Here is a 265,819-nt window from a genome sequence, read left to right as displayed (position 1 = left end):
CGTTGTCAACGAAAGTAGTTGTCCTACATATAGTATGACTCACATATATTTTTTATGTATCTATATTTTAACTTACGTTTTTTTTTATGAAAATAATGAATATTCTAGTCACTTATATTCCTAACCGGACGTCAATGCATCTTCATCCTATTTATAGATGTCATTTTGTCGAGTAGTTTTACAAACAGAAAATAATTTCAGCTGGTTACTCAAATGACTTAAGAACACACACTATAACCAGCGAAACTATTTCATGTGATCATAAATTCTTTAGTCAATATAAAAAACTGCTAAAAGAAGGGCAACACAATTCGAATGTTTTCTGTCAATATAATACCTTAATGACAAAATACTTGAATTCTCATCGATTTTATCCTTTACGGCCTGAGACAAGTGTTTTTCTGGTGATTAATTAGGAGAAGAGCTCTTGAATTATCCCCGGAAATTGATACGTTGGTGGAACGTCCTATGACTTCATTTCAGATTAAAATGTATGATGTGCCGTAATAATAATGCTAAATTACAATTCAGGAAATCCATTGTGACTATCTTATTCTTTTCATAAGAAATCAAAGATATACTAGTTGTATCTTACTAATTCCGTGGTCAAAATGATAGATATGGAACTAAATATCAACGCATTCATCTATTATAGCTCAAAGTTAACAAGATATTTGGTATATAGAAAAACTTTAGTTCAACGTGATCTAAAGATATATATAAATTGACCGTTTTCCAGAGTATTTAATTCTATATTAGGTTCAGCAAATAACTTTTTCTATTGTTAACAAGTGTGGACACAGACTGGTATTGCCCAAGGGGCAAGTATGAACGCAGATTGGTATTGCTCGAAGAGCAAATTTGATTGCACATACATACGTTTTGTCTTGAATGTGTTTGCATTGTATAGAAAACTCCATTTATTGATATCAATAATTGAATTATGCGTATGTCAATAAATATCCATTTACATGTTTACTAAACATCTAAATGGGGAAAAATCTACAATTCCTTTCCATAACCATAATTCAAGTCATATACATATAACAATGCTTCTTTCTTGAAGGTGTACTTGCATGGATGTATTGAACATGATATGTCATGTTAAGGATTGACCATATCACTTTATGTACGTTCGCTTGGTAAAATTCTGGACTCTCAAGTCTGTTTTTTAGATTAACAGAAATAAACAGTGTGGTATCTGTCAGTTACATGGATGGCCCTGATTTGAAAACGGTATGGGTCATAAATTCAAAATTAAATAGGAGCATCCCTTTAGTAGTTAGTAAAATCATATCAAAATTGCATAACAATTGATCAACCATATTTAAAGGCATCGCATGAAAACCAAGTGAATATGGACGACGACGACACGGACTCCGCCGACGATGACGCCACTGTTAGCACCATTCCAATATACGACCGAAATTTTTTTGAACATGTATACGGTCTTTGATTTTACATTAGTTCTAGTTAAACAGTTACTGTAAAGTTTTTCTACTAACAGTCAAGTACTCAACATTCAAAATTCTTATGAATCAAAATTATGAAGGACTTTAAGGCTAAATCTATCGATACTGGCTCACAGTTAACACTTCAAAATCAATATTTCAACTAAATATTGTATCAAACAATTTTATCAACTTCTAAATAACTTGAAAAATGTTTCCTATAGTACTTGTTTCAGAACCAACATAACGTGTATGTACATTCAGTACTTCACAACACTGTCATTAACTTTAGAATCACTATTTCATTTAATCCTCTAAATCTTCCTCATAATGCAACAGAATTTAGTTATTTTTACGTGTGTAGTATTAATGTCTTGATACTTAATAAAAATCCGCACCCTTTTAACAAATATTTAAGTATGAATGTGACTAAAATTATATTTTTATGTACATGTACAAACTTTACTTTATTGGCATGAAGTTATGAACAAAAAATAGTTTAAATAAAAATCATATTAAGAGTTGTCAGTATATGCAGTCTGACATATACATATATAGCAAAACTAAAAATCGTTGGAGCTCCTCGGGAATGTACTTACATGTACACTGTACGTTTACGTGTACATAATGTCTATATGTATAATGTAGAGTTCCCGAAACTTCATGTTACAGTAATGGGCAGCTAAACCCCAACAAACAAACAAACCCTACCAACCCTCCTTCAGACACCCTATCCAAAAGTTTTTATTTGTTATTTTGAAAGAAAAATAATGATATGATTGATTGTTGGGGTTTAACGTCCGAGCAGCAATATTTCAGCTATATTCAGACGATGAACATGAAATGATGATGATATGAAAAATGGGATGGGACACAAGGATAGTAGGGTCGACAAATTTTGATTGCCACAAGAAAAAGGAAAGGAAGGGTAGGGTCGGGCAATTTAGCCTCATGTGGCGGAGCCCTATGGTTCCTACTCCGGGAGAATACCACAGTAGGGTTCTTTAACGTGCGAGGAACGTGGCATCTTTCCCAAGACGGTGCACCACTATGGTTTTCCGTATTAAAGCCCGACAAAAGTTAACTTCTAAAGGAGAGTAATTTGGCATTAAAATCATTTATATCATTTATAAGTTTATAACAATTGACACATAGGTTTGTTTTATACTTTTTGTTCTATCTGACCTTCACTACAAGGAAGAAGCTGCACAAACTGGTCCGTCTTGTAAAAGTTACATAAAATCTAAGAAACCCAATCGTACGACATGATTATAAGAATCCTTACAAAGCTTCAGTTGTTGGTTGTAATTTACATTAACCAACTAATTTTTATTACTTGATAAGTAATATAAGAGACTGGACGACCTAGATTAAACAATTGATGCAGAATTATAAAGGGCAAGCCTGGTATAAATGAAAGAGTAATCAAGGGACAAAGACCAGACATGGAAAACAGACATACACAACAAAGAACATAAAGTAACTAAAATCATAAATACAAAGTAACAAAAGCAAATGAGCAACTCGGACTCCACTAAAAACTGGGAGCATGGACCAGGTGCACCGGTAGGGTGAGCGTTCTTAGCTTTTCTAGAAATACCCGCCGATTTGCTCATAAAAAGTCAAGTCCGGGGTAGACAAATGAGGAAAGGAAAACTATGACCCGTTGAATAAATCAGTTTTCATGTTGCAGATGGATACACCATAAAGATCCACGAGTTCATGATGACGACCATAAAACTTCTGTATTGACGACTTCAATCTTGTTACAACATAACCCTGTCCTAGAAGCCTATTTGTTAGAGTTCTAGCGCGATACAAAAAGTCAGCGTAGTTTCGGCAAGCTCTGGCATAACGTATGAGTTGTGATATGAACACTCCGTACACAGGTGCTGTAGGCATGTTGCCACAGATGAAAGGAAAGTTGACAATTTTGAATGAAAAGTCATCACGTTTGTCGTAAAGTTTGGTCAATATTTTCCTTTACCATCGATTTCGAAGTGTAGGTCAAGATATGAGGCTCACTTCACAGTGTCTGTAGTATCCTTTATCTCAAGTTCTTTGGGGTAGATGCGATGTATCCAATCCCCAAAATTAGGATTGTTTAAAGAAAAGACGCCATCTATATAGCGGAAACTGAGATTAAAGGATTTAGGTAAACGATATTCTTTCTTTCGGATCAGATCAGGTATAAAGTCAGCCTCATAAGAGTGAAGGAAAAAAGTCAGCAAGTACAGGGACACAATTTGCTCCCATTGTAATGCCGACCGTTTGTTGAAAAACACGTCCACCACACTGGACAAATATGTTGTCGATTAAAAATTCCAGTATTTTGTAAACATCTTCTTCTGTATATTTGGAAGATGAAAAAAAAACACGAAAGAAATTCATGAAAACCGAACACAGGTAAAACAATGCATTAGGAGATAACTGTTTTGTATTAAATGATATAGGAAGCGTAAATCGAAGACTTGACGGTGTCAAAGCAAATTTAGTTTACTGGCGATTGATAAATCAGGATTGACGACGACATAGCGTTAAACACAAAACGGATATATCGCTTCTAATGCAACTGTCAAATATATCTGAAGTTAAGATTTTTTTTAAATAAACCTGCGCAAGGGTAAGTAATTTGAGACAGCTATTGTGAAATTGATGCCCTGAAATTATACAATGAAATGCCTTGTAACAGCCAGTAATGCGTTAGATTGGGAGTATCTTCACAAAATTTCTATCAGACACGTTCTATACAAGCTTGAAAAAGTTATAAAAAAGAATAAACGTTAATAATTGTTTCCTTCTTTTACAAAAATGTAAAAGCGGTTTCAACAGAGGCTTGATACGTTTGTTAGAAAATACGATTAAAATACAATGTTCACAACATACAACTGAAAGCTATAGATGGTGAACGATGGTCAACAATATAAAAAGGACCTACAATAGCATCAAATTATTATTTAAAAAAAACTAAGTCAATATAAAATGGATTGTACATGCCAAGTAATTGAAAACTCATTGAAATAATAATTATTTGATAAAGAAAGGGATTATAAAAATTTACATTATACTTGAATATTTAGTATATATCAGTACACCAGTTTTCATTTCATGATCTGTTAATCCCTTTGCTTAACATGAATGTTTTATAGAAAGTAGTGTTTGATCTGTAGATTTCAGTATTAAAAAAGTTTCACATAAATTAACTCGCTGAAGACGGATTTAACGAAATATAGAAGAAACATATTTCATTTAGTATTCTTAAGACACACTACCAGAGTCCAAGCTTCTTTGTCATTACGATATTAAACAAAGGCTAAATTAAGCTAATAGGTACCACTGTAGCTGACCTGTGTATATCAATGGAGATAAACATAAGGTATTGTATGAAGCAAACTTTTTCTTGTCTGACGTACCCCAAATTCATACCGGTTGGACACGAGATAAGCGAAAAGGTCAATTTTTACATGGTAATAAAACATCTGGTCATTCGTTAGGACCATTTATTCCATCGTATGATAGTAGGAATTTACAGTTTCCAATAGTGTCTTTTAGAGGGATAATGTCTTAGATGTGTTAGGGTAATGTGAAAGTAGTCATGCTGATCTCAGGGCTTCAAATCCTGACCTAGTATTTTAAACTTCGTGTGATCATTGGTCAATAATCGAGAGAAAAACAAGCTGGCCGTTTGTTTTAAAAAAGGCAACGCGACTCCGTCATATTACATTCAGATGAGACTAGGTCCATAGAAAAAACGCTTCCTAAAGCGTTTTAGATGCGTTACGGTAATATGACAGTAGTCATCCTAATCTCAGGGATTCAAATCCTGAACTATTGTTTCAGAGAAATTCTTTGGAGAACGATGTCATGTAAGCAAATTTTGCTGATAAACGTTTCAGAGTCTCACATGAACTTGAAGGGTGGATCGCTATTGCTAATCAGTTATAGGAGAGATGGCAATGTCGAGGTTGATGTTGTGTTCTTAACTGTAAGTAAGTAACTGTATCTTGATAAAGGTTCCAGTAGTTCCTGTGATGATAACAATAACGATTGTCAATACTAAAAGCATTGTAATGATTTTTGAAATGGACAGTCTCACCTAATAGAAATTCTATACGTTTCACATTTAACTTCATTTTTCTAGGACTGAAATAAGGAAGGGTAAATTGCTATAGTGACTTTTATTAGTAGGGGTTTATGTAAATCGACTGTGGCTGATACGATATGATATTTTATATATTTAAATGTTTACTATATTACTTAATACTTATCTTTGTACAGTAAGAATAGTCTGGTCAAGTATTAGTCTTCAAACATTGAACTTTTTTTATTTAAAATGGCGTTATTTTTTCGTTTAAATAATCGGGATAAAAATTGCTATATTTTAGTAGCGATACCTCAAGTTTTGATTTAAATGTGTGGAATCCTGTTTATTTTCAGTAGTATAGATAATCTAGGGATGCTTTGTAATCAACAAGAAAACGTCAATTTTATCTATTTCTTTCATTGGACGAGTCGGCACTTAACTTACTATTTTGAATTATTCCTTTAGAGAAACAGTGTCTCCGAGACAAAGGTAATTCAGTTATAATTGGAATTTACCGTGTTTCTAAAGTTTTTATCCGTACAGCACATACCTTTAAGGTTGTTTTAGCTTTTTCAGTAAGCCAAAAGCACAAATCACGGCAACGAAGGCCATTGTTTACGGTAAATAATTCCTTGCCGTATATCGGTTTATTGTCGTGAAATGTTAACGTAACATGCGTCAAGCGGAACATATAAAATGGAATGCGCGTTTGATATTCTTCAGTCGTGATTCGACTCCATAGATACGTAGGTACCCACGAATATAAAAAAAGTCCTTCTTTATTTTATTTTATTTTATTTTATGTGACGCTGCAGAAGTGTTCAACAAGATTTTTATAATAAAACTTTAACATTTGAGTTACTGATGTAACAAAGTCTCGAGAACAAAGCTACAACCAACTTCATTTCGGTAGCTAACTTTACAACAACGCTACTGAAAGACCTACATGTAGGTATTCTAAGTGCACAGAACTACATTTAATTTTGTAGTGAATGCCGTTAAAAAGCCTTTATATATATTTAAGTTCGATTCATTGATTAATCAAAACTAAAACTGTACGAAAAATCAAGACTCGTTACCACTTACTCCGATTTAACAAATATCTCATGGCTAGTTTAAAATAACGTACCAAAAAACTGGAGCCACTTCCCTGAGTTTCACATATTGTATACGGATGTAAATTATGTGAATTTATTTGGAACTTGTGCCGTTATCGAAAGTATAATAATAGATTGCTACATTTATTGCGCTTTAGTCGTTATTTATCAAACACAAATCGTGACTCACTTGAGTCCGTCGCCAATCAGACTTATGGTGTCGTTTAAAACGTTAGGATCTTTCTTATACGTTAAAGTTGCTTCAGAAGAAGTGTTACATTATGTTAGTATAGTACGAACAAACAAATTATATTCAATATCCGTGTAAGGAAGTCTCTCGCTAGTGCCTATGGCCTTCTTTGGACAACATTGTCCCGGTCACATACTGATGCTCTAGTATTATCTGATAATGGTTTCATGACGGCACGTCTGGGCTTCACAGACAAGAGCCGCCCTGGAGCCTAAATCGCTCACCTGGTTAAATGTTTGCTTTTCCAGAGCAATAGCTCTAACTAGTTGTCCAACAATTTTGACCCATAGAAGAGTTCGATAAGATTTATCATAAGGATATTTCATTAACTGAAAGTTTCTATCTATTATTGTTCTCAAGATATTGACTGAAAAGTGTTAAAAACATTGTTTTTCGTTTTTCAGGGGCAATAATTCTTACAAAGAGTCGTCCGACAACTATGATCCACTTTCAGACTTTTGTAGACCTTATCATAAGGATCATTTCAGCATATTGGCTGAAAACTGTAAAAACAAAACAATTGTTCACTTTTCATGGGCAATAAATCTAAAAGGAGTCGTCAGACAACTTTGATCACTTGAGACTTTTGTAGGCCTAATATTAAGGATCATTTTCACAACTGACTAATTTGGCTCAACCTAACGGTTTCGGAGATACACGAGAAAAACTTATGACTGACCCCTTTGTTTTATTTTAGTAATAGCGGTCATGTTTTCCGACGGATAAAAATCCCCTCATCAGATCTATGCAGATTACCCTAAGGATTATTTATACCAAGTTTAATTCTAATTCGTCTTGTAGTTTCAGATGAAATTTTTTTTAAAGGAAATAACATTAAAAATAGGGATAAAGAAAACTTAGAGGAACCAAGGTTCTAGCCGAAATCATAAGAATGTATCCCAGGGACAAAGACAAGACAGGGAAACAGAAACACACACTTAAGATAAGAACATAAAATAACAAAATAACACATACAAAGTAACAAAAGCAAATGAGCAACTTGGGCTCTTCTAAAAACGTCAAAAAGGGACAATAACGCCAAAATGGCTCAACAGATTAAAAGGAAAATTCGACGAGAGATAGATTTCACCATGTTAAACACTTTTTACCAGGTCAAAATTTGGCTAAACTAAACGGTTACGGTGACATATGCAAAAACTTCTGTCTGACTCTTTTTAAACATTTTTAGTACCTGGGCAATGTTTTTCGATCGACGGATCAAAAATTCCTACATCAGTTCTGTGCAGAGTATCCTAATGGACATTCATACCAACTTTGATTCCAATTAATCAAGTAATGTCAGAGCGGAAGATTTTTGAAGGAAAAAATGTTAAAAAGAGCAGAAAGACGTCGAAAAAGAGCAGTAACTCCAACGTGGTTTAATAGATCAAAAAGAAAAATTGACTACAGATAGATCTCATCATGCTAAACACTTTCACTCGTCAGAATTTGACAAAACCTAACGGTTTCGGAGATATATGAGAAAAACTTCTGTCTGGCCCCATTGTTCTTTTTTTATTTACGGCGGCCATGTTTTTCGACGGATAAAAAATTCCTTCATCAGTCGAAACAGGATACCCCAAGAAACATTCATGCCAAATTTAGTTCCAATTAATCCAGTAATGTCAGAGGGTAAATGTTTTGAGAAATTGTAAACGTCGACGGACGCCAAGTAATTGCAATAGCTCACATGGTCTTCTTCGTGTACGATTTGGAGGCAGCTGTGCAACCAATTTACTCAAGTTTATATTCAGATTGAATTTTTTAAGCATAACATCCTCCTTAGAGATTCAATATACTTTTTTACATAACAGCCTTCTTACTTGATAATTGATTTCATGAACCTACTAATACAGAGTATTCATTTTCTTCTTTATCTTATTTTATTTTATCGAAACTCCCTTAAAAAACTACTGACCGGCTTACGTAATATTTGTAAGGTTTATCAAACCAGTAGAACAATCTGGCGGATATAATAGCGTTCCTAAGATGGTACTGTCAGACAAATTCATTTTTACCGGCTGATATACCAGAAAACAAAAAGGAAAGGGTTCAATATAATGGAAGACTCGTTCTTTGTAATATATTTATTGCTTCTGGAAAATGAATGATCTAGCGACGAAAAGAAAGTTTTACATTCCATACACAATGCGATGAAATGTCAGTGTTTCTGTATACAACCTTGTCGAACATGGTTGGAGTTAATTAAACAATGAATTTACACAATTGTAATATAACTAAGGTTAATACAATGCTCTATGATCCGCCAATCTAAAACCAAATTAGATAGGATATTATCGCAGTAGGCTTGATTAAGTCCAGCCATCTTTACTCACTAATATTGACTTCTCAATCTGCTATATGTTCTTGGTAGACTTCTTATAATATCTTAGGCTAGATTATTAGGTGTACAACATATTATATGAAAACTGCAACATTCTACATGAATTTTGCATTTTATCGAAAGGAGGGTTATAAAATAGTCCAATATGATAACTTTGTCGGTACACTTACGTTAATTGATTGATTGTTGGGGTTTAGCGCCTGAGCAGCAATATTTCAGCTATGTTCAGGCGATGAACATGAAAGGGACGATAAAATGAACATCATGATGATGAAATGAAAAAAAGGATGGGACACAAGGATAATAGGGTCAACAAATTTTGATTGCCACAAGAAAAAAAGGAGGGGTGGGTAGGGTCGAGCAATTTAGCCTCCTGTGGCGGAGCACAAAGGTTCTATCGAATACCACAGCAGGGTTCTTTGACGTGCGAGGAATGTGGCATCTTTCCCAACACGGTGCACCACTATGGTTTGCGGTCAGGTTTTCCGTATTATAGCCTGACAACCCCAGCATGTAACACGCCAGGGGTACCCCATTCCATCACCTGGGGCACACATCAAAGGTGCTCCGTGGGCAGAGTGCCTACCCCTCGGCTAGGTTTCTGAGCACTGTTTAGTCATCTTTTGCGACAAGCTTAGCGCTGCTGCAGGCCTATTCTTTTGACACCCGGACCTGCACGGGCCCGGTACACTTAAGTAAAGTATTTTGAGGTATGAATTGCTTTTTCAGTTAATTTCACCCATTTGTACTCTCTTGTTAACTTCCATTTGATTAATTGTGTTTGTTAGTTGTTGTATTTTTTATTATAATTATTATTGTTCTCTGGACTTTTTAAGATGCATGTTATTACTGAGTATTTTTCATGATTTTATTATCTATTTGTCGACGGTGTGAGACATGTTTTTGTCTTCACAACTTCGCTTTTACATTTTCTATTCTAGAATACATGAACCGTTTTCTTTAGTAAAAGTTGACTTTCTAACGAATCCTTTCACAAAACAATTTTCCAGCCAATCAGAACGCTTGGCTTTTAAGATATAGGAAAATCTCAAAGTAAGATTTTTATGAATATATGGATGTATAATTTTATTGTACCTTTTTACTCCATATCAACTTCAAACTTAAGCAAAATTGTCTGAAGCATTTATTTTCATTATTTAATGTAATTAGAACTAGCCCTAGAAATGACAAATAATCTTTCATAAATGCATATTGGATGATGTTATCCTCTTTGTTTATGTGAATAGAGATATTAGAACTTAACTTTTAGAGAGAATTCTATAAAATGCAACTGACGGCACCGGAGTAGAGATGTCCTTTCGGTGCGGTTGTTTTTTGTTTTAATCAATGTATAAACTTAGAATAAGCACGATTTTAGAGCAAGTTTGACGAAAATTAGAATTTGAAATGAAGCATATTCTGAATCAAAATGTTGATTGATGGTAAAGAGCTATCCAAAAAAAATCGTCTTGGTAAACGCATTTTTTTCTTTTCATATACTGTATATTAGGTATGTTTTATAGCCGTGATATTCATTCCTCCAACATAATGATTCTAATTTCTTTGTGTGAAATAATATTTTATAAGACCATGTTCACATTATTATATTAACAAGTATATTAGAACTAGGGAAGTTAAGAATTCATTTAATCGTTATTTTGTTGGAAGAGTAATCAAAGGAACCAAGATTCCAACGGAAATCAAAAGAATGCAGTCCAGGTCCAAAGATCAGACATGGAAAACAGACATACACAACAAAGAGCATAAAATAACCAAAATAATACATATAAAGTAACAAAAATAAATGAGCAACTCAGACTCCACTAAATTGGGAGCATGGATTAGGTTCACCGGAAGGGTAAGCGTCCTCTGCTTTTCTAGAAACCTCCGCCGAGTTGCTCATAAAAAGTCAAGTCCAGGGTACACGAAAAAGGAAAATATATCAATAAATCACTCTTAACATTCCTCCATAAGATATTGCAATACAAAGATATTGTTGCCCAAAGGAAATTATATTACCTTAATTCTGTCAACATTTTACAAAATGTATAATTTTATCTTTCACCTTTACTGACACTGAAACAAAGCATTATAAAGCTTTCTTGGGCAATCGCCATAAGAAAAAAACATTACCTCATTTCTGACTTAATTGGTATAAATTATGGCCTTATTGACTCTTTAAAGTGAAACTTTAATTAGGGCCCCGCCACGAAAAGTGGTGGTTGCCCTACAGTGATCAGTCTGTCCGTATGTTACATTGATTGATTGTTGGGGTTTGACGCCCGAGCAGCAATATTTCAGCTATATTGAGGCGATGAACATGAAATGGAAAATGGGATGGGACACAAGGATATTGGGGTCGAAAATTTTGATCGCCATTGAAAATAGGGGAAGGTGGGCAGGGTCGGGCAATTTAGCCTCCTGTGGCGGAGTGCAAAGGTACCTACTCCTATCGAATACCACAGCAGGGTTCTTTAACGTGCGAGGAACGTGGCATCTTTCCCAACACGGTGCACCACTATGGTTTGCGGTCAGGTTTTCCGTATTATAGCCTGACAACCCAAGCATATAACACGCCAGGGGTACCCCATTCCACCACATTGGGCACACAACCCAGTTGCCCTGTGGGCAGAGCGTCTAGCCCTCGGCTAGGTTTGTTTTGTTTTGTTGGGGTTTAGCGCCTGAGCAGCAATATTTCAGCAATATTCAGGCGATGAACATGAAATGGATGGTAAAATGAACATGAAATGATGGTGAAATGAAAATTGGGACGGAACAATAGGATATTGGGGTCGAAAATTTTGATCGCCACTGGAAATAGGGAGAGGTGGGTAGGGTCGGGCAATTTAGCCTCCTGTGGCGTGGCCCTATGGTTCCTACTCCGGAAGAATACCACAGTAGGGGTCTTTAACGTGCGAGGACGTGGCATCTTTCCAAACACGGTGCACCACTATGGTTTGCGGTCAGGTTTTCCGTATTATAGCCTGACAACCCCAGCATGTGACACGCCAGGGGTACCCCATTCCACCACATGGAGCACAAAACCCAGTTGCTCTGTGGGCAGAGCGCCTAGTCCCCGGCTAGGGTTCTGAGCACTATTTAGTTGCCTTTTACAAGCTTAGTGCTGCTGCAGGCCTATTGTTTTGACACCCGAACCTGCACGGGTCCCCCGGCTAGGTTTTCGAGCACAATTTAGTCGCCTTTTACGACAAGCTTAGCGCTGCTGTAGGTCAATTCTTTTGACACCGGAACCTGCATGGGGCCCTTACGTAACAAACTCGTGTCCGAGCTGACTTTGTCTTTCGATGCAGGCTTTGATATTTGGCATGTCGGTAGATCACGTAAAGACAACGTGTCGCGTACCATGGATAGTGGCCTTTGACCTTGAACTTCGACCTTAAAGTCAAGTTCATGTTTTTCAGTGACAAACTCTTGTCCAGGCTGTAACTTTTTTGTCTTTCGATGTACGTTTTGATATTTGGCATATGGGTAGATAACCTTAATCCATTTCGTATATTATTGCTTATTTACCGCGGCAGGGCCCACAGAGATTGATTCCTTCTCAATCATTTCTAGTGTCTTTCTATATATGGGAGAATTTATCACTTCAGGAGAGCACAACATCCGTTTCTGGTGAAAATACACAGCTAGCCTAAAAAGGAGGGTTTTTGTTTGTTTGTTGGGGTTTAACGTCCGAGCAGCAATATTTCAGCTATATTCAGACAATGAACATGAAATGGATGATAAAATGAACATGAAATGAAGAAAAAAAAGCGGGGTCACAAGGATAATAGGGTCGACAAATTTTGATTGCCGCTGGAAAAAGGGGTAAGGTTGGGCAATTTAGCCTCCTGTGGCGGAGCGCAAAGGTTCCTACTCCTATCGAATACCACAGCAGGGTTCTTTAACGTGCGAGGTACGTGGCATCTTTCCCAACACGGTGCACCACTATGGTTTGCGGTCAGGTTTTCCGTATTATAGCCTGACAACCCCATCATGCAACACGCCAGGGGTACCCCATTCCACCACCTGGGGCACACATCCCAGTTGCTCTGTGGGCAGAGCGCCTAGCCCCCGGCTAGGTTTCTGAGCACTATTTAGTCGCCTTATCCAAGCTTAGCGCTGCTGCAGGTCTATTCTAACACCCGGACCTGCACGGGGCTAAAAAGGAAACCTTGCGTATGTGTGAACAGAAACATAACTATGAACACAAGTGTTATACGCAAATCGGTCTTTTTTTCATTGTCTGATTAACTAAGGAATGTTGAACTTTCGATATAATGTATGTACAAAATATAATCATAATCAATCTTATAAATCATCGACTTAAATTCTTCTCATTAAACACCTTTTTTTTACTTCAAATCCATTTTCTTTAAACAAAGTTCTTGTTGTACTTCAGTATTCTTAAGTGAAACCTTTTTCGAATCATTGACATTTCGATTAAATGTGTCTAAAAGTGTAACTTTGTGTATGTTTCACCTTTGACCTGCTAAATGCTACTTGGTGAATGTGCTGCATGTATTATTCTGAAATAATCATGCATTTGAAGTAAATATATCATTTTACTTCAACAAATGAATTTACCAATATTCATGAAACTGGCATTCTCCAGTTTAAAAATCTCTTTTTTATGTGACTTTCCCTACTTCAACCAATCAGCTGTTTCTGCTTAACCTTGACTTAAATTTACTTAGTTTAAGGATACGTTCTCCCGGGGGTAACAACTGACAAGGTTTGATATGTAGCAAAATGCATTTACCAATTTTCCAAACGAAGTTTACATTATGACTTTTTAAGAAACAACCTTTTATTTCAGTACTACGTTTTTCTTTTTTTTTTTCTTTTTTTTTTTTTTTTGTTTGTTTGTTTTGTTTTTTTTTTCAAAAGAAAACAAAACCCTTAGTGCATCCTCTTTGTACTCATACTCGAAAAAAACCATTATTTTACTTTTTGGGGGGAGAATAGTTCCAAACATAAACTGTTGATCTATTAAAGCTATATTGATTCTCTGTCGCCAGGGATGTAAATCAGACATTAAGGTAGGACAGAGCTCATTAATCATCATTGCTTTACTTGATGTTTGACGTTTTTAACAAACGTTTGTCTGATTACAAGAAAATAAAATCTGTGAACCGTCTACAGGAAAATTCAACAACTTTGTTTTTGTCTTGACAACATATTTCAGCTGTGTCATTGAAGTTTGTGCAAAAGATTAAATTAGAAAGAAAAATAGCTGTTTTGAAATATCCATTTAGTGACAATTCCTTTTTTGATTCATCTGAAGTCCCTAAAGGGATTTGTTTTATTTCATCTGAAGTCCCCAAAAAAAAAGAATGGCATCATAATATGACCAAGCAAATGTTTTATGTCGCATAAAAATGAAATATGACGAGACGAGATGAAGCTGTTTTTATTTAGTATGTTTTCTTCTCCTGTATCTCAAGTGGCATTGCAAGAAAACATAAAATGCTGTCATATAAAGTAATTAACCTATAGAGTAGAGTACGGCTTGTCTGTCGGTACTTGAACTTCTTGTAAGCATTTTTATTGCTTGCTCTGTCGTTAAAAATGACAGCTTTCTTACTGTCGTGATTTTCACTAAAAGCGGTTGAGTTTTATATTTTAAAGATCTAATCCATAACAAAGTTCTAATGTAACTTTTTTAAATCTGATTTTATTTGTGTTTTTAAACTTGCGTGTCATTGGAAGCATATAATCAAATCGTTCTTAGAACTTAGAACTTCACGTTTATTGTAAACAGTTAGATACGATTGCCATAAAAACGAAACCAATATACTCTCGCAGATCTATAAATGATGTCTTTCCATTAATCTTCAAAAAGATGAGCCCAATAACAATAATCGACGTTGGTCTTTCCCTTTCATGTTTTGATTTTTCATTGTTTTATTCCTTTTATAGCGATATGAATTTAAGATGAAGATACGAAGTAAATAGGAGTAAATTCACTTGCTAATACAGTGGAAACAATATACATATTGTTCATCTCCCAACAGCGACATACCATCTGTACCTTGCTAAAAATCCGATAAGCTAATTATGGAGCATTATTTTATCTCAACATTAAACTATCAGTACAATAGTTGTATACGACCGTTTACGCCAACCCGCTGCGAGAAAATTATACCACCGAGACAGAATTATTTCATTCCGCATGTTTTGTGTCCAAATTATCCTGGACACGGCATTTATAACACAGTGGATAGCTCTTGCTTCCATTGTTTTAATATGTTTACCAGGTCGTTCATTTTCTTCTATTTTTGTTTTCTTTACTTTCGGTTCAGAACGTTGTTTGATTGCGTTTCATGATCCTTGTCCTTTCCCATGGTGATACTTCTCAATCGATGGCCAGTCTTGCTATCACTCTTCATTCAGATTAAAAGGGTTGTATATTAAAAAACATACCAACAAGCTTATATATAAAACTGTCGCCAAAGACAAGGAGCCAGAGGAAAACCTTTACAGCTTTAGACAGAACTCTTGTTAAACTGATGAAAAGAATGATTTCAAATTCATAAGGTTCCAAACCATTTGTATTTAAGTCTAAATTACTTTACACTCTCCAACTCAATTTTATAAAACGTCTACGTGTTTAATTTTAATAATAATCAGACACAAAACAATTGCCGTTTTATGACATTCCTAAAGCGTTTTATTGTTTCTTTATCATTTTACCTCTAAATCTTAAGAAGGTTTGAAACTTCATATATACGATCAAGGCACGCTAAACTTACCAAGAGACGAATTAAGGTGTAATTACTGGAACCATACATAATGTATTGGTCGCTTGATAATCTGATTACCCAACATGAATCTTTATTGATTGGCTCTCAGTACGTACTGCCTAATTAATTGACAGGAAATCTTTCCTCTCTAAACTTAATTACTTATCAACGGCCGTAAATCCTTTTGTACTCTCTTATCGTGTGATTCGTCTCGCATTGTCAAAGCCGTCAAGCCCTCTGGTTATCCTGCACGGCAATGGCTTCCATTACCATTAGCGTGTAATATTTTCTTTTACAATCAACTTTCTATTGCTGGAATTCCAGTTAAGCTAAAAGGGCTTCTGTTGATAATACCAAACGAAATGATAAGCAATCGTTGAATTATTTCTAGACTCAAATTCTTCAATAGTAAGTAAATAATCTGTCAGTCGACTGCAAAAAAACGCAACAAATTTTGGCGTATCGATTTCAAACCCTTGCATGCACGGAGATATCCATATTACTGCCTTACTAAAAGTTTTGTAAAAGAAAATCCTTACACAGTTCATGTGAAAACAGCTCTGTTAAGTACATTTTAGTAAAATAGAAAAGAATATACCTAAGAAATTGTTGTTCTGACATAATAACTGATTGTACCTTGGAAAGACGACAATACCCTTTTAAACGTTTGTGTATTGATAGACCAGATCATACGCTGATGATCAAACATTATGAAATTAACATTTCCATCAACAATTTCATACTTTTTTTTAAATTTTATGATATATACAATATAATATACAATATAAACAATTTAGGGCAATGAAGTGAAACTTGTGAAAGATGAAAATTTATAAATCTCAAATGGGTATATCCATAAATTCTGTGACACTTGCACCCTAGTGCTTTCAGTACCTTTGTGTGATTTTCTAGCATTTTTAAACATGAGCAATAATGTGTAAAAATTCCAAAACAAGAACTAGATAATGGTACTCGTGGTCACGCAAATTTTCAATGCATAGTGTTGTTAAAATTGTGCCTATCTTTCGTGCTATTGTTGATGTCATGATTAATTGTAAGATTGTTCATTGATTTCTCAGTCCCAGTTTTCTTTGTTTACACATGTCTGTTAATAATTTAAAAACCATGTGATACCATTATCACTCAAAACTCATTACCAGCAAAGGGTGATTTTGTGCGTGACTTTTAAATGAAATCTCGTTCTATTTTTTCTGAGTGGAGTACTGCTTGGCACCACAGAATGCACGTGAGATAAAGTTTGCTGTATAATTGTTAGATATAACACAGTTAAATGTGTGATTTATATCTATACGTTTACAAATTAATAAGTACATACAGGATTTTAACCCAGATCAAGGCCAGTAACAACGCAAGCTAAAAACAAGGCAATGAGAAAATAATTATTAAGACTTCTTACCAGGAACTAGTGATTTGTGAAAATATTGAAACCTATTAAAATACGATTTAAACTAGAAAGGATTTACATGCAAGCCCACTTCACATGAGCAATCTTGTAAATCACTATAATCAACAATAAAATTTGATTTATGAAAGTAACACTAGCATAAAAACAAATTATTATCCAAATTGGCATACCCTGGCTGATTCCGCTACTCTAAATACAAACATCGGTTGTGATTGGAAAATGCATATGTATCATAACAATATAGAATTCACCAAAACAACTATTTACTTATTTATTAATGCAGTATTTGAGCAAACATGGCAGTGCTCAGATATTTGAATTTCCCAAAGATTTGTTTAAATTGGATACGTTGACGTCTTTGTACGACCATGCCTCTAATCAATTGCATGATATATTGTCAGTTTTGCCAACAGAATGTGATATAAATGTAATTTTCTAACTTTGCCATATTTTATTTCTTAACCAATTTTAACAGCAAAAACCTGTTCAAATTTGTTATGAAAACATGCAAGTTAACATATAGTGTATGTTTTGCAGTTGAATTCAATCATGCAGGATCATGTGCAAATGTTTGGGAAATGTGTGATTCCTAGAACAATTTACTAAATCTTGACGGCAAAGGTGCCAAAACGTTTCAAGCCGAGATTTGTAGGTATATCATTCTAAACGGGTTGTGCATATTTGAGCTAACAATACCTCTTTCTTACCGCCTGTACCGTCCCTAAATTCGCATGAATAAATTGGTGTCAGCTATTAACAGTACCTTATGATTAATCGGGTTGAGAATATTTCAAAATATAGAAGAACGGGGTTTTTTACTGTGGCAATGTCTGACAGGGAAGTGTATTTGTCAATTATGAATCCAAGAATGCTGTCAACTACGTACTTAGGATGTTTTACTTAGTATTGCTACAACCCACTTAAACAGTTATATTGTGAACGGACACATCCTTCTGTGCACTTTTATCAATTAATGTACCTTCTAAGAGTTTTTCGCATTGTGCCGACTTACAATTTATTAACATACTTATAATTAGTTGCTTACTTGTAAGACAACTCTTCAAATAAATCCATTGTATCCAGAGGGAAGAATGTCTGTAGTCAAAATAAGAGAGTGGTGTCCCTAATATATCTGAGATGAAAAAAAACTGCCTATGACAAAGACACTCTCACAAAAGACTTTCAACCAAACCCAAGCAAAATAAATGTCTTCAATGTAAAAAAAAGTGCAAGAACTCAGGTTGAACATTGGTTATTTGGTTGCTTTCCAATCCTTTCCAAAACGTCTAGTTGTCTAAAGCACGTAACTGATCAGTTTAGCTGTCTATCGGCTTCTTACATCTGTTAGTAGTACGTTCATTAAAATTTAATTTAAAGTCAACTATTACTCCAAGAGCTGATGTAGCGTTCCGTTTTTTTTTTTTGTTTTTTTTTTAAGTTCAAACGCATAATGCCATCGCCTGAAATTACTTTTCAGGATTTGTCTGCATTTCGTTAAGAGCGAAATAAGAGATAAGAGAAACACTATCATTCACCAAAGTTTGATAATAGTAAACCAAAATGTCGTCAGATTTCGAAAGTGCGTAATTATACACATCACAGTAGAATATGAACAATTACATAGAGAGGTTATTGCAATTAAATGGCATAAAGGTACTCAATACATTTGAAGATTGATTGATTGATTGTTGGGGTTTAACGTCCGAACAACAATATTTCAGCTATATTCAGACGATGAACATGAAGTGGATGATAAAATGAACATGAAATGATGATGAAATGAAAAATGGGATGGGACACAAAGATAATAGGGTCGACAAATTTTGATTGCCACTAGAAAAAGGGGAGGGATGGGTAGGGTCGGGCAATTTAGCCTCCTGTGGCGGAGCGCAAAGGTTCCTACTCCTATCGAATACCACAGCAGTTCTTTAACGTGCGAGGAACGTGGAAAAGCGAGGAAAGGCGACTAAACAGTGCTCAGAAACCTAGCCGGGGGCTAGGGCGCTCTGCCCACAGAGCAACTGGGTTGTGTGCCCCAGGTGGTGGAATGGGGTACCCCTGGCATGTTACATGCTGGGGTTGTCAGGCTATAATACGGAAAACCTGACCGCAAACCATAGTGGTGCACCGTGTTGGGAAAGACGCCACGTTCCTCGCACGTTAAAGAACCCTACTGTGGTATTCTCCCGGAGTAGGAACCACAGGGGGCTAAGCGGTATTTGATTATTGTTGGTGTGACGCATATCAAATCATCTTCGGATGGTACCATTCATCGCAAGGTACGATGTCTGCTTCAACGTCTGCGAAGCTCCCTTCAGGCAAGAATGCACTAGTCACACTTAATTTTTACAGGTTGTAAAAATATTTGAATGTGAAAATGCTTCTGGTAACTTTGTTCCATCAGGTCATCTTCCAAGGGGAGAGATGCTGACCAAATCGATGGGTGGACCTTCTGATCAGAAGGTAACGCATCTGACAGTGGCTGGTCTAATGCAAAATTCTTCACCAGAAACCTCAAAGATCACTTCCTATCCCAGGTTCCTAATTGAAATGAAAAATTCTTTTCCTACTAAATGGACATAAATGTCATGTTTCCCTTCCTGTGCTAGACTGGGCACTAGATATTAGTCTGCATGTACTCCTGGCTCACATTTCACACTCTGTACAACCATTAGACGTTAGAAGTATGCCAGATAATTTGCACTGCAACACCAGGAAACATGCAGTCATCTTCTAGAAATACTGAACAAGGATGTCATTGACAGTCGATGGTTAGTTCAAGCCAAAGTATTTCGTTCAGACCCTAATATAAAAATTGATGATACTGTGATGAATGTTGAAGTTGATGGTGATAATGAGACAAAGTATAAGAATAGAAAGAACTGTACAGTATGACGAAACAAAAGTTGAGAGGTAGGTGAAGAAAACAGTAACTGATTGCAGAAAGGGTCACAGAAGAATGAAAGCTCTCCCTTTGATAGTAAACTAGCCTTAAAAATGATAAAACAGGTGATAACCTTTTATCCCATGCACTTACAGAAAATCGACTTATGGTTGAAAATAGTACAAAATGGTAATTAAGCACAACTCAAAACATTCTTAAGAAATTTAATATGCTTAACTCTAATAATCAAGAATCACATCAATTTAATATTTCTTTAAAAAAAAATGTGACATTCAAGATAGTAAAATCTATGAAGAATGAGTTATTAAAATTGGTTTCAGCAGCTTCAAAGCAGTGAGAAGTTGAGAACATATCAAATTGATACAGGGAAGATATATAAACGTATAGATCGCCTGAATATAGCTGAAATATTGTTGCTCGGGCGTTAAACCCCAACAAAGAAACAATAAACTCTGAAAGGTCTGAAAAATTCCCAACGATCTTAGAACTGTCAAATTTGCGATGCAAATTTTTGGTCGTTCCCTCCGCGGGACTCCTCGAACCCGTACCGCTGTGACGTCAAATTTGCATCGCAAATTTGAGTTCTAACATCGTTGGGACTTGTAACTTAGTACATCGGATTGGAGCAGTGTAGCGAATAGAGTCGTCACATTCTGAGACGTTGTATAATATTGATTTGTTATGACATGCATCATTAATTTGATCCTCTATCCTACATAATAACACCTAGATGAACTGTCCCGTACTACCATACATCGTGTACTAAGTTACAGCCCTAGATTAATCCTACGAGGAGGAATGACCCGGGCCAGCGAAACCTAAATTTTTATATAGCCTAGTTGGCCGAGTGGTCTAGGGCGCTGGACTTAGTGCCAGTGTTGCCATTTTTTAGACATCACAGCGGTACGAGTTCGAGTCCCGCGGAGGGAACGACCAAAAATTTGCTTCGCAAATTTGACAGTTCTAACATCGTTGGGAATTTTTCAGACCCTTCTCTATATATATATGAACTGGGTTGTCTCCCTCGGTATTAATTGTATGTAGTCTCTATTTACTCTTTTTTGTCAGCTATATTCTTTCTCAATAATTATTTATGTATATATTGTTCTCTCATGCACCATGTGTTTTTTTTTTTAAAGTAATTTGAATTTGTCTTAATTTTCAGTTTGCATTGCCTAATCCTTGAAACAATGTGGTATTATACAAAGCTCATGAGAGTATGTTACCTATTAATAAACAATAGTTAATTTCACTGCTATCAGTCGAAACAATATACAAACCTTCGTAATGTATAATTCCACGTCCATGGTATATAACAAAAATAATTCGAAATTGACTCATATTTACCGTTTAAATATAAGAAACTTTACTCACTGATTGACATTTGGTTACATAGAGATACCATCTGAAATCCAAAATTGAATCTATTATACACAATATAGTTTGTTTTTTTATTAAGTATGGACACATACTGGTATTTTTTCCAAAGGAGCAAGTTAAAACATATAGTTTTATTTGTATTGGTTACACGTGATTGGTTACAATTTGAAATGTTGCATTTATCTAGTATATTGGTAATCGGAAACAGAAATTATGTTAGATCCCAAGTCATACACGCTAAAAGCTTTCATGTAATCAAACCAAAATGATTTCTGTACACTGTGTGTTTTCTTTAAGTCTGAGTTACATTGTCTTTTATGCATGCCATAACTGTTAAAGAAAGCGTTTTGTGGTAACATTGAAATGTTAGGGGTTTTCACTCTTTGAAGGTCTAATATTGTCTTTAATTTAATGAAAGAACGGACGGAAACCTTATGAAACGCTTGACTACAACCCGTACATCTTAATTTATTTCTTCTTTTTACTCGATATTTTAAGATTTTTATTTGGAATGATAGTAATTTATTTTTGAAAATTTAGGATTTTTTTTAAATACAAGCAAGGCAAATATATATTATAACGTAAAATATTTAACTTCTTCCTTGACATGGTGCTGAAGTCCTTACAATGTTAGACTGATACACTGCTTTGAAGTGAGTCGAAATGTTGTATTTCGTGTATTTTTATTGTGCTGGGCTTCAATTACATTTTGTAATTACTAGTACATTTTGAGTAAACTCCAATTTAAGGGCAATTCAAAGGGGTGATAAATAGGTAACTATCATTTATTAGATTATTACTGGTTGGAAAATGTTTCATACGTATATTCAATGGTAGTAGACAATGTAAACTTATGGCACAAGGCGTGTTTATCACTTGAACAACGTTACAGATATCTGTATCTCTCAACGATAAGAAAGTGTGTTAGATTGTAATTTGGAAGATAGCTACCAGTGACCTAGAGGACATAACGCTTTTATTTCCACCATCGCATGTGTTTATTACATCATATTTCTAAAATATTTCAAAGATATTTCAAATATTTTTAAATATTTAAGAAATCAAAGGGATTATATGTTTATCACTACAGGATGTACTGAGAGATGTTACGCTTTAAAGTACTGTTTAAAACACAGTAAGTACTAGAGGATGGTTTGTGTAAAAAAATGAACAAATGTGTTTAACATTTGATGGTAATTTAACTCCTTCGTTTCAGGAAAAATTTGCTGTATTTTTACTTTTTAGTTCACCTGGACTAAAAAATCGTGCGAGTTATTGTTATCACTGTGCGTCTGTCATTGATTTCATTTTAATACAATCTCCTCTGAAACCGCTTACTGGATTATTACCAAATTTCGGCACGATAATCCTTTGGAGTTTTTACTTTAAAGATTGTGTTGATTATGCAACCAGCCCCGTGCAGGTCCGGGTGTTAAAAGAATAGGCCTGCAGCAGCGCTAAGCTTGTCGTAAAAGGCGACTAAATAGTGCTCAGAAACCTAGCCGGGGGCTAGGCGCTCTGCCCACAGAGCAACTGGGATGTGTGCCCCAGTTGGTGGAATGGGGTACCCCTGGCGTGTTACATGCTGGGGTTGTCAGGCTATAATACGGAAAACCTGACCGCAAACCATAGTGGTGCGCCGTGTTGGGAAAGATGCCACGTTCCTCGCACGTTAAAGAACCCTGCTGTGGTATTCGATAGGAGTAGGAACCTTTGCGCTCCGCCACAGGAGGCTAAATTGCCCGACCTTACCCATCCCCCTTTTTCCAGTGGCAATCAAAATTTGTCGACCCTATTATCCTTGTGACCCATCCTTTTTTTTTTCATTTCATGTTCATTTTATCATCCATTTCATGTTCATTGTCTGAATATAGCTGAAATATTGCTGCTCGGACGTTAAACCCCAACAAACAAACAAACAAACGATTATGCAACCCAAGCGTAAAACATGACCTCCGTTGTTATTTTTAGACGGTGCGGTTCAAGTCACATATTTTTTAGCAACTCGGCGGGTGTCTCTAGAAAAGCAGAGGACGCTTACCCTACCGGTGCACCTGGTCCATGCTCCCTGTTTTTAGTGGAGTCCGAGTTGCTCATTTGCTTTTGCTCCTTTGTATGTATGATTCGAGTTGCTTTGTGTTCTTTGTTGTGTATGTCTGGTCTTTGTCTCTGTATTACATTCTTTTGATAAACGCTTGATTCCCTTGATTATTCTTCTTTACATATATCTCAAAACCTATAAGAGAAACTGGAATTTAAATCATAAGTAGGTTTACTTGAATCATGTGACAGATATGGGATTTTGTCTGTATCTGATATCAAACCTGGAAACTCATTTTAATTTCAGATAAAATGGCCGCGAAAGTACTCACCGTTTTAGTGATATCATTCATTGTGTACATTGTATATATAGTTGTCGGATTTGTCTTGAAAAATACAGCACTGATTGTTAATCTCCACTTCAACAAGAAAGAATTCGAAAGAGAAAATAAGAAAAAACAGATTCGTATAGCTTGGTATAAACTACCACCTAGATGGCTTCCATCGTCATTTAACTTCAATCAATGTAAATTTTCCAATTGTGAACTTTCCAAAAGAGGTGGTGTACTTTCATTACATGAAGCAATAGTTTTCTTTTATCGAGGGATTGGAAATAAACCTCCTAGAAAACGAAGTGGACAATTGTGGATTGCTTGGACGGCAGAAAGTCCAGCCAATGAAAGAACGTTACCACAACTGTGGAACGGATTATTTGACTGGAGCATCACATACTCGAATAAAAGTGAAGTACAGCACCAAAGGATTTTAAGTAAAAGACAGAAGTCCTTTTATAGAAACTACTCGGAAGTATTTCGAAAGAAAACGAAACTAGTGTCGTGGGTTGTCAGCAACTGTAAAACGCAATCCTTACGACAAAAATATGTGAAAGAGCTAAAAAAGTACATTCCCGTTGACATTTTTGGTAGGTGTGTAAAATCAAATAAAAATGTCTGTAGTAAAATCAATAGAACAGATTGTCACATAAAATTGTCAAACACATACAAGTTTTATCTGGGATTCGAAAACAGTTTGTGTAAGGATTATGTTACAGAAAAGGTTTATGACAATTTTCTAGAAGATAACTCAATGGTATATGTAGCGAGAGGTGCTCCGAATATCGAGGATTTAATTCCTGATAATACTATCATTAACACAGCTCATTTTAAGAACCCTGAAGAACTAGCCAATTATCTTACTGCATTAGGTGCAAATGAAACCGCATATACCAAATATCTAAGAGAAAAAGACAAGTATGAAATGATTAACAACAGAAACATTAGAAGTTGGTGTTCTCTTTGTGAATTACTAAACACCTATCAGAGTAGAAAACTAAAGTGGAGCGGAAGGACTTTCCCAGATTGGTTTGGTAAAAGTATGTGTACCAAACCGAAAGATATAACATTTTAATTAGATTGTTTACCAAGGCTAAACAGAAAAATTTAGAAATTTTATGAACATGAATTCGATGCACGATAGCTTTGTTTCATTTCGAACTATTAAACAACAGGTCATTTGAATGTTCAGAAGGTGTCGTTCGTCACATACTTTCCCCGTGCAGATCCGGGTGTCAACAGAATCGGCCTCAGCAGCGCTAAGCTTGTCGTAAAAGGCGACTAAATTTTTAGGCTAAAAACCACTAATTCCATTTCTCATAGGCTTCTATGCTAATTTCACAATATTCAATGGCTTCTCTGGACTTTACCTTAACTTTAACCTGCAGAGGACTATATATCAACATGATTCTACATATGTCAGCTCACAATCCTCAAAGTGGCATGTGGGGTTAGCAAACTTGCAGTGCAGTACTGGTCACCGGAAGTGAAGGGTCTATAAATAGCATGGGAAATCCCAGTGTTTTCACAAGATAGGGGTATATTTAGAAATCATTATGGAGATTAGACTTCACATCACAAGAAGCAAAATCACCTATTAAATGTACAGAAATGTTTTTCCTTTCAGAAACTGTTTATATTTTTTAAATAAGATGAGAAATTTTTTCACAGCACTATGAGAAACAGAAGTAATTTCTGCGTAGGACTATTTTTGCGTACGTTCCAAATGCTCATTGGTTGAATTGGTGGTCTGTAACCTAAAGAGTCACTCTCTGTCTTAGAAAAAATATATAACTATACAAGTATCTTCCTATACACATACTGAATGCATTTGCAAAGTTTCGGTGAAATGTGACAAGCACTTTTTTAAATATTTGATTTTTAAATATAGGGTAACCAAGTTGCACGAGCAAAAAAGTCACAATATTCTACCATACTTAAATGCATTAAATATTTGCAAAGAACTTTTTCTGACTTTTCAAATAAAAAAAAATCAATCACAACTTGTTTTTTAACAATATTAATGAAGAGATAGCCTTTAAAAGTAATCATTTCCTGAAAAATTGGTCTATTTTTAAAAATTCATTTCTGACATGCCTCCCCCTTTTTCTTGATCACATGTCAAAAACCCTAAATCTTTCAATTTTTACAAAAGATGATATCTTTGGCTTCAAATTTGTAAATGCAGTGTTTTCACATTAAAACATGGCCAGTAAATGGCACCTAAAGCAAAAGAAGTACTCAAAAATGGATTTTCCATGTTGCCCTAGGGAAATGCTTCTATGTCCTTAACCGCAGTAATGAAAGTGAGCTTTTCCTCATTTCTAACCAAATTTTTGCTCATATCTATAAAAAACTTGATTTCAAGTGCTGATTACCACCATATTTAGGTAAATATAGCCCTCAAAGTTTAATATTTGATATTTTTACTAAATTTTCTACACTTTTTACTAGATAGGACATAAAAATCAGCCAAAAAGACCAATTTTCCATAATTTGGACCTATAACTTCATAAAATGCATATTTTGAAAGATTTTAGTAGTGTATTCCTCTTATGGCAAAGTTTGCAAGATCTTCAAGTAGTTTAAAGCTATTCCAGGAAACTTTTCATTTTGCCATGGCTTCAACTTAAGGCTAGAAACCACTAATTCCATTTCTCATAGGCTTCTATGCTAATTTCACAATATTCAATGGCTTCTCTGGACTTTACCTTAACTTTAACCTGCAGAGGACTATATATCAACATGATTCTACATATGTCAGCTCACAATCCTCAGAGTGGCATGTGGGGTTAGCAAACTTGCAGTGCAGTACTGGTCACCGGAAGTGAAGGGTCTATAAATAGCATGGGAAATCCCAGTGTTTTCACAAGATAGGGGTATATTTAGAAATCATTATGGAGATTAGACTTCACATCACAAGAAGCAAAATCACCTATTAAATGTACAGAAATGTTTTTCCTTTCAGAAACTGTTTATATTTTTTAAATAAGATGAGAACTTTTTTCACAGCACTATGAGGAACAGACGTAATTTCTGCGTAGGACTACGTTCCAATGCTCATTGGTTGAATTGGTGGTCTGTAACCTAAAAAGTGCTCAGAAACCTAGCCGGGGGCTAGGCGCTCTGCCCACAGAGCAACTGGTATGTATGCCCTAGGTGGTGGAATTGGGTACTCCTGGCGTGTTACATGCTGGGGTTGTCAGGCTATAATTCGGAAAACCTGACCTCAAACCATAGTGGTGCACCGTGTTGGGAAAGATGTCACGTTCCTTGCACGTTAAAGAACCCTGCTGTGGTATTCGATAAGAGTAGAAACCACTGCGCTCCGCCACAGGAGGTTAAATTTCCCGACCTTACCCATCCCTCCCATTTTCTAGTTGAAATCAAAATTTGTCGACCCTACTATCCTTGTGTCCCATCCCATTTTTCATTTCATCATCATTTCATGTTCATCGTCTGAATATAGCTGAAATATTGCTGCTCGGACGGTAAACCCCAACAATCAATCAATCGTCACATACTTAAACTCAAGGCGAATGAAAAAAAAACACCATGAGATACAAACAGAAGAAAAAGCATCTTATAGACCATCCAAAAGGAGGTAAACGAAGGGTAATAGCAAAATTACTGAACTGATAAAATCTACGCAGTAGACAAAAGGAAATTCCATATAACAAATGGCAATATCTGAGTAAAAACCGTTAAGTTGGAAACCACTGCCATGGTCGGGACTTAGTACAGGCATTTCCATAATGATAACTCGTAAGACCGTGTTATAAAAATAACTAAATTGTGTGTCATTTCAATTTAAAACAGTGACTAGGAATCTAACTCGAAATGGCGAAAATAATCAATCACGAGTTTTTCTTGTGCAATATCAGTTAATCTCAAGCGTCCTCGTTAGAGAATGTTTAAATCTTACCCTCGTGTGTCTGAAATTCCCTATCTTGTTCTTGAACTCGCACAGGTGTTAGATTCTTAAATTCTCATATTTCCTAAATGTGTTTATAGTGCTGCCTGCGAACATACATTAAAAAGTGCTTCAAATTTCGAGTTGAACAATGGGCCTAGAGAGTATATGGTTGATTGATTTGATTGTTGGGATTAAACGTCCGAGCAGCAATATTTCAGCTACATGTATATCCAGGCGATGAGCATGAAATGATGATGAAATGAAAAATGGGATGGGACACAAGGGTAATCGGGTCGACAAATTTTGATTGCCACTGGAAATAGGGAGAAGTGGGTAGGGTCGGGCAATTTAGCCTCCTGTGGCGGAGCCCTATGGTTCCTACTCCGGGAGAATACCACAGCAGGGATCTTTAACGTGCGAGGAACGTTAAACCCCAACAAACAACAAAGAAACAAACCCAGTTGCTCTGTTGGCAGAGCGCTCTAGCCCCCGGCTAAGGTTCTGAGCACTTGTTTGTTTGTTTGTTTGTTGGGGTTTAACGTCTGAGCTGCAATATTTCAGCTTTATTCAGACAATGAACATGAAATTGATGGTAAAATGAACATGAAATGATGATGAAATGAAAAAGGGATGGGACACAAGGACAATGGGGTCGACAAATTGTGATTGCCACTGGAAATAGGGAGAGGTGGGTAGGGTCGGGCAATTTAGCCTCCTGTGGCGGAGCCCTATGGTTCCTACTCCGGGAGAATACCACAGTAAGGTTCTTTAACGTGCGAGGAACGTGGCATCTTTCCCAACACGGTGCACCACTATGGTTTGCGGTCAGGTTTTCCGTATTATAGCCTGACAACCCCAGCATGTAACACGCCAGGGGTACCCCATTCCATCACCTGGGGCACACATCCCATTTGCTCTGTGGGCAGAGCGTCCTAGCCCCCGGTTAGGGTTCTGTACACTATTTAGTCGCCTTTTACGACAAGCTTAGCGCTGCTGCAGGCCTATTCTTGTGACATCCGGACCTGCACGGGGCTGACAATATTGAATTTGAAAAATCAAAACGTAAATTCCTCCTGAAGAAGGTACGGTTTGTAAAAATAAAACGATCCATTGGCGGATCCAGGGTGGACCGGCAGGCCTGTATCCCCCTTAGAAAAAAAGTAAGAAAAATTGTGTGTTAAATCATGAAAAACACTCACTTCGTGATCCTCACCGGTGATCCTGTCAAGAATTTATTTTTTTACCCCCCCCCCCCTTTACCTAAAACTCTGGATACGCCACTGCGATAAGTAGGAAAACACGTATTTACAGTGCTAATAATATAAAGTCAGCATGTGAATTGCTTTAGATACGGCAACATAAACAGAATGAACCACTGACGGACAAGATGTGGTCCATATTTTTACCATTTCTGAGTCATTGTTCCAGTTATAGTCAATACCTAGTACATGTAGGTAATAGCTGAAAAGGCATTCATCTGTAAGTGTTATACAATTCTCGCAGCCAATGAATAGGAAAAGATTGTTCATATGCAGTTTTCTTTCATCTTTCAATTTTAGCTTATAATTAGGTGGCAAAGAACGCCATTAGAAACAATTCCGCACAACGAACGGTTCTTGAGTAATGGAACTTTGACACTATATGGATATTTCAGATATCTTAGCTGATGTTCCGTATTTCCATATATCAATAGAATGACAATGTCTATATAGTTCAATACATCCTAGATGTCGCCTTCGTGCATTCATGTTTTCAGCTAGCATAACTCTCACTGATCGTTAATTTTACAATGTATCTTTTTTATAGAACGATACCGGAAATTGTGTAAGTCATTAGATATGACGCAAGTCCATACCTAAAGAGTATTGCAATAATATAAAAAAAAAGACCTGGTGAATATGCCAAAGAGACAACAACACAATGTCTTGGATAAACCCTTATTGTTTGCGAATCGCGTTACGTAGATATTGAAAAAGTCTATGTAGAAACACACTTTTTGTTTAGTGATCTGGTTCAAGAGTAATCAAGGGAACCAAGGTTATAGCGGTAATCAAAAGAATGTAATCCAGGGACAAAGACCAGACATGGAAAACAGACATACACAACAAAATAACAAAAGCAAATGCGCAACTCGGACTCCACTAAAAACTGGGAGCATGGACCAGGTGCACCGGTAGGGTAAGCGTCCTCTGCTCTTCTAGAAACACCCGCCGAGTTGCTCATAAAAAGTTAAGTCCGGGGTAGACAAACGAGGAAAGGAAAATATGACCCGTTGAATAAATCAGTTTTCATGGTGCTGATGGATACACCATAACGATCCACGAGTTCATGATGCCGACCATAAAACTTCTTAAATAAATTGGTTACTGTAAGTATTTGTTATTCAATTGTAACCATTTTATCGTATGAGTTACGTTTTTTTTTCTACATGACGATTCAAAATTGCATGTTCCATGAAGATCAGTTGTCCTGTAGTTATTCCCAAGGGAGTACTTTCAGTCGATGTGGTTATTAGGCGATCACCTAGTTCTAAACCTCATCTTTACATTTTTTCGATTGTAACACGATATAGTTGATTTTAAAGGGTTGAAATTGAATCGCCGCATACATGTACATGAACTATACTGGTGAGCGATGTTCGACATGTTCTGAAGACCATTTGGCGTCTAACTGATACCCGACATCGTCTGCAAAAGTAAGATTAAATTCCTTAGTTGACCAATATTTTCAACATTCTTGGCTTTTGGCAAGTCTTTCAGTTGCTCATTTATATGAATGAGAAATAGGTTACCAGGTACACTCCGCTTTCCTGAACGTCTTATTTAAGTATTATTTTTTTGTGCCTGGCTTTTCACGAAAGCGGGAGAGTATAGAATTCTGTTTTCGATCCGTCCGTCCGAAATTGGTTTCCGGAGCGTAACTTTTGAATTTCAAAGAATTTTACCAAACTTGGACAGTTGAAGGATTATGAAGTAAGAAAGACACCTATTGAATTTGGGGTCAGGAGATTGAAGGTCAAGATCACACGGCTTTAATAAAATATAATTTTGGGGCGAAAATTGGTTTCCGGAACGTAACTTTTGAACGCCTTCATTTTCGACCCGTGCAGGTCCGGGGGTCAAAAGAATAGGCCTGCAGCAGTGCTAAGCTTGTCGTAAAAGGCGACTAAATAATGCTCAGAACCTTAGCCGGGGGCTAAGGCGCTCTGCCCACAGAGAAACTGGGTTGTGTGCCCCAGGTGGTGGAATGGGGTACCCCTGGTGTTGTTGTTGGGGTTTAACGTCCGAGCTGCAATATTTCAGCTATATTCAGACGATGAACATGAAATTGATGATAAAATGAACATGAAATGATGATGAAATGAAAAAGGGATGGGACACAAGGACAATGGGGTCGACAAATTTTGATTGCCACTGGGAATAGGGAGAGGTGGGTAGGGTCGAGCAATTTAGTCTCCTGTGGCGGAGCCCTATAGTTCCTACTCCGGGAGAATACCACAGTAGGGTTCTTTAACGTGCGAGGAACGTGGCATCTTTCCCAACACGGTGCACCACTATGGTTTGCGGTCAGGTTTTCCGTATTATAGCCTGACAACCCCAGCATTTCTCGACCCCATTGTCCTTGTGTCCCATCCCTTTTTCATTTCATCATCATTTCATGTTCATTTTATCATCAATTTCATGTTCATCTTCTGAGTATAGCTGAAATATTGCTCCTCGGACGTTAAACCCCAACAAACAAACAAACAAACCTTTTGTCGCACTTGCTGGTTTTAACATAAACGGATGTGTCTGCCTTGACATATCATTCGAATTTATTGTCCACAGTCTAAACAAATGTAAGACTGTACTAAAAAATATTCGAAAGACACGCAGCCGATCACATGATTCCTCGTACATTTAACATTAGTACTGAAATGATAATTAAGATTAGTGAAATAATCAGTTCATATTTTGGTACCATTTCATTAATTTGTATGTCTCCAGTCTTTATTGGGTGTCATTTTCCATAAATCCATGTCTGCTATACCATTTCCGACAAATTAAACCCTCTGACCAGAAATCCTCACTCTCGATCAGATTTCGCCCCGTGTTGGTCGGGGTGTCAAACGAATAGGCCGGCAGCAGCGCTAAGCTAGTCGAAAAAAGGCGACTAACTAGTCCTCAGAACCCTGACCAGAGGATAAAGCGCTCTGCCCACAGAGCAACTGGGTTGTGGAATAGGGTACCCGGGGCGTGTTACTTGCTGGGGTTGTCAGGCCATAATACGTAAAACATGACCCCAAACCATAGTGGCACACCGTGTTGGGAAAGATGCCTCACACGTTAAAGAACCCTGCTGTGGTATTCGATAGGAGTAGGAATATCATTGTATCATTTCATTTTTCTCTTCATCATCATTTCATGTTTACTTTATCATCTATTTTATATTCATCGGCTGAATATAGTTGAAATATTGCTGCTCGGGCGTTTAACCCCAACAATCAAACAACCAATTTTTGACCCACCGTTTGACTTGACGACTATTTTGTACCGTCACAATGATGAGGTGTATCCCGAACGAGAGTCGCAGTCGAGGGTCACTCTGAGAGCTGAATGGTCAGTCGTTCGGAAAATAGTAGTTAGCAATTAAATAAGATGAAATTTTGGGTCATCTGCCCATGTTAACGGAAGACCAGAGGTATTTCTTTGCATCAATATCAAGATAGAAAAAGTGTCTAAGAGTTGATTAACTGGGACGGTTGGTTTTGTAATTTCTGCAGGGTAAAGTTCAAAGTAAAAATGTACCATATTCTCAATTCAACCAGTTTCTTGAATCAAAAGTGCCATAATTTTCCAGTGTAATGAGAAATGCACGGAGATAGCCGTAAAAATGTGTGTTATATCTGCCGTCCAGTGATGATGGGCTGTCTGAAACGTTCTAAATCTTTGATTTCTACTGATATATAGAACAAGTTGTATAACTGAAACTCCAAAATGACAATTCACTCCATTAAACTTCTATTCATTTACCCACCTTTCTCCATGTTGATTTATGTCAAACAGAATAATCTTCCTGTTCATGGTCGAATATATGGTGTACCAAACAACTGGACTTCGCAAATCCAGATACATGTCAGGGGTTCTCAATATAATGGTCCATGATACATTAGTACGCGTCGTTATAGATTGGTGAAACGCCCCTGAGAGGAGTAGATGGTCTCTTGACTCCTGCTAGTACCCCTGATCATGATGTCCTGCTGATTCTGGAGCTCATCTTCCGTAGGCTCATTATCAAGCTCAAATTCACATGAATCCATTTTTTGAAATAAGTGAGTATTTTTTAAATCGGATTAATGAGTACATATAACAAATAAGATAAGCTCTCGGGAGCTTTTATGCCGACTACATATGTTTGTTTGTTGGGGTTTAACGTCCGAGCAGCAATATTTCAGCTATATTCAGACGATGAACATGAAATGGATGATAAAATGAACATGAAATAAAAAATGGGATGGGACGTTAACCCCCAACAAACAAATCTACAGTGTATAGATAATTTACACATGAAAATGGTGATATTTGAAATGGATCCAAATCACTAATCGCCTACTTAAATTGCAATGCTTATTGTCCAGTTCTCTACCTTGGTCAATCAAACAAGTAACCGTATATACATTTCACGTTCTAGAATTTGTATATTTATAATGTCCTTCCATTGTTACCTATATTATGTAACTTGTATACATGACATTTGAAATTGACAGTCATTATTATACGTAATTCAATAGCGAGCAAGTCAGTTAAACGACCCTTGGGCTTAAGTTCTCTGCCATTTTTACATGACATGGTAACTAATGTATATATATTTTTACTATTATAGCCTGACTTGGTATTTCTTTACTTGACTGATTGTGTCCTGAATAATTAAAATATACAACACGGACTATATCCACGATTACATCGATTTACTGTATGTACAAGTGTCGCCTGGACCACACAGAAATCTTCCACCGTAGTATCAACTATAAATCTTCAGCTGTTACTCGGGTGAAAGGTTGATATGCACACACAGTAAATCACTCATGAAGAAGCTGTATGTCTAATTTCTAATCAATTCCAATGAAGGGTTTCAATGTTCTATTAGTTGACGGAAATTAATGGGATAGATGCTTATGTTCCTTACACACGGACACTTGTACATGTAGAACTTGTATGCCTAAAGCCTAAGGTCCGGGTGTTCAAAGAGTAGGCCTGCAGCAGCGGTAAGCTTGTCGTATAAGGCGACTTAATAGTGCTCAAAAACCTAGCCGGGGACTAGGCGCTCTGCCCACAGAGCAACTGGGATGTGTGCCCCAGGTGGTGGAATGGGGTATCCCTGGCATGTTACATGCTGAGGTTGTCAGGCTACAATATGGAAAACCTGACCGCAAAACATAGTAGTGCACCGTGTTGGGAAAGATGTCACGTTCCTCGCACGCTAAAGAACCCTACTGTGGTATTCTCCCGGAGTAGGAACCATAGGGCTTACCAATTTAGTAAGTATGTACATGTTGGGAAAAAAGTTCTGGAATTTAACGCAACAATTCTGTTCTGTCTGCCTTAAATTAATTGACAGACTGGCACCATCCTTCATCATAAAAACTTTTCTTTTCAATGAAGATATTAAAAAAAACATAGAATTAAGCGGAATAACACATTGATGTCTAGGTCATCACATGTAGTACATTCTAGCAGAACATGTTCCTCATTGTCTACAACATAATCAAAGTTTTGCATCATTTCTTTGATGTATGTGTAACCTGTCTCTGTTCTTATTGGCGTAATGCCTCGGCAGTATTGTGGAAAAAACACGTCGTTGTAATCAAATAGTTGTTTTGAAGAACGGAGATCGTCACTAAGCTGTTTTTGCTTTATGATCATACTTATAGAAACTGTTTGGCTTTGTCTGCCAGTACAATAACATAGTTTTCATGTATAGTAGACAATGTTTCGGCTACATCTGGACCTTTGAAAACTTAAGTAGCATTGACTTACCTACACTCTTACGTAACCTTCTTCCCTATACAGTTAAGATACTTAAAATACGTTTTTAATACCCCGTCTATTAAATGGAAGCAATATGGTGTTTGGTTTGTCCCCGTTACTGCAACTCCTTTGAAATCCTCCAATTATTGATCTGATTTCCTTCATATCATGTCTTTACATTTCGTTTGATTATTAAAGATTTTTCAACGAGAAGGGCAATCTCCAAACGCTCCTGCAAGACAGGATGAGAAATAGAGGACTTAAATAAATAGTAAAATGATAGTTGTGCTCTCGCACGATAATTTGTCAGTTATTTCAAACAATTTTATAAAAACCATAGTTTTATGTTTGAACTCTGGGTTATTTCCCTTTGTAGGCATGTACTGAAATGCATGAATTTCATCTACTTGACAGCACTGCTTTAGTTGCCCCTAGTTTCTAGCTTTTGTGTCCATTCTCACTCAAAGAAAGTCACCAGTCTTTAACGTCAAAGGAAAAATAACGAAGTATAGTTTTGTTATGATCATTGTTATTTGTTTTACGTTTTTGTATGTTAGGTCGATTTTCGTCTTTTACGAATGGTTTCATGTCATTTATTTTGGGGCTTTTAACAGCCTGTTTTATGGTAAGGGTTTTGAAGACCGTTTGGTGACCTGAAGAAATTGAATTGTTCATTGTTTGAAATTCGGTGGATGGCTGTCTCAATCATATCACATCTCCTATTTTTATTGTGAGAGTATTGTAAGGTTTATTGGATTAGTCATGATTTTTATGGATTGTTTTTTATTTATTATTTATTATTTATTATTTAATTTTTTTTAAATTTTTTTTATTATTTTTTTTTCGGCATTGAACCTTTTCGTGTTTTCTTAGTAAAGTGACTATTTATAATATAATATATGAAGTCCATGCCGAAAAAAAAACTTTTTGGTAATATGATTTGACATCATTTGTAAATACTTTTATTTTCAACATTTTTGTGTGTTTATTAAGTAAAGCCATTTTTTCCTTTTATGTATTATGAATAAAGTAATGTTTGTAAATCAATTCCTCTGGGGCTCATTTTCTGATCAATGCTAAAAAAAACGATGTTCACTCATGAAATATTAACGGTTGATCTTTCTTTGGAGTTAATTATACTTAAATTATGCGTGCAGTTTTCATAGTGTCTACTGTCAAATGTGATTCACCATTATTTTTATCTGTGTAAACAATAGTTTCAAGTGACCCTCACCAGCTTATTTTCTTTTATTAGGTATAGTACTTATAGTTTAGTACCCCGTCTTGTGATGCTTTTTATATTTTTCGTTTTATCATTATAAATATTATCTTTCATCTCAACCTTCGGAAAACTATTCATAGTAATAAAACTGTGATTATCATCTATTATAATCGTGTGTGTGAATTTGTAAGGTCTATTTTGACTAGTATGGTCAGTAAACTTATTTTGTCTCCCCGGGACAAACACGATGTTATCATTGTGGTATGAAGAAGAATAAATATGTCGCCCTTTAATCCAATATCTTAACACATTACATACATTTATACATGTATTTTGGATAAACATTTTCAACCTACTGGTAAGTCTTTTACCTTACGAACTATAAAGTCTTGTTTAAAAAAGTGATTAGAATTTCGTGGTAAGTAGTTTCAGTTAGAAGAGAAAAAAACAATATATCTGTTATGCCTTTTCTCTGCGATGTAATACTTTGCACGTTGCTTTTTTCGATTATCTGAATCGATTAAACCCTACTTGTAAAAATCAGGAACTTGCACTTTAAGTTCATTTAATTTGATTGTATTACCTTTTAATTTCATGTTCGAATCATGAAAAACATGTGTATAATCTTTAATGGTTTTATTGTTTGTTTGTTGGGGTTTAACGTCCGAGCAGCAATATTTCAGCTATATTCAGACGATGAACATGAAATGGATGATAAAATGAACATGAAATGAAAAAAAAAGGATTGGTCACAAGGATAATAGGGTCGACAAATTTTGATTGCCACTGAAAAAAGGGGGATGGGTAAGGTCGGGCAATTTAGCCTCCTGTGGCGGAGCCCTATGGTTCCTACTCCGGGAGAATACCACAGTGCGAGGAACGTGGCATCTTTCCAAACACGGTGCACCACTATGGTTTGCGGTCAGGTTTTCCGTATTATAGCCTTACAACCCCTGCATGTAACACACCAGGGGTACCCCATTCCACCACCTGGGGCACACATCCCAGTTGCTCTGTGGGCAGAGCGCCCTAGCCCCCGGCTAAGGTTCTGAGCACTATTTAGTCGCCTTTTACGACAAGCTTAGCGCTGCTGCAGGCCTATTCTTTTAACACCCGGACCTGCACGGGGCCCGTGGCATCTTTCCGAACACGGTGCACCACTATGGTTTGCGGTCAGGTTTTTCGTATTATAGCCTGACAAACCCAGCATGTAACACACCAGGGGTACCCCATTCCACCACCTGGGGCACACATCCCAGTTGCTCTGTGGGCAGAGCGCCTAACCCCCGGCTAGGTTTCTGAGCACTGTTTAGTCGCCTTATACGACAAGCTTAGCGCTGCTGCCGGCCTATTCTTTTAACATCCGGACCTGCACGGGGCTTTAATGGTTTTCATGGTTTTATGAGCATCAAATGACATAATACCAAAATAGACTAGATTTTTGTTCCCTCAAGTGTGTACAGCTGTGATCACTTTTAACCTCTCATCGAGTCTGTCAGGGTTAGCTGTCATAGAATAGTTTTAAATGTCAGGAACTGTCAAGGCCCATGGCAAACCTTGTCAGACTGTGTCATGTTTAGGACAAATTCTGTAATGGGTCGTGACATTCTCCGTCAGGAACTGTTCTAGGCAGAACAATTCTGTTTGACGTCATTCTGTTGAACCTGACTGTTTATGATACTACTCTTCTGAATTACGTCATTTATAACTGTTTTGAATCATTTCCATTTTTAATCGGACTTGGTTTTTTTTCTAAATCAGGTCACGCTGAAATGATTTAATGCTCTAATTTTCTGTTTTGAACAGTTTTCATTTTTCCTTGGACTCTCCGTTCTAAATGACCTTACGCAGAATAGTGTCATGAACTGTTCAGCGGTATGACGGTTTAGAACAGTTTATCGTATTTCTTTATCTTTCCGCAAAAAATGCACGTTAAAATATTGTGATTACCTATTAATCTCAAATCATTGACACTTTTTTAACAACAAAAGTTTCTCCACAACCGGTTTGTCCTGAAATTATTAAACAATGGCCGTGTAAATCAAAATTCATAGCGCTGATCTGGTCCTCGTCCACAATAGTAATTCTCTAGCGTTACCGTATACAGTTAAACACTAAGAAGTCTTCTTGGCGGTTTTTCTAATTCTAAAAATATCACTCTGACTACTTCCGTTCCTTGAGGTTTGAAACGACTGCTCGGTGGTTGAAAACGATAAAATGACGTGATTGTGTCGGATCATTGGCACTGGAATGTGGTTGTATTCAATTCAAAAGGATATTTTCAGTGTTCTCGGGCGGTAGTTATATAAGGCAATTGCTTTTGTAATATATAAATGATGGGATGTCCCATCGATATGGTAATGAAAATAATATGGTTGATGACGGAATTGCGAACCTTCTATGTCCTATATACCAGTCGACCCCAATATATCAGAAAACTTCATAAGAATAGTATGAGTACAATATTTGCTGTTGTAACACACGAGTTCGCATTTTTTCTTCTAAAAAAATTCTCGACCCAAGTGCCTGTGGTGGCTGGTACTTTTTAAAGTGTGGATATATTATTTCAAATTCTGTAAGTAATTTCTATAATGATGATGACATATACGAAGATGTCAAAAAATGCACAATAATTGGTTAAAACAATATGCCTAACTTGAATAAACCATTGAAAACAACATATACATGTAGGGAGTATTGATAACCTCGGGTAGGTTAAAATAAATGCTACCCATTCTATATACATGTGTAAAAACTCAACAAATTTCATGATATATGTCATTGCCTAGTTCGTACTTGATATCTGAGAAAAAATAATTTCATTTATTATCATACTCTGAATTAATTTGGTTACAACCTTCTTTTGATATTTAGTAATATTCATGTGTTTCCAAATTCCAAATTACCTACTTGACTGGCCCCGTGTGGGTTCGGGTGTCGAAATGATAGGCCCGCAGCAGCGCTAAGCTTGTCGTAAAAGGCGACTAAATAGTGCTAAGAACCCTAGACGGGGGCTAGGGTGCTCTGCCCACAGAGCAACTGGGTTGTGTGCCCTAGGTGGTGGAATGGGGTACCCCTGGCGTGTTACATGCTTGGGTTGTCAGGCTGTAATATGGAAAACCTGACTGCAAGCCATAGTGGTGCACCGTGTTGGGAAAGGTGCCACGTTCCTTTGCACGTTTAAGAGCCCTCTGTGGTATTCGATAGGAGTAGGAAGTAGGAACCTTTGCGCTCCGCCACAGGAGGCTAAATTGCCCATCTCTACCTATCCCTCCCTTTTTCTTGTGCCAATAAAATTTGACGTCCTGTTGTCCTTGTCTCCCATCCCTTTTTTCATTTCATGTTCATTTAATCATCCATTTCATGTTCATCGCCTGTATATAGCTGAAATATTGCTGCTCGGGCATTAAACCCCAATAATCAATCAATCAACCCACTTGACTGTTACCAGAATTGAGTCAATTAGTGGCATGCTCTTATCAAAGGTTTGAGTACCTAGAACTATTACCTTTTCTGAATCATATATCTGGCCAAACCCTATAATTCCACCTAAAAGGTTCAGCATCCCAAATATTTCCTCCCAAATTTCTTTGACTAATTTACAGTGGACAAAAAAACGGAGTTTTCGTTTTCTTTACAAATGTGACACTTCTAGTTTGACCTATTAATTTTGTGCAACACTTCTTCAGTGTATATAACATTATGCAATATCTTCCATGGAAGTTGCTTGGCCTTTCCGTTACCAAAATTATCACGTAAATTTGCCCATATATATTTTCCCACTCAATATTTGTTTGAAAGTGGGTCTCCTATTTTAGTTTACAATTTAGTTTGAGAAATCATTGAATGACTATCATTTTCAGCTTTATATTTTTGGTTTCTATAATCTGTCCCTCCGAAGTGCGTTTTATTTATCTTAAACGGTAGCCTCTTTTCTGGCTCTGAGTTCATGTTAATATTATATGTCTTAAGTATATTAATATTGTCGGCTGTAAAAGCTGCTTCTATTTGGCTATATTGTGCTATCCAATTCCGTTTATCTTTTCGTTGATTAAAAATCGCGATTGACGGTTTGAAAGTGTTATTTTGTGTATTCTATATTCTTGATCCTTTTTATCCCGTTTTGGGGAAAAATGTCGAAAAGCAAGGCTTTCCCTCTGAACTTGAATTTTGAATTACCCATAATATTTTCATCTAGAATATCTGCTCAAGAGTTTTTGTTATACATTGGTTAATTAACAAAGACGCTTTTGTACAAGGAGATAAAAATACAAAATATTTCTAAATGAACGAATACACCGATTTTTACAGTATTGGTAAGTACATATTATACACCATTCTTGAACAGACGTATCCAGACGTATCATCGACCTTGGTTTCGAACAAAAGCAGATGGTTGAGTCGAGTTGCCCCTATTTTTGTCTGTAGTTCTAGTGAAAATTTAAAAAATGATGTCCGATTTCACACATATCTTTTCAAAGAAAATTTGAGCCTATGCAATTTTTTTATCAAGAATTTAGATAAAGCACATAGACTTAACTGTCATGTAAAATATTGTGTAGCAGGCTGAGATGGATCGATTTCCGTGACATTGTTTACAAATATGAAGCTTTCAAATAGGCTCTGCTCTTTCCTTTGTTCGACTTGTCTATTCCGATATCTGCATGATATTAAAAGATAAAAACAAGTTTACATATAAAGAAGCATATATGAAATATCAATTTTAGTGATTTTATACTTTTGAGGACCCCCAACATAAGTGTACTAAAAGTTTTACTGTAGAGTCATATTTCCTTGCTTATATTGTGCTATACCTGGCTGTATATGCATCAAATGTACTTCTGCATTTTACAAACCGAATACAGTGTACAAAGAAAGAACTCTGATTATACTAAATCATGTTGATTTTCAAATTTCATGGTTTATGAAACTGTCAAATTACCGCCTTTGGCAAAGACCTTTAAGAAATATCCCTTTGAGTCTGTTCAGTTTTCAAAATGAACAAGTCAGTCAGAATTGGAACGTCATATTAAAAGTATTATTTTGAATTTAAAATATGCATACATAGATATATGTACAAAGAGGTGTGAATGAGTATTAAAAGCATAACTTACTGAAACTGTGATTTATGTAATCTTACGCAAGCTGTTTGTCGGTCTGCATATTAATATCTTCTATTCATCTCATTTCATTTGAAAGTGACACTTTACTTATAAAATTTCTATTAGGAAATCATTAAGGTGAATAGCGTGCGTTGTAAGATATATACTAATATGAATCATAATGCATGCTCCGATTTCTCTATCAAACGTTAGCCACTATAGGTTTATCCTAATCACATTAAAGCTCTATTTCCAAATTATTACTATTTCTTTAAGAATGTGCATTTTGGTATGAATTTGACACAGATCTTGATGATCCATATTCAGTAAACGCAGTGGGATTACATATTTAGGAAGTTCAGGAGTTCAGAGGTACTGTTTGGGCTTTTAATGGTATGTTATAGGGACCTCTTTTTGTACACTTTTGGATTCGAATGAGGTAAGGTGGAAATACTACTTACGACTTTCATTATCTATCCAAGACAACCAAACTTAGCATCCGTAATTAATAGATACATGGTAGCACAGTAAGCACGTGCTTACAAATAAAACTGCTTTTTTTAATTTTTCATAACCACATATTGTTCCTTCCAGAACTTTTTCTGAAACGTGATAAAAAAATGAGTGCAGAATAAACATTTTGAGTGTGTAATTTTACTCCACATTTAATTCCCATAATTTTGGCGAGATCCGAGCCTAAATCAATTTAGCCACGAAAATAAGTCAAATGTCAATGTCCAGTCCTTAGACGACAAAAAATATTACACGGCAAAAAAATAATTATTTCTTTCTGACTAATAAATGTTATCCTTCACTGTTCATTGTGTTTTATTCAATAGTCCCGATTATGCCTTTGTTAGGGACTCTGTAAGCAATTGGGCTACTTTAAATTAATGTCATTTGAGGTGGACTGGCAAAGTATGTGTCTGAAATATCAAGAAACACAGATATATTGAAAAGCATTATGAAGACTATATGTGTGTGAGAAGCAGAATATCCCTTTGTGCGGTCATACCGAGGAATAAGGTCATAGATTTTCTATTAATTATTTTAATCACTGTCTCCTTATTTTATTGAAAATAAAATTTAAAAAAACACGCTAAACAAAACAAATTAAAAAAAAATTAAATCAAAGCTAGCTGTGATTTTATACCTCCCAGAGCTTGTTCTGTTTGGGGCAAAAGCTGTTATCAGAATGAAAAATTACGGCTGCATTAGTTGCAAAATGTGTTTTAAGCTCCTGATTGCGGCCCTCATATCTCCTGCTTTGAACTTGGCTACGCCACTGCAGGGTCACTGTAGTATCATATTATCAGCAATGTTTTGACCTCTCACAATAATGTTACATGAACTCCCTATTAGCATAACGGAACTTGAACTTCCAACTGAAAAATAATTGGTATAAAAATATAAAAAGAGGTTTCCTATTTTCAGAGAAGCTTTAATTTCAGGACAAAGTTACTAAGGGCCACATTTAATTAAATGCGATTTTTTTATCACAAGAAAACATTCATCCAGTTACGACGCTTACTCTCGAAATTTGTTTTAAAGAATGTTTTACGTCATACCCATGTAATAAGCAGTGATTATTCAAGCTGTGTTTACCAAAACATCGTCGGTCGGTTTTTCCCGACAGAATATCGGTCAGTTTTTCTTGTCTGATGTCGGCTAATTTCATAGCCTTTTTTGTGATTGCATCAATTTAAAATCGTAAAAGCACATTATTTTTTTTCTTGCTCGCTACAAAATATATTGATAAGGAAATTGTTTGTATATAGTAATCAATTGCTCTTTCTTTCTCAATTTCTATGTATTCGTATTGATTATCAAAGAATTAATATATTGGTATTGGTATAGGCATTGATTATGTAATTTGAGCACAACTTAAAATGTATGATAATGTCTAGCTACTTTATAAGGATCGACCATAAAGAAAACATGTCGCGACAATGTTTTGTGCTGAAGAACATTATTATTCACCAAAAATCTTTCCAAAAAAAAATCAACATATATTTCATGTATTAGTAGAAAAAGTGTTCTGTTTGATTAAAAAAACTTAAGATATGTTGTTTTTTTTTACTTATTTTGCAAAATAATTCCACCATCTTCACATAATGTGAGTATTAGAAAACATTGAAATTTTAACGTGCACGTAATATGAGACATATAACTTGAAACGAAATTTACAGGCCAATTTTACACTTATAGTGTGTGTTAAGCGCTGTCATAGTCCTACTTTTTCTGTGCCTTCATTGTTTTGGAGGTTAAAATATTTTTATAATTCATATTTTTTTCATCTTTAACAGTTTTTACTGTTTTTGAATGGTGAAATCATTTGCTTTAACTTACCCTTTACTGTAGTTTTTAAATCGCTTTTAACACTAGTTCTTAATTAATTTAATCGTGTGTGCCTACGTCTGTGTTTGTAAATACCATGTGCACACCATTTGTGTTTTTAAGCTGAAAAGACCCCAAAATAGATGAATAAATGAAGTGAAACTATTCATAAAAGACGAAAATCGACCTTAACGAAAAAAACGTAAAACGAATAACAATGAACAAAAAAATCCACGACAACCACTGGACTACAGGTTCCTAGCTTGGGACAGGTACATAAAGTATGTGGCGGGTTAAACATGTTTATGAGCTCTCAACCCTCCCCCTAACCTGGGACAATATAGGAAAACTACAACAATAGAAACGAACTATAAAAATCTGTATGCTTTGGGAGATCGATACAGAATAAAATCTCTTTAACAAATAGGACAAAAGATAACAAGCTGTATCTGCCTCGAAAGAGTACTCGATCTTATGTAAGCTAGTTCAAAATCTAAAAGCAACTGATAAGCACACCTTGTTCCCTCAAGCAAAAGTACGTCCAAAATGATTTAGTGAAAATAGGTCATAAAATGTCTAAGTAAAACAAGGACTTTTTGCAAATGCCAAGATAACAAGCAATGACGTTCACATGGCACATTAACGTTATATTTATAGCATAGTATTCCGAGTTAGACAAATAAACTTTCGAACGCGCAGCGTGAGAAGTTTATTTGGCTAACGAGGAAGGCGTTGCTATAAATGATTTGTAACATGAATGACACGCCCATGACAGTCCGTGCAGAAAAAAATAACGTTTGGCGGGAAAATCTAATAACCCGCACAGTAGGCAGTATGGCAGACGCATTCTCTCTACCAGATTGGCTTGACATTGAAAATGTAGAAAGCGATGATTTGGTTCTCTCTCAGGTGTGTATTTTTTAATTGAATTAGACTGATTTACGCTAATTGTCTTTTTGAAGGCTTTTAAACACAACTATTCGGGGCATGGACCCCCTTTTTTGGCCCAAATGTAAAAAAAATCTATTTATTTTTCCATATTTACAATTTTCTACAATATGTAGGCATATAACAAGTCTCAAAACTCCATAACCAGTCGATTACAATACCTTTTCTACTATCCACACGATCCGCAAGTGAAAAGATTTTATTGTTTTACCTTGGGACCCAAAAAGGGGGGTCCATGCCCAAAATACCTGTGCTTTTGATCGGAAATCGGTAAAATTTTCAAATTGCAACTTCAACTTTCACTAACTTTTAGCTCTGTATTTGAGCAAAATTTCATTTCGATACATTATGTTCAACTTGGGGGTTGTTTTTTTTTTGCTAATATGTTTCAAAAGTAAAGAAATGTGTATTTTTTCGGTTCTATCTTTAAATTAATGAGTAGACATTATATTTTTTGTTCTCTGTCTGGCAAAGAAAACCTGCAGAGATTTAATGATTTGTATTTTATTATATGAAACCTAATAAAATTGACATTTGTATGTATGCTTTTTTGTAGGCGTAATCTTTTCCCAAAGAGGCGGAGCTTACCTATGCAATATTGGTTTTAGTGTTTTGGTTATTTCATGGCTGTTTCCTCATTGCATTATATAGGCCTATGTGACCTTTCATGCAATATTATTTGCTGGCTTCAATTTAGAGCATACATTTTGGTACATGCTTGTCGTCTCTATGTTATTCCATAAAAAGAACAAAGGAAAAAAGAAGATTCATGTTACAAATGGGATTTTTTAAACTTGAACTTTGTGAAGGAACTGTTAAACGCCAATGGTATCATGGAATAGAGTACCTTTGTAAAGACTGTCTGTATGTTAACCAACTGTCTGTTCTCTACTTTTGGAGTATACCAAATAGAAAAATAGAACAAGGACGGAAACTAGTCATCGCGGTCCTTCCCTATGAATATGATACCTCTTGATATTATCAAAGATAAAGTTTGGGACACAGGGTTTGTTTTTTTTTTCTGTTTTATTTTATTTTTTCTTGATCCTAAGTGATTTTGGAATTTTTGTTAGATGTAAAATATTAATATCCGTGCATGGTTAAGCTGTGATTGTTTTCTTATTGTATTCTCAGAGACAGACATGGCGACAATATCTGGTAGTAGTGATTTCTTCAGGACGTTTTCTTTGTTTGATCAGCCCTGAGAAGCTATGTGGCTACAAATACATTTTTAAATACATTTTGTACTTGTAGCGATGTAAGAAAGTTCTCACACTTAATGAAATTTGATAGTTTTTCTTCATTTATCTGTGAAAGATCGGTTCATTTTTTGTACTGTACTTCAAGCACTTAAGTCTTGAGATAAGATTCGAATCACAAAACTCTCCATAAATTGTTTTTGTTTAATCGTCATAAATGTTCTCTCCCTTGTAGTGAGATATGGTAATGTATCTAACAGTAGAACATTCAATTAATGTAGAAACTCATCTATCATAAGCATAAGTCGTGTTCCAGCGCCAACGTCACTCGCTAAAGTGAGAAAAACAAACAAAAAACAGAATAAAAACAGTGCAAATCACCTGTTAACCGTGCCAGGTGGAACGAGTCGAATAAAAGCTATCATACAAGGTTATTATTGGAGGTGTTGGGTGATTATTGTTCTTATGTAACAATAGAAAATGAAGGAGAAAAAATGTAGTACGAATAATAGTAAGTTAATTTAGACTTTGTTTCTCTCTCACCTGAAGAGGACAAAACAACGTGTTATTGAGAGTGTGTTTACCGATAGAAACCGATATAAACGGGTAAAAATGTACTATCTTTTAGAAAAATGTTTGTAAAAAGAGACGTCACTTTTTTAAATATGAAGACTACCTTAATTCAATAAGTATATAAGTTATTATGACTTATAAGTACTTAGTTCATAGGTTCTTTCTATAGAAACTATCTCTTCCTTCATTGAGGAAATCGTTCATACAGGTAAGATTGAATAAGTTCGGTGACTAACTAATGAAATTTCAATACAGATCTTTACATCACAATCCACATTCGTTCTTGTCACAATTTGGTACAGTTTATTGAATATGTTTTCTTTGCTAATAACAAATTTTCTGATTTACACTCCTTAAGGAGCAAGTAATTTTACCTTTGAAGATATTCATTTCATTCAATTTACTTTCGTTTAAATATTTATTATAAATCTTAATAAAGAACTAACATTTTATTTGTGCTGTATCATGGAATCCGCCTTAATGTTGATTTATTTTTTAGATTTTCCATAGTACATAGTCCATAGTTCTTTCTCAAAATCTGTTTTTGTGGCTAATTTACCCTATAAATGATATATCAGTTGATTCATACTAGGGGTTGTACGTTTTTATTTATGGTGTTAACCTTTAGCTGTCCTTGCCTTCTGTGCCAGTCCAGACTTAAAACTCCTAGGAAGCCTAACTAGGGATATGCTACATGACTGAAATCATCACTATAGAAGTTCTATGGTCATCATGAACTCGTGGATCGTTACGGTGTATCCATCTGTACCATGAAAACTGATTTGTTCGACGTGTCATACTTTTCCTTTCCTCTTTCGTCTATCCAGGACGACATTTTATGAACAACTCGGTGGATGTTTCTGGAAAAGCAGAGTACGCTTACCCTACCGGTGCACTTGGTCCATGCTCCCAATTTTTAATGAAGTCCGAGTTACTCATTTACTTTTGTTACTTTGTATGTATTATTTATGTTACTTTATATTCTTTGTTGTGTTTGTCAGTTTCCCATGTCTGGTCTTTGTCCCTGGATTCCATTCTTTTGATTTCCGCTAAAATCATGGTTCCCTTGATTACTTTTTTAATGCAATCTGAATAACGTAACAAACAACACACAATTTCTGTTTATAGTCTACCAAACATTGTCATGAAGTTTGTAAAAAATTTCCATATTCAGAATTTTTAATGTCTTACATTTTACACTTGAAAAAAAAATGAAACGACAAAAACTTGAAATATTTGCATGATACAATACCGTAAACATGAAACGTTTGGATTAGAATTGTTTAACAGTGTGAACATTGGTACTAACTGTGTAAACTAATGAAATCCTCATGTAATAGAGATTCCTGCTTGTTTTTATTTGTTTGTTCGTTCGTCAATGTTATTTTTTTTAACTTTGTTTCGTCTTGCATTGTGAATAAACTGCGTGTTCATCGTCAATTTATTGTAGCAATCTACCTGTTACCTTCCTTATGAGACCTAGACCACTGTTGTCATCAAGCCTTAAGGCTTCATTTTTCTTTTGAATAGTAGAACTATCCCTGACTTCTAAGCAGCACTCCGGACTGTGTATACCGTGGAAATATTAGGCATATATCTTGTCTATAGCATATCATAGCATTCGTTTTCCTGTACAAAAAGCGCTCTAATCTCAAGATACAATATTGATGATCTCAATGATATGAGGGTTTTAGAGATTGATGTTTTCAATATTAAGCGCTTGTCACTGTTATTTTACGTACTTTTCTATTCAGTGACAATATGAAGCTTTAGATGTTCTCGTAAATTATTCAAATGTTAAAACGTGATGATAACAAATTGGATAGAATGTCATTGAATGTCATTGAAGTAAGTTTAATTTAGATTTAAATGACTGATAAATTTATACTTTAAATATTGAAATTTCTTATTTAAAAAAACGAAAACGTCACAAATAAATAGGAAAATGAATTATCCATTACATTACCCAATCCTTGAAATCAAGTTTATTCAACTATTAAAATCAAAATATATACTCGTATTTTACATTTTACATGCATATACGTAGACATGTTGACTTGAAAATCTTGCAAACCTTTGTGAACACGTACTAGAAACGAACAAAAATATAACAAACAATTCAACAAAATATATTTACCATTAGTGCATTCGTCAATTCTTATGTTAACGTGCATTAAAACTTTAAATTGCATACTTAATGTATTTACTTTTTAATGGGTCAAAAATTAATGTGTATATTTAAAGTCACCCAGCCTCTTATTTTTACCACGAATTGAAAAATGAGAGGATTTATAAACGTACTTGTTTTCATTCAAATTTAAACTGGACGGCGATATCGGTCCGAATTATCTCTTCACGTTATAGATTGATTCATCGATTACATCTGTAACTTATTACATATGTATCAATGTTAAAAACAGAAGGACAGCAATTTTAAACATTTCTTTTTATTTCACATCTTTTTAGGCGGTTTTGAACGTTGGCATACTTTAAGTATGGAATCATTGAAGGATTTTAAGGATTGGATTTTGAAGAAGCGTTATTCTCCAGAGAGTAATGATACCAGAAATACTTTACATGCAGGTATAACACCAAATTCAATACCGGAATTTGTCATTCCCGGCTCAGTCGAGGCAATGCGGAGCGATAATACTGAGTGTTATGAAGGTGGCCCGTCGTACAGAATGAGTCAGAAACGAAATAGTATTGCAACGAGTAGTCCAAAGCACACTGGACACGTTCCATTACCTCGAACGCAATCTGATCAAATGTCTTTGAATGAAGATGTCAAATTCACGCTACTTTACAGAGATAAAACTCGATCTCTGGGGTATTTGGAAAGCCTTCCACGACAAACTAATGCCGATCCATTATCAAAAGCCGCAGTGTCTTTACCTCATTTTCGTAGCAAAACATCATACGGATTTACTACACTAAATCAGCCTCCTCATACTAAAAGGAAGGAGTCTTTGTTTCATTCAGGATGCAATGGTTTCATATCGAACGAAGATTTGACGAGATTGTTGGTCATTGAATCTCTGAAACAAAAGTGTAAGTCAAGTGAAAATTTTACTCATGTGTGCGTTGAAAACACATCTACACCGACTGTAGTTGTTTCAGCTCCGGCTTTAGCCGATAACAGTCTAAATCGTGAAACCGTTTGCACGAGCCATTTATCGCCACCAAAACCAAACTATCAAAGAAAACGAAAAGGAAAGACCGAACATTATTTCCGGCGTCGATCGTCTTTACTTGGTACTGATTGTTCGTCAGTTTCGTCGGAAGATTCAATAATCCACGAACTCGAATTTGAAGGACAATTAACTCCATCTCCTTCTGGATCTTTTCGACTTGAGGGTTCAACACCATCTTTTCAACTTGAGGAGAGTATACTCTCCCAAGTATCAACTGGACGTTGTCATGCTGAAAGTGGCGAGATTAAGTTTGCCTTCCAATTTCTTGCTGCATCAAAAATGTTTAAAGTAACAATAATTAGGGCTGAAAATTTAGGAGGTGTTAACAGGATAGACCCATGTATCAATTCTTACTGCAAAGTTTGTCTGACTCCGGGAAAATATCAAAGACAAACGAACATTGTAAAACAAAATAAAAACCCAATATATAATCAGGAACTTGCCTTTAATTCTCTTTCTTTAAAACAACTCCACTTAATGCTACTGGATATTAAAATATTTCACAAGGAACGTTATCAGAAACACCCAGAATACCTTGGTAAAATAAGTGTTAACTTGGAGAACTACGATTTAATGACTGAAAACAGAATGTGGAAAGAAATTGACAGTAAGAGAGAACGAGAGGTACGTTTATCTAATAGTCTAGGGGGTCATATTCATGCGATACTAAAACTAGGACGAGTTAACTATTCACAGTTTTCCAAAGAACTTAACCCATGCTGAATAGTTACAATATTAATTGCTAATAAATCTCATTATTATATAGATAGCAGTGATTTACTGACTGTTCCCAGGGTAAACAATTTCGATTATTCACACTGTGAAATAAATTGGGTAATTTCACTATCGCACTTTCTCCCGCCAAAACATCACTACACGAATATCAATCCGACGTTCACAAAATTAAATAGTACTCCAAATAAGAATGATGCAAAAATAGTTCAGATACTTTTTTTTCTTTTCCGACATACCAGAAGTGTAAATCTTTAACCAGAATGTTCGAAGTACGAGCGCCCCGTGTAGGCCCGGGTGACAAAAGAATAGGCCTGCAGCAGCGCTAAGCGTGTCGTAAAAGGCGACTAAACAGTGCTCAGAAATCTAGCCGGGGGCTAGGCGTTCTGCCCATGTGTACCCCTGGTAGTGGAATGGGGTACCCCTGGCGTGTTACGTGCTGGGGTTGTCAGACTATAATACGGAAAACCTGACCACAAACCATAGTGGTGCGCCGTGTTGGGAAAGATGCCACGTTCCTCACACGTTAAAGAACCCTTCTGTGGTATTCAAAGGAGTAGGAACCTTTGCGCTGCGCCACAGGAGGCTAAATTGTCCGACCCTACTCATCCTTTCCTTTTAACTTGCGGCAATCAAAATTTATCGACCTTGTGTCCCATCCCTTTTTCATTTCATCATCATTTCATGTTTATTTTATCATCCCTTTCATGTTCATCGCCTGAATATAGCTGAAATATTGCTGCTCGGGCGTTAAACCCCAACAATCAATCAATCAATCAAAGTAAGAGCACTTACTAAGTCTAAGTAATACCGATCTTATAAATTGGCGACAAGAAGTGTCAAGCAGCGCTATGAAGTGTCAAGAACTATCAAGATGTCTAGAAAAAATAGACAAGAAGATTTTTAAATATAACAATTTATTGAAAATAAAATTATTTATATGCCAAAGTTTCCCCTATGGTGACCCATGAATGAGGTGATTTGTCATTTCGTGAGTTTACCAATAAAAGTTAGAAAGGGGTCACGTGACACTTACAATTTATCTCTATCAAGTAGAAGTCTATTGTTATTACTCGTGGATATTTTTAACCCACCACCAGCCCTTTCTACCACCTTTTTCTTTGATCTGCTATGTTATTGTGTGTATTTATCATATATAAGAATTGCTGGGAGTTGCCGCTTTTAATGCCATCCTTTTTTGTTGAAAGGAGACTCTCCAAATTTTTAGGGGGTGTAATTTACTTATATCTGTTATATAGTGTCATGTTCACTATTTTCATACTACCAGTATATATATATATATATATATATATATATATAAAGGTCTGAGAAATTCCCAACGATGTTAGAACTGTCAAATTTGCGATGAAAATTTTTGGTCGCTCCCTCCGCGGGATTCGAACTCGTACCACTGTGACATCTACGCCTAGACCACTCGGCCAACTAAGCTATATAAAAATATAGCTTTCGCTGGCCGGGTCATTCCTCCTCGTAGGATTAATCTAGGGCTGTAACTTAGTACACGATGTATGGTAGTACGGGACAGTTCATTTAGGTGTTATGTAGGGTAGAGGATCAAGTTAATGATGCATGTCACAACAAATCAATATTATACAAACGTCTAAATATATGTATATTTCTGTGTTATTTTATACGTCATTACCAGTTTGTGTGAAAAGTCAAGATGAAGAAAAACGATCATTTCTTCCACTATCGTTTGTCAACAAAGGTATAGATGCAATTAATTTGGCTAACATCCTCCATCACAAAAACGTTACCAACAAAATTCCCCCATATTTCAAAGACAAATCCATACCAATTATTTCATATTCTTATACTTCACCCATCGCATCCAAAATTTTCAATTATAAAAGGCTATTGCAGAACCTCGAGATTGAGGACTTCAGGGCTAAACCACCTAACTGTTCTTGCAAAACCTCTCCATTCAAATATGGTCCTTCTGGTCACGTCGTTACGGGAGATTTAACCATTATCGAAAACGAATCTCTGCGTAATATCCTCTCTAGAGGTCCCAAGTACCGTGAAACACGCTCCATAAATTGGAATTATAACTTCAAAGTTCTTATGGATGCCGTCGAGGACTATGCACGAAAATGGATAAAACGAGAACAAGAAGACATTGATTCTCTGTCAGAGTGGTTAAAGGCCGTGAGGTCTTTAATTTTGAAACGAATGAAAGTTTTAAGTAGGTCAATGAGTGCCAAGGCTACATCAGTTTTCAAAGACCCCGATGTAGCAAAAACATTATCTACTATACATGACAAGTATGTCGTACCAACAGACAAAGCCCAAAACAACACTGTTTTTGTCTGCAAAACGTTTTATATCCAATGTTTATTATCAGAGGTAGACGTAGAAAATAACAGCAGTTATAAGACCTATACTGCTACCACTCTCTCCAAAGAAGAGATTGTGGAAAACCTAAATCTGTGCTATCCTCTTTTGGTCTCTCTACCAAGGACGATGATTGTGATTTACCGTCTATGTACTGGATTCCTAAACTTCACAAGAATCCATACCAACAACGTTTCATAGTTGGATCTGCAAAATGTACCACCAAACCTCTTTCAAAACTTTTAACTTCTATACTCACAACTGTCAAAGAGGGTCTGCAGTCCTACCACAACACTTGTTACTCACGTAGTGGTATTAATTCAATGTGGATCCTGAAAAATTCGAAAGATCTTTTGGAGATAATAAGTTCAAGACTATTATCTGAATATAATAGCATTAAAACCTATGATTTTTCAACACTGTATACTTCTATTCCCCATACTCAGTTAAAATCCCCACTTCAAATCATTATACATCGTTGTTTTTCCAAAAAAGATGGTACACCTAGATACAAATATATAGTTCTTGGTACAGATTCCTCATACTTTGTAAAAATAATTCCAAATTATCTTCCAAATATACAGAGGAAGATGTTTACAAAATGCTGGAATTTTTAATCGACAACATATTTGTCCAGTGTGGTGGACGTGTTTTTCAACAAACGGTCGGCATTCCAATGGGAACAAATTGTGCTCCTTCACTTACTGACCTATTCCTTCACTCTTATGAGGCCTACTTTATAGCTGATCTGATCAGAAAGAAAGAACATCGTTTGGCTAGATCCTTTAATCTCAGTTTCCGCTATATAGATGACGTATTATATTTAAACAATCCTAATTTCGGGGATTTGATACATCGCATCTACCCAAAAGAACTTGAGATAAAGGATACTACAGACACTGTGAAGTCAGCCTCATATCTTGACCTACACTTAGAAATCGATGGTAAAGGAAAACTATTGACCAAACTTTACGACAAACGTGATGACTTTTCATTCAGAATTGTCAACTTTCCTTTCATCTGTGGCAACATCCCTTCGGCTCCTGTGTATGGAGTGATCATATCACAACTCATACGTTATGCCACAGCTTGCCGAAACTACGCAGACTTTTTGTGTCGCGCTAGAACTCTAACGAATAGGCTTCTGGAACAGGATTATGTTACAAGATTGAAGTCATCACTATAGAAGTTTTATGGTCGTCATCATGAACTCGTGGATCGTTATGGTATATCCATCAGCACCATGAAAACTGATTTATTCAACGGGTCATAGTTTTCCTTTCCTCGTTTGTCTACCCCGGACTTGACTTTGTATGAGCAACTCGGCGGGTGTTTCTAGAAAAGCAGAGGACGCTTACCCTACCGGTGCACCTGGTCCATGCTCCTAGTTTTTAGTGAAGTCCGAGTTGCTCAGTCACTTTTGTTACTTTGTATGTATGATTTTAGTTACTTTATGTTCTTTTTTGTGTATGTCCCTGGAATACATTCTTTTGATTACCGCTATAGCCTTGGATCCCTTGATTACTCTTTAATAAATGACATTAACTGGAGACTGTTTTCCTTAATCATTAATTAAAAACCTAGTGGAGTAGCGTGTCTTACCATAGCTTAAAGAAATATGAACTTATCTCCTGGAACTTAGTACGTCAATATAAATATCTATATATTCAACTTCATCCTCTTGAAGGTTGCATCTGCCTCGTATTACAGTTAAAACCATACAACTTATATATGTACACGGTTAACTATTTTTAGGATCTTGGTTCTATTGGTGTGTCTCTTCTCTTTCAACCACGTGACTGTAATATATACGTGTTCATAAGGAGAGCACGAGATCTTCCGTGGCATCACACAGGTCCACCAGGTTTGTTATCATTTAACCTTACTACGATTATTTTCCTTTTTAATTTTCGTTATTTTCTGTTTTCTTTCCTAAAAGCAAAACAAACAGAACATAGCAAAAAATGTGATCGTGAAAACAAAAGCGCTTATCGAAATTCTATCCCACATAGCTCTTTTGATTTCAACGAACTTCACTTTAACACTTCAACATTGAACATAAATAAAATAAACTTCGAGGTAAATAATTACATGTCAAACCGTATTTATTTTTTCTCCACTTGCATTAATAAATGTCAGTTTACATACTTTTATTATTTTCAGATCCTTACGTAAAAATAGAATTACGACAGCCTGGCAGATCGGTATCTCGTAAACATACGAAGTTGGTTAAAAAATCTTCCAATCCAGACTTTGACGAACAATTTAAGTTTTCAATATCTCCTAAATTTGACGATATGGCGTACACCAATATTGTCATATCCCTTTACAATCACGAAAAATTAAAAAGTGACGAACTTATTGGTCAAATTAGACTTGGCGTTGATGGTTTACAGAAAACGGAAATTGAATTATGGGAAAAATGCATCAATACACCAGGCACGGAGGTATCTGATCGGGTATATCTGCAGAACCAAGACTTTATTTAAGTGTGTTAACAAAAGTACCTTCGGCGCCAAAACATTGAACAGTATTGTACACGTGCCATTATTACTGTACAAGTGCCTTACTTATGATGTACTTTAACTCTGAAAATACATGGTCGATAGAAAAAGGAAAGGATATGGGGAAACGCAACAAATGCACCAGCACATAACCTAAATATTAAATAGTAATTTGCTTTCTTAGATTACAAAATAGACTTGAAGTGTAAACACACCTTTGTGTAAGCTCTGAAAGAACCAAAAACAAAAGTAAGAAAATCCATGGTAACAGAACGAAAACACTTCTTCAAAATAAACTAAAAAGTAATATAACATATAACGACGCATTAGTGACCAACATCTCCTGCCTGTTGACAGGCGAATGTCAGCGGTTTTTTTTAGGCCTTATCCACTCCCTGTAAAGTAATGTCAAGAATGAATTGAAACAACAAATACACGATAAAATGCATTCAATAATACATTCAGTTCTTTGAATCTATATCTCAACATACAACACTAAGACAAATGAGATATCCTCTTAAAAACACCCGCAGTTACTGAAAACTACCTCAAGACATCGGTGCTTAGGGCATTTGCCTAAAGGGCGATATCGATCGAGGGCTGACAACATGGGTAATATTTGAAAAAAAATAAAAAACAAATATGTATTTAGCTGTTTATCACATATTTTTACACCATTACAGTCTGATATATTAGATCTCATGCCGTGATACCATAAATTTCCAGTGAAAACGTAAATGTCAAATAAACTGTGACATCGTCGTTAGTTTTGAAACGTTGGACTAAAATGGCACCAGTTAGTTCACGAGGTAATATTTACCGTCTTAGAAAGTTATTTCCCTCGGGGCAGATTACATACAAAAAAAACAGATTTTATTAACTATGCAAAACAGTGTTATTTCAATAAAATATATATGATAAAAAAAACATTTATTATATAGATAGCAGTGTATTATCGAATGTTCCCATTGTAATAAATTTCGATAATTCACACTGAAATAAATTAGATCGGTAATTCCACTCTCGAACTTTATCCCGCCAAACTTCGATCACAATTTTCATATCAATCCGCCATTCACAGAATTTAAAATTCATGTTGATAAATTTGAAGAAAATCGAGGTCGATTCTGAAAGCCAATGATAGGGCTAGTCTGGTGCGTGTAAGATCTAACAAGTATACATATTCAGTGATTGCAAGTGTACCTATATAACCAGGTGTTACCGAACATCGATATGTTCTCTTTTTTATTCACTTTTTTTTTTCAATCTTTCACGATGCACCGCTGCCACCATGTACATGAGTTTTCAGTCAGAGGGATAATCCAGTTGAATAACCCGGTGTTTCAATATAAGTGAACGGTGATATCGAAATCTTTACTTTTCAGAAAAGGTTCACTTGAAATTGTGATATCACACATTTTTGTCACAGAAAAAACGGTTGATCATAATTGATGAAATAAATTAATATTTTAATCCGATGTAAACCGAAAAAAGATGGTTTTGAATTATAAATAATACTAATCAAAATATATGACTTAACTCTCAAACTTGTATGTCAATGAATGGAGGTCCTGCCGGAAAGGTGGGTGCTCTTAAGTACTTTCAAGAAATCCCCCCGGAGTTATTCCTGCTTTCTGTGGTTGAATATGGAATGAAGGAATGTGGTAATGACAAACGATTTCATGGTTGAATAAGGTGATAAGTCGCCAAAATATTGCTAAATGGAATGACAAACTAGAGATCACTCGCAATTTGCGCAAACCTCTGCTCTATAATTCATATTCAGCCGCCCTGAATCTGTCGAGTGTTTTGAACTGTTGACATACTTGTAATGTCTCTTACTTCCGATAAGAATGTTAACGTATGACTACCGTCATGCGTCGCGTTTATGAAAGTGGTTTCGAAATCCATCCTAATCCTGCATTTAAGAGAGACAGGATACGCGTTTCTCACATTCTATTGCCAAATATGAGGAATGCAATGGCCTAAAGTGCGAGCGAAACATAAAGGGCTAATTTTCCTTTTCGAGAAGTAAACTTCATGCCTTTTATCATTTTTTGCCAAATTTGATTAGGATAGTTTCATCCGTTGGAGCTGGCAATGGACATTCTACATATTTGTTACAGTTTCGGGTTCGGCATAGAAAGAAGGCTTTTATTACAATCTCTTCAACCGGAAGAGTTTTTTTTTATTTCCGAATGGCTTTGACGTTTTTTGTTCATATGTTTTGTATATGGCGGCATTTTGAACATTTCTAGATAAGATAACGTAACAATGTTTCAAATACTCTCCAACAGGATTACGATTCCGCCCCATTATTCCCAATGACACAAACCAGGAGTGAATCATTACCTAGCACTCCTGGCATGAACAAATGTATTTATTTTGTCTGAAATGAATTTGTTCGGACTTGACTTTAGCAATGTCTGTTTTCCATGTCTGGTCTTTGTCCCTGGTGTACATTCTTTTGATTACCGCTGTAACCTTGACGAAAAAGTATGAGGAATTTTTAGATGAATTTATGTAACCTAGTGGTTGTAGCACCATTTAGGGATAACTAAAACTCAAGGCGTTGATTCAAGATGTGTATTGTATTTCCAACCAATCATATCAACAGTAACAATGCATAAATATATACTAGTAACCCTGCAAGTAAAATACATATAATCAGTACTAAGAAAGATAACTCTAGCACTCAAATAGACAAATCTGCCAAAATTACATGTATGTCTCATAGTCAATAGAAAATAGTGATAGTTTTCTACTTTTTCAATATTATCAAATATAAACTGCATAAAGTATTTGGTTAGCAAAAATAAGCACATCTGTTAGATAATAATGCACATCTTTTGAAAGTTATAAATAAAACATATGCATTGACAAGACAAATAAGCTGTTAAAATGCACATATAAGCAAATCATGCTGAAAACACTACACTTAGCACAAAAATACATATAAATAACAGCATGCAACACAACCTACCATGTATATGATACAAAGGTCTTCTCCTCAGAAAAAATAGTTACAAATGTGGGATCTACATCATCAGCTCACCAATAAGTACAAGCTGGAACAAAAATAACTATCACAAGTACTGTGTCTATTTAGAGTACTCTCTGATCATTTCAATATTCAACATAAAACTATATACATTTATCTATTAGAACATATTGTAGTCAAAAGTTAACGGGTTTATAATGAAAAATATGATTTATCTGTTATTTTAATCTTTTGATCTCTAAATTTAGCCTTTTTTTATGATTTTAAGTATTTTAAACAACATTTAACTGTTTATATCAATAAAATTAATGATATTTAAACTGTTATGTGTTATATTATTTTACACAGCACTTTCACCCAGAAATTACACACTCTGGCCATTTATACAAATCTTACACACAACACTCACAAAACTGTGGAATATGGAACTATAGACAATAACATAAGTAAAGGATGACTAACCTTAAATACAGAAAAGTTGTCCACTAGAAATAAATGCAGAAACCAAAGTAAATTAATAAAGTTGACCAGAAATTAATATGTTTGCCAATCAATCACAAATCTGGCTGTCAATAGAAAGAAACAATAGAATTTCCCGCCAAATGTGACACATGATCAAAATGAACCAATAAAAAGACAAACAATCAGAGTTTTCCCAAAATGGAATGTATAGGAATAGAGAGCACCTGCTATGAAGATGCACTCAACCATGAAATCAACCTATAGTAAACTAGTAGGCATGAGGCATGGAATGATCTCTGACCATTCATGACAATGAATGCAATACACATTATAATACATGTATAGCAAGAATGGACACAATTTATATTATTAAGTAAATTTATTTATCAGAAATACAAAGATAAAAATAATAACTGTAATATACAAAACATCTACTCCACCACATTTATATTTAAGTGCGTGCTTTGCTCGCTTAATATATTCAATGTAAATGTAACAAAAAATAAACTTATTTTAAATTTTCACTAATATTTCCTTCTGATGTTTTATTATCCTCCAGACTACTTACACCCTTAAATCATATCCAAATTTTAGAGAAAAAAAAAGCATTGTTTATATTTTTCATTAGCCAAGTAGCTAACTGTTGAAGTGTCCGGGACCAACCCGCCTACGTGTATAAACCGTCTCCTTGCAAAGCCTTACAATATTAATTTTATTCCATGATTGTCTTCCTCCAAAAATGCCTTAAAAGTCTAAGCGAATAAATGTAAACAGAAAACAAAGAAATGTATACTTTTACAATCACATTCGTGATGCACTAGGGAGACATTTGCAGTTTTGAAAGGATAAAGGTTGTGTTTCGTGAATTTTTATTGATAAGTAACTACCATAAGGAAGAATATGACATTAAAATTTAGTCAGATATTTATATTGAGAGAATTATAGATATACGTGTTGTAATGTGTTATTTACTTACTAGTTAAACAATAACTATATACGGAATATAATTATTTTACCGAAATGTAGAAAAGGAATGATAACTCAGTTTCAATGATGTCTGCTTTGTTGAACTTCAACGGCGTTCTGAAATAGTATCTTTTTTAGATTATTATTCCTCATTGCCAATGTCAATTGAATAAAAACGATAAATGTTTTGAATTTAAAACTTATTGGATTATCATAAGTCATCTACTACATGCTACTTTTACTCTCGTTGTATCAGTACATACTCTAGCGTAACAAGTGTTTGTATAGCTCACATGACCGTTTCAAAAGCCGTGACTATTCGTAACTTGTTTGGATATCAAATGTACCAGTTGGAGATTATAGATATTTATATCAAAGTACATTGTTTAATAATAAAAACAATTCATCCTTCGCAACAGTGCGATGTTTTAGAGAACTATGATATATCGATATCCAGTGATAAATGTGACATTATGGACGGTGTTGGTGTACAATACCCGGTTTCATAACAATCGGTAATTGAGAATCTTCAACTCAAACTTTGACCAATCAAATCGGTATGAGGAAAGCAACTGCAGGATTTTAGGAAAGTCTCAATTTTAGATTGTTGTATGAACCAATACTTGATCACTTGAAATTATAGATTAGAGTGAAAAATCAGGATTTGAGAACATTTTCATATATATATATGGGTACGCTCTATTTTTTTTTACTTCGATCTTTTCGTGAGTTTGCCAATAGTTTTTCAATTAAGGGATGAGGGAAATGCTTTCGGTCTGCAAAATCGCATCGTCTAAGCCTCTGTTTGTTTTGGAAAAAACTATGCTGCTGAATGATAACCTTGACAGGAATAACCTGTATACTTATATGGGAGTCTCTGTTTTTTTATCACACACTGACCAAAATGGCCTACGTGGACGCACATTATAATGAGGCATTTTAAAATCTGATGACCTGTCAGTCGTAGTAAAGTTGATAAAATGAAATATGATGATTCTCATTATTCGTGAACTTTGACTCTCAAAAAAGAAATAAATGTTTCAAATAAATAAACGAGATATCAAGGTAATTTCTAACTTCTTGTGTCTCATGTCTAAAGTCAGTGTGGTAGTGTAATTCTCTAGAGAGATAAGATCATAATTACAGTTTTAGTTAGTACAATAAAGTACGGACACCGGACATGGGACGGGAGTCTAACGTATTATTTACCTTAAAAAGATAGTTAAGATGATTGACGGTGTAATTGGTTTGGAGTGACAGTAGCAAACACTTATGCATGCCGATTTCATCAAGAGAAATACCGGTGTTTCCACTGATAAGTGACGGTATAAATTATTCCACAGTATGAATTAAACGGGCTGCATATTTGCTAGTGGGAGCAAGTCCCTGTGATTAGTTAAAGAGTACCAACCCTTAAGTACCTGATAGTATAAAAATAGTACAGGTGATTCATGATGTAGAAAAAAAAAACACCGAAAAAAATATGCTTTTTCGATCTACTTATGCTATATATTTTTGTAACGATAGTCCTTTCTTTATTTTGACCTGCATTTTTGCTAACCATAAATTCATCTTAAAAGTAAAACCAAACAAATGAAACCAAATCCAGAACGATAACTCCTGCAAAGTGTTAATTTCATACGCAATCTATATAAGTTATCTCGAAAGCGCGACAACCAAATGACAAACCGGGACTGGTTACGTGGTCTGTAACTCTTCCTGGATTATTCGGTGGGTTTTTGGCGTGAATCACCTCCTGACTGATTTTTTAAGACTGGTACTTAACAGCAAACTCGTTTTGGTTCTGTGAAACCATAAGCTGTCTTAACTATATCGAAATTAAAGGCTTCGTTATATACAATTACAGAACCGTGTCCTGACCGAAATAACATTCTGAAATATGATATTAATTTTGAATGTGAGACAATCTTACTTATGAGAAGCACTAAAACGTTGAACAGAAACTAGAATCATCTAGAAAAATAAAGAAACAAATGTACGTCAGGAATGGTGTTCATAGCGACTGAAAGAGTAAACACAGAGAATTAATTGACGATGTATGCAAAGCAGCTTTTATTTTTTTTTAAAGTTTCGTTGTTATTGTCATTTTAAGGTTTTGTTTAAATTTACAGATAAAAACCGCTTCGTAGCTGATTCACTTAACATATAAATTCTTTGATGTGGAAAAAATATAACAGTGAATCTCACTGTTTCGAATGATAGGTTTTAAAATGTGTGATGTAATTTATATAGCAAACCTCATAAAAAAGTTTATCAAGTGAGGTATATACACTACAAAAAAGACAATAGAAAAATTTCCTGTATAACACTCATACATTGTTTCATAAAAGAAATAATATCCATATAAATTTTACGCATATTTGATAAGTTGTTTGGTTGTACAAAGGAATACAGGTCTATTATCGCCTTAGCCGTCGGATATAAAGGGACTCGGTCATCTCTTTACGCCTTATAATTCATCGTGTAGTACAAAAATATTTAATATGCAGTTTAGGGCAATTTAGTGACGGCTTAAAAATGTTCATTTATACCTGCACACTTTTTTAAAGTGGACAATTTTTTTTCTAATTGTACTTCGGAAGAAAGTTTAAAGTATTGTCATCGTTCTCGGTGCAAAAAAGCTACACTTCTTATGCTATGAAACAACTATACGAGCATACAATTAATAGAATCTGTGAAAATATATTCCAGACAAGTACATTGACAGTTCTCGCCAAAACTAATATAATCTTGTGCCGACATACTCTGTTACAGAATACTCAAACATATTACATGGTTAAAGGCATTAGAATATTTGGACAACCCATCTTAACGGAACTGTTTAAAAAAAATAAGATATACATGTATATAATAAAAAATGGTTCTAGGTACATGTACACAGTTAATTGAAATGTGCTTTGAAAATTTTTCACACTTCAAAAGTCATTATATGATTAGATAGACTAAAAGCATGTATTTAATTTAAGATAGATATGAATCATTAACTCCAACTCTCCCATGTAACATAGAAATAGAGAATAGGATGTATATTACTTTGTAAGGATTAAAACGACTTTTCACTCTACCGATAAATTAATTTGTATAAATCTCCGCCTTGAGAAGGCGCACCTCTCGTCAGTGTAGTATTGTTCATTCATTACGTCTGAAAGGTCGTTAACTGCCTGCAGAAATTTTAAGTTTCTTTTTGTGATGACCTAATGACAAATGGAGTCTGATTAACCTTTTTAAAACGTAAAGAAAGTATGAGATTTGTTGTATAGCCTTGCCCAATATATCGTGTTTGCTGGAGCGTTAGTTTTAAGTATTGCTGCAGACATGTGACTTCTGTTGGATTAAATCAACATACTACGGGGGAGAATTTCATACGCAAAAGTATTCACTTTGATGTGGTAGCTTTTTAGTATTCATTTATTGTAACTTGACAAAAATTTTAGTGAAATGATTAAAATTAAGTTATTAATGTATAGAGAGATATTACTTTTCGGATGAATATACCTAATGATACAAAATGAAATATTTTAGGTAAGTAAAGACTATTATTTCTAATATGTTGTGCATTTTATTCAAATTATTGTTTTAGGTTCTTCTGTAGTTTCAATTTAATATTATTTGGTAATAGGTTTTTAAGTTTAAAATTCGCTAACTAGACAGAACATACAGATGTATGACTTGTGTATTAGAATACCTGAACATGACCACAATCTTGTCTATCCTTGATATATTGTCATGATTTGTGTTGCATATTTAAGACAACAATAGTTACATAATCGTTTGAAACACTTCGCATGACTTTATAGATTGTCTCACCGCAGTATATGATAGGGGTTGAAACCTATCACTAAAATCTAGTCATTACTTGAGATGACAATCGTAAACTTAAAAGACACACCTCAAACTTGTAATTTAGACGATTTATCTGAAGACTTAATAACCAAAAGCAGATAAAACTTAAAAAACTAAAGACACCGTGGCCAAGTCTAGGGACTGTGTCTTTTGGACTAAAAATAGCATCTTTCTCTTTAATGTATAGAGAATATTTTGGAGTGGTCCCTTGAATAACTTTAATTAAATATGTTTCATATACCCTAGCCTATACTGATTTTAGCTTCTTGAGAAAAGGGTATATGTTTGAATTTCTTAGGGTTTTTTTTTAATCATTTAAATAGAAAATGACAAAGCAATGTATATGCCGCGATTCCTTTGAAATTGGCTTTCCAGAAATGCTATCCTTCACCCTTTCATTGGCAAAATTATATAAAACATTGATGTTACATTGGTAAATGGGAGAGAGAGCAAATATTATGCTTCTATAGCAAAGAAAATTGATTGTATGACATCAGAAAGATTTTTTTCATATGTAGTTACTCTCTTCATATCAAGTGTTAAAGTCTTCAATCAGAATCACTTGTTATGTAACTGACAAGAATGTTGGACAAAAACCGAGTATACTTTGGCATCCTGTAGTGTGGTATTTTAGAAATCAACCCACCCAGTTTACTTTTTACTGTTTATTGATTCTACATATTTATTCCCACTCAATATCTGTTGAGAAATAAACAATAAAATTTGTTGCATAGTCTCTTCTTCAGACATTTTTTTTACTTGAGAAAGTGTTTTATGATATTTATGTTCGAATTTTATTCTGAATTGCATTGTATTTAAAGATATTAAAATTATGCGTAAATTGTTAGCTTCGATCAGCCATAACGTAGCACTTCACGCCTATTTTGTTAAAGGCTGTTGAATGTAAGGAGGCGTATAATAAGACTCAAGCTCGAAAAATTTCGTCTGTTTGTGCATCCCTGGTGGTTCTATTCCTATTTATCATTTATTTCACTGTGATAATTTGACCAGTGAAAAAGAAGATATCAGAACATTTAACAGACCAAAAAAGATTTGAGTTATGTATGCATGTACGCGACCCTTGATTTGGTGCATTATAAGATTTTAAGCGGATATTTCTTATACGAAACTATCCACGAACACTGAATAAGAACGATGAATCCCGGAAAATAGAATATAGGAAAGAACACAAACAATACGACGAAAGAACACAAACAATACGACGAAAGAACACAAACAATACGACGAAAGAACACAAACAATACGACGAAAGAACACAAACAATACGGTTGTCTTCTACCAACATCTATAGTGTATGTGGTCCCTTTATTGTAATTATGTAGAAAGAAAGATTACTTTCTCATAGATGAGATGGACGTTAATTAACGATACCATGGATAATTCTTCAGAGTTCGTAATTCATACTTTGGAATTCAGACCAACTAAATCTGATTTCACACGAAGGGTAATGGCAAAATCACCTAACTGAATACTCTAGGCGATAGTCAGAATAGTGAAAAAGAGAAGTGCGTATAAAAAATGGTTATATTAGGTTGAAAACGGAAAGTTCGAAACAACAGCAATGGTCCGGACTTTTTACAATAATTTCCAATAGCAATGCTGGATTAAACCCGGTTTTATAGCGCGCTAAACTTCACCCCAGCCTTCAGAAAAAGGACTATTCATTTCAACTTCATATGGAAGGAATCTCTTTATGTTTAGAATGTTAGTCTCAATACACTGTGGTGATGAACCTCGCTGAAGGAAAAGAAACTACTAATAATGCATTATTTCAATGAATGGTTTAAACTGGAGGACATGTTAACGCATGACATTGATACAAGCCTTGTGCTTTCTGAAAACACCCAATTAACTAACCTAATGGTTAAATTTAAGCCTTCCACCAACAATTTTAAATTTTATTCATAACTTTTCATAACTTATATTGTCTTCAACAGAACAATCAGTAAGAACTTAAGGAAAGAATTCTCCAATTCAAATTTACTTGGAAACTAGTACCTTCATGTAAAAATCAAACACAAAAGTAATAAATTATAATGGCTGAATATTTTTTTTTTCATATATACATAATAAGAGAAAAGAGTAAACTTCACTTTAAATATGTTAAAAAGCACAAAAAACCTTATGTTACTTCACTCTTGTGGATATATGCATACTTGCAAGAGCGGAAAAATACATCCCCTTAACTGAAACTTGATAAAGGTATCATGAAGTAAAAAGTCTTACATATGAACATACACCAACAGAGTCAAATTAAAATAAAATCATCTTAACTATGGGTAGAATGTGGACATAAGAGCACTGACTAAAGTATTAAGTCATAACACATGCATGGAATGAGAACTTTGAGTTGTCAAGTCTGAACTCAGGAGTTGTAAACTTTTGTCAAGTCAGAAGTGTGAATTGTCAAGTCTGAAGTGTTAGTTGTCAAGTCAGATGTGGAAGTTGTTAAGTCCGAACGCCGAATCCTTTGGTTGTTGATTGTAGTTAATTTGTTGTAGCTAAGCAGTAGCACACATTTAATTATAATTAGTAAGATAATTATCATATAAGTTGTATTAAAAGCTTGGTAAAATGCAAGCACATGAAAGAATAATGATTTTCATTGATTTAAGATAATTTGTACAACTAACAGTAACACAGATCGGTAAAACAGGTCCAATATATCGTGGGAGTACCAGACCCATAGTTATCCGCGTCATTTGTTAAGTATGTGTGTGAGTTGCTTTTAATCATGTTATTACGCTTGATAAAAGGGACATGACATTTAAGCTAAAAGTAGACAAGAAGGCATATTCAAAATATAGATCATGTCATTATGTACCGTCAAATTCTCTATGAAAAATACATCTAAATACAATATTCAAAATTGGATATTCGAATGAATTTGAATAGCTTACATACTTCGATATTGAATTTAAAAATTCTGATCACGTTTGGGTAAATTTGATAGATTATCACCTGCAACTTTGTTCACTGCTTCAATTCTGTGAATCGTAAAGTTGGTTGCTTCGAACACTCGCAACCAAATACTATTTTAAAAGTAGGCATTGAAATATTTGCCCTTCAGTTGTTGAGCTCAGTATCTTTTATACACCTGTCTGTTATATAAATATACAAAGGTATGGTATCTAATGTATTCAGCTATAAAATGCCTCAAAGGTTATATTAGCAATGCTCAATGCTTCAATCAAAATCACCATTAATAAGATGCGATTATCAGCTACACGACAGTGCGCTCAATAGCCACTCTGTTGTTTGATGACTTAACTTCCGTGCAACAATCATAAGCTATACAAGTAACAATTCCAAGCTGTATTTTTTTCTCGGAATATTAGGTTTTGCTGAAAACAAATAGCAGCATATTTTGTTGTTAGATTTTGGTTACCGTTCATTTGAAGCGACTGATTGTTATTGAATGTCGAAAATTTATTTTCTTTTGGTTTACTTATTCTAGCATTTATAAAGTTGGATATATATATGTGTGTGTCGGCATCACCTTAATATGGTTAAAGTTTAGTATAGTGCTTACATAGAACTACGGGAACCGATTAGTGGTAGGTGGAGATTTTTTAATGAGCTAACTGGTTATATCCACTTAGGTAACTAGATACAACTGCTGTGTTTTTTTTTTTTTTGTTTGTTTGTTTGTTTTTTTTTTTTTGGTTGAAATTTTAGTCTAATTTTGTCCATTCGCATCTACTGCAACTGAAGAAAACATGCTGAAACTAAATTTAACTATCGGTTCGATCGATACACACGTTCGTAACATTGATACTAATCCTTTTAGATGGAAATTGTGCGTTCATTAACATAAAAACATGTCAACATGCATGTTTTACATAGTTAATATGCAAGTGTTAAATAACTTGTTTAACCTGATATTTCTTTTTGGGTAAAGAATCATGTTTTGGTTTGTTTTGCATATAAATTAAGTTTGGCTATATACATGCTAAGCAAATAAAGTAGACAGTTTAGAGTTGAATAGGCAAATAGCCTTCGTACCATCGCTAGAACATTTAAGAATGTGCCTTTTGACCTCTTAATAAAGGAAACAAGATAAAAAAAAATTAAGGAAGCATACTTGTATTTAAATCCAGTAAAGATGAGAAGATAAACGAGAATTCTATGTTAATACATTCTTAAATTGCTGTTATGAAGTTCGCAAGATATTGTAAAGGAAAATCTTTGATTTGAGTTACGTAACGTGGTTTTACCTACGGACATTCCTACAGCTGTTAATTCGGTTGTACTAAGATATATATATAAATGTGTGCTGATGAATTAAAGCGTCATACCGCCAAGTATGGAGAAACAGAGAATGAATGTTGTATGCTCGAATAATAGAATACAATCCGTACATCGACCATTTCTCTATTGTGCAATTTTGTCGACAGAAATTCTTTTGACGATGGCCAAAATATTTTACGGCCATATTTTTGGGTTCAAAACAATGGCATATCTTCTCCCTTTGTATCTTGTATGACAAAACATAATCAACTAGACAAACTGCGTGGTGTTTTTTTTTTTTTGGTGGTGGTGGTGGGGGGGGGGCGCCTCCCTTTATTTTGTTACATCAAAGTTTGAGCTATATTCAGGTACGTCGTATCGTATTTGTTTATTCTATAACTTACTTTGTCCACTGATTCGATGTCTGTACTGAGATACTGCTCTTTTTGTTATGGTTCAGACATATACATCGTAGAAAACTATGCATCCATAACGATGGTGGGTGGACAAAACAAAATAACCAAAATTCTTCAGCCTACATTGTACTGATTAACATTTTTGATAGATCAAAAGGAAGTTGATCGGACTGTTGCCAGTCAATTTCGATTTCTATACTGACGGTGAAACCCAATTGTTGGGTAATTCTTAAGAATTGGATAATCACTTGGCAGAATTCAAAGTACCTAATGAATTTCATCCCTCATTAGTAAATATTATGAGGTTTTAACTAGGAGTCTGACAGAATCTTAACGATGCTGTTAAAATAACAGACAGATTGATAACATCGTTAACCAAAGGATTTCCGTATTGAATTTGATTGGCTTTGTGTTCAGATTTATTTACACCCCCTACAATTGCTTCTAAGCTCGAATTTCTCCTCAGGGGTTAGTGGAATTTTTTTAATGATTGGTTCTCTATTGTTGACTTAAAAGTAGGTTTTCAAAGTGTTAAGAAAAATTCACACAAATGAACACATTTATTGCAATTGAATTGCCAAATTTTACGACTTCAAAAGTGGAATTTTTATTTCATATATCATTAAACGACATTTTTCGTCCTACCGACAGAGTCTTTTGCTACTGCTGTGACAATAAAATTAAATTCAATCTTGAGAGAATTAAACTTTAATGATCATTGTTATTGTCAACATTGACAAGACGTATTAAGGTCTATTCTTCATGAAAAATAGACCTTTAGTTTGTGTCAATTATGAACGTACATGGTCCAAAACAGTATTTCACCAAAGGTCACACAATTAATGCATCATCAGAAACAGCTGGGAAGGGAGCAACCCGCCTTGGAATCCAGTCCATATGACGACTTCTTGTAACAATAAAATGTGTCTATTTAGAAGTCCCACAAACGCATAGGGGTATTGAAACACTTCATTCTCTTTTATTACTTATCAATACAAAGAAGTTTGTTAAGCCTCAATATGATGTAAAACGGTTTTAAAGGTACAACTCACTGCCCTCGATCAGTATCAGAATATATTCAGGATATATATAGCACTGAGAAAAAAGGAAGACGGATAAGACAGACTCCTTATGGTGATCACGTGATGCTGAGTGTTCTTTATTTTAGGTACATGTATACACATGTAATTATTTTGCTAAAAATATAAAAAAAATAAGTATCTTATTCTTATAATGGACTGAAATTATTCAAAAAAGGAAAAACTTTGGCCTTCTGGATTCAAACTACCAGTAAAGAACAAGTAAAACTTCTCCTTCTACAAAAAAAAATAATGCGTATTCCGACCGTTATAACCACCAGACCTCATCACAGTCACTAAGACAGAAAATATATAATAGACATTAGCATCATCGGTGTTATACCACTGAATAGTAACATTTAATAGTGTATTTTACCAATGCCTGAAACTATTACAAGTGCTCGATATAAGTGGATGTCGCAGACAAATTTTCTGTAACTTCTCCTGCAGTTAGCATTGCCTTTTTGTTATGCCCAAATATGATTTTTATAGCCGTCTGATCATCCGGACTTTGTCCACGAGTTATGTGTCAGAATCATGGTATAAACCTTTTGTTTAATGTGTTAAACCATCTTTGACTAAATATGAGACTTCCGTTACTTCTCAGTCACGAACATTATATACATGCTTTCAAAAGTGGTTCGTTTTTAGAAGTTTGTGTTTTAAGATAATTGTTTCATGTATGTCTATCCATAAACTTCAACTAATGAACCTTTACGAGGGTATGTAAGTACAGAATATGCATTTAGGTGCATCCAAATACATGTTTAATATCCCTAGAGAAAATGATAGGTTTGTTGACTTGAAGCAAACAACTAACAAGTACGTTTGTATGTCGAAATATTTTGCTTTCTTTCTTTACATGAGAATAATATTTGGCAAATGTTATAATTGCATTTCTTTCCTACACGATAGATCTGAATTATTTAAACGGCACTTTTAGTTTGGAGTTTTAATTAAGTGCCTATTTTTATTTAAGTGTGCAACTAGCAATACTTAAGTTTCAATAATTAAAAGATATGCTTTGATAATAATTGATCTGGAGTCGATTAAATAACAACCTATATGCGTGCAATTCAGTGGATTATCTATGTAAAAAGTATGTGATTATTTCTTTCCCTTAGACATCAAGACAAAGGAAACAAACCTTATACAACATACATTATAATTCCACAATCGATTCATTTCCTTGCTCACTGATATAAAAATCCAAATGGCCGGACGAGAGTTTGTTTGTTTTGTTTGTTGGGGTTTAACGTCCGAGCAGCAATGTTTCAGCTATATTCAGACGATGAACATGATATTGATGATAAAATGAACATGAAATGATGATGAAATGAAAAAGGGATGGGACACAAGGATAATGGGGTCGACAAATTTTGATTGCCACTGGAAATAGGGTGAGATGGATAGGGTCGGGCAATTTAGCCTCCTGTGGCGGAGGCCTATGGTTCCTACTCCGGGAGAATACCACAGTAGGGTTCTTTAACGTGCGAGAAACGTGGCATCTTTTCCAACACGGTGCACCACTATGGTTTGCGGTCAGGTTTTCCGTATTATAGTCTGACAACCCCAGCATGTAACACGCCAGGGGTACCCCATTCCACCTCCTGGGGCACACATCCCAGTTGCTCTGTGGCAGAGCGCCCTAGCCCCCGGCTAAGGCTCTAGGCACTATTTAGTCGCCTTTTACGACAAGCTTAGCGCTGCTGCAGGCCTATTCTTTTAACACCCAGACCTGCACGGGGCGCCGGACGAGAGATCCAAAATTTAAATATCTTTATTATTTTCTTCTTATTTATTCGTTTATGTATTCATTTGTTGTTCATAGATTTGCGATAACACTTACACTTACTTTTCGAATCCTGAGACGTTGATAAACATATTTTATTTACCCCCCCCCCTTTCAACAAATTAAATAGAACAAGACTACTGTTTTAGCTGACAATCGTGCAAGATGCAATTACATATCAGTCATTTTTTTTTTAATTATTATCATTATAACGGAAAATCTAAGTAATAGTAAAGACAAGTGTACCACGATTGGAGTAGATATTAGAAATCGGAAAGGCGTTAGATGAAGCTCAAGTTAAAGGTAAAGCAAATGTCATCTGAAGCGGACAATTATCTACTCGGACTAACTGCTCCGGTAGGGTAAACTTTCTCTTCTTAAGACATACGCGCGGAGTTGCTAATGAATCTAATATGTGATGAGAGATAACTAAAATGGATATATTTTATCGTTGTAAACATTGCAACGAATGTGCAATCGTACATGACGTTAGTAAAAGGGATAAACAAATGTATATTTTTTTTTCGACAAGTTAGGGTAAAATGAAGAAGTTTGAACGTTGGATGTAAGCACTTGAAGCAAGTGAAAACCAAACAGCCTTGATTTGGCCCCTGGTTTCAGCTACAACGGAGAACACAAACTTCGTATTTCTTTTATCGTAAATAGTATATATCTTTAATTATTTGTCTATATTTTCAGATTTAGTGGATTATTATTGTATTTTGGATTTATTTGCCTCCTTCAATTGCAAGAGACAGAAGCAGAGAAAAAGGTTAGTGGTTTCGATAATTTATTATAAAGTCTTACCATGGCGAGATATGCTGCTGGTTTAAAATTGATGTACGTGGAAGTTAACCACATAGAATTGGTGAAAGAAAACAGAGGACAGTATAGGCACTTATTTTGAAATACATCTGCCCTAAAATACCAAATTAATGTTTCCTCTCTACTTGTACGATTTAAATTACATCGAGAAATCTACATTATGATGTTAACATGGGAATATGTTCGTTAATTGTATGTTTATTTATTGATATTGCATTGTCATCTTTGACATTTTTAAAAATCTTGTTTTAAATACATTAAATATATACTTTCAAGTAATTGAATACATCGCTTTGTAACACGATGCTTGCAACAAATGTTCTTCGGTACATTGAGCCGAACAACTCAATCGTATCATTTAGATAACAAAATTTAACATGATAATACATAATCTATCATAAAACGTTAATGGGACGATGAAACCCATTCAAACTATTTGGATGTGTCAACTATTCTCCTCTCCGATAAGGAAATTAGAATATATCGTTAAAAGTGTATCAGCACCTTTTAATATTCGCATGTTTATCATAATTGCGACTGTTAGTGATGGGTTCTACTACTGGACTGTAGGTTCACTTCGTTGTGTTATTAAGTATCTTTATTCTCAAACAGCCAATTTTACATTGGTACAGAGAAATACAACAAATCAGTTTTCATTAGACGGTTTTGGACGTGGAACTTGTACAGCCAAAATACTTATATTGTCTGTAACATGGTTTGAAATACTTATAACTACAATGAACTTGATTTGTTTTGTTTTTCCTTGTGAATCTAAATTAAGAACTTTAATTTTGGTGTACGACTAAGTTTCGCGTGTGTGGCACATGGTAAAGAAGTTTTCTTAAGCTATTTTATATACTGAAATGATAACTCGTGGATTAAGGATGGTTTTATAATGAATGATATGCAGTCATTGTACTTGTATGTATATATATATATATATATATACCACTCTACGACTCTATTCGGATCCATCGGATCAAATTGATACAAGGAAGATATGTAAACGTATAGAAAGGTCTGAAAAATTCCCAACGATGTTAGAACTGTCAAATTAGCGCTGCAAATTTTTGGTCGTTCCAGCCGCGGGACTCGAACTTGTACCGCTGTGACATCACCGCCTGCACAAAGTCCAGCGCCCTAGACCACTCGGCCAGCTAGGCTATATAAAATATAGCTTTCGCTGGCCGGGTCATTCCTCCTCGTATACTATATTTTATATAGCCTAGCTGGCCGAGTGGTCTAGGGCGCTGGACTTAGTGCAGGCGGTGTTGCCATAGATGTCACAGCGGTACGAGTTCGAGTCCCGCGGAGGGAACGACCAAAAATTTGCATCGCAAATTTGACAGTTCTAACATCGTTTGGAATTTTTCAGACCCCTCTTTAAGTTTACGTTATCTTCCCTGTATCAATTTGATCCGATGGAGCAGTGTAGCGAATAGAGTCGTCACATTCTGAGACGTTATATATATATATATATATATATATATATAAAGGTCTGAAAAATTCCCAACGATGTTAGAACTGTCAAATTTGCGATGCAAATTTTTGGTCGCTCCTTCCGCGGGACTCGAACTCGTACCGTTGTGACATCTATGGCAACACCGCCTGCACTAAGTCCAGCGCCCTAGACCACTCGTATATATATATATACATTATATGATCCTCTGAATATCTCATGGTTGTACTGTTATTACAATGTACTTAGATTATTTAACCGTGTTTACATTGCAGCATATTTTGAACTATAGTCAGTGTTTATCTGTTTGCTGTACAAATCATATTTCACTGGCAATACCAGCTGATACGTCAATTGATCCTAACATCGATGCATGCAACAGCAAATGGCAAAAGTTGAAAGTTATTAAGAAATGATTGAACAATTTATCTATTTCAGTCTAGCATACTGATTATCTATTACTGTTCTTCGGAACTGATAGCCATTGTAGACAATATGACCTCAACAATGCCTACATGTTTAGTCAGTTGTTAAGAGATTTTGGCTTGATATTTATTTTTTCTATGTTAAAGAAGCATTTCTAAAAATGTAAAGATAACATTATGATAGACAGACTCCGTATGCACCAGACACTTTCTTGCATTGTTTATTTTCATTATTGCCGCGTGTCATAAAATCTGTGGCGTTTTTGACTTAAGGGGTAATTTTTTCTTGTTTTTTTATTGCTATATGCTATTTAACTACTGACATTTCTAAGCCAATGTGTAAATTTATGTACATCCTACCATACAACCTGCTTCCGATGTTTAACTAATTTCACAAAATTCTATTTTTTATTGTCGTTCATATACCAAGGTTGTTGACTTCTGGGTGGGTCATGTATACATATCTGTTGTTTCCACGCTTCCTGCTTCAATAACAGTACATGTATACTTATAATGCAGAAACCAAATGTTGAAAATGTAGAGATTCCTGAGATATATGTATAATCTCGAACTGATGCAGAGGAATATTAATTTGTTAAACCGATTCTGTCAAGAAAATTTCACTTTATTCAACCAATACCTGAATTCGTTTATCAGATCAAAGACAATTCGGTTAGAACCTTGGCCAGAACATAAACCTAATATAATAGGGGCAAACATGAATAAAGACGTCTATCTTTACTGGGATTTTATGTCGGAAATGTTTGTGGAAAGTAACACATGCAAACCCACAGGAAGTCCATAGTAATTAATTCATATCAAATCAATCTTTATTTTCCACATTGAAACTATAACTCGAACGATACAGTTTCACCATTGTCAATGCACCTTAACTTGCACAAAATTGCAGATTTTAAAATCGATTAAATTATGAATATACATTTTATATTATCCACTTTTTTAACATCCATCCGTAACGATTGGTATAGAGATAATAACATAGGCTCAAACAACACGTTCTTGTTATGATACAAACTGGCGAACACTTTGTAAAGTACTATGACATATGCACTCGCTTTGATGAAGGTCTCTTTTTACGTTGTTAAATCTGCAATTTATTGTCTTGCGCAACAGAAAGAGTAAAGTCGTCAATATATCTTGCACTTTTTGATGGCTTACCACAGGGTAAATCTGTATGTACTTGCATTTGAAGGCAAACAGACATATTTTATACATTCGACAATTTGTTAGATCTAATCCTTTGAGATTGCAGGTACAAAGCGGCTATGATAAACGACAAAGATATATCTAAGAAAGGGGGTTAATGACGCTTTCTTACGCGTTACTGTGAAGTGAAGTACATGCTTATAATAGCTTTATGAAAAGTGATAGATTCTTTTCCTTTTACCGCAGAAATTGATTTAGAGAAACTGAAATAAACTGGTTCCTTGTATCATATTTCCGTTTACTGGAACACAAAATGTAGTAGTTTTCGAAGTAAAATACGTGTTTCTTTTAAAGTACGTGTGGTTTTCAAAACGAGCATCTTTTTTAATATTTTTCAGAACGCTATTACAGGAGCGTGATTTTAAAAATGTCGAACGTCGAAACAAAATGTTGCCTGTATTAAAAATTGAGTTCAGACTCAAATGCTTACAGTAGTTTGAAACATATTCAGGAATTACATTAAAATACCATTACCCAACTTTGATACAAGGAAAGAATAGGAAAACATGTGATAAATTGTATTAAATAGAAATACCAGTAATTTCTTCATAGACAAACTTGCAGGTTGGATATTTTAGTCTAACAATGGCATGCCTTGTACGTAAGTACCTGGTCTCCATGAGGTATAATTATCTTTGTGAATAAGAATTTGTATCTATTCGTCTTTGTAGACATGAAGTAGGTCGCAGTAGTTCTTTACTATCAAACATGACCTTTTGCACCAGAAAACAACAACCATTGTATTTATACAAATCTATGATTAAACATGAAATCTTAAATATTTGAAAAGTTCGTTGTATGTATTAGATACAATAAACTGTCACATGTACTGGATTTTCATTAAACTGGTTATTGTTATTTGTATTGTCGCTTGGATAAGTGTAAATAAAACTCTGAAAATGCTGAACAGGGGCGGATTTCATTCGCTGTGGAATTTTAAAGATATACCAACCCCTGCTAATGAGCTACATATTTATGAAACGAAGAAATGGTTAAAAAACATTTGGTATTTTATGACAAAATATTACCAATTAAAATTTAATGTCTGCGTTTAAATTGTTAAGGGATGGATGGTCACTCTGCCTTAAAGAATGGGTTTTAATGGTTTTTACGTTACTTGGTGGATTTTGCTATTTCATCGTGAAAGAGATATCTGTGAAAAGGTCGATTTGTCTCCCAATGTTTGAATAGTAGTCAAATAGCTTTGACGTTTTAAAACTGTAATAATTTTTCGTTGTTGTATTGTATTTTGGTTAGCTGCATGGTTTAATTTCAATAAACAGTGCGGCATAAAACATGTTTACCGGAATGCCATGTGAAATTGATTGCCATGTCTATATACACACCGTACTATGTCTATATTTATACAATTTCTTGAAAACGCTTGTCACAAGCAAAACCTTAGCACATGTAATTTCTTGCTTTTTGAAATCAATAGAATCTGCTAAAAATTCTAAGGGCAAGTTATCCATGCGTCACCTCAATTCAACTTAATCTTTGCCGATAGTATCAGATATTGTCCATATTTTGTCTCTGACAAGGATGTGTCTTTAATAATTCTTTATTTGTTATTAAGTCGAATACCAAGAGCCTGTTAGCATTAACGCATCTCTTTTCCTTTTGCCTATCCGTAAACAATCCACGAGAAAGTCTTTTTACGTTAAATGATACGGAATTCTGGAAACCCATTTGTTCAAATAAAAATTCCCAATTTAAAAGGCCGTTTCCCGTAATAATTCAATAGAACTATCAACACTTGATTTTAATAACTTTGTGTTTATTGGGTAAATTTACGTACAGCTTGAATATGATGTTTGGATGTAAAGCAGAAAGCTATAATTAACAGCTGAATACTGAATATAAATAACGAAAATAAGATTTATTAATATCGAGGTTAATCTCACTAGATATTTCATTCGAGTAATGTGAAATCATTGTAAATAAACACACCTGTTAATATTAGTAGTTATAACGTCTGTTAATAGTTCTTCAGTGAACTTTCGAAAAGTAAGCACTGTGTATGTTTTTCCCTACGGTATTCTATTGTCAACAACCGTGTCACAAACTTAACATCATATTTTGGGACCATCTCGTCACTATTCTTTGTAAAGCCGTAAGGTAATTTTACATAATTCACACACCCCATGTTATTTTATTTTTTTTACAATTTACTATTTTAATGTTGATATCATTCCGATCCGTCTTGTTATAGCATTCAATAGATTGTGGGATTATAATTCCGTCTGGCTATAGGGTACTATAGGTGTATATAAACGACTGCATAATTTGCTTCCATCAATCTTACTCGTGTGACCCTGTACAAATTACAACACCTTAGTTGTGACAGAAGGCTAAATAATTACTTATTATTACTGTCATTGTTACTTTTACCACATGGTAGAATATCTTATAACACTTAGTACTGGACTTACTCTTTGTTTTTGTCTCATTTATAACATTTGTTAACGATGTAGCAAAAACACTGTCTACTATACATAACAAATATGTTGTCGTACCAGCAGACAAGGCCCAAAACAGAACGTATGACATCCAATGTTTATCATAAGAGGTAGACGTAGAAAATAATAGTAGTAATGAGACCGATACTGCCACTGCACTCCCGAAAGAAGAGATAGTGGAAAACCATAATTCTGTGCTATCCTCTTTTGGTCTCTCTGTCGAAGACGATGATTGTGATCTACCGTCTATGTACTGGATTCCCAGACTCCACAAGAATCCATACAAACAACGTTACATAACTGGATCTGCAAGATTTACCACTAAACCTCTTTCAAAACTGTCAAATAGGTTCTTCAGTCCAACCACGACACTTGTTACTCCCGTAGTGGTATTAATTCAGTTGTTACTCAAAAAAAGACGGTACACCTAGATACAAACATGTAGTTCTTGGTAGAGATTTCTCGTACTTTGTAAAAATATAATTCCGAATCATCTTCCAAATATACCGAAGACGATGTTTTCCAAATGCTGGAATTTTTTATCGACAACATATTTGTCCAGTTTGATGGACGCGTTTTTCAACAAACGATCGGCATTCAAATGGAAACTAACTGTGTTCCTGTACTTGCAGACCTATTCCTTCACTCTTATGAGGCTGACGTTATTGCTGATCTGATCCAAAAGAAGGAACATCGTTTAGTTAGATCCTTTAATCTCAGTTTTCGCTATTTAAATGACGTATTATCGTTAAACAATCCTAGTTTCGGGGATTTGATACATCGCATCTACCCCAAAGAACACTAAAGGATACTACAGACACAGTGAAGTCAGCCTCATATCTTGACCTACACTTAGAAATCGATGGTAAAGGAAAACTATGTACCAAACTATACGACAAGTACGCTAACTTTCCATTCCGTATTGTCAATTTTCTTTTCACCTGTAGCAGCATCCCTTCAGCACTTGCGTATGGTGTTTTTATATCACAACTCATACGTTATGCCACCGCAGACTTTTTGTATCTCGCTAGACTTCTTAGAGTTAGGCTTCTGGAACAGGGTTGTGCTGCTACAAGATTGAAGTAATCACTATAGACGTTTTATGATCGTCATCATGAACTCGTGGATCGTTACTGTGTATCCATTTGCACCATGAAAACCGATTTGTTCAAAGTGTCATAGTTTTCATTTTCTCTTTTGTCTTCCAAAACTTGACTTTTTATAAGCAACTCGGCGGATGTTTCTAGAAAAGCAGAGGACGCGTACCCTACCGGTGCACCTGGTCCATGCTCTCAGTTTTTAGTGGTGTCTGAGTTGCTCAATTACTTTTGTTACTTTGTATGTGTTGTTGTGGTTATTTTAAGTTCTGTGTTGCATTTGTCCGTTTTCCATATCTGGTCTTTGTCCTTGGGTTACATTCTTTTGACTTCCGCTAGAATCTTGGTTCTCTTGATTACTCTTTAGCACCCTACGAGTCGCTGAAACGTGGTGGTCTAATAGTACATGCATATACTGAATCATGATATCCGTATGAAGATGACAAGTGATAATATTGATATAGAAAGGTAACTATTATTGTATTATTGCGTAAGGTTTTCCATATTGGCTTAGTTATTGGTCCGAGGCTAGTCATATTAGTCCAAGATCACTAGGACCAATAACCCAGCCAATATGGAAAACCCTGCGCAATTATACCTTTGTTGACTATCTAGTCCAATACGTTATTATATTGGTGTGTTCCCATTTCGCCTTAGCTGTGAACTATAGGTGCAAATAAGGTTAAAAAGGCGAAATGGTTTTTTTTATATATTTTTGTTGTAAAAACAAAATGAGGTGCTGTTACAATGATTAAGACAAAACAATTGTAAAATCAATTTTTATCATTTTTTTTTCTTCTCTTTAAGCTGTAAATTGAAAATATTTGAATACTTTTCAAGTTATGATTTTTCTTGATAAAACTTTCATTTTAAAATGATACTATTCAAAATACATAATTTTATTTTTCATGTATAAATACACATACAATTCAGGGACTAATAAAGAAAAGAAAAAAAAAACAAAAATTGAGTTCAAAAATGAAATATGATATTTTTTAAATAAATTTAATGAGTGTAAATGCATATGATCGGATTAAACTAATGAAATTATTATCAAAGTACTTATTGCAAGCATGCTATCTTCATATTCTTTATTTATTTGGAAATTCAATATCAATAAATTGACATTACTTAAATAAATTATTAAATAATTGATAATTAAATGAAATAAGATAAACATTATTTAACTGTAAGTTAATTTGCTTATACTTAAATTAATTGGAATAGTTTTATCTACTAAATTTGACAGCCTAGGCCAATATGACGTATTGGACGGATAAAGGCCGTATTGGACGGCTAAATCCCGTATTGGCGCACTTTCGTATTTTATAATGTATTGGCAACTTTGATCAAATTCAGGTTAATATTCGAACGTTAATTACATGCTGTTTACTATTTTGTATTCGTTGTGTCAATAAATGAAGTTCTATGCCTCCGGTAATTTTTTTTTACACAACTGAAGAATATGTAACCTTTGTAACTTAATAGCATACAAACTTACTCGACACTAAAAGCATCAACTTATTGCGGAGATCATTGTCTCTCTGTATCGTTTGCTCGGGCGTTAAACCCCAATAATCAATCAGTCAATCTCTATGTTTAACTTCACAGATGCTTTAATCTTTGCTTGCGAAAAAAATGTTCAGAAAATCATGATCGTATGGAGCATGTTATCTTTCCTGAAAGTGTGTATGTGTTGTTCTTTTATCTATATATATATATATATGTGTGTGTGCGTGTGTGTTATGCACCATGTTCGTTATCTTCTATACCTACTATGACTGAGTATAACAATAAAATCATGAATCTTGATAATAATCTGTAATTATGACATAAAATCTGATTAACCAAACCAAAATATAAAGGATGTTCACTGTCGTTTTACCAAAGCGTTAATCTTACTGAAAATCGATTGTTTTATATAGAAGTATTGTTCTCACAACCCAACAAAATGTTCCACGAATGTCAAATATGCTTAAACGTCACATTGCTTCCGTACCAGTACAGATGGTGCTTATTAAGTAGCCCTCCAGATAAAATCATGCAAAATTGCTGAAAAGCCGACATATTTTTATTTTTGATATTTTGTTTGGTTTAAATGTTATAGTAAAAAGAAAGTGACATGTAGCTTTTAATATAACCGCTGTCTTTTTTGGGGTGTATTGCATATTACAGAATTTGCATGATTCTTACAAAGACTGCTTTTTAAACCCATGTAATTTAATTAAAACGTCTGTGGTGAGTGTTTTGTTAACAGTGTTATTAGGGTAGACGGATAGTAACTGCATTGCAACTGAGACTGCATGGGGAACAAGACATACTACGAATTTTACATTACAACTATTTTTATGCAACATATTCATGTTTGTATATCATTTTATGTCTTTCTATAAAACGCTACTCGCTACGATTTTCATCACACTAAGATTCTTTCGGCTATAAAATCAATTTGTGGCGGGCATGCGTCAATGTTAAGCAATCATATTTTTATCATTACTTATTCGAAGCAACCGTGCTATGTCCTCTTCAGACTGTGTCTGACTCAGTAAAATGTGTAAGTTGTCTCAGGTTCATATATTCTTCAAGTTGACAACATTCAAATTAAACAAAGATTGATCGCTGAAACCACAATCAAGGAGGCGTAAGAACACAATCCACTGACTGAACCCTTAAATGTTACATAATATGTAATAATAAAACGTTTTAAAAATCATTCCCACGAATTCATGTCATACATGTACACTGGTGGTTGAGACCAATGGTGTGTCACGTTGCACTGACACACTAGTGATTATCTACTTTGTCAGACTCCATCATTTAAAAAAAAAAAGAAAAGCATCTGCAATTTTACCCGGTTCTATGAACGCCTTTTTGGATATGAACTATTCTTCTCCTAAAATTCATGCACATATGGAAGTTCAATACCTTTGACATATATAAACCAATATATAACCAAAATCATAGAAATGCATTGTATACTATGTGTGTGATAGAGGGCGCTGTTTCTACAATGTTACAGTATTTATATGTTCCCTGTCAATAAGTAGTTTCTTACCAAATGGTAAGTCTATATTAATAAGTTCCTTTAACTTTAAAAAAATGTTTCAAGAAAATAATTCAAACAAATTCCTATTTCGTCGTAATAGTAATTAAAATGTGCAAACACTTCTTGAAACTGGTGATTATAAACATTCCGACATGAAATGAAGCAAAGTCTTAAAAATTCAAAGGCACTCTAGAGTAGATGTGATGACTTCCTCGTGGCTTCGTGTTTCAGAAGTTGAATAATAAATACTATATAACTCTTTATACTCTGAAGCACAAAACTTTTAAATTGAAATGTCTCATTTGTGCACAGAAATTGCATGTTGAAAAATCACGAAACATCACGTTTCTTTTGAACAAATTCAGGCCATCAGCGTTTGTCGAAGTTCTTCTAAATATAGTGGTCTAGATGCGACTGAGTGCGTCTAGTCTAAATCTTGACAATACTTAAGCCTTGAAAACTCAGAAAAAAAATTAAGCGTTCCTAAGTTGAATCTAAGATAGTGAGAGTTACATAAATAAATACAAAATGCATGTATACTCTGTAAACTAAATTGCACTGAAACATCCCTTCATCGTGTTTAAACATAATAAATACTAAATACAAAATGCTAATAGGGAACCAAGAAAAGGGAAGGACTTGATAGTTCCGATCATCCCCTTGTTTACATGTACATCCAGGGAAGTATGCCCTGCTCAATAAATCGATCACTGCGACCAAATAAAAAATCGACACACCGAACATACACCCACACAGATATACATTGGTCCAAAAAGAAAGCAGGCTATGATTTTTAATTGAAAATTTAAAGAAAATACATTGATTCGGCTGACTTTCTTGACGGAAATCTGTATATGTCACTAGATTACTTTGGAAGGGTTGTAAACAGGCTTTACTATACTTTACTCATCCCTGCTCGGGCGACTGTTAGTCAATTCCGATTTCGGTCTTAACTAGCAAGAACTTGGATTCCCTCGTATAATTTGAAAACTTGGTATTGAACATGTGTTTCACTTTCAGAAGCCTAGTACGTGTCTGACCCAAACTACATATATCACAGATTATTAATCTGTAGCACAAAATTCGAATCTCCATAAACATTGAAACTTCATTCCGTGTATCAAACATGGTAGCTACAATTATTGGGCTCCATTTAAAAACTTTATATAAAACTTATCGGTGTTGGATTCGCCTGAATATAGCTGAAATATGGCGTTCAACCCCAACAATCAATCATCAATCACTATTGGATTTGGCATTCTGTTTCAATATTTTTGGTTAAAAGTACTTCTAATGCTGCTGATCAGAGGTTATTTTTACAAACACACGCACAGCATACAAACATTTACAATATTTGCAGGATTGGTATTTTAGTATACACAAAGACAGTTACAATATGTGTCGAAAACTTAATTTCGATAAACATAGATACTTTAAGCAATTTGGCTGCACTCCACGACAAGGTGTTTGTTTAAAAGGGGACTCTCTAAATCACTCTGATCTAAAAGGACGACAGAAGAATCATTACATCATGCTCAGATTCTCTCTTTATTCAATTAACACAGAATTCATTACAAAAATAATTTGGGATACATACCAGATAAAAACTGTGTGGGCAGTTAAGTACAAATCTTTTTTAAGAGTCAGGGACGATATTAAGGAGGTAGACCTGGGATAAGGGACACAACTCTTACAAATCATCGGAATGTTTGTATTCAGCATTTTACATCAATTTCATGTAAGCATCAAAGTAACTTGGACTGATTTCATTCTGTTTCAAATGAAAGCTTGATAGGCTTTGGTGAAATCAATTGAATGTGGAACAAATATATAACTGATTTCAAGAGTTATGTCCCTTTCCATGGGTCTACCTCCTTCCTTAAATGACATTTGATCTACCTTTCTGAAGAAATTGTAGAAGCTTTCGATAGAATATTAGAAAATTGTGCATTTTGAGAGAGATATCTGTCCCTTTATTTCTCATTGGCTGAATATTCCAATAAAACTATTAATAGCTCATTCTATCGCAAATCTGGTCTTTATACCCAATAAGTTAATTTACACAGGGTGGTAGATTTTCATTGTATTATTTCACTCACTGCCTTATATTTTTAAAGACGGGTACTTTTTTTTCCACTGAATAGTGTAAGAAACTTTACGGTGCTCTAAGTCAGGCTTCTTTCCAAGTCGTCATCTCGCGTGAATCTTTCCCTTAGGTCAATTTTCCGTTATTAAACAGGTAGTTTTCATGGATAACCAAAGCAGACAGCAACATCTAAGTAATTTTCATAAGAAAATACTTCTCATAGTGCATTACATAATATTTTACATAATCTGTGCTCAATATATGAATACAATTGTTATTCCCACAAATTAACTTCACATATGATATTTATTGTTCAATATCAACGGTTTCTTTAACTGTATGCATCGTCAATCATTTCTATAGCAAACAGCAGCACGTGAAATTTTGGCGCACACTGAACAAATGCATCAAGTGATGATTTAGTGTTTTACAGTCTTTACTATTCTTACTGAGGGATCTCGCACGACCGACCCTGTCGAGGAATATGTTAGTATCTAAAGTTGCCAGTAATTTTAACGATTGTGGAGTGTGTCCTTCTAGAAGTTGGATTGCTTCAGCGTTGACGCTCTGGTCTAATCACTTTTGGAGAGACGCAAACTGAAGAGTTCACATGTAGTTACACGAGTCTATATTTTACCTTTAAATCGAAATCTCCCCCGAATCTTATAAATGTAGAGACCTTGCGGGGATCATTTTACATTTGCGTCCGTAATAAACCCCCCACCCCCCAAAAAAAAAATAAATCAAAGACATATAAAAACACTGCTACTACTATTTTTAGCCATACAAAAGAAGCGACAATATTTTTTCAGTGAAAAGTATAATGCTCATACGGCAGTGTGTTACCTCGGATTATACAATGTGTTAACAAAGACCATAATTCGCGTAATGGTTTCAATAACTTTATCCTGTTCCTCGCATCATCGATGTAGAACAAACACATCTGTAAAGGGCAACTCTCTTCAGAATGAACCTGCATGAAGTTTTCATTATAAATATATTGACTTTTAAACATATGTTTTACTTCCTGGTTACTACAAGTTAGTTTTCAAAGTCATCATCGTAAGTTCTTTTTACCATGGAAATTTCTTGTTAGAGTACGGATGCTTTTTTCTTCTATTGCATAATTCTTTTAATTGATTTAACAAACGAATCGTTCCGTGATTTACTGTGCAATAGTATGATTTAACAAAAGAATCATTTCGTAGTGTCAAAGTCAGTATCATAAGTCTATCACATAGTTGTTTGTGCCTTAAGATTTAAGTTGTCACACTTCTTAAGTTGCAAAATTTTAGTTTCCGAAAAGTAAAAAAATCAGTTAAAAGTAAGAATTAATGACTTAATATATTAATCTAGGAAATTGATATTTAGGGAACCATTTTAGATACTTCTAACTGTTGAAATCATACTTCTAATAGTCCACATTTATCAATAATTCGGTTTTTTTTTCTTTTTCAGAAAACTAGGCATCGCCGTCATAATCACTTAGACTGGAGTGCATGGACCGAATGGACACCGTGTACCGCTCAGTGTGGGACAGGTGCAGCCTATAGGGAGAGAAAATGTATAGATCGGCGGATGAGGTAAGATATTTATTTACCGTGGTATACTGGAATTATTATCCTCTTCTGCGTTCGTAAACCTGTTGCTCCTAAAGTCCAAATAACAGAGGTAAAATTTTCTAAGACACTGATTTTTATTCCTGTTCTTTCTCACAGCAGGTCTTAATAAAGTGGATACGTTGTAAAGTATTATATATGACGGATTTGGTTTGATCATATCATACTTAGCAGTATAGAGGATCTAATTTCATAAAATTTCATAAAAGAAGAAATATTAAGTACATGTTATAAAATTGATACCAGTAACAACTTTGATACCGTAATAGTTGTCCTCCCACCTCCAGGGCATAGAATCCCTAATACCTAATCTGTAGAGCTGCTTGGTTCAAATAAGCCATATGCAAATAAGGGATTTTTAGTGCAGTGTTCGCAGACAATAACAGAAATGTTATTAATCGATAATCGTGTATTTATTAGTAATTGAGATTTTTTTTGGCGTTTATTATGATGGCTATTAGCCCATTTGCAATAGAATTAACACTAAAGGTGCTGTTATAAGAAATAATCGTCTAAGAATTCTCTCGATGATAAATTGCGATAAATTGGCATTCAAAATACCCCTGTCAAATAAATTGTTTAATAGGATGTATTGTTTCTATGGTTGAAAAAAATTAGGAATGTTTACTGTTGTTGGTCCATGAAACACAAAGATAAGTTTTTAAACTTTCATAAATACCACTGATTCTTTTTTTTTTTTCAGCATTTCTGGTTTTTATTTTAAATTACATTAAATACGTTTTTAATGTGACGGTCCTGTTTAATCAGCAGAACAAAAATTTTGACAGATTTTTTATGTACGGATTTCGAAATAGTTATTAGTTTTTTTTTTCACTTTTACCCGTCTAAGAAACCCCGAAAAGCGCATGCTAAGGCATCGACCATTTTCATGCTACAGGGGGGATAATGTCAGATGAGCATATTTATTTCAGCCCCAACCGAAATCAATATTTTTATTTGTAAATCTGCCTTGTAAAGTAATGGGAAAAGATATAATCATTTATTTTTTTTTTATTTCTTTCATTGGATGAGTAAAAGCTTTTTACCAAAAAAATGGAACAATTATTGTTTTAAAAAAAATATATATCAGGCCAATCTCACTAATAAAATGGTCGGCGACATAATGTTAGTCGGAATGTTTTTTTTTGTTTTTTTTTTTTTTGGTTTTTTTTTGTAATCGTGTTTAGAGATTCCAGATTGAAGTTAGTATCGAAGACTCCGAATAATGATATCCGATTGGTCAATTGCAAATTTCTGTTAGTGTATGTTCAGATGATGAATTTAACTAAAGGCTACAAACAGCGACATCAGCCCCTACAAGACAATGAGCCAAAAATAGTATGGGAATTCTCCTAATTTTTACAAAGAGGTGTCTTCATGCAGAACTCATAAAAATATTTAATTCAGCAAGTCACAGTGGCCATTTTATATAATTCCCTGCCAAACACAAGCTCACTTGTGCATATTTGATGTGCACTTTTTACACAACATCATAACCCAAGTGCACTAAACCTTGTGTATGACTTTTTGCGTGCGTTTTAAAAGCTCATTGATTGAATTAGTGTATGTAACCTAGAACTTGGCTATTTGTAACCCTATTATTTTGGGTCGTTCGGATTACCTACTGTAACAATAAACTCTGAGCAGGATAACCGCTCGAAATGTTTTCTCTTATGTGTCATGCATTATCATTCTCCAGTGAATCCTGTGCATCATAATTATTATTCGTACTCAAGAAGTGTTCATCCGTTTAAGAAATTAACGAATATTTAAACAAACACTGACAGAAGCTGCAACGCCTAATTTGAAAATTGAATCCACACACTTCCAAAATAGAAACCTCTATGACATAATACGTGCAGAAAACAGAAAACGTTCGCCAATAAAATGATTATAGAACATGTTGTGTTATTTGAAAACATTTGCACCTGTATACGAAGAAGGAGATCTGGTTTGATTAAAAAGTAATGACAAAACTCAATGATCATAGAGATTTCCTAAAGTTACATAACGCGATCATTTTTCTCACTTTGTTTTCCAATTATTCAAAGAGACAAAGAGTAGGCTTCCGTTCCAAAATCAGAATTGCTTCTACAGACCTCTTATGATGTCTTTACCACGAAATCATTCTCTACAAACATTCCAGAGAAAATTAGAATCTACAAAATCTACTACGCCTCATCAAAGTTAATACATATCATAATGCGATTGTGATTGAGTATCTTAATTGAAACACACCAGCTGTTGAAATCTAACTATAATTTACTACTTTTAAATACACGAAATTAGAAATCAGGATACTTGAAGACATGGGTTAAATCCCATAAACTAAACACACAGAAGAAAACAGGTTCTCACGAGTCACACAATGATTTAGACATATACATGTACCTCAATGAATTCTGTCTCAAATTTGATTAACCAACGTAACATCAGAGAAGAAGCTAAAACTGGAACTTTTCGTTTGTTTCGATTTAAACGTTCTTGACGTGTTTTTATATGTACAAAAAGAGTGTTTCATATCCTTTAAGACTCTTTATTCACTTGATACCCAGTGATTTTAAACGATGTTGTTATCCAATAGCAGTTTAATAAAATTATATTAACCTCATTACCTACCCCGTGCAGGTCCGGGTGTCAAAAGAATAGGCCTGCAGCAGCGCTAAGCTTGTCGTAAAAGGCGACTAAACAGTGCTCAGAAACCTAGCCGGGGGCTAGGCGCTCTGCCTACAGAGCAACTGGGATGTGTGCCCCAGGAGGTGGAATGGGGTACCCCTGGCATGTTACATGCTGGGGTTGTCAGGCTATAATACGGAAAACCTGACCGCAAACCATAGTGGTGCACCGTGTTGGGAAAGATGCCATGTTCCTCGCACGTTAAAGAACCCTGCTGTGGTATTCGATAGGAGTAGGAACCTTTGCGCTCCGCCACAGGAGGCTAAATTGCCCGACCTTACCCATCCCCCCTTTTTCTAGTGGGAATCAAAATTTGTCGACCCTATTATCCTTGTGACCCATCCTTTCTTTTATCATTTCATGTTCATTTTATCATCCATTTCATGTTCATTGTCTGAATATAGCTGAAATATTGTTGCTCGGACGTTAAACCCCAACAACAAACAAAAACCTCATTACCTACTTCCGGAAATCCATACGACAGTATGAAATACCTCCACAATTCTTTGTATTTGAATTTGTGTTCAACTTTGATTTTTTTCTATTGAAGTGTTTTTTTTGTAGTTGAGACAGATGTTTCATTATTCCTCCTTAGCTTGTTCGCTGGTATCTTTTTTTTTTGGTCGATGTAGTTTGGGTTTTAGGTTTTATATCTGTCTTTGCTTTGATGATGACTGAATATTCCTTGAATGAAGATAAATATTTTTATCATAAAATCATGGATTAATCTTCATAATTAAAAACTTTTTATCCAATGGAGTAAAAAAACATCCGTTTTTTTTTTTTGTCCTTTCTCTCCAAATCTAGGACCTGAGACGTAAAGTATGAAAGCTATATGTAATTTTATACTTTGTCTGGCAGGGTAAAACCTAACTGTTACTGCAACCAGATATTGTTCAATTAATGAGATTTTCGGTGATATCTCTTTTGGTAACAATAACTGAAATAATAAAATCGCCATTATTTCACAGGAACAAAATAGATACCGTAACTTTACATGACATGCATTGACAATTAACCAGATAATGCATCACTAAAATAATCTTCAAAGACACGAATAATCGGAAGCACATGCTGATATTAATTAACGTAAATAAAGATGCACTTAATATGCACGACTACCACACATAACTTTTTAACTGAGGTGTCTGGTATTTCTGTGGTATTGAGATAGCGTTTGATAAATAGTTTCAAGTCTTTACTTTAACTTTTGACATCTTTTGAACTCTCATTGAACTAAGATATGTAAACACAGGCTAAACAGCGTGTCATAAAAGAAGAAATGCTAATGCAATTGCATAAATGAAATATAAAAAACGCAAATAAAACACGTTCTTGGTCAAGTTTTGTTATAAAAAAAATGTTTGCTTGTATTTCTTGTGCTTTGAGGAAATGATTAAATTTCCCCATGCTATCTACGTAATAAAGTAAAATATTTTATGCCAGTTTGGTTTGCATTGAATGAGAAACATGGAATATTACATAAGTAAACCCAGATTCCGTCTTTTTCTTTTTACAGGGCCTATTCAAATAAATGTCATGGGAAGAAACATCAGTTCAAAGTATGCAATACCCAGGTAAATATGAATGGTTAATAGGCCATTTCATTGGTAGTTATAATGATTAATGGACAAAAACACAAATATCCGGCTGTGTTGTGTCTGTGGTTATTACACTTGAAAGATGTTTTCATTTGATTTCAAGACATGCATTTAATAGATCACGGACGACTGATAACAGCGATTATATCCAGAGTAATAGTATTTTGACAGAGGCTGGTACCCATTGAACTGTGTGTATAATATGACAAAGCAATATTGATATACTATAAAGTACAGTTCTCATATTCAAATTGGAAAATACACCCCCTCAGTGCCATGTAAACAAGTTTGACAAGGTCAGGTACTTTTGTATAAATTACCTATTAAGAAAACAAACGGGGTTCAATTCATCTGGTCGTCATTTCTTAAATAATAAATATCTGTAGATATTGTTTTTTACATTTTGAAAATTCGTGTTTCATTTACAGAAATGTTACCCTGGACAGGAGAATCTGCGAGAACAACTTTGTTCCAAACACAATGAAGACGTAGTAGGGGGCAAACGATTCCGTTGGTTGCCTTATCTTTTACGTAGGTAATCCATATTATACACTTTCAATGCTTGTTTCTATGCCGGGAAGTTTGTATAAAGAGAAAGTATATGATGAACACATGTCACATTTAATTTCCTTTTACATAAAGACTAATTTGCATTTTAAGTGATTTTTATAATTCGTACTTATCAAAACCACCGCATTGGTAAATTTTCTCAACAACATTTTTTAGTAATAGATATATAATTAAAACTCAAAACTTTTTTTTACAAAAATCCAGATTCCGCAAGATGTGAATTAACCTGTAAAGCATCAGGACAAGGATTTTATAATAGCTTTCCAGATCCTATTGTCAATGGGACGATATGTACCAAGGACGAATCTTCGGTCTGTGTTGAAGGAGTTTGCAAGGTAAGATAAAGGTAAAACTAACAACCACAATCTAAATGTCAACCTTTGTTTCCACAACTTAAAAATCATTAATAGTGCTTTAATGAACTACGTTTTTCCTCAAATCCTTCCAGGGTAATTCTTCACTAATTATATGGATCGAAGAGCCTTTTATTTTGTATATTTAAGATATTTCTATTATCTGAAGGCTTGAAGAAAAATAGTGACATGCGATCTTTTAGACGATTCTGATGATAGCATTATAGAGGATCGTTGATGCTTACTCAATTCGTCTAATACCATTTGTAGAAATTTGGTTGTGATAGTATCGTTGGATCTAAAGCAGTGAAGGATGTGTGTGGTGTGTGCGATGGGGACGGACGTTCTTGTAAAACTGTACAGGACGTGTTTGAAGACGACCAATTAAAGTATGGATACAACCTTATCACGATCATTCCATCTGGAGCCACGTCTATTAATGTCACTCAGCTTCGGGCTGGACGGAACTATTTAGGTACAATATTGTAAATTAGGATGCTTTTAATTTGTTCATACTTTAAATTAAAGCGTCCCAATATACATCTATTTCATCTTTATTGCATTCTCACAATTTTTTCATTATATAATTACAAAGGCAAATATGTTGTTCTTTGAGATTGAAATTGGTTACTATTTACGAAAAAAATTAAATTAATGATTCCTCAGCTTTATTTACATGTATGTACTAGTACTTATTTGTATCTTGAAAGATCGATTTGTCCCTGATATGACATTATATTCATCTGCAGTAATTTGATATTTCTTCTGCCAAATCTAGATAAGTATCATGTTTTGAAAAGTCGTTTGAATCAACCAGAATCTCATTTAAGTTATCTACTTTAAAAAATCTTAAGAAAACCGTCAGCTTTGAAATTATAATAGATGATTGTTTTCACAGCTCTGAAATTGAAGACGGGAAAATACATAATAAATGGCCGCAGACGACTGTCATCACCAGGAAAATACGAGGCTGCGGGAACAACTTTTACCTACAGGAACCGTGCATCTAAACATTGCCCAGGTGAATGTTTATTTGCTGATGGTCCGACCAGTGAAGACCTTGAAGTTATGGTAATAAGATTTTTTTTTTCATTTTGATTGACATTTTAATTCAAATTTATAGAAATGATGTAAATATCGGACAAAACATTAGTTCGTTTATATTTCCTTTGACAATCAATAAGCATAACTACATGGGTTATTTTACATAGAGCCAAAAGAAATATAGATAAACACTAATGTGCGAAAGGAACTATGGACATTTATAACCTCTGGTGATGCTTTTTATATGTTTAACCTAAGTTTATAGCAAATTTAATCGCCCAGAAGCTTTCGAATTGGCAGAAGTTATAAATGCTTTCGGTCATTTATTGCCCGTCGCTTGACAGAGTGAGCTAATTTAAGGAGTTACTAATATCCGAGTCATGTTGGTGTTTTGAATTGAATAATTCTATGTAACATTTAAAGTTCGTACGTTTTCCTACGAATTATCCACTTTTTCCTAAATGCTTTAACTTAAAAGTAAAACGTTGATATGCAATGAAAAGTTATTGTTGAATTTATGACAAAATGGAAAACCAACATCAATTAATCAATTACATGAAGTAGATTTGTCTGCAGGTAGATGTAAAAAGTGTCTGTAAAACGACGTTTTAGTTAAATTTTCTTTAAGTATAAATAACACTTTGGCAGGGAGTTCTATATAAAGTCCCCGAATTTGGTTAGTGTTTAAACATACTACTAGTATCGGAATATCACTATCTAAGAATTGTACAAAATCACGATAGTATAAAACAAACGGTTTAGAAATGCTTTTATGAACAAAAACAGAGAACTCATAAATATCGTTATTAAATTACATTGTAATAGTTCTTTTGAGTTCAACTACAGATTGATATTGACGTGGTAGTGAATTTCGTTAATGGAATAATAAAACTGTCATATCACATAGCAAAAAAGGCATTAATCTCACTATGCTTGCTTGGTTCAATTTATAGCTCTTATACTTTGGCCGAAATACTGGCATCCTATATAAATTTGGATATCCAACAGACCGAAATGGAATGCTGAAATATCAAAGTTTGCCATTTGGTACCACTGATAGAGCTAACTCACTACAACTAAGCAGAGATAACAACAGATATTCACAAACAGACAATTATATCAACAATGGATATACACATACTACTACCGGATATCAAAGAAATAGACACGATCGACGTCGTAACCATAGAAACCACGATAGTGTCAACCCAGATTATTATAGTATTGTATTAGGAAATAGAAACAGGGGGCAGTCAACTAGAATTCCGAATAGATACAATATAAATAGACAGCGAGATAATACCAATAGACATACTCACAACAGAAACAGACCGACTGACAGACAACAAATCCAAAGGACACAGAATAATGGTCATAGACAGGGTGATTATCAACGAAACCGGCAGCAGAACAGGGTATTACCACCCACACATAGGTATGATGCCAGTGTTGTTATTGAAGAAAGTGAAAGTAGACATGTCGACAGGGATAGGCCGGGAGAAAGAAGGGAGAAGAGCTACTACATATCCTCATTATCTGGAGGAAATCACATTCCAAACCGAAAAAAGCAAATGCCGGCATATACTCAGAGTTTTCCCTTCATGAACAAAATGAAGGATAAAATGCATCATTCGGGTATAAATGGACATGGTCAGAATGATCCAATGCACAGGGGGAATGCTGCCTTGGGTGATAACGGTAGAGTTCCGATTGTTGTGTCAGAACCAATCGACCCTCAGACTGTAGCCGCAGTATATAACTGGAAAATTACGGGATATACAGCTTGTAACAAGACATGTGGATCGGGTATGTAACTTCAATTTGTAGTATGTAAATATGGAGTTCAATCATGAGCTTAATTCTTATTAATATCTCGTTAAATAATAACAAACATGCAGTATGAAGATTTTCACAATATAAATAGGAAAAACGGAATAATGTCTGTGCTAGGAATATTGCATTAACTTTTTCGGGTCATTGACTGCATATTTTACTTGGAGAATCTTTTGAAAATTATAGGTTATACACTGAACACAAGAGACAATACCATGTCCCGATGACAGGTTATTAAGTTTGCAGATTTCTAGTAGTTGAGTATGTGCAAGTGGAAAGTGCTTATAACTTACTTTGCATTTTTTTGTTCAATATTTGGACTAAATCAAAACAAAAACAAAAAAAACTACCGGTATTTTGAATTTTTCTTATATAAACCCTACTACCATGATAACTAGTTGCTTCTATATGTTGGAAAACAACGTGTAGTTTCTCTGCAACCCTGGTCTCACTGTCTGACAAAGTACACTGTCAAAGGAATGATCATTTGTTGTTGTAATGATAAAATTGTACAAAAACCCATGTTATTGTGTGTCTTAAATTGTCCTTATACATATATCTTTGCATTTAATCATAAATATTGTTTTGTATTGTTTTGTCATCGTCTCTGTGGGCCAATGATTGTTAAAAAATACTTTGAATTTTGAACATTGTAGCAGTGCAACAACTTTCACTTTTCATGTCAAACTTTCAGGTGTCAGGTATCCTATTGTAAAATGTTATACTAATGACAAAGAAGTCCCTGGTGCATATTGTGAGAGACTACCTAGACCAAACGAGAATGCCCAAGAATGTAATACTCACAATTGTCCTGCAAGGTACGTTATTGCTAGTGACCACTCTTGTATTGTGATGCATACACGTATAAGAAGTATTACAAAACTTGGTATGAATGTAGCATAGTAATTATCGTGTGATTAAGGCAAACAAAGCCCAGAAAGAACAAAAAGTGGAAAGAAATGAAAAAAGATTAACACAATTATTCGTGTATATTTCTTCTTGATTTAAATATTGTAATGGACAAGTACAACTAGTCTATACTTTTCGTAACTGTGGCTAAGATTCGACACTAAACTTTCTTGTAAAAATCTACAAGTTGCTACTATTTTAATTCCATTTATAGCTGGGAAGCGTCACCTTGGACTGACTGTAGTACAACATGTGATGAGGGAGTACAGAAAAGAAATATTTCATGTCTTAAGGAGGTAGCTGATTCTCTGTTCTTGGAGACAATTCTGGAGGAATGTTCTGGGTTAGATCCTCCAGATACGTTTAGGACCTGTAAACAACGAGATTGTTTCACATGGACCGTTGGGAACTGGAGTGAGGTTAGTATTACCCAAGTTGAACATTCACCGCGTAATTAGCATTCAGTGCGAACAATCCAATTCGTGACGCATTCATAAATCGCGCACTTTTTTTTTTTTAACAGAAATCGCTTTCGCCGAAATCGTCCGTTTACACATGAATACATGGCATTTGAATGCAAATAAAATACGAATTATCGGAAACGTATCAAGAAGCGAATTCAATATTGCGCTTTATTTCAATACACATTGAAGATATTGGATTTACGTGTGAACGCGTAACTGGATTATAACCCGCATTGAATGATGATTTAATGCATATTATATGAACATGTAAACGCACCATTAGTGTATTACCAAAGTGGTCTTTCATGCAGTGTGTCTACTGCCGAAAGCGCTACTTGCCTTGAGATGTTTGTCCTTTTTACTGAGCTAATTTTAGCTTTCCAAATAGTACAATGAGGGCTTGTTGGTGTTATTCTTTTGCTGCTTTCACCTTGTTGGTCTTTATTTTTCCACTTGCGCTGCTGTTTAATCAGTAACTTGTGTAAAGCGTTTTGCAGATGAAACAAATGAAATGTATAATAAATTATGTTTGTATAACTCGTATCGAAAAAAAAATACTGTTTTTTTAATGTATCTAACATTTCACAGTAATTTGCCTTTTACAAGTACATGTATCTTACAATATCTTATTTTCATGTATACATTAATTGTCTTACTTACAGATCACGTATGTATAAGTTTACATTATTTCATAGTTCAAAATGAGCAAACGTTATGTTTTCAGTGTTCTGCTCCTTGTGGACATGGATTGAGGGTGAGAACTGTTAATTGTACTTCGCCTGAAGGACGTGTTGTCGAAGACTTTTACTGTAATACCACAGCATTGCCGCTAGATGAAGATAGATGCTACAAATCTTGTAAAGATGTTTACACATCTGATTGGTACTACACTCCTTGGGAAGATGAGGTACGTCGTACATTTTATATTCATCGTTTGCAGAAACAACATCAAACTTTATTATATTCTTAAGAATTCTGAACTACAATTTATTCCTACAAATGACTAAATAGAGGTTTCTATTACAGGGTTTCATAGATTATGTACATTTCTAATTTGATTCTTATCTCTCGTTATTATTTTAGTGCCCCGTAACTTGTGGTACGGGTAAACAGAGGAGAAGGGTAGTATGTGTTAGTGAGAATCCGTATGGTCCTGACTGTGAGGACGGTGACAAGCCTGTTGAAGAGAGAGATTGTCGTGCGCCAAAGGGATGTAATGGATATTGGTTCAGTGGACCGTGGCAGCAGGTAATGTCCAGATAAATAGAAACACAGTTATGCAAGTCAGATAAAAAATAAAGGTGCATTTCCTTTTAATGTGTACATTTGAAAGTGTCGTCTCAGCTGGTGTTTTGCTGAACTCAGAGTCTCTCTGTGTGTCCTCGTCTTCCAGTTACGGTTGGATACATTTTATTTCTGCAAAACCTTAGGCTGAGACACATCGTACTGTTCGTAACTGTTACGCTCAAGGCAAATTAGTATAAAGCCCCATTACTCACATTTGTTGTCCTTACATTTCAGTTACAATTTTATCCCTAAAATGTTGTTCATTTTTGAACGGTACGTACTAACTTCTTCAGCCTGATTTTTTTACCTTTACGTCCACAGTGTAATGCAACCTGCGGTGAAGGCATGAAGAACCGTCAAGTTGTCTGTCTCCGGAAGAACGGTAATACTGCCTACGAGGTTATTCCTGATTTCTATTGTGACATGGATGAGAGACCACCAGCTCTGGAACCCTGTCAGGCTTCACCCTGTCCACCGGATTGGTTCATGACTGATTGGAGTGAGGTAAATCATCATGGTAACCAAGATCTGTCCAACTGCATTCTTGGGTCATCCGTATTATTAATATTAGATTTGAAGCGAGACATAATTCACTGATAATGTAGCAGTTATTATAATAATCTTATCACTTTAATTATTCAGGTAACTTTTGATCCTTGATAATTTGTTCAAATGAAAACCGATGTTGCTTTTACTGAATTTGTAAATGAGTTATTTGTAATATTTATATGTTTTTAGAGAAGGAAATTAAAATGTAGTTATCAAGTATCGTTGAAGGCTCAATATTTTCATACTGTCTTCTGTTTTCCAAACGCCTTTGATATTGTTAAATGCAATTTCATGAATTATTTCTTTGAATCTCAATGTCAAACATGTTTCCTTTCAGTGTTCTGTTACATGTGGTAAAGGTGAAAGGTCACGAGATGTATTATGCATAGATACAGAACAAAGAGAGGTTGATGCCTGTAACATTACTTCGAAACCAAGCTCAACAGAGGAGTGTGGTACTACACCCTGTAGACACAATAGGGCTCAGTCAGGTACAATTTGAGTGAGATTTGATGGGCGCACTTCTGCATGCATGTGAAGGGAATACTTATCTTGAGTCGTAGTTATATGCATTTCACTACTTTCGAAGAAAATATTTATAATTAAAGATTTAGTAATTTAATTTATAGAAGTGTGAACAAATTCAATATGGTAGATTCCTACTTTTGAAAACTTATAATTCGAGAACCTTAGTTTTTTTCAAAGACATCTGCACTTTATAAGCTATGCTGTTATAAATGCACTGATATATAAACTTGACACTGCTTTGTTATATATTTCTCTGTAATGCATGGGATTAAAGAGTAGGCAACATAGTCCTGTATCACTTAACACTGGACCATTAAGATATTTATTATAGCACATACAGTACGTTGTTTAGGGAGTTCAGTGATTTAACACAATCGCCATCTATTAAGCAATTCGATAGTTAACAGTCGACATCACAATTTTACCGACTAATATGAAGTTTCAATCTCCCAGATGGCACAAGTTATCTTCAATTAGATTCGACGTCTTTGCGGATTGATTACCAACCGCACTTGACACCTACTACCCGCAGTAAAGTAGCTCCTTTGACATAAGTCGAAGTGGCTAGGTCATAGGATTCACTACGGTTCTTTGTTACAATTATAAATCACGCTGATACCCTGAGAGTGTGTTGAAATTACCCAAAGAGTTGAATCTTTGTCGATTCTTTTTATTAACTCCATGTCTGAATAGATAAGATTTATTTTATCCACTACTAGAAGTGGATGTGTTTGATTTTGATTTTTTGTTCCAAATCATAACACAATTTAATGTGATAATGACTGCGCTCTTGTATCAATGCCATGCCTTTGCATTTTCAAAAGGCTTTTGAGTATACACAATTAGCCAAAATTTTCTTGAAGTGTGTCCTATATTCCTACGCAGGTCCGGCTAAAATAAATATTTATATTTTCGATTAAACTCATTTTAGCTACTATTTAAAAAACTAAATAATGGCGTACGTTTTATGGTGATTTTTGTTACCTTAATATAATTTTGTTTTCCATGTCTCTGGTCTTTGTCCTTGGATTACATTCTTTTGATTACCGCTTTAACCTTGGTTCCCTTGATTACTCTTTGTCAATTTCGGATATTTTTCCACAATTTCCAAGTTATTTACTACGTTTACATCATGGCACTTGGTTGTAACGAATTATTTCGCCCTGGTGTGTATAGTGTTTGACATGTGTCGCGGAGCTGCATTATAGTTTCTTGTTTATTACCGCTGGCAGAGCAGGACATGCCTATCCTTCTGGAGCACCTGATGTTAATACCGGTTTTTTGTTAATACTGCTAGTGCTTAAGTTTTTTTTTGTGTGACGTCTTGTTTCCCTTATGATGTCTTTAGTTTTTTATGTATAATCTTAAACTTTTTTATTCGGTTCTCTACATTGTGTATGTAGATCGTCTCTGTTTTATGTGTTCATGTTTATACCATGTTTTGGGATTTTTACGTATTTGAATCATCCCACTGCTGACGCCTCGGTATTTTTTATCGATTAATAAATCAACTCCAAATTTTACAATCAGTTTACTAAAGAAGTTCATCAGGTGGCTGTCAAGGGAAGACAAACTCTATCCCCTGAACATCATAATTGTATTTGCTGTAATAATAAATATGGTGGTTAACAGATGCAATATTACAAAAAAAAATATTCGGTACCTACATGCGTAAAATAAGCTCACCAACATGCTTTGTAGCGCCATGTATCTTGTTATTACCTATATTGATTACTCTAATAGAACAAAATGAAGAGGATTCTAAAGATGAGGAAAGTAGTGAGTCAAGCTCTTCTGATGAATCAGGTTTGTGCCGCATATCAACCTAATGGATAATGGTTTCATTTTAAGATGTTTCTGACTAACATACTTTGTGCGGATCCAGAAATGTTGAAATTGGGTTTTCAGTATATTGTTTGCCCATTTTGTCAAAAAAATTGCTCGAAATTTACAAAAAAAAAAAGAAACCAAAGCGCTTTCAACCACCGGAAACTTCCCTAGGTTCTTCACTGTGTGTATTTGTGTCTTAGTTGTAACATTGATCAGAATCTATAAAGAATTTTGCAACGAGCAATTCCCCTACTTGACAACACGTCTTAAGTACGGTTTCGAGAATAACACCCATGTCTTTGGTTAAAAGCATGTTCATTGAATTGATCGAATTACCACATCGTTTCTGTCATGAAATCGAATAATAATCAAAGACACATCATCACAAAACGAGGACAGATAGATATTTATCAGGATTCTATATTAATGCATTAGGTTCCAGCATATCAAAGAGTTCGTGCATTCTTTTGTTCATGTAGTTAATTTAAATGTTCCAGTTATTAAGAATACAGGGCACTGTGATATTGTAATGATCCTGGGTATTAATTGTCTTAAGTTTGCTCTTTCCTGAAACAACTGTAGATTTGTCGAATAATTATGTTCCCATAAAAGCCAATTATCATTGACCTCATAAAACTGATAATTTTTCTGATGCCATATGGAATATGAAGTCGAATTGACCAGAAGCAAAGTAAATAATGGTTCTATAAGACATCTGTAAACTTGTTACAAGAATGTTATATAGTAACTGTAAATGATTGGTGTAATATGGTATTAAAATAGTTCTAGAATTTTTAAAGCAATATAATGATTTATCCCTTTATTTTAATTAGATTTTTATTTCTTTTATGTATATGCTAAATGGTTGATGGTTTCGTTATCGACTGTTTGTGTTCATAACTCACATCTGAGTATAAATTATTCTGTACATCATGAAGAAACGGCTACACGGTCACGTCCTTTATTTCCTTAGTACACTGTTGAAACCGTGACCGTTGTCTTTTTAAACATTTCTATTATACACATATTTTTTTTTAGACGTGGACGACTGCAAAGATACCTATCCAAGATGTGATTTAGTCGTACAAGCTGGAATGTGTAGTCATTCGGGATATAGGGCAGTGTGTTGTCAGACCTGTTCAAAACAGTGAGAACGTCAAAGAAACAAGTTTTCACATCCACTGTGTCTGATGTGTCTGAAACGGGTATTGTGTGAAAGGATCGCGAAGTACTTGTACGGGAATAGAAGTTATTGCCTGGTGAACGAAATACTCCAATAAAGTTCCATTACCATATTTTCGTAAATAGTGAAATGAGTTAAGCAATATAATATTAGTTTCATACTTCATGTGTGCCTTTGTATATCTTTTGTTTTTTTGTGGTTGATCATTAGTAAAAGTGCCTTGGTAACAATACATTGTCATTTTATGACTGAACAAAAACAGAATGCTTTGAAACTAAAACTGTTGTTCGACACATAAACGCACTTATACAGACGAATGAAAAAGTGTTCTTTCTCGAATGACGTCATCATTATGTAATAATGTATCTTGTATTATTGTTTTGACTGTCCTGGAAAAACTGCAAAGACCACATTGAATATTTTTGCTGTTCGTTTTCGTTGTTATATGTATCCCCACGATGCAGATTTAAGTGCTGAACTTTTTCACATTTTGAGTGTTATACCTCGGTATTTTATGTTTAGTATTGATGTATTTTCGTTTCTTGAAGTTGTTTTGTAGATCTATAGGTCTTGTATCATCTTGGTATATTAAAAAACTCTCTATACCATAGTTATATAGAGAGTTGCTTCTAATCAGTCAGTATGAGGTATGATAAACCCATCTCAATGGTGTATAGGAACAAAGCCATGTGTTTGGATGGAAAAGGTGTGGTATGTCGTGTAAATATCTGTAAAATAATTTGACTCCAATTTCGATGTATTTTATTGTGCATAAATGCTTTCTTACTAATAAAGTATTCTTAACTGTACTTGTGATTTAATTACTCATAAATTTAATACATTCATCATTTGGTCAATACTTTAGGTCGCCTAGAACTAAGGTCCATGGTACATGTAGGTATTACGTCGCCCGAACTTTTTTGTCAGAAATCCTCTCTAAAAACAAGTGAAGTGGATAGCTAACATTTTCAGGGTTTTTTCATTAACTGTGTCGAATAGGGCGATTGAAAGCAAAACGATCGAAAATTGATATACTATACATGGGGGTATAGTAGTGTAGCATGGCATTCTAATTGGTCCTTTTACTAAAAGTTAAAATATTGTGCGACATCAGGATAAATGCTTGTTTCTGGTCCCTTTTGTCGGTCCTCAAGTCGAAACCCCCACAATTTACTCCCAGTCTGACCTTTGTGGTATACAAATATTGTAGAATGATATCATTGACATCATTGTACTTTTATTGAGGTTACATGTATGTAGTTAAATGATTTAATCCCTTTCGGCCCCAACTCCAAAACGGTTGAGGGCATAACCCCCCAAAAAATAAATGCCGAACTTTCTTTTTTTAGTTTATCCTTGTTATAAAATTTTATGAAGATCAATCAGCTAATATTCAAGTTATCGTATGAAAACCAAATGTCTACGGACGAAGGCGACGTCAATACGTACGCTTTTTTTCCGGTCGTACAAAAATTGTGTTGTTTTTAGTGGAGTCCGAGTTGCTCATTTACTTTTGTTACTTTGAATGTATGATTTTAGTTACTTCATGTTCTTTGTTGTGTATGTCTGTTTTCCATGTCTGGTCTTTGTCCCTGGATTACATTCTTTTGATTACCGCTATAACCTTGGTTCCCTTGATTACTCTTTGATTACCACTATAACCTTGGTTCCCTTGATTACTCCTTGATTACCACTATAACCTTGGTTCCCTTGATTACCGCTATAACCTTGGTTCCCTTGATTACTCTTTGATTACCGCTATAACCTTGGTTCCCTTGATTACCGCTATTCCCTTGATTACTCTTTGATTACCGCTATAATCTTGGTTCCCTTGATTACTCTTTGATTACCGCTATAACCTTGGTTCCCTTGATTACTCTTAAACAGACAATAAAATGACCGTCGTTGCTTTTTAAAAATCTTCCTGGAAAATTGCTCAAGAAGAACATCATACTAATAAAAATCAACTGTAAAAATTTATTTAAAAAATCTGCACAAAATGGATTGTGTATTCATTTTAATGGTAAAGTTCTCCGTGAAACTCAAGATGTTTTTTTTTCTTTGAATATTAAGACTGACAAATCTGATTAATCTTTAATGCATCAGCGATGTATGCCAAAATTTGTGGTTCAAATTCTACAGGCCGGAAGAAACTTTGAAAATAAGGGTATCAACCAACTCGGATCCATAGGTCTCACTAACCAGTTCCGGGTCAAATGGCCACCCCCACCCCTCAATATGTTGTACCAAAATACACTGAACATAGATCTATGCATTGTAGGTGCATTATTTGTGTGTATTCTGACCATAAGTAGTCAAAATAAAGCTGAGAATGTGTACTTTAAAATCATATTTGTAATTTACTACAAAAGTGTTAGAATATTGTTTACACGTGTGAGTAATTTGCCTCCATGCTGTTAGCAGAAAAGGTAAAAATGTGGATTTTCAGTATTATTTATTGAAGTAAATTTTGTGAAGAATTTCTAAGATCATCGTATCATTAGCATAATGATTTTAAAGCCTTATTTTCCCAGCTTCGCAATGGTATGCAACTTTAAGTACTCCAGCAATGCTAGAGGTTGTCTGGCAAGCAATTTTCTGACTTGATGCCATCCTAGTGGAGAAACGGAATTCCAACCTCTTACGTCGTAGGTGTACAACTTTAAGATGACATTTGTCCTGGGAATTCACAGTGAAACTTTGAAAGTTACTTTTTTAACATGTAAAGTAACGGAAACGTTAGAAGTGGTTAGTGAGACCATATAATCAAGCCAAGTCCAAAACAGATCTTTCAAAATAGATATTACACCACCGGAGCAGCTTGTACCACATTGGTCCTGGCATGGTACAGGTATTTCAAACCAAATGGTGGGTTAAATGCAATATATAAAAATGAGCTTCACCAAGCGCAGCATGATATGCCTGCAGCATCTTAAACTACTAGTATGTTCCCTGAGGGCAAGTATGGACACAGTATTAGTTTTCTGACACATTTCAACATAAGGACTTACAGATCATTATGGACACAACCATTGGTTTGGACACAATACAGCATAAAATTTAAAATTCAATTAAAGTTGAATGAAATTCTGCTTCAAGGGTGATTATCATAGACCTTTGTTATTGAAACCCTTAAGAGATATCTAAAATCTGATTGAAAGACACAGACAAGGATTTTCATAAAAAAAATCAAGATTGGACAGAACAGTTAATTTTTTTTAGGTTTTGCCCAATTTTGTACCTCTATAACTCCAAAAACAGTAAAATATAAATCTATTAAAAACTCTGAAAACAGAATTTTAAGAAGAACACATCGACAAAATATCATCAAAATCAGATTAACAAGTAACTTTTTTCAATCAATTCTAATTACAACACTTAGTTTCCCTCTTCTAGCCCCTTATTTTTAAAGGGGAAGGACAAACATCTCCAAAGGCATTAGGGGTCTCTGCCATGTTCCTATAAACAATGTGTTCAATTTCAACAAGCTAGTTATAGTTGCCGAAGAAAATGGGACGAAAAAGTTGTAATTCCCATAAAAATAACATAATTAAAATCTCTTAATCTTATACACAACATATGGTGTTCTTGTTATACACAAAGTGTTATGAAATTCTGTTGGATATTTTCAGAGAAGTTGTAATGACCAGCTGATACATGACAATTTACAGTAATTATCTAAGTTCAAAGGAGAATAAAGCTCATCAAAACTAGACAACCAAAATTTCCTCATGATACGCACAACTACATATGGTATTCTTGCTACATAGCAAGTGTCATGAAATTCAGCTAAGTAGTTTACAAGAAGATGCATTGACAAGCGGATACATGATGATTTTCAGTAAATTCCTGAAGTTAAGTTAACACAAACTTTCAAAGAAGCACTTTTTAAGAAGCACTTTTTGTCAGAGAACCTATCTTGATAATGTTAAATAATTTGTTGAATGTTTTTCTTGTTTCTCATCCAAGAACAGAAATAGCCATTAGAAAAATAATACATGTTGTAAGTACAAAATTCACGTTTATAAAATGTGTAAAAAGTTAAAATAAGAATCACCTTTATATGTTGTACCATCCAAAAAAGTCAGTAGAAACTTCTCAACCATGTAAATTTTACCATCAAATCCAAATAAAATCAACTCCAGATACAGGTAAATATTTAGACTTATATACTTACAAGTCAAATTACACTAAAAAGGAATAGAAAAAATGATCAATCATTCTGATGGCTGTTATCTACACCATTTAAACCATGCTGTCAAACATATCTATTTACATATACAATGTACATGCAAGACACAAAGACCAGATTCTTAAGACATTTCTCCCTGATTTCTTTAGTTTTTCTTTTCACTCAACAGACCACTGCAAACTTTTTTTGTTTGTATACATTTGAGCCTTTGGTATAAGCTTAAAAACATTAGTTGGTCCTTTCAATGATAATCTCAAGTCTATATAGGTGTGTTCCCAGTGATGCATGGTATAACTCCACTTGTAGGGCTTACGCTTTACTCCTTTCTTTTTTAATGTCATGCATGCTTTTTGCTGAATTTTACTAAGTTTGAAAAATCTGCCACATTGTCTTCTAAACCAGAAATGTTTGGCAGGATCAATTGTTGGAAAGAAATATTCTGGAGAAGCCAGATATGTAAAGTTCTCATGTTTATAGTTCAGTCCCTGCTGTCTTTGATCATACTTATTGAGAACATGTGTCATGAAGTGTGGTCCAGTACTGTCTAATACATTCCACATGTGCATAAATCCTGGCAAGTTTTCAACCATGTCCTTCATAAATGGATGTTTTGGACGACAACCTATCAAAGCATTAATAGCCAGATGTTCAAAGTTACTGTCCAGAACTGGGTGTTCATAAGGCTCCTGACTGACAAAACAACTATACTTCTTTAACCATGGATCTAAAGGTTGCAAACTTTCCATATCCATATCTGCATACACTCCTCCAAATTCATGTAAAATAATATATCGTAGTGAATCTGCTCTTCGTATACCTTCATTGTAGCCATTGAATGTGTCCAGAATATGTGGGTATTTGTCCTGTATGAGCATCCTAGCACTGTCATCTGTCCAGAGCCAGTATTCCCAGTCAGGATGATTCTTCAACCAAGTCTTAATCCACTTGATAAATTTACTTGGGATTTCAGTATTTTTCCATGTTTGATGTATAATTTTAGGTATTTTATCAGGACCATCTGTTGGGAACACTTCAGGTTTATCTATACCGTATAACTGTATACCGTGGATAGTTGGGATGTTCAGGTCCTGGAAAGCACCATTGTCTTTAATTTGTTCAAATTTAATTATCCAGTGAAGAGAAATCAGTAAAACAATACCACTTATCACAGTGGGGGTCGTCTCCCCTTTTATGATGGTTTTCAATATAAATCTTTTCCAAGACATCATCTGTAAAAAAAAAGGGTAGAAAAAATATATATTGTATTACAAAAAAACTTCATACTAATGTTTTAAATCCAAATTAATATAAAAAATTATCTCTTACTCAGGCCTTTCATTGTGAGGCAGTACCAGGTACTTTTACCCTTCTAAACTACTGAAAGGTACCTCCAGAATTTTAAAATTTCATACATTTTTATTAAACAAAATGATGAAAGTACCTCCTACAAAAACCAAAGGTACCTGCATTACAAAAAAATAAGAAACCCCTGCTTCCTTAGCATGTATCTTTATATCACAGTAAAAGAAGTTGCAAGCGTTCAGTGTACATGTATATAAGCATGTTCTGGACATTTAATCATTTCAAGTTGCATTGGTACAAATGTACAATAAAAAGGCTGAAAAATCTGTGGTACATGTAGGTCAGAAATTAAGTCAAAAATAACTATGTGATCACTTTATTACTAAAAGAAAATGCAAATAACGAGTGAAGTAGCTATTAGGTCCAAATCTGTTTAACAGATTAAATATACTAGGGCTTTTGGAAATCTCCAAATTAAAAACATTTATTAAAGGCAAATAAATATCAAATGATTGACATCCAGAGATTAAATTTGACATTACAGAAGCCAGTTAAATTACAATGTTGCAGAGGCATAACATCCAAATCTGGGTTGGTATAACAAGAATGACGTCTTGTCAGAGTGTTCTCGGGGCAGTCACAAAAATATCCTATTTTTAAAAAAAAAATTGACAAGAATTTTAAGTACAGCATGTCGTACCAAGGAATATTATTAGTGCAGTACTAACAGTACCTTCCAAGGTGTAATTCACGAAGAAAATGACAATATTTCTGTTTAAGTAGTTTCCTCCATCTTTGGAACACTCAAATAGGATAAAAATTGCTTTGCACTCTTGGTCACTTCAAACTTTCATTGCAGGTTACATTTACAACCAAGTTAAAAAGGTGTATAATCTTCTTCTAAAGGATCTTTCTAACTATTCAGAATATTCTTTATTATAACGAATACAGCTCAAGCTGCGGCAAAGCCATAGGGAGATCTGAGAGCTCTATGCCAACATGCATATGCAGGGTGCAGAATGATGAGAACATAAAATCACTGTCTGGAAGTGATTTGTTACAGAGAGAATATAACAATTAGTGTCCCTAATAATTACTTTTAATGTTAAAATGATTTCTTGAGCATCTACAAATCTAACTTAAAAAGCAAAAGATGACTGGAAGTAAGTACATTGTTTACATTTTGAGAACTTCTCATTGCAGTTAGTCTTCTCTTTTACTTTCGTACAAGTTCTGAAGACAAACAATATTAAAATGCTACAATTTTAGTTAAATGGACAAATGCATATACGGTGCAAACACACAAATATTTTAATAATAATTCATAAAGTTTAATGATAATTTTATTTCAAATAACTATAAATAGTCAAAGTTATCTGCTACTATTTATCATTTACAATGAAACCTAATACTGCTTTGTCAAAAAGAAATGCTGTACTGGCTTATATACAATGCCTTCTCCGTATTATTTGAGGATATTCATGTTTAAAAAAATATCCATTAAGGCATGTAAAAACACAAGACCAGTTGAGATTCAAAGATACAAACATCCATGAAAATGTTCAATCAGAAAATTGGGAGTGCAGGTGACAAAAATGAGGACTTAATCAGTTCAAGACGTCCTGCTTTGAGATCTAAACTGACAAAAAATTCAAAATTTCCTGATACGAATACCAGTGTTTTACGCATTTATGTTAACATTAGACTGACTCACATATGAGGCAGAAGTCACTTGTAATAATCTACATAGAACGCTACCATTGCTATTTGCTGCTTATTAGCCAATTTTCTCAAATTTCTCTGTTGATAATAGGATTACTTTCCTAAGAAAGTTTGTAAAAATCACAGGATGGATTTTGATGAGAGATGTACCAAATTAAAGATAAAGGATTGTAGAATGGTAACATGTATTTTTTATTTATCTAAAATAAAAGAAATATAAACATTTACAAGTTCCAAAATAGGTCTTTTTACACAAATAAGAAAACAAGAGGCTCCCAGAAGCCTGAATCGCCCACCTGGTTGAATTTTGCCGTTCAAAGGCAATAAATTTAACAAGAAATTGTCCAACAATTTTGACCCAAGAAGTCTTTGGTAGAGCTTATCATAAGGATCATTTCAACAATTGAAAGTTTCTTTTAATCTACCTTAGTTTTCAAGATACTGACTGAAAACTGTTAATAAAAAGTCTTTTTTTTTCCCTTTCCAGGCCAATAACTCTTACAAGGAGTCATCTGACAACTTTAATCACTTAAGACTTTTGTAGTCCTCATAATAAGGATCAGTTCAGCTATGAAAGAATTTGCCTAAAAGTAACGGTTTTGGAGATATATGCCAAAAACTACTGTCCGACTCCTATGTTCTATTTTTAGTAATGACGGCCATGTTTTTTGACGAATCAAAAATCCCCACATCAGTTCTATGCAGGATACCCCAAGAAACATTTATACCAAGTTTGGTTTCAATTGATTACGTATTATCAGAGGAGATTTTTGAAAAGAAATAATATTAAAAATAGCAAAAATCGTTGAAAAAGGGCAATAACTCTAACATGGCTTAATGGATTAAAACCAAACTTTAACAAGAAATATATCTCATCATGCTAAACACTTCTACCCTGTCAGAATTTAGCTAAACCTAACGGTTTTGGATATATATGAAAAAAATCTGCTGTCTAACCCCTATGTTCTATTTTTAGTAACGGTGGCCATGTTTTTCGACGAATCAAAAATCCCCACAAAAGTTCTATGCAGGCTACCCCAAGAAACAGTCATAACAAATTTGCTTTTGATTGGTCAAGTAGTGTCAGAGGAGAAGATTTTTGAAAGAAATAACATGAAAAATAGCAAAAATCGTTGAAAAAGGGCAATCACTCGACCATGGCTTAACGGATTAAAACCAAAATTTGACCAGAGATAGATCTCATCATGCTGAACATTTTTACCCTGTCAGAATTTAGCAAAACCTCACGGTTTTGGATATATATGTGAAAAACTACTGTCTGACCCTTTTATATTCTATTTTTAGTAATATCTGCCATGTTTTTTGACGAATCAATTCTACGCAAGATACCCCAAGGAACATTTATTCCAAGTTTGGTTATAGTCAGTCAAGTAGTTTCAGAGGAGAAGAGTTTTGTTTAATTGTTAACGATGACGATGACGGACACTAAGTGATGGCAATATTTCACATGGTCTTTGGCCAGGTGAGCTAAAAAAAAATCTATTATTTAAAGGTTCATAAAGGATGGTTTGTAACTGAATGTTTGTGAAAACTATTGCATTAACTAAAATGAAATTAATATAAAATGAAAGAGAAAAAAGGAGCCCAATGGCAATGGCTATTTTTAATAAATGTGCTTCAAATAACAATATGATGACTAAATGAAAATACCTTATTCTTGATATCAAGTATCAAAATTTTCATTTTCATAAACTATACCCCTGTAAACTGTTAATCATTGTGTCTTTCTGTTTGTTTAAACATATGAAGTTACTACCAATTAAAATGAAAGAAATCTCTTTAAAATAATATAATTTTTATGACATAATAATGAGTTTGAAATACTTAATATTAACAGCTAGAAGTTGACCAAAGTCATTAATTTTTCCTGAGGCAATTATTGATAAATAGTAAGTAATTACATATATTGATTTTTACAGGTAAAGTTTGATATTTTAATTATATTTTAGTGTTTTGAGAACACACACTCCTTATTTTCATCATAATTTTGTCCTTTTCAATTTGTCAATTTCATGACTTATTTAACTAAAATCATGAATAATTTGTCTTTCCATCAGTATGCATAAGTCAAATCTAAATCTTGTAGGCTTTAAGTTTAACCAGTTTAAAGACCGGGGAGGCACAGTTACTTTTAATTTTATACGTAATTATAGACATATAACTTGACCAGTCCCTGGTTCACGAAACGCCTAAAATGTTAAAAGAAGTTAATAGATAAATTAAAAATAAATTACTTTAAATAAAAAAGAAAGCTAAACATTAATTACCTGATTACTGTGGAGACTTGAGCTTTTTGTTATACATTTATTATTAAAAATTTATAATGTTGATAGTTGTATGTTGCAGGGGATATCATAGGGAAAGGGGAAGGAAACAGAGAAATATGCTGCAAGAAAATGGCGATTATTTCCTCTCGGAAAAGCTTTGGGTTCTTTAAAAATGCCCGATAAATATATAAAGTAACGCTGTGTTCTCGCTAACGAGATGTTCATTTCATTGGCTGTAAACTTAACCGAAACATAACGAATATTGTAATTAGCCACGTGCATAACAGCTTTTTTTTTTTAAGGTTAAACCTCTAGATTCGGCATCCTTTATATAATAATTTACAAATAATATTCAAACCGTAGACATTTATTTGAAAATTTAAACATACCAAGTACATATATCCAGGGGGGCATTTTTTCTGTAAGTGGAAAAGGGGGTTCAGTTGTTCTATAACTTCAAAGAGGGGGGTCATTTTTTTGCACATGGATTTCAAGGGGGATCCAAATTTTTAGTTAAGCAGAGCATTACACCAGTCAAATTAAAACATATTTTACCACCATTCAACATTTTATTTCATTGTCACATGCATGATCTCTGGTAAAATCAAGTTCACATATCAACATAACCATCAGGGCCTAAAACATTTACAGTTATTAAATCAAATTGGTCCGACTTATCTGCTGACGATTCAATTTCCTTACCAATATCTTGAATCTCAAGAGCTGTGTCTGATTCTGCTTGATTTTGATAAGACTTTTCCAAAGTATCAAGTTTTGGAATTGAAGACTTGAATTTTTTATTGTAAGAATTCTTTAACATCTCAACTGCTTTTGCTTCAAAGAGTAGTGAAGGAAACTACGGTTATAACGGTAATAAGAAGAATGTTATCCAGGGACAAAGGCCAGACATGGAAAACAGACGTACAAAGAACATGAAATTTTGTTAAAATCAAATATACAAATTAACAAAAGCAAATGAGCAACTATGACTCCACTATAAACTTGGAGCATAGACCAGGTGCGCCAGTAGGGTAAGCGTCCTCTGCTTTTCTAGATACACCCACCGAGTTGCTCATAAAAAGACAAGTCCGGGGTAGACGAAAGAGGAAAGGAAAACCATGACACGTTGAACAATTCAGTTTTCATGGCGCAGATGGATACACCATAGCGATCCACGATTTCAGGATGACGACCATAACATAAAACTTCTATAGGGATGACTTCAATCTTGTAGCAACACAACCCTGTTCCAGAAGTTTATTTGTTAGAATTCTAGCGCGATACAAAAACTCTGCGCAGTTTCGACAAGCTCTGGCATAATGCAGTAGTTGTTGCATGTATATGAAAACTCCATACGCATGTTTAATAGAGGGGGTATCACATTTAAAACAAAATGTTTTTAAGGGGGATAAGAAAATATCAGGGGGGGTCAAGAAAATTTTATAGGATTTCAAAATGACCAGTCCCCCCTCCCAGGTAAATAATGATACATTCCTATATCCATTTGAATCGTAAGAGGAAAAAGGGGGCTATATAGTCAAATTTTGTGTCCCGGATCTTTTTATGTAATATTCAAACCAGAACCTTTTTTTTCGCCTATTGCATTTTTGTATTTATATAAAATCATATATCATTGTCCTGCCTTTCTATTTCAGATGTGATCCTAGCCCCGACCCCACTCATAAAATCAACATGGTTACTCGGAGGCGTATTCTGGTGGGGGAGTGCGCCCCCTAAAATTTGCAAAGCATGGGTTGTCATGGGTAGATTTAGGCGGTTTCAAGTTGAAACTTAATATTTCTCGCTAATTTTACCACAAAAGATATCAACATTGCACCACTCTATAATGTTTCAAAAATTTAACCTCAAAATTTGTGTCACCTCGCTCCGCTCGGCAGAATTTTTACTGTGCGCCCCTATCTAAAATCCTGGATCCGTCCCTGTTACTCCTACAACGTAAGAGGTTAGAATTCCGTTCCTCTATACCCTAGGATGGCACCAAGTCAGAAAATTGCTTGCCAGACAACCTTTAGCATTGCTGGAGTATAATATGGTTTGCTACCTAAGCATTGTATTGTTTTTTTTTATATATATATTTCTGTATTGCTTTTATGGAGAATATTAAAATAGTTTCAAAACAGGCAACTTGTTTCATGCTAGACGGTTAAAGCAAAATATGATGAAAGCTATTTACAGATTAGTGAACAGGGACGGCTCCAGACACTTTGAAAAGGAGGGGTGCAAGCCAAAGTTATGGTGATGCTAACACATTATTTTCCATGTTTTGTCAATTTTACACATGAAAATGACTAATTTTCTGGTAAAAAGGAGGTGTGCCAACCCCCTCTGATCAATGAACAGGTATTACCAGCACAGTTGACTAATAATTATCATTCGATATGATATCCTATTAAACAGGTGCATCATGAGCTTATGGTATGATTATCACTCTTAACTTGTGAACAAAAAAAATCACAACTTACCAGTCTTGTAGAGTTTATACAAGGAAACCATGAATTCAGATCAATTCAATGTAAATTATAGGTGCAAGTACATGGAATGATTATGATTAGCTCAAAATTCAACAATAAATCTCTTCTTTTTCCAAATGTTTAATGTCTGTGAATGTTTATATTTTATTCTATTTACCCATGGAACTTGTTTTTTTTCATTGATTGGTTGTGGTTTCAATGCATACTGCAATTATTTCTTGCATTTCAGGACAAGAATGTTTTACTGTATGAAATGATCCTGCTTTATACTACTCTACTATTATGACATTTTGAGGCGGTTTCATAGTGCTACCTCACAGAATCAACAGTTGCTTAGCCAAATAGTTGTTACACAAAATTACTTGTTCGAAAGGAAGTAGTGAAAGATTTAGCACTCATTAGTCATAAGTAGAAAACTTAAATACATGTACCATTTATGTTTGCCAATGAGATAGTCATTCAAAAAACAAAGCAAGTAACAATTAAGCTTCTACAAGTGAAATCACCACATGGATATCAATAACGGGCAAACCACATACCATTAAGCAATCTATAAAAAGGCCCAAAAACAAATAAAGTAAAACTATTTACAAAAGACCATAATCAACCTAATCTACAGAAAACAATGAAGTAATTTTTAAGCTCAGTTGATAGAGTGACAGCTTGCAGTGCAAGGGATTCTAGGTTGTATTCCAGGATGGTACTGTCAAGAAGTATACATGGCTGTTATTGTATACATGTATGAAAGTGACTTTTACTTTTGAAGCACAACACATTTAAACCTTGTACATTTGAATAAGAAATATGATTTTGAAAATATTTATTTTCAAACATCAGCTTCATATCAGCTTTCATTACAGTGCAAGCAGAGATTTGAGCAGCATTGAAGATCATCTAAATTATACATGTATGAATTCTTTTCAGTCATATATATGCCATGGATGACCTGGAAGTATAAAAATCAGTAATAAATATACATAATACTCATATTCAAAGTTATTGTGATTCATGAATCCTGTATTGAAGTAGACCTCTATCTAAGTAAAACCTACATTATATGGATCATTGGATGTTTTTTTTTTTCTTCAAACAAAACATCCCATTATGCTAAAATATTATGTCTATGTTACAACCTTCATTTAAGTGTTATGGGAACTGTAGTGCTACATTTTAAGCGATAAACACATATGGGATCTATCTACATTACACATGTAGAAATAATACAAATACATTTCTAAAATAAATTGACTAATGAGAGTTTCTAGTGAACAATCAAAAGACTTTGAAAGTGGGGGTCCAAGCTAATAATTTCCTAATTTTTGCAGAAATTTTCCACATTACTTCCTACATTTCCCAACAAAAGAGGTGGTTCCTACCTTTGGAACACCCCAAATCAATATTAATTTTTTTTTTTTTTTTTAAAAAGGCATAAAAATATTGTATACTGAACCTCAAATACCTACACAATCTATTTATCATACTTCATTTGAACAGAGCTTCCTGTTATGTATGATTTGTCTGGTAACTTGTATCATTGGTAGGTGAACGTGACGGCTGCATCCAAAATTTTCTGGAAAATATCAAAACATATTTCCTTTTAATATGGAAAGAGATACTGAAAATCAACATGGATAGACTTTTATCATACTGTGATGACTGTGGTATAATTGTACATGTTCATGACAACATACTGTGCAAAAGAAATCTGATGACTGATAAAACTAGTTCATTATCCTTAGTCGCTGATATACAATGTAAGTCAACAGCTTGTATTTATGGATCTATTAAAAAAGTAAAAAAAAATATCATGATAAACTTCTTAAAAAATTGAAAATTGTGTCATATACAAGGTCATACAAATGTATATGTTAATGTTTAGATTAATTTCCAAATCATATAATTCATGTAGTTTACTTCAAGTTATGTATGAAATGTTCTCATATGACTTACATGTACAATACATTGGAACATTAAATATTGCTTTTGATTGCTCTTGGTCAACTGTTCAGCAATACTTGTTTCACTGGAGTTTCCTTGACCTTGTACATGAATTTATTTTTGTTCTCAAAAATGAAATATGGGGTACTGTATACACAAATAACAGATTCTTGTAAGGTTTTGTTTGTGTTACCCTCATCATGTTCAACAAGTTTGTATCATAGACTGTTTCATTTAAATGAAAATCAACAGTCATTGACTCAACGACAACTCTTCATGTCTTTATAAAAATGTTTGTATGGACTATGGAACATGTATACAGTAGTCAATACACATGTAAGGCTTAAGAAAGTTTCTTGTGTACCATATCTCATTTAATTTATACTGCACACATTTACTTAGACTACAGCACATGATTTAGACAAATTATAATTAACAAATACATGGTATATGATAAACACTTACGTTATTTATCATAGTTCTTCATTATTGTAACTGTGTTCGAGCTAAATAAAATATTTGTATTTTTATCATGGCGGCACTGTAAACATTAATGAATGCATATCATTAATGTTCGTTCGTTTTGCTAATCAATTTTTTGATATATAAAAATATAAAAACAAGAAAATATAACAAACAATTGAAATAAAAACAAACTGTCATGTTCGAAATGAAAAAATATACTCAAATAAAACATTAATTTAGCGACAAATATGCCGAAGTTCATAACCAAGCTGCTGATAAAAAAACACAATGGAGAAAATTTTAAATAGTTCGGTGTTTTTTGTAGAAGGTTTGGAATTATCTCAAAGTACGATTTTCAGGTTCATTTGTATTCACCTTAATGTGTCACTTACTTTTTGGTGGAATATATGTCCATATGTGAGTACACGAAACTCAAATTCAGACGACCCCCCCAATGTGACAGGGTGGTTTTCACAAAATACTCTTCGGATGTCTGATTTTAGTTCAAAAGTTACGTAAAACTCCGAGAATTCCGAACTCCTGTTTCCACTGGCTGTATGTTGCGGGGAGACAGGAAATATTTACGAGATTGTAAATGTTACCGACGTCGGAGAAAGAAAATCAGTTTCCGGGTTAAGCTATCAATGATGAACCCTAAAAATGTATTCAAGCAATATAATTGAAATTTGGCATTATGTTTTTATACATATTGAAAATGTGCACCTCGTACTACAGATACATTTGATAAATCATTTACTATTGTTTTCGGTTGTTGAACTTAGCCATTTTTTGTCACTTTATGTTATTCTGCAATTTAAAAAGTACTGAACCAATGTTATTCATTTTTTAATAATTAACGTATTTTAAACAAATCCTAATTTACCGATTGGGAGTATAAGATGCAAAAAATTTTTTGCAATTGGTATGAATGCCACTACTTGTCATCACTACAGAAGTTTTATGATCGTAATCCACTCCCAATCCTACCCACCTCTCGACCCCTATTTCCAGTGGCGATCAAAATATGTCGACCCTATTATCCTTGTCCCATCCAATTTTTCGTTTCATCATCATTTCATGTTTATTTTATCATCCATTTCAAGTTCATCGTCTGAATGCGGTTGTTCGGGCGTTAAACCCCAACGTGGATCGTTACGGTATATATATCGGCACCATGAAAACCGAGAAAGTAGAGAACGCTTACCCTGCCGGTGTGCCTGGTCCATGCTTCCAGTTTCTAGTGCATGGAGTCCGAGTTGCTAATTTATATTTGTTACTTTGTATGTATTATTTTAGTTACTTTATGTTCTCTGTCGTGTTTGCCTGTTTTCCTTGTCTGGTCTTTGTTCCTGGATTACATTCTGTTGATTTTCATTAGAATCTTAATTCTCTTTATTGCTCTTTAGTCTGTTCCTTTTTCAATAATATGTATCAGGGACTGAATATGGAACTCATCCTATGATTTTGAAAACATACAAAAGAAAAACCTTGTGAAAAGCTCCATCTTAAATACATCCTAGGCGTTCATAAGATCTGTATTATCAAAACTAGGGCGGTTTCCTCTGTATCGTGACATTGTAAAGTTAATCAATAAATATTGGCATGGATTATACAATGTGTCATGTGATTTTTTGCAGTTGAAAGATGTCCATATATATGGTAAGAACCAGGGACTATATAAAATACTAACGGCCCATTAGTAATGTAAAGTCCCTATAAAGTACTTAAATAATGGAAGAAAAAAATCCTGGTGTACATTCGTTATTAAACTACTAGAGTTCTGGGGATCTATAACTGATTATAGTAACTATAACAAATACAAGTTTAATAGTTCAACTGAAAAACGTTCAAGTGGAAACCCAGTGGGTAAAACTGTATGACATGAGAAAAACAAAACTTGATGAACAACTTTGTACTTAATTGAAGTAATAATTTTTACTAAAATTGTCTACTATAAAAAAATCCTTGTCAGAAGATAAATGATCATTTTGGGTTTTGAAAATCATTAAATATATGTTAATAATTCTGATCAAACAAAGGCATTGTGCAGATTTCACAACACTGAATGAGATTTCAAATCGAAGTTGGACGCTTTTCAAATACAAGTAAATCAGAACGCCTTTGCCAAAACTTAAGAAGATGGAACACATTCAAGTGTAAAATATTACCGAACACTTCAACGATAAGGAATTTATGCAAACTCAAAATCGTTGAGATCTTACAAATCTCTGTAAGAGCAACTAAAGAAAAATCAAACTCCCTGTGTCTAATCAAGGATTTATATATTGCATATTTAACTTCTTGGTCTAATATATTTTTACATGTTTCAAAAATGAACCCATGCATAAAAAGTACTGCATGTATTTACATTACTTGTATATGTTTGTAAGTGACTATTTAATCGCCTATACCACTGTAAATAGGTTTGTGTGTGTATAATCATATTCCTGTATGACACATGGTAGGATATGATTTTTGTAGGATGTTTTACCCTTCTTTTGTATGACTTTATTCTCAGTCCAGTGATTGTCAGTTCTCTTACATAGAAAGTGGTTGTAAACCAGACAACACAGGGGCTGCTCTGGCTTCCAAAATTCTGTCGCCAGAAAAATTGCCAGCTGCCATTTTATGTCGCCAATTTTCAGAAATTAGAGCCGGGGGGAGGGGGCAAAAAAAATTATACTTTTAAAAAAATTTATGACAGTATTAAGTCCACTGATGAATTGTCTTTGTCAATTCATCAAAATAACCTCTCCATTCATGACATACATGTACACAAGATTCACTCTTGATGCATGAATGAAGCAGGTTTTTAGCTATAGTCTGTCAGTTTCATATGCATAAAATAGTAAAGTACTACTCCAGAAACAGGTCTTTTATTTCTGTCAAGGACTTTATTACTATTCTCACATAGTTCCTGATTTTAAAGCATTTTCACCTTTGTTCTTCATGCCAATCATGGTCTAATTTATCTTACAATATAATTTGATTATTTTTTAATTTAACAAACATGATTCTTTTTTTTCAAGTGATAAAATTTCTAACAAACTACATTTTGTACCATGGACCATTAATTGTGTCCCTGTTTAATTATCCTGGTATCTGAATAGTATTTCCTTAATTAGATTTTGGGAATCCCCATTCTATTCGTTTACCGATTTTCCCGCCAAAAAGTCACATGGCAAAAGTGTAAACAAATGTCATCCATTTTCTTTCATCAATTCTTTAATTTCTATTTTTTAGACACTTCCTCATGGGATAATCATTGTTAAATGGATTTAATTTATTCTGTTACTAGGTAAGTCTGTTTCTGAATGTATCACATGGTTAAACAAGGCTTGTACGTAGCCACGTGCACATGGCCATAATTGTGTTAACCTTTGACCTGGTGTTTGAACAGTGTTCTGGATGTACCCCTTCCCGAACAACAGAAACGCAAGAAAAAAAACATGAGAAATGTAACCAACGAGGTTGTCTTTTCAAGCAGTGGTGTTGCTAGTCAAAATAAATTGTGGACACAGAAAATAAAGGCGAGAAGTGACGGTTTTCGTGCCAGAGCCCTGTTAGGCCAACTTTGGGGGTAGGAGGACGATGTAATTATGATGAATGACAGTCCATGTTTTGAAATAGGAAACCCAATAAGTCGTTCTGAAGGAAATAGGAGGTGCAGTGGCATCATGGGATAAATAATTTTGAAAAATTCATTGAATTTAATTTGGTGGCTTCAAACAATCAATGACACCTGCACTAGATAACTCTTGCATTTAAAGTGTTAAATCAAAGTTTGTGTTTGTTTGCAAAAACATATGTCTCTCCCCCCCCCCGTCCAGCAAACTGGATCCACTTGCAGCATCCACCATGTCCACAGAACAACTTCATAAAACTCTGTTGAGAGGTGCAGAAATGTTGAGTTGACTGGTTCAGTAGTTTCAGAGAATTTGAACTGATAAGGTAATTATGAGGATTTTTGACAAATTTCTAAGTTCAAAGGGGCATAACTCCCACAAAATTAGGGGATAAAAATTTCCTGATAATATGCACAATTACATATGATGTTCTTGCTACATTCCACATTACGTAAAATTTCCTAGTGATATGCACAATCTACATCTGATGTTCTTGCTACATACATTGTTTCGTAAAATTCGATTCTATAGTTTCACAGGAGTTGTGCTGACAAGGAAATTTATGAGGATTTTTGGCAAAGGAGAAAGTTTGGTAAGGACCCCTTTTGGCCTCTAAATTTGGTCATTTTTAAAAATTTGATTAAAGCTGATTTCTTGGTAATAGTAGTATAGTTGAATGGTCGCAAACACTGAAAATAAGATGTTTTTTAAAAGATTTATGACATTATTCCAGAAATAACAGTATGCATTTATGTAACTTTTACAACAACCTTTAACTATTAACATTTCTGCAATTTTTAAGATTTTTTTTTGTGTAGAATTGTGTGGAATGGAAGCAGCCACACATCTGTTGATTCAAGATATTTTAACACGAGTTGTAGCTGACAATTATACACAAAATATATGAAGCACAAGAGTCAACAGGTGGTTCCATTATAAAAAGAGTGAAAACCTGCACACAATTTTGTGTTTTCCAGCCTTTTTAACAGATTTTCCCAATCTCAGCCAAGTTTGATGGTCATATATGTCCTAATTATTACCATAAATCAATCAAATCAACTATTAAACATTTCAAAGAGAAACAACATAGAATTTTCTTCATGTAGACTTTGTTTTTGAGGCCAAAATGTTGCCCCTACCAAACCAACTTCTTTCTCTCGGTTAAAAGGGGCTTAACTTCTACAAAAAATAGGGGACCAAAATTTTCTGGTAATATGCCAACTACAAATGATGTTCTTGTTATATATCAAGTTTCGTAAAATTTAGTTCAGTAGAGGAGTTGTATTGATAAACTTTGTGACGGACACACGGAAGGACTGACAGACCAGCCAAACACTATACGTCTCCCCACCAAAGTGGGGGGAGACGTAATTCTATATATTAACCATCAGTTACGGAATTTGATGCAATGTTGTAAACAACCAATTGAGTGAAAACAAATTTAATATCCATATTTAAAGGAAAATTTCCTTATCTCATTCCAATGATAATGATGCTGCATTATAATGCTTCTAACCAAGCACTTGCTTCAGGGATACTACATACAGCCGGGGAAAGTTTTTCAGAACAACTTACTGGTAGATCATGTTCTGGGTGTTTATGTCTTTTTATTTTTCCATAATTCATCAGATTATAACAATAAACTATGACCAATAACAAACACAACTGGTCACTTGTAGACAAGCGAAACACCCTCAGAGCATTGACCTCTTGACTGACAGGGAAAAAAAAACAATATAAGACATACTAGACCATAACATTCCAATCCTAATCAACTTATGTTTGAAATATCTACCAGTGATGAGTAAAGAAAGGTAATAACCAAACTCATAATCACAAATCGATGCACAATGACAAAATCAAGGTAAACTTGGAAAATAAAATTAGCCACTATGTTCCTGTCTTGGTACAGGCATTCCAAAGTGAAATGTTGGTTTATACACAAGTTTTATTGCATGCCAAACTTCCTGCTTCAATAAAGTAAAGGGCACATTGAAATGAACAACAAATGACTATGATATACAGCCAAATGACTGTATAATTTATTAAAAATATTGCACTTGTGTACCTTCAAATTAGACACATTCTTCAGAAACTCTGTATCAGAAATTTCTTAATTCTTTCCCTAACACTTAGCAATCAGAATGAAAAATAAAAATCCAAATTAATTTAAAATTATTCATTAATTAATGTCATTAAATTAGGATTTGTATGTACAGAAAACAATACAGTTCATGATACAGAATTATAACACTAAGTAAGTACAAACTTCCTGTGAATAAAACTGCATGGAAAAAGTCATATATATATATATATATATATATATATATATATATATATATATATTATTTAATGTGCAACTGTAATTCTTCCTGGGTACCAACTCTTCAATATTTCCTTATATAATTTCTTATTAATTTATGGATTGAAAAAAAGAAGGTCATCAAATAATTTTGAGAAGGTTGTTTTCATAGAAGGAAAAAATTATCTTATGCTAAATTATTTACTTCTTGTAACAATTTTACAATAAATAATCAAACATATGCCCTTAATTTTGAATAAAAAATGGAATACAAGTTTGAAAACCAACAAAACTAGGGTGTATGAGTCTGGGGCTATATGCTCTTTTTTACAGCAAAATTATACCCCTGTTTGGCGTTATGTGCCCTGTTCCCTCTTTTAACCACTTTTAAAAGTTTGAAGCAACTAATCACATGCGTTTCAATCTGCTCCTATATTTTGGCTAATAACAATCTATTTGTTTCACTACAAAACATGGAAAAAACGAAAAAAAAAAGTTTGATTTTAATAATTAATGGCTAGCTGTAGAATAAGTGTTTCCTGTAACAATATCATAATTCAAGAATCTAATGACAATGTCATTATAAGTATACAATTATATAAAACTGTTGTATAAAATGACAAGCTATGTATTAACAGTATAACAGTATTTAACGTGTAAACAATCTTAGCCCTATATCAAGATAACAACAACTGTCTCCTTAGCAATAATTGTACCTGTATAAGTAATTTGTTTTCAAAAACTGGTAAGAATTTATTAAAGTACAGAATTAGCAATACAAATTTCATGTACTAAAATTAAAAAAACAAGCTAAAATTTGAACCATCTTCTATGTGTAACCTCTTTCATCCAAATGAAAAGTCAACTTTCAGAGGTGGAACAGTTTTTCTAAATAATAATGATTACTTTTACAGCAGTCATCACCATGGAATGTTGATGGCCAAAGGAACAAACACACTGACAGGCCAAGACGTTTTTTGCTGTTGATTTCAATACTTTTTTCCTGCGGATTGTCAACATTTCCCAATAATGGCTTACACACAAGTCACTTTTCATTTAATTGAATAAACTGATACAAGAAAGATGTGATTTTTTTCCAGATCATCAGCTTTACAATACAATGTCCAGATCAAAGAATGATAATAGAAAAGTACATTTAAGGTTTTGAACAACTGATGAAATACAGTATCAATAAGAATAATTAACAGCTAAATTTGCTTCTCATGTTACAGCGAGTTGAAAAGGACCAGTTCCAATTTCAATACAAATATTGGTCGACTACTAAGTACATATGTAGTTTAAATAGCTCTCTAGGTAGAAGTCTGCCCTACATTATACCAATGTGTCCTACTGAACTACCACAGAACACCTGTGTGATCTGTGTGACACTTTTGGACACAGCTATTCATACTTGAAAGGCAGTATCCAAAAGATGACACAGGTGTTCTGAAGTAGTTCAGTAGGACACATTGGTATAATGTAGGGCAGATTTCTACCTAGAGAGCTATTTAAACTACATATGTACTTAGTAGTCTACCAATATTTGTATTCAAATTGGAACTGGTCCTTTTCAACTCGCTGCAATTGTAGACAAATTCTCCAAAAGGTCAGAAGCATACAATACTTAATTTTCTGTATTAATATAATGAAATGGATCAAAAATGTCATGTGACCGCTTCTAGTCCAATAAAAATATAGAAATTGTATCTGATATGATGGAATATAAAATGGAGCACAGCTAAGCAATAATATCACTTAAAATTTGTAAATGATACAACAATGAATTAATGCTAATAGATGTATATTAAAGAAATTTAACAAACAACTGAACACAGTTTCAGAATGGATAAAAGTGATATTTATTGCTATATAAGTGTACTTCTTTGTATTAAGAACTGGCCTTAGCTTAAACATGATATTTGTTTGAATGAAAAAAAAATCAAGATTCAATGCAAAATATTTTTGACTTTATAAAATTTTAAAGCATTAACAAAATTTGTATCACAGGCACTAACAGAAAATATATACACTTATCTGAACACAGTTTAAAAGGCACCAACAGTCAAATCTGTGTCTTAAAGAGAGCACTAAATAAAAAAAATACAAAAAAAACTTTAAAAAAAAAATGTTCTAATTTGGTGTATTTTCCATATCCTAACCACAGTACACAATTGGTGCACTAATTTTTGGCAATCATCTGATACTAATATTTTGTCTTCTGTCTATCACAGGCTAGACTGGTTCCTCTTCATGTAGACATCATACTGTTGGTCATAATGGACCAATCAGTTGCACTAAATGTGGACTATGCTGAATCCTCAGTCAAATGTGACAAATTCAGATCCATGAACATGTACTACGACATTACAACAAAAGTTCAAGATCAGGTCATGTAACGTTTCTTGTGATCTGTTAAGATTTCTGTTACAGCAACAAGTTTCTTTATTGATGGCTGAAAAAACATGATTTATCATTACCATATTCTGTTTACAATAAAAATCAAACTAGAAATACTGTGAGCAAGCTCACAAAAAGTATGTCCCCTGGTTCAAATGGACTTAAATGTAATACTTGTTGGGTTATCTCCCTTTAGAGTCATGCAACAGTAATTATATTCCTTCCTGCTCATCTCCATATGATGCCCAACCTTGCGAAGAAATTTCATTACAATCCCTTGAGCAGTCTAGGAGGAGTTGGGGCTAACCAAATTTTAACATGTTAAACCCTTAAATTTGATTATTTCCCTTTGGAGTTCTCCAACAGTAATAATTAACATATGATACACAACCTTCCTATCAAAATCCCTTAGGAGGAGTTTTGATTACAAGAAATGTGGACAGATGGATGGAAAATATTCACAATCCATAGTGTTATTTGCAGTCAAAATCTGTAGAAACTACTCAGAAACGGAAAAAAAAGTAAAAACCTTTGTGAAAGGGCCATCCAAGATAAATCAAGTTTATTTATGACCTTGACAATCCAATTTAAGAGCATTTAATGGTTTTCCCTTACAGGAGTTCAGTTATTTGATGAATAGTAAATCCAAATGTGGACAAATGACTTTGGTCTGAGTATGTTCAAATAGTAGCTGGGCTGCTGTGCTGATACTGATGTTTCCAAACTCCATTGGTCTTGAAAGTATGCTTACTGAAAAGTCTCTTATCAAGTTTTAAAAAAATTATTATATGTTACTCTTGCAAATTTGAACTTCACAAAATTAGCCAACTACAAGCTAGTAAAAGACCTGTTGGCCATTTTGTTCAATCAATCAGAGAAAAAAGACAGATCATCAACAGAAGCCAATTTTAGCAAAGTTCGTCAAATTGTTTTCAAAATGTGACAAGTATAGGAACAACAGATGCAAAGTGATGGCATATTTACACAAGGAGATAGATCTAAGGAAAGAGGCATAACTCTTACAAATCATTGGTACGTTAATGTAAAGCATTTTACATAATTCTTATGTAAGCATCAAGGTAACTTGGATTAAATCATTTTTTTCAAATGAATGCTTAATAGGCTTTGGTGAAATTGAATATGATACAAACATATCACTGATGTCTATGTCCCTCGGCCGAGGTCATCCTCCTTAAGTAAGCTAACTATGATTAAAAAGATGTCACACATACTGTCAACTTACTTATACACCACTTGGACAAAAATCTAAAAAAATATGAAGTTGATTTTGATAGCAACCAAGATAACTATCAACATTAAGCCACATAGAACATTTGATTTATTCCATCCATTGGGAGGTGAGATAATTGTGATGGAATTCAAACAAATAGAAGAACACCATGATTTCAATACATATCCTTCCACTCATTGAGTTGGGGTGAAAACATTGTCACCTTTTAAATTCATATATTAATTAATTAAAACAAAAATTTCGTATTAAACGCTATGTTATATGGTATAATTACCTGGTACAGATATTTTCTGAAAGGTATTTTCACTGCCATTTTCCCCCCATATATATCACAAGAATTTTATCAGTTTTACTGGGGAATGTTGATAATTTCTCTCTACTACTACATGGTGTAACTTACCATGGAATCACTAAGTCTTTTCAGATCATTTAAATGAGTAGCACAAATCTGATGAACAGTAGCTAAATCTCGTGCCAGATCATCAACAACTGATTCCATGTTCTGACTGTTTATAATATCATCCTGAGTAACCTGAAAATAAAGAAGGTACTGCTGAAGAACAGATAGAACATACTTGAACTTGGGAGATTTCTATAATTAATAGTGATGGACCTCACTGTAGAAAATATTGGATTTAAGGTACATCTAATGTTCTATTGACTACTGAAAGGGTTAATTTATACTTAAGTCTAAATTAATAATTATTTTTCCAAGAGCTTACATCAACAAGAAATAGGAAGCATAGTAATAGGAAAAGGGAAACTAAAATCCCATCAACACAGCTATTTTAAACTGGATTCGACTTGAATAAATCAAATCCAGACTGAATTTTAGTACATGAAGAGTAAACACTTTAAACTGGGGCAATCCCTGTAAAGATTACTCCTCAACTAAGGTGGATTGAAAGTAAAGAGAAACTGGTAAGTTATTTCAGGTGTATGAACTTACAAGTGGGTTATTTCAGGTGCTTGTGTGAACTTACAAGTGGATTAAAAATGTGTGCAATGTTCCATGATCATTCAAAAATAATGATTTCCTAGTAAGAAAACTGCATGTTTATTTATGATGAAGTTTTTTGAATCATGCATGGATTCAAATCATTCCTGAATTTGCCAACATTTAACACGTGTATTTTTAAAATGATCATATAATTAATGTGACTAACTGTGGCACTTTTGTTGTAACAAAGGGGAAAATCCTCAAATGGAACAGCTTGGAGAACAGGTGTGAATGGGAAAAGTTAGTCTTGATTAACAATCCCAAGTTCGCCCCGTTAAATATGTTCAAGTGTTAAAAGGTGTATAAATAATGAAGTCCATAATTCTACTTTGATAAACTTATTACTGGTATATGCTAAACGGCCTATTTGGTTAAGGCAAGCATTTAGTTAACACATGTTCAAAATGTACTTAAATACATGAAGAAAATCAATTTGTTTAAGGCGAGTTTCTAATTCATTCAGGGATTATACAAATACATTGTCATTCAGGGTTGGGATTATACAAATACATTGTCATTCAGGGTTGGGATTATACAAATACATTGTCATTCAGGGTTGGGATTATACAAATACATTGTCATTCAGGGTTGGGATTATACAAATACATTGTCATTCTATATCTTACTTGAGTTTTGTTAAGAAATACAAGTATTCTATTTACAGGCTTCTTGTGATAGGCATTCTAAATAAAACTTACAGACAAATGATCTAAGAACATAACCATCCTTGATTTGTTCTTCTTTATAAATGGATTAATGACTTCCATAAAGGATTCCTGAAAAAAATATAACAATAAGAGGTATATACAATGTAATAAGAAGTATGTGTATAAATCTGTCAAGGGAAAAATTTAAGGAAGCTTGATTAAAGCTATGACACTTAATGAATGACAAATAAACATATAGTAGATTTTTTTTAATGTTCAGAATCATTTGTTCATTTTCAATGTTTTTCAAAATATGAAACAACTCAAGAACTTAAATCAGGACTCCCTAAACCCGTTCAATTGTGTGTTGTCCTAGTAACCAGAGATCCTTTTGTAAATCCTCTAGCAGATAAGCAGTTCATTGAAGTCACTAGTACAGACACACAGGTTATTAAATTCCTGTGTGACCAGTCTATTCATTTCTGAATATGTGCAGGAGAATTTTATTTTCTATCAGATTGAAATCAGACTCTCTGTGAGTCAAAGGTCATGGGACAACAATTCTGTCTTAATCTTAATTTGCATCTTAATACTGGTCATAGGCCTGTGTCAATGAAAAAATATTAAGACCAGTAATTTCTTGAAATTTCCATTAATGTGAAAATTTAATACTGGCTCTAACCTATGGTCGATAGAGAAAAACATAGGCTAGGAATTTCTAGGAAAAGTTTTTTCTCAAAAAAGGAAAAGTTCAATAATTACCAGAAGGTTATTAAATTTAAACCATTCTTTTAACTTCTGTGGAACAACTAATTGTTGCCCAACAGAGGGGTTCAACTTATCTACTTGTTCGCTTCAGTGTATTATTTCAATTTGCTTGACTTGTCCAAAGGATAGGTTTTTCTGTGACTGAGTTGTTCCTGTAATTATTAACTTCAAGGAGTAGGCACTTAATGCTAACTACGTATTTCTGGATAAGGGTCCTTTTCAGCTACCAAGTACAATGATAAAAATAAACTACAAATCATAATGAAGACAAGTTTACAAGTCATACATAATTAGTCCTGTCCTGGTTATGTGACATCTGAGAACTTGGGTAATTAACCTTTGAATATAACATCACATAACAGACAATTTTTTTTTTAAACAGCAGCCTCAGGTATACCAAACTTGACAGCTTTGCTTGTATATATATTAGTTTCTGTAGTTCTAAAATCCAGCTGCTTACCTTAGCACCAAATTCCACCAAGTTTGCCAGATTTTGTAATGCTTTGGCAATTAATTTCAGAGTTCTGGATGCTGTTTCTGAAGGAGTTTCTGTAATGACACATGGAACCATCAAATTTATGACCGACTTTAATTTAGATGAATCAATGGTTCATTGGTTGAAAAACCTAAACCAGAACACCATTTACAATAACATATCTTACATCTTCAATGGTAAGAGTGGATAGTTCTACAGCAACATACACTTTCAAGTTAGCAGGGTGCAGAATGATGAGAACAAAAATTCACTACTCAGAAGTGATTTGTTACAGAGAGATAACAATAATAAGTTTTCCAAATAATTATTTTTAATACTAAAACGATTTCTTGAATGTCTACAAATCTAGCATAAATAGCAAAAGAGGACTGGAAGTCTGTACTATGTTTACATTATGACAATGTCACATTGCCATCAATGTCATCCCTTTTACTTTCGTCCACAACTCGGTTCCAAAGACAAACAATATTAAAATGCCAGAATTTTAAGTAATAAAGAAATGCATTTGCAGTTCAAAACATATATTTTAATGATTATTTTATTTCAAAAAATATGAATAGTCAACGTTCTCTAGATGTTGACTAGTTTCTGCTTGTGCCTACAGCTACTTACCATTTTTACAGTGAAACCTAATACTGGCAAAAAATAATGCTGTGCTCGCTTATAGGCAATGACTACTCCATATCAGTGGTTCATGTAATAATTCATTGAATCCATGTATTCAAATCCATTAAAACTGTTTTATTGGGTGATTACTATACATGCACATAACTAAAGGATAATTTATTCTCGGACTTCTCATGAGTGTAAAAGAATAAAAAGATTATATGAGTGCTTCGAACTGCATGAATCTATATAGAACTTACCTGTTATCATATTGAAAGACTTTGGATTTAAAATAGCTGGACATAATAACCGTAGGAATATAAAACCACTGAAAAAAGTTGATGAATGTATTTATTTTGACTCCCTGTCTATCAAAAGCATATGCAGTTATGATCTACAAAAACCGTGAGTAAACTCTTCAAACAGATTACACCCAACTGGATTTGAGTGGAGAGATATAAGCATTTCAGTTGGATTTTCTTCCCTTAAAGGTACCTTACAATAACCATCTTTCTTCATACACATTAACTTATGATACTTTCTAACTAAATTCCATCCCTTCATTGAGCAGTTCAGGTAAAATTGGTCTTACGATTCATGACAATATCAAAACCCTTCATTTGGACCATATCTTTATTCTTCATACAAAATGAAAGTGTTTATAGAGCTGTCAGACACTGATATGAGGACTGGCGTGTCGGGGATATGCTTAATCACGGGTTCAAGATAATATTTCTACTGGACAAGCCATTTTCTTCATGTTTGACACAATTAAAGGTTAAAATTAATGACATTTACCTGACAACCCTTGCTTTCACACTGTCATCACTTGGCCACTTTACACTCACAGTCTTCTGTAGACAACCACATATGTACCTCAAAACACTAATAATATACAGAAAACTCTATATAACCATGTATAACATGAGGATAAAGCATCAATTGATCTTAAAGTCAAATAAACCTTTTCTTTCTTCAATAGAAACATAATGAAATTAGTATATTTTATATTTAGTTTTGAGTTTGTTTTTTTCATCTCTTCTGAATAGTCAGAAATTTCACTTTTTTTGTTTATGGTAATTTGTTATAAAGATACAGATCTCCTGTGAAAAAGACAAGTGAATTGCCCTTAATTTAACACTGGTCTAAATGTTTTTGGAAGCCACCTGCCCTTTGATACAGTCTGGATGTAGTATTTACTTACGGAGGGCAACTATTTTCTGATCTAAATATACTCTCTGTCATGTCTGTAAGATTCTTTAGGAAGCTATCTCTGTTTGTCACAATGTTCTCATTGGGTTCTAACATAGCTGGATTCAACTATAGAAAAAAACAACATACAGATGTAAAATGACTTTCATAAAAGAAGGTTAAAAATCTATATACACAAGCTGACATAAATGTCAACGACAAGAAGCAAATAAAGGTAAGGGGCACAACTCTTAAAAGTCATTGGAACGTTTGTATTCAGCATTTTCCATCAATCTTATGCATCTAATTACAGTCGAACTTCAATCGCTTGAACTCGGATGTCTCGAACACCCGGGATTTCTCGAACACAATTCAAAGTACCAAAATTTTCTCCTATATAATCAATATAAATAACCTTGGATTTCTCAAACTTTGATTTCTCGAATACTCAAACTGACTAGTCGGTCCGTTCCGTAATAAATCTTAGAGAATAACCCTCTTTAACTCGAACTCGTCAGCAATTTTGTCAGCTTGGATAATAAAAGGTGTGAAAAACTGAAACCCTATCATTAATCAGTGTCATTTTAGTTAATTTAGGTAAAATTTAAGTCATCACTAATAAGGTAGTTTTGATCTTTTAACATAACACTGATTGAAGTTCGAGAATGTTCTGAAGTCGGTATGATAAATGCATGAAAGAAAATCGGATGAAAACAAATTATTGACCAAGGAACTCAAATTCCGAATGTTTTTAAGAGCGAACACAGCATTTTTAATGTCCACAAATCAACATAATCTTCCGAAAGCGAACAAAAAGCATCCACAAACTAACACACCCTTGTAGGAAGCAGGCAATTTCTAACTCGGACCGGCACCAAAAAAAATCCGGAAATATACGAACTTCAATTTCTTGAACTCCCGATAACTCAAACACATTTCAATGGTCCCTTGGAGTTCGAGCTACCGAGGTTTGACTGTAACTTGAATTCATTTTATTCTGCTTCAAACGAAAGCTTGAGAGGCTTTGGTGAAATTAAATATATAATACAAACATATCACTGATTTAATGAGTTATGTCTATTACCTTAGGTCTACCTCCATAAGTTAAACCATAAATTCACTTGAACTTTTTAGGTTTGAATTGTCTAGGTTGTTTAGAATATGATAGATTGATTGATTGTGGGGGTTTAATGCCCGAGCAACAATATTTCAGCTATATTCAGACGATGGACATGAAATGGATGATAAAATGAATATGAAATGATGATGAAATGAAAAATGGGATGGGACACAAGGATTATCGGGTTGACAAATTTTGATTGCCACTGGAAATAGGGGAGGTGGGTAGGGTCAGGCAATTTAGCCTCCTGTGGCGGAGTGCAAAGGTTCCTACTCCTATCGAATATCATAGCAGGGTTCATTAACATGCTATAGGAATGTGGCATCACTCCAAACAAGGTGCACCACTATGGTTTGCGGTCAGTTTTCTGTATTACAGCCTGACAACCCCAGCATGTAACACGCCAGGGGTACCCCATTCCACCACCTGGGGCACACAACCCAGTTGCTCTGTGGGCAGAGCGCCCTAGCCCCCTGCTAAGGTTCCAAGCACTATTTGGTCGCCTTTTACGACAAGCTTAGGACTGCTGCAGGCCTTTTGACATTTAGAATATGACAGAACTTTTTGTTTTCATTTACTATCATTATTTCTGTATGTAATACAACTATTTCTCTGAAGTGGCTTTCTTTGCTTTATCTTTGTCCCTTGCCTATTTTTATTTAAATCTCTTCTAGATTATGGTTGTTCTTGGTTTTAGTTTCAACTACTTATGAAACAAACACTTTCAACAACTTATCAAACAAATAAGTATTTCCATATTCACTCAACCTAACCTGTGTTTCTTTAATGAATGGTGTAAGCACGCACTGACTTCTAATTCAGGTGAGCTGATGAAAATACACAAATCTAATAAATTTCGTAATTTTTTTTTTAACATACAAACACAATTAATACTAATTTAAATATTTTCTTTTATTAACTTGAAAACCTTTTTCTGAGCAGGACATACCTCACAAGATGATTTACTGTCTATTATTTTCAATATGTATTCTTTAACAGCATCACTGACAAACTGTGAGGCTGTCATCTTCATGTACTGGTCCATCAAAGTTGTGGCAAGAGATGTAGCCCTAAATAATGTTGATACTTCCTCTGAAAAAAAAGGGAAATTATTAAGAACCACAAACAATCCTTAGTTAATTGTTATCTCAAGTAATTCCTTATAATCTAATCTTTCGTCGTAAATTGTTTTATTACTTAAGTTGCACATATAGAAAAGTTGATGTGGTCCAAATTGTTGTAAATAAATCAGGAAGTATTGAGCAATTGTAATATAAATATTTAGGATCTTTATAAAGAGAGTGGAGTTCAAATATCTATACATGATTCCCAATCTTCCTATATAATTTCATCAAAATCCCTTGAGTGGTTTAGGAGATGCACAGACGATGTTATAACATGTAAAACCCTTAAGTTGGATTAGAGTCTTAGGGCAATAACTATATTCCTTCATGCATATCGATATATGATACCCAACCTTCCTATAAAATTTCATCAAAACCACTCAGTGGTTTAGGAGGAACTAGGCTGATGAGGTTTTAACATGTAAAACCCTTAAATTGGATTATCCCCCTAATAGTCCTCTGACAGTAACTATTTCTTCATGCCATGGTGCCCAACCTGTCTATAAATTTCATCAAAATCTCCAGAGTGGTTTAGGAGGAGTTGCATTGACAAGAAATGTGGACAGAAGAACAGATGGATGGATGTACTTTTAGTTGTCAACCATCAACAAAAGACATACATGAATGTACCAACCTTCCCTGTTGATTTCAAAATCATTCATGGTCTTCAGGATAACTTTCTCCTGTTGTTCATGTCTGAATATTTGAAGTAATGCTTTGGCCAATGGAATTCTTTCACTATTACACATGTTGAATAACTCTAACAAGTTAATCATGTCTCCATTTAACACCAACTGAAACAGAATTAAAACATATTGGCAAATTCTACACCAAGTAAAAGGACATATATGAATAACTCAGAAATCACAGATATGATAAACACAATGAAAAAATGAACGGGAGCTCCTCCTTGAAGACATACATTGTATCAAAATTACACAGACTTTTTGAGTAATTATATAAAATGTAGATGAAACTGACAGACGGTATACCATATTTTTTGTTTTTCTGACCAGCAAAAACATTTGAAATGAAAAACAAATTTCAAAAAGGCCAAAACAACAAGCATTCTGATGGTATTGCTGATGCAATACAGTGTCCCCTTTCGACCTTTGAACTCATTGCCTTTATGAGATTTTTTTATATATGTGAACTAACAATGGATGGTGTTATTTTTTAACAATCAAGAGAAAATAACTCTTGAACAGCAAAAGCAAATTCCATCAAAATCAAACCTGAGCTTCATTTTACGGTAGATGAAAACATTTTTGCATTACAGAAAGCTGTTTAAAGACATTCTCTTTCTATCACCTGGAAAGTTGAAAAAAACTTCGTTATTATGAATTAAATGTGAAGTAGCAATTTGCATTAAAATGATGAAACATAAAATTTTATGAAATTTTCTATGTCAAAGGGCCATAAGTTCCATATAATCCATTTTGCCGCAATAATATTTAAATTTAATTTGTAACTTGTCATGATCAGACTAGCTAACAAATATGAAATCAATTGGATGAGGCATTACAAAGAAAAGTCTGAAAAACATAAAATTTTATGAAATTTTCTATGTCCAAGGGCCATATCTTCTGTAAAAATCGTTCAACCGTAATGTCATTCAAACATCTGCCGAAAGGGGACAATAACTTTCTGAATGACTCTAAGTATACATATCAACTAAATTTTCATATCACATAAAAACATATGAATAACTAGATGAGATTTTCTTCTTAGCTAATGTATATAACAAATATTTTACAAAGAGCATAAACCTTGTGACATACCAAGAAAAAATAAGTATGACTCCCTATGAATGGAGGAGACATGAAAATAAAGTTCACACAAACTCATTCTTTGTAAGGAGATATCAAACCTCTTTAAGTGTAGAGTATTTATCTTCAGGCATTATAATCTCATGCTGGTACCGACATCTGATCCTCAGAGAACCTAACTGTACAGTACTATTGGCTGAGTGTAATGGGTACCACTTGTCAAGATTCTCTCCCGACTCAAAATCATCATATTTGATAACTATCTGAGCTGTAAAATTAAATTTAAACTTCAATACCTTGGCCATTAGTCTATAAGGGAGATGGTTTTACCTAATGAACAAACCACAGTATGTTGAACTCATATTTTTTATATGAGTAAAATGTTTAGAATTGTTATCCACGTATTGGTCACTCTTAAAAGTTTTATCATGCCTTTGTTTTTGGTCATGCATGAATAAAGATGCCAAAAGAAATAAACAGAACTGAACCCAATGATGAATTTTGTGTAATATGCATTCATATCTTTTACCTCTTTTTATTAAATGCTACTGTATAGACAACAATACCTGGTTAAACTGCCAAGGTATTTTTGTTGGTGGTGCCTATAGGAAAGGTACATTAGGAAATATTTTTATCCAATGGTAATACTTACCAATCTCATTATCTTTTGATCTTCTATTTTGATTATAAACTACGATGCTAAAACCATCAACATCACTTGGTATATCTCTGAACAAGGGATACGAAGAAAGAAATACAATTTATAAATATCTACTTAGAAGTGGAGATATTAACACTTAGATTTTAGTTATGTTCTACTACAGAAAAAGTGCAGGAAAACTTTCAGCCAGAATTTTTACACTATAACCAGTCAAAAAAACATTTCATGATAAGTTGCAGGTCCAAGGACAGGAAAAAAGGAAGAGTTGTTTTACGACCAAACAAATGTATTTACACAGTTACATTGATTATCTTAAGATATGATGAATCACTCTCTGCCTGATTTCTAGATAGAACCATACTTATTAAGTATGAGTATGATAAAAGGAGTTAACCTACATGTACAACCTGTATTACTATTGAGTAACTTTAAAAAATCAACATTAGGATATTCAGTTTAGAAATATGTTGCTTTATCTTATGTTTAATATTTCTGGACCATTTTTCTAGTTAAAATTTGATAAATGAATGAACTAGATAATTTGCTCTCTTCCTATGGAAGAAAAATTACAATCTCGGGAATATCAAAAATGAATCTAATCCAAACAACTACTTTTAAAAATGACTTACTCTAAGACAAATTTTTCCTCCCAGTAACTTTTGACATCTTCTTTAATTGCAGTCCGGCACACTTTGACTGTGTTATTTAAATTAACTATACAATATGGATGGGGGACAGTCTTCGTTGGGAGCTGAGGGGCATCACCAATTTCTAATGTTAGTGTCCTTAACTCTTTCAACCGCCTTGCCATTGCCTGTGACTTATGAGGAGTTGTATTTACACAGTATGGTTTTAACACTTTCAACCATCTCTGAAAAATGCATACAAAAATTCCTTTAACATAATTTTCATGTTCTTTTAAACCTTTGGCATACTTTTAGTTTTAAGTATTAACAAACAAATTATAATTAATTGAATAAAGTAATCATTTTATCACATATCATGAAAATGCAGAAGTGAAAATTTTTTTTTACTGCTTTCCAAACCTACCTCAACAACGAAAAGGGACGTACTGAAATACTACTATCACATTTTATATGCTTATTATACATTAAATTAAACTCTTTAAGGCAATTTTCGTTCAATGGCATACTGGAGCTGAAGTAAAAATGAAAAAAAAATGTCTTCTCACTGTCTCAAATGTGAAAGAAATATAAGAATATTACGGATGGTATAGTGTAACCAACATCCAAGCAATTATTATTCCTCTTACCTGTGCATGATCACCATTCTCAGCACACAAATAGTAAACTTGAAAATGGTTGTAAGCATCACTGTTTGTAATTAGCTGGAAACAATTGGGTCTACAATGAACGAACAGAAAATGATGGAATAAACTAAATTCTCAAAATCATTTTTTAAGAATAGAAACTTAAACAAAAACAAAAATAAATTAAAATAAAGTCGATATTCAATTAGGATTTCAAAAATTTTCTTACAAAAATAGCAGGACAATAACATCCTGACAGACAAATTTATCTCCCAGCTGTTCAAATGGTTATCCACAAAAGTTGGTTTTTCATACTGATAAAAGACATGTACCTTCAAAGTCTAAATCCAAATTCTAAAGTAAGAATAAAACAACTATCTCTAATTACCTTCCAAAATAGCTGTCATGGACTGGATACAGTGAACTGAAACTCAAATCTATCAAACCTTTGGGTCTTGATCTCTACAAAAAAAAAAAAAAAAAAAAACACCATACACACTTTTACTGCAACACTTTAGATATTTCATCAAACTATAATTGAAAAACTTACTTTATTCTTTATACTACAAATGATTTTTATTTTTTTATTTCTTTTTATTTCTTTTTTTTTGGGGAGGGGGGGGGGTATTCAGAAATTCACTTTCACAAATGTATCAAATAAATTAGCTTTTGAAAGAACAAAAGCAAAGCTATTTCTAACTTTTCTTCAAGAATGGTCAAGTTCTGTACACCAATGTACCAACATATTAAAAAATAGATAGCCAAAAAATTATAAAAAACACATCAATCAGAAAGGCTTCATTAAACATACTTTATCGTTTTCCAAATAACACAACTGTTTTTCCTCTCCGAGTAATACAAAGAACATATTTTTCCATTTCTTTTTCTGTGTTCCTGCAATAATTAGTCATTAATATATCATGTAATATGTCAACTTCATTCAGATACTGACTTATAAAACTTTTAACCTTCAGACATGATTTTATGAAGCCAAGAAAAAAAAAAACAAACAAACAAACAAAAAACCGAAAAATTGATGACATTCGAAGTAAACATTAAGTAATAACAGAAGCGTAACAGTAAAATCCTGATTTGAAAAAGCAGAATTCAGAATGAAAGTTGAAATAAGTCGTGTCTGATATTAACATAATGGGACACTTACCTACGTTTGTGAATATTAGCTAGGAGTAATGATTTTCATTTCTTTATAAGAGATCAATAAAACTTTTATAATTTTCCTAAGCATAGGTTAGAAGTTTTATTCCTCGAATGCCAACATCCTTTGGTCTACCTACAATTTACCTGTAAAATTTTGTTGTTGTTCAAGGAACAGGTGTCAGTGGTTATCACAACAAAGGTGCATGCTTATCAAAACATTTATACTAATTAACAGATAGGTAAATTACAGGTGACTTATTTCAGTTCATATTTCAGATAGTTATTCTAGTTGTTCAAATCTTTTTATTTTTTTGGCTGTTTCTACTTTAAGCATTTCTTCACAAAATCATCCATGTACATGTATAGCACAATCAACTTTTGAATTATTTTTGAAGTCCAATAACTTGAAGATATTTCAATCTATCATTCTACTTTATGTAGGAATACTATTACTAGAATTGTTACTAAGTATGAGGTTTTTGTTCAGTTTAATAAAATATTTGTAATTGCTACACAATGTAGGAGATCAGTTTTTGCTGTAAGTGTTTTAAGGACTATACTCTTATTACCATAATTTGATATCACATGAGGCTTAAAAAGTTGAAAATAAATAAATTCATATCAATTAGTGAAAACACTAGAATGATAAAGAATGAAATAAATCATTAATATAAATTTCAGAGTTTGAAAGAGTAATCAAGGGAACCAAGGTTATAGCGGTAATCAAAAGAATGTAATCCAGGGACAAAGACCAGACATGGAAAACCGACATACACAACAAAGAACATAAAGTAACTAAAATCATACATACAAAGTACAAAAGCAAATTAGCAACTTGGACTCCACTAAAAACTGGGAGCATGGACCAGGCGCACCAGTAGGGTAATGTTTATTGATGTTAAATTTCTGAATTTCATTAATATTTTTGTATATAATTTATACATTTCTTAAAATAAAACTAAAACAAATAGTAAAATTTTATTGTTATAACATAAACATCTATTGAAGTAATTTTGTTGGCATTCAAGGAATAGGTAACTTATAAAATGTTGGCATCTGAGGAAGACACTGGTTAGAAAAATAACAGGGATTATTTAAAAATCAATACTCCATGGGTCAAGGAGAAAAAAAAACATGAAAAGTAACAATCAAACATACATAATAATACATATAATCCATATAATAGGTCCTTTTCTATTTTTTTTCTTGGCTATTTTGACTCATCTAATTCATTTTTTGAGTTCAATTGAAAATTTTTTGAGGGGTATGACATGCTCCCCTACAAAAGCATCCTTTGGGAATTGTATTTTTATTGTGAATTTAAAGGTTACCTTTCCGTATATGAAGAAAGCCTTTGTAGTCAAACTTGTTGGCTCCAATAAATGTACCCGTTCCCTGAGAAGTTCTACGGATTGATTCATATACACCATCAGGATCACCATCATCTATTCTTTTCTTATGCCCAGATTCCTACAAATATTACAGTGTAAACATTACAAGTCATAATTATTAAATCAGGACTGAAAAATAGGAATTTGGTAAGATTTAGACAAAATCGCTGGAAATGATTTGGTAAAGTACTTTGCAAAATCTAATAGTCAATTTGTACTTCAAAAAGGCTGATTCTAGAGTTCAAATGCAGACTTAATTCCATCATTATACATAAGGTTCTTACCCTAACAACAGGGGTAACAAGTCTATAGCCTTCTACAATCTCTTCCTTTTTATATCTCACGATGATACCATCCAAGCTGTAAATATCAAATATTATTACCATGTAAATCCAAAACTTTAGCATGCATTGATTACTGCTATTTTGTCATTTTAGTTAAAATGTACTTCTATTTTTTTTTGTGATTTCGAAAAAATTTCACATCAGTTAAAATTTCATAATGCCTGTTTTTAAGTCAGGTGCATTTTTCTTTTGCATAAAAAAAAAATTACATAAAAATATCACAAAAATTGTTACATTTACAGTACATGAGACTTGTAATTACAGTGTGTATTCTTAGAATATAGTATTTTTACAGAAGCAATGTTATAAAGAATTAAATGATCTTTCTTCAAAAAGAAGTGTTACTGATCATGCTAAATACTAATTAACCTGTCAAAATATCTGCCACCCATGAATAGTTGTCTCCCTTGCTTTTCTATTCTGAATCTTTGGACTGTTTTTCCACACAAAACAAAAAGAGAATAGTTTCCTGGAGAATTCTCACTTGGTCTCACCAAAAAACTGCCTTGTCCACCTTAAATAAATCAAGTGACAAAATCAAGTCAACGGATCCTTCTATGACAAAAATTACTTCTTATACCTTATGTTCAGATACTCCAGCAGTGTTGTGTGGCAAGCTATTTTCTGACTTGGCGCCATCCTAACCTCTAGCATCTGACATGTTGAAAGCCACTGCAAATGTGAATTAGCTAAACACATGTTTAAAAATATTTTAAGTCTTTTATTCATATCAAATAAGTTTAACCTACCGGAAATCAAGCAATAAAAATCTTAAATTTTTGTTACATACCTAGAAAACATTTGTAATGAAGAGAGTTATCAAAGTGACCAATCATTTTGAAATAGGTCACTAATTTTACGGAATACAATATGTTTTTTACAAAACAAAATTAAGTTGGTAAAGACAATTCATTGGTTAATTTAAAATGTTCGTTTCACAAATTTTAAAATCCGTAACTTGATCAATTTGATGATAACACATTCAAGTGTATTCATTTAAACTGCTTTTACAAATGATTTCCAGGATTGTTGAGTTTCCTAATCAGGTAGGAGTTTTGTTTTTTGTCAGTTTAATCACCTTCTCCTGTGTTATGGTAAAGAAACTGTATAAAATGTTTTAAATGGTAAATATTTTACAACAATGCTGCCTCTTTCAAAGAATGTCAGAACAATCGGTATGCAATATGACACTTGGAAGTAAGAGGTTGAGGTATGGAGGAACGTAATTCCAACCTCCTACGTTGTAGGAGTAAAGTTCAGAATGTAAGTGTGATTATTCTTTTTTTATAATATAATAAAATATAAATTCACAGTGAAGCATTTATGCTGTAGTATCAAAAGCATAGTTAGGAGGCATACATGCTTCCCAGTTAACTACTTATATAGGAAAGTCTAAAAATCATACCAATCTGAAATAGAAAGTATTTTTTAAAAGAATAATCTGAAATTAATACTTTTTCCTTTATATTTCATTCCTCATTAAAGCTTTTATTTACTATCTTAGACTTCTGGATCTCTTACACAGACTTTTAAGTCAAACATACAAACCTTGTTTCAGCAGTTCCAAGGCCTCATTTTTATTGATGTTGGGATGAAAATAACACATACTTTCATCAGGATCTATGTTTCCATTCTAAAACATGTTTAACTTCATTAACTTAGTAGCTTCAAGTTTCTATTCCAATTAACTAGCAGTCTTTATGATATCAGATGGGAGGTGACAAATGCACGTCCCCATGAATTAAGTTTTGTTTCAGATTCATTAACAGTTATTATCCAAAAATCAGTTTTAGTTTGTCATTCATTTGTCACTCTTTCAAGATAAAAATCATATAGATTGTACATGTATGAAAATTGCACTTTGCAAGAGTTATAGTTCTTGATTTTGTTTGATTTATTTGAATTTAGTGGGAAATGAATGTAGGGTTTTCTCAAAAATACAGATTTAAATACAGAAAGGATTATTGTTATGCGAAAATATAGCGTATGTAGACCAAAACAGCATAGTTTGTTTGGGTGGGTTTTTCTACACCATGAATCATCTCTTCCATAGACACTGTCTGAATTTTATATGGACTGGTACTTGAGTACTACAGAAATTATAATGCAAGAAGTAGTGAATATTTGTCATTTTGACATAATTTAAGAAAAAATGAACATGAACACAAACATCAATGACACCTTACTTAAACAATGCCAAAAATGAATATCATACTTAAATAAACATTTGTTTGCTATAAATGCTTTAGAACTTAAAACACAATAAAACAGAAGTTTAAGAAAATACATACAGTTGAATAGACGTCAGTTGGAATAAAAAAAGTTTAAGTATCAAGCACTTACAATGCACAGGTAATGGAACAGTTTCTTACCAAATCCTCCACAAGTGCTCCATGGATTTGTCCAAGTTCTCCTGTAGATTGTGACTTGACCCATAACCAGTTGTCTCCCATCTCATTTAACACTTCAAATATGTCACCTTTCTCAAAACTGAAAATGTAGTAATAACTTAAAAATTTTATTAAGAAAATGCTACATTGCTATAAATCTAAGTAACACACCTCTCAATTTTCAACTTTTATTTCAAAGGAAAAAAATATATAACAAAATACTTGATGTCAGTTATAATCCAATGTTGATTAAATGTATTCTTTTTACAACAGTGTTATTCTCAAACCAGAGTTGTCTTTCTTCAATATTTTGCTTGATTTGATCAATTCAGAAACCAAACCATACATGCTTTCAGTTTATTTAAGACTGCCTTTTTAATTTAAGTGATGACCACAGACCTTAGTAACTTTTTTCTATAACAGGGTTATGTTGCTACAAGATTGAAGTCATCACTACAGAAATTTTATGGTCGTCATCATGAACTCGTGGATAGTTATGGTGTATCCATCACCACCATGAAAACTGATGTATTCAACGGGTCATAGTTTTCCTTTCCTCGTTTGTCTACTCAGGACTTGACTTTTTATGAGCAACTCGGCAGGTGTTTCTAGAAAAGCAGAGGATGCTTACCCTACCGGTGCACCTGGTCCATGCTCCCAGTTTTTAGTGAAGTCCGAGTTGCTCATTTACTTTTGTTACTTTGTATGTATGATTTTAGTTACTTTATGTTCTTTGTTGTGAATGTCTGTTTTCCATGTCTGGTCTTTGTCCCTGGATTACATTCTTTTGATTACCGCTATAACATTGATTCCCTTGATTACTCTTTCTATAAATCATGTCACTTCATGTGAAATCAAAGATATACTTATATCTATTAGTCTGAAGGGTTTTTTTATAGGAAAGTAAAGTTTTAGTATAGTTAACATCAACTGAAGGTTGACTTATAATGAAAACATTTCAATTTAAAAATATGAATAATGTAATTCTCAATTACAAAGTCATAGGATTTTAAAGAAAATCAAAATTTTAATGGAGAAATCATTCTAAGAATACAAATGGTTGATTGAAAATACAATATTTCATTATTATTATATAGTAATAAATATTTTCCTATTCAAATCAATAGAAAACAAAGCATGCAATATATCCCAGTATTTGCACGCAAACTTTCATTCGTATCTGGAAAAATTAGGAGACATTCCGAATATGTTTTTAAATTTATTGCACTGTTGTTGTCTGCTAAAAAATGGCTGAACAGGATATTGACAGGTTGTTATAAAAATGGCAATGACCTCTCTATATGGGTCAACATATTTCCGTGTTTGGTGACAGTTATTATGATTCCATTTTTCTTTCAAATAATACAAACAAAAAATGCATTTCTTTCAATTTTACTACAATTTATCAAACATTCATTAATTCATATCCCACTAGTGCAATAAAACACATACAACGTTGTCAAATGCATTATATCCAACAAATTAGTATAATGTGAACTGAAATATTTATTACTATATAATAAAAGGGTTATTGCATGAATACTGGTGAATATTGTCCCTCACAGAATATTATATTGCATGAGCTTGCGAGTGCAATATAATATTCTGCGAGGAACAATATTCACCAGTATTCATGCAATATCCCTATATTGGTAGATAGTGTCTGCTTATTGATGAATTAATAATTTTTTTCATATTACATTTTAATATGTTAGGCATATTACACTACCTTAATTCATCTGTTTCTGGCATTCTGGAGAAGGGATATATTGCTATGACTTTTCTTTTGTCATCAACAGGCTGAAATAAATGCCACACATTAAGTAGCTGTCTTTGTAAGAATCATGCAAAATCTGAAAAATGTGATACACCCCAAAAAAAGGTACATATTTTTAATTTTGTAATAGGTTGTTTTATGGGTCTATACTATGAAATGTGTAATTATTCATTCAAATCTGCCTGCTCTTAGGAAATAATCGACATTAAAAATACAGTAGATTCTATTGTATTTGAGCGTCATTTACAGAGTTATCTCCCTTAATTTTGAAATCTACAGTGAATTCTATATAATTTTTATCTCCTAAGAGCTATATGAAAAACCACATATTTATTTCTGTTTACTATGACATTTCAAACAAAATATCAAAAATAAAAATATGTAGGCTTTTCACCCATGAATTGCATTTTTCATGATCTTTATCTGGAGTGCTACTTAAATAGAAAGTAACAAACCTCTAAATAGCATTGCATAACTGGAGAAATCTTGAAATTAGCTTAAACAAATTTTTTTGATGAAAATTTCTTTCATCAACTATCTAAATTAAATCTCTCAATTCCACTTTATAGAGCTGAACTCATAAACATGTAAAGCTTAGTTGGATAATCACCCCTTGCAAGCATCTGCCAAGAATTAAATTACATGTAATTCAAGCACAATTGCAAGTAATACCTAACCTTTCACCTTCAGTTTTATCTTGAGAGCCGTTTTGGTGGTCATGCTTACTAGCCAGTACATGGACAGACAGTTATGTCTTGATGCTGTCCTTCAACTTTATTTGTAGTGGGTGTTACCAATAATATTTAGTGCAACTCTGAACATTTCTTTCAATACAATATGAAAACCTCCTGCCTTTGACAAGTTTTAATATCTGTACAATACAGGGATTACAGAGTCTTCATTCCCTGTACAAGATAAGCACAATGATTGGGATTAGAAGAGGCCATGCACTGTGAATCACATTCTAGTTGAAAATACCCAATTAAAATCTTATATTTTAACAAAGAGTATTAAAGAATGGCCCACTGAAATTCTTAAAATTTTAATCCCATTCATTGTAATGTAAATGCGCAAGTTAATACCTCTGGAGGTTCTACAGGATACTTGAGTCTCTCCTCTTTCAGGAGGTAAGATACTGAGGTATAGTAGCCTACCAACAGAGACAAGGATTCAAATCTTCTTCCTCCTATGTAATAGTCACCACATATAGCTGCTATCCTATAAAATAAAGAGAGCTTTGATCATAATACTTTTCTTAAGCAGAATATTTGGTAAAAAAAAACCAATTTGGACATACAAAGAGTATACTTTAACACAGTTGGTGCCTCTTAGTGTATACTTGCTATTATAATAGATTATTTTTCTCAATCACAACACGGCAAATTGCGAAATGGTCTCTTTGACTTCTAATTTAGTATAATTGTCTGGGGGGGGGGGGGGGCGGGGAGAGGGGAGGCATTGAATCAATCAATAGATAGAATTACACAAATACTAACTTGAAATGTGTCATCCCTTGTTTACCAAGATATGATAAGACATAGGATCCTTTAGCACTTTCACTCTCTCTGACAAGGTAACTTCCTAGTTCACCAGCTGTCCGTAGCCTTTCTTCAGCCTTTTGTCTACCAAGACAACCATGGTACCACCTGAAATAGATATCAATTCTTAAATCATCTAACTGGATATCACAAAACATTCCTGCTGAAGACAATTAAACTACATTATAAGGTATATTATTCCTGTTCACTGTTTTTAGTAAGGTAAAAGGTACCTCACAATGTGTACTTATACACATGTTATTTTTCAGGAAATGACCTATTCTATTGTTTTTTTTAAAAGTATGGTTGTAATGTTGAGGGGATATAAAATAGTTAGCATTGATGAAACATCCTATATTGATCACAAAACAAGTTGAAAAGTAAAATTAACTGTTTGGAATACAGGTAATGTACTAGAATTCAAGTGTCCCACAAATATTGCTATTCTACACATATATACATTGTAAAACAAACATTTAAGTGCAAGTATTTGTAAGAATCAGGCAAAATGAGAAAAATCAGAAACATGCATGTCAAAAACCCACCAATCTGACAATGTAATATCACTCAAGGATACTTTCTCTATTTGAAAAGACCATAATTTGATCTCTGCATCAGTGGCTTTGCTCAGAAACTTTTCAATAGAATCTTAAGAAAATGAGCTTTTTGATAGTTATCTGCCCTTGAAATGTTCATTTTCTGTGCATTTCAATGAAATTATAATTCAATAGTCCAGCATGATATGGAAAATCTTGTCTGTTTTCCTTGATTCTGATGGTGCAGATATTCAAATTACACTATCAAAATGATGGGTTTTTCCATACCATGTTTCACCTACTGCCTAATTCTTACAGGGACCGACACTTAATCGGCTTTGCTAGTAGAGAAGCTAAATCCTTAGCTTAATGGATATGTTACTTCATAATGTTTTTCAAAGATTCCTACTACAAATCACTTAATTATCAACATTTCAACAAATCAGATCTTAATGGCTTATACCATGGATCTTGTCTAACCAAACCTCATCAGGATTGTATTTGGTTCTGAGATTAGTCTTGAGAAGGGTTACAAGCAGAGTTAATATATTGATTAATGATAAGAAGGGACAGTTCCTCTGTTTTTTTTTAGAGAGATTTAATTGTAACTGACACATTTACATAGTGTACCATTTACAAATTCTGCAGTATTTAAAACAGGAAGAGTGGGTTTTTTTTTAAATGACAGGATTGCAGAAAAATGGACAAGTGTATAACCATTGTACAACAAAGCTTCCATGGATAATTCATCCAGAACAAGTTTGAATAGGTTCAACATGACTCGAACAAAACCATAACAGTGTATCATAAAAACAGTGATTCAATTACACCTATTGATGTTGTTTACAGTGGACTATAACCCACAGATAGGCTGACAAATATTTCCTTAAAAGTTAAAGGAAGAACATTTTGTATGAATAAATGATCTTCCTGTAGGAAGTAAGGGGGATGTTTAAACTTAATGTTATCATATGTTGGCAACAATTATGTCCTGCCTCTGAAACCTGAACTCCAAAAATCATGGTTGATGTTTATGGTCAAAACTTCATGACATAACTTCAAGTTACTTGCTTAAAAAATATTCATTAGCAAACCAAAACTAGCAAATTTCTGCTTTTAACAAATGTACATCTGAGAAAGTCCAGAAAAAATTTAGAAAAGAACTTGAGTTCCTATTTTAACATATTTACACGACCTTCTACTCCTGTGAAACAATTTTCAAGTTACTAATTAATCTGTAACTTCTTGCTCTCATAAATTTGATATTTATTGTTATTGTAATTTTATTAGCAAATAACTTTTTCCTTCAGAATTAAATCAGCATGGTTCCTGAAACCAATAGCATCCATTCAATCACTGAATTGAAATATAATAAAAACAATTTTCTTGCTGAAATGAAATTCAAGAAAAACATTCATTTATCCATGTGAATATTAGTACCAGTATGTACATGTAGTATAATCTACATAGTATATTTTGTATAACAATAATAAATCAGTTTGGAAACAACACTAAACTGGGACCATTTAATTTAATATGTGTAAGGCAATGGCCCTAAGTGAGAATGAAGTCCAAAGCAAAATGCATTAGGTTCCCTTTTCAACAAACTAGACTTCATGCCATTTATCATTTTGCCAAGTTCGTTTAGTAATAAGTGGATGACGGTTCAGCGTAGATTGCAGGGTTTTATCAAGATCCTTCCAACCAGAAAAAAATAACAGACATCTTCTAAACATTTTGTGTAGCCAGCATTTTTACTACTCCTGAAGTGTCAATGTAACCTGAAGTAGTGTTTTGTCCAGATGAAAGTTTCTCAAGTGTTAGAATGATGAATTTTTAGATGAATTTCTATACTTTCAAGAGCAAGCTTTGCTCCCTTACCATTTATGACCAGCATAGAAAAGTGGACAATGTGCCAAAGGGATAGCAACAACAATAAACAATGAAAAAACAATATACGGTAAATAATTCCAACACCAAGAATCTGCCTTCAACTGCCTTTGAAATGACAAATTATTGATTCAGCAAAATGGACACACACACACACACACAGACACGCATATGCTATCAAATTTTTTGTCGTTCCCTCAGCGGGACTCAAACTCGTACCGCTGTGACATCTATGGCAACACCACCTGCACGAAGTTCAGCACCCTAGACCACTTGTGTTCATAATAACACCTAGATGAACTGTCCCGTACTACCATACATTGTGTACTAAGTTACAGCCCTAGATTAATTCTATGAGGAGGAATGACCTGGCCAGCGAAAGCTATATTTTATATAGCCTAGCTGGCCGAGCGGTCTAGGGTGCTGGACTTTGTGCAGGTGGTGTTGCCACAGATGTCACAGCGGTACGAGTTCAAGTCCCGCAGAGGGAAATTTGACAGTTCTAACATCGTTGGGAATTTTTCAGACCTTTCTATATATCAACCACTGTTTTCACACACATATATGGGAGTGTTTTTATATCATTTTGTATTGCTTTTAGGATTGCCTTAAACCTTCATGGTTTATGGATTAAGTTCTACTAAAATGTATTACAAGGCAAATGAAAAAAAATTATATGCCTCATTTAAAAAAAGATACACATGTATATCATATTAAGTTCAATTTCAGTTACACAGGGTTTTAGCTAGGATTTTGAGGGCTTTAGTCATTCTTGCGTTGAGCACTAACGATATATTATGGGCAGCAGAATTTTGTAAATAGTCAATAGTATTATAAACTAAAGACATAAACACTCTTAATATATTCATTTTAAGTTTACAGATACAGGCATAACAATAAATACAATAAATGTTACAACAAAATAACTGTTATTTTCTATAGAAAACGTGTGTTACTTAAGAACATGAAATAGTTACTGTTAGATAAATAGTAAAATAGAAATTTCTTTTTATGATGCATTCAGTCTAAAAATAGCTACTATTATGGTATGATCTGACACTCAACTAATAAGAGAAAATCCTCCTGTCCTTTGCCAAACACCACACCTCAAAAGCCCTCTTCAACCTAAAACTCCTCAAATCAGAAGGGTGGAGACAGACCTTTAGAAGAAAATTGATGAAACCTTGAGCCTGTTCCTAGGATAGGTCTTGATTAGATAGTACCTATTAAATCCCCTCTCAGTCACCAGAAGATAACGCAGAAACTAGACAGATAGAAAGGAGGTTGGCCACATTGGCATAGTCAACTGTAGAATGTTGCACTCTGCAAGCAGTTGCTGTGTGATATCTTACAGCTGGGTGGTAATTTTTAGTGACCTTTGACCCCAGATCGTGAGTAGAATTGAAGAATCATTATGATTTCGTTTCAAGAAGAAAAGAGAATCCTAAATAAATATTAATCGCTGATTAATACTTCCTAACAGTCCGCTATTGTGTTAAAATTAATTGAAATCCATGAGATGACCAGTCACACATCGGAGACATTGTTTTTGTGTGCATTTAAATATATTAAATATAAATGATATTAAATTCCTTAATATAAATAGCTATATATGTTGCGAGGTTTGTGATGGGTTTATTTTTATATGGGAGTAAATATCGGTCAGTCTCCATTGAGGAACGAAAACGTTTATCACAACTAATCCTTAAAATGAGGATATATATAAGTTACATTTTAAACACACTTAAAAGCAGAAATGTCTCGAGTCAACTTGAGGCTTTTTTCGGCGGTCGAAAACGACCGGCTGAAGTTGAGTGAGAACCCTGGGATTATCTTTTGTGGTCCTAATGACCAAACGATTGATAAATTGTTGTTATTTTGAAGGATTATTAACGATGCAGATATCAGGGATGCCAGGTTAACAACAACAGAATGTATTTCAAACCTGGTTGACCAAGTAATTACCAAGCTTGGGGTCATAAACTTGTCAGAGTATAAGGCCAGGTGAAATTATGTAACTTTCGGTTGACAGTTTTTAACAACACTTTTATTTAAGGTGACGAAAAATTTATCTGAAATACTTTTTTAATGGAATTTTTTTTTTATACACTTTTCAAATTTTAAGTGACAAAAACGATCTAAAACATTTTCGTCATCTACAAAATCCTTTCGTAAATGGCGAAAATGATGGGCGTTAGCTAAATCACTGGTTACACTGTGTTTTTGGGTATAGCCCATTAATTTTCCAAGTGTCTGAATGAAATGAAAAGGGGCAATTGCCCCACTGACAAAATTTTTATCCCTACTAGTGTTCCTTTTGTGAAAAAAAAAAAACTGAAGGCACTCTACTTGTCATCGATCATGAGAATCACAGCAGAGTCAGTTCAAACCCCATAATTGTCAGGGCATGTTCCAAAGAAGTAGCATGCTTGGGTTTCCTTTCCCACAGGTTACCTACATATAGAACTAATTCCCAGCAGGATGCCATACAATTCCAACCTTTATAACAGTAAGAAGTTTAAAGGAAGTTTATTGGCTGTATCTTATTTTAATAACTTAGACAAAAGAACAACAAAACAAATAAAATTAGGAAGAAACTTGCTATGGCCTAAAAATGTTTTTGAATGACATTGGATGCGGTTTAACACAAAAACAAGAGTAATATACTGGTATTGTGAGACTAACTTTCAGTAGAGGGATTACTTTACAGGATATTTACCTGTACATTTTTAGTTAGCGATTTTTTTAAAATCTGTGATAATATATCATAATAGTCGAAATGAATTTTGCACAACTCAATCATGGGAAAAATCTGCTTATGACTCATTATAGGGATAAAAATCATCCAAGTCATGTTCAATAAATAAAATTGAGGGTTTGTTCCCAACCTGTTATAAAATACCTGGTAATATGATTCATTTTCAACATATTTACAAAAAAAATAAAGCCTTTTCCTAACTTCGATGACTTGCAAATATTCTGGTGTTTTTTTTTTTGTTGTTTCAGTACTTATTTCACACAAAAAATTTGAAAATTCAAAAAAGAAAACCAATCCAGGAAATAAATAATTTAAGTTTTCATTAAGCATATGCAGCCATGTGTATTTGGAACAAAGAAATTTTCTACCCTTAAACTTTAACACGGTTAATTTTCTCATGAGTTAACAAGAAAGTCCACTACAATAATCGAACTGGAACTGACCAGTCGCAAAGGAGAACTCTCATTCATGAAAAATTACTATAGCAGTATTTCACACACCGTTTTTCGGATGGTGCATTCATTTTAAAAAAGAGTGTCTGCTCAACATTGTCCTGATTTTCTAAAGTGTGATCTTCTTCATCAACATTGTCTGTTGTTGCATCGTCAGGGCTCGTCGCTGGGCTTGAAAATGTCTGACCACTTGTTGATGTCGAGATTTTGTTATTGTCGGCCATCATTGAACATTTTTCATCGATGAATGAAAAAATCAAATTTGATTGGTTAAAAATAACTCCCGCCAATTAGTGCCGTCATTCATGAAAAAAGAATCTTCCGAATGGCCTTTTGTAAAAACGAAAGTGAAAGTGCAACAAATAATTCTAGGTGCAAATATTTCGTACTTTGGTAAGGTTGTCATCTTTCAAGAGTAATCAAGGGAACCAAGGTTATAGCGGTAATCAAAAGAATGTAATCCAGGGACAAAGACCAGACATGGAAAACAGACATACACAACAAAGAACATAATTAAAGTAACTAAAATCATACCAAGTAACAAAAGTAAATGAGCAACTCGGACTCCACTAAAAACTGGGAGCATGGACCAGGTGCACCGGTAGGGTAAGCATCCTCTGCTTTTCTAGATACACCTGCCGACTAGCTCATAAAAAGTCAAGTCCGGGGTTGACAAACATGGCCATGTGAGTTATTGCCATTACTTGGTGTCCGTTGTCGTCTGTCATCATCTGTCACCATCGTTAACTATGCCTTTGTTCTTTTCATTAAAAATCTCACGAACTTCTCACTACGACAATAGATTATTACCTAACTCTTACTGGCCTCAATGTATCCACTATAAAAATTGTGTCAATTATATAGATCAAACGTAAAACATGGCTACTGTTGCTTTTTTTTAGACCACAGTGGTCAAGTCACCAATTTCTACATTAAGAGATAGATATTGAAAACTAGTATGTCAATCCTTCCCTTTAAAACTTTTTCTTTGTAATATACTCGTTAAGACATTTGGTTTGTTTTTTGCACTTGGTGACCTTGTCAAATGCAATTGTCTAGGTTTCCATCATGATTTATGTAATGGAAACTTGATGACCTATCATTTGATATAAAACAACCCTACTTTCTGTGAACTTTATCATTTTGCACTTATTAACCCCAACTGGGTTCTTTTCCCGTATAAGAAAATTGATATTTGTGATGTACACATTATGACCTTTAATTTGATGTACGACAATTTTGCTGTATAAAATACTTTAGTTTTTGCACTCATTGACCTCATCCAACTCATTTTTCTGGACGAAACATCAATATTTTGGATGTATGCTTTAAGACCTTTCATTCGATATGGGACAATCTTACCCTCTAAGTACTTTAAATTTTTGCTCTTAATGACACTACTCTTCGAACATGTGTGAGATATTGGGGTTGAAACTTTGATTTTTGAAATGTGCTCACTTAGACCTTCACAAGGATATATCACATGACCCCCTTTGACAAAGTTGAAAAAAATGATATAAATAGATATTGATGAAATATACAAGACCATTGGAAAATATGAAAATTTTAAGTCGTTGTAGTATTGTTGGTTTTATATATTGGTCCTTGGTATTGTGTAAAACAAATGTGCTTGAGCAGATCTTTCATTCTGTGTATTGATCATTTGTGTTGTCACAGAATAGAGGTTCCACCATAATATTTATTCCAAAGACAATTCATTATGGAACATATATTCTATAATACTTTTACCATTCAGAACAAATATTATATAATACTTAAATCATTCAGAACAAAAATTATATAATACTTAAATCATTCAGAACAAAAATTGTATAATACTTAAATCATTCAGAACAGATATTATATAATACTTTCATCATTCAGAATAAATATTATATAATACTTTTACCATTCAGAACAAGTATTATATAATACTTTTACCATTCAGAACAAATATTATATTATACTTTCAACATTCAGAACAAATATCATATAATAGGTATAAGTATTATATAATATTTGAATAGTAATGATACTATATAGTATTCATTTTGAATGATAAAAATATATCTTTTGAATTAATCACATGCAGTATGTTCATTGGTTTATATCACAATTTAATTTATTAAGATATTTACATAAGATCCAATCATTTAAGAACATACATATTTTTTTCATATTCATAAGCTTCCATCTTAGCTTTACATACATGTATTGTGCACAAGTAAATACATCTTATTGTGCACAAGCAAATACATCTAACTCATGATGAACAATAATAAATGTCTATATGAAACCCTTGATTAAAACACCTTTCTGATTTAGATAGTAATCAGCCAGATGTAAAAATTCAATGCTTATCAGGAACAACTGTTATATAAATCAAAATATAACATAATTTCCTTATATTACTGGAACAATAATAATAGTAAAGGAAAAAATATTCGATGCCAGAAATTCTGCAGAACAAATATTATTAAAGCATTCTTTCCTTTTGGAATAAATATTATTAGGAACAAATACATGTGTCTATTGTGGATTTTAAAATATATACCACCCCTTTGAAAAACTAAAATTTCAATAGATCCAATACAATTCAAGATATTTCAAATCTGAAAACTGTATGATAATTCACAGAACATATGCAACAAAATTTCGAAAAATTGGGCAATTCCAAAGCTCATTTTGAGCACAATGAATAATTAAAATATGATGCAATAACAAACTCAAGAACAGGAATTCGTAGAGACATGACACTACCACCATACACCTTAAGATCACTTGACCTTGAAAAAACTTACAAGGTCAAGGTCATACAATCAAGCCAAGGTCACCAACCGGATTCAGTGAAATATTTAAATTGCCATAACTTTTGAACAGACGGTTGGACAGATGTAAACTTGGACTCAAAATGTAGAGCTCATCGAGAGGTTCATTTTCATATGCTGCACATATGCACTTATCTCTTATCGTTTTCTTAGGCCTGTTGTTTGCAGTGAAAAGGCTTTCTAGCACTTCATGACCTTTGACCTGTAGTGCAAATAAAAGGTCACATGCACCATAGATCATTGATGAAGGTCCCATGTCTCTTCAACTTATGGTACTAGAAAATATAAATTTTCAGAACTTTAGTATGATATTTCAAGGGATATAATTCCCGTATGGTTTGATAACTAAATACATGTTTATGTTTATTCATTAGGTCTTCTTTGTATGTACATGAAACTGTTTTCAGGTTGATTCTATCGAGCGATTAAAAGAAATTGTTTTAAAGGGACATAACTCTTAAAGATGATAATGAAATCCTTAGCAGGATCATTTTCTAATAGAACATGATGACATCTACATGCTCACCAAGTATGATCATGATATCCTGAAAAATGAATAGGAGGGACCATGTTGACCATGTTGAAAAAATGCCAAAAAAGGGGAGATAACTTCTGCAATGGATGATGAAATTCTTCACAGGGTCATCCTGTAGAAGTCCTCAATAAGCTCTATGGATGGTCCAAATTTGGTAATTATTTTATTTTTCAAAAACATTTTATATTGCGTTAATGGGGAAACAATCTAGACTTTAACAGTGCTTGAGCCAATATGAGATTGGCTGTAAAGTAGGCACAAAAAACTAGGATAGGTAGGGTAGCAGGAAGACATGTTTTTTTTTTGCCTTACTTTTAAAGAAGACATGACACAAAAATTTTCATTTTATACTTGTATTTATAAAACTATAGAATGTCTAGTTACACGTGTAATAAACGTTTTCTTATCAGGTTAGCGCTAAATAAAGTTAATTAAAATTAATACATCTTTGAAAGTAGCTTGTATATATGATGCAGTGTGATCCACTGATCTGTGCATGGGTGCAATAATCCTGTTTAGAAATTTATAAGACTAAAGTTTCTTGTTTTCTGTCAGCTTTTCATTTTCGTTAGGCAGACATCCCTGTGATGAATCTACAACTATTTCATTTTGCACACTATTTTTTAGGACTTGAACAGGAGGGTACAACTAAAATATTGACACTCTGTGTGTTGTTCTTTCTTTGCTGCTGGGTTATATCATAGACCTGTAATTATAGGTCTCTGGTTATATTAATAAACAAGCCTGGTAGACTTAATTATGACCAAGAGATAGTGTGGGCGGCGGCTTTTATCTTTACAGGATTTGGTGACCTGTGACACAGGTGTGGACTTGCAATTGACATTTGATGATAATTGAAATATAATTGAATTTCTTTTGTCTAATGGAATTTGAAAGAAAACATTGAGAATTTGACACAATTCACAGTATATTTAAAGGTAACCCTACGTGACTTTAAGGGAGCTTTTGTGGTACAGACAATATTTTTGTTAAAGGTCAGTTAAAATATTTAATTCTAGCAAAAATATTTACAACCTGAGGAAGCTACAGCACGAGACCTAAATGGATGATTAAATAAAATCATCAAAAACCAATAAAAAAATACAGGTTTGTATTAAATTAACACACATTTTCCTTAAATCCTCTGTACTCCTACACTTGCCATAACTTGTGTTCTGTAAAAAAAAAAGTGAAATCAATATTTTTCATTGAAGATAGAGATTGGAACAGTTCATAATCTTGGAATGTGAATTTAATTTACTTTATGTAAATAGATCAACCTTACACAACAGAACATAATGAAATAGTTTTATGTAATCTTGAACAGAAGTGGTATGGCCTCACTGTGGATAGTCTAGTCTTCATACATGTAATAGTTAAATATTTCTGACAGTGTTTATCATTTTCTTCTTGAAGTGGTTTCAATTGATGCAACTCTAATTATATTTGCTGGCGAACCAAAACTTTTAATATTTTCACTATCAGTTAGAGAAATAATGCATTTCAACCACTTGATCTATGAAATAAGAACCAATCATGTAACATGGTCACATGACCACATGGCTAATTGAAATTCATATGGCTTGGTTCATCAGTGAATTTTAACCAATTTCAAGGGCTACAAGAGACGTTTTTATGATGTATTTTAGGTGTAATAAATCATATAAACCAAACATTAAAAAAAAATATGTTTTTATGTCGTGTTTCTTTTAACAGACTAAAGTAAAGATAAAAATATTCAGCCCATTGTCATGTAATACCATTATAGAGTTATAGCTCTTTTTTTATATAAAACTTTGACATTTCCAAACTTTTAAATTTTATAATGCTTGAAAAACTCATCATATGAGGGGTAGACTAGTATCCCAAATTGGGAGTTCTCCAGGACTTGTTTCCAATGTGTTTATAGTGGTCAACAAAAGGGAATCTTACTCTGTTCAATATTTGTATACCTTACCTACCTTAGTACCTTTGTCATTGCCACTTTCAATGACTTCTAATGTCGCCTCACGTTAAGTAAATATGATCTGACTTATTGTCCCCTTGCTAGTGATTTTTCAACTGTTTTTTAAAAGATGCCTGTGCCTTTTAATTTAAGTAAAAATATTGAAATATATAACTAACTGGAAAATTTGTAAGACAATTATATTTCATCATACAGCTGGTTACATGAGTCTTGGCTTCCTTAACAACTTGCAGGATTGTTATGAAACTCAGTGGAATGTTAGATTACCATATGGAGATGTGCATATTGTCAGAAATTAGCCCTATTTTGTTACTCTAATGTGTTGTCAACAAAGAATAAGTACTGCTTGATGTTGGGAGTTGGGTATTTCAGAATTGGCAGCAAATTGTGTGTCAAAAGTGCTTAGTCTATCCACCATAAAAATTGTTTCTAATGTGAATTGTACAATGTTCAACAGGCTGCAGGGGTATTAGTCCTGTTTTTGACTTGTTTTGAAAGTTGAAATTTTCCTGGCATTTTTCCCAGCAACTACTCATTACAGCAGCTTGATATTTTAACATACATATATTATTCCTGTAGGTATGCCATGTGGTGGGATTCATATTCTGACTTTTTTGTGTTTGATCCAATTTCAAAAAGTCTTTTTTATTAGCTCACCTGGCTGTAGGCCATGTGAGCTATTGCCATCACTTGGCATCCGTCATCGTCTCATCGTTAACAATTTCTTCGAACATCTTCTCCTCTGAACCTACTGAATAGATTTGCATGAAATTTATAGTGACTGTTCCTTAGAGTTTCCTGCACAAAAAACATTGCCACCATTACTAAAATTAGAACATGGGTTAGACAGCAGATTTTTGAATATATCTCATAAACCTAACAGGTTTTGCCAAATTTTGACAGGGTAAAAATATTCAGCATGATGAGATCTGTCTGTGGTCAAACTTTAGTGAAAATCTGTCGACCCATTTTGGAGTTATTGCCCTATTTGGACGTTTTTTGCTGTTTTTGATGTTATAACTTTCAAAAATCTTCTTCTCAAAAACTAATGTACAGAATTCAATGAAAGTTGGGATTTTTGTTTTGTAGGGTATCCTTAACAAAATGATCGTTTGGATTTTTGATCAGTTAATAAACATGACTGCTGTTACTAAAAATAAAACATAGGGGTCAGATAGCAGATTTTTGCATATATCTCCAAAACTGTTAGGTATTGCCAAATTCTGACCTGGGTTAAAGTATTCAGTATGATGAGATCTATCTGTGGTCAAATTTTGGTGAAAATCTGTGGACCCATGTCGGAGTTATTACCCTTTTTGGACGTTTTTTGCTGTCTCTTTGGCTCAAAAAGATCTATCTTTTAAATTTCAAGATACCTGTAATCAATTTAATAATTGTCGAGTTTTTGCCCTTTTTTTAACTCACCTGGCCATAGGCCATGTGAGCTATTGCCCTCACTTGATGTCCATTGTCGTCATCTTCTTTGTCGTCATCTCTGTCATCGTTGTTGTTAACAATTCTTCAAACATCTTCCCCTCTCAAAGTACTGAATGGATTTCAATGAAACTTAATATGATTGTTCCTTAGAGTATCCTGCACAAAATGATAATTTGGATTTGTGATCTGTTAAAAAACATGGCTGTCATTACTAAAAATAGAACATAGAGGTCAGACAGCAGATTTTTGCAAATATCTCCAGAACTGAACCATTTTACCTAATTCTAACATTTGGGTAAAATGTTCAGCATGATGAGATCTATCTGTTGTCAATTCTGGTGAAAATCTGTTGACCCGTGTTGGTGTTATTGCCCTTTTGGGACGTTTTTTTTGCTGTTTTTGATGTTATTACTTTCAAAAATCTTCTCCTCGGAATCTACTCTACAGAATTCCTTGAAAATTGGTATTACTATTAGTTAGGGTATCATGCACAGAATGACTGTTTGGATTTATAATTGATGAAAAAATATGGCCACTTTTACTAAAATTAGAACATAGGGGTCGAAATACAGTTTTTTACAAATAACTCAAAAAAAAACTATTGAATTTGGCAAAATTCTTATGAAGAGTAATATTGTTTACCATCAGAAGACAGATCTCCCCAATACTTTCAAATGATTTGTTGCCTGTTGTAGAATTTATGGCCCCTGAAACTTATTTTTTGTCGTTTTTTCACGTCACGTTTACAACTGTCTGAGACCCATTGCAACAAAATTTAATACAAGTTGGCATAATTTTTTTAAGGGTTTCCGCTACAAACTAATGATTTAAAATTTTTCATCGGTCAAAAAACATGGCAGTCGTTACTAAAAATAGAACTATTTTTTCCTCAACTATAGAAGAATAATGAAAATGAAAGCTACTCATATGATGAACATGATATTCTTAGTTGACTGGCAGTATTGAAATTATTTTTTAGGTGGCCATAATCAAAATGGCTGCCATTTTGTGACCATTTTCATCAGTTGCTCAGATTGCGATGATTTTTGGTTTCTTTAGGAAACTAGGTGTTATAAGTTGAATGGTGATGACAAAAGATCGTTCTGGGCATCCATTTCCTGCATACTTTTATATTTACTTTGATTTCAACGATAATTGGTTCATATAGTAAATATTGTCTCCTGATATGAATGGTGATGAAAATGTTGGATAGCAATGGTTTATTTTGTGTTCTTTCTCAGCAAATATATACTGGGCTAATGCCCCTCAGACCCGATGGAATAACAGGGCATAGAGAGACACCTGCCCAAATGTTTTCCAGAGGTTCTAAAAACACTTCTAAGGCATTTCCAGCATTTTACAGTGCCTTAGGTACTCTTTTGAACTTGCAGCATTCATCATATATACGCTTTTTCAGCAATTTTTTGTCAAACATGGTAACAAAACATGATACCTTTACTTACTTAGTTAATGGAGCATGGTTTGCAAGGTGAGTGATTCAGGCTCTTCATGAGCCTTTTGTTTGCTGATTTTACCTTTTTTGACAGTTTTTGCCATTATTTAGAAAACAAAAGCTGGTTGATGATTAATGTAAATTGATGAAATGTTCAGTATTTCAAAATCTATTTTGGTTTAAATTTTTTAAAAAATCTATAGCCCCAGAAAATGTAATTTTGACAATTTTCCCTGTTTTTGTCTGTACAGATTGATAATTAATGTAAATTAAAAAAATATATATGTAGAAGTATGTAAAGATCTATGATTGCTGCAGATTTGGAAAAAAAATCTGTTTATTGCATTTTTTAATACTTTTTTACAATTTTACCATGTTATTCAGTTGACATGAGTAGAATGATAATTAATATCTAAATGTTCAGTATTATGACAAATATCATCTGTGCAAATTTAGTCAAAGGTGTTTGACCATTTTTAGGTTTTGTATGCTTTCAACTTTTTGAAGCTATTAAACCAGATGACTGATTCAGGCTCTTGAGAGCCTCTTGTTTATTTTTGGTCTGATTTTGAAAAATTTCAACTAATTTTCAAATTTTGTGCTATATTGTGCCCAAACCAGTTGTTGTGACCATAATGAACGATAAGCCCCTATGCTTAAGTGTGTCAAAAACTAATATTGTGTCCACACTTGCCCTAACTGTTAAGGGTTAGACCACTGTGGGTGTATCATGCTGCACTCTGTGAAACTCTTTATATTTGGTGTCTTTGTAGTTGATTAGAAACCCCAGTACTAATGACTTTTCTTGAACCATCTTTATTCCTAGGTTCAAAATGTTAACCTCTATCTGGTAATTATAAAAAAAAAATGAATGAAGGGTAATAACATAATTACTGATCAAATCTAGGCAGTAGTCAAAAGGGAAATCTCTATAACAAATGGCAATATCAGGGCAAAAACCGCAAAGCACAGCAAAAGTCCTGACTTGGTACAGGCATTTCAAAAAGAAAGTGGATTGCACATATTGACTGCTTTGTTTGATTTTATTCCAATTGTTTCTTTTTTGTAGGTTAACAAAAAGCATCGATGGCAAATGGAAATGATAAAGCTGCAATATTAATTTGTCTGAATGAGGATTCTTCATTGAGGGAAGCCAATGAACATAAATTTAAACAGTTTTGGGAACAAGTGAAAGATTGTAAAGTTCATCCTTCACTGCACTTACATGATTGTAACCCTAAGGACTTGACTAAGGAGCTGAGAACTTGTAAGAAAAATATTGTTATTCTGAAATTTTTGCAATTATTTCATTTTTGCTAAAAATTGTGACTGACATAAAGTCACATTTATTACATGTAATACTCACATTATGCAATGTTAGTGTTGAATGAAGGATTTATTTCAAAAAGGCAAAAACTTAAATGGGATTTTTGAATATAATGACAAAGTTGTAATACTTCATACACACAATAATTTATGATTTTACAGTATTGAATACTGGTACAAAGGTACAGCATTTTTTTTTATTTAGGATTATTTTGGATTTTAGAAAAATAATTTACTTCAACTAACCCCAAGTTCTTCCAAGGGGATTACAAGTAGTCATATTGTTATGGCTTAAGACTTAGTTAATTTTTTTATGGCAAAATAATTTCAGATGTGTCATTTTGACTGTTTGTGCGTGGTGTTGTGGTCTGTTTGAGTGCACTATATTGCCCAACACCTCCGTCGTCAGCACTCTAGGTTTTCTGTCGGGGTTACCTCACCCTTAGCTTCTGAACAGATGTTCTGATCCTGGAAGTACAGGAAGGAAGTTACAGATTCCTAGTTCTGGATTTTCCTCGAGGTTGTCTCCTGAAGCCTTTCCCTGTCAAAGGGTGTAGCCGCAAGGCAGCGGAGGTTTTAAATCAGAGTTTTCCTTCTCCTAGATGGGCTACCCTCCAAGGTTTACCAGCCCCATCTACCCGAGGCTATCTGGTTTTAAGGCGCCAGTGACTCACCTTCGCCCCTTCTCCAGTCTGTCGAAACGGCCGGACCAGGCCCACCAGTTGGTAAACCCATCGTGAAGGTTGGAGTTGGACTTCAGTTGTCAGAGGCTGTTTGAGACGCTCGCCGAAAGGGGCATTTAAAATTATATTGAGAGCCCATTCCCAACACCACCCCTTGGCTTTGACAACCTTCCGCGGCCATTTCAGATGTAATGTGGCTGGCTTTTGATTGGACAAAACCTATTTGTCTATCTTCCCATAGATGTAGTTTTGCCATGTGACAGAGACATCATCAAAACTTTGATGCTAATACTAAGCTATGAGGAAGGACAGTTATATTTTCTTTCTAAAAAGAAATTCAGTTCCAAACACTTGAAATAACTAGTTAGTTGCTATTCAGGTTACATGATTGAGGTTATTTCTTCAATAACAGAGAAAAAAGATAATAATTCATTATAACTTTTTTTAGAAAGGCTTAATTATTTTAAACAACAAGCTAGCTAAATATTTGTTTAGTATTTCTGTGTAAAGTAATTAAATATTACCACTGATAAACAAATGTGTTTTATATATCTTCTACTGGCAAAAAAAGGATTGAAACTGTTTGGCTGTGTATCACTTTGATCATTCATTTTTTTTTCAAAGATCCTTGAGTTATTGACTTAAAATTTGGTATATAGATATATAGATGGCATTTACAGTTTAAGTTCAAAATTTGTTCTGGCTAAGGAATTATGGCCTTTCAAGTTTAAATTGTATATTTATACCCCTGCTCCCAAGGAGAGGACAGTTAGCTGTTTTACCCTTGTCTGTGTTTCCATCCATAACAATTTTTCTGTCACACTTTCTCACCAACTGCTCTTCACAGCAGTTTGAAATTTTAATACGTTCATCCTGTAGGTATGCCATATGGTGGGATTTATTTTCTGAAAAAATCGACATCTTCCTGTTTATTTTCTTTATATCATGATTGAAAGCGGGGGTATAAATAGTGAGCCATCGCTCACAGATGTCTTTGTTTTGTCACATTTAATATGATAAGTATAAACCATATTGGGTTAAAAGAAAAATGTTGAACATCTGACCATTTATTCAAGCAGCTGACAGTTTTAAACAAAAACATTAAAAAAAGTTTTTGCTACTTTCATTGATCTCATTGATCTTAGGAAAGCATTTGATACTTATTGGCGAGATGGTTTATTTAATAAACTATTAGAACAAAAATGTCCATGCAACATACACAGAATAATACATTCTATGTATTCTGATACAACTGGTAAAATGAAGTTTTTCAATGGTATTACTATACTGTCTATACTGTTTAAATCAGAACACGGTAACAAGCAGGGTGATGTCTTGAGACCTAATTTATTTACTTCTTTCATATATGACCTAAAAATAATTGATCTATTAAGTCTTCCACAAATCCAGTTGTCATTGGTGATGAGTCTTATAATATCCTCTTGTATGCTGATAAAATTGTACTGTTATCAGATGATGAAATATGTTATAAATTGTCTAGATGAAATATTTCTTTATTGTTCAAATGGAAACTTCAAGCAAATTCTAATACCGGTAAAGCTAAAGTTATAGTTTTCAACTCAAATGGAAGAAAATCCTTAAATAAATTATGATATGAAAATATCATAATTGAAGCTGTGAAACAATATTGCTAGTAAGCAGTAGTACTAAGATGATACAATGGAAAATTAAATTCAGCAGTATACACTTTAATGGAAGAAAGCTTGAAAAGCCTTCTTTAAAATAAAGAAAATAATACTTTAAACAATCCGTGCAAATTACTGAAAAAACTTGTCGATTTCTTAATTTCACCAATTCTTTTAATTTGTATTGAAATTTGGGGTGTTTTTCTCACTTAAAAAAAGTTCATGAAAGAAATTTTGGGAGTAAATTACAAGGCATCTAATGATATGTGCCATGCAGAACTTGCTCAGCTTCGTCTTAAAACTCTGATTCATTCTCCAGTGATCAATTTTCTAGATGGTTTATTTATGATACATTTTAAAAAAATATAATAATAATATAAAACAATTACAATAGATCAATATTTACATCCCCATGCAGGTCCGGGTGTCAAAATAATAGTCCTGCAGCAGCGCTAAGCTTGTCGTAAGAGGCGACTAAATAGTGCTTAGAGCCCTATCTGGGGGCTAGGGCGCTCTGCTCACAGAGCAACTGGGTTGTGTGCCCCAAGTGGTAGAATGGGATACCCCTGGTGTGCTACATGCTGGGGTTGTCAGGCTATAATACGGAAAACCTGACTGCAAACCATAGTAGTGCACCATGTTGGGAAAGATGCCATGTTCCTTGCACGTTAAAGAACCCTACTGTGGTATTCTCCTGGAGTAGGAACCGTAGGGCTCCGCCACAGGAGGCTAAATTGCCTGACCCTACCCACTTCTCCCTATTTCAAAATTTGTCGACCCCTTTATCCTTGTGTCCCATCCCATTTTTCATTTCATCATCATTTCATGTTCATTTTATCATCCACTTCATGTTCATCGCCTGAATATAGCTGAAATATTGCTGCTCGGGCGTTACCTCAACAATCACTCAGTCAATATTTACAAAGTTAAAACTCCACAGTATGTCAATCTCCAAAACTCCAAAGTATGTCAATCTGCTAAACTCCAAAGTATGTCAATCTGCTAAACAAGAATCTTCTAAAAACACAATAATTATGTAGCACTCCAGTTAAGAATCATGCAAAATGTTTAGTCTTTTTTTTTGGATGTATCACATTTTTCAGATTTTGCATGATTCTTAAAAAGACAGCTACTTATAAAAAACCATTATTTGTAGATGATATAAAGAACATTTTAGAATGTGCCGCTATTTAAAAAATGTGGACAAGTTCCCATTTTCTAATGATAGAAAAGGGACAGCATAGATATATTCCTGTTTCAAAATGTCTATGTACAGTATGCAACTCACGGCATATTGAAAATAAAGACCATTACTTCCTTCATTGTACTCATTTTGAGTACAATGAACCAAAAAATTTAGTAAATGTAGTTAAAAATTGAACCCTGGCTTTAATTAGTTTACTTCTTTATCCAAAATAAATATTCTTTTAAACAGGAAATCAATAATTAATTAATAATTAATTGGAGAATGTTCCTCCAAATTTATATCGAGTTGCTATTAAACAAGTATTCCATAGGGAAAGCCATGTAGACTGACTAAAGTATTAGAAATATGTACTGTTTAGAGATTACAGTTGTTTGTCATATGCTTATTGTAATATTAATCTATTGTTGTAATAGACCACAACCATACACTGTGAATGTGTCTAAAGTATTGGTCAAATAGCTATAGATATTCCTTTGAAGAATGATAAAAAAATGACTTGATTAAAAAGTTGTATTGATTTAATTCATTTCAGATAATGAGAAGTGCAGGAATTGTAAAACCCTTGTGGTTGGAATATCTGCAGATGGTATAGAAGATGAAAAAAGTGGTATAGTGTCATTTGATATAAAATGGGGACAAAGGAGAGCCTTCTCACTTGCTGTTAATAAAGTCCTTGAAATATTTGATGGCAATGATAAAATCAACATCATATTACTGCAGGTATATGTTTATCAATACATGTAAATAAGGTTCCATGTATTATTATACTTACTTAGGTTTTAAACATTATTTCTGTGTACTTCAGGAGAAAAAAACTGGTCTTCACCTTATCATGATGATGCAAGCATAGCCTATGTAACATGCTGACAAATAAATAATAGTGTTCTTTTAAAAGTGTTGTTGTCAGTCATTTCAATTTAAGATATTTAAGAAATTGATAATAAATTGAAACCTTTTTTCTCTATTTTTCCTTTTGAAAATTTTGGCCACTCAACTTGCAGCATCTGCCATGGAGGAAATTTTAGTAATTGTCCTTCTTTGACGTCACCATTGTGTCAAGAGAACAATGTTAGAAACGTCACACACAACATCATTTTCGACTAATCAGGTTTTATAGAAAATAATACACAATCACACAACCAATTGCATAGGTGAATTTTTCATATCACTAGTTTGTATCATATTGTCCATGGTGTGATATCTATCCTTTGAAGAAGTAGATAAAATTACCCAATCAAAAATAACTCTGCATACCACCTTGGTATTCAAATAGGAAGCTTAACCAGAAGCAAAGAATATGCTGGTTTAGACTTGTTTTAATTGATTTTTTATCCCACACATTTTTTTGTAATGCTTTTACCAATTGATTTTATATTTTGCATGTAGTCTTACTATGAGAAGTTACAGATTAAGTTTGACTTTGGTTATGGTTGAATGATTGTTACAGAAGTTACGGCCCTTGGACTTAGAAAATTTCAGTTAATTTAAAGATTTCCACACTTTTTTTTTATGCAGGGGACATTGGAATGCTGTTCTTTTATTGAGGTTTTATACTGATGCTAATATTTTCTATAGACTTACAGGATAATACACAGCTGATATGCTTACAGTCAGAAAAACAAGCATTGGAGTGTTTTAGTTAATACTGTAACAAATTTTTGACTGCTTTACTCAAAGAACTATAAAGCACTCCCATGTTATATGTTGTCTTGTCAAATGGGAAAATGTAAGACTTTAAAGAACAACCTGCTCTGCATTAAAAATTCAAACGATCATTTCAGAATTACTTGATTTAAGGCATTTTTGACGGAACCATTTTGCACCATTCATATTTCAGAATCCCTACAAAAACAACATTGCTTTTATTTCAATCTCATTTTTACTTTGTTTTAGATGTGCAGAATTAGATCAGATAGTAATACTTATGCCCAATCAGGAATACAACATGGTGTTCCTCTTCATAGTATGTGTCATTATGTTATATGTAATTAACACATTTACTAGAAATGCAGAATATCTACTTGGAAAGAGTAAATATTTATGTGATCACAATTGCTGTAGAAAGCAAAGGACAAAGACCCGACATGGAAAACAGACATACACAAAAAAGAACATACAGTAACTAAAATTATACATACAAAGTAACAAAAGCAAATGAGCAACTCGGACTCCACTAAAAACTGGGAGCATGGACTTTCTTGACTTTCTTGACAATTTTTATTTAGACATGTTTAATGTACACTTATTGGAGAGAATGACCTCAGATTTTGTATGTAGCTTTGTTAATTGTATTTTATAACCTGATGGAATACTGACTTCATGTTTAATGGACTTTTTATTTATTAGAACCATATTAAATTTAATTGAATGAATTTATAATGGTGTACCTGTAAACACAGTTTCGTTTAATATTGTATGTATTAGTGGTATGCATCCTCTTGTTTTTGGTTGATATTTTTTTTCTTGAAGCCTCAGATCCATCCAACTCAGACCAAGGTGACACTGCTGTCCCTGAGCTAAAAACCTGGAAACTTGCTCAACCATGTATCAAAAACAGCATTGTAGTGCTCTCAGCACCTTCAGGTATGTAATTACATTCCTTTAATGCTTCATGCTAAATATATACCACTAACAAGTTGTCAAGTGCAAGGTATCTTTGTTCTGGAAAAAATGATCCTATTGCCATCGTTCCTCTTGATCTTCCAAAGAAAGGAAAGATATACTAATGTTTTCAGTTTGTTTGTACAAGTAATAATTAGAATATTTTGTGAAACAATCACAATTAATGAAAAGTAAAAAAACTCAACATTTCTGAGTTTTATACTATTTTATATAGTATGCTTGAGAAATAAAATAAAAATATTTGAAAGAGTGAATATCCAAAATATGATCATAAGTACTGGAGAACACAGATTTAACAAGTGTGCTAATCTTGTGAGTTTAATCCCCTAGTACCATAGGCATGATTTATTTTATTTGGATTATTCATTGTCATATTGTATAGATTTTCTCAAAGACTTATTGCTGCTTTGAAATAAATTTTAACTTTCATGATCAGTGAAGTGATATTCCAAATCCTCAGTGTCACCAAACAAAGTTAGTATCACAAGAGGAAAGAATTTTGATATTTATGCAGTAAGTCCAAGAGTGAAATTGCAGAATTTATTTCACATGTGAATTGTCCAAATTTTTACATTGGGAACATTTTGTAATTCACTGCTGTATAATTATTTATGATAACTTCAAGTTAATTAGGGCCCATTGACTATTTGTGTCTGTCTATCTGTCTGTCTTGGCATAATTATTCACCACAACTAGAAAGTGTGAGGCACACATGAAAGAAAACCATAATCATAAGACATTGCAGAAAAAATTTGGGTACCTCACTGGTCCAAGTGACAGTTAAATTTGGGTACCTCACTGGTCCAAGTGACCACTATTTGTGTATTTATCAAAATTACATGTAGTTATATTCAGAAGTTCCCAATACATATATATATAGATAGGGCATAAGTTGTAAGCAATTTTGGATGCTCTCAGATTCAACTTATGCTTTGTGGAACTTTTAAAAAAAATTATGATGAGAAAAAGTAATCTAATAAAGTTCATTGAAGGTTGCGGAGTCTTTTTGGAGTTTTGTTAAGATAATACATGTAGATGTAATTCTATGTTATGTAAAATAATAGAAAAACAAGCATTGTATAGTTTGAATTTTGATAAAAAGAAGTCCATATTGAGCATAAAATTTGTCATTACTCTTAAAAAGTCTTTATTGTATAAAGTTTCTATTGTAAATTTACAAGTGTATTTGGTACTTACTTGACCTTTTAGTGCATTCAGAATTAAGAAGAAAATGTGAAACTATTTTCTGCAGGGGATAGGTATTAGATACACTATCGTTATCATTCTTTCTCAAATATTCAAAGATATGTGTGTACCAGCCTAACCATGAGAGAATTAGCAGTGGTCAGTAGCAACTTGTAGCAACCCCACTCCTTACTCAAAAATGAAAAACAAAATTTAACCATGATGATTACACAAGGGAACTGTTTTCATTTGCTTCTCAAGATATGTTGTAACAAGTGGAGAATGCTTGTTACATGTATATATAAATGTACACTATAGTGATAACTTAATTTCTATATTTCGAGGGAAAAAATAATTTCTGTCATCTTTTGTCAAGTTTTATGTTGGTAGATACTACATGTGAAAATATGTTAAAATTATCAAGAAATTATTTTCTTAATGAAGTGAATATGTTACAGTGAAACCTGTCTAGAATCCTACTTGGACTGAAGGGCGTATTGTGTTCCTATTTGGACTGAAGGGTTTGTTGTGTTCCTACTTGGACTGAAGGGTGTGTTGTGTTCCTACTTGGACTGAAGGGTGTATTGTGTTCCTACTTGGACTGAAGGGTTTGTTGTGTTCCTACTTGGACTGAAGGGTGTATTGTGTTCCTACTTGGACTGAAGGGTTTGTTGTGTTCCTACTTGGACTGAAGGGTGTGTTGTGTTCCTACTTGGACTGAAGGGTGTATTGTGTTCCTACTTGCACTGAAGGGTGTGTTGTGTTCCTAATTGGACTGAAGGGTGTATTGTGCTTTGGCAAATGTTGAGTTTGCAAGGTGCAAAATGCATTGACAGGGACTTCTGATGATGTTTGGTTTATTTTATCCACCACTTCCAAAGTAGGGAGTATATAGTAATCAGGGTGTCCATCCTTACTTCTGTCCATAATTTCTTCCATTATGCAGTGGGGTCCAACTCTTATCCTCCTACACTGCTGAATTGAATTTAATGAATCTTTCACAAAACCTTTATTATATTTTCCTCCTATGCACCTCCTATTTTAGATTTTGATCTATGTTTATTAAATGGGAGAGTGGGGGTATCAATTTAGTGAGAATTGATCTGTTTTTCTAGCTTGGGGTTTGCTTTAGACAGAAGTCACTGTACACAGAAAGGATGTGGAAATGTATTTGTATGTTATATATTGCAGGTTACTATGCACATTCAAACTTGTATGTAGACGAAGACTGTGGAGGATGGCTTTTTATAGCAATGAATGAAATCTTAAAAGATGTAAGGGGAAAATCTGTTAAACTTCTTCAGTTATTTATAATGGTTAATCAGAAGATGAGTGAGATGACAAGTATTGATGGGAGGGAAACGGGTATGAGCAGCTTCAATCACATGTTAACTGAAAATATTCAGTTACAATTTAAGGAATGATTTTTTCTCATTTTCTTGTTTGTTGGTATATGTTTTGTGATAAGGACAAATATATTTCAATATGTTACAGGTCTTGTTATAAAAAAAATCTCAGGAAATTTAAGATAGTAAAGAAATCGGTAGAAAAGAATTTATTTTTTCAGAAACAAAATGTCTACACTTTTACCATGTTTCATCTTTTGATGGGGTTTCACCTACTTTTGTACTGTAACAATCCTAAAATTTGATAACATGATCATCCTTAGTTGGTTAAGAAATAATTCATGAAGACTCCATTTTATCACTGCTTTATTATGGGCTGGCCATTTATGTCACCTTATTTTACCCTAAGCTATTGCACTGGGTAAAATAATGACATAAAATGACCAAGCTCTGAAACAAAGTCTGACATTCTTAATTCACTCTAGACTCTGCAGCCAGCCCTCTCAGAAATGCAAGAATCTTGCAAAGTTGGGAAAAAGTTAATAATTTTATGCAATATTATCCATTTGTCAAACCATGATTGGTTCAAATAATGTCTGAGAATTTCAAAAGGCCTGTCTGCAGCAGTTAGTAAGAGACCAAATGAACAACTGTCATTGGATGGCTCTTACCAGTCCATGGTCAAACAATAATGAAATGGAGTCTCCCTCAGTAATTTTGTTTGCAGTGACATTTGTCTTTTCATGTTTATGAAAAAAAAAAACACAGCCTATGTGTTGCTTAAAATGGCAATGATTGAAGATGAAGACTCTACTTTGAATTTTTTTCATATTTATCTATGCTATCAGATATAAGACTGTTATGTGTCTATGACATTAGTCTTGTATTTATAGCCATTTTACCACAGCTGTGGTTTAATAGCTTTTGAAGGAAGTTATATTAGAATTGTTCATTTTTTTTTTTGAATATCTTTAGTTAATACCATGTTTTCTTTTTACATACGTTCTTACTATATCATCTGTGCTGCTTTAACAATGTATTTAGATGTGATAAGTTTTGTATGGACTATGATTGGTTTTAAAACCAAACAATATCTGTGATAATTTTACTAAGGAATATTCATTGTAAATTTGAATGCAGTAATTACAACCTTGTTGCTATGACAATGATAATTTCAAATTTTCAGGATTACATAACATATTTAATATATGAATAAATAGATGAATATGAAGGTGAGCATTTTCTTTAGAAGTAAATTTCAGGTAAGTATTGTTCTGTAATTTACATGACATTTGATTTTTTTTTCTTTATTTGATTATTATAATATTTGCAGTGATTGTTTTTGAGATATGGACTTTTTATTAGAGAAAAATGGAAGCTCAGTGGAAAATTCAGTTTGCTGTCCATTTGACAGCCTCTTGTTATTGCTTTACAATGAAGTGTTTGTGCAAGTGATATTATTTTTATACTAAGTTATTAATTATAGTTCTGTGAAAGTACTTTTATTCGTGGATACCAATTTTGGTGGATTGAGGAAAAAACACATTTTTGTGGATGCTTGAATTCATGGTTTTTAAGTTTTCGGTATACACATCAATGAAAATTTCCTTTTCATTGGTAACCAAATTTCGTGGTTTGGCCTAACCACAAAAACCATGAAAATTGGTACCCCACGAACAATGGTACTTTCACAGTAATTGAAATAATTGACCAATAGCTTCTTTTTGTTTTATTGTTGTTTTTTTTTTAAAGATCTAAGTATGTATTATTATTAATCTTATGTATTTAGTTTTATGTGAGAAACTTAAAATCATATAGTTAGCTTTGAAAATATGTGTGACTTTTCAGTTTTATTGATTTAGTCTTTATGTAAAAAACAAGCATATCACAGATTTTGGCTGATCATGTGATTCATGTCTTGGTGAGCTATTATCTTAATGTGGCATCTTCTAGTGATGGTTATTTTTTTTAGAAAGTCATCTCCTTTACTGTTATATATTCACTAAAACCAATATCAGGCTTAATATTATGTGAAAATTTCTATTTACTTAATGAAAATTTTAATTCCATTTTTAAAAAATTTAAAACAATAACTAAATAATAGAATGTGTCGTAGTGGTGGTTTATAAATATTTTGCAAGAAGTTGTTATGACACAAGTCGTTTTGTATTAATATTTCACATGCATTCTTTGTTTACTTCCCAAAATAAATGTATTCATCTTCTGTTTCCATGCAACACATGCACGAACTGTAAAATGTTATATGAAGGTACTCATTTGACTAGTGAATTATCTGGTAATTAAGAGTTATCCCCCATTGAGAGATATGTAATTAGGGTTAAAGTTTTTCAACAACTCTTTAAAAAAGCTCATGATTTAACAAGTAATAATCAAGATATGCAATGTTTTTGGTAAATAGATTTTCTTATGACAAATTGTGAGCATGACAATTAGTTGTAAGCTCTCAATATTCAAATGGTGCCATATGGAATTTATTTTTTATGTGATCTTTTTCATTATATTCATACAGATTTGATAAAATTTGTTTATGTTTATTTTATAGAAAATAAATTGGATATATCATATGAATAGTTTCATCATTTATTATTCTGTTTTATACATTATTATACTTTGTAGACAGGAACGTTAACAGAGTTGACACCTTTGGTTTCTTAGTTGTGCCATCCTCCCTTTTAGTGTGAGAAGTATTTAGTACGAGACCTTGTCAATCCATTTCAGATTAAATACAAGATTCTACATATACTCCTATGTTCTCAGTCATAGTAGGCATTGTGAAAGACATATAATATATGTACATTTATATACCTGTAAAAAATGCTTCAAGTTGGAAGTAAGTTTGAAGTCACTGATGGAAGGGAAATCAAGGGAACCAGGATTTGAACAGTAATCAAAGGATTTTTCCAAGGATAAAGATTAGATATGGAAAATGGACACACACAACAAAGTGAAATAACAATAATAACACATACAAAGAAACAAATATAAATGTGCAATCCAGACTTCACTAAAAGCTGGGAACAGTAAGTTTGTCCTCTTCTTATCTAGAAACACCTGGCAAGTTGCTCATAAACAGTTACAAAAGACAGGAGAAAATTGATGATCATAAAAACATTTTTAAAAGATAGGACTTAAGTAAATAACGTGTTAATAATATACATGTCATTATCATATTGAATCGAGTTCTAATAAGATGTTTCACAGATCATGATAAAAGATTATTGCTTTAAGCTGCATATAATATTTTTTAACAACAGGATATTCCTAATGTAAATTGTTTTAAACCATCACCTTTAAGTTGAAATCACTACAGCAGTAAAGCATACAAATTTACTCTTCCTATCAATACATCCTATGAAAAAAGGATTCTATCTGCCAAGACATTTTAGAGATGTACCCACCAAAACTTTATTAGAAATGTTCAAAATAATCCTTGTAACAAATGGAAGGAATGCTGGAAGCCGTTTCATAGATGTGTCATTAGGGCATAAAAACATGCTGACAGACAACATAAACAATTGTGAAGTTCCTCCATGGCTTTGAAAACATGCCAATTCATCACTCCTAAGCTGAATTTAATTGCCAGTTATGGATGTATTTTGGAAGGTAAGATGAGGTGCCATACCACAAAAGGATGCTTGGGATTGATTTGGGGGTTGTGACTTGAACCATTGAGGAATTATGGGTCAAGAAGGGGCAACAAACATTTATATGGTGTCTGACAAAAACTTGACTAAATGTGAATGGATCTCTTTGAAATTGTATAAGATGCCATACCACAAAAGGCAATCAGGGATTGATTTTGGTGTTTATGGCCAAACCATTAAGGAATTAGGGGCAAAGCTTTTTCACAATGTCTGGGAAATAACTTGAGTAAATGTGAATAGATCTTTTGAAATTGTATCACAATATATCATACCACAATGGACAGGCTTGGGTTGATTTTTGTGGTTGTGGCTCAATCTGTTTAGATGTTATGGGCAAAAAAAAGCTTTTTCATAATATCAAGACAATAACTTTATTAATTGTGAGTGGATCTCTTTGATATTGTATGGTACTATAAGTTGCCTTATCACAGACAATTACATGATTGAAAGTGATCTATTGAAATTGTACCAAAGGAAGAACGGGATTGATGTTAGGGATTGTGGTCATTGAGTAATAAGGACAAAAAAGGGGCCACTGCAATTCTGGTCTAATTCATTTTCTGTGTCAAATATCAAATTGCAATCAAAATTCAGTTGTATCAAGCTTGAATGGTGTGTTCATTCTTGCCCCAACTGTTCAGGGTTTGACCTCTGCAGTCATATTAAGCTGCACACGGCAAAGCATTATATTGTACTGTGTTAAGACTTCTTACAAATAAGCATATGGAGCATGGTTATGATGCTGCAAGACATCAGTCACCACAACCTTTCATCCAACTTAAATGTGACACCATATGATCAATTCTAGAAAAGCAAGGGACACTTTCCCTACTGGATCACATGGGCCATAGACTCCAAAAGTTTTCCGTGGAGTTCATGGTTTTTTTGTTGTTGGTTTTTATGTACATGTTCTCTAAGTTATTTCAAGTATTTTGTAGAGTTGAAGTAGCTTTGGACTTTATTGTTTATGTATGACTACACATCAACACCTTTGTATTGTAACATAAAGACTGAAATAAGATGTGATTTTATATTTCATGCACTGCTCCTTAGACATGTCATGCAAAGGAAAATAACTCCCATGCCAGACAAACTGGTTCACTGCCTCAATAAGGAGAGACAAAATAGTAAACTAGTTTGAAACTATACAGAATTGAACATTGGTTATTACAAGATGATTTGGGTTTTTTTTCTTCAACTCTTTCAGGTATTCACTGTTTTTTCGTTTTTTTTTTCCAAGGAAAAAAGTAAGGTATTTCTCTCATGCTACATGAGGCAGTGAACCAGTCTGGCTGGTGGGTGAAATATTTCTGGTTGCATGAAATGTCGAAGAACCCAATTGAAAACAGCAGCTTTAAAAAGGACATTATCTTGTCTAGGTTTCAGTTGTAAATAGATGAAAATACTAGTTAATATATATAGAGCTGTAAAATGAGAATCCTTTGGAGATAAGTGTAAAGAAAATAGTGATAAATGTCTGACTATTTAATGTTACTTACTAGCAATAACTAGTAATATATCACAATTGTTGTCAAATACAAAGTTAATAAATGAAGATATGATACATATAATATGAAGACATGGTTTTAAATATTATTAGTACTTATTAAGAGAAAAGAAAAAAAATATGACAGACCTAATAAATCAATAAAAGAAAGCTTCTTTAATAACAAATCTGATTGCAAACGAAAGTAGTTATTCAACGGTGAGGAAGACTGACGGACTCTAGCCGTAAATGAAAAAGTTCGAATATAACGCTAGGATCCTTTTGAAATTTACCTATTGTGATATAATGTGGCTCAAATATGGTCATTATTTATTTGAAAACTAATCAAGAAGTAGATGAAATGAAATGAAAACAAAACATGTGCTTACCTGTGTATCCCTTATTGTTATTTTTTTACAAAGGTTAAGTATTTTTAACCCAGGTGAATGTACTGTCGGCAATCTTTGGAAGTAATGGCGAAAAATAATTAGATCAGACCTATTGGTCTTCTCTGATTGAAAAAACGTTATTTTCACAATATTCTGTAGGTATTATCGACATTTATTGCTTCAATTGCATTACTACTAACTTATTTCATTGAATCAGCAAAATTCAGTAGAATCAAAACCGAACAAATTTGGCAGCTAATGCAGCTTTAAAAAAAATAAGTGAGAAAAGGAATCAAAGACCTCCAGAAAGTGCAAGACTACATGTAGGAAATCTGACACCCTTGAGTAAAATTTAAATGTTCTTTAACTTGGGAGTGCCTCCTTTGAGAACTTAAAATCTTACTATTGGATGTCTGAGATTTTGTAATGCACTCTCATAATTAACTGGAAAGACAGAATAACCAAAATATGATCATGAGTGCTGAAGAACACCTAGATTTAACGAGTGTGCGGAACTTGCTCTGTGCACGTTAAATCTTCAAGTGTTCATGGAACGAGTAATTAAATTTTGGTTATTCCTGAAAACCAATTGATCATCTTATTTATTATACAGATTTTCTCTATAATTTATTGCCATTTCAAAATAAATTTTGTATTTTGTGATCAGCAGATTGATATTCCTGTTGTGATACTTTGTGGGGAGAAAGTCCAAGAGTGAAAGTACCAAATTAATTCGTGTGAATTATCATAATTTTTTAACACAGGATAAATCACTGCTATTTATATAATAATAATTTCTCAAGAGGGAGATTGACAAAAAGAATTGCCATTTTGATTAGTGTGATAAACCCTGTAATTATTAAACACTTATTAATATCACGTAAGTAAATCTCCATCAAACACTACCAAACATTGAGTTTCGGAATATTGAATGTATTACTTATTCATTGCTTTAATTAACAGCACAAAATTTTACCACACCATACAGACCATTTCATGATAGACCTTAAAAATAACAAAAATAAGTGGGTCACCAAAACTTTAATATAAGTGTTTCCAGCTATTGTAGAACCACAGTTTTTAATTTAAAGGTGCAACATAAAATGTCATTATTCCATATAAACAATACCTGAATTTGTACAGGAAAATTTGTAATTTTCATGTGTAAAATTGACAAAAAATGGCAAATAATGTCCTATCACCCCCTTATTTTGGGGAACCCCAGATGGCACCCCTCATTTTCAAAGTGTCTGCATCCAACCCAACCCCCCTTCCAAGTCCTTCGTAAAACATTGGAAATCGACAAGTTTCTTTACATCACATATTCATCTGATGATCAATTATACATGTCAGGGAATTCCTTAATAACATTGGGTATAATATCATGATCACTTTTAACATCTACATTTAATTATTTCCTCATAATTTCTTATATACCAGTTCTTCTCAGGGAGAAAAAAATGCCTGTACATAAAATTTTAAGAGATACCAAAATGTTAACTTAAATATATGTTTCATGATAGCAATACACTGGTTATGTGACAATAAGACACTAAATTTATACTACTAGTAAAAAAAATACATATAATTTTTTTCTACAATTTTCATTCAGTTCTGAATCAATGATCTCCTTATTCTTCCAGACATTTTTTGTCTTCTAATATTAATACTGTCCTGATCTATTTTTGGACTATTTTGATCTTTATTTTCCTTCACAGTAGAAGAGTTCAAAAGAGGAGAGCTAATCAAATGACAGAGACTTTTCGCTGAGACACTGGGTGAATATTTCCTTGCTGATGGAGAAACTGTAGAATTGTCATCTTCAGCCTGTAGCATTTTAGCACATGGGCTTGTAATTGCTGCTAAATTCTCATCACAGTTTTTCCCCACATTAAAGTCCTGACTTTTTAGTCTGCTTTGAAGTTTGTCCTTTTTTGAAGATCCAAATACTGGAGATTCTGTTCTACAGATACCTAAATCAGAGTTGTTCTTTTCTGCATTTGATTGAGATAATACAGAATTCCTGGATTTCCTTGTTGGTGATGAAAACACCTCATCAACTGATGCTGAGTCATTGTCTGCTATAGATAGAATATCCTGAGATAGGCTGCTCCCTTGTGAACTACGACTATTGATATCAAATCCCTGACTTGACATCATACCATCTGATAAGTTAGAAAAGTTTCTTGTTAAAAGATGTGAATGCAGTGATAATCCTTTCTTTGGTGACCCAGAACCCTGACTCGATGACTTCAACCTTTTACCTGGAGAAAAAACTGAATTATCTGGTGAAAAATTTGAAGTTCTTTTCCTAGAAATTTTTAACTTTGGTTCTATTTCATCTTTATCGTTTGTCATACCAGTATACAAGGGAGTTGATCTGTTTGATTTTGATGGTGAAAAACATTTACGTTTTGCAGGTGATTCCAAACATCCATCAGGTGACAAGGCTAAACTTCTCTTTGATGAAAGGCTATGTGTTTTCATAGAAGAGCTGTCAATTTCATTCAGGTATGGCATTTTATCATCTGAATCTAATTTGTCAGTAACCCTGATAACAACTTCATCATCATCAGAGCTACTGGTATTTGAATGTGAACTTTTGACCGACTCACAGTATTCAGTTTTGATCTCTTTTCTCCGTTGTATTACCTTCGGACTTTCTTCATATTTAATCTTTGTCCATTTTTTCTTTCTAGGCCAACTGTCCAGTGAGCCTGGTGTTTTAATAACAGGTTTCTTAGTAGGTGATGGAGTTTTCTCCAAGTTATCTCCCATGTGGTTTACCTTGTCTTTTGATTTATTAACAGTTAGGCCTGCATTTGAAGAATTAAAAGCTTTTGTTGAGCTAGATAATGAATCAAGACCTTTTCTCAGGTTAGTACTGATGTTATTATTTGTAGTTTTCTGCTTTGATTCAGGACTGACAACAAAAAGTTTGGCTTTCACACTATGTCTTGTTGGAGTGAACTTTGATCTAGTGTTCTGGCTAGGAGACTGAAGAAAATGGCTGCTGGTTGATGGAGATTTAGGAGGAGTACAATTGATTTTACTTGGTGTATGTGACCTAGTGTTCATACAAGGTGAATCTGGAACTGAGACATTAGTCTCAGTTTTCACTGGTGTAAAAGAGAGTTTCTTGATAGATCTCTTAGGACTTTTGTCCTTAAACAGTGCTTTTTGTGAAGACATAGTTTTACTAGGGGTTTTTGATCTAGTATTCTGACTTGGAGACTGTAATGCTTGACTGAGAGTCAGTTTCTTCCCTGGTGTTTTCTTTGTAGATCCAGGACTACCCATTAACTGGGAAAGAAGGAAAGATGAGTTCCTATCAGGTGACTTCAAATCAAATAAACTTTGTCTTTTGTTTTTCTTCGCATAACTTGTATTTCTACCAGCAATTCTATCAGCCAGTTCTAAACTATTAGTCAAACTCCTAGATCGACTTATTGGTCCAGCAGAATAGAAAGATCTCCTTACAGTATTCAATGCTCTCTTCTTCTGTGATGGACATTTTTTGTCTGCTAAATCTGGCTCATCTAAAAATATAAAAAATTAGAATGTTAAAATTAAAGTACATGTATCACCACAATATAATTATTTTAACAAAGATATTCTTTCTTGTTATCATTTTTATAAATTTAAAAGAGTGATGTAGTCCTATATAGCCAAATCTGATATAAGAATAATAATTTTCACATTTTCACAATTACCGGTACTGTTAAATTAATTCACACGGCAAAGCTTGTAATTGTCATGGCCATTTCAAGTTAAACAAGATTGCTACGTGTAACCATACTGAAGTGACAAAGCCCCATAACTCCTTTAGAATTTGTAGAATCAAAATTGCTGTGCAATCTGATCAACTACATATTATGACTAACAGTCTTGTAAAATTTAAGCTAAATCTGAGCAGCAGTGTCCGAGGAGTAGTGTCCAAAATGAGCATGTACAAATTCGACAGTCACATAACTCCTGTAAAATTTGTCGAATAAAAATGGCAGTGCAATAAGAATTACTTCATATGGTGACTAACAACCCCACAAAATTTGAACAAAATCCATTAAGCAGTATCCAAGGAGTTCTGTCTACAAAGTTTGTCGGACAGATGGAGAGACACATGCAAGGTCACCAGCATTTCTATGTCCCCTTCCATGTTGCAGTTGGGTGACAGAAAAGGGTTACTAGATTATGTTTTTACTCATTAAGTTCATTAAACCATGATATATTTACAGGCCGCTTACACATTTTAATGAATATATCAACAGGAAGTTTAGGTTTGACAGAAATGTGAATAAGAGTAAACATACAATTCATCATGTCAATTCTGCATACCAAATAATCATTCTATGTAGTAGAAGCCACAAAAAGGCCATACCAAAAAATATGACTAGGTTCTTAGGCCAATTTTTTAATTCAAAGTGTTGTTAGCACTGGGGGTTTTGATTCTTGTGAAAATTGTAGCATGAACAAAATTTCAAAGATTATACGATATAAAATAAACAGGACTATAAACTGAATGTCAATCAATTACTGATTTCTGAAGTAAAAACTGTAATTGATAGTTAAACAGTATCCAACTTCACACATTTTTACAAATTTTGTTATTGTTTCAACTTTTCCCCAATTTTCTAAACTTGTCCAAAAGTTCATTTGCAATCACATTCAAAAGTATTCCGACAGAGTATTATCATACACAGTAATCATACTCAAATGGAACTAATTTCACCTAAGAAAATAATCTGTGATCAACACATTCTGATTTAAAAAAACTAGACATACTCTGGAAGTATAATTATTGAGGGGTACCAATTTTTGTGGTTTTCGTGGGTGGGTTAATCCACAAATTTAAGAATCCAACAAATAGTAAGTCCAACTAATAGTTTTTGGGTGTTGACCATGGACACCGTTGATTGTGTTGTGTGACATACATAGTTATCTGAGGGATTTTAACGAAATTGTTCAGACTAAATTGACGAACAAATTGACCATGCATATCTCAAATATTGTTTGGTTTCACTTCAAAACTTTTTTGTAAGTATTTCCATTTTTATTTGTGTAAAATTAAACGCTAATCTAATTTTGAAAGTATAACCAACTTCCGTTATGAGAATCGTTGTTTCAGTAAAGTGTTTATTTTATGCAAATTGGTCTAGAATGTCACGAGTGGAGTATTGGATCGCTTTTTATACTGTATTTTTTTCTATATTTGATTGTTTCAATTTCATTATTTTATTATTTCACTTATATATACTTCATTTTCTTTTTGTAGGTATTACTAGTCACTGTTCCTAGAGTGTTGATCTTATGTCAGATCCATTTATTGAATATGTATGTTGAATTTTTTTTTTAATCTGAATAAATTTTTTAACAAATTATTTGTCTCATATTTATTACAATATTAACTAATAAAGCATTACAAGAATAACAAAAATAATGTTATGAAAACATGTTTTACAGCACTACATGAAACATACAAAAATTTCTTTTATACTTAAGAGTCATAAAGCACTAAACCTATTTATTATATAGATAGCAGTGATTTACCGAATGTTCCCAGTGTAATTTTTGTCGATAATTCACACTGTGAAATAAATTCAGTAATTTCATTCTCATGCTTTCTCCCGCCAAAACCCCACAACACGAATATCAATCTGCCATTCACAAAATTTTAAATCTATGTTGAAAATAACAATGAATAATGAAGGAAATCTATATAATAAATAGGATAATCAATTGGATATCGTGAATAACCAAAATATGATCACTCGTGCCAAGAACGCATTGAGATTTAACTCGTGCGTGAAACAAGTTCCGCACACTCGTTAAATCTAGGCGGTCTTCGACACTCGTAATCACATTTTGGTTATTCACTCTTTCCAATTAATTATCCTATTATTATCTATCACTTTGCTTTAAAAAGTCTATAACAAACCGGCTTTTCGGAAGCCAAGCTGGATCAAGTCTTTACAGGTTTCCATCTTGCTATGAGTAGAGATGACCCAGTTAGCGTGGATTGGTTTCAGCACCGATGTTTTCAGGTCTACGACTACACTGTCGGTCTGCCCACTGTTGTCCTCTTGCTGGTTGATGAACTGGATGACCTGTGCTGAGTATCAGTCGTGAAAGTGTGCTTTGAGTTCTTCTTTGTACTTTCTGTTCACTGACAGGTCAAGAGGCTGTAGCTTGTCCTTACAGGCAGCTGTGACAATCGGTGGAATGATGTCGTTCTGTTTGAGCAAGTTGAGAAGTTTTTCCCCATGGTGCGCTTTAAAGATGTCAAAGATGGCTATTGCTTTCTGGTTGTCTCTGGTGAGTGGAGGTGACTCTCTGATGTCTTCTACATATGGAATGATGACGTTGTTGGCTTATCGGATCATGGTCTCCTCGTTGCTACAGTGGGATTCTGTGTAGGTGATGTCCCAGGTTTCTGGAAAGTCAACACCCTTTGGTAAACACCTGTTTATTTTACGTGCATAGATGAGTTGTGGTGGCAGAAGTGCCCAAGCTTTGGTCACGGCTAGAAGAAGAGTGATCTGGCGTTTGTTGTCTAGTCCAAAAATGGTGATCTGCTGAGTTCCCTGTTGCTCCATGGTCCAATCACCGCCTGGTATAAGTTGACACCCTGTCTGGTCCCAGTTGATGATAAGCGAGTCAGGAAGCTTGTGTTCCTGTACAACGGTGCTTATCTTGTCAGTATAGTTCTGGTGTATGGTGTCAAAGTCCTCTGGTAGGTTTTTGACTGCCTTGGTCCCCTTGTGTTTGATGAATCCCATACGACGTAGTAGTCACTTTGCAAGGTCTTGCTGATAGTGATATGTCCACCGTAGCGTTGAAGGCGATGGCAGGCAAATTTAATGACTATGGCCTCCACGGTGGCCATGACAATCCTAACGTTGACGACTCCACTGTTGATGTGGACTTGGCATATCCGGTCCTGAACTTTTGAGTCAAGGTCTCCTAAGAGTAGTGGGTTCCCACGAGTTGAATGTGGTAGTGCTGCCAGTTCTGTGCCAGCTGAAATGTATTGAATAAAAATCGTGAAAAAATGAACTATTTATTTTTCATGGATTTCCTGTGAAACAGTAAGGAAAATAATTTGACAGCTTCATAAATTGAATAAACATGAAATATTAAGTTAAAAAGTATTAAAAATTAATGAGGCATAGCCCTGAATTACTGTCAAAACATGTTCATATCCTACTGAATAAACAACAAACTGTAATAATAAACTGGTACATGTACCCTCAGGGAGTGTCAAATGAGACCGTTATATATCATCTGTCTTGCTCTTTGTTTTCTTAACATTTGTTCAACACAAAATATCTTAATTTTTCTTTTTTCAACAAAATTTAAAATAAAATTTGATACTAAATGTAAATACAGTTTTCAGAGAGAGTTTCCCTTTTAATGAATTAACTAAATGGGAATGGGATTTAATTTTTTTCAATTTTAATATAAATTAATGAACATGAAAGGGAAGGCATGTTTTATTTTATTATGAATAAAATTGTAATTCTGTATGCACCTTTCTTCTTGATTTTGATGTAGGCATCTCTCATGCTGCGAATCATGGTCTCGCTGACTTTACGTCCTAGATCAGCTGTAAATTTTCTAGATGCCCTAGCTACACCATTGTCATTTGCGTACTTGGCAATTTTAGCACGGGGCTGCTCGTCATAGGTATTGTAATCACCTCTCCTTCTTTTGCGTGAGTTAGTCGTCTGGGTGATTGTGTTGACAGCATCGTTAGCTGCCTAGACGATGACAGCACCCTAGTTTGTAGAGCAGTCTGCTGGGTTGGGTAACCCAGATGTAGCAGGTTCTGTCGTATCGGTGATTGTGTTGACAGCATCATTAGCTGCCTGGACGATGACAGCACCCTAGTTTGTAGAGCAGTCTGCTGGGTTGGGTAACCCAGGTGTAGCAGGTTCTGTCGTCTGGGTGATTGTGTTGACAGCATCGTTAGCTGCCTGGACGATAAATGACAGCACCCTAGTTTGTAGAGCAGTCTGCTGGGTTGGGTAACCCAGGTGTAGCAGGTTCTCTCGTCCTGACTAGGCCCATTTTTAACTACTGTGTCAACGACATTTTGAAAGTGATAAGCCATTGTCATTGTATGGCCTCTATTTTAAGGCAATTGATTACCAATGAGTAACATCAAATGCTTAGTGAGTATATTCTGAGCTTGGGTTACCATTTGCTAAGGGCTTGGGTAGCTAGACATTTACTTTTTGTTAGAAATTAAAGCAAATTGAAATTATCAATAGCAGTTCAATCAATGTTAATTACCATAATAATTAATTTCTTTTGAAATAGTTTGAAGAAAATCATTTGTTTAATTAATTTAATGGAATTTCGATTTAATTATTGAGTTTTGATCACGTTTTCATGCAGTCATCACATAAATTATATTGTGAATGAACACTTTATCTTGCAGACAGAGACTCAGGTCCAGCCAATTCCCAAAGCAGTGATTTAGCTAGCGCTCGTCATTTTCGCCATTTACAAAAGGAATTCATAGATGACGAAAATATTTCAGATTGTTTTCGTCACTTAAAATTTGAAAAGTGTATACAAAAATTCCATTTAAAAAGTATTTCAGATAAATTTTCGATAATGTCGTCACCTTAAATATGAAAGTCGTAATAAACTGTCAATCGAAAGTTCCACCATTTCACCTGGCCTAACGCTTTGACAAATTTATGACCCCACGGCCGCGCTTGGTAATAACCGGGTCAACCAAGTGTGAAATACATTCTATTGTTGTTAACCTGGCAAGCCTCACATGTGCATCATTAATAATCCTTCAAAATAACAACAATTAATTTATCAATCAATTAACCAGTCACACATCCGAGACACTATTTTTATAGAGTGTGCATTTAAATTTCTAAAAATAGATAGCTATATATATGTGCAAGTTTCGTGAAGGGTTTGTTTTTATATAGGAGTAAATATCGGTCAGCATCCATTAAAGATCGAAAACGTCTAACACGACTAATCCTTAAATTAATTATACATATAAGTTATATTTTAAATGGACTTAAAAGTCACCTTGAAGCTATTTCCAGCGGTCGAAAACGATCGGCTGAATACGAGTGAGAGTCCTGGGATTATCTTTTTTGCTCCTAATGATCATTAGGTCATCTAATGGATTTCAATTAATTTTAAGGCAATGCCAGACAGTTAGGAAGTATTAATCAACGATTAATATTTATTTTACGATTCTCTTTCTTCTTGAAACGAATACACAATGATTACAGACTTCTTCAATTCGACTCATGATCCGGGGTCAAAGGTTACTAAAAAATTACCACCCAGCAGTAAGACATCACGGAGAAACCGCTTACAGAGTTCAAAATGATTTTGCCAATGTGGCAAGGCTCTTTCTATCTGTCTAGTTTCAGCTTTATCATCTGGTGACCGTGAGAGGGGATTTAGTAGGTATACAATCTGATCAAGACCTACATGTATCTTAGGAACAGACTCAAGGTTTCATCAGTCTATTCTCTTCTAAAGATCTGTCTCCATCCTTCTGATCTGAGGAGTTTTACGTTGAAGAGGGCTTTTGAGGTGAGGTGTTTGGGAAAGGACAGGAAGATTTTCTCATACCATAATAGTAGCTTTCGTCAAATAGTAACTATTTCTAGACTTAATGCATCAAAGCGTTGTCATGATGTAAAAAGACCTATTTTTCTAATAGTAATTTTATTGCAACATTTATTATATTTATTGTTATGTCTGTATCTGTAAACTTAAAATAAAAATAAATATATTAAGCATGTTTATGTCTTTATATAGTTTATGATACTATTGACTATTTACAAAAATCTGCTGCCCATAATATGTCATTTGTGCTTTACGCAAAAGTGACTAAAGCCCTCAAAATCTTAGCTAAAACCCTGCCAAAGAGCAGAAACCATTTTTTTAAAAATGAGAAATCCACAAATTTAAGAATCCATGAACCTGCACTTTTTCTTGAATGCACGAAAAAATTGGTACCCATAAATATAAATACCTTCACAGTATTTATCAATTTGAATTTTCCCACCAATTTTACTTGGTTAAAATCACTGCTCTTCACTTCCTGATTATTAGTCATAAAATATTGAAGATAGGATGGAGATTTTGACTGATAATTTTATTAAATGGAACCAGCTTAGCACATTTAATGCTTCTTGGCACATTACTGCAAAAGCTTCATTCCCTAAATGCTAATTTATTACCAAACATCCAAAAAGGAATTCCTCAAATCTTCAGTTCATATGAGTACTAGATCTTAATTTTCTTTGCAGAAATAATAGAATATTATTGAGATGAATTATTGCTTGAAACATATTTACAGTTTATAAAAGATGTATTGAATGATAAAAAGGAATTACATTTGGACTATATTTTTGTGTAGCGTTCAGAAACAGTAGGGAAGTTCCAGGCATGAACTGGCGATATAAGATATTTTGATAAATCAAACACCAGAAAAAGAAGCGGAGGGCTGATTTTGTTTTCCGTCAGAAGCAAGTAGACGACATTCCTGTGAAATATTTCATTCTTCTCAAGCTGATAAATATTTACTATACAGTTTAGAATATGTGCATGAGTGGAGGAAAAGTTGTGTATAATACTCAATTGCATCAAAATCTTTCTAGAGATACAATTTGCACAACTTTGACCATGTTTTAATCTATGTCAAATAACTGCATCTGCTGAAGCATTTTGAACCTTCCTGTGAAGTGTGCAAACAATCCCTATGACAAATTTATAAAACAGGAACTGTTTTCCGGACCAGACACACAAACAAAAAAAAAATTCCAGATTTTTTAATTTATAATTTTCTTGCCAAAGAATAATAATAACCAACATGAGAGTATTTAGGGACACAGCAGTGCCTGAGAACCTACAATAATTTTTTCACAGCTTAAAATTTAACATGTTCTTACCTCTACCAAACCAATAACTGAGATCAAGCATAACAGAAAAAAAGGATCATAGCTACGAATCATCATTTTAAAAGAGTGTACCATATATGAAAAGCTAAGAAAAATTTGACTGAAATCCTATGAGGATGGAAAAGTATTTGTGGCATGTGGGAGTATAATGAAGTAAAAAATACACGTTAATTGTCACAAGTTATCGTAATCTGATAAAAGAACACATACCCTTTTTGACAGGTGACTCGGCTATGACCTTCACATCAACAACACTCAATGTTCTCCTACGTTCCTTCTCCATTCGCTTCCACATCATGTGACTTTTCTGTTTATGAGCTGGAGTCTCTGACACCAACCTCTTGTGAGGAGATTTCAAGTTATCTAAAAATTTAAGAAGAATTAAATGGTTATAAAATGAGTAAATTTTTGCAATCTAGTACATTAAATTAAACATTGGTTTAAATAAAACCATAAATAATTCAACAAAATTATTTTTATATTCATTTTAATAGAAGATGTTACGATGTTAATGACATAAACATAGACAATAACAAAACTGCTAAAGTCATACAATGAATCACGATGGGAGATATTAAATTATACAAACCAACAATATCACAGATAAATAGGCAAACTGAAATAATTCCACATGTTTCTTAATTAGTACAGGTATTACAAAGTGAAGTGGTGCAAAAACCAGCTTTTATTAATTCATTTTCATTCATTTATCGAAATGACATCATGTTTGAGAATATACCTTTAATGAAAAACTGGCCTATTATTATTCAAACTTTTTCCCCTTATTTTTTGCTTCAGCCAGAGTGGTAGTCTCATGGGCATATTACATCTGAATTTTACTATTACAAGTCAGAGTATTGTATGTTATATGCTGTTTAATACATTATTCAGGTATGCCTTCTGTAATTGAAAGTTCTCTACTATACTCTTACAGATAATATGCAGATCTTATTTATAAAATTTTACATTTAGGACTTTTTAATCCACCAGACCATTTTCTCTTCCTTGAAGAGTTTTTAACAGTTTCCATGACAGCTACTGACTGTCTTCTTTCCAACTTTCTCTTTTCTTTCTCTAAAAATTAAATAAATATATCTAAAGTTTTACATGTTTATAATGATTCTCCTCATAAAATTCTTTCATACTTGTGAATAATGTTTAAGCACTAAAATATTGGAGGCAACCATTTCAGACCTGTCTATTATGCTATTTAAAGATAATTCTTACTTGTGGCTGTATTTTATGAAAATGTTCTGTAAAATCCTGGATTTTGTGATATTTTTTACATAGGTACTATAGAAAGATTAACAATCTGTAGTAAAAATTCATAGAAACTACAAAAGATCTGTATAACTCAACACCTACTTGACTGATCCATGACTGTTAGGTACCTACTGACTAATCAGTAAGTGCATTGGTAGTGTTTGATAATAATTTCTCTCTTGTTATTCTGTAAGTAAAATTATTACAATACCTTTGGCTCTTTTCTTTCTTTTTTCATCTGTTATCTGTAAAGGGCAATGATAAAAAATTATGCAAATCAATCACAATTGTTTTGCATGTTCTGAACTATATTTACATTCTTTTTCAAGTGTGTATATAAAACTTTATATAAATTATACATAAAAATAAGCTTATTGATAATAATCTATTAACCACAGGAGAACAAGTGATCTGGAAATCATTAATTACACATCTCCCCTAGATCAAATCTCTTAGCCACAAGAGATCAAGTGATCTGGAAATCATTAATTACCCTTCTCCCCTAGATAAAATCTCTTAACCACAGGAGAAAAAGTGATCTGGAAATCATTAATTACCCTTCTCCCCTAGATAAAATCTCTTAACTACAGGAGATCAAGTGATCTGGAAATCATTAATTACCCTTCTCCCCTAGATAAAATTTCTTAACCACAGGAGATCAAGTGATCTGGAAATCATTAATTACACCTATCCCCTTGATAAAATCTCTTAACCACAGGAGATCAAGTGATCTGGAAATCATTAATTACCCTTCTCCCCTAGACAAAATTTCTTAACCACAGGAGATCAAGTGATCTGGAAATCATTAATTACACCTATCCCCTTGATCAAATCTCTTAACCACTGGAGATCAAGTGATCTGGAAATCATTAATTAAACCTCTCCCCTAGATCAAATCTCTTAAAATCTCTTAACCACAGGAGAACATGTGATCTGGAAATCATTGATTACACCTCTGCTTTCCATCAAGATATTAGGAAAATTTATGTTTTTTTGGTAAACAGGAAGTAGATGACATAAAAGTACTAGAGCACATCCCATGATACAGAAAACCCATATGAAGATTTGTATAAAACTATCAACAGCTTATGATTTACAGCAGCATAGAATTTCATTATAAAAAAACAGGAGTTACGAAATGATGGACACAGGTAAAACAGAATACCCCACACTACTATGGAGTAGGGGGTTTAATAAATGATAAAAGGACATGAGAATTACTATATACTGGTGTCTCAGACTAAAAGAGCTGGAGTATACTTTGACATATAATTGTAAAAAGTGATAGTTTCTTCAAATAAAATATATATACTGTTCGAATAATTTAAGGTAAAAATACACATTTTATAGCATAAACGAATCTGTTTTGTGATAATATAGAAGTAAAACTTGTCTACACTAGGGTTTTCAATTAGAAATACAAAATCTTGATAATTTATCATATTAATCATATTAAAGGAGGTCCAAAATTTCTTTTTTCTTTATCTGTTTATGATTTCTTGATTTGATCTTTTATTATTATATAGATAGAAGTGATTTACCGAATGTTCCCTATGAAAATTTTTCAATACTTCACATTGTGAAATAAATTGGGAAATTACACTCTCGGACTTTCTTCTGCCAAAACATCACAACATGAATATAAATCCCTCGTTTACAAATTTTGAATTTCATACTGAAAATAGCAACAAATAAGGGAGATAATCTATATAATAATAGGAAAATCAATTTGTTATTGCGAATAACCAAAATACAAGAACACATTAAGATTTATTGAGTGGAACAAGTTCTTTACACTTGCTAAATCTAGGCATTCTTCTGCACTCTTGATCCTATTTTGGTCATCCACCCTTTCCAAATTAGTATCCTATAAATATTCATTAAGATTTGTACAATAATACCTCTTGTTTATCTTTAGTTGGTTTTGTTGCTACCACTATCTGTCTCTTTGGTCCAAAGTCAGCCAAACTTGGATGGTGAACTAACTTTCTTGATCTATAAAATATATTGGTTTCAATACTGTGATACTGTGTTACAGATAAGAAATGGGCCCCCTCTGCATAAAGGTAGAGAGGAAGGACAGACACCCCAATCACTCAATACCTATATAATATTAGTATGGTAAAAATTTGTGATATGTATATCAGGGATTATTTTACGAGGTCAACAAACAAAGCGTGAACTGGGAAAATCAGAAGTAAATATACAATAAAAAAAAATCATAATGGTAAAATCCAGATTTGAAATAGCAGAAATCTGCTACAAAATGGAAGAAAATCAACCCTGGTATATGACTATCGTCATAGAATATGGCTGTCTGTCCACCCAAAAGACTTAAAGAAACTAAAAAATGCACAGAGGGATTTTATTAAATTTCTAATTTGAAGTATGTCTTTATGTTTGAATGCTCCCATTCATTATTGTTGTTTTTTTTCAACTAAAAAATGACAGGTGTATGACATGCTTTTATCCTTGTCCTAATTATGCATCTAGTTTATTTTAAGTATAAATTTATTTTTATCTAAAGTACTGATTTTCTTGTGTTTTTAAATAAATGTAGATAAACCACTGCTTTCAAGTAGACTAATTATATTAAAATTTATTTCTTGTTAATAACTTTATAACTAACTTTAAAAACCACAATAATTGACAACAATGGAAATTAAAAAATTCTTTTGAAGTATTAGAAAACAAATATTGTAAAAGAAAATAAGTGAATTTCATTTCAATTTTCTGAAGAGCAACATCTTTTTTTACAATGCATCAACATGAGATTATTAAACCAACAAAAAGTACAAATAAGCAAAAACAGATGATATACTGTAAAAATAATCATAATAGTACAAACTGGATTTGAAGAAGCAGAATTCTGATTTAAACTAGATAAATATCATGCCTGTATTCATACCTAGAACCCTTCCTCTCTGGTCTATTTATTAAGACATCTGACATATTGGATGCTGGCTGCGAGGTAACACTCATATCTCCACAACTCTGCATTGATTGGTTGAAAACAGAGGAGTCTCCAGCACTTTCATCAGGAGATAGAACTGCTTCTAAATCAGCTGGGTATGGCTGCATTAACTCATCATATATACTACCTAACATCTGAGGCATGTTGTGGATAAAACTAAAATTTAGAAATGTCCAATCCAATACCTGATATAACACTCTGTAATCATGTATGGCTGCTTATAAACTTACAAATAAAAAAATCTTAATTTACTAAATTAATTGCAGTACATCTTTTGAATTTTCAATTTTAATTGATTACATGTATATGAATTAACTAAAATACTATGAAACATAATTTCTAAAAGATTTCTAGCTATTCCAATTTTCAACATTACAAATTGAATAAATTTAAAAACTTAATTGATAAAGTATTGAAATTATTTTCATTTTAAAATATACAGCACTCACTTGTATACTAAAGTATTCTTCATAAATTCTGACAATTGCTTTGGTTCTGTTATAAAACTTATAGTCCTCAGTAATGTTACTATCTAAAATAAAGAACATCCAAATGTAATAATCAGTTCTGAAAATTTCATAAATATTTACTAAAAACTACTAGAATTAAAGAACAGCATTCAAATGTCCCATTTTTAAAAACGAAAATCTGCAATAAAATTTTGATACTACTCTAAAAATTCAAACTAGATCTAGATGCCATCAAAACATATCATCCATATCAACTAGTAAAACTATTCACAATGAGGGATTAACACGCCAATACAAAACACAATGATTTGATTCCAAGCAACAAACAGCCTACATACTTCTATTTGGAATATGCACACACAAATTAGTGGCATCAAAATAGTGGCATCAGACAAGTGACTTGCCAACTTATAACTTCATTTCACTACCTATTGGAATGGTTTTAGTTTTAGTTGGAGTAATAAAGGAAGTACTCTGAACACACCCAGTCATGTGCTGAAGATCACAGTGATTACATTGATTACATTGAGTCTTTATTTTCCTACCAAAGATCCCTAAATAAAATAATTGTATCATGACAAACCTCTTCCACTTTATCTTCTGCGGCTGAAATACTCTGGTCCCCTCCATACAAGATAGACTGTATTTCCATACGTAATACAATTTGTAACTGGTATCTGAAATCATGTAATATATTTGAAGCATAGATTACTGAAAATAATCAGGAATACATTTCTTCAATAATGAAAATTATTTTATAACAGGATAAAGTTGAAAAATATCATGAATGTGTATAATAATGTCCCACAACTAAGAAACAAAAATCAGTAAAATTGATAAAAGACAAAGGCAGAGAACCATGTATCAAAAAATAAACCTGTCATACATTTTTCTGTCATTCTGACAGTTTCCATATCACAACCTTCAAATTTTAACTTAAATGAAAATACAGATATGATTTTATGAGGACAGCGGAAAAAAACTTCGACAAAATTTTAAATGAACAAGACTGATAACATGTTTGGACCTGCACCACCAAATGTTAGTCATTTTTGTCCATAATTGAAGGTGCAGATCTTCAATATGTGTATAAACATTGTCTTAAGTCTAAATAATAATAGTTCATTACTTTTCGAGTTACAGATAATGCATTATATGTACATCACGGGCAAACATAAAAATATGCTGTTGTTTCCCTACCCAATGATTTGAAGCTTGGAATGAAAGGTAGGGAAAAAATATTTTATTGAAATGTTTGGAGAGGAAGAAATGCAGAATTGAATGTATAAGAGATGTGACATGTGTGAGGTAATTAATTAGTCTTTGTATCTTTTATGACTTGTATTATATTATCCTTATTTCTTTGTTGTTTATGATGCTATGCAAAAAGGGTGTATCAGTTATATCATTAATATGTTAAGTTTGTAAATGTAATGTTTCATATCTTGAATCATAATACATATACATCTATCCATATTTTTGTCAATGTTTGATACTCGGACACAAGAATTTGAAATTGATATCAAATGACCTAATAAAATATCATTGAATAAACTGTTTATTTAATATCAAACAAAATCAACAATGTCAGACTAGAAACATTTACTAGTGTTGACAGTGTTGTTGCTCAACCCATAAGCACTATGTCTAGGTCTTCAGTTTTGTTTGTGTCACTGTTGAGTATTTGCCAGTGAATCTCTAAAAACTTCAAAAATTTACATAAGTTTTTGATCAAATCGTGAACCACTGTAATTGCCTCTTCAAAGTCCAATTTAAAAATTACAGAGAAAACTTACGCTGTTCGCTATTTGTTAAGACAGAAACTTTTATCAAGGGTCAAATCATCGTGATGCCTTCAAACCCATCTTGAAAATCTTTCCATGCCCATTAATTTTTGGGAAATTGTCAAGTACAAAAATGTATATTTATAACAAAGGGCACATTTTTTGAAATATTCCTGTATTTTATTTTGATGGAGTAACAGACCTGTTTACCTCTGTTGTTTCCATATCAAGTAGTCAGTAGTTTTGCCATGTTCTCAGTAGTTTTTGAAATTTTCATATTTTCCAACAAAAAGGACACCTTTATGTATATAATGCACTAAATTTAATAAGCCTTCTATGTTTAAAAAATAATTGTTTTGTTCACGCATCCCTGCTGTACTTATCTTCTATGACGAAATCCCCCTTTCGCTTGGAAGCCATGCTTCCTTTTCTGATCAAGTCTTCTAAGCGCTTGACACTATAACAATTAACCATTTCATTCAAGTGCTCTATAGAACTTGTTTAAATCTAAGATTTAATGAAGAAACAAATTTATGTTTTTAACATCGGGGAACCGTAGTTTCAACAGTACAAATCATAAATCGTATTTTTTGGCCAATTTTCGTAGAAATTACAGCAAAATCGTAAATGTAAACACCTCTGGAATAACAGAACATTAGGACTTAGCCTAGTTGGGTCAGGCATCCATCTTAAAATTATATTGATTAAGTCGAGAAAGCGCTTTAAAAAAAAGAAAAATTAACAGATTTTCTAAGCGTTTTCACGACACAGATCGAGAAACGGCAAGAAGGGCATCAGCACCCCGATCTCCACCCACAAAAAAAAAAAAGCATCAGATATTTGGCAATAAAATAATTGAAGTCTGCAAAAACATATGTCTCCCTTGTCCCACAAACTGGATCCACAGGACAGCTTTATAAAATTCTGTTGGAAGGCTGCACTGGTTCAGTAGTTTCAGAGAATTTGAACTGACAAGGTAATTATGAGGATTTTTGGCAAATTTCTAAGTTCAAAGGGGCATAACTACCACAAAAATAAGGGGATCAAAATTTCTTGGTAATATGCACAATAACATATCATGTTCTTGCTACATTCCACATTTCGTAAAATTTAGTTCAATAGTTAAAAAGAGAATTTGAACTGAAATATAATTTTTGAGGATTTTGGCAAATTTCTAAGTTCAAAGAGGCATTATTCCTACAAATATTGGGGGATCAAAATTTACTGGTAAGATGCACAACTATATATGATGTTCTTGCTATATAACAAGTTTTGTAAAATTCGGTTCAGTAGTTTCAGAGGAGTTGCGCTGACTAACTTTGTGTTGGACACACAGACAGACGGACGAGCCAAAAACAATATGTCTCCCCACCAAAGTGGTTGGGTCCTTTAAATCGGGTCAGCTGTTGAAAGACAAACAAATTTATTTTTAATTTAGACCTAGGCATGAAGGGCAGATGTGGCTACTAGACTGCAGTTAAAAAGCAAAAATTTGTTTAAATGTAGATATGAATAAAATCTGTAAACATTAACCTGGGTCATCTTCCTTAACACTTCGTTTTAAACATAAATATGAGACATACTCCTTTATTTTCTGCTGAGTATCTGTGTCATCCTGATGTTTTATACGCAGACTTTCAGCTGATAATATTAATCCTGACTTCAGTAATTCAGCACAAGACTCCTACAGAACATAAAGGGGGAAAATTGTTATTGGTTTCTTTCAGAACATAGTCCTAGAGAATAGATTTTTTTCCAGTTGATATTCTACAACTTCTACACTGTTCAATGCTGTTCTTACTATTAAATTCAAATGGTAATTAGTAGATAAGTTTTCAGTCTTTAATTCATGAGTATAGATCATATTATTTTTACTATAGATGTAGGGTCTAAAAAAGCTTAAATGGCCCCAATATAAAATATCATTCTACAGTCTTCAATACGCGGATATGTGCATTTGAACTTCTGATACCTAATTGTTTTACAACTTAATATAAAATTACAAAACTAAAATGAGAAATGGCATAATGAAAATGATGATTTTTTGCAATTTATTCAAAAATTATACAACAAAAAATTGATACTTTTTAGTCTATTATTGTTAAAATCTGATACCTCCACATTCTTCAGTCTTTTTGATATGTTTTGCATATTCTCATTATACACAACATGTCATGAACAATTTTCAGTAACAGAATGTGAAGGTTACTATTTTAGTCTAAAAACCAATGTAAATTGAGGAATTTTCTAAGAATTTCCCTAATTTTTAACCAAAAAACTTTTTTCATTATGACATCAAAATTACAATCAGATCATCAACTTTAAGTAAACTGATTTTCATAGAAATGATGTTCTTGTTCATAATAAGCCAAATGGTTTGGTACAGAACAATATTTTATTGTATTTTGGGGCCAATTTGATTGATATAGCCCTTATCTCCTTTAAAAGAACAAAAAAATACTATAAAATGTATCATACTTGTGGGTTGTCTTTCCCTGATTCCCTCATGTAATGTAAAGCTATAGTAACAAGGGGTTGTATTGAAGAATACAAGGAACCAGTCTCTTTCAGTACTGTCTTCTCATACATCTCATGTAAATAAGTCTTTAACTCATTCTCATCTTTAAAGTCTGAAATTGTATGGTATATATCTAAAAATAGCAATCCTAAAACCAAGTAGCAAAAATTTTTCGCAAGATTCTAATTTTTCGCTATATTAGCTAAGTCCAGGGAATATTGCAGAAATTAAGACCAGATATTTCACAGTTACCTCCAGTGGACCATATGAATGGATGTGAAAATTAAAGATCACAAAATTTAATAAGCAAATTGTGGCCTTTAGTGGTAAAAAGTGATAATACATTACCATGGTCATAAAACAAGACAGTCAGATTATATTTTTACCATTTTCATCAATGTTTTGCTGAGTACAGACAGATTTAAGGAACATTATATAGGAAGTAATAGATGTAGTACATGTACATGTAGTATTAGGAATGAAATAGTTCACAGAGACCCAAGTTTATTATCCTTTATTTGTTCAGTTTTGATACAATGAACTACATTTGTAGTATTGCAATTGAAGCAATAAATGTCGATAATAACTACAGAATATAATGAAAACAATGTTTTTTAATCAAAGAAGATTGATAGCTCTAATTATTTTTTGCCATTACTTCCAAAGATTGTCGACAGGACATTCACCTAGGTTAAAAGTACTTTCACGTAGGTTAAAAACAGCAATAATGAATACACAGGTAAGCACATGTCTTGTTTTCATTTCATTTCATCTAATTCTTGATTAGTTTTCAAATAAATAATGACAATTACTGACCACATTTGTGCTGTATTATATCACTATAAGTAAATTACAAAAGGACCCTTGTGTTAAATCAGAACTTTTTTCTTTTACGGCTTGAGTCCGACAAAGAAACAGGGTTCCTTGCCGTCACTTTCACTTATTTTTTTTTAATCAATTCCTATAGCACATGTGTGGATTAAGTTCTCCAAAAGTTAACTCATACAAATTTTATCCAGGTCGACTTTTTGTCTTGCTAGACAATACATGTATAAACACCTTTACATGTATTTAATGTATTTTGTTTGTTGATATCAAATGAAATTATACAGGAAAAGTACAATTTGGTGGAAATAATTCAATTCAAAGTTAAGGCATATTTCAACAGAAACCAAAAAAAAATTACAAAAATGACAGTTAAAGCAGCTTTAAGTACATATAGTTCTTTTGAAATCATTGGCATACATGACCAGCCTATATACACAAAATGATTACCTTGCTTTCCCATTAATTATTTCATGAACAAAATATATTTATCATGGTGATATGTAATGGTAGGGATGTTAAAGTAGAGGTAAATGAATCTTCCCAATATCTACAAGTAATAACCAAAATGTTTAGTATTACAGGGGCTTTTTAAACAGAGAAACAGCCTTTAAGCCAACAGACTAAGGTAAAGAATTTTTTCCAATGGGCTATTTTCAGTATTTTTTACAAGTATATTCAAGATTTTAATTGGCCATTTTTTAACATCCTGCAATTTCAATGGGCCTCTGGACCATGGCACCTGTCTTTACCAATTACTGCCCAAGAATGGAGAAACTCTCAAATAAAATTGTTCCTCTAAAGAATACTTCCACATTCATTCTTACCAACATTATGTATGACATCAATACTTGGTTTGGGTTTAGCAGGTTCTCCATCTGTCGGTTTAGTTGGCTCTTCTACTTTCTCTTTAACTGCCTGCTTACTTCTAGTAACAATCATTCTACCTCTTGATTGGACAGAATCTTTTCTTGTATCATCCTTAGAATCTTCAACAATAGTGGTATCTTAAAGAGAAATTAGATTTGTAACAGTTCAGAAGACTGACATTGACATCAAATTTTACAAGTACAATTTTATGAGAAATTGACGATAGACCAAAACTGATATCATGATATAATAAAAACTATTAGCTTGTTTACTAAATTTTTTATATTAATATTTATTTGTTAACAGAAAAGCATAAGAAATCAACCATGCGGTATATCTTTTGTAATAGGGTATGTAAGTCTCGACATGTGGCTGCATGCTTTCATGAGAATGTGTCCTTGTCTACCATTCAAATGCATGGAGATTCATCATAACATATCATTGGATTCAATATTTAAAAGCAAAATACTTTTTGTGTAAAAATACTGATAAAAAATGAAAAAATATCTAGTTCTACAGGATAAAAATGTTAAGAAAAGCATAAAATAGAAGATTTTGCATTGTGATTCAGCGTTTCAATTTTCCGGAAGTAAACAATTAAATACAGATCAGTCTTCAGATTTCGATACGTTCTACATTGGAAATTCTGGAAGAGAAAATGAAACTAGAACAAGACTTACAAACCCTATTCAAAGAAGCTGTTATCATTTTTGGATAATAACTGACGCATTCCAAAACTGACTCCAATAATTTTGTCACATTGATATATTTAGTCGTATATGAATGGTATAAATCAAATTAACAGTTTTGTTCTCATTATACTGTACTATGTAACTTGAAATTTCTTTCTTGATTCCTTTCCACCTTTTTCAAGATAATTAAGAAATGGCAAATAGGAGAACAAAATAAGTTTTTATCCTTCAATCAAGAGTACTGTTTTACAAACCATTTTCCTGAAACTCTTGTAAGCCTTGACTTTGAGGAGTATGATCAATAAGTTGTGGAGGTCTACTCTGTACATGATACATCTTCTGTAATTGTTTAAGTGTCCTCACCTCAGTATCTGATAAAAATTCTAGTTGGGAAATCCTGAAAAAAAATTTCTTCTATTCAATGTTTCTAATATCTTGTCTACAACGGAGATAAAATATGGTTTTTTTAGTTTATAGTTTACAACTTAAAAGCTATATTAACAAGATTGCTATGCATAGCCGTATGTCTAATTACAAAAGCTCAATAATGCCTGTAAAATTTGTAGAATCAAAATAACAGATCAACTACATATGGTGAATAACAATGTACAAATTTGAACAAAACCTGTTCGGCTGTTTCTGAGGAGTTGCATCCATCATGTGTGATGGACAAATGCACTCCTGGACACCAGTATTTATGTCCCTTTCAGTATTGCGGCAGGACCAAAAAAAAATATCTGATGTTGAATTAGGAAATAACAGCATTGTATTCAAAAGTTTGGAGGTATCAATAAAGCAATTATGGATCTGACACACTAATCAACCTTACTGGTTATAAGTATGTGGAGTCAGTAAATGCCGGCTAATGAAATTCCACATTACAAAGAATGTTAAATTAGAATAACAAGGGTAAATATTAGGGAAAGAGTTGAAAAATTCTTTAATATTTGCATTGCCTGGTGTCAATTACATATTTAAAAAAAAGAAACAAGCATTCTGAGAGTATTGTGTGGCAATCTAGTTAGGTACAGGCTGAAAATCATTTGACAAGAATAGAATACACTCTTCATTTGTAATGCATGTTTATATGTATACTTTACAACATTTAAAAATCTTAGTCATAAAGTCTTCACATGCAAAATCTAGTACTTTAAACTAAAATAAATGAAGCATAATCATGTAACTAGAAAAACTTTGAACAAAGGTCACTTAAGGATATACCCTGCTCCTCTACCTAAAGTTCATATGGTCAAAACAGGAAATTTGATGAAACTCTAAATTGAAATGGAATTCCAACATATGGCATCCCTACTGAAAAAGTGTAGAAAACTGCTTTTGCCAGACAGAGGGATGGACAGAAAGACAGCAAGACAGAGTGCAAGCTGCACAGGTGAGAAAACTTAAAACCTTGAACACCATCAATGGGCTTAAACAATAACAAGTTGGTATAGGGGGAAACAAACATAAATACCCAAGTAGCCACAAAAGTGTCGTATACATAATTTGAAATTGGCTATCTAAAATACAAGTATAAAGCAATAGGGGAGAAAACTTCTGACTAAAAACAAAAACAAACTGCCGAGCAAACTTCCGAAATTTAAGAACCATAGTGAAAAGCAGTTAATACAAGAGCGATATACTGTGAAAATATTATTGTTCGTGGAGTACCAATTTTCATGGTTTTTGTGGATAGGTAAAAATATTATTGTACGTGGGGTACCAATTTTCGTGGTTTTCGTGGATAGGCCAAACCACGAAATTTGGTTCTCAATGAAAAGGAGATTTCCATTGTTGTGTATACTGAAAACTTCAAGACCACGAATTCAAGAATCCACAAACTTGTGTTTCTTCCCTAATCCACGAATTGGAATCCACAAATAACAGTACTTTCTCGGTACTAAATTTCTATTACATAAATTATGTGTAACCTTGATCTTTCACTTAATAAGAGTCTAAAGCCTACACCTATTTCACTAAAATCCAAGATGGTAAAAAAATAAGGCACAGGAAACAAAATTTCAGAAGGACAAAAGGAAAGCTAAATTCTACAGTCCTCTCCTTTTGCAAAAAAGCAGGTGACAAAATTGGTTTTTTTTTAATTGTGCTCTTAGAAAACAAGAAAACACTTAACCATTTAATTGTACTCATTTTAACTGCACATACATGTAAAAGGTAATTAAAACCTATGTTATACCTTTCATTGAGTTTGTCAATAAGACTGATGAATGGAGCTTGGCAACCAGGTAAGTGGGTTTTGTCTATAGATCTGGCATTAAATGTACCTCCTGATGAACTCTTCTTCTCATCTAAAATTCATTAAAGAGGGTTTTCAACTGTTAATGGGTACAGAAAATTATTCTTGCATTTACAGTGAACATTTTTATTTTTATAGTGTATTTCTTTAAGATGAGGAACACTCAAATAAAAATGTTTATTTAAAAAAGAAGGTCCCAGAAGCCTGAATTACTCACCTTATTGAATTTTGCCTTTCAAAGGCAATAAAGTAAACAAGAAGTCGTCCAACCATTTTGACTCAAGAAGTCTTTGGTAGGACTTACCACAAGATCTTTTCAACAATTGAAAGTTTTTTTTAATCTATCATAGTTTTCAAGATATAGACTGGAAACTATTAAAAAAAAGTCATTTTTCCCCTTTCAAGGGCAATAACTCTTACAAGGAGTCTGACGATTTTTGTAGTCCTAATAATATGGATCATTTCAGATATTGAAAGAATTTGGATAAATCTAACGGTTTTGGAAATATATGTGAAAAACTACTGTCTGACTCCTATGTTCTATTTTTAATAATGGCTGCCATGTTTTTTGATGAATCAAAAATCACCACATCAGTTCTATGCAGGATAACCCAAGGAACATTCATACCAAGTTTGGTTCTAGTTAGTCCAGTAGTTTCAGAGTAGAAGAGTTTTGTATAATTGTTAACGACGACGATGGACGCCAAGTGATGGCAATAGCTCACATGGCCTTTGGCAAGGTGGGCTAAAAAGCAGGCCCATACCACAAAAACTTTCTACCAGGTTTAACTGAGTCTTCAAACTTAACCAGTAGTCCAAAGCCCAGGCTGGTAAATATGCTGGTGGGCCTGCACTTACAGGACAGTAATATCTATGTAATAAAAATTCTCTAAATATAACAAGAATGGATATGCTGAGTATGTCTAAGAGACAACAACCAACATACTTTGGGACTTTGGATCAACCAGCTTACTGCAAATACATTGATTTTTATATTATTTATGAAAATCATCAAGCTTGATAAATTATTAGTTTCAATTGATACTAAAATATGTATTTATTTAAGGCACCTATTCTTTGTTCTTTCTTATACTTCAGTTTTTCACTGTCACAAAGTTTGGACACTAGATTTCCCCAGCTGCCATAATCAACATTTTCTACAGACTTCACATCTTCTGTCGAGAACCTTTCATTATCCTTTATCAGCTTCTGTCTCTCTAAATCAAGTATAGCTTCTACTGATACTAGCATTAATGTTGAAGAAGTTGAGGTCAAAGGTCGCATTAGGTAGAACTTTGATTGTTTTTTTGTTGATAAAACCTGAAGGTAGAAAAAAATGCTCAATAATGAAAGATTATTAAACTAAGATAACATCTATAATGCTGAACAATATTGCTCTGATTGTATGATCAAACCTGTTTCCATGATGTACAAGTTTGATCCTTAGTATAATTTAAACATGCTGAATATGACAGACTTTATGTTGTTGATTTGTTCGGTCAAAAATGGTGGATTAATACTTTAGATGAACTACCACTTTAATGAGACTCATATTCAAATCATAAAAAAAATAAGAGTTCATAAAATGAAATACCATAGCATATGGTAATTATCTTCATCATACATCAATCATTAGTGGTACTTTCATGATTCTTTTATCCACTAACATAGTATGTCATACCAGATCCAACCTTTCATGATGTAAGTGTAACATCAAATTCTGATAGATAAGAGGCCTTTTATGGTTGTTTGTTTTAGCCACGCATACAAATGTCTTCCGGCTGTCTAGATGACTTGTTGACTGACTGACGACACCATAAACATCCAATGTTTGTGGCCTTTCAGCTGAACTTGAATCTGATGTAAGGATAGTCAAGTTTCCTCCTTCATGTGGAAAGCCTACTGTTAGACCTATTGTAATTCCCTTGTCAAGTTCTACTGTGTTTAAAATGTTGGCTTTGTAGCTAAAAGACAAAAAAAATAGAACACAGTGGAATCATCCATTAAAAATGAACTGAAGAACTGTCAGTAAACTATGGTAGAAATACTGTGAACAAGCATACTATGAGAATACGTCCTGCCTCAAATGCCGTCTAATTAACCCAAGTTCAATTATTTCCATTACAAGTCTTCCAACAGTAATAACATTCCTTTATAATGCTCAACCTTCCTATGAAATTTCATCAAAATCCCTAGAGCAGTTCAGGACTTACGCCAAAAAATAAAAGTCTTGTTTCCTGCTATCAGCAAGAAAAAAATAACATAAGTAGGTAGGGAAATCATTTTAAATAGAGTTAATGGGGAAACAATCTAGACTTTAACAGTGCTTTAGCCAAAATGGCCATTCAGTGTTACTCAAAATAGATTTATACACAAACCTTTGCTTTACATTCTGTGTTTTCTCCATTTCAAGGGTGCATACGCTTTTCCCTAAATATACACATAAACAAAACTTACTAATGTAAAATAAGAAATTTATTCTAAACATAAAATATTCATGTTGCAGAGATATTAATAATCAAACACTGCTGAGAGACAAAACCAGACACCCAAGGATAAGATTTCATATTCTCTAATAACTAGGCTCTGTTTCTTTTTTTCCATTTTCAAAATTAAATATTGAGACAATAATGCAAATTTAGAGCACCTGTCTGAAGCTATCCCTCTGCATTCACAGGGAGCTATCATAAAACATTAAATTTTGAGATGTCATAAATGTTGCAGGTTTTATTTCACCTGTGGGTGAGAAAAGGTAAACATTGAAATTTCACAAGGCTATAATAGGAATATCCTTGTCACAAAAGTGAATGCTAACTACTTAAAAAAAACTTTTATGAATACACATGTACTATTCTCTGCTAATATTACTACTTACTTTTGAGTTCTTTTGTTGTTATTGTCAATAAGATATTGGTTCATGTTTATGAAATAAGAGAAAAATATTTGGCAAAACAAACTGATAAACAAACAACATTGAATGACTTTACAGGTATGATACTTACATTAGCAGGACATACAAATAAGTACTGTCATAAATCTGCTTGTCAAGAGAAGTTTTTGAAATTGAACAATCAATATACATGTATCTTACTAACCATTATATCTTAAAATGCTCTGAAAGTCTTCTGTTGTTGTGTGAATTGGGACATTTTCATCAATGTTTACATAGTAGTCAAATAGAGAAGTGAATGGTATCAATGCACTGGACAGTTGTTTGCAGTTATTTGAACTATTCTCTGCAGTGAGTTTATTCTCATCCTCAATGCCTTCAATGTTAGACAGAACAGATAGATGATGCTTGCCATGATGAATGACTGCATCTATTGGAATCACCTTTCCATTGATTTTTTCTAGGGCTGTCTCCACCAATTTTAAACTTGGAAGGTCAACATTTTTCTACAATGAGATATCTCACTTTGAAAATTAATGTACCAATTATTTCATGTACATGTATGTAGATATGTGTATAAGTAATGAATGGGTAAAAGAGACAGCCTAAAACCATAATTTTTTTTAATGGAAAAACTAATATGTAAATCAATTTTCCAATATATACAATGATCTATCTGGCAGACAGGTCATGCATTCCTGTACAAAAATTCATAAATTTAACCCTGCTTTGTACTACACTTGTAGGCTACATGATCTCCCAAGCACCATATAGCATCACATTGCCCTGATGCTACATTATGTATATTTTTTACCAGGATGCTATCCGAAAAGAACTTCCCATAGCATCCAATACTATTTTTAGATGCAAGATGCTGTATTGAAATTCAAGAGTTACTAGAATGCAATCTGTAAATCTTATGGAGAACACTGGATGAGCTGGATTTTTAAAGTACTTGTTTACAGAAGCAACAGCCTGCAAGTACATTTTTACATAGGACTGTCACTCTACTCATATCATCTTGATTTGGATTAGGAGCCAATCAGTTGTCACTTTATCTTCTTAATATCACATGCTTGGCACAGAAGCAGTGACTACCAACTGACCAATAAGACACCATTATACAAGATCATGAAGTTCATATTAACATACATTTGTAGGTTGTCAACAAAAAAGAATTAAACAGAGATTTCTGTTTTTAAATGACTATATTATATTTTTTTAGATACTTTTTTTTTAAATTTTTTTCATATCTTTAGATCAGAACCATTAATACTTTAAATATCTCTGTTTAAATACAGTGATTTATTAAAATCAAACCAGCAATACATCAATGGATGCCTTTGGGTGTCAGTATACTGCTGTACCTTCCTTCCGATGTATACCTATGTTCCGATGTATTATTAATATCTCTTTTTGTACGGAACTGATTGCACATGCTTGGGTCAGAGGTCAAAGGCTGCCGACACTGAACACGGCCTGTTTCATGAAAACAACAACAAAGATCAGATTGTCGGTATTCCAAGTAATTTTCAAGTTTTAAGCTCAACATAGAGTATTTCCAACTTTCCCAAAACCTCGGTATGCCATATTATTTAATCCCTTTTAGAAATGTAGAAAATACGCATAAAACTAATCAATCAATATTGATTTATCATCTGCCATTTGCAAAGCTTCCCAAACAACAATCACATGACCAAAATATGTCATGTGTCATACGAATTAATTATGGAAGGCCAGATTAACAAAAAATGAACATTTTCTGAGGATTTGACAAATTCCCAATACTTGTTTAATCTCTGAACCGAAAATGAACGGATTTGGAGTACGACAACAATAATGGTGGATGATCGACATTTGATTTTCAGTCACTGGTGTAATAATTAAATGAAGACATGCACTTAACATAATTTACAGAAGTGGAAAGTAGAATGTCCAAATTTTATTTTTATAAATAATATTAGCGTCATCTGGTCAAATCGGCAACTTGATCAGAAGAATATTACATTATATGTTGACCAACGGAATGCGGGTACCCCAGTATATATGTACATGTATCTTTTTCCCTGAGTTATGAAATATAGTTTTACCTTAATAGAATCTGTATCAATCCAACACAATCTCAAGCATAGGCGATCACAAAATATTGAATTTAGAGATGTTGGCATAATGGAATCAAGAAATACTGTATGATCTAAAACTCTTTTCTTTGCAAATTGTTTCAATTCTATTGCTGACTTTGGGCATGGAGCAAACAAGAATACATAATTTCCCTTTGCAATATCATAAGTCTTTTCATATTTATGTTTATTCTTTTTCTTCTTCACAGGTGAGAATATATCAGGGGTTTCCCATTCAAAATCATGTGAAAGTTCAGTAAGACTTCTTGTCAAACACTCGCTAACTGATGTTTTTGACAAGCTATCTCCTTTACAATTTTTGTGTGTCGTGTTGTTGTTTATCTTCGTTTGCATCTCTCTATCAAATTCTTCAAAATGACGAAGTTTAAATTCTCTGAAGCTATATTTCTCTACTTTCAGCTTATGAACTTGGGAGTTGAAGAACTTGTAGCCCCACCTGAAGAAAGCAACTTTGGTGTTTTTTTCGTGTCTGTGGCGTGAACCAAAGTCTGTCAAAATCTTCAATACAGACAATGAAATTGCCTTGCTGTAACGTACTGGCAACATGAAATCATCAGGACAATATGTGTCAACAAGGAAAACAACTTTGCATTTATGAATATTTGACGTCATGTTGAAAATTCGAACGTGTTTTCCTAGTCTATACTATTTTTACTATGATGAGTCCATCAAGATCGAATTTGGCGCCGCCATTGATATTGTGAATATAAGCTCAACCCAAAAGGTAGAAAGAAACTTCGCAAACGACTCCTTAAATTACAGAGACGTGCCACCTGTAAATTTCCACTTTGTTTATATGTAAAATCACAAATATTTTTCATTAATTTTTAGAAATAATAATAAAGTCTCTAATTTTTATTGTCTATTTTGAAAAATAATATTTTCTAACTGAAAATTGACGTTACTTACCAAGAAAATTGACGACGTTACAAACGTACGCTGTTTCCATCTAAATGTATAGCACCTAATTTTTTTCTGTACTAAATTCTCTGACACTTCTAAATTATACTGCAGAACCTCGTCAAACTACAAGTTTAATTTCAACAGTTTTCTTTTTAATGGCAAACAAGTCACCAATATCAGTTTCAAGCGAAGTATATTTTGAAAAAAAAAGTATCCTAGTAAAATTGCATTGAAAGTAATAGAAATTTAGGAGTGACCAATTACTTTTACCGTGTCCTTGAAGATTATCATTATTACAGAAGACAATCACCTTTTCCGTACATAAATATTGGACCTAGTTTTTTTCGGATTTTTCAAGTTATGATATGTAATGATGGGACTTTTTTTTCCAAACAAATTAGCGTTGCGTAAAATATTTTTTAATTCAATTAAAGCAAGATTTGCAAAGAGACACAGTGGCGGATCACGGATGAAATTCCGAAGAGGGGGCACTGACTAACCTCAGAGGGGACCGGCGCTAGTTATTTCCTATTTTCCTATATAATCATTTTCAATCATTTTTTAGCAATTAGAGAGCGGTCCTCACCTCGGATCAGCCTATGAAATGATACTATGTACATATAAGTTCTGAGACAGTATCAACTGCTTTTAACGTCGTCCTTGGTGTAGTTATCTTTAGTTTCGGGCTTCGCACGGACGGATCACTGAAATCCAATTTTATGTAATAACTCTTAACAAAAACGTTTGCAGGAGGTATGATCGGAAAAAAGGTCTGGTCTCATTAACCTGATGTCGGTTTGGGATTGGGCTGACTTGAGTACTTTACCGGGGAGCCTGATCAAATGCTTAAATGAAAGTCCTAAACTCTAGAGTAACATGAATCTTCGCTCACTGGTAATTGAGTCTTTTAGTAAAACAATAAAATACGATTTATAAGTAATAAGTTGTATTATGAAGTTTCAAAAATTCAAACAATGGAAACCACAAAGTGTTACCTTAATTCGGGTGGTCCGAAATTCATTTCAACAAAGTTAGGTGTAATAAATGATATACACAAACATTAGTTTTCCGGACACGAAGACAGACGGAATCGTGCAGTAAAAAATCTGTTACAATACTCAACTACTTCACTAGCTACACAAACAAAAGACGAGACTGTACATCGTTGGCACATTCTTAATGATTAACCATTTCATCCAAAGCTCTTTATAATTGGTTGTTTATCTCTTTGGCAATTATAAGTAAATATAGACCTTCGGGTTGTATTTCTCAATGAGGAAAGCTTCCTTCTCAGCTTCTTTTCTCGTATGAACGGCTGGTGCGCTAGTACTTCTCAGCTTCACAGAAGTTGTTGATGTATTTTGCGAAGAGTGTCTATGAATACAAACATTGATTAATGTATGGTTTGAATACATAGATTCAGGTCAAAACGTTGACAGCAGTTATTCAAGTTGGTGCACATTTGCCGATAACAATCACCAGTTTTCAAAAATACCAGTGAGATATAATGTCCATTCTTATATTCGTGGAAACTGCACAACTGAGCAAAGAATTTAGGGCAACATTTGAAAGTGCCTTCAGCAGAAATTTCTATATCACTACAGAGAAATTTCAAATCCGTTTCACATCCCTATATTATCATGCCACTCTCGGAATTATAACAAAGACAAAGTCCTCATTTTTGTTGGTAATGAATCCAATATCAGATTTCATGGAACTTTTCTCGCGATTATGGTTGAGCTGGAAACTGTTTGCTTCTTTTTTATGTTTCTTATATTTAATTTATTCATTTTCGAACTATTTTTTTTAAATTTTATGATCGTTCTACTTTAGATTTTATCTTTTTATATTTAATTTTCCTTATTTGTATTTGGCGCAAAAGATAGTCTTTTTCTGGCGGAAAAGGACTACACGGAATTTTTTTGGCGCAATTTCACTACGATTTTTTTATCCATTTGGCGTAAAAGGACGATGCCCGATTTATACGTGTAACTGCAATAAAGTGCTTAAACTTTTACATGCATGTAAACTGTACCTCAGTTTAAAACTGCAACACTGAATAGAAGTTCAGTTAACAGTCATAAGGACGATTATTTAGGGTCAATGGACAAATGTGTAAAAAATAAGATTTAAAACCTATAAACTCTGATTAAATGTAGAACAAAAATTAGAGGTCAAAATATGTTTAGGTCAAACCAGGCTTTCAAAATATCTGTGAGGCCAATCCAATATATGTTTACTCCGACTAAACCAAAACTGGGGATTAGACTAGGCCAAGCCAAAATCTAGGTCAGATCAAAACCAAGGCTTAGCCATGAGGCCGTGCCATGGTTTCAGGTATGCCATTCGCAGACCAGTTTTATTCAGTTCAATAGATAGTGGCTATAGCTTTTCTACAGTTGGTCATTGTGTTAGCACACCTGCCATTCCAACTATTTATATTCAAGTAATGATATCACAAACAAAAGTGTTCTAGCATTCCATTATTTTATTTATACCATAATAGTGTTCACTTAGAATACATGTATACAGATCTATGCATTTAGGATAAGAGAATGTGCTAACATGCATCATCTACTTCATGCACTTTGTCCTACACATACCGTGCATTTGGTTGCCATTATGAGTATCTGCGTATCATATATAATACTTGTAAAAAGTATCTAAATAGTTGTGAGAAGTCTCAAGATAGAAAATAACATCTATATGAAAATAACCCTGTTTTGACCACTGTGGTTTTGAAATGAACGGCCACTCACACTATTTAGATACATTTCATGATTTGTAGAACAATCTATAAACACCCTGTGCCGTACTTCACGGTAATATCATCAACCAGACTAATATATTGTCTACTAATGTCGAATAATAATATCGTACTTACAGATCAAAACTATTTGAGGTTTTCTGCAAATTTGGTTCGTGTCACAAGTTATATCAGCACGAGCACGAAGCAGCACTCATAGAACTTTTACAGGTGCGAGGTTGACGTTTGACGTGATTCTCTTCACGATATTTACAAACGGGAATCAGGTAATACACATCACAGTGAAACTAAGAAAGTTACACAAAAAAATTATACATTCCTAATGAATAGTCAAGGACGTTGAAATTAAAAAAAAAGAAAGGCTATCTATATACATTGTAGGACAAGATAGGTATATATAAGGAAATGCCATATTTAAATCTTGAAGTTGAAATAGGGTTAACCACACATTTTTGGAACCACCTCTGAAACGGTGTTTTTTGTACCCATTTTTAATGTAACGAATTCGAAAAATGTCATATTTTAGTTATAAGTGGGAATTTTTAATATCCTTTCAGCAGAGGATATACTTTTCAAATTTAATAGAAATAGACCAGCGAGTGTATATAAGACCCTGTATAGACATAGGAAATGCTATATTAGCATACCAGTAGACGTTGAGGTAAAAAAGAAACCAAGTTTGTTGAAATAATTTAAAAGAAATAGTCTCATTTAACTTTGAATTTTCTGTAGACTTTTCTTTACCATGACTTAATGCAGTTTTGAGTTTGCCTACATGTCAAACTGGAGACACTTGGTAATTAATATGCTAGGACTAAATTTTAGTTCTGAAGTTGAAAACTTGGCTGAAATCAATTACTATACTATGTTATGTACTTCATGCTCCCATTTTTTAGTGAAGTCTGAGTTGCTCGTTTACTTTTGTTGCTTTGTACATACATGTATTATTTTGGTTGTTTTATGTTTTTGTTGTGTAGGCTAGAAACCACTAATTCCACTTCCCATAGGCTTCCATGCTAATTTCACAATATTCAATGGCTTCTCTTGATTTTACCTTAACTTTAACCTGCAGAGGACTATATAACAGCATGATTCTACATATGTCAGCTCACAATCCTCAGAATGGCATATGGGGTTAGCAGACTTGCAGTGCAGTACTGGTCACCGGAAGTGAAGTGTCTATAAATAGCATGGGAAATCCCAGTGTTTTCACAAGATAGGGGTATATTTAGAAATCATTATGGAGATTAGGCTTCACATCACAAGAAGCAAAATGCGCCTATAAAATGTACAGAAATGTTTTTCCTTTCAGAAACTGTTTAAATTTTTTAAATAAGATGAGAACTTTTTTCACAGCACTATGAGGAACAGGGGTAATTTCTGCGTAGGACTATTTTTGCGTACGTTCCAAATGCTCATTGGTTGAATTGGTGGTCTGTAACCTAAATGTATGTCTGTTTTGCATGTCAGGTCTTTGTCCCTAAAATTATATTCTTTTGATTTCCACTAGAATCCCGGTTCCATTGATATATCTTTTATACATATAGGTTCGGAAAGGATATCAGGTGATAACCAATGAATCATATAAAGTAACAAACATTTTTGCTACTACAACAGTGCCAAATAGCACTGTGGCTCAACATACATGTGCAGCATGTTAAAAAAAAAAAATAATAATAGCTGTGGGAATTCAGAATTACCCATTCAAGGATGGTAGAGGTAATGATAGATACACTCAGTGTATTACACTGTTGACATATTTGATGGATTTCTCTCAAAATACTATATCAATAATCAAATCATTTACTCATCTTTCATTTTGTGTACGAGAAGATGTTTGTCATAATTGTTTAGAGATGACTATGAAAATGTTATCTATTTTAGATAAAAACATACATCCTGTTTTGAAGTGCTCAGTGTGATTTTAGTTGTCATCTCTATGCACTGGTTTGTACTACCCTTTCATATTCATGTTCCTCAATTTTCAAACAATTGATTTGTGCACACCTGGTACTTACAAAAGAAAGTGCACTGCACATTGCATAGAAGTTGTCTCCCTTTTTGGAATTTGTGTATTTTGTAAAAATAGCCTTATGAATATTGGTTCTGTATAATTTATTCATTCTTGGAAGTGTTAATAAAACCTTTCCATGAGTGGGACTCTTAGTCAGTATTTATATAGTGGAATGTTCTGTTTTGTTTTATTTGTCTTAATTTGACTGCTTGGTTTTAACTGTTGTCTCTGACATTTCTGTAATATTTTTATTGTTTTGATTGGATGTGTTTTGTAATTCTTTGTTTTAGTTTGAAGGCTAGCTATTTGATTCAGTCATCATGTACATGTACCTTAATGCATTAGTCTGTGGGGTGTTGTTTTTTTGTTAATCTGACAGGTAGTACCATCTACAAAGTTGAACATAAATAGCATATAGGATTATATGCAAACAGTAGAATTTTGATATTGCACACTACATGTATATACTGGTACACAATATCAGAAAATCAGGGTTATGAGTCTACGGCTAAGTTAATATAGTATTTTCTGTCACATGGCCTGCTCAAGCATTATATATTCAACAAGAGATAATATCCCTTTACTATTACTTTTTAGGTAATCTTAAAATAATACTGATGTAGACCTACAATGTATGTCTGTACTGTCTGTAGTAATCTTCAATTTAATATTATTTTAAGTATAATCTATGACATTTTTATGTCAAAATTTTGTTTAAGTTATTGAATTTTTAAAGATATATTAAAATGTATACTTATGTTAAAAGGGTAGAATTTAGGTACCCCCACTCAATGAATGGTGGTATATTGGAAATACTGTGTCTTCCTGTCTGTCTGAACTTCTTTACAATATTTTGGCTCCCAATAAATGGATTGATCTCAAATTTTGTGTGTGCCTTTGTGTAGATGAAGCATACTTTATAAGTGATTTTGGATGCTGTCTGATATTAAATCCCTGTACAAGTAGGGGTTTAACTAACACAAATATGCCTGCCATGACAATTCGTACAACTCCATGCTTATTTTAGTAGAAAAAAAAACAAATGTCATACTGACCAGTTATTCCCATGATGTCATGCTGACTAATTATTCCCATAATGTCATGCTGACCAGTTATTCCCATGATGTCATACTGACCAGTTATTCCCATGATGTCAAGGCTGCTGTGTTTTTTGTGTTATGAGGACATTGGAAAAAATGAGACTTGACAATTTGAAGATGTCTGACTAGTTCTGTCGTTGCTAGCTCAAGGTTACAATTCAGGGATGGGTAGCAAAGATGGACCAGTATGAATTAAGTTTATATGATTTTTAAAAATGTTCTACTTCAATGTACATAAACTATTCTAAATCCAGTTGTGCTATCTAAAGCATTGTAAAGTATTCTGAACAGATAAAATGCAAATCATTTTTTTTATTTTAAACAAAGATTTAGAAAATGATTTCACCTATGATAAATTGATTTACAAATTTTTCTTTATAAAATATGAAGGGAATGTTACTAATTCATTATATTCATAAGTAAAAATAAAATGTCTTTTGAAAATTGTAGAATGAAAGTATGAAAAGCTGAACTACATGTTAATGGTTATAAAATTATGAAAAAAACTTTTACTTTTAAACAAAATCCATTTATTACATGTAACTGTATTGATTGACTGAGGAGATTGAAATTAATTTTAAAATGATCCTGATGGCGATACTTGACAAATACTTGAAAAGTTATCAAAAGTGATTTGATTCTTGGTAAATCTACTCATGATATTATGTGATTGTCCAACTGCTCTCAGTATAAACTTGAGTTTGCGTTATAGTTGTTAGTGTTTTTTTGTTTGTTTTTGTTTGATTTATTTGGTTTTTTTTTAAATTAATATCCTTTGTTTGACAGAAAGCTCAGGAAATAAAAAAAAATATGCAAAGCAAAATGACCATGTAGACAACATTCTGATGAATAGTGATATAGTAAAAAAAGCAGGGTTTGAAGATAACTTCCAAAGTGATAATTCATAAAGCAGGTGAGATTTAATGTCAGAAGTTTATCTAGTGAAAACAAAAAGTCCTTTATTTTAGCATCTGTTTAAGTGATGGAAGGGTCTAGACTCCATAGGTCATGAGTCTTTTAAAGGATGTGGGAAGAGATTCTGGAACATCCGTAATTTAAATACTTAAATTGGTGTTGTACAATATTTTACTTGGTATTGACCATATAAATGTATTAAAAATTTCATAATAGAATGTTTGTTCATTGACTGAATTATGAATATGAATATAAATGGAAATTTTTTGAAAGTATTGAAATGTCTTGTGATATTTTAGTCAATTTATTGAATAGATTTCAAAAGATGACTGGTACATTGATTCCCTACCTACATTTCTACCTGGTATGTAATACCTGTGGTGTGTTCTGTTTACTAGCAATTACTATTACTCGTAAATTTTTAAAAGATTAATCATGTCTTCTCATTGATAGAATTAGAAATGATCATGTGACCAAGAAATTCTCACCGTTGAAATCTATATTGTTACCTGTTTGCTCAGGTAAATCAGGTTGTTCTTTAACCTTTACCACGGGGACTTTCAGAAATCAGTCAATTTTTTAAATTTGGAGTTTAGAAATTTCAGGATACTTTATATAGATTACATAAAAATTCAAGGTAAGCTTTCTATTTGGTATTGGAATATAAAAAATGCTTTGATATACATGTAAGTGACAAATTTACTCAGTGTAGACAGTTTTGGTTGTAGATACATGTAAGTGACAAATTTACTCAGTGTAGACAGTTTTGGTTGTAGATATATGTAAGTGACGAATTTACTCAGTGTAGACAGTTTTGGTTGTAGATATATGTAAGTGACAAATTTACTCAGTGTAGACAGTTTTGGTTGTAGATATATGTAAGTGACAAATTTACTCAGTGTACAGTGTAGATACTTGTTTTATAGGTTATGATTATACATTTTTATATTTTATGTTGTTATCTGATTTTAACTAAATGAACACTGAGAACTAAAGGGATTTGATTTTGTTTAAATGAACATTAAGGGGGTCAAGCATATAAATATTTAGACATATTTTTTTTTAATATTTATTGAATATTTTGTCTCTCTTCCAATAATTAGACATTGCTTTTTAAGTATATATTAACAAGAATGAATGTGTTGGATATGTCAAGGGACAACAACCCCACCAGGATAAAATGTCAGATCAAAACCACCCATAGGTCTAATGAACGACTAGGAAACCCTTAATAGCCTAATATCTATTCCTTTTTCATTTGCCCTGTTTTAGTTAGGAATTTTAAGAAGTTTTTAAATCTGTATTATGTTTCTGCTTAATCTGATGTTAAAATGTTGTTATACATATGGATGACTTCTTCATATTTTAATTAAGTGAATGCGAATGTTAAAAAAAAAAGCTGTGTGAATCAACTACTTGTACAATGTTGTAACTTTACTGTTAATTTAGAAGCTGTAGCTTTTTGTAATTAACCGTCTTTTAAAAAAAATTACATCATGCATTCTGATAGTAAGTTATAATTAAGTCAATGAAAACATAACAGCATTTTTTTTTTAATTTACAGTAGTGTAGATATTGACCTAATTGACAGGTATGATCTAAGGGACAATTTTAAGAGCATTCATCTCTTTTCATAAGTATTAATTTAATGGATCTATTGGCGGATGATCAACATTTTTTCTTCATTAGTTGTCCATTGTCTCCTAGATCCTGTTTATTCCATTAATCAATAAAAATATTCAATACTGGTTGATGTTTCAAGACTTTTTGTTGAAGCCTTGCAATTTATTTAAACATGTTTTAAAATTAAAATGTTCTAAATGTAAATTTATGTTACTATAAAATGTGGATAATTCAAAGAATTCTATTTCGAAAGGTAGTGTATATTATCAATGGTATTGAACAAATGTTACATAGGCACTTATGAGGGTCTTAAAAGGCTCTGAGTACTTGTAAGCCAAGATAAGGCTAGGATTGTTAGGGTGTTTTAGGTTTAGATCTAGTGTTTTTAACATTTTAGTGATTCTTAACATTGTTTTTCCATGAAATTGAAAAAATATTATCTAATAAAGGGCCACATTGGCAGCATTAATGCATGACTGAACTGCTTATCAGTCTGTATTAGTAATTTATTGTCAGGTTTTAATTAATACATAGGACAAGTATTAGAAATACTAGCTATCTTCTATTTATAGTGGTAGTGTAATATGCAGTTGCTGAGTGTGTGAACACTTGGTATAAGAACATTTTGTTGGATAATCTTACATGGCCATGATCACACCACTAGGAGTGTTGACTAAGGTAAACAATGAATCAGAATTGTTTGTATTTGATAAGGTTAATCAGTAACATAAATAAAAGTAGTAAACGTGAGATTGTACATTTACTTACAACCAAATAATTACATTATAACATTATAATAGTAATGGCTTTTTTTTTTTTTTTATAAAATGTCATTTGACACCTTAAAAGTAAACAAAATCAATCAATTATATTAATTATATTAATTGATTTTTCCAACTGAGCCTAGAGGTAGGTGACATGTTTATTCCTGCCATAGTGTAAGCTATGTTAATACCTGATTAAAAAATAAGGGATATAAATTTAATTAAGAGTGTGTGCCTAATGAATAATTAAAATGGAATTATACATTTACTGCTTGATTGTCAACATGTACATGTAGATTACTGTATTCCAACATAGCCATTGTATATATAAATATCTGATAAATGTGTTACACACCATTTGTTCACTACAAAGGTAAGCATATTTAAATATGATTTGGCATTTCTTTAGTTTACCTATATTGATTTTGGGGTTCCTTGTTTGAGTCAGAACTAAATTTACCAATATTTCCAAAGATCAAGTGGAAGTTAGTCATCCATGCATTATAGTTCAATATTTCGGCCATTGATAGGATTGAATATTTGGAAATTTAAGTTGAAGGCAGCTAGTTTATTTTACAAAAAGGTACAGGTTTCAAATTCATAGCTTTACGTAAGGAGAATTTTATGTGAATTATATCTTAAAATGAATGATTATTGATTGACAGTGTGTTTTATATTGAAGTAATGAAATGGAATCTTTTTATTTGCTCTGTGTCAACACTTGTAGAATTTTACATGATCAAAACTTTACTAAATTGACTGGATATGTCATGTTTGTACATTTTGTAGGTCAGTATTTGTTTTATAGGCAGAAAATATGATACAGTAAAATAATACACCTACACCTGGATTCTTGATACTGATTTTATTTTTAGCATCACGTCTATTACTCAGAAAATATTATCTGATAGATAAATGTTTGTCCTGACCATATGTCACAAAAATTAATGTTAGATTTAATGTTTTATATTTATATTTTTCTGCTGTTTTTGATTTTTATGTCTAAAACTAAACACACAATGTAGCTCTTTGAGTTAAAAAAAAAACATGCAGATCCATGTCTTGGCTATATAGTATTAACAGTAATGTTCTTTCTTGCAATTCTCACCAGGTAAAATTTAGTATTATGTGATACCCTCCGAAAAAAAGTTGCATGTCCATCTGTCTATTCACCCCCACCGGTTTCCGGATGATAACTGAACCATTGCACTTTGTTTAGTACCATAAAATACAAGTTTAGTTCAATTTTTTTTAAATTGAATATTTAGTTTTTAAGTTAGGCCATTTTGAATATTTTGCCACACCTTTTTTCATCATTGTGCGGCAGGGTGTCTTAGGTTTAATGCTCAATTCTTACACTTTGTTTTTGATACCGATTTTCTAGGTAGGGCTCAGTAGAAAACAGACAAGAGCAGCACAGTGGATGTCTTACAAGAAGCAGGAACTGTTTGTCTTCTTAGAGCACATAAATTAAACCCCTTGTTATTAGTAGGATGAGTTCTATTTGTCTGTGGTTCTGGCTTTCTGGTTCCTTTCTGTACCACTCATCCTTTGTTATTGTTCTGTTGATTTTAGCATTGTTTTGTCCATTGATACCTCTTGTTTGTACCATCAGCATTGCAACTTCTTCATACCTTTAATTTGTGACAATATTCCAGTCACTAATGGAATTCAAACCTATTGACAGAATTCTCAAGTAGGATATGTGATATTGATCTTTTGTGAATGAAATGAAAGTATGTATAACAAATATGTGGTAAAATATATAATGAACAGCATCCATCCACTCCCGAAATGATTGACGACTAATTTTAAGAAAGGTGTTTTATGGATTCTTAGTTTTATGCTTCTCATATGCATAAAGTTTTGAATTTTTACTAAAAAAAAATGATGAACTGAATTACATTAATTGTAGGAACATATGAATATTGTAAAGTAAATTTTTCCGTGTAACTTATAACATAACCCATAAAAACCTTTGTTCACTGGAATATAAGGAAGCCTTATGGTCGTAATGGGATGTGATATGAGAGAAAACAAAACTGTACCGTAATATTCTAATTGAGCAACAGTACTCATTATGATAGAACAATATCATCAATTACTGTTGGGATATCTTCATATACTAGCAGATGTCAGTCTTGTTGCTTTGACTTGAATTAATAATATGTTAGCATAATGGGCTTTAGAATCAGTTGTGAGTATGAGGAAAAAGTCCACAATGAATCTAGGAAAAGATGGCTGCTCAGTAATAGTTCTCTTATGGACTGGACATGTGAACCTTTCTCCAGTATTTATTCACTATTATTTAATTAGCTAATAAACTTGCTTTATGCTGATCATGGGTTTACTTTGAAGAGTGAAAAGTCTTATCAGTCTGTATTAGTAATTTATTAGTGAAAAGTCTGAAACGAAGTGAAATGTCCTCAATAAGATGTAGATGTAAAGTGAAATGTCTTCAATATGATGTAGATGTGAAGTGAAATGTCTTCAATAAGATTTAGATGTAAAGTAAAATAAGTTCATTAAGATCTTCAATAAGATGTAAATGTAAAGTGAAATGTCTTCATTAAGATGTAGATGTATAGTATGGTAGGTCCAGCACCTAGGTAAATAAAATTTCAACAGTCTCAGCTCAGAAATTGAGGATCCCAGACCTTGGACCAGTGTTAATTTGAACCCTACTGATGAATGGATCAAGTTAAACCCAATCCCTTCATACAACTATTTGTTGAGAGTTTATACAAGAAAAAGTCATTAATAAATCGATGGTCCAAACCACACTAGTAAATGTATGATTGTTAAGAGACCAAAAACATTACATAATTACATAATATAGAATAAACTATACAGGTAAGCAACATTGATTACTTAGAATATGTATTTAATGTTAAATGTGATTTTTTTTTCAGATTTAAGCGCACCTAAAGTGAAGTAGTATCATTCTATATACATACAGTAGAATAAAGAAGACCAAAGATACTTTCAGATCATAGGACTTATAGAATGTTTTTATCTTTCTGAAGGAGTGTAGTGAAAGTAAAGATAGAAAAGTCATTCGAGAAATTTAATTGTCAAGGTAATATTTACCATCTTGTACACATAAATCGTACAGTCTATAAGTACCATTTCTTCCATAATATAATATAATCAATTGGTCTTTGATTGAATTAGTAACAGTTGAAATTTACACATAAGCACATGGATAATGTTGCACTAAATGACTTGAAACATTTATGATAAAGATATCAATAATGCTGAAACTTGTGTTTTTCAGTTTAAAAAGTTTAAACCAACTTTTGTTTTCCATATTTTGTTTGAAGAAAGAATCATTGCAATTTAGACTAATGTTGCAAGAATATTCCATGTGATGAATTGTTATTGATATTTCACATCAAATACAGCAGCTCATATACTATAAAAATGTATACATAAAATGGTCATGTTGAAAAGAAAATGTGATGCACTAATAAATTATCGGTATTTTTATTTAAGAAGGTCTTCAATAGCGATCTGCTTATTGCATTGCAGGGAAGGGGTAGTTGGCTAGATGACCCAGCTTCCCATTTCTTAGAAAATGCCAATGAAAACTGACCAATATTTATTTCCTCCTCATATATGTTAAATCCTTATTGACAATGTAAGTCAAACAATTAGATTGAATATTCATAGTTTTCATTATCATGATTTTACTACATGTACCAGTTAATGGAAATCTTTGTTCTTGTGTAGAGCATATATACATGTATAAAGTTCAATTTATACTGGGTAGTCATTTACAGTGGCTTCACTGAAATGTGCCTTCTGAACTAACAGTCAGATGTTAAAGTCTATTTCTTCTTTAGACAGAAATGACAGGGGTAAAAATTAGGAAATACAACCTGATAACGAAGACCATATTTTTGTTTACTATTTTCTATATGTTCAACTAAATTTTACTCAAAAGTTTGGTAGCCCAGCTCAAAATCTAGTAACCATGGGCGACTGGGCGACTGCTAATTTTTGTCCCTGAATGACCATTACTCTCCATAAGAACTACTGTAAATGTTCCTAATCAGTTTGTTGAAGCCAAGAAAATACCATTTAATAAACCCACTGGACCAGAATTAAAAACCTCAGGTTGTCTGCACCTTATAAACTGTCTAGAATGCCCTTTGTGAAATCTCACTAAGAATACGTCCATTGTTCTACCATTTACGTGAAATCTGACCTCTGCACAAAGTTATTTCAGCCTATAGTTAAGATATTATCACAAGAGAAAAGAGACTAATGTTAAGTTACATTCTATAGTTTAATGTCTCCAGAGGAGTTTATAAGATAATAATTCATAATTGTAAAATTTTAAATTTTAAATTATGAAAGAATGTAGGTGTTTTATTTATTAGAGTGTGAAAATCTGTCATAAAAGGCTTTGTAAAGATGAAGTCAAATGTATATCATTCATGACCATACCAGTGTTAAATCACAACAATATTTACACATGAATTAACTAAGTTTAGTTATGTTTTTTTTAATATGAAGTGTCTATTGCAGGTATACTCAGAAAATTTATATATACTCTATGTAATGGCTTTATGTGTCATTTTTATACATGATGTTCCACTTTAACAGTTTTTATGTTTTCATGTCATTCCCTTTTGTTGGTAGATATACTTTATTATTTTTTTACCCTAGTCATACATGTAGTACCATATGGCTCAGTGTTTTAGAATGTGCCATTTTTAGTGATCATTAAAAATAAAATGGGCCATTCTTTAACATTCATTTTAAAAAAATTCTTATTTTAAAGGGACATTATCGACTGGAATGTGATAAATGTGATAGAAGTGCCCAGCCCCCTCAGTGGGAAGTTTTCCTGTATTCTTTCTGCAGTAGAACGTAACCAAAATCTATGTGTCAGTATCTCCAGTAGGCAACATTCATTTGCACTTTTATTTTTGAAAACAGTTCATATTCTACTGTAAATCAACTTATTTTCATGTGTCATGATATTGATTTAATTTGTTGCTCCCAACTCGTTGTTCAGTATGTATTTCATAAAGAAGGAACATATTTGTGGCAGTTTATTTTCACAATTTTACCATGCTCACAAAATGAGTGAGAATAAATTGCTGACAAAAATAAGTTGGTTTGCAGTATATGATTTTTCTTCCAGCCATTAATAGTGACCCTGTTTTTCATTTCAGTGATGTCCATACTGCTGTTTCAGTGTCTTGGTGTACCTGCTATAGCCCTCATCTTTGCCTGGTTATGTGTCTACTTTGCACCGTCCTTTTCCTATAGTTATTTCCCAACTGTAGCTACGGAGCGTCTCAGCCATTTAGACAGCGACTTCCATATTCAGTCTTGGAGTTTAAGAAACGTTTCTAGTCTAACAAATGTAAGTTAGCTGATTTTGTGACATATTAGTCTTGAACTAATTGAATAAACTTAAATTAATGAAAACATACTTCTTGATTATTATAATATGATTGCTTGCTAGAAACATGTGCTGCATGATGCAGTGATGTAATAATCCTACCTATTTAAGATTTTTGGTTTTAAGTTAGCCTTGGAATAGAATTTAAAACATACCAGAACATGTACATGTAATACCTAATTCTTACAGAATTATTTTAATTTTTATCATACATTTTTGAGTTTGTACGGAACTTTCTCAGTGAGTGTGTTTCAACATATAAATATTGTGGATTTTATTATGTAATTGTATGGTAAGAAATAACTAGGGAGTTCAAGCATTTCTAACTGTTGATGTGAAGTAGAAAGGGAGAATTTGCCGTGTCCTCGGGCTTTAGGACATCTATTTATCTAATTATTTTAAAATTAGCTAGTATATAACACTTTGTTTACTTAAGAGATTTAATCATTTCTCAATATTTATACTGTTTAATCTCTGAAGTATTCATTATTGAATCTACCTATGTATGGTATGGAGAATTAGAATTAAAGTGCATACTAAGCAAATTTTGATTTGGGCTACAATATTCAAGTTTTGTGTAATTTGGCCTTGACATACCAATCCCATGATATAAACATGTACTTGTTCTTCATCTTTTTGGTTCCTTGGCCAGTCATCATAGTCATATATATCATATAAACCCAGTGCTCACCTTTAGCCACTAGCCCAAAGCCTGGGGCTAGTAAAAATTGATTCAGACTAGTGAAATGATTTGTATGAATCTTGTTTCAGGCTATAGTCCTCTATTATTCTGGCCAGTGAAATGATGTGTATGTTTCTTTTTCAGGCTAGTTGAATCCTATAGTCCTCTATTATTCCGGCTAGTGAAATGATGTGTATGTTTCTTGTTTCAGGCTAGTTGAATCCTATAGTCCTCTATTATTCGGGCTAGTCATTGAGAATTTTGAAGGAAAGGACTGTAAAACTTAGTTTTGCTTGGGTTGAATTGTTTTCTTTCCCAAAATGAATATATTTTGAACAGTCTTTGGTTATATGAGTATCAGAGATTTGAAAATAGGGAAATAACTCAATTTGTCAAGCTTTTATTTTTGAAAACATCAATATTTAGGGCTTTACCACTATATGGTAATTAAAGTAGTGAACAGAATATGTACCATATTTTTTATTGGAATTATTAAGTTTATGCATTAATATAAGATATGGAAGGTTTCGTAGTAATATGAAAATGTATGAAAAGACTATTTTATATTAATACCAATACTGAAAACTTTATTCTAAATATCTGTCCAGCTTTGAAGGGGAAATTGATACTTCAGTTGTGATATTAAAAACTTCCGATGATCCGTCAGGATACAAGATGCCACTTTACATAGTAATGATGTAAGGAGATTAAGATTCTGTCAAATGGGATGTGTTCTTTGGTATGTTTTGTCCAATTAAAACAAAAACATTTTAATCGGTAACTAGTGCATATCTCATATATATTGGTGTCTTCGATACTAGTAGTTAAAAAGGTAAAAATGGTGTAATTTTTTTTATAGATAATTTAAATTATTTGAGACTTAAATTATTATCATTTTTTTTTTAATTACTATAATGAACAACTTTCTATATTACTATCATACAGCAGACATTCATCATGTCCATGTTAAGCGAAATAATTTTATTTTTTATGAAACATCTTTGGTTTGTTTAAAGGAAATGTAAATAATGTTTATGTATTGTTTTGCAAACAAAATTTGTCAGTTATGTATTGTTACGATATACATGTACTTGTAATTAGGCCTGTATAAAGGGGAAAAAATAACATAAATTTGTCCATATTGATGATGAATATGTAGCTATAAAATCAATAATGACCTAAAATGTGTATTTTTTAGTTCTTGTTTGAGAAATAAACAGCTTGACTTTTTTCAGATGTACTGGATAGATGAACAGACTTGGTCCTATGTGACCTTCATCTTAGCCATTATTCCACTGATTCTGTATACATTTGCCTTGGTTATCCAGGTCATCAATCATGTAGGAGGGTAAGTCTTACCTCTGAAATAGATACTGCCTATTTCTTTTACTTCTCCTTACTGTGTTTGGTTGGGATGCTTGAAGATTCATCCAGTCTGTCAGTCTGTATATTTGTCTCTAAAACTATGTCTAGCTAACATATTCTTTGATTTTAAACAAACTTTGCACAAAGATGTTGCATTAAGTAAATAGTATCAAATGGTTCAATAATTATATATACCTATTTAAGTGGTTAAGTTATTCATGTTTAGGGGGCATGTGGAGCTAAGGATACATTTTGGGAGTTTACAGAAAATGTTTTTGCCAAAGCAAAAAACATCCTCAGCAGAAAATTTCATGTTTGATAATTTGTATAAATTGTCATGTTATTGAATTACATGTGTAAGGTTAACACATGTGTAAAAAGTCAGTTGTGATAAGGATACTAACAAATATGTAAAGATGAAAACTATCTTCATGCAGCTTCCATAAAGTATATGGTACAAAGTTTAAAACACATGGAAACATATGTTCAGCAACACTTTAGTAAACGTGTGTTTTTGTGCCTTTAAAAATACATGAAGTCATATGTATTTAAGTATTATATAAAAACCATACTCTTTCAAATATGAAATCATATTGAAAACATATAAATACCATAATTATTTATACTGAACTGTTTTTCATAAATTAATTCCTTAGTCAGGATCATGTAATTTTCAGGGGTTTTATAACATATGAAAAACTTATGTTGCAATTTTTCCTGTGTACATTAAATGTTACTGCTGTCTGTACAAAAACATTTTTACAAATACTTAAAAATCATTTTTCTTGATTTGAAATTTGGTATATAGCTTTAGCCTGATCTGTTGTACAGTGTGTGTATGTGTTTGTGTGTGCGAGTGTGCATGTGCCACAACCTTCTTGATCACAAATCCAATTATTTACCAAAACATCTTAGTTTGAACATAAGGGTTGAACTCTATCTTGTCTTTATATTTCTATTCTAGTTTTACTCCACATCTATTTTTAATGTAAAATATGATCTCAGTACTGTAATAATACTATCAAACAAAACAGAAAAGATTTGGTGATTTCAGAAATGATAATCAGTTTTTATGGGACTTTTAAGGTCAAAATACGCTGAGTCAAATTTATTTTAGCAATCACCTGTATTCAACAATAATTTGTCTTTAAAGACAATTATTGAGATGTCCCTGTATAGTATTTTTTTTTGTGGAGATCGGGGATAAAACTTACTTCTACTTGTCTTCTAAGTAACCATAATTTTTCTTTTTCCCATGGAAGGTAACTTTATACTATGCAATGGTTGTAAATTAGAGATTGTGTTACAGTCTTTGAAATATGGTCCTTAGTTGAATGTCATTGAGACATTGTTTTATTGATGTCAGGACACATTTGGGTATCTTAAGACACAATAGTGTGTCACTTTACCTAGTGATTTGTTTCAAGGTGATACAGTACTTTCACCTTCAGTTAAACAATTACTAAGTGATACCCTTTTAAGGTGTAAGAAGATTAATTTGAGGTTTCTTGTATGTTATAAAATGAGTTAAGAATTTAAATTATGTTTATTTAAACTTCTTTATATGATAAATTTTTGCTTAGGATTTTCGTGGGAAGTAGGCTTTGTCATTAAAGTTTTAATATGTAACTACCTTGACCCTCGAATCCTACAAGTAAAATATATTTTAAGCTTCATAGTTCGGTCTGGGACGAGAGGATAATTTACTAACTTGCAATTGTGACTGAACTTCAAGACACTCATGATACTACAAAAAGTTGTTGGGTCATAGTATAGACATACTGTATTTCCTGATAAGTACATGTACTTCAAACCATTTCTAATTGTTAAAACTTTACAGTCAATTAAATTAACTTGAAATAATAAATTAACCCAATATGAAGTTCATACTTAGTGTTAAAAGAAACCTAAAATCAGATAATAAGTGCAAACTGATATTCCTTCATCTTGATGTCAGTCTAGACTTGAAATGTAGTTATCATTTCTTCTAATGGGTCCTTGGGGGTGGGGGGGGGGGGGGTACGACTTAATAATGAAATGTGAGCTGGCAGATATGGAGTTGCAATGTACAAATATTGGTGATAACCAGATGGAGTCTGGTTTTGTAATATTCATATTTTTGAAATTCTGTCAAAAATGATGTAAGGGATCTCTAGATAAATATCAGACTGTCTCTTCAGGTAACTAGCTATTGGATTCAACTTCATGAACAATTCCATATGTACATTTTACTTCAATTTCATACAGTTTGTGATAATTGTGTTGCAGTGTAATTTCTGTACAACATTCAAATGAGAGAAAACCTATTTTTGCTGAATTTCGACATCTTTCTTTGAGTATGTCTAATAATAAACTGTTAAATATTAATCATTTATCTTTTTTCCAGGTATTGCCATTTCCATAAGAAGGAAGAGCCATTGCTTACACATGATTATCTCCCTGGAATTTCTATCCTTAAACCATTAATGGGAGTTGATGCCTTACTTGAAGAAAACCTTGAGAGTCATTTTAGCCTCAATTATCCCAAGGTATCAGAATTTCATTACATCCATCGCTTTGCATGAGGTATATAGTGAGCATGGTGTCAGTCAGTATGTTCCTCCAGCCAAAACTTCTTGTTACAGTTTTTCTTATCACAGCCACTTAATATTTTAGCAGAAGTATTATTTAGGTTTGCATATTGTAGGATAGGATCATTTCAGCTTAAAACGACATCAACTTCCTCTTGACAACTTAACCCTTAGTTTTGTAGGTTTTTTTTGTATTTATTAATGTTTGACTCCTAGAAAAATAAAAAAAAAATTCTTAAGATGTTTGAAATTCTCACTATAAAGAGATTATTGAAAATACTGCATTCATACTTGTGTGTTGACAATCTCAATACAAACCTATATAAATTGAAAACAATGAAACCTTAGGGAAACTCTAATGAGATTAATTTCCTTTGTGTGCACTATAGTAATACAACTAAGTGTTGATGCCCATCACGAAAATCAAGTCCATTAAATTGAAAACCAATACCTGTGGGGATTTGAGGAGTGGGATACAAATTTTTATATCATGACATTTAAATCCAAGCAAAGAATAACATCCGTTGATTAACTAACAGTTTTATGACATTCTCTAAAACCAAACTCAACACACCTACACAACTTTATCGAACCATTGAAATAAAAACAGAAACAATATTTTATTTTAAGGTAACAGAAATACCTGTTGTTTCAAAGCAGAATTACATGGTACATCGATGTATGCTTTTTATAGTTTTAATTGGTTCTTTTACACTGTTATCAATTATGATTATTTTTTTCACTTTATTCGATGCATGTTTACCAGACATCATTGTATAGATTCTTTGGAAAGTGACAGACATCCAGCATAATACGTAAACTGCTATTTAATTGTCCTGCAACTGTAGAGATCAATAGATGATTAAAATATAGCCAATACAGAATCAATTCAGTCATCCATATTTTATGAAGTCGACTCATTCAGTTCTATTAACTCCCTGATTAAGCTTGTCTAGATATCTTAATTTATTACAAGGAGATTGTTGATACAACTGATTTTGATGATGTTCAAGAATTTCATTCAGAAGTTAAGATTACTTAGCTATTCCAGAACAATTGATTTGGCTAACAGTTGTCGTAACATTTCTGTCAATAGCAGACTGTATTGTTATTCATTAGAAACTGATCTTACTAAAGCCTAGAACTGGGGCTTACACAATAGATCATACATATGGTTAGCATTTCCATGTTGTTTAGGCATACTATTGTCATGATGAAAACTGTTTTTGCTTTTAACAAGTTACAACAAATCATGCCCCTCACAGTTTGAATTTGTCTTGGAAAAATAGCACTCATAGAATCATATTTCATTCCAATCTAATTTTGTCATATTTCATCTCCAATTATAAATTGAATAAATTGTTCATAGAATAACTTAATTAGAATGTTATTTTAATGTTAGACAAGTACAATTTACTGTTTTGTTTAAAATAATATACATATGAATGTCATTTCTGCCGCTGTGAAAAACACATGTGCACAAGTTAAGACTACTACATGTACTACAGGTATATTATTCTAATTGTTCCAGAAAATCTTGTTCATACTTTACTCAACAAGACACACCTATAAACCTCTTCAAATTATCTTTTGTAGTTTGAGCTTTTGCTTTGTTGCCAAACTGATGATGATGAAGCAATACCAGTAGTTGATAAACTCAGGAAGAAATATCCAGATGTAGACTGTACTCTCTTTACTGGTAATTATTGATTAAAAGCAGGGAAAATTAACCTCATATGGATATTAATAAGATTGACACTTTTTTCATGACAGTGAACATGACAATATGACATTTTTGATTGCAGTGGATACATGTCCTAGTAAGAATACATTGTAGTAACAAAACAATTGTATAAATTTTTATCCCAAATATATTCAGTGCTCTTCAGAAATTTCTAATACAGATTTATGCTCAAGAAAGATAGATCAATTCTTTTGAAATACAGTTTTCTTTCATTTTTATTTCCTGTTTAATCAGTTAGTATTACATTTCTTGACCTATTCAGCTCTACTATTCTGTCATAATATCTCCTTGATTTGTTGAATGTATTGCAGCAATACAAATTTTCCCAAATTTTTAGAATGTATCACCACCTACCAGCTAGTTGCTTTGTATATTGATCTGTATTCAATTGTGCATTTTCTATCATTATATCAGTTATGTAAGAACATTATTATCTTCTCTTCATTTGGGGACATTTTAAAGTGGAATCTTTGATTGCACATTACTCTCTAAGGAAAATTTCCATGCATTTTAGCTCTGTATCATGAACTATAAAACTTAATGATTTCAGATTTCAAAAGGTTTTTTCTTTACTCTAAAAGAAATCTGCTTTACAAAAATATTAACAATACATAAACAAAAATCTAGTTTATTGAATGTTTTAAAAAATGATTAATATCCTCAGGAAACTTGTCAACATATTTTCTGGTTTAGTACGATAATTGAAACATTTAGTTATTATTTTTTTTCATTATCAGTCATTTACAGCCATCAAATTGAGGGGAAATACTTGCTAAATGCAAGTTAAAATTTTGCTAGTTGAAATTATTTCCAATTGCTAAAATTTGCTAATGGAATTCTATATGTATTGTAGATAAATCTAAAAATAAAACAAGCAACTTAAATTTAGCGAATGCAAATTTTGATAACAACTGTACATGCTAAATTTAGCTAATGGAATAAATTCTAAGATTCAATCCTTGCTTTATGTATGAATGTCATTAATCAACTGATGTTAACTAAGGTATTCTATTATATTTTTGAATGATGAAATAATGTCTGAAAAATTGAATCACTTTTTAAACAATAGCTGAATGTCTGTTAGGGCAACATTTTAAAAATGGTGAAGAGATGTAGATAGAGGATACAAATGATTTAATTATTATCCTTAGTAACTCTTGTGACAGCTATTGTTGTCATCTGCTTCATACAGAGTACCCATCAAATTAGTGTACCAGTATTCGTATCTTAGTCATATGTATGACTATCTTATAACTAACTAACTATTGTGAATAGGTGGAGGACCAGGATGTGTGAATCCTATGGTTAACAATATGGCGCCAGGTTATTGGAATGCTAAATATGACTTCATCTGGGTCAGCACTAGCAGAATCAAAGGTAAATATTATGATAATGTATTGTTTCTTTATAGTTTAATAATAGGATAATTAGTTGGAAAGAGTGACTAACCAAAATATTGTCACGAGTGCTGAAGAACGCCAAGATTTAACGAGTGTGCGGAACTTGTTCCGCGCATTAGTTAAATCCTCAAGCGTTCTTGGCACAAGTGATCATATTTTGGTTATTCACAATAACCAATTGATTATCCTATTTATTATATAGATTTTCTTCATATTTTATCGATATTTTCAACATGAATAGTAAATTTTGTGATTGGCGGATTGATATAAAAAGTTGTGACATTTTGGCGGGAGAAAGTCTGAGAGTGAAATTACCGAATTTATTTCACAGTGTGAGTTATCAAAATTTATTACACTTGGAACATTCGATAAAACATCGCTATTTATATAATAAATAACTATATCCATTTTGTATTCATGAGTGATTTGAGAATCAACAAAAGTAACAAGGGAGGCTGGGGGAAAAATTACACATGATATGACTACACAGATATTATACACCTAGTTTTTGAAATGCACCATTGAATTAAATATCAATGTATCATTTACAAACCTGAATGAAATGAATTGTACTTTGATGAGTAGATATTTTGAATTACAAATGACTTATAATTTTTCAGCCTCATCAGATATTATTATGGATTTGTCATGTAAGTTACAGAAACCAAGTGTAGCATTAGTCCATCAGATGCCATTCTACACAGATATACCTGGATTTGCTGGCACCATTGACAAAGTAAGATATTTAATTATATCTTTGTGTATCATATTTCATTCTCCGATCTGTCATTTGGTATATCTCCAAACGTTTTGAGTAGAGAAATTTACTCTGACACAAGGTCTTAGGGTAGGTCATAGCTGACAGCATGATAGTCCAGCTACAACAGTCAACTACTTACCACTAATAGAATCTTTGTAGGAGATTTCCTTGTTGCCCAAGAAATTTTGGTGCTGTAAATACATGCCATTGTAAATAAATTAATAATACTTGAATGGTACTTGCATCTCAATTTTGTGCTTGACCGTTAGTCATATATACTAGTTAATTATATTTTCAATGATGTTTCAAATTCTTTTATTCTTTTATCCCTTAAATTTCCAAAGTAGTAGTGAATAAATAGAACCATCAGCTTAAACAAATTTGAAAATATTAACTTTTAATATGTTAATAAAAGTTTGACACCAAAGAACTGATATTCAATTACTGTAACTATAACTTAGTTCATTGTTAAATTACAGCAAATATATGTGTGTACAATTTTGATTTATTGTAAAAAATAATGTTTTTTACCAATTGTTTTTCAGATTCATTTTGGATGTGTGATCGGCAGATGTTACCCAGCATTCAATTTCCTAGGCCAGTGCTGCTGTACAGGCATGTCATATTTGTTTAAGAAGTCTGTACTTGAAGAATGTATGCCTACTGGGCTGATTTACTTTGGAAAATATTTGGCTGAAGATTTCTTCCTGTGTACACAATTACATGACAAGTAAGTTCAAATCTGAGTTATCTTCCTTTCACTGATATATGTGTTTGTTACTACTAGGCTTAGTAAATTTTGAATGTTTTTTTTTTCTTTTCGATACCTGTATATTGTCCCAGGTCAACCTTAGTCTACCATTAACAGTGGGAGAAATGAAGTGCTTACTTATTTGATAACACTCATTCAATTTTAGTATACATATTATCAAGTCTTCACTAAATGCTAAAGTTCCCAATATATGGTATCAGTTGATTTTACTGCTGTTATTTTATTTATTTTTGCGGTTACTTAATTTTATGGTTGGTGATTTTCATGCATTTCTGTATTATGATGAAATGTACCTTAAGCTTGTTAACAAGTAGTTATTTTCGTGTTAAATTACTGATCATGAAATTAGTGAAAATATTTACACTGCAAAAATACATGTTAGTACAATAGTAGTAAATTTAATACTTTTAAACCATTTCATGTTTCAGAAATACTAAGTGTATTACAATTATCTTCTTTTTGCAGAGGCTACAAATTAGTGATGTCAGCATACCCTGCCCAGCAAAATATTCCCTCATCATCTATTTATTTCTACAAGGATAGAATGGTCAGGTATGTTGAAATGGCTTTAAAAGAAGTAAATAAACCAATGTTTGTATTCTTTATATACACCATTGTGAGTGCAAGACAGAGAAATCTCAGTGTGGTTGTAAGGAATTACACTAGTATAAATTACATGTACTTCCATCAAGAGCTTAAAGAAATTAAAGTATAAGAACACATGGTGCTTTAAAAACAATATATGTTCTGTGTCTGTACCATTGAATTTGAAAAAAAGCAAAGTAAACTAGCATTAAAGCATTTTGATATGTTGATGTAGGGAAAGACTATTCATTGTTATTTTATTTCTTAAATATTGTATCCTTTAACATTATAGATGGTTGAGACTACGACTTAACATGATGGTATTTGTCAGTGGAGTTTTAGAGCCTGTCTGTGACATGATTCCATTAGGAATTCTAGTATCTCTCAGTCTTAGTCATTTCTTCAACATCAGCATGTATTATACCCTCATTTTCCACTTCTCCATGTTCTTAACATCAGATTATATACTCCTGAAGAGATATCAGGTATGTGTCTTATGAGCAATAGGGTATTATCTCTGTGAGGTAAATCAGATTGAGCTTAAATTTTCAAAAGGATAGTAAAATTTCATTGTACAAGCTAGTTTGAAAGAGTAATCAAGGGAACCAAGTTTCTAGCGGTAATCAAAAGAATGTAATCCAGGACAAAGACCAGACGTGGAAAACAGACATACACAACAAAGAATATGAAGTAACTAAAATCATACATACAAAGTAACAAAAGCAAATGAGCAACTCGGACACCACTAAAAACTGGGAGCATGGACCAGGTAAACCAGTAGGATAAGCATCCTCAGCTTTTCTAGAAAAGAATTACACAAAAAGGGACTGGCTTCAAAAATTAAGCCTAAGCAAGTTTTAAATGGATTAACTCTGACAACTATTGGTAGTTTCTAGCATTATAGCTTTTTAATGAATGTTTAATGAACTTAAAATAACATCTAGATTCATAAACAAAAGTATTTTCTCCATTTATATGCAAGGCCAGTATCCCAAGGTTTACAAAAGTAAATGTCTTTGTATGTGTATTGAAGTACCAAAAATTCAGAAATGATTGTGTGCGTTTATTATTGTAATTTTGTCATTTCTTTCTAAGTATGGAGATTCTTAATTGATTGATGTCTTACAGGAATTCAGTGTGATTCTACTTTTCTTTTACTTGTATTTCCTTTATTTTTCAGAATGGACCTCTGTTATTCTCTGTACCCATGTTTGTCTTCTGTTGGTTCTTTAGAGAATTAATAAGTACTGTTATATATTTAGAAGCCATTTGGCGACCACAGACAGTTTTCTGGGGTAATAAACAATTCAAAGTGAATTATGGAGGCGTTACGGAAATTGTCCGTGATGATTTCCATGATGTTAAAAAGGGCAAGTCATAGTAACCATGGAAATCTAGCAACATTAACTAGACAGATTTTCCTGTCAAATTGAATGTGTTCATCAGAAGCAAGACATTCAAGTCCTTGGGTGATCATCTTGGCAGAAGAAAGATTTGTAGAATGTTCAATTATGACTTCAGGGATTCGATAATAATTATGCGGAAGACATCTGTGATTTGAGATCTGTATAGAAAGATACAAGAAGAAGGAAATTGAAAATGAAATTTATTGTTTTGGATCTGTTTTTCTTCTGTAAAAATCATCCTACAGTGTAATGCATGTAGTAGTAGTTTTAAGGGTAGAAGGAATTAGACATCAACATTGTAAGTTCTTGTGCAATGAAATGTAAAAAGTGATATTAATACATTCTTACTTTTAAAAATACGGGAAAATAGACAAATTCATAAGATTTTGTTGAACTTTTTGTACATCTGGGCTGTTTTTGTTTTTCTTTAATTTGTAGCTTTTGTAGTATGAATTATTCCAAAATTTACTTTTAAATGCTTAATTCAGGTAAATGCAACAGTATCAGGTAAATTCTGTAATAAATAAATTTATTTTAAAATTAACTTTGTAACATACATGTATAAAGTAATGTTAATTTGCATTGTCACAGAAATTATATATTGATAGAAATAAATGAATTATTTTAAAGCTTTACAACTTTTGAACTTATTTTATTTGCATAATTTACATTAGTTAAGAAACATTGCAATGATTTTTTAGTTATCTGTATTTTGGGATAATGTATTATTCAGTGCCTTATAAGATAAAGATGTATATTTTACAATATTGGAATGGATTGACAGCTTTGCCTGAATCATTGGGTTGATGACCGGTTATATATGCAGCTAGAAGGTTATTCTAAACTATGTCTTTATTTTTTGAAAGGAGAAATTTATTTCATCTCATACCACTGTGAAATATTATCTTTTTTCTATATTCTAAAGCTAAAATGGTGGTAACTTTTGATTGGTTTTGAAAATGTAGACTTTGTCTGTTATTTTTCAAAGTACATGTACAAATGTATAACCACTCATGTGTAATGTTCATCAGTCCTTGAAACTAATTTAGAAGATGAGCAAAAACAAACCAAAAAAATCTTTTTATTAAGTTCAAAAGTGTTTTAAAAAAATACTGAATTACTAGATTTTGAAGTTTTTGCACCATTGAAAAAAGTTCTACTTTCAGTGTTGTGGGTTGCTATTCACAGTGCATTGAAGATTTTTAGATTCTTAGTAAAGACAAGGATTTTGCACAACAAAGGAAATGTTACTCTGGGTATATTGTAAAGGGCATTTTAATGTAGATTTTGTGATTTGAGAATTGCACATGCATTCAGTTAAAGTGAAAAATAGGAATACGTGTGTTTGTGTTTGGCTTTCCCGTTAAAAAATGTGTCTGTCTGAGTAATTAATTTAAAAATGATGATCATCTTCAATCTTGTGACATTGAGTGTTTTTTTCATGCAGATAATTTCTGTTATCACATATCATGATTACTAATGACATCTTAATTTTCTGTAGAATTGTCATTAAAGAGTCACTTTTGTACAGAATTGGTCATAAGTGAGTACCTTCTATGGTTTATATGGTTACTTGGAATCTATATATGAAATTTTACAAAAACATGAAAATTAATTCCATAGAAAACTTGTTGATGTATAACAGACTGCTGTATATACTATAATAGACAATCAAAATGTGATAAAATGTTTAAATGATTTAAATATCAAAATGGTGATGGTCAGGATCTCATGTAACATGCTCATCTGATACCAGTACAAATGCTTTATACTTTTTAAAACAGCAAGTTTAGGTTAATTTTCATCTTTCATATGATTTTTTGTATGACATTTTTTGTGATTAAATATTTGGACCAAAATATTTGCTTTAATTCATGGATTTTCCTCCATTTTCTTTTTAAATAATTGAACTTTGAAGTTTATGTTATAATATCATATCAATTTATTACAACTGCTTTAGCTATGTGATATTTTTATAACCAAAACCAATCAGTGTGTTATTGCTGCTTTATATGTGCCAGTATTTATTTATTAAACATATTTTCAGCCTGTAATAAGGAGAGCCTAACTACCAAATTATCTTTTATTTTTGTAAAATAAATGTATCTGGTAAGTTCAATATATTTACTTACCAATTTGACATATTGTACTAGTATTTAATTAAGTCAATTCGTCAGTCATGTTACTGATACATTCAAGGTATAAAGTTGATCTTTTTTTTCTAATAGCACTTGTGTAGTATATATAACTGTTCCTGAATAAGGAGTCTTAAAAACAGCATAGAATTATTACTTTATTATATGAATTGTTGTATTAATATTTTTTTTAAAAATGAGATTTCCATTAAAAACTAGTTTATAAAGAAAATTAATGAAATTGATTGTTTTAGAAATATTATTTTAGGATATGAAAATTGTCAATTAAAAATGATATACTAATCTCATTTTTTTTTGTTGGTAAAATTGATTTATGAACAATATGTGAACATATCCAGTCTTTAAAAAGGACTTGAAGGATAATTTCTGCAAATTTTTGTTTATCTGTTCAGTGATAAAGCAAACCTCAGGCGTGTTGCTTTTCACCCTTGACAACCATCTTACTATGTCAAACTTTTTACTTTATACATATATATCCAAACTATGGCAACTTAATTGGTTAGATTAGTCTATCATTTGGTGAATGTCTTTCATAGTACTGACCATGACAGTGAGTAGAACTAATGACAATGTGATAATTTGACATCATTGTAGGTAGTTGTATGTGACTGTAATCATTTCTCATGTGTATGGTTAAACTACTTACATATCTGTGTTTTGTGTATACCAGTGCATTTCTTGTGTGCTTGATTCATTTTATATGTGTGCATCGTAAAAACCCTTTACTTTTTTCAAATGTAATCCATTTCTAGAATTTGTATTGTTTCTATAGTAATTTTATAAAAAAAAAAAACAAATTTGTACCATTGTTTAATCATATTGTTGTCACATGCAATTTTAAATGACAATATTTCCTTTTTGGGGTTAACCTTGGATATTTTGACATTTTTTCATAATATTTATTTGGATAAATTTATATAAACTTGAAATATAATCTTATCTAGTTCACCTCTGAAATTATAAAACTCCTATTGTATAAATGGCATACAGTACAAATTCAGATTCAATATTTTAATAAAATATTGAATCTGAAAATGTATACACCCAAAGATTATTGAAACAACCAAATTTAAGTAGCTCTTTCTTAATGCATGACTATTCAAAATGTTATATTACATCTTGGACTCATTATACAATCATTTTTGATTATTTACACAGTTGATGCTATCATTACATTCATTCACTTTTTTCTATTGTTATTGTTGAATCTCTGTACATGTATGTAAGTTGATTGATCTACAATTATGTTAATTTCTATTATTTTTTTTACAAATGAATATTATGGTATATATTTTCTGTAATGTTTATTTGTATATCATGTTATTGTGTCTTTAGAAAGATAGCACATTCCAAAATATATAAATTTGATGAAATGAAAAATAGAATATTTTGATAAACTCTAGTTGTTGTGTTTTAACTCGCAGAGACCCCTTAATGTGACAGAATAAAGGAATTTGGCATTTATTCAAAAACAAGATAGTCATTATTGAATTGCTTGATATTTTGCTGGTTGTTAAATTTCAAGACTCTTTCAAAAAAATACACATAGCTTTTACCTTTAATCGCTGAAAAAATTACAATATCCGGTAAATGGAAAAAAAACCCACAATATTTAGGGAAGTAAGTCAATTCAAAATCTGATTACACAACATGCAATATATGTACCACCCTACCAAGGCAAACCACAAGTCTTTTAGAATATGTCTTCTGTTTTATTTTTTTGTTTTTTCAACAATAAAAATGCCATATTTTGCACTTAAAAATTCTTAATATTGTTGTACTGGTACTATGAAAGTGTTCTATTATTTTTGCTTAGTGCAGGGACTATATATTACTAAAATCAGTAGTAGTCCCTGCTTAGTGGAGCTTTATATGGTTTGTAAGAATTTTGTAGAACCAACTCACAAAAAATACATCCATTGAACCAAAATAAACATCATGAAACTTGAAAGTTTTCAGGATATTAATAGGGTAGGGTGCTCTCATACAATTTGTTTGTCACACTTGACAATTACAGAGTTTTTTTTTTAATAATTTTGACCATATAAATTTGACCATATAATACAGAATGAATGGGATTAAGAGATACATTATTTACCATTTATTATGCCTTTTCACTATGAATATTTTGAATGTGGGAACATCTGCATTCCCAAGCTCATCCTTTTCTTTGTTTTATTAAGTTAAAAATACTTAATAGCTTATTAATAACACCCAAAAAATTTGAAATCCCTATTTTCCAGGTTTTGCAGTGGTATGTACCTTTAAGAAATCATTGGTCCTGTAAATTCACAGTGAAATTTTGAAAAGACTTATTCTAATATGCTAGGTTACATTTTTGAATATTTGAATTAAGTGGTTATCAAGACCAAAGATTGTTATCTCCCTTACAACCAGTTATTAGAGACAATTTGAGTTAAGTACAATCTTCTTTTAATACTTACTAGTACATAATTTTCTGTCAATTTTGCACACAAATTCAGAAAATGAAATTAAATATCACTTGTGGATGTGTTCAAAGCCTCAAAAAAAAAATGCAGAGTTTCTTATGTTTTTCACTAAAGTTATAGTACTAATATTGCAGAAATAAGATCAAAAGTTTCGCACAACTTGAGATTCTTTGGTAGAATTTGTGATCTTATGCTTAGATATGATTTTATTACCTGTAAAACATTATTTTCCAATACATTAACATTTTTTTAGGAAAGGGAAATAAGTAAACTTTAAATTATTAATTTCTTGCATGAACTTTACATATAGTGATACTCAAGTGGCACAGTTTTAAAAGTTAGTAGAATTCAGTAGAGATGAGGTTTAATAAATTAATCCATGATTCTTTCTTAATATAATTCTCTGTACAATGGGCTTAATCTATTTAATCCAGCTTGTACTGTGGTTTTACATAACTGATATATCACATAATGAGAAAAACTGTTCCAAAAGTCAAAAGCATATAGAATAATGGTTGGTGTTTATAAATTTAATGAAAAACAAAAAGACAGTTGAAGTTTGCTGCAATTTAAAAACATCTCATGTGTTGACAGAGAGCATTTTAGTTCAACAATGTCATCAGGACTACCTGTTGTCAACTTAAATGCTAAAGACCAACACAACAGATATAAAAAGGCTAAAAATCTAAGATGGACAGCTCTTTTGACTCTGAAGGTAAGTCAGTTGTACTCTTTGGAAAAATTGCTCTATTGACTGAAGGTAACTCGCATTTTCTCTATAAGACAGACAGCTCTATCGACTTTGAAGGTAAATTACTTGTTCTAAGATGGAGAGCTGTACAACTTTGATGGTAACTCACTTGTGCTAAGAGGAATAGCTCTATTGACTTGGTAAGTAACTCACCTGGACTATGATGGATAGTTCTATTAATTCTTTCCAAAGAAAAAATGTGAATGACATCAAGAAAACAAAGAAAATAATTTAATATCATAAAGAAACTGGATAAAAATATGGAGGTGAAATTGTCTTAAACAGTGCCAGTACTACTGTTTATTATATACCTCTCTGAGGAAATTGTTCTGTCACCATTTGGTTCCGTATATTCTGTAATTATGTGATTGTGCTATGAGGGATGGCTACGCGCATATCATGAAAATTGGTTTTACCATATAGTTTGTTTCCTCGTATCAGAATACCCTTAATGCTAGTTGCACACACACACACAAAATTTTCCAATGCTACAGGATACATGTGATACATAAAGCTTCAACCGATAAAGTTTTTCTTCATAGATTAAAAGAAAATCTTGGAATAGTTTATGATGAATTGAACTTATATCTGAACCTACACGAGTCTCGAGTTTTAGTATATCCCTTGCTGGTATCCATTATAACTATTTTTTCTCATGCACATGTACTTCTTAACCTTCACCACTAACACTTTAAGTGGCACTCCAGCTAAAAATCATGCAAAATGTGATTCAGTAAAAAGCCTACATATTTTTATTTTTGATATTTTGTTTGTATTGTCATATTTAACAGAACTTAAATTCAGTTTCTCATATAACCCGTGTTCTTAAGAGATAAAAATTATATAGAATACACTGTAGATTTTGCAATTAAGGGGGATAACTATGTAAATGACACTCAAATACAATAGAATCTATTGGATTTTCAATGTTGATTATCTCCTAAGAGCAGGCTGATTTGAATGAATAATTACACATTTCATAGTATAGACCCATAAAACAACTTAATTACAAAAATAAAAATATGTAGCCTTTTTTGGGTGTACCTGTATCACATTTTTAAGATATTGCATGATTCTTACAGACAGCTACATAAAATTTCAAACATGTCTGCCCTCACAATATTCCTTGTTTCAAATATGTCTCCCCTCACAATATTCCTTGTTTCAAACATGTTTCCCCTCACAATATTCCTTGTTTCAAACATGTCTCAACTCACAATATTCCTTGTTTCAAACATGTCTCCCCTCACAGTATTCTGTGTGACCTCTGGACCAATACTGATAACCTAAAATCAATACGTGTTGAAATATTTAAAACTTATCCTTATCATAATGAAATAAATGATGTAATTGTTTATAAGTGGTTGCATCTGTCGTTCAGTTTTGTATTGCATGTAGAAGTTTCAGGACACTGAAGTAAAATGTAAAGATGCTAGGTATACATTTACTCTTTCAATAAGGTGAAATATGGATAGGTCCAGCAAAAACAGGAAGCTGATAATAGAAAGCAACCCAAAACCCATACAAGGTATGCTATTTAAAGCTACATACCAAATTTGAAATTAATGCATTCATTTGGAGAAGAGATAATTGCAACAATTCAGATGGAACGCAATATAATGGACAGAGAGACAGACTAGGTGATTCCAATACCATACACTTGTTGAGTGGGAGTATGATTATTTATGAATTGTCACGGATCTACCTCCTTACAAGACAAAGCAAAATCATTATGAAATGTCAGAGATTTAGCAATATTTCTACCTGAAAAATAAACAGTTTTATACCAAGTATGCAGCATTTAAAAGATGCACAAACTCAAAGAAATTATTTTTTATTTAAATTAACAAGAAACTAATTTTAACATTTAAAGTTTACTTTTATTATTAATGTTCATACATTTGAAATAACAACATGTTGAAAGAACCTTTTCATGTACAACTGAAAAATCCAATTAAATAAAAATGTTCATTGGTTTCAACATTTTGATATGGTAATACATTGTATGTCATCTGTTTCAATTAATTACTTGCCAATATTCCCTTACAAAATCAAGAAGGGAATGGAAAATTTAAACCACACTGAATATACATCTAAATTATCCTATATTTTATGCAAATGCAAGTTGGCCAATCAATAGTGCACATTCGCAACAGCATAAATACAACATGGTTTATAAAGTACTAATCCCATTTACCAGATAGTAAACCCGTTTTACCCTCAATTTAAATCCCTTTCAATATAGGAAATTAAATATATTGTATTGAAAAAACAATTCAAATCCTTAAAACTATTATTATCTAGGATTTAACAACTATAGATCAAAGTAACTACATGGGAATCAAAAATTGACGATCAATCTGAGACAGAAATTTTTAAGCTAGGAATTTATTATCAAAATATATGAATGTCACAGTGAGGACTTAAGAGAAGATTGTCCTTTCTATGTGTGTTTTGGTCTTAAATATATATTAAATTGATCATGTATATTTACTTATGACTGTAAATGAACTAGAAATATTCGATGGGCAGGATTATAAACCATTTACAATATCATTCAAAATGTGTCAATATTCTGATTTGTGATTGGAATTTTGAGGTTATTCTGTTCATGTACCTTTATTTTCTCTGAACATTATAGTGTCTCCTAATTGGATATACATTGTTCTGGAAAGATATAACCACTAACATAACTCTATTGTTTAAAAATTCAATTTGGACTCTGTAACAATGGCAACCACTTCACCAGAATCACCCAGAAATCCCTACTCTCCAGTGGCATTTGTGCATCCTAAACTGACAGAGAGGGGATCATACATACAGAGATGGAAAGCTTTGAGGGATAGAAACAAAAATCTCCCTAAAATTGACTTTAATAAAAAAGCTGTAGCAGAGTTGAAAGTATGTATCTATAAAAAGTTCTTCTAAAATCATATTAGAAAAATATGGCCAAAAATATCTGGGACTTGTTTTTATCTTCTTATACATAATATGATTTAAGAAAGATTTCTCAACTGTTAACAACAGTCTTTTTAGTATTTTAACTTATGAATAACAGTATTTAAGTTTTGTTTACAAAGCAATCTAGATTTAAATGACAAAACACATAATATCTTCCATTTGCTTTAGTTAATGGCTAACCATCTCAATAATGGCATAGAAAGATTTTAGTAATAGAAAAATAATATTCAGAATATTTTAGTTTAAATTATTATCAATTTACACTGTAGTTCTTTTATAATAATTCTCACAGAAACAAGGGTCATTTTTAAAAATTATTATTGGTAAATAGGTCTGTGTACTCCTAGAGTTTTTAAATGCTCAAAGCATTTTTATGAACAGCAGTAATTTCTTATACATACCAATACAATGGTTTCCATTATGCATTTCAGTTCCTAATGAATGCCTCCATACACAGGGCAATATTATATCAAACTGAAGAAATGCATGAATATTGAGCAAGATGAAAATGAGGTCAATATATCAGTTGAAGTTCCATAAATACTCTAATAATTGAAAAAGTACAAAGAAATATTCCATTGTTACTGCTCATGCATTCAATTTTCTTTCTGTAAAGCTAAGAAAACTTTAAAGTATAATGGAAAATGAATTACCACCATTTAACAAAACCCTCATAATATCATTAAGGCCACCATTATCATATAAATTTGGTACTTCCTTCTCTGTTTCAGCGACAGAATTCTAAGGCTAACCTGGGTATAGCGAGATCTCTGACATTAGATAGTATGAAACTACCCTCTATATCTAATGGTAGTATCACCAATGGTTCAATATATACAACAAAGAGTAACAAAGAGACAGGATCAAAGAAAGTGGGGGTACAGGTCTGTATATAGATCAAATAAATCTCACACAGTACAAACAAATACAGTGATAGGTAGAGCTCTTTTTCTAGATAAATTAAAGAATAGTACCTTGGTGTTTGTTTACATATGCAATATATATAAATCAAATGAAGTCTTGTTTAATTTCAAGTTCTTTGTTCCAATGTCGTCAAAATGAAGCAATACTATTATTGGTTAAGAGAGCCATAAACATGCTTAAAACAAATTATCTGAATTTATGACATTCCCTTTGCTGATGTTAGAGATATCTTGTAGAGATAGCTTACAATGAAATTTACATGTTATTTTTATATTTGGTTTGTTTTTAGTACCGAGCCAACTTAATTGGTCTCTCTCTACTACTAAGCCCATCTTCGCCTCAGGACTATATAATCAAGGCCAGAAATCTTCATACAACCAGAAACAAATGCGTTAACCTTTATCTATGGCCACTAGCAAAAATATTCATATATCAAGAAACAAATTTTAATGTATCTATAGCCATAGCAAATTTCTTACTCCCTACCATAATAATTATATCAGATCTGCAAGGTTTAAATTGAAATAAGTACCGGTATTGGTTAAGTTAATAATTATCACATTAACCAAATAAGTTATGTCCCTTGACTAACTTAGAAGCTTAAAGTTTGAACATTAGTATAAGTGTTTTACTTTGCATTGGATTAATGTCATAAGATTATTATTGAGTTGTAAAGTTTGGCATCAAGTTGCAACATAGGATTTATAATGTACTAAATAATGGCAGTAATCTCCTGTAAAAAGTTCCTTTCACTTCAATGATCAGTCATGTTGTGATTATATATTTACAGTGGTGATAGTACATAAATACCCATGCCAATCTATTTATAAATAACCTCTTTACTTAACTGGTAAACATCCAAGTCCAGTTTTGGGAACATACATTCAAAAATTCCAAGGATTGGTAGGAAACCTGACGATTAGCTGAAAGTTGGTTACAGCATTCATATTTTTCAATTTATTTAGAAAAAACAGTGAAATTGTTGAAATAAGGTTCATCCAAAGACAATGACTACAAAAGGTCTATCATAATGATTATTCTTCAACTGAATATGAAATCTAAAATTAGTTTTTAAAAATTCAAAATTAAGCATTAAAAAACAAAATTCATTCCAACAATACAATGAACAGTTTGCATAAAATTAAAATTCATGAAAGATGACCCTCTTTAAAAAAACAGAAACTTAAAATCTTTGTGGCAAACCATTATTCTTACTTTTTTCCATAGGTTTTGATACACTTCACCAGATGGCAGTATAATCCTGCAGGGAAATCGGTATATTCTGACCTGTTGTAGCAAAAGCTTGTTAACTTCATATCACTAGTTTTTAACACATAGAAGTTCATTTTTTTATAGCTTTTATTTGGTACAGGGAGTATTTCTTTCAATAGTTTGAATGCTTTGTTTTCTATAGAATAGCTTATAATGTTTAGGGGCACTCCAAGTAGGATTTATTATACAACATACCATTTGCAGTATAAATAGATTTCAAAACTACATTTAAACCTGTCTAAACCAAACCCCTATAGAATTTAATTGATTTGGGAAGGTGTATGGTTTACACAGGTTCAATTTCAAGCGATCTGATTGGTCGAAATTTTAGTTGAGGGAGACTTAGAGGATAATCTCAATTAGATGTTTATTGTATGAAAGGACTTCTAAATCGGTCTGGATTAGACCTATTTCTCTGAATATTAGTATCTTAATTTCTCTTAGTTAAGGTTCAGTTACACAGATTTTTACAAATAAGACAGAAAATTATGCAATTATCTTCAGAAAACTTAATTGTTGTAACAACATTCACTTTGAAATTGCTAAAGAAAAGAAAATATCATTATTAAATCATATATCCTATTATTAAATTAAAAACTTTTCTTAACTCTCTTTAAAAATTGAAAATTTGTAATTGGAGTGACAATAAAATTTGATGAATTATATGATTTTAGCGCTTTACCCAGTAGATGATAGTTTGCTATAGAATTTAAGTGCATATTCAGTATGCTGTATATCAAAATGTGCTTATTATTGTTTTTTTTTATTATTTTATTTCAAACTTTGTCTAGAGATTGCTTAAATTCAATACATCATTAAAAAAACTCCTGCTTTTAACTTGGTACCAAATTCAAAAAAGCTAATTAAGCTAGTGTGAGGAGATCAGTTTCTTTTTATACTTTGTAGAAGTAAATAATCAAATAGATGCATATCTAGAAACTCCAATAGAATTTGGGAGAACAAGCTTTCTAAGAAAAATATTGGGCATTTCAAATATTTTTAAAAAAACCCATGAAACATCCTGAAAAAACTATTGCTACAAATTTGGTGTGTATCACAAACAGGGTTAATGATCAAGTCTTGGAAAATGAAAACATAAAACCACAAAGAAATTTGTTGACTTCCTTTCATGAAAGTGTCACACCATGCCTTAGTTGAAATGTATTTACATCTGAAAATGCTTTATCTTTGGAAATAATCACAAAAATTAATTATCAGTAGAAATTACTGAAAAATATTATGATGTTTTTATTGTAAATTGGTAAATCTTAATTGAAAATTATTTTCAATTTGTATCTAAAGAATGTACTTTGTAACATTCAAAAGCAGAATAATTAATTTTGAACTTCAAGTCATACAATGAAAAATGACAAAACCATGAAAGCATGTAAGTAGAAAGAGCATATGTAGTCTTTAACTTTCCTGATGCTACAGCAACACCACTTAATTTCCTTTTAACAAACTACTATCACTTATAAATGATTGATCTATACTGAATATCAGATTAGGTATAGTATACTAAAATAATGATAAATAAAATATATCATCATAAAAAGTATTTAAGACTGTAGTCTAAAATGAACAAATTTAGGAGCAGTGTACTAAAAAAAATGCATTATACATGTGTCTTATCAACTTACAGCATATATAAAACTATTGTAAATTGTACACTTCAACTTTGAGATAAAACAGCCTTTTAATTCATTTTTTAAAGAAATTTTCTAGAATATAACAGCATTTACTCACCTAAGATGTAATTTTGACTTGTTTATCAACCATATTAACGACCAGCACTGCAATTGTAGCAACAGTCTTATCCTGGTGGAAAAACGTATTTTGCAAAATTTCTTGTGTAGGACCAAAACGAAAAACATATGTTTAGGACTAATACATTATTAATTAAGTACCAATCCATACAAAATTCAGACACTATCTTTGGTGAAGGTGATTCATGGTTTACAACAAAACACTTAATCTTACATAACAACAGTCTTTTCTATACTCACATCTGTATATCTGGGAAAATTACTTTCCACTCAAATAAAACCATATCAATAATAACTCTTGCAAAGAGCAAACTTCACACACAATCTATATGATTTTATCTCAAAAGTATAAGAACTGTATGACAAACTTAGACTATTCATGTGGTCTGTAACTGTTTCTGAATAGAAATAAAAGAGAGTTCGGTGGATTTTTGACATGCATGAATCACCTGCTGTCTAATTTTTAGAATGACTGCTACTTTAAAAAAAAAAATTAAATAAAAGTCCTATGGTTAGTTCATGTTTCCAATAGGACTGCATACATAAAAAAATGTATGGTTTTCTGAATAAAAACAAATGCTGTAATTTTCCTGTGTGGTGTATTGTCTTCATTTCATTTTTCAACATACTCAGAAAGGATGTCAAATTAATAAATACTAGAAAGTTCAATGAAATATTTCAATACTTTTCACCATTACAAAATTCCAATTATTTTTTAATTTACAGAAGCTTTCGTCATTTATATAATATCTTTAAAGTCCAGTCCAGATGATTGATTTTCTTCTGAAATGAGTAAAATCCTTTAATCTAAAAACAGGTTGACTTGCTTACTCACAAAAATATAGCCAGAGATACATATTATAACATATTATAAGACTATTCATATAAGTTTTAAAACTCATTTTCTCAATTTACTTGTAGGAGACAGAAAGCATTTTATCAGACAACAAATCACAGATACTTGGAAATTTGTCAAAATCTTTACCAAATGTAGCTAACATAGGAACACAAGAAGTAAACAAATCTACGACAAACTCATACAAACATCGGTATGAGAGAATAGCACAGCAAAAAAGACTGCTGCAACGAAAACAAGAAAACAAGAAAAAACAAGAATCAGAAGGTCAGCATTTAGAACAATCTGGTATATATCAAATAGAAATTGGAGATTTTCCAAATAGTGATGAAATTCCAAAACGTTTCTCTAAAAATACAATAGGGACCATTTTAGAAAATGAAATATCTTCTGGTCGCCATTCTAGACAGACACGGTTTAGACTGGAAAATGATACCATAGGACGGAGAAGTCGTAGAAAGAAATGGCGAGAAAATTGTAAATGTATGAGATGTGAAATAATGCATCGGCAGTATGAAGAAAGGGACGACCATTATAGCAAATGGGGAATATACCCTTGTCAACAACATCTAGCTAGACAAAAATACTTCAATCAATATTTTTATGACAGTGATTAAGCTGGTAGTTTTGAGAAATTAGAAAACATTAACATAAATAACAATCCAAGACATGGTGTCACTCTTGGATGTAACAGATAAGTGGAAAGCCAAATGTGCTCTTCACACCAAACCCTTAACCTTGCACTTCAATCATTATGTCTAAACTTCCAATAGAAATTTATCGCAAAAAGTGCTAAGAACAGACACTAGATTTACAGTGCTGGATGAAATATTTTATACACCATATATATATTGTCATTCCTTCTATGGATTAAAACCATACATTGATTTCATATTGACCAGTGGTTTATTTTGATTGTTCACATAACGAAAGACTATAAATAATTTGTAAGAGGTTAATCAGATTAAAGATGGGAAAACTATGACTTGTAGATTTCCATTTAAGTTGGCTAACATAAAACTTTAATAAATTACAATCACTACCAATGCATTTAAGTTAAATACACTACTTTTCACAATAGACACATAACAAACTAATTAATGCACTCACATATTTTAAGCATTAAAATTTTTCCTATTGTATTTTGTCACTGCTGATAGAAACATATGTCATTATTTTTTCAGGTGCTGCAACACACAACAATATGTACCATAGGAATAAACGTTAAATTAAACATAAAATTACATAGATGGAAGCCATATACATTTGTTACACATAAACCAGACATCCCACCAGAATGAACATTAATATGTCTTTAGTATGTGTTCCAAGTTCCTAATTCTTGGCACCCTGGTCAACAGTTCCTGCTCACAACACCACAAGCTAACCAGTATTAAACAATCATCACCTTTGTGTCCTAACTGTGTGCAATAATAACCAAACCATTTTCTTAGAGAAGGAACCACTGAGTATTATTTTGATTTCAAAAATGAACTGACTTTTGTTATGAAAGGAGCTTGAAAAATCATGTTACTGCATGTTATTGTTAATGATATGTAATGATATCAATAAAAGTTACTTTTAGCATAGAAAGGATTTTGAAATTGCGATACAATCTCCAATGTTTGTAATAGTTCCTACTTAGCACCCAGCTTTGTTTGGCTACACCAGAAAATTGTTTTTGTTAAGAATAATATATCAAGGTGTTATTATCCTCTTCATGGTAGAACCTATCATCAGTGCACCTATTGTCCAAGTTTATACTTCAGTTCCTCAATAGATTTCTCTAGTTGTGGTATCTGGACATGCCACTGACGATTACTCTGCTGTGCCACTTTTACTTGCTTCTTTAATCGAGTCAATTGAGCTGTGTTCTTTTTCTGAATAATTAAATAAGAATTGAGAAATGTTAAAATAAGACTGTTCTTCCATACCAGAGACACAGACTAGAATGTTCAACTTCAAAATCAACTTGGAGTAATCAGATTTATATTATTTGAATTAAAATTCAGGATAAGTGAGGTGTTTTAATTTCCTTAACTTGTACCCAACTTTACCTTTAAACAGTTTCATTTGTTTTTTTCATGTACCCGTATGATCTCGATAATGTGTCTCTGACTGTTTAAATACAATGAAACCTGTGTAATCAGAACCCCATCGGACATTGAAATGAGTTATGTTCAGACAGGTGTAACCAACTTATAAACGTGTCTGGTTTAGACAGGTTTTATGGATTATTCAGGGTTTGGTTTACGGGTTTCATTGTATACAGGCAAATTTGTACAGTTATTCGATTAAACACAACATAAATTTAATGCAGTGTGACATGGACATTTTATTGGGCTGTGAAATGATTATGGTTTTGTGATACAAATGGAAATATTTTAATCAAGAAATGACTTGTTTTTTTTTAAACCCTAACTCAAGAGTCCAATGTATACAAATGATCTTTGGTTTCAAATATGATAATTATAGTATCACTCAACAAAATCTCAAATCACTGTATTGTGAACCATAAAAGATATCCACTATTTTGCATTTATGTGTTTACGAGTTATGTCCCTTTTTCACTTCAGAAGTTGGATCAATTTCCTCCTTATATAAGTTTTAAGTTGCACTCCAGATAAGAATCATGCAAAATGTGATTCATGGTTGGTAATCCTACATTTTTTTATTTCAAGATTTCATTTAAAATGTTATAGTAAACACAAATAAACATGTGTCTTTTAATATAACCCTTGTTCATAGGAGATAAAAATTATATTGAATTTACTGTAGAATTAAAAATTAAAGGAAATAACTCAATAAATGATACTAAAATACAATAGAAACTGTTAGATTTTCAATGTAGATTCTAAAAGCAGGCAGATTGGAATGAATAATTATACATTTCATCATATAGACCTATAAAGCAACTTAAAAACAAATATAAAAATGAATAGCCTTTTTTTGGGTTGTATCACATATTACAGAATTAGCATGATTCTTACAAAGTCTACTACATGTACACGTACTTAAGTAATTAAAGGTCACTACTTCAGTTTACCTGCAATACATTCAATGATACTTGAATTTGACCTTGTCTCTTCCTTTCCTTTTCTATCTAAAAATAACAAAAATTACTTATCATTTTTCTTCTAAAACAAAATAAATTAAATACAACACAAGAAGGCAACAACAATTATGTTATCAAGGGAGCCTAGAATTTTCATGCTTGAAAGAATACATTTTTCTCTACCTAAGATCAATATTTTTCACACATCTAGTTGAGCAAAATAATATATTTTCATTACTTCCATAACAATAGGGGGTTAATATAAATATATATGTTATTAAGGATCTTCGTCAGCATTCTATAATATGTTGTAGGCATAAGGATCTTCGTCAGCATTCTATAATATGTTGTAGGCATGTGTATTGCCTATAGAAGTGTTCCCTGAGAGGTTCAACATTCCTGTATGTTCATTTTTAAACAAATCTCTGCGTAATATCCTTTCTAAAGGTCCCAAGTACCATGAACCACGCTCCATAAATTGGAATTATAACTTTAAAGTTCTTATGGATAAAGAAAATGGATAAAACGAGAACAAGAAGGCTATATCATTTTTCAGACACCGATGAAGCAAAAACATTGTCTACTATACATGACAAATATGTTGTCGTACCAGCAGACAAAGCCCAAAACAAAATTGTTTTTGTGTGCAAAACGTTTTATATCCAATGTTTATTATCAGAGGTAGACGTAGAAAATAATAGCAGTGATAAGACCTACACTGCTACCACTCTCTCCAAAGAAGAGATTGTGGAAAACCATAAATCTGTGCTATCCTCTTTTGGTCTCTCTACCAAGGACGATGATTGTGATTTACCGTCTATGTACTGGATTCCTAAACTTCACAAGAATCCATACAAACAACGTTTCATAGCTGGATGTGCAAAATGTACCACCAAACCTCTTTCAAAACTTTTAACTTCTATACTCACAACTGTCAAAGAGGGTCTGCAGTCCTACCACAACACTTGTTACTCCAGTAGTGGTATTAATTCAATGTGGATCCTGAAAAATTCGAAAGATCTTTTGGAGACAATCAGTTCAAGACTATTATCTGAATATAATAGCATTAAAATCTATGATTTTTCAACACTGTATACTTGTATTCCCCATACTCAGTTAAAATCCCGACTTAAAAACATTATACATCATTGTTTTTCCAAAAAAGATGGTACACCTAGATACAAATATATAGTTCTTGGTAGAGATTCCTCATACTTTGTAAGAAATAATTCCAAATCATCTTCCAAATATACAGAGGAAGATGTTTACAAAATGCTGGAATTTTTAATCGACAACATATTTGTCCAGTGTGGTGGATGTGTTTTTCAACAAACGGTCGGCATTCCAATGGGAACAAATTGTGCTCCTTTACTTGCTGACCTATTCCTTCACTCTTATGAGGCTGACTTTAGCTGATCTGATCAGAAAGAAAGAATATTGTTTGGTTAGATCCTTCAATCTTAGTTTCCGCTATATAAATGACGTATTATCTTTAAACAATCCTAATTTCGGGGATTTGATACATCGCATCTACCAAAAAGAACTTGAGATAAAGGATACTACAGACACCGTGAAGTCAGCCTCATATCTTGACCTACACTTAGAAATCGATGGTAAAGGAAAACTATTGACCAAACTTTACAACAAACGTGATGACTTTTCATTCAGAACTATCAACTTTCCTTTCATCTGTGGCAACATCCCTTCGGTTCCTGCATATGGAGTGTTCATATCACAACTCATACGTTATGCCAGAGCTTGCCGAAACTACGCAGACTTTTTGTATCGCGCTAGAACTCTAACAAATAGGCTTCTGGAACAGGGTTATGTTACTACAAGATTGAAGTCATCACTACATAAGTTTTATGGTCGTCATCATGAACTCTTGGATTGTTATGGTGTATCCATCAGCACCATGAAAACTGATTTATTCAACGGGTCATAGTTTTCCTTTTCTCGTTTGTCTACCCCGGACTTGACTTTTTATGAGCAACTCAGCGGGTGTTTCTAGAAAAGCAGAGGATGCTTACACTACCGGTGCACCTGGTCCATGCTCCCAGTTTTTAGTGGAGTCCGAGTTGCTCATTTACTTTTGTTACTTTGTATGTATGATTTTAGTTACTTTATGTTCTTTTTTGTGTATGTCTGTTTTCCATGTCTGGTCTTTGTCCCTGGATTATATTCTTTTGATTACCGCTATAACCTTGGTTTCCTTGATTACTCTTTAACCTTACAAGCAGCTTCCTTTTAAGTTTTAGTGGGTCTGACTCAGAATATGTCAAAGTCCTGAACTATATCAGTTATCCACAGATGGCAGGAATATTTTTCACATAATTTGTGACATAAAAAAATGCATCAAACTGATGCAACTGACATTCTTGCAGATATTCCAAAATGATTGCCTTTCCTATCTTTGAAAAGTTATACTTCAATTTGAATAATACAATGAGACCTACATTTTCAAAGGCTTGTAAGGATCTTGAACAGGAGGTAGAATAGTGTAGAAATATGGGTAAGTACCATGCAACTTTTCAAAAACTTTTCCATGAATATAAATGAAGCAGAAAAAAAGAAAGGAATGCACTGAAAGTGATTGTACATTTTCAATGATGAAAGTTTATGCTAAATTTTTTTTCCAGTTATTGATCTCAATTAGTTTTTTTATTTTTTTTTCATTATCTTGCTGTGAAACTTCCCTAATAAGGCTTTTTGTGCATCCTACTGAACCCTTTATGATTTTACTGATAACTATCAATGGAGAACATCCTAAGAATGTTTTTTCCCACATACACAAACATTGCTGTTGAGCTCACTTTGTGCTTGCTATTGTGTAAGATCTAGGTGAAGGTTACCGATGAGAGAAAAATTGAGACCACATTCCCTTTGTATATCCCAAACAGCAATTTTATTCTACCTGAATGTCAGCAAATAAGTGTTTTTATTTGTTTAAAAAACCTACTTATAGTTGGATACTTATTTTAACTCCACTTGCATAAAACTAAAAGCAATAAATTTTCTTCAAATCCCGGGATCTACCCCGGTGTATGGACTTATTTACCCTGTCAAGCTGACCAATCAAATTGCAGCATCAACTGGCATATTTCACTGCAGTAGAACATACCAGTATATGAAAATATACATTATGGAGGACAGAGACAGACAGAGACAGAGAGGAGCAACATCTTTGGTAGCTCTTATGAACTTACATTTTCTTCTATGTCCTGAATATTAACTATCAGCTTTTTAATACTGTCCTCTCTTGAATTTATGCGGCTCTTTAATTCATTCTCAGATTTTCCAGATACAATGTATTCTGTTTCTTCATCCTTGCAATCAACTGAAAGTATCAATGTTTTACAAACTGAAAATATCAAGTATTTCAAGTAGTTTCTGGCTGTATTCCAATACTGGAAGTTTTTTGTTAGGAAAGGTGAAGCAAATTTGTTTTAATTTTTAAGGATTCAAATTACAAGAGTAAAGCATTATTCAAACAACGTAGCTGATTCTTTGCATTACTGATCAGATACCAGGCAAACACAAAATTTCTACCATTGTAATACTAAGTAATCCTTTTACATAATCTGTGATAGTCTGAATACATCCTAACTGCTGACATCACTTCTGTCTGAGCTAATCATGTTTTGACAGAGAATATATAATACATCCTAACTGCTGACATCACTTCCATCAGAGCTATTTATGTTTTGACAAAGAATATATATATATATAAGGAATGACCCGGCCAGCGAAAGCTATATTTTATATAGCCTAGCTGGCTGAGTGGTCTAGAGCGCTGGACTTTGTGCAGGCGGTGTTGCCATAGATGTCACAGTAGTATGAGTTCGAGTCCTGCGGAGGGAACGACAAAAAATTTGCATCGCAAATTTGACAGTTCTAACATCGTTTGGAATTTTTCAGACCTTTCTATATATATGATGATTGACATACTTTCAATTTTTGTTATTAACTCAGTGTAGCAGTATGGAAAATATGTCTGAGTTAGCTTTTACTCATTTGTATCAAAATTCCAAAAAGTTCTGATTTCCATATAATGCCAATACACTGTTTAAGACATTTTAATTTATTTCGGGTATACTGTGTTGATTACATTTCAAAATTCTTGTTTATCTGTAAGCACTATAAAACAATAAACCTACAATTGGCCTTCAGTTCAGTAATTTCATTTTTCATCTCTACAAGTTCTCTAAACAAATCCAAACCAGCTTCAAATTCTGATACTTCTTTCTTGTGACTGCTGATAACATTTTCATATTTCAAGAATAGCCTGTAAAGTACACGTAATATGAAGGATATATATTTCTGTTTTATTAAAAATAGTTTTTCATGAATACAGAAAAACGCTTGCAATGGTGTTTTGTGTTGAAACATACCGGGTAAAGCAAAAAGACAAGGGAAAACTGAATCCCCAATGTGAGGTTTAGACACAAATAATTTTACATTGAACATTTTTTTGCCTATGATTAGACCAGAAGTTAGCATACAATAATTTTTGTAATATTTTTTTATAATCAGCACCAAAATCATTTAAAATATCTTCTTTCTTCACACTTTAAGTAAACTAACATTTTATTTCTTTCAATTTCTTCTTCCAAATCTTTAACTTCATTCCTTTGTTTTTCACATTCAGTCACTTTTTGTCTAATTTCTGAAAGTACAAAACTGAAAAGATTAGATGAAATAATGTATAGAATATATGATAAAGGAACAACTAAGAAACTGTTATATTGAATGTTAAGAAAGCCTGAAACTTTTTAGAGTTGAATATAAATATTACTTTTAAACCTGAGCAAATTTGTTTTTCAAAAAATGCACAGAAAATGTTCAGAAAAGAAAGAGACTTAATACTGCCATATAAAAAGGTGACAGCACAAATGATTTTCTAACTTTTCAAAGTTTCTCATAAAAGAGAATGTAATTACCAGTGTCATACTCTTGGCACTTTTTAAGAGCAGTTCTTTTATTTTCTGCTATGATGTATATCTTGTGTGTTACTCCAGTCACATCTAATGCCAGTTCTTCTTTTTTCCCTGTTACTGTAACAATAGAAGTTATATGGAAACTCAAATTGTATCAGTTTGTGTTTCATATTCAAGTCCACAAGAAAAAGAAATGCTAGACAGAAATATGCTATGTAAAATTGATCTTTGTTGGACAAAAATGCTTAGCAACCAATTATTCATCATCAAATAATTTAACAATGTCAAATTATACAATCTTAAAGATCAATACCTTTACAAACACACAAAATGCCTCAGTAACACAAATAATGCATAGTAAAGTTAAGATACATGTACAAATCATTATACATTATGTTTCAAAAATTGACATTTTTACATTTCTTCTTTAAGAAGATTTCTATAAATGAAATACATTGCAGGGCATAGCTTGATATTACCACAGTTGAACCCTGAACAGCTTGGAGAAGAATAAACACAACATTCAATATTCAAACAGCTCTTAATTTGGAATGTGATCACTTTTTTGACAAGATTCTGACCAGAATGAAAGTGGTTCAAGGGCTTTTATATTTGTAGTTACATGCCCAACTTATCCAAAGCTTATTTCTGACCCCTTCTTCTGTCATAAAAAAATCCTTTTCGTAGAATGGAATCTTATAGTATGTGCTGACATTGTGATCCATACACTTTTATTCTTGCATTTGATTGGAAACCTCTCCTCATTGGCCCTTTCAGTCCCTTATTCCTAAACAGTTAATATTCCTATATACATGTACAATATCATAGAAATCCAAATGCATACACTTGAGTTATATGGCTAAATTTAATGAAATGATGGTTTTTAGCACTGTTTTGCCCCTTTTTTTCAAAACTGGTTTTTTTTATGTTTTAGAATCTTGTTATTAAATTTTATCAAGGTTAACTAACTAATATTTATCTCACAGAAACCAAGTTTTTATGGCTGAAGACAACAACCACAGACAATACAATGTGATGACATCATCTAACAATTATACATGTATGACCATAATTTAAACAAAAAATTATATGAATTAAAAAAGAAATCAAATTAAATTTCACCAGCCATCAGTTTCTTTTTTTTTCAGATTTCTTCAAAATAGGACTTTTGGCTAGTGAAAACAACAAAACATTCAGTCAGGAAATTATAACTTAGCAAGTGAATAATTAACTGCCATTCTACATAAAGATCAGGCAGTGAGTGCAACATGCACATTAGTACACCATTATCAGAGTTTTTCAAGAATCTATATTTCCCAATATCAGTCTCCTTTAACATATAAATTTTTTTTTGTAAAAGATACAAACTATATAGAATACACCTTAAAGGGAGTTTTACAGAGTTATTTCCATTTATTTAGTTACTTTTTTTGTAATACATGTTTATTGTTTTCAGCAAATGATTTTTACAAAATGATTTATATATGTTATTCAATGAGCCCTTAAGATCAAATTCATGTCATTTATTTATGGTTTTTATATGCATACAACACACTCAAAAATACAACTGCCTGAAGTTTATACAGATTACTACTTAACAAGCAATTTTTAAGTTAAAATTTGGAATGACATAGGAATAATACCCTCAACTAGCTTATCCTGAAATATTGCAAGAAAATTAATGAACTTGTGCATTAAAGACAATGATAATGCAGATGTCATCATTTTCATTTTGCTAATGTCAAATTCAGATCAGTTTAAAATAAAGTACTAAAAGATTTCCTTAGCTTTTAGCCATTGGTCAAAAAGTGTTAAAAATCATTCTATTTGGGGACCAAAAGATTTCCTTATCTTTTAGCCATTGGTCAAAAAGTGTTAAAAATCATTTAATTTGGGGACCAAAAGATTTCCTCAGCTTTTAGCCATTGGTCAAAAAGTGTTAAAAATCATTCAATTTGGGGACCAAAAGATTTCCTTAGCTTTTAGCCATTGGTCAAAAAGTGTTAAAAATCATTCAATTTTGGGACCAAAAGCTACTTTAGTATATCATGAACATAATTTTTAAAGTAATTATATAATAATTAGTAACAATAGAAAATTCTTGTGCTCAGTCAGAATGGCTGTATTATCTCCCTTTGACTTAAGTAATTTCAAATAATTGAAGTATTGTAAGGCCTTCAAGAAACACATTCAACTAATGCTCATATAAGAATAAACACATGTAGATTACACATATATTTACAAAAATTGATGAATTAAAAAATATTTATAGACATCAAATATTCAAATAAACAAAACAAGTTGAGACAAAATTCTGAAAAAAAATCGGAGTAAAGTATATAAAACAGAAACAGACTATATGAAGCTTTTCCATCAGAAGAAGTAAGAACATCTATTTATTTTAAAATAATCAACAACAGTGGTAGTCCAACTAAATCATTCACTAAAATTATACAATTAAAATTTTCTTCATGACAATTATATGTACAGGAAAACCTGGAATAAATACACCACACAAGTGCTATTTTTATCTATGAAAACTTGTGAAATGCACTTTAGAAAAGGTAAAATACTTCTGAAATGGCAAGACAATGACAATTTACAAAAACAAGAAATCTGTGAGCAATGGCTCGTGATTCTGCCGCTTTCAATCACATTGTCAGGAACATAAACAAAAACCTTGGTAAACAAGAAATAGTTGTCAAACTTTTTTAAGTAAAAAAATAAACTAAGTCCTCAGTTGTTGTTGAATTTCTCAAAATATGAATCCTACCATATGGCATACCAACAGGAAGAATGTGTTAAAATTTTAAGCTGCTGAAATTAGTAATTGTCGAGAAAAGTCTGACAAAAATTTCAACTTGCAAAAATATAAAGTCTGAAAGTAAACAAAATCCTCCATAAACAGGAAGTTGTTGTCAAATTGTTCTGAAAATGAATCCCACCATATGGCATACCTACAGGAAGAATGTGTTAAAATATCAAGCTGCTGTGATGAATAGTTGCTGAGAAAAATGTGACGAAAATTTCAACTTTCAAAATATGTCAAAAATAATCAAAGTCCTATGTGAACATGAAGTTGTGTTTAAATTTTTCTGAAAAAATACATTTATGTTAAAGTAGTTAGATAGAAATATATTCCCTTCAGTTAAGGTCAATACTTCAAATATTTTATGACCAGATTAACCAAAATGGAGTGTCAGATGGCTTCAATCTAACATACATGTTTTTCTTTGGTAATCCATTACCATCAGTGAGCAACATTACAGATGTCTTGTAGAAAGCAGCTTACCAATCTAATCAAAATAGACCTATCAATTGTTCCTATTCAGTCAATAAATGTAGCCTACATGCAGTGACTAAATTGAACAAAAGATAGGTCTAATTCTAATTAGATTATAGTGGGTTGCATCCTTCCTCTTTCTGTAGATACAATATTTTTTTTGATATGTGTGATTTGTTCTCTTGTCATTTTGACATTTTTGGCTGTTGCAATAGACCCTCCATTGAAAATTTAGCATTCAGATATTCCTACACATCACTTGTTCATCAATATATGGAAAGTTTTACAACTACAGGGCAATAAATTTACCTTCAGTGTGTTTAACATTTCTTGTTGTCTTTGAATTTCATTGCTCTGATCTTTCTGGCATTCTACTACTTCACTAAATGCACATGGAAGACTGATCACATTATCTATTGCATTGTCCACCATCTCACCTTCTAAATCAATACTGGATGAACTCTTAAAAACTGAAAGAATAAGATGCACACAGTCAAATTTACACTTCAGACACAAAGATACAGAATTACATATAACAAAATGTTCAAAAAAAGGGGGATGGTTCTAGACCCCCTCCTTGGATCTGCCACTACACTTGAAAAGTATGTACATAAAGGTACCTACTAACTTATCTTTGATCATTACTAACACAGTGTAAAACATGGGAAAAAAACTGTGATCAATGCTAAGTTGATACCCCCACTTTCCAATCTTTTGACCACTACAGTCCATGTTTTGCAATGTGAGACCTCCAAATTTATTTGGAACAAAAATCTATAATAAGAGGTGCATAATGGGAATAAGTAATAAAAATTCTGTGAAACTTTCATTAAATTCCATTCAGTATCACAGGAGGAGTTATAGATGAGAGATGGTTACCCTTCCACGGAACGAAAGGAAGAAAGAAAGAATGGAAGGATGGATGGACACCCCTATCATAATATATCCCCACTTTACTAGTGGGAGTATAATAACTACAGGTGGAGTTTGGCTATAAAATGAAAAAAAGGGACAATAACGAAACAACTTATACTGTCAACATATACCATCAGTGAAACAAATAACATTAAAGTAATGAACAGAGGCTATATTATATAAAGCTGATCCATGACATCAACAGAATAAAGTAATGGCTTACACATCAGAAAATATGATACCCTTTACCTGAACTGTCCGATGGTTCTGTTTTCACAAGAGATGACATTTCTGGCAACCCTAGAACAGATGAGAAAAAAACAATCAAACTGAATTATTTCTCAATTATTCAAACCAGCATTATATTTTTTTTTATATTATTGATATTTGGATATTTCTGTATAAACAAAATTCACATTTTCTACTAAAACTAACAAAATGCAATAATAAATACACACAACAATTTTTTAAATTACAATATACATGATATGCTGACTCATAGTACACAATTGTTGAGAGGAAATGTTACATTATATTATCTTGTACAAACCTCAGTGTAGTGTCATAGATTTGAATCAAGGAAAAGCTATGTAAATTACATTAATGTACATGTATTTATGTAACTATTCCAGGTTAATCGAAATGTATCTCAGCTACTGTGATTGGGTTTAAAGATTTGAAGCACTATAACTTATCTTTTTTGTATAGTTGAAGTTATCTATATTTCATCAAAGTGATGAAGAATGAAGTCAATGAAGATTTCAATTCATGAAATATTCATATTCATTAGTGTAATGGCTCCTACAAAATATAATGAAAATGGTCAATTCTACAACTGCAGCATGCATTCATATTTCTGGTTTAGTCTATAAATGCATACATTTTGGTTTCTTTGTGTTGTGTGTTGTTTGTTCTTAGTTAATTCTCTTAAATTAAATCATATGTTAAAGTTTGCTAGGCCATACCAAAGACCACAACCCTCTGAACTTGAGAGGAGCACACTAAATTGAGAGGTGAAAATTGTTTTGGCACGACAACCTACAATGAAGTTCTATTGCGGGTGTAAAATTTTGTGATTTTGAAAAAAAAGGCATACTAGAAATTTTGCTGTTTTCAATTTCGGCAGATGCTAAGTGGTGCACTGAGCTCTGAAGCAAAAAATATAAATTTTGTGAATTTATTTTGGCATTCTCACTCTAAATGTATAGAAATTCCTCTAATTCTTTCAAATTGACCACTTGAGAAACTATTGTCAAAGCAAACCAATTGAAGCCATGAAATATAGTCAAAACACCTACTAAACAAACATTTCTTAAAAAAAAAATTTGCACAAACGGTAAAATGATATGAAATTCATTTAATATAAAAGGGAACCTACTCAATGCTTTGCTTGCACTTAAGGCAAATGGTACCAGTATCGTATTGCATATCCCTGAGCAGGTGTACGTCAAAACATGGATGCTATAAAAATATAGTGCATTTTCTTTTTGCCTTTCTACAAACTAATATTTTGTCAAACAGATATTAACAATGACTTATAAAATAGAGCAAACATCACACTGTAAGATGAAGAACTTTTTTAAAAGAAAATCTAACATAATATCATAAAAATGTTCCACTGAAAAGGTTGGTTTGGTGAGTACAAAACGAAAGTGAAAGTAGGGAAAATGGCTATTTATAGTTCGAGACTACTTTTCTGTCCGATCTTCGTGGACTCACCCTATTTTCTTTGCGGGAAATTATTTTTTCACATGTCCTTAGAAATGCTACATAAGTGAAAGTTTTATTGAATCAATTTACATATTTTTTTAAAAATCCTAAAAATATGCACTTCACTATAGAAGTCTATGGGAAAATTAATACGATACTGAGACCAAATGCCTTCCTCACATTAGACAGACTGCTAAAATATGTCAAAATTAGACCTGTATTGTTAAGCAGCAAGTTATTTAATAGTTAATAAGTGAATAAGTCACAAAAAGATGTTTGCACTTGCAGCCATTCTAGTCTGGTCATCGAGGTATGTTAAGCTCTTCATTTTTGTTTATGTTCTGCAATTTTTATGCCCCCGCAACTATATGTTTGGGACACTGTTTCACACTTGCCTGTCTGTCAATTCTTTAAGTTTTCCCACAATAATTCAAAAACACTAGGAAAGTCTGTATAGCCATAATGGGAAGCTCCCTTTATTTTTTTTTAAATTGCAATTTTTCATTTTAGAATTATGGAAAAGTATTCATAAAAGTGGTGGTGTTTTCAAGTTATCTCATGATAACTCAAACATTTGCACAAATTAAAATGAAACTTTGAACAAATGTATATAGCAATAGTGATAAGCTTCCTTTATTTATTTTAAATTCTAATTTTTCTATTTGGAGTTTAAGTTACATTAAAAACGTATTTTTCTTTCAGTTTTCTCACAATAATAAAAAAAATGCTTGCACCATTAATATGTGTTAATCTTCATGTACATGTATACAGTTATGGTGGATTTGTAGAAAATCTCCATAGCCACTCTGTGAAAAGTTACTCATGTATGGTGTTGCCTTAGTATTTCATGTGCTAGGGCATCATCTGTGTCTCCCAGACACAAAGGTGTTTCTAGGATAGTCCTACTTTGAATGTTGTGACTAAACAATTGTGACCATGTGGCATGGGAGGAGGGGGGGCATCACTTTGTCTAGTTATGCATGTACATTTGTATCTGTATATTCAAACCCTACCTCCTCTAAACTACACTTCAAAAATGTCTAAAAGTTTATAATTTACTAAGAAAATAAAAAAAGTTACAAAATCAAAATTAAAAAAAAGAGCTCTTCATTAATAGCACAACACTGATGTCCACAACAAGTTAAATGTGCAGTCCAGATTTATATTCTGTTCAAAATTAAGCACAAATAAGTCTTAAAAAGAAACAACTAATAACTATTTTTTAGAAAGCGCATAAAATAACTTCAAAATTTATGCTTGTTAAGACACAGGCAAAAACCACAAAAGCTGTACCGGTATCTTTTTTTTTCATAGTTTGACAATTTTTTGGCAACTTTACTAAGAGTAGTGATCGAATTTAAGGGGAAATACTTGCTAAATGCAAGTTGAAATTCAATTTTGCTAGTAGAAATTATTTCCAATAGCCAAAATTTGCTTGTGGAATTCTGTATCTCATAAAAGTAGAGTCCAGAAATAACCCAAACAACTTAAATTTAATGAGTGTAAATTTTCAGTACTTGCTAAATTTAGCTAGTGGAAAAAATTCTGAAATTCAATCCCTGAAGAGTAGTAAGCATATTTATTAGATTTATGTATAAATCTATCAAAGCTTGCTTAAGTTCCTTCAAAGGAAAAACTATTGAACCATATCAAATTACTTCAACTTTATAATCATGGGTAAACAGATATGCCAGTACATATAAATTTATTAAGTGATCTTCCACTGATAACTATGGAACGACCAGTGTGCCACAATTTTCTTAACTTCAATTTTGCAGTATATGTAGCAACTTGATTAACTTCATTTCCAAAAAAGGTCCATGGAATCATAACTCTCACCTGAACTGCTCACAGATATACATGTAACAGGTATTTGCCTTGGGCTTATGATTGGTACAAACTGTGTTCTTTTTGATGAAATGCTGCTTTGAGGAATGCTTTCCTTAGACTCAAAGCTTAGAGATCCCATTGAAGAACATATCGGTATCTCCTGTCTTACTTTTGGTGGACTAAAAGACAACAGACAAATGGAAAGAGTAAAGCATTTTTATCCCTAATCTTGTTTTACCATTTGTCATTGCAAGATAACAGTACATGCAAATAATGCATTTCACAAAATTCGCAGCGTCATCAATCATGTGCTAAAGTGGAAACTTTAATATCCATATCCTGATGTTAATATGAGACAGGTGTATCCTGTATGCGGACCAAGTTAAATATATTGATATTTTCAAAAATCAGGACCTTTACAATTTTACATCAACAATTTATTTTTCTTAATAGTTGATACTGTGGAGGTTCTTTTTATCCATTAATTATAAAATTAGAAAGTTAAGAGATTCAAAAGTGGGAATATTTATTGTATTTGAAGTATATTTACTGAAGAAAGTATACTTTTAATATCCAAATAGTTGTGGGCTTTGAAATATTGCATTTTACTTGGGTTAGTAACTTTTGAAACAATGAAAATAACTAGAGGCTCTAGAGAGCCTGAATTACCATTGGGTCTTTTAGTTCTCTAAAGCTGAACTTTTGGCCTTACTGTAATATTGTCACAAGAATTCCATGTATTTAATAAATAGAGAGCATTTTAGTTATCTACCTAGTTTTCAGAGAAGATTTTTCAAGGTTGGAAATACAAAATTACGGAAAAAAATCCATTTTAGGACCCATTACTCATTGGATCTTTCTGAAAATTTCAACATAGGTCCAATTCATCATGCTGAACAATTGTACTCCTGCCAGATGTTTTGAGTTATGTGCAAAATTCTGAAATTTGACACCTATGGTCTATTTCTAGTAATGGCTAGTAATGTTCTTCACATGATCAAAAATACCCAAGCATAGATTGTTAAAGATGTTCTATGAAACATTAATGCTAAGTATTGTTTCAATCCATCCAGATGTTTCAGAGAAAAAGATTTTGAAAGTTGGAAATGTAAAATTCAGTAAAAAATCCATTTCAGGACCCATAACTCATTCTTCCATCAACAAGACTTTCTGAAAATTTGGCATGGGTCCATCCCGTTATGCTGAACAATTTCGCTCCCTGCCAGATTTAAGATAAACCCACTCCATTTGAGTTATGTGCAAAAATTTTGCAATTTGACCCCTATGGTCTATTTTTAGTAATGGCGGCCATGTTTTCAGCCAGATAAAAAATCTCCACACAAGGATTATTAAACATACCCTAAGGATTATTCATGCAAAGTTAGTTACATTCTATCCTGTCGTTTCTGGGGAGATGTTTGAAAAAGTTAATGAACCATAACAACGACAATGATGACAATGACGAACACAGTGATAACAATAGCTCACATGGCCTTTTGCCCAGGTGAGCTAAAAATATACTTACTTTGCAAAAATTGCTTAAAATTACACAAATATTCCCACTTTTTAATAATATTTCATATTTAGAAAAAATGTTATTTTTATAATTGATGAATAGGACCAACCATATGAAGAGTAGTACTCAAAACAAGGGGAGGGGAATACCCTAATATGAGGTCTTGTTCCCCCAATCTGTTCAACAATCATTACATTCATATATGTGAACCTACCGATCGAGACGTCATTCATACTGGGATGCTAACCTTTCTACAGTTCTACCCTGGGAACAGAAAACCTACCGCTTTCTGAACATTACAATTACCATTGTCAAAATCATCTAGAAAACCAAGTATTCAAAATCCAAAATTGTGTTTTAATCTCATTTCTTTGATTAGAAGAGCCATAAATCTGACAAAAGGTGTTAACTGCTATCTAAACAGGTAAAGGAATGTTTATGACAGGTAAAGCACAGAGGAGCATTCAGCTGATCAGGGATATATAAATGATGACTGACAATTAGAAAATTGATCCTGAGTGCATATATCACCATTTTATGGACATTTTCTAAAGAGTAATTTCTATTGCACAACTAATTTTACAAATAATGTACCTCATGGTATGCAGTTAATGAAAACAGGGCTTACAAACTTCAATTTAACTCTCCGTACACAATCATGCAACAGGAAACTTGTTGAGAGTTTTTTAAAACATCAAGTATACTATAGTCCAGGACAGTTGTAAATTTCTGATATTCATAACAGGAAAGAGCAAGATATTCCTATTCTAGAATATAATATTCTGCAGTTTTTCTTAAGAAAACGAGCCATGAGGTTTTTCATACACTTCACATAGACCTCATTTACTTGTAATGCCACAAATAAAACACTGATAAGAAAACTCAAGTTTTCAAACCTGATCTCCAGGTGAAAAACGACGAAACTACAGTGTTGACAGACAAATTTGTCACATGAACATGTATGCACCCTATATATCTAGTCCGAATTTCCTTTGACCCTGCAACCCTCCTCTTTTTTATTTTAATATTGATATGTTGGGTTGGGGTCAGAATGATGTGCCATACAAAAAGTTGGAGATTCAGCAGTACTACAGAGTACCGCCTTCAACCGCTTGTTACAACTTTGAAGTTGACATTGTCAATGTCACTCCTACCTAGTTCGATTCCAAAATCATTTTTCTGTATGTTGATACCATACTTGCTACAAATATTACTTTTTTATTGAAGTTTTGATAATTTTCACGAGAGATCCTGTTTTGTTGACATTTTGAATTGTAATACAAGTGAGGTGCGAAGTTTGTAAAGGCAATTCTTTGGTAAATTTGATATATTCGTTTCACAACTTTTTTAAATCCATAATTTTATCAACTGGAATTACACACTCAAAAAGCTAAAAACTAAATATAAAGTTCATTTTAACTGCTTTTACAAAGGATTTCCAGGAAGGTCATTTGTTTATCTTCAGTTCAGTCACCTTCTGTCGTTTTTTTGGTAAAGAAACTATATAAAACGCTTTAAATGGCAAGTAGTTAACTATAATTCTGCTGATTTCAAAGAATGACAGAATGAGCGTTATGTAATATGGCCTTTGGAAGTATGAGGTTAGGGTATGGAGGAACGGAATTCCAACCTCTTACGTTGTAGGAGTAGTTGAAGGGCAGTACTCTGCAGTACTCACTGAATCTCCAATTTTTTTATGGCACATCGTTCTGACCCCAATTGAAATTATCGATATCCAAATAAAAAAGAGGTGGGTTGCAGGGTCAGAGGAAAGTCGGACTACCTATTTTATTTATCATGAGAACGGGGAAAAAACACCAATACTCAATAGTGAGCTGCAACTCGGATACTCTCTACAAACAGTTTTACATTAGCTATTTTTAACTTTACATTTTGCTCACTGTGTAAAGTTGTCTTGTCCTTTTGGAGACTTGCAATAAGCCAAAACGTACCTTGGCAGTTGAAAGTTCATTTAAATTTTAGCAGACATGTCGGGTTTCACCTAAACACACGGGGGAGCGTAATTTAGAGAAATTGTTATTTTCCTTAGGGTTTTTTCGTCTCTCGTGTAGATCGCACCATGTATTTTAAATTCAATCGTCCTTTTAAAAATATTGGGATACAGCCTATTGTCTATCAAAAATATGTAGAAGGAAACATAAAGTATTCAGTTATCAGACCAGATGTAACTTTTACAGAAATTAAAGTTCACTGTAGGTTTAGGGGACATGTTGACTTCTAAGTGGTTTAGGCGCAGGACTGTTAGGCACCGACTATTTTTATATTGAGGGGACCTGGGATATTATTGAACAAATATATTAATTTCACTTTGAAGAAATATAAAAAAAAAATAATTTTGTTGTGGCAAGAAAAAAATAAATGAAGTTGCTTAATGGTGGAAAAAAATTATGTTGTATTCTGTTAATCATAAAAAAGGAAAGGAGATGAGAGGAATCTCATGTACATATAGTGAATATACCATAAACTGCCATTCAACATGTTAAATTATGTATGAAGAAGTGTGTAACAAATGTCTTTAAAATTAACATTTTACGGTTTATAGTCGAAGAATTCATACTGTTATAATGAGCAACTTAATGGATATCAATATCCAGAGACTTTTGTGTTATATTTATCCAGTTTGTTAAACAAACTATTAGAAAGATGCAAAAAATACACGAACTACCACTAAACATTATAACAAATTTATATTTTATCTCCAACAGAGGAGAGATAAGAATACCACATGCCGTCCGATTATTCCCCATTTGGGAAATTGCGTAGACCTCTTGACTATTTTTTGCTACCTATATGTTAAGACCAATGAACTTATGTAAGCAAATACACACAAGCATGTTCAGTAATGAACTAACTAAGGCGGCTGAAAGTATTCACTCTGAAATGAAAAAAAGAAGACTATGTTATAGTTTTGAGCAATGAGAACTTACTTCTGATATTATAATTTGTTCTATTAGAATTAATTCTTAATGCGATGTGCAATGAGGACAGTCCTTGCCCTGACATATGCGACATACAAGTGTAAGAACTTATTAACTTTATAGTTGAAAAGTTCCAAAACAAGCACAACATAATTAGCTCCAAGATGATGGCTTTATTAATTGTCTTTAATGGGTCTTTTGATCAACTTCAAATGTTATTTAACATTGCTAATAAGAACCAGAACTATTCAAATTTATTTATACGTTATCTAAGTCCTCCGTAAATTTCTTAGAGAAAGTGCAATTAAATCCAGATGGAATAAGGTGAAACCTTACGACACTTAAGACTTAATAGCAGTCCAATGTGCCTAATGCACAATCTCAACATTTGTAACAAAATACTATCCAACATTATACACAGTCTCGTATTTGTTACGAAAGCACTGATCTTATATAATTAATGACCCTAAAAGCTCTCAACTATTAGAACCACCACTAAAGCAGACCCTGGTCAAACCTTTATAATGCACGTCTTTCATGAACAATTAAACTATTAATATTACTCCATAGCACTTTTTATCTGTCGAAGATAAAAAAAAAAAATCATATGTATATACCGTTCTTTATATATGCATCTTTTACATAATGTATTTAATTACGAAACTAGTTGATATTTTCACTATATGATCTGAAGCCAATGCAACATTCCAGAAATATACTTGTGATATGTGTCTATGTATTACAAAATACATTTGCTTTCACTTAACTATAATTTTTCATCCGCTGATGAAACTTTTCTCCCTTGAGACTGCCTCAATGATTGCAAGCTGGAGCGTGGGGACATTATACGAAACCAGAAAAGCTGCCCAGGCTGCAATAGAAATGGAACGCTACAACCTTGATATTTTGGGACGAAGTTAGATGGACATCATCTGGAGCCGTCATACTATCTTCAGGGAAACTTCTACTGTACTCTTGACCACAAAACGATGATAGCAACCATCAACATGGAGTAGAAATCTCACTCAACATAAAGGCCAAATCATTATTCATCGAATGGAATTCTGTAAGTGAAAGATTTATCGTGGCAAGATTTATGTCAAAGTCACAAAAAGTAACAGTCATTCAATGCTACGCTCCTACCAACGTAGCAGAGGAAGAAGACAAAGAAGAGTTTTACAACCAGCTCCAAGCTACCCAAGATTGAATGACACTTGGGGCATCTTGATTGTAATGGGTGACATGAATGCCAAAGTTTGAAAAGATAACACTGGGAGATAACTCATCACGGAGAAGGAATGAATTGGTAACATCAACGAAAATAGAGAACTCAGAATGCAGATTTTTGCTCCCAGTATGATCTGGTCATAGGAGGTACGACATTCCAACTCTCTAGCTCACAAGGATATACACAAAACAACCCGGGTGTCTCCACAGATGAAAACTAGAAACCAGATAGACCCCACTACAGTCGCCAGGAGAAGGAGAAAGAACATGCCAGCCGTTAGAGCTTATCGAGGTGCTGATGTAGCATCCGATCTTGAACTTGTGGTGGCTAAATTGAAGATCAAGATAGCCATGGCAACCAGACATGGTTAGATTAGAAGGCGAAAGTACAATACAAGGAAGAGGCGCAGTAGACAAATGGAAAGAGTAAAATCCACACATAACACCACATGCCAAGAAGAATTAGGATTCTCAAAGAAGGAATACAAGCCATGGTTATCTTACGATACAATTGAGACAACTGAGAAGCGTAGGTCATTTAAGGTATAACTTGACCAGGTCAAGACAATATAGTTGACGAGCGAACATATAAGCATTAGGAAAGAAGTAAAGAGAACGGAACAGGCAGGATAAAAGAACCAGCAAAGAGCTGGCTTCAAAAGCAAAGAATGCAATGGGCAGAAATGACACAAAAACTGAGTACAACATCATACGCCAACTGACAGGTAGAAAGACCAACACATCCAAACCAGTAAAAGACAAATATGGCAATGTGATAACAAACCTAGATCGACCGCTTTAAATGGAGAAGATATATCAGGTGCTCCTGGTCTACTTCCTGGAGAAGACCTTGATGTTGATACCGGCCCAATCTCGAAGGATGAAATCATAAAAGCACTACGAATAAGGACTGGAAAAGCCCCAGGACCGAACCAATTTCCACCTGAGGTCTTGAAGATTAACCCGGAAAAAAACCTACAACATCTCGGTTGATTGAATGATTGATTGATTGTTTGGGTTTTTCGCCCGAGCAGCAATATTCCACTTGTTCTGTTGACACTCGGACCTGCACGGGGCCCTACATCACCTTGCATGACCTGTTTGAAAACATCTAGGAAACAGTCGAAATCCCTTGAAGAGTGGAGTTTAAGTTACATCATTATGCTTCCAAAGAAGGGCGACCTGAGCAATTGCAAAAAACTGGAGAGGAATTCAGCTAGTCTCCATATTCCGATGCGGTCGATCATGTATTGACCAAATTGCCACATTACAGGTCATCATCGAGGAGTGAATAGAATCAGCAATCAGCCCTCTACATAAACTTTGTGTACTTCAAGAAGGCCTTAGCATAGTTAACAGAAACACACTTTGGAAGGTACTAAGACACCGTGGAATCCCTGTCAAATTGTAAAGATTATCCAGGGACTCTACAAAAACACAAAATGCCAAGTCATCTACAATTCAGCACTCTCACCATCCTTCAATGCACATACTAGAAATACTCCAAGGTTGTCTCCTGTCCCCTCTTATTTTCTATATAACTTTGCAAGAATTTTAATAAACAATCATGAATTTACTCATAGATTGTTTCTTGCCTTATTGGTGTATTTTTGGGTGTTAAAGGGCTATAGACTCTAGATGGGCCATGCATAATTGATTGTGACGTGGGCTGCTTCCCTGCAAAAGTCCCAGACTTTCTTGTGCTATCGCAGGGGAAACTTACTTTCAGGCCTGCACGAGTCTCAGACTTTCTCGTGCTATCGCAGGGGAAGCTAATCCCGGCCTGCACGAGTCCCAGACTTTCTGGTGCTCTGTATGGTTTAGAAAAAAAGAAGCAGCTCCTCATCAATTCCTGGCTACAGGCAAAGCCATGTCTTGTTTAGGCCAAGTAAATTTCAGTCAACCCTCGCCAGGGGGGAGGATTTTATTTTTTTAAATTTTTTAATCCTTACCAGATATTTGCTGGCCTAATTTTATCTTTTTGGTGTATAGACATGTTCTAAATCCATTGAAAGATTTGTATATTATAGTGCCTAAATACAAGAAAGTAAAAAAAATCCTGATTTTGAAATTCCCGACCCATTTAAAAAAAATGTCATTTTTTTAAGAGCGGGAGGGGATGTAAACCTATTAATTAATTTTATTTCCTCTTAGCAAGAATACAATATCTG

The 265,819-nt window shown here is 33.0% G+C and overlaps 10 protein-coding genes, 1 long non-coding RNA gene and 1 pseudogene across 32 annotated transcripts; 6 read left to right on the top strand and 6 right to left on the bottom strand.

Moving 5' to 3' along the window:
* The first annotated feature begins 22,605 nt into the window (after nt 1–22,605).
* Nucleotides 22,606–27,046, top strand: LOC148622189 (inactive fucosyltransferase B-like). Its single transcript, XM_088571831.1, has 2 exons — nt 22,606–22,818; nt 24,031–27,046. Exons 1-2 carry the CDS (start codon nt 22,758–22,760, stop codon nt 25,128–25,130), a joined length of 1,161 nt encoding a protein of 386 aa, XP_088427957.1. The 5' UTR covers nt 22,606–22,757; the 3' UTR covers nt 25,131–27,046.
* A 14,480-nt stretch (nt 27,047–41,526) lies between these two features.
* LOC148622188 (synaptotagmin-C-like) lies at nt 41,527–56,380 on the top strand. 4 transcript variants are annotated; one of them, XM_088571829.1, is made up of 4 exons: nt 41,527–41,674; nt 48,826–50,177; nt 54,396–54,504; nt 54,804–56,380. In XM_088571829.1, the coding sequence occupies exons 2-4, from the start codon at nt 48,855–48,857 to the stop codon at nt 55,127–55,129; spliced, it is 1,758 nt and encodes a 585-aa protein (XP_088427955.1). In that variant the 5' UTR covers nt 41,527–41,674; nt 48,826–48,854; the 3' UTR covers nt 55,130–56,380. The 4 variants fall into 4 exon arrangements, with proteins under 4 accessions (XP_088427955.1, XP_088427954.1, XP_088427953.1 ...); XM_088571828.1 differs by having other exon boundaries at nt 41,536–41,695; XM_088571827.1 differs by having other exon boundaries at nt 41,536–41,741.
* A 6,576-nt stretch (nt 56,381–62,956) lies between these two features.
* On the top strand, nt 62,957–100,854 carry LOC148622187 (thrombospondin type-1 domain-containing protein 4-like). Of its 2 annotated transcripts, XM_088571822.1 has the most exons (17): nt 62,957–63,116; nt 71,675–71,747; nt 85,058–85,182; nt 89,414–89,471; nt 89,924–90,026; nt 90,270–90,400; nt 90,689–90,893; nt 91,317–91,489; nt 92,416–93,268; nt 93,990–94,113; nt 94,419–94,623; nt 95,393–95,575; nt 95,752–95,916; nt 96,277–96,459; nt 96,842–96,995; nt 98,776–98,838; nt 99,901–100,854. In XM_088571822.1, the coding sequence occupies exons 1-17, from the start codon at nt 63,103–63,105 to the stop codon at nt 100,011–100,013; spliced, it is 2,925 nt and encodes a 974-aa protein (XP_088427948.1). In that variant the 5' UTR covers nt 62,957–63,102; the 3' UTR covers nt 100,014–100,854. The 2 variants fall into 2 exon arrangements, with proteins under 2 accessions (XP_088427948.1, XP_088427949.1); XM_088571823.1 differs by lacking the exon at nt 98,776–98,838.
* A 1,148-nt stretch (nt 100,855–102,002) lies between these two features.
* LOC148622186 (uncharacterized) lies at nt 102,003–109,684 on the bottom strand. 2 transcript variants are annotated; one of them, XM_088571826.1, is made up of 2 exons: nt 109,550–109,684; nt 102,003–105,466 (listed from the first exon to the last, which is right to left on the bottom strand). In XM_088571826.1, exon 2 carries the CDS (start codon nt 105,464–105,466, stop codon nt 104,396–104,398), a length of 1,071 nt encoding a protein of 356 aa, XP_088427952.1. In that variant the 5' UTR covers nt 109,550–109,684; the 3' UTR covers nt 102,003–104,395. The 2 variants fall into 2 exon arrangements, with proteins under 2 accessions (XP_088427952.1, XP_088427950.1); XM_088571824.1 differs by lacking the exon at nt 109,550–109,684 and adding an exon at nt 106,720–106,740.
* Nucleotides 109,685–112,846: 3,162 nt separating this feature from the next.
* LOC148622185 (uncharacterized) lies at nt 112,847–114,678 on the bottom strand. Its single transcript, XR_015920868.1, has 3 exons — nt 114,445–114,678; nt 113,505–113,611; nt 112,847–112,987 (listed from the first exon to the last, which is right to left on the bottom strand). It is a non-coding gene; the product is annotated as an uncharacterized LOC148622185 (long non-coding RNA).
* A 7,644-nt stretch (nt 114,679–122,322) lies between these two features.
* Nucleotides 122,323–149,141, bottom strand: LOC148622184 (ras GTPase-activating protein 1-like). 2 transcript variants are annotated; one of them, XM_088571820.1, is made up of 24 exons: nt 148,956–149,141; nt 143,230–143,379; nt 142,816–142,951; nt 141,686–141,756; nt 139,939–140,056; nt 139,115–139,199; nt 137,936–138,080; nt 137,507–137,582; nt 137,163–137,301; nt 135,485–135,567; nt 135,062–135,135; nt 134,677–134,767; nt 134,033–134,274; nt 133,395–133,471; nt 132,844–133,010; nt 131,608–131,767; nt 130,799–130,941; nt 128,743–128,858; nt 128,337–128,423; nt 127,799–127,866; nt 126,897–126,985; nt 125,720–125,797; nt 124,422–124,553; nt 122,323–122,824 (listed from the first exon to the last, which is right to left on the bottom strand). In XM_088571820.1, exons 1-24 carry the CDS (start codon nt 149,132–149,134, stop codon nt 122,756–122,758), a joined length of 2,775 nt encoding a protein of 924 aa, XP_088427946.1. In that variant the 5' UTR covers nt 149,135–149,141; the 3' UTR covers nt 122,323–122,755. The 2 variants fall into 2 exon arrangements, 1 of the variants encoding a protein (XP_088427946.1); XR_015920587.1 differs by lacking the exons at nt 122,323–122,824; nt 127,799–127,866 and having other exon boundaries at nt 124,493–124,553.
* Nucleotides 149,142–149,207: 66 nt separating this feature from the next.
* Nucleotides 149,208–169,726, top strand: LOC148622183 (uncharacterized). Of its 5 annotated transcripts, XM_088571817.1 has the most exons (8): nt 149,216–149,300; nt 152,143–152,424; nt 153,290–153,377; nt 158,196–158,393; nt 162,521–162,708; nt 163,882–163,951; nt 164,455–164,571; nt 166,987–169,726. In XM_088571817.1, exons 4-8 carry the CDS (start codon nt 158,213–158,215, stop codon nt 167,217–167,219), a joined length of 789 nt encoding a protein of 262 aa, XP_088427943.1. In that variant the 5' UTR covers nt 149,216–149,300; nt 152,143–152,424; nt 153,290–153,377; nt 158,196–158,212; the 3' UTR covers nt 167,220–169,726. The 5 variants fall into 5 exon arrangements, with proteins under 5 accessions (XP_088427944.1, XP_088427943.1, XP_088427942.1 ...); XM_088571816.1 differs by lacking the exon at nt 153,290–153,377; XM_088571818.1 differs by lacking the exons at nt 152,143–152,424; nt 153,290–153,377 and having other exon boundaries at nt 149,208–149,279.
* Nucleotides 169,727–172,276: 2,550 nt separating this feature from the next.
* LOC148622181 (treslin-like) lies at nt 172,277–203,030 on the bottom strand. The gene is made up of 18 exons (XM_088571805.1): nt 202,261–203,030; nt 200,376–200,676; nt 199,659–199,710; nt 198,962–199,244; nt 198,351–198,600; nt 197,221–197,332; nt 195,281–195,423; nt 194,292–194,471; nt 192,600–192,751; nt 191,705–191,805; nt 188,921–189,014; nt 188,317–188,399; nt 187,802–188,023; nt 186,795–186,888; nt 185,105–185,138; nt 184,597–184,704; nt 183,841–183,993; nt 172,277–176,220 (listed from the first exon to the last, which is right to left on the bottom strand). Exons 1-18 carry the CDS (start codon nt 202,921–202,923, stop codon nt 174,290–174,292), a joined length of 4,956 nt encoding a protein of 1,651 aa, XP_088427931.1. The 5' UTR covers nt 202,924–203,030; the 3' UTR covers nt 172,277–174,289.
* Nucleotides 178,493–181,456, bottom strand: LOC148622182 (uncharacterized; annotated as a pseudogene).
* Nucleotides 203,031–206,194: 3,164 nt separating the features above from the next.
* On the top strand, nt 206,195–232,653 carry LOC148622180 (ceramide glucosyltransferase-B-like). 8 transcript variants are annotated; one of them, XM_088571807.1, is made up of 14 exons: nt 206,227–206,247; nt 209,882–210,008; nt 212,206–212,311; nt 215,310–215,476; nt 217,584–217,777; nt 219,734–219,846; nt 222,250–222,391; nt 224,030–224,132; nt 225,453–225,554; nt 226,198–226,313; nt 226,883–227,067; nt 227,575–227,661; nt 227,987–228,179; nt 228,875–232,653. In XM_088571807.1, exons 5-14 carry the CDS (start codon nt 217,586–217,588, stop codon nt 229,073–229,075), a joined length of 1,434 nt encoding a protein of 477 aa, XP_088427933.1. In that variant the 5' UTR covers nt 206,227–206,247; nt 209,882–210,008; nt 212,206–212,311; nt 215,310–215,476; nt 217,584–217,585; the 3' UTR covers nt 229,076–232,653. The 8 variants fall into 8 exon arrangements, with proteins under 8 accessions (XP_088427937.1, XP_088427934.1, XP_088427933.1 ...); XM_088571808.1 differs by lacking the exon at nt 212,206–212,311 and having other exon boundaries at nt 206,214–206,247; XM_088571809.1 differs by lacking the exons at nt 206,227–206,247; nt 209,882–210,008 and adding an exon at nt 210,522–210,647.
* A 4,534-nt stretch (nt 232,654–237,187) lies between these two features.
* On the top strand, nt 237,188–242,853 carry LOC148622179 (uncharacterized). The gene is made up of 4 exons (XM_088571804.1): nt 237,188–237,358; nt 238,150–238,302; nt 239,570–239,617; nt 242,302–242,853. Exons 1-4 carry the CDS (start codon nt 237,188–237,190, stop codon nt 242,851–242,853), a joined length of 924 nt encoding a protein of 307 aa, XP_088427930.1.
* Nucleotides 241,805–261,500, bottom strand: LOC148622178 (coiled-coil domain-containing protein 122-like). Of its 5 annotated transcripts, XR_015920585.1 has the most exons (12): nt 261,435–261,500; nt 257,976–258,145; nt 254,676–254,726; nt 253,821–253,981; nt 251,872–251,887; nt 250,232–250,345; nt 249,876–249,957; nt 249,449–249,576; nt 248,498–248,628; nt 246,221–246,293; nt 245,283–245,339; nt 244,037–244,116 (listed from the first exon to the last, which is right to left on the bottom strand). XR_015920585.1 is itself a non-coding variant. In XM_088571800.1 (11 exons), exons 1-11 carry the CDS (start codon nt 261,452–261,454, stop codon nt 243,982–243,984), a joined length of 1,065 nt encoding a protein of 354 aa, XP_088427926.1. In that variant the 5' UTR covers nt 261,455–261,500; the 3' UTR covers nt 241,805–243,981. The 5 variants fall into 5 exon arrangements, 4 of the variants coding, with proteins under 4 accessions (XP_088427926.1, XP_088427928.1, XP_088427929.1 ...); XM_088571800.1 differs by lacking the exon at nt 246,221–246,293 and having other exon boundaries at nt 241,805–244,116; XM_088571801.1 differs by lacking the exon at nt 246,221–246,293 and having other exon boundaries at nt 243,985–244,116; nt 245,251–245,339.
* Between the last annotated feature and the right edge of the window lie 4,319 nt (nt 261,501–265,819).

This window comes from Perna viridis, chromosome 3, assembly GCF_037379345.1.
Source record: "Perna viridis isolate PV_CMFRI_1.1 ecotype Kerala chromosome 3, ASM3737934v1, whole genome shotgun sequence".
In the NCBI taxonomy this organism is placed as follows: domain Eukaryota; kingdom Metazoa; phylum Mollusca; class Bivalvia; order Mytilida; family Mytilidae; genus Perna; species Perna viridis.
This window is presented reverse-complemented; position numbering and strand designations above follow the sequence as displayed.

Bases quoted from the DNA above. Each gene is read 5' to 3' on its own strand.
- LOC148622179 (XM_088571804.1), top strand. From the start codon at position 237,188: ATGGCAACCACTTCACCAGAATCACCCAGAAATCCCTACTCTCCAGTG. The intron at 238,303-239,569 runs GTCTGTATATAG...TTTTTTCCATAG, and splicing joins CAAAGAAAGTGGGGGTACAG to GTTTTGATACACTTCACCAG. The intron at 239,618-242,301 runs GTATATTCTGAC...ATTTACTTGTAG, and splicing joins ATAATCCTGCAGGGAAATCG to GAGACAGAAAGCATTTTATC.
- LOC148622188 (XM_088571829.1), top strand. From the start codon at position 48,855: ATGGAATCATTGAAGGATTTTAAGGATTGGATTTTGAAGAAGCGTTAT. The intron at 50,178-54,395 runs GTACGTTTATCT...AACTATTTTTAG, and splicing joins ACAGTAAGAGAGAACGAGAG to GATCTTGGTTCTATTGGTGT. The intron at 54,505-54,803 runs GTTTGTTATCAT...TATTATTTTCAG, and splicing joins GCATCACACAGGTCCACCAG to ATCCTTACGTAAAAATAGAA.
- LOC148622178 (XM_088571800.1), bottom strand. From the start codon at position 261,454: ATGAACTTTCAACTGCCAAG. The intron at 254,727-257,975 runs GTGAGAGTTATG...CATCTGTTCTAG, and splicing joins TATATCTGTGAGCAGTTCAG to GGTTGCCAGAAATGTCATCT. The intron at 244,117-245,282 runs GTAAACTGAAGT...TTAATTATTCAG, and splicing joins TATCATTGAATGTATTGCAG to AAAAAGAACACAGCTCAATT.
- LOC148622184 (XM_088571820.1), bottom strand. From the start codon at position 149,134: ATGATGGCCGACAATAACAAAATCTCGACATCAACAAGTGGTCAGACA. The intron at 141,757-142,815 runs GTATTAACTTGC...CATTTATTTCAG, and splicing joins ATCCTGTAGAACCTCCAGAG to CCTGTTGATGACAAAAGAAA. The intron at 128,424-128,742 runs GTAAGTAAATAC...GTATATTATTAG, and splicing joins TCAGAAAATAGTTGCCCTCC to TGTTTTGAGGTACATATGTG.
- LOC148622181 (XM_088571805.1), bottom strand. From the start codon at position 202,923: ATGACGTCAAATATTCATAAATGCAAAGTTGTTTTCCTTGTTGACACA. The intron at 198,601-198,961 runs GTATGACATACT...TTCTACCTTCAG, and splicing joins ATCATGAAAGGTTGGATCTG to GTTTTATCAACAAAAAAACA. The intron at 189,015-191,704 runs GTATGTCTCATA...ACATGATTTCAG, and splicing joins ACTCAGCAGAAAATAAAGGA to ATACCAGTTACAAATTGTAT.
- LOC148622187 (XM_088571822.1), top strand. The intron at 93,269-93,989 runs GTATGTAACTTC...TCAAACTTTCAG, and splicing joins TAACAAGACATGTGGATCGG to GTGTCAGGTATCCTATTGTA. The intron at 95,917-96,276 runs GTAATGTCCAGA...TTACGTCCACAG, and splicing joins TCAGTGGACCGTGGCAGCAG to TGTAATGCAACCTGCGGTGA.
- LOC148622180 (XM_088571811.1), top strand. From the start codon at position 217,586: ATGTCCATACTGCTGTTTCAGTGTCTTGGTGTACCTGCTATAGCCCTC. The intron at 224,133-225,452 runs GTAATTATTGAT...TATTGTGAATAG, and splicing joins AGACTGTACTCTCTTTACTG to GTGGAGGACCAGGATGTGTG. The intron at 226,314-226,882 runs GTAAGATATTTA...ATTGTTTTTCAG, and splicing joins TTGCTGGCACCATTGACAAA to ATTCATTTTGGATGTGTGAT.
- LOC148622189 (XM_088571831.1), top strand. From the start codon at position 22,758: ATGTTTATCACTACAGGATGTACTGAGAGATGTTACGCTTTAAAGTAC. The intron at 22,819-24,030 runs GTAAGTACTAGA...TTTTAATTTCAG, and splicing joins AAAGTACTGTTTAAAACACA to ATAAAATGGCCGCGAAAGTA.
- LOC148622183 (XM_088571818.1), top strand. From the start codon at position 158,213: ATGGCAAATGGAAATGATAAAGCTGCAATATTAATTTGTCTGAATGAG. The intron at 158,394-162,520 runs GTAAGAAAAATA...AATTCATTTCAG, and splicing joins GACTAAGGAGCTGAGAACTT to ATAATGAGAAGTGCAGGAAT. The intron at 163,952-164,454 runs GTATGTGTCATT...TTTTTTTTCTTG, and splicing joins ACATGGTGTTCCTCTTCATA to AAGCCTCAGATCCATCCAAC.